At 45.0% G+C, this 236,527-nt stretch overlaps 3 protein-coding genes and 1 long non-coding RNA gene across 19 annotated transcripts; 3 read left to right on the top strand and 1 right to left on the bottom strand.

Annotated features, from left to right (window-relative positions):
• The first annotated feature begins 24,098 nt into the window (after positions 1-24,098).
• ARMC2 (armadillo repeat containing 2) lies at positions 24,099-112,514 on the top strand. Of its 5 annotated transcripts, none has more exons than XM_073220811.1 (19): positions 24,099-24,270; positions 27,631-27,891; positions 28,322-28,394; positions 35,762-35,933; positions 41,233-41,437; positions 50,143-50,219; positions 54,442-54,540; positions 58,250-58,425; positions 62,571-62,673; positions 64,023-64,246; positions 76,820-76,965; positions 80,043-80,142; positions 92,213-92,531; positions 96,083-96,205; positions 96,498-96,611; positions 98,271-98,403; positions 98,718-98,878; positions 103,809-104,011; positions 111,912-112,514. In XM_073220811.1, exons 2-18 carry the CDS (start codon positions 27,674-27,676, stop codon positions 103,964-103,966), a joined length of 2,601 nt encoding a protein of 866 aa, XP_073076912.1. In that variant the 5' UTR covers positions 24,099-24,270; positions 27,631-27,673; the 3' UTR covers positions 103,967-104,011; positions 111,912-112,514. The 5 variants fall into 5 exon arrangements, with proteins under 5 accessions (XP_073076912.1, XP_073076911.1, XP_073076914.1 ...); XM_073220810.1 differs by having other exon boundaries at positions 24,101-24,270; positions 111,977-112,514; XM_073220813.1 differs by lacking the exon at positions 24,099-24,270 and adding an exon at positions 24,418-24,670 and having other exon boundaries at positions 27,669-27,891; positions 111,977-112,514.
• LOC140845782 (uncharacterized) lies at positions 24,680-26,506 on the top strand. Its single transcript, XR_012124673.1, has 2 exons — positions 24,680-25,120; positions 25,815-26,506. It is a non-coding gene; the product is annotated as an uncharacterized lncRNA (long non-coding RNA).
• A 137-nt stretch (positions 112,515-112,651) lies between the features above and the next one.
• Positions 112,652-185,839, bottom strand: SESN1 (sestrin 1). 4 transcript variants are annotated; one of them, XM_037012237.2, is made up of 11 exons: positions 132,886-133,006; positions 128,855-129,000; positions 125,910-125,975; positions 124,949-125,149; positions 124,153-124,335; positions 122,193-122,435; positions 119,403-119,550; positions 118,109-118,221; positions 115,738-115,928; positions 114,357-114,501; positions 112,652-113,790 (listed from the first exon to the last, which is right to left on the bottom strand). In XM_037012237.2, the coding sequence occupies exons 4-11, from the start codon at positions 125,054-125,056 to the stop codon at positions 113,704-113,706; spliced, it is 1,218 nt and encodes a 405-aa protein (XP_036868132.1). In that variant the 5' UTR covers positions 125,057-125,149; positions 125,910-125,975; positions 128,855-129,000; positions 132,886-133,006; the 3' UTR covers positions 112,652-113,703. The 4 variants fall into 4 exon arrangements, with proteins under 4 accessions (XP_036868132.1, XP_017500197.1, XP_036868131.1 ...); XM_017644708.3 differs by lacking the exons at positions 128,855-129,000; positions 132,886-133,006 and adding an exon at positions 185,234-185,839; XM_037012236.2 differs by lacking the exon at positions 128,855-129,000 and having other exon boundaries at positions 132,886-133,093.
• A 419-nt stretch (positions 185,840-186,258) lies between these two features.
• CEP57L1 (centrosomal protein 57 like 1) lies at positions 186,259-214,931 on the top strand. Of its 9 annotated transcripts, XM_073220816.1 has the most exons (12): positions 187,621-187,769; positions 195,331-195,496; positions 196,960-197,139; positions 197,959-198,080; positions 204,524-204,640; positions 205,665-205,742; positions 206,233-206,316; positions 210,184-210,261; positions 210,375-210,616; positions 211,788-211,932; positions 213,776-214,474; positions 214,506-214,931. In XM_073220816.1, exons 2-11 carry the CDS (start codon positions 195,334-195,336, stop codon positions 213,989-213,991), a joined length of 1,425 nt encoding a protein of 474 aa, XP_073076917.1. In that variant the 5' UTR covers positions 187,621-187,769; positions 195,331-195,333; the 3' UTR covers positions 213,992-214,474; positions 214,506-214,931. The 9 variants fall into 9 exon arrangements, with proteins under 9 accessions (XP_073076920.1, XP_073076917.1, XP_073076916.1 ...); XM_073220819.1 differs by lacking the exon at positions 187,621-187,769 and adding an exon at positions 186,259-186,383 and having other exon boundaries at positions 213,776-214,931; XM_073220815.1 differs by having other exon boundaries at positions 213,776-214,931.
• The last annotated feature ends 21,596 nt before the right edge of the window (positions 214,932-236,527 follow it).

The following is a 236,527-nucleotide window of genomic DNA, read 5'->3' as shown; positions in this document are numbered from 1 at the left end:
AAGATCATTAGCTGAAAGGTAGAATGGGGGAGGGGTGTTGGAGATCTGAGAAGGGAGGAAAATATATAAACTGTGCCCCAGGAGAATGAGAGGACTAGGGAAACATAGCGGGGGTGTCAGGCAGCCCTCAAGGACCCCCAGTTCTGTGGCCGTGAGTATGAGTGAGATGACCAGCAATGCTGTGCGTGAATCTCCCCTGTATGTATGTGGGGACAGCACAGGTGGTGACATGGGTTTAAATAACCAGGACCTGGACCACTAACCTGAAAGAGGAAGGTGTAGGATTCCAGAGTGGGTGTGAGCGGACTGGGGGTGCCTGGAAGGGACTGGGGAGGTGCTATGACTTGGCGGAAGGAGGGAGTGAGGAGTGTATCAGCTGCCCCCTGCTGTGTAACCAAGTGCCGCAGATTGGCAACTTAGAGCAACGCACATTTATTCTCTCAGTTTTCCTGTGGGCCAGGAATCTCTCTGGGCCTGGTGGAGGGGGTCCTCTGTTCCAGGGTCTCTCACGGGACTTCACTCCAGGTATCAGACACGGCTGGGGTCTCCTCTGAGGCTCGGATGAGGAAGGATCTGCGTCCAAGCTCCCGTGGGGGTTGGCAGCATTCAGTTTCTCGTGGGTATTGGGACTGAGGGGCCCGCTTGCTGCTGGCTGCCAGCTGGAGGCTGCCCTCAGGTCCTTCCACGGGGTGGTCACTCCATCTGCGCCAGGGGAAGGAGGCAACGTGGAGAGTCTACTGGCAGGACTGACGGGCCGACCCCACACCCCGTGAGCACGGGCCTACCGTCACCTTTGCCTGGCTTGCAGGTCGGAAGCAGGTCACAGGCTGAGTAGGTGGTTCCCGAACAGCCCGAGGGGCCAGCAGGTTAGACGGGGAGCTGCCCTGACCCTGCTGGCCGTGAAGTGATTGGCTCCGGCAAAGGACGGCGCCGTAAGCTTCAGTCTGAACGCCAGGGGGGCAGGGATTGGCCCAGGCTCGGCTGTGTTAAAAGGTCAGGGCCAAGGGTCCTTTTCGGTGCTGGTTAGGAAAAGACACGAATGACTCGCCGCATCGCTCAGCTTCCTTCCCCACGTTCCTGCCTCAGCAGCTACCCCACGGCAGGCCTGGGTGTCCCGGAGTGTCCCGGCTCTGGGTCAGGGCATCCCGCGGGCCTCGCAGGGACACCACGGAACAGGAGGGCTTCTGCGGCACCCCGGCCCGCGGGGAGGGCTGGGTGTCCCCTGCCTTCCCCCAGGCCCTGCCCGGTGCTGCCGCCTCGGGGAGCGGGCTGCGCTGACAGTGGCCTCCTCTGGGCGCCCTCCTCCACGGCCGGCGGTCCTCAAGCCCCTTGTGGTGGTTCGTCCCTTGCCAGGTACAGTATAAAGTGAGTTACTGGTAGTCACCCACCTAGCCTGATCTCACAAGTGGCCAAGGAGCTTAAAATGTTGGAGTAAGTAAAATATGCTGTGGGTGATTCGTTAAGAAATGTGATCTCGGTTTCCTGGATTAAGTGCTGCCTTTTTCTGTGCCATGCCATCCCACAGTCTTGTTTTTGTGCTATTGAAATGGGGCTTGGCCAACAAAAGAGAACAACCTGATGATCTTGGAGGTCATCCCGTCCAGCGCCCTTCCTTTGAGCAAGGGTGGCGCTGGGAACAGTGGCCCTGTGCGGGAAGACTTCAGGAGAAAGACTGAAGTCCTGGGCTATGTGAACTCTGATGACTGAGAAGGATTTATTTAAAGCTTAGAGTCAGTGTAGAAGTTTTCTTGCATCAGAAAATTCTTAGAGAAAAGATAGTTATTTCCCACATGAAGAGAGCTTATGCTGGGTGTCATTCATCCTGGTACCCCAGCTCACAGCCCATGGTAAGCCCACGATAGTTATTTGATAAGCGTTTGTTGAACTGAAACAAACTGGGTGATCTAAGGGTGAGGTATTGGCAAATATGAGCCATCCCTGAATAATATCAAATACGTGAAAATGAGAAGAAATCCAGGTGCTTCTTACAAGATACTGAACTGATAAGAAACTGGAGACTTGCTGTGATGTACGTTCCCTGACTGTCCTCCTCAATAAGACACTGCTTTTTAAAAACACAGGGTCAGGGGCTATTTTTAAGGGAAGACTTTGGGTTGATATTTTTTTAAAGGCACACAAATATAGAGAAGAAAATAGCAATGACCCATATTCCCACCATGCCGAGTTAAGTATATTAACATGTGGGCATGTCTGCTTCCAGACTTTTAAAACCTGCACTGGTGCAATTATGTGCTGAACAATATGAAGTACGTCAGTGTGTGCGTGCCTGTGTGCACTGTGGGCTCATGTACGCCCACACTCACGCATATGTGGTTGATGCTTGCCATCATGTCTGGAATGTCTGCATCGGAAGGCACTACGTCACACTGCCGAGGTTGTAACAGAACAATGAAGCCAGGGTGCTACCTGACAGGGTGAAGAATGCACAAGCCAGATAATATATCTTAGAAGCATAAAAACTGGAAGCGGTCCACACACAGGAGAATTCTAATGTGGCCCTTCTGGCCTTCAGTTCGTTGGTTCTCTCCAGAGGCAACTGGCATTGCCGATTCCTTGTGAATATTTCCAGAACTACCATGTACATATGTAAACATGTATTTCTATTTTCCTACATATATTACTTTGTACTCACACTTTTCGAAGTGCTCCTTAGCAGAAAGCTTTCTTGGTTTTGCTTTTTTAATTTCAGTTTAATTGATGTACAATCGACATATAAAAGCAGTAAGCTGTGTGAATGTGCAAACGGGCAGCATGCCTCTCTTCTGCATGGGTCCCCGATGATTAACCGGGGGGCTCACAGGGTGCCCTCCACGAGCCAGCCCGGCCCCTTAAAGCCACAAATTCCCAGTCAGTGTTCAGCCTTGTTCTTATTCTCTCTGGTTGAACTTACTCACAAGCCCACGAGAAAACCCTTTATATTTCTGGTAACTAATCAAAATCTTGCAGAAGACGACGAAACCAAAGAGAAATTTGGGGCTCAGCTTAAAATACAGCCGGGCAAGCCCACACTTAGCTGGAATAACAAGCAGCCGGGAGGGCTAAATTTAGCTTGGAACCTTGAATACGGCCAGCTCGCATGTCCACAGCCCCCACACGGAAAACTTGTCCCTGGCTCTGGCGCTCGTAGACCAGAAGGAACAATAATCTTTGTCCAAACACTGACTTTGCAATGACCTAGCGGATCTGGTGCCATTTAGCCAGCTGTGGGAGGTTTGGTGGACAGCAGATTGTGAGCGAGCAGTATGGTTTGCTGTGGGGGGGACACAGAGCGGGGGGCTCAGATGATGCCAAACAGCGGAAAAGGTTAATTAACACTGCAAAGTTCATCTTAAATTTTGATTAAAGAAAAGGAAAAAGGAAAAAGAACTGAACTGCGGAGATGTGCCAAGGAGTCCGGAGCCCTTGGCAGAGGCGGGCTGGCCACGGCGCCTCTCGGGAAAATGGTGAAGAAGCAGGATTGGCCCGTAGTCCAGGGCGCCTCCCCGCAGTCCCTGGGCCTTCCGGGCCCCTCCTCTGCTGCGGGCTCCAGTTCTCGGCCCCCCTGGGCGGCCGGGAAGGCCAAGGCAGCAGGCGGTCCCCATGGTGTCCCCTGCGACGTCCCCCGCCGGACTCACGTGTGGGCTTCTGTCACAAATGGAACGGAAGGCTTCTTCTCTCCTTACTGGGCTTCAGGCCTCAGTCGGCAGGGACCTGCTCCATTTCAGGGCAACGGCCCTGGGTTCGGAGGTTCTCCTGGAGTCATCCCAGGTCTGCGTGGGGATCCCCTGGCCCTTATGGGACGCTGGGAAAGGGAGCCAGAGTCCCAGAGTCCTCTGCTCCCTCCACCCAGGGCAGCCCAGCAGGATGCGGCCTGGCCCTAAGAGAGCCTGCGACTGGGGCCTCTCCTTGCCAGCTTCCCCATTCACTCTCCTACCTGCAGACAGACAGACCCACCTCCCCCCTCTCCCGGCCCCTGCCCTGCTGGCCTGGCCCCTGGCACTCCTGGATGCCTGCACATACCCGCTAAGCACGTTAGCGCATGTCTGGTGACTTCTCTGTGCCGAACTTCCTGGCTTTGTTTCCCATCCCTTCCCTCTGCTCAACCCCTGTGTTATTTTTCCCTCTGCTATTAAGATGTCAGCCAAGGAAATGTCATTGAAATCATCCTTTTTGTTAATGAGGTATTATTTTAAAGGGAAGCCATGCAGGCATTTTCGGGAAATAAATCGCCACATCAATACTATAACTCGAGCTGAAGGCTGGCTTATGAACCAGAGCCCAAAAGAGAAACTAGAAACATATTGTTTCCTTAACTCCAGCGGCTGAAGAACCAAAGCTGGCCATTTAATTGAAGGGCTATTCCTGACAGGGAATTCGGGCGTGTCGGGAGAGCAGCAAGTCCGAGGGAAAACTCGGTAAAATCAAAGGAAGCCAGTTGGGTAGCAGCACTATTAAAACGTCACGTTCTTGGAGGTGGACCCAGGCGATCCCAGAGAAAGCAGGCAGGTTCAGCTGTCACGCTGCTTAGCGAAGGGGACAGCCTCCCAGACACGCTGTTTGACTTCTGGTTACTCCTCCCCATGATTCCAGTCATTTGTGTCCCTGTAGAATCCAAACAGGCCAGGACAGCTCAGGGATAGACAGGGTCCTTCCAGCATGCAGGTGTGTAAGTTAGGACTTTTCATTCCACTTTTTGAAAAGACAGTTTTGTGGTTTTGTCATTTGCCAGCACAACACCTAATCTGGAAGTAGGGGCTGTCGGCATAAAATTACATGAAAATGTCTTTGTCACCCCATTAAACACATAGTTCTTGAGTGCCCACCCACCCCCTACTGCTAACTGAGACCAGACGCCTGTACCCTGAACGCAAGGATCTCTGCGGTGGGCCTCACTGGCTGGTTCTCACTGCCTTCCACACGGAAATGCCAACCTCCTTCATGAAGCCAGTGCCCATCTTGGCCCCTCTTCATGCCCAGACCCTCTCCTCATCTGCATTCACGGACGCTTGTCCCTCTGTGTCACTGCGCACATCTTGTCTTGCAATGTATGTATTCACTTACCTTTCCGCATACCTCCAGCCACCACGCTGCGGGCTCTCCGGGCAAGAGCTGGTGTTATTTGTCATTGTTCCCTTGCGTGCTGAGAGTCATATCTTGAACATCGTTAACACTTGATAAATGTATATGGATTGACAGCGGGTCCAGTTTTGTATAAAGACAGTATCAAGAGCGTCATGCCCAAACCGCGCATGGAAGTCATCCGTGCTGACGCGCAGACCACCGGGGGCAGGAACCCCACGGCCTGCGGAGGAGCCGGCTTTTGATTTCCTCGCTTGTCAGAATGAAGAACAAAGTTTTGGCAAACTCGTGTACAATGTTTCTGCAATTTTTCTTATCTTTCTCTATTTTTAACTTTCATAAAGTTAGAAGCTACATGACCCTTTATAAACTTGGAGGGAGCTATTAAACCAGATTTTTTTTTTTAAAGGCTAGTAAACCAATTGAGTCTGAATAGGAAGGAATAAAAATCAAACCAAAGGAGCCTCAGCTTTGAGATGGGCAGGAGACCACTGGGTAAAAACAAAAAATTGTTTTCCTACTTGAAGCAAGGCTGGTGGCTTCTCCATGACTCACTTGACAAAGGACACCATACAACTGCAGCTCTTTTCGCTGAATCGTGCTGTTTCCTCAGGCTCTTAGAAGACAGTCTAAAGACGCCATATTTATTTTCCCCACTTTACTCCCTAAAGGATTTGAGTTGGCGTTATACAAATGCACACAATATATCAAACTAAAAACAGAGACAGGCAAAATGGAAATAAAAGTGGAATCATAAGATAGACACAGGCATAAAGTTAGTACGTAGAAAAGTGTGTCAGGAATTCTTGAACTTCTGAGTTTCCTAGGGACCCGCTCAAAGAAGGGAACATGGCTGGCTATCCATTCCATAGTGTGTTTAAAATCAGAACCTGGTTCCTGTGTGTCTGCGTGCTGGATGTTGCAGCCCAGCTCTCAGAGGTTTTCTTCCCTTAGGGTTAGTCAGTCTGGTGCCCGCCGTGGGGGGCCACACATGTTCTGGACCATGGGATGGAGAGGCGCGCCCAGGTCAGCCCGAGGCCCAGCGGTCTGTAAGCACAATGCCTGTTCTCATGAGCCGAGCCACTGATGCCAGCTTTGTGAGGAAGGCGGGTCAGGAAGAGAAGAGCTCACTCTCTGTGGTGGCGTCACGTGCAGGGTTTTCAGCGGTGGTCATACTAGTGGGAGCTGCCCCTAAAAGACCCTAGAAAAGTCCAAAGAGGCAAGACAGTCTTTAACATAGTCCTCCAACCGATGCCTTCCTCTTTCTGCGTCCAGAGACCTGGTCCTCTGGGGCCCAAGGCCACAGCGAGCTCCCGCCGAGTCCACTGCCAGGGGTCCTGGGCACCACCATTGCCTCTCTCCTTGTCCGGGGGGGCCGGAGATGACACACTTCTCTGTAGACAGCCGTTAGGAGGAAGGCCGGGTAAGTGAAATAATTAATACAGTGCTGTGCCTGACTGATCTATGAGCCTCCCAGGAATCGATTTTATTTTCAGTGGCTTTTTAACCCACTTAAAACTCTAATTAACAGACTAGAAGATTTATTGATTAATGGATTGTGAGTGTGTGTAGAGCAGAGTTAGAGATTTTAAAACAAGGATACCTTCTTGTAACTCTTGTGTGCCTTTAGTGACCATTGCATCATCCATCAAAGGCAAAGGATTTAGCAACTTGACCCCTAACTTCTAAAAATTTAAGCTGTAGCCCTAGTGGTATACGAAACATACGGGAGCCATTCAGCCAGTCACCTCACTGAACCTCAATATCAAGTCATAAAGGAGAGCAAGGGTCGAAGTTAGTTTAGGAAATTTGGACCTGAAGGTGATGGGAATACTTTCTCTTCTCCCTTTTTGATCATTCCCTCTTCTTCCCTCATTCCCTTGTCAAATGTAAGCCCGGTTAACAACCGGATTCATGCTGGCAATCCAACGTCCCTAAACATACTTTCACCCCACTTCCTACCCTGCCTGAATGTTTCTGGACATTTTACAGTGTCTGCTTGTGAACACTCACTGTCCAACTTCAACTTCCATATCCGTCTGTCCTATGGTGGTGTCTCAGCATGCAGAGTCGAAGCCTGGCGGTAGGCTAGTTGTGCCAAGGGTGTGGGGCACTCACTGCTCACCACTCAAGGGTATACGGGCCATGCCGCCTGCCCCAAACTGCCTTGTCCCTCATCGCTTGCCAGTGGGAGCAGAACTGTCAGCAGCAGCCAAGGGTCAGCTCCCTTTGTGGACATGCGTGCGTGCACCTTTTTGTATTGAGGTCTAAGTTATGCTTTCCTGTTTCCCATGTCCAGCTAAGCTCCAGATATGAGCATCTGGGCAATCTTGAGCTTCTCTAAACAGAAGACCTTTGCATGAATGCAAAACCTCTAAAAAATTTGAAATGTGAGGGAAATTAAGGGACACCTAAATGAATGGAAAGTTATAACTATGCTGATATACTGGGTGATTTAATATTTATAAGTTGTCAGTTCTCCCCAATTTAATGTACAGATGCAATGAATCTCCATTGTAATCACAGCAGGATTATGATTTTGTTACAAGAATTGACAGATGAGTCTAAAGTGTATTTGAAAATGCGAACAACCTCAAACAGCCAAAACATTTTTGGACTTAAGGAGTTCCACACCGTGGCAGGCTGAAGGGTGGCCCCCAAAGGGCTCACGTCTTAGCCTCCAGACCTTGGGAGTATGCTACTTTATTTGGCCAAAGAGACACTGCAAATGAAACAAGGATCTTGGGCTGGGAAACTCACAGGGGCGACTCCGGCAGCGTGGACGTGAGGGTCCTTATCGGAGGAGAGTCAGGGAGGGCGCGAGGCCATCCGAGGCAGGAACGGGAGTGACACGGCCACAAGCCGAGAATGCCGGCGGCCTGCAGAGGCCAGAAGAGGCGGGAAACAGGCTCTCCTCTGGGGTGTCTGGAAGGAAGCAGCCCTGCGAACACCTCGATTTTCAAGCCGCTTAACATTCACCTCAGACTCTGGCCCTCGGCCCTCGGAGAGAGTTAAGTTGATGTTGTTTTAAGCAGTGAAGTGCGTGGTGACTTGTGAGCAGCATTAGGAAGCAAGCATGGCTACTATAGACCCACAGGACAAAGCTCGGGTAGCAAAGAGCACGTGGCGCCAGCACAGAGACAGTCACGGCGACCCAGCCACAGCACCCCGCACCGACCGCCTGTCGCTTTTTCACAAAGATGCCAAAGTGATTTAATGGGAAAAGGAAAGTATTTTCAAAATGGTGCTGCAACAACTGGATATGCACATTTTAAAAATGAACCCTGACCTCACATAATACACAGAAATTATTTTGAGATGGACTATAGATATAAAACATAAAAGCTGAACCCACAAAGCATGTACAAGAAAATATAGAATAATATCTTGACATCCTCGGATTTGGCAAACATTGCCCAGGACACAGAAGGTAATAATCATGAAAGAAAAATAATCAACCAATTAATCTTGATTTCATCAAAATCAAAATATTCTTATCAAAAGATGTCTTTTAATAAAATGAAAAGACAAGGCACAGCCTAAAAAGTACTTACAAAACATATCTGACAGAAGTCATCTATCAGAAGACATAAAAGAACTCCCTACAACTCCATAATAAAAAAAGGAGAACAACCCAATTATTCAAAAAAGGCAAAGTACTTGAACAAACTTTTCACAAATGAAGACACAACGTGCTAATAGCATATTGAAAAGCGCTCAGCCTTTAGTCATCAGGGAAATGCAAATTAAAACTGTGATGCGACACCACCACCCATCCGCCAGCATGGCTGAGATTTGAAGGACGGACACAGCTGATGTTAGCGAGGATGCGGAGTGACTGGCACTCTTGTATGTTGATGTATCATGTTGCATCTATAGGTTGGACTGTAAAATGCTGCAACCCCTTTGGAAATTAACATAAAGCTGCACTTTGACCCAGCAATTCCATTCCCAGGTATTTATCCAAGAGAAATGAAAACATACACCCACAAAGAGAAGTTCATACAATAATGTTCACAGCAGCTTTACTCACCACAGCCAAAAGCTGGAGCAACTCCGTGTCTCCACCAGATAGCCAGACACATCTCCCCACCAGTCCCCTCACAGTGGGGTGCCAGCCACTCGTCAACAGTGAAGAAGGAATAGCTCAGCACCGTGCACGAGCCCCACGGACATTATGCTGGGTGAAAGGGAGTGGACTCAACAGAGTGTGGTTCTGCTAATGTGGAGAATAGGCAAAGATCAGAACTGAGAAAATCAACACACTGGCTCTCTCTGAATGGGGGGTGACTAGGAAGAGATGAGAGAACTTTCTGGAAAGATAGCAATGTCCTATATTGTGACAGGGGCATAGGTTACATGAAGATACCCATATGTTAAAACTGTACAGTTAATATTTGTGTATTTTGATGTGTAGAAATTACCTAAGAGAAGTAACAGTAAAAAATTGTAATGATTGGGTGTACGTGGGGGTGGCAGCGTGTGGAGATACAGATGCAACCAGAAAGGCAGAATATGAATGTTTTGAGGCTGGGGGTTGGGCACTGGGATTTTATTATACTGTTCTGATCACTTTGTATGCATTGGAAGGTTTTCATAATACGTTTTTTATTATGAAATACAATAGTTGTTATATAGTCCCTTTGGACTACAGCAAGATCCACTGAATATTGTCTGGTATTTTTAATTAACTAAAGGTTAAAAATGAGAAATTAAGTGGCTTGCATCACAAATGTGTTTCTCTTTATTGCTTGGATCTTCATTTGTCTCGATGTTCAAAAACAGAAGAGAGGTCGTCACTGTAAATGCGATCTCGGTACTGGATTTATAACCAACACTTCATCAGACAGCAGGCTAAAGAGTCTGATTTTATTAGAAAATTTACAAGTCTTCATGTTAGCAAATGGTATGAGATTATGTTTGATGAATCCAAAACATCAAATTGTCTAATATATATATTTTTAAATTTCCACTAAACTATATGCTTAAAATGGGTAAGATGTTATATTTTATGTTGTGTGTATTTACCACAATTTTTTAAATGTATATAAGTAAAAAAGTTCCAAGTGAAGAAGTGAAATGATTTTCTTCTTCCTCCACAGACTCAGTATTTATTTCTCTTGCCCTCGGATGTCACACGGTACTCATTATTACAGTTCCTGGAAGTAAAACAATTTTAAAATACTTCAAATGATGTCCTCAAGTTCCCAACATGCAAAGACCTAGAATACCAATATCCCCTGAAATTTGCAAACATAAATGTTTCATGAACAGTTGATTCATCTGTAAACTTCTTGATGAGTTTAATTTTAGCAGCTGGTTTTCTATGGGCCTTTTTCTTTCATAATTAAAAAAAAAACAATTTTGGGATGGGGGATAGAAGAAGAAATAGGTCGGCTCCATGTAAAGGAACGTTCAAGTGTCCATTCACTGAAGCAGTCCTTAGAGAAAGAGGTGGGACTGTTGAGCTGACTTGTCCTGAGGTTCTAATCTGGACTTCCTTCAAGCGTGTCAGCTCTCAGACGGGGGTGTCTCTGGCTGGGCTGCTGGGGGAGGTTTTGAAATCTGTTTCCTAGGAAAACAGAACAGATATTCCTCTAGGGCAGCTTTGGGCAATGGGGCATCAGGAATGGCTCAGCAGCCCCAGCCAGGTGGTAGGGCTGGCGGCTGAGTTTTCTGAAATGAAGAACTTCACTTTTTTCCATCCTTGGAGATGTAAAGTCTTGAAAGAGTCTGACCGAGCCGTGGTCTTGAGCCTGCCACTGGCTATTCCAGGAAGTGATGGAAGTTTCTGCCAGCAAGACCCTCCAGAGCCCCCCCAGCCTTCCCGGTGATGAGACAGGCTATCTCCAATTACTGAACTCAGTGGAGGAAAAGAAATTCCCCAAAAGGAAACGGGGCTGTTGTGGGGTGGGGAATGGACCTGGGGTCCACCTCTGAGAGGGAAAGCTATTTGGAAGAGACTTTGCTAGTATGGCCACATGCGGTCCATCCATTTCATTTGCAGTGACACGCCCGCAGGCGCCTCCAGCCCAGGACGATGGCCGTGCCTCACGTCCCTGTTCGTTCCTGTCCTCCTGGACCCACAGCGCGCGGATCAGCGTGCTTTCGGTTGCAAGAACAGCTCAGCTCAACCAACTCAAATAATACAGGAAATATTATTTCACATAATAAGTAATCTTGAGATAGGATGGGATGGTTAAGTCAGTGGCGAAGTAATGCTGTGGGGAATCCAGACTAATTCCATCTTTCTGTTCTGCCAGTTTAAGTGTGTTAGTCACTAGAGGCTGCAGGATCTCCGGCCCCAAGTTCCCGCACACCACCATCCGGAGGCAGAACAGAGGGATGATTGTGTCCCTGTGACTCCTTTTCACAGCAAGGAAACCTCGCTCAGAACTCCTTTGTCAGCAGATGTCTCTTCTGCCTCACTGGTCAGAACTGGGTCATATGCCTTTCTTCCAGTTACCATCACGGAAAATGGAATTTCAGCAACTGGCTTAATGAGCGTGGCTGGGAATGGGGCCAGCCTTCCCAAAGCTCGTGGCCACAGAAAGTAAAATGGGTAGCTGGACCAAGTTCTGTGTACATTTGTCATATTTGTACAATATTTTGGGGCGATTTCCTACATGTTGAGTCCTGCCTACCCAAGATGGCAGGAAGCAGATCTTCCCTTCCCAGCCAGCAGGTGTTCGGGTGCAGGTTGGTTAACTGGACCCCACCGGTCAGACAGGCCCGCACTGGACCTGAGTTCAGAACTGAGAAAAGGGAGGAATTCGGTGCCAGGTGGACTCCTCCCTCCAGGGCATGTTCAGGAGCCTTGCAGAAAGCAGTGGGGCTTTCCGAGGGAGCCGAATGGTAACATCTCGCACGAAGCACCCCTGTTTTAGGCAGCAGTGGCTGCAGGGCTGCCCTGGAGCAGTTTGGTGGTGTCATCTGGGTGTTGTTCCAGGTTCTGTAGCCTTCAAGCCAGATTCCCTGGCCTCCTGGGGACTCTGTGATCTCCACTATGTCCGTAAATACATTCCTTTCTTGCCTAAACTAGCTTGAGTTGATTCTGTTGTTCATTACCAGGAACTCTCCAAGGAGGAAGTGCGGATGGCCATTGAGTAGAGAAAACCATATCTACTACAGTAGGGCAATCAGTAGGTCCTTGGTGTTGTAAAACACTGGCAGGGGCTCTGTTCTGTGGGGTGCATCCCACTTACGGAGAATAAAGTGTGAACGATGCCCCAGAAGTTGTGCCCGGCTGCTGACTGGGACGTCCTTTCTCCACTGTCTCCCTAGGGATGGCTCAGGACTATTACCTTTCTCTGGAAATCTGCTCACTGTCTCTCTCCCTAAGCATTTCCACTGAATGGCTTCATACCCTGAGAATTTCCCCTGCCCCCTGCCTAATGGGTAGGAGTAGAATAATACTGTGTGGGAGAAATCACAGTCTAGCAACATCAAGCCAAGTGTAAACAGAAAGGTTTTAAAAGAGATGCTGTATATGCTTGATTTTGAATCCTTTGACAAATAACTAAAAGGTAACATTTTTATTTTAAGACATCATGGCTACACTGATGAAACTTCCAATAACAAAGCAACACTCAGTCACAGCTTACAATTCTGTTCTGCCCCCCACCCCAGAGTTACCTATGCATTTTAACATTCTTTTATTTGTCTATCTCAAGTATCAACTGTGTCTTTATGTTCAGTGAGTGGGTACAATATATTTTACCTAGCCATCAACTCAATATTTAGGAGGCCCCTAGCTTACAAACGTTCTTATATTAATGTTGTAAAATAGGTGTAAATCCTCCTTTGGGGTAATGTAAATCGCTGGATCACACAAATATTTGAGCGGCAGTTCAGCATTGCCCTCAGCAATGAATGTGTGGGTCAGCTTCACTACACCATCGCCAGCAACAAATATGTTTTGCATATTTTATTTAATAGGAGCAAAATGGAAGCTTATTGCCCTTTTGTATATTTTAATTATTATTGAGCTTTTCCCATAATTCTGATGGTGAAGACTTCCTCCTCAGCGTTGAAGTAGGATGTTCTAAGACAAGACAGAGTCAGCCCCCGGCTCGTGGGTTGTAAATGTAATAAAGATGTGCACATTACAAAGAATGCTTCAGAAAGTGCCATGTGGTTTTCTTCAGGAGCTGGTTTTAGGCAGAATTAATCCTTTTAGAGGGTTATTACATGGATTGTCCTAGTTATGTCAAGGGAGGGCCTGGGGGAAGGGGATTTCTTCATTTGTCTGAAAATTGCTGAACATTTAATTTCAAGTTTACTGCTTAGAGCATAATGAAAAAGGTGCACTGAATTTGTGGCCGAAATATAAACTGTTTTTCAAATATAAACATTTGAAAAATTTGAAATAGATAAATATTACAAAACTACATAGGTTCGCTCTCATTTCCCTTCTCAAAAGTGAAAGTGCTGTTTTTCAGATAAATCACTCCTCCTTTGTCCTCTTATTTTCTCTGCTACAAACATAAACAGTTACTTAAAAAAAAATAGCCATTGATTTTGGAGTGTTCTTTTTTGTTTTTTGTTTTTTGTTTTTTTGTTGTTCATAGCAAAGCTTTACTTTTCAGCAGATTTACCTCTGGCGGCACTTGGCCTATTTTCCATATTGGAATTGGTTTTTTTTTTTTTTTTTTTGAGAGGGCATCTCTCATATTTATTGATCAAATGGTTGTTAACAACAATAAAATTCTGTACAGGGGACTCAATGCACAATCATTAATCAACCCCAAGCCTAGTTCTCAACAGTCTCCAATCTTCTGAAGCATAATGAACAAGTTCCTACATAGTGAATAAGTTCTTACATGGTGAACAGTACAAGGGCAGTCATATCACAGAAACTTTCGGTTTTGATCACGCATCATGAACTATAAACAATCAGGTCAGATATGAATATTCGTTTGATTTTTATACTTGATTTATATGTGAATCCCACATTTCTCCCTTATTATTACTGTTATTATTATTATTATTTTAATAAAATGCTGAAGTGGTAGGTAGATGCAAGATAAAGGTAGAAAACATGGTTTAGTGCTGTAAGAGGGCAAATGTAGATGATCAGGTGTGTGCCTGTAGACTATGTGCTAATCCAAGCTAGACAAGGGCAATAAAACATCCACGGATGCAGAAGATTTCTCTCAAAACAAGGGTGGGGGTGGTTCTAAGCCTCACCTCTGTTGATCCCCAATTTCTCACGTGATGGCCCCCCTGCGACTGTGCCTGTCTTAGGTTGTTCCTCCCTTGAGGAATCTTACCCGTCTGTGGCTTGGAGTGTTCTTTTTTGAACTGCATTTTGGAAGGGAATCATTGTAGCTCCTGCTTTCCAGGCCGTGCCGTCCTCGCAGAGGACAAGCAAAAGGTAGCAAAAATAGTTTTGGGCTTGAAGGGCCCCGAGGAAATGCTGGACGCCGGGGTCCAGAGCGCTGTGCTCCGCCAGCCGAGGCCCCTCCGGGTAAACCCTGCGCGCCGAGGCCGCTGACCGCGCTCCCGCCCGGCCCCGTCCGCCGCTCCGCCCCCTGGCGGCCGCCGGCCAGCACTGCGGCTCCCGCGCCTACCCGGGCGCTGCCCGGAAGCCACCTGTCCGCCCTCCGTCCTGGTCCCGTGCCGGCCTCGGGGGTCTGCGGAAGCTGCCTGGCCGAGGAGGAGCTTTGTGTCAGCCCAACACGCTGCCAGCAGGCAGGCATTCTCTGATACGTTCGCACCCTCAGAATAGGCAAGAAAAGCCCCTTTTCTTGAAAAACTACTCGGGTTTCCCTGGCCCTGGGTCAAAGGACAGGGAAGTGACACCGTGCACTGTTATCCTAGAAAAGTCCCCTGCCTTTGATGCTGAGACAACCGGAGAGCCACGTGCGAAGGAATGAAGTGCATCAGCAGCACCGTTGACAAGCAGCCGCCCCACGTGGATCGGGCTTGTAACCAAGAGCTGACGCTGTAGGACTGTCGGAAGCGACAGGAAGCAAACCCTCGGGACCTGGGCTTTGGCAGCGCGCTCTTCGGTACGACCCCGGCCCCGACAGCGGAGGAGACGGGCCTGGAGGGCGGGCTCCCTGCGTGGCGGGTCGGGAAGGGCGGCAGCTGCTCTCCGGCCCGCGGAAGTGCCCGGAGCCTACGGGCGTCTCTCCCCTCTGCGCTTGCCGCCCAGGGGGCCCTCCTTAGCTGCTGGGCGGGCTGTTTCCTCCTGATGCCCAGAGGCGCCCCCTTACAGGCCGTCCCCCGGCTAGCCGTGGGGTTCCCCCACCCCGTCCTTCCTGTGCCTCCTGTCCCCACCCTCCTCCCTGCCAAGTATCCCCCCGCGCCCCAGACCGTGGCAGCCCGCTGTGTTTCACGATAGCTCCCGCCGGCCTCCGCCCAGGTGCCTGTTGGCAGGGGGTATTGGCAGGAGCACGCGGGCTCTGGCGGACAGGGAGGGAGGGGTGTGCTGGGGCCGAGGGGGAGGAAAGGGGGCCGGTCCGACCCTCCGCCGGGACTGCGACTGCGGGAGGCGCGGGTGAGAAGCCCAGGGCGCCCCGTCTGCGAATGGCTGGCTGCGTGTGACGCAGGGCCCTGGGGCAGGTGCGCGCAGAGTGTGGAGGGCCGGCCCCACGCAGGTGGCACGAGGGCAGGACGGCCGGCCACCCCCTCCTGAACGAAGGGCCCCCGCACGCTGGGGCAGCAGGGGCCTTTGGGACGCGGGGCGCGGGGCAGCGTGAGCAGACTTGTTCCTGGGCACGTCCCAGCCACCGGTACGCCAGAGACGCTTGGCAGGAGCTGGGGCTGGGCCGCCAGCGGGGCTCGGGGTGACTGTCGATGGGAAGACGTCCCGGCTCGTAGGGTTACACGTTGCAGTAACAAACCCTGAATATCACGGCCCGAAGCTCATATTCATTTGTTCATTTATTCAACAAGCATTTGTTGATGTCTATATGTCCCAGCTGCCATTCTAGTATTGAGGATACCCAAAAGTGATGTCCTCAGGACAAGATCTCTGCTCTCAGGTGCTTACCATTCCATTTCTCTTAGCAATCCACTCTCCTCCTCTCAGGGTTCCCCTCTCTGTGACCCAAATGGACAAGAAGTATAATGGACAGTGAAAAACGCAATAACCAAAATAAGGGATGGTCTGGGCATCTCCATGTTCCTACAGCCTGGGCGGGGGACTCCTGGACGGAGCACTGGGGAAGCGTGACATGATGGCGGGGCATTCAGGAGGAGCTTCCCTCACAGCGAGCCGTGACCTCCAGGTGGGTCCTGGGAGGAGAGCTGCCGTGTGCTCTGTCTGGGGCTGTGCTGGGAGACCAGCTCAAGATGCAGTCACATGGCTTCTTAAGAACTTAAGCCACTTAGTGCAAACCTGGGCAGAGCTTTAATGTGGGTGCTGGGCCAAAACAGGAAGTGGTGCATCAGTGTGGTGAGCAATGGTAGGCTGGGGGCTTGGCCTCACAGCGTAATTAGAGGGCAGGGGAGGTAAACCAGGGTGGGGCCTGGAGCAGCTGCAGCCAGCGGGCAGAAGCAGCGGGGACCTCGGAGAGCCAGGGGGTCTCCATCCTGATCAAAATGAGCTGCTTTGAACACTGCTGTCTATGCCAAGAATTCATTTTCTTAATTTGAGTTTAAGCCCTCAAAATTAGAATGGTCACTTGAACCTCAGTAAAGCTGGAATTTAAAAATCAAAAAAAAAAATCCTGTGATTGGCACTGTTCATTTTAACAACTTCTGTTTGTGAACTTAGAAAAAGCCAAGAAGGAATAATTTCAGTGCTGAAATTCAATTTTCTTGGTCAGTTAAGGCTGGTGATGGTTTTCAAGTTTCTGACAGTTTTGTCAGAATAGTTGTTTTGTCCAGACTGTGCCGTGGGATAATCACCCTGTTTATTCCCCAATTTATGTTTCCTCTGTGCTGGCATCACAGCTTCTCATGCACAAGCCTTGCAGAGATGAAATAGGATGTGAGACAGTGAAGTGGTCTATTTTGAGCTTTTTATTTTGAGATCATTGTAGGTTCACATGCAGTTTTAAGTCCCGTGTACCCCTTGCCCAGTTTCCCCACTGGTGACATGCTGCAGAACTACAGTCAGTATCACAGCCAGGACATCCGTACAATCCATCACTATGTCCATATTTCCTGTTTCACATGTGCATGTGTGTGAAACATGAGGTGTTTTAAGCTCTGAGGAAGAAAAGTGCTTTCCAAGTGCACACGTGATTATCGTGAGGTTTTAAGTTTTCTGTGGGTATTTTGCATTCTTGGTAGATAATATTGTATACCATATGCACACATACACATATACAGTATACCGTTTATCTGAATAGCATAAAGGATTGCATGGTTATTTTCATTTCAGTGAACATGTGCACTTAGCATCTTTAGCCCTTAAAGATACTGCTATTAGAAGCCCAGCTACTTTCAGCTAGATTTGGGATTCCTTCTGTCTGAATGTTTAAACCTGGAGTTAGACTCTACATTTCTTTGATCACCTGAATTCCCACAGTTAAATAAGACTTTTCCTTTTTCTATTTAAACTTTCCATCTTGTCATATTGCCAAGATAATATATACCTGGGTTGGTAACTCAACAATACATAAGTGTGTATTTTTTAAATCTGAATTCGAGAGCCCCCAGAAATGGCAATATGTCCTGGGTTACTAGGCCCACAGGGCTGCAGACCAGTGGGCTCCTTCTCGGGGTAACTCACCACTGTCATCAGCCAAGAGACCTGTCTTGGGAGGCCTGTCTCTCCTGGACCCTCAAGCCCTGGCGGGTCGCCACCTTCTCTGGGCCTGCCAGGTTCGGTGGGGTGGCACCTGGACACAGGTGTTTCAAGCACAGCATGAGTCTTGAGGAAGAATGTCCTGACAGGTCTCTGCCTCCATCCCCTCTCTGTCAGCACCTCCTGGGGCCTCCTGGGACCTCTGACCACCAGACTTTCCCCTGGGCGGTGGCCGGCCAAGCCCCTCCTTGGACCTCATTATCCAGCTCTCACGGCTGAGCCACGTCCCCGATCTCTCATCCTCAGCCCCCTCGTGGCCATAACCTCCTCCCACAGAACTTGAGGGCTTGGCTGCGGCTGGAAGGTCACTTAGTTCAGTCCCCACAGGTGCTGCGCCCACAGGCTCGCGGCTGGGGAGGGGCCGAGCAGCTGAGCTCAGGTCTCCTGGCTTCCCGTCCACAGCACACCTCTCACTTCCCTCCCTCAAACCCCCGCATGCGCTCCGAGCCCCTGTGAGACCTCTGTCCTCCGGCCGCCCCCAAACCCGTCCGCCCAGCCTCTTCTCTTCTCCCTCTGCTTCCCAGGCAGCCTAGGCCTGTACTGCCTCTGCGGACCTCATGCTCTGGGCCATCCCAGACCTCATCTGCCCCATCACACTGTCTGCTGTCCTTTCTGGTCCCTGGGGCATTGTGCCCCCAAGGTGTCCAGACTAGATTTCCCCTGGACTTGGCCAGTAGAGAACAGGAGGCAGGAGGGATAAGCGGATGCACTTCACCTTCCTGTCCCTCCCGTGGACAGACTGCCCTTAGGCCAGCTACTCCTTGCGCACACCCCCCTCCCCTCTGTAAGGTGCAGACAGCCGGCTGAGTGCCCAGGCTTTCGAAGGGGAGGACCATCCGAAGCCGAAGCTCAGAGGGGGGACCCACAGGGAGTGTCCGGGGGTGGCAGCAGGGGTGTGAGCATGGGGTGTGCATGGGACAGGGCCTCCGGGTTGGACCAGTGGGGCCTGACTCCCAGATCCACCATTCTACCGCCTCTGTGACCCTGGCAAGTAAAGAAACAGCCTGTTTCCTTACATGTAAAATGAGGATGATTACAGGTACTTGAGGGTTGAAAGATTTACTGATTTACAGCCATCAAAACTTAACACAGGGCCTGTTATAGCCCCACAGTAAAGCCTATATTACACAGTAAAGCCTAAAAATAACTATATTACAATAAGGTGGAAGTGTGGGCTGTAGTACGGATCACGGAGGAACTGGGCTCTGGTGGCCAGCGGACAGACACCGAGAGCTTGGGCACAGAGAGGGATGCACCCGGGACTGCGCTTTGTGGCAGATACTTTGGTTGTTGAGTGCAGGGCGGACTTGGAGCCGGGAAGGATGGAGTGGGATCAGAGGGGCTCTTTGGAGAGTGGATATGAAAAGTGTGCCAGATGGCGCGGGCGCAGGTGGGAGGGACTCCAAGGACAGAGCGAGGGGGCCTCATCTCTGAGTCACGCGGTCCTCTCCGGTCCTCTCCGTTCCTCTCCGCTCCTTCTGCCCTGAAAGCCGGGGACTCTTTTTACGTCTCTGTGTGCTGTTGGTCTGGGGCACGGCCCTTAGAGAGGGGAGCCACGCCCATTACAGCTGCCCCAGCAGCATTTTACTGCCGACCCAGTTCCCTGTGCTCCCTGCCCCACACTGAGTCAGAACATGGTCCTGGGCTGGGAGGGAGGCTTTGGAGTCCTGTGAGAGCACAGCGGCGAGGCCAGGGACCACGGCCTCGCCTCCGGAGTCGGCGCCAGACTTGTACACCTGCCTTGATATTAGCCTTTCTGTTCTGTGACTCCCATCAGAACGAGCAGACTTCAGTCTCCTGATTATCAGGAGACCCCCTTCATCAGTTCCCCTGACCATCATGGCAGATGACTGCAACAGCCGTTGCCCCTCCGTCCTGCCAAACAGAACTCTAGTTTGATTCAGGTTGTGGCAGCAAAATGCTCAGAGGATGCTGCCCCTCACACAGCCCAAGGGATGCATCTTGACTGATATAAATCATCTGTGGTAACAGGAACACCGTTTGTCTCTGACAGGGCCTGGCATGTGGGCCTGGGGCACAGTTCTGGCCTGTGAGAGGGGAGGAGAACGCAGCAGGAGGGCTCCTGGGAATGTTGTCCCTTTCCCACGTAAGGACATGCCTCGGGGGAGGGCTCTGCCCCTTCCCTTTCTTCCCGGTTTGGCACACTGCCACGTGAGGACACACAGTTCTATGCTGCCGCAGCCTCCTTGTGACCATGCGGCATGGCATGACTGACACTCCTTGATGCTGGCCCTGAGCTGCCGGACCAGCCCTGAAACAGCCTGCTTTATTGTTTACAGATGTGATCAACATCCTTACATCCTTGGTATGCAAGCTATTAATGTGATATTCTTGCTATTTGCAGCTAAAAGCTCCCAGAGGATACAGGCCTCCTCACTCAGTGTGTCTCACAGGGAGTCCGACAGGGAAGAGCAGGGTAGGCTTGTCTGAGGTCTCTTTCAACTTTGTCAACTACTCAAGATGAAGCCGTTCCTAGCTAAGACTCCCACTGACTCAGTCCCTGAAAACTAGAACCTTCTCCCCTCCAGTGAAATACCAGGTAGTCAGAGACTTTGAAATCACTAGTAATTAAATGGACCCTCACCATTAGCATCCTTAGCGACAACTGGACTTGATTTGATTGCTCAGGACAACGTGGCCTGGGGTGTTAGAGGTACTGTTGTGTGGATAATATACTTAAAGGCAAAGGAATACTTGGGATGCATAGGGAACAGCTGAACCCCATTAAATAGAGAGTTTTCATGTAATTTTTTCAGCTGAAAACTTTAGGACCATTCTGCAGTCTTGTGTCTATCCAGTTCCATGACATTAGTTAATTTTCATTCCATTGTAAATTTCCACTAAGTTGCATTTTAATGTGTTTGTACCTTTAAATTTGTATGCAAAGATCACATAGACTATTAATTTGATGAACTCCTCACAAGAATTTTCTGATGAATATAACTAAAACACCAAGATTCCATATTGATGAAAGCAGAAAGTATCTTGAAGTGAATATTAGAATTCTAAATTGGTGATTTTTATTCCATGCCAGAAGCAATTTTTTTTCTCTGAGAGTCATGTCTCTGTTACTCATAAAAGTCATTGGGGGAGTTGTGAGCATTAAAAATTTATTTAACTTGTATCTTTTCAAGAATATACCTAATATATAAATCAAGATACGCTATAGGTATTAAGTAAGAAGTATGTGTGATATAAACTAAAATCCACTGAAAGGTCTGGATTAAAGTATCTATGAATTCATCATTTTGTTGAATTTTTGCATCTTGGAGTATGCAAGATTGTAGTATTACCCACTCAACCACCTATATAATTCTCACCTAAATTCAGAATCTGGAAGTCCAGCAGGCATTGTCAAGAGAGTATAAGGGTTCTTAAGTTCCTGTGGACCCCTGGAACCCTACACAGGATATACTCTGCAATAAGTGACTGGAGAAAATGCAGAGCATATGTTAACAGTTTCAGCAGCCTAAGAAGGACCTCTCAGTGCTGTGAACAATGGTCTGAAAAATGGTATTTATGCATGTACAGTGGCACATGGCACCTGGACTTGGGGACCAAAACACCAGGTCTCAGATCACTTTCTAGCTGTGTGATTGTGGGCAGATCACTTATCCTGTCCGAACCTCAGTTTCATCCACTCTCAAATTGGGAAAATAATCCCCAACCTAGCTACCTCTCAGGCTTATTGTAAACTCCAAATAAAATAACAAAAATGAAATGCTCCAAATGAAAACAATTTGGAAACCATAAAGTGCTTTGGAAGTGTCAGACACTATTAATATTTTGCTTTCCTCTTCAATCTCTCTAAGGTCCAGGGAATGTTAACAGTTTTGTTTCTAAACAACCCCAATTACGAATGTGACTATGTCAATTCTGTCAAACTGCCCTCAGGTAGCTGTGTAGGAAGAGCCAGCAGGCCACTGCTCTGACGGCCTCTGCACTGTCGCACAGTGTCCCGCGGCGAGGTAGGCCGGGCGGCTCTGTGGCTTTGAATGATCTCTTCCTGCAAGGCTGCCCTTGTCTCTCTTTTCAGTTGCCCTGACTTGCCTGGCAGGCACTTCCCAGCCGGCTGAGCTGGCCTGCATCAGGTTCCAGCGCGTGCTTCCAAGGTCTGTTTTAGACGGAGATCCTAGGGTGGAGCACCATGCTTAGTAATCGTCTGCGTAACTGGTTTTCAAACTGAACTTCCAGCTGAGATGGTGATTGTGTGGTCATCAGTTCCAAAGTGAAGGTGACGCGAAGTGTCCACAGGGCAACTTGCAAAGAAGCAGACAGACTCTCTGGACCAGAAGGATCCAGGCCGAAGCTAAACATGAGTCAGGGAGTGGAGGGGAGGACGTGTGAAGCAATTCCTTCGGAGAGGAATGTGGAGATGTCACCTCCTTCCTCTGAAACCCAGGGCAGGGCCTTCGAAGGCAGGGGGTCGGCCAGAGAACGCAGTGACGGCCCGGAGCTCTGAGCCCAGCTCCGCACTGGACAGCACGGAGGGGAGGCCTTGTGCCGGGCCTGTGCTCTCACAGCCTGGGAAGGGTGTGGGGTTCCCTAGGGACCCAATGAAAAGGGCCGGGTGAGCCCTGGATTTCCAGGGGCAGGGAAGGAGTTGTAAGCAACCAGTGGAATGGCGCTGCATCCTCCTGGAGTCCCTGGGAGAGAGGCCCCACTCATGGGAGACCCCAGACAGACACGGGCGGCCACGACCACGGCACAGGCCTGGCAAGCTCAAGACCCGTCAGTTCCAGGAAGAAGTGCCCCACCTCCCGCCTTCTCCCCGCTCCTGCCCACCTCCACCCGGCGGGTATAAGTCACTGTGGCGATCAGTGAGCCGGGATCCTCAGCCAGCTGCCCCCGTCCTGGGAAGGTCCACGACAGACTGCCGGCCTGAGATGGACAGGTCAGAGCCTCACTTCCAACTGACATTCGGGGCGTTTATTCATATCTTGTGTCCGACATTGTAATTTTGGCATGAAGCTGTGGTTGAAACTTGCGTTGCCACAGGACTGTCAGTTTTCTAAAAATGAGCAGAAAATACAAGGGCTCTACCCAACTTTCCATCCAGGGGCAGGTTATCTAACCAACACTGAATATATTTTAAAATAGAAGTGAGAGACAAAAATAAAGTTGCATTTTGATCACATCTCACAAGTTGTGAATACAAAATACTGGTTCTGGCTCATTTTAAATGAGCAAAGGCTCCTTTGCACAATGGAATCCAGGGGCCCGAGGGACTCAATAGGATTATTCATGTTGAGTCACAGGAAAAGATTTCAACTCTGAAGAACATAACACTTTGCTTCAGGACCCCAAATTATCCAATCAACTACCAAGTGCTTATTGTCTATTTTGTGTGAAATCCTGTTGGGTACTTTGAAGAATACCTAACATTCCTTTATTCAGGTCAGTAACACTTCCCACCCAGCATGAAGCCTTACCCATAACATACTCTCAAACATATTTTCGATCTAATTCTTCTTTACAAGATACTTAACACCAAGGGATGTGGCATTTTTCCAATGTTGACAACATTTCAGCTGAGAAATCCCCGTATTTCTAGAAAGCAGAGCAAACCTGAATGGAGAGTGGTTATGATCTCACTGTGTGTAACCCTGTAAAGTGCTGCTGAATGGTCTAATAGGAGAGAGTAGAATCCAAACCAGAAACATGTAAATAGCGTTCTTCGTGCCAGTAGCTGTGGGGCCCAGTAAGAAAAAGATTGTGCACAGGAGGCCTGGACTTGGAATCTACCACCGTCATTCAACAGACCTCAGGTCCCTACACTGTCTCCTGCGGACTTGGGGTGCCAGGCTGACCACCTAAGAGTGGCAGGGACCCTCAAAAGGACGATTCACCGCTGACCCCACCCCCTGCAGTGGGCAGCCCCCATATGTTTGACTCCCCCCAAACTTCATTACTAATAGCCTACTGTTGAAGCCTTTACTTTGTTAACGTAAAAACACAGTCGCCTAATACACATTTTGTATATTACGTGTATTATATACTATATTCTTACAATAAAGTTAGCTGGAGAAAATGTTTTTTCAAATTGTTACAAATCTCAATTTTCCCAGTATGTTGAAAATACTTGTGTGGGCTCGCGCAGCTCAAGCCCGTGTTCAGGGTCTGCTGTACAGTCAGACGCCCTTGGTAAGCTCTACGGGGCTGTCCAGCGCGGGGGCTGAAATTGAACGCGGCCGTCTCACATGCTCAGGCTGCCTGAGTTTCACGTGCAGCGCTGTTTCCCAGCCAGGTCCCGGAGGAGGAGACGGGCGCGGTAAGCACCCAGTCCAAGGCTGTGCAGGGCCGCATCCTGACCCACCCCTGACCCCAAGCACTAAGCTGCCCGCCCGCTGGCTCAGCAGAGTTGCGGAGCAGAGCCCGGACTCGCCAACGGCGGAAACCGCGGTCAGGTAGGCCACTCCGCGCCCCGCCCCCGGAGGCCGAGCCCGCGCTTCCCTCTCCGCCCGGGCCTCGCACTCCCCGCCTACCGCCAGCCAGGCTCCGCCCACCACCACCCAAGCCCCGCCCACTGCCGTCCCGCCGGCCTCAGCGTTTCTACGCACGCGCCGGGAGCCGCGCAAGCTCAGTGGCAGGCGCGGCTCCGGCCCCGCCTCGCCCGGCCCGCCCCGCTTTGCCCCACGCCGCCGAAGGCCCGGCTGAACCGCGCAGCTGGTCGGTACTTGGAGCTGGGCTCGGGGCTCGGGGCTGGCCGGAAGCCCCCTGCCTGCTCCCGCTCCCGGCGCGTCTCCTGGCCCGCGCCGCCCGCCCAGCGGTGTCCTGGCTGTGCGGGCCGGCGGCTCCGGGGCCCGGGTAGGTAGTTTGTGTACGTTTGCCATGGAAACGCCGACCGCGCGAGCGGGACGAAGGTGCGGCGTCCTGCCGCGGCCTGGCTGGGGGCCCGGAGTGCAGAGCCGCTGCGCGCGGGCGGAGAGGCTCCCGCCGCCGGTTGGCCGGGGCTTCCCCCCGCCGCCGCCGTTCCGACCCGGTAGCGGAGGAGAGGCGGCGAGAGCCCCGTGCATGCCCGGGCTGGGCCTCGGCTCTTCGTTTCTCCACCGAAGCATTTAAGCCAAGTGCGCGGTCCTAGCCCAGGAATATGTGCTGGATGAGAGGGCGGTTGGCTAAGGGCTTTGGGCGACAGTGTGGCTCGGCTGAAGTCACACGATTGTACTGGGCTCTTCCAGGTGCGGATGAAGCCCAGCGAGTGTGTTGCACAGTACACATTCACATCCAACGGTTGCACGACCCGTGCCTCTGCTCTTTGTATCCTGTTTTGAGCATTTATCAATTCTGATAAGTGGTTGGTTGGCATAGCTGACGTTCAATAAAATACTTAATCAAAATTCTGTTTTCATAAAGGAAACACTCCCATTTAAGTTTTTAAACTTAAAAATTGTTTGCAAACACTGAGCAAGTCATCCCCTACTGCAATTTCTTTGTTTAGTTTTTAATTCATAGGGGAAGTTTTTGGTGTATCCTTTTATTTGCATAGCACTTGGACAGTACTTAACGTTTTTTAAGGGCCAGGCACCATGCAAAAGTACTTCACATGAATGTTGTCATTTAATTCTCAAAATAATCCTATGAAGCAATTACTATTATTATGTGCATTTTACAGAGGAGGCAACTAGCGCTTGGCGATGTTAGAAGCCTTGCCCACGGTTATGTATCTTTGAATTGTAAGGGAGCGTTTGAACCCTTCCTCCAGCGTCTAAGCGCTTACCCATTGGCCCCCTGGAATGCTCATAGTAACACAAAAGTCATTCAAAATCCTGGCGAGGGTCTTGAGTATTTGATCTGTAGGGTTATGTGGAGATGCCCAGTCTTTGCTGTCGGGAACATTCCGATGGGGCAGTGCTGCATTTGGCAAGAAGGCTCTTGGTTCGGCAAAGATAAACACAGGTGTTTATAAATAAGTATAAGCTTACAAATAATGTTTCTGTAACAAACGTTTCAGAGAAGCCAGGCCGCCTTTGTGTGGGGATTTTTTCCCAGCTCTGGTGTGCACTTGAAAGTGTAGTCCGGCAACTGCACAGGTGTTGACCTTCAGCCTCGCCTCACATGAAGAACTGGGGCCAGAGTCTGGTGGGGCGACACCAGGTGTAGAGGCAGTTCTGACGCAGTGGGAGGGCGTGCCGACAGAGGCCAGCCTGCAGGTGTGTGAAGCCCAGGGGGGGACACCTACCCGAGCCGGGAGAGGCACACCCAGGACGCTTTCTTGAGTACTCCTGAGCAAGCCAGGCGACTGTAACAACCGCCTGAGTGTGTCCTTTCCACTCTTCCCTCCTTTCCTTCCTGCCCATCCCTGCCAGACCACATCATGCCTTAACATATTTTAATTTGCTCGGCAGCTTTTATTTAATTTCTTGACCTGCCCTCCAGTTCTCTTCCTGGTCCTACTCCAGTTTTCATTTCCAGGGCTCCTTCGTGTCCAACACACACTCCGTGTAATATACTAGGCCTGCCATGGTTTTTGTTAGTTGTTTAATATACATAATTCTGCAGGCTTTGCCTGAATTCAAACTCCTCTGTCAAGAATTCCTAGAATAGTATTGCTTATCTAGTAATTTTGTAGTGTTCCCCCTCAACACCTGGCCTTTCCATATGAAAGCCATAGCATATTTTTTGTAGTTTTCATCATCCTCTTCTCCTTAAAAACAAACACCCTGGGTGGGGCCTGGGTAGATCTAAACAAATGTTTGTTGCCTGTTGTTATATAACAACCTAGTGTGTAGAATCCTAACATAGTAAATCCCCTTATTTCTCTAAGGAATCAGCTGTTGATTCTTCTTATGGAAATGGACTCTTTTCAGTTTCCTTGGGCATATATCACAAAACGTTTTTTCTTTTTTGCAGAAGTTATTCTAAAACTGGGCAGCCAAAATATATGAATAATTTCCAGACCTCTGTCTCCCTTGAGGTACAACATTTTCAGGAGGTTAGAGGTTTATTGTTTAATAAACACATAATACCATGTACTAATTGGAATTAAGTTTCTAAAATCTCAGCGTTTTGAAGTTTAGAGCGGTCAGGTGTCTTACCACGCTAACCAGGCCTCTGTGGGCCTCGGCAGCATCAGAAGGGCCTGCGTTGTCATGGGCCCTGTGCATGTCGGACCGAGAGGTGGCCCAGGAAAGGAGCATCTGATGTGGGTGTTTGGTGTTTATTCATCGAGGATGTACCTCAAATTGAAGGTGATTTGAGTCAGTTTGTCCACATACACCATGGGCAAGTGTGGGGCTGAACTTTTTGTCTGATTTACAGATTACATTTGTAAAAGCAAATACAGTTTGGAAATAGGCCCGTCTCTCTCAATTTAACCTTATATTAGCATTTTGTGTGGAGGGCAGTAGGAATGAAAAGGAAATGTTAGGGAGACATTTTAACAGAGCTCCCCCTGCCCCCGCCCCCAACCCCAGTATTCCTTGGGAGATCTGAGAACATGATAGGGTTTTCTCGTCGGCGTCTGTCCTTCGTGATTCTTCGTCTTTTCTCCCCAGGGTCTGCTGCTACTTTGGGTCTCTTCCCTCAGTCACATACATTCCCGCTGGCATAACTGTGCCCATCAGCCTGTTACCATTGAAAGCTCTTCTCCCATCCTGATCTTCTAATTGTAACTGCCTGGTAGATTTTTAATTAAAAATCGCCTATGATTTTTTTAAGCTTCAACATTCAGGAATCGCTTACACATGTATGGATGGGTTTAAACACTGTCTAAACTACCGGATGAAAATAGTTGAGTTTTTGAAAAAAATAGTTGGTTATGTTTTCAGGGTGTGGTGTCCACCTGAAGACGGTTTTACTTTAAAAGGCAAGATGCTGTCTCCAAACAATAAAAAGCTAGAAAAGCTGGATCCGTTTTACCGACCGTCAGCGTCCAAGCAGAAGACCAGTGCAGAAATCATAAGTGAAGCACGAAATGCCTTAAGAGCGGTCAGGACCCAGAGACCATTCACACCCCGGGAAGACCAGAGGATGCTATTCGGGCCCGCCTCTTCGAGGACACCAGAAAGCAGGCCTCCTTCCTCCTTCAGGTAATGCCGCTGCCTTGCCCGCACACTCAGATCTGTCAGCCACCACGCGGCATTCGCCCTTAGTTCTAGCTGCCTTTTTAGTCTGACTTCTCATTTAACCTCTCCTATCTGTTCAGGATTCCTAAAGATAACCCCAGACCCTGGGTGCAAGAAGTTGCTTTAGATAGAGATGGCTAATAGTGATTGTCATGGCGACTTTATACCGTGGTACGAAGCTTTAAAGACTATTTACATGTCTTTTCATTATTCAATATTTTTTATCCTTCTAAAAGCAATGAGAGGACTTTAATCATTTTTAAGTACAATAATTTTCTGAACTTGCTTCTTCCGCAAGGCTGATGCATCAAATGATTTTACTTGTTTTGGGGCTGGTGTGAATAGAAGAAAAGATTCTTTACAAACTGACATTTCTGTTCCATCTCCTGTGTAGCCTCCACACATCCAGTTTCGAGCCGTCTGATTCCAGGCCCGCCTCTGGCGCGCGGCTCAGTCCCCTGGAACTCGTGAGTATCTCAGAGCACCGTGGACGCTGCAAACTAGAATTGGCCAGAATACTTGGGATCAGCACTTAGATATCCTAAGAAAATGATCACATAGCCCAAAACATACTAATCACTTAAATTGAAAGGAAATTCTTTTATACTTTTTCAAATATATGGTTAGTGTCTAATGACATACTGCTGTTATTTACCTATAGTTTGATAATAAAAAATTTTAGAAATCTATAATAACCTGGCAAACAGTGTTTCACAATTTTTTTTGTTTTTTGATAGTTATGTGTATATATACTTTTTAATATATATATATAAGCAAATCACGCACGTGCATGCAGAGTCAGAGACATATGTCACAAAAAATTCCAGCTGTTTCCTGTCTTCTTATTCTTCATTCTCCCCTCCCCAGTGGCTCTCAGTTTAAACTGTTTTGGCACATTCTTTTGGTATTTACATCCAAATTTTTAAATAACACAGTGACTTGCTGCTCTCTGACTTATGAGCTTGAGGAATTATCTAATGACTTCCCATAAGGAAGATAAAAATTTAACTCTTGTCTGTCTTCCCACACCTCCTCCCAACACCCTTTCTGTCCCCACGGCCTCTCCCAATGGAGATAAATCATAAGTTTGGTTAGACCACTTTATGATTGTATAACCCCTGTTATAGCTGAGCCTTGAACTAATGATGATTAATGATGATTACTTCTTCCCTGGACCACTTTTTGTTTTTCCTGGCGTTAAAAATCGTCCTGCTTTTTCAGTTTTGTATTACTACTGTTTCACCCCAAAACTCCTCCCCAGTGGTCCAAATCTCCTTTGTACATCCAGGCACCCGCGGTACCCTGCTGCCCCGTCTCCTGGGAGGACTTTCCGCACCCCCTCCCGATCCGCCTGCCCTGGGCGTCTGACGCAGCGCGCCACTCCCTCTGGTGCTGGCCTTCCTGCTAACTGTACCCCAAGACCTCACTGATGGGCTCTTGTTTGGGGAGCACTCCCCCTGGGTAACTTCTTGAGAAAGTGTGTATGGGAAGTAAATTATTTGAGTGCTGTGTTTTCTCTCTCAAAGTTTGTCGGATTTTTTCTCTTTGTTCCTGGTGTTCTGAAATGTCACGATATCGGCCCTCTGTGTAGGCCATTGTCATCCACCACGCTGGGCACCTCACTGTGGAACCTGGGATCCTTCGGCTCTGGGAAATGTCCTCAGTTATTTGGATGAGTCTCCCCATCTTTTGTTCTCTTTGCTTTTTCTGGAATTTATTGTTTAGATATAGGATCTCTTGGACTGATATTTCAGTTTTATTTTCTCTTTTCATTTCCCATCTTTTTCTGGAAGAGACTTTATCTTCTAATCCTTTTATTGAGTTCTTTTCATTTCTATCGTATTTTTAATTTCCAAAAGCTTCTTCCCCCCAGATTATCTTTTTTTAAAATATATAGTATTCTCTTATTCCATGGCTGTAGCATCTTATCTGTGTACATTAATGATAGTTTTGATTTTAATTATTTTCTTCTTACTTTAATGTCTTTGTTGCTCATGTGTGTGTGCACCTTAAACAACATAAATTTATTTTCTCACAGTTCTGCAGTCCAGATTAAGGTGGTGGCTGGGTTAATTTCTCCTGAGGCCTCTCTCCTTGGCTTGTAGACGGCTGTCTTCTCTGTATCTCTGCATGGTCTTCCTGCCGTGTCTCTGCTCTGTTTTTTGTTTGTTTTGGTCTTAGGTTTTCATATCAAAGGCCTTCCTCTGATAGTTCAGGCTATTCTTATTTGAGAGTTGGAAATACATGGAACGGGTTGCTCGGCCTGTTGGTGATACCTGGCCACACCTACATTTAGGGCCATCTGCTGTGCTGTGTCGTCTGTGAGGCCCCCCTGGCAGAATCTCCAGGGCTTTTCTTGCGGGCTAGTCAGTTCTCTACCGGTTACCTTCCAAGCTCTTGTCTGGAGGATTAAGGCTGGTTGCTAATGTCCAGGAACCAGGTGGCAGAAGAAGGTAGGAATGCCAAGCCTTCAGTATGTAAGCATTCAGTTTTATCTGTGTTTGCAAAGGCACCCTGACCCTAGCTGCGCCCGGGTGTCCTGGCTCAGAGACCCTCCGTCTTACTCTGTCTAGAGAGCAGACCTCTATTCTGCTTCGGGTTCAGCAGCCTGGCTGTGTGGAGCAGCCACCCCTTCTTGTGGATGCACATGCCCTGTGTCCCCAGAACCGCAAGGGCCTGGTGATGCCAACTCCTGAGCCTTTATGGGACTGGGGTGTCAGTCAAGCTGCTTCTCAACTTTTATTATATCTGCATGTGTGTGTGCATGTGTGTGTGTGTGGGCGTGCATGTGTGTTTTGCTGATAAGCTATTTGAAAGTAAATCATTGGCCTGGTAAGACTTCTCATACCGAGCCTTCAGTGTGCACCTCACAGGAGCAGGGACGGTGTCCTACATAAATGCAGTGATAATGTCGCAGCTCAGAAAATCAGCATTTTCCGGTGGTGCCATTTAATATACAGTCCATGTCCAAATTCCCCCAATGTCTCAAAATGTACCTTATCTTCTTAAAGTATGCATCAAAATGCTTCTGTGAGGAAGATTATGTTTGTTCTTATACTGCAGATGACAAAAATAAGATTCCAAAATAGTAAGCATGAACTAATACGCAGTAAATACTTTGCCAGCCATTGTTGACACTTGGCTTTTTGCACCTATGCCGTTGGAAACCACCTGGGTTTTGAGCCAGCCACGGCAAGAGGGCCCCCGTTCGGGGGCCCAGTGGGTCTCCCTTGCTGGAGGACGGCTCTCTGTTGCACAGTCTGTCACCTGACTTCTGTGAGCTGTTTTTACATTGCTGTAGTTTTTTGAGACTCCCTCAGTTTGGATCTGCTCTTCCCTCAAAGTCTCTGTTTCTGGAGTGAACCTGGTCCTGTTGAACGGGGCGGTCCTTGGACCGTAGGATGAATGTTAGCAGGTGAGGTTGCAGTTGCCTCTGTTCAGGGTCATTGCACATAAATTTCTTGACTGCAGAATGGTTGAGTTCAATGAGTAAAGTAAAAGCAGGCTCAGAAAACTCCTTTAAGTTCGAAATAATTTTGTTTTAGTGGATTATGTAAGGGTCTTAGGTATATTTCATTTTAAAATAATTGAAGTTTGGAACTCCCAGTCAAAAAGCTCTGAAAGTGGCCTCATACCATCTGCCTTCCACCGCCCCTCCCACTTTCTACTTCTCCCTTTAAAGACCCTCCTACTGTGGCCATCACTAAATGACCAAGGGGGGAGATCAGGGGAGATAGGAGTGGAGGGGGAGGGGATGGGATGAAGGGGACAGCCGGCGGCGGGGGGAGGCACCTCGGACTCAGGCGCACCTGCTGGAGGAATCAGCGAGCCCTAACCTGTCGAATTGCAGCACTTTTAGGCTCTAGGACTTTCTCAGACTAGTTGGCCCTTTAACAGTTCCTCACCCAGCGGTCAGATGGGTCAGAGGGACCCGGAGAGCAGCCCGTTCCAGCTCCTGCATTTAACAAAGCAGCTCGACTCTTGGCCCTTCTGTTTTTCCCCCTCTACTGGTCCTGTGGTCCCCCCAGGCCCTCCAGCAGGCGGTGGGCTACCTACACCCAGGAATGCCTTGGTTGGCTGGCTGACTGGCTCACCAGGGTTCCCAGACCCATAATCTTATGAGACAGGTGGAAAACCCTGCAGTTTGCAGTCTTCCTTTAACATTGGAATCTGCCTGCTGGACAGTGTGCCCAGGTATGTATTCCGTAGCGGTATCTGCCTGCTGGACAGTGTGCCCAGGTATATATACCTTAGCGGTATCTGCCTGCTGGACAGTGTGCCCAGGTATATATACCTTAGCGGTATCTGCCTGCTGGACAGTGTGCCCAGGTATATATACCTTAGCTGTATCTGCCTGCTGGACAGTGTGCCCAGGTATATATACCTTAGCGGTATCTGCCTGCTGGACAGTGTGCCCAGGTATATATACCTTAGCGGTATCTGCCTGCTGGACAGTGTGCCCAGGTATATATACCTTAGCGGTATCTGCCTGCTGGACAGTGTGCCCAGGTATATATACCTTAGCTGTATCTGCCTGCTGTACAGTGTGCCCAGGTATATATACCTTAGCGGTATCTGCCTGCTGTACAGTGTGCCCAGGTATATATACCTTAGCGGTATCTGCCTGCTGTACAGTGTGCCCAGGTATATATACCTTAGCGGTATCTGCCTGCTGTACAGTGTGCCCAGGTATATATACCTTAGCGGTATCTGCCTGCTGGACAGTGTGCCCAGGTATATATATACCTTAGCGGTATCTGCCTGCTGGACAGTGTGCCCAGGTATATATACCTTAGCGGTATCTGCCTGCTGGACAGTGTGCCCAGGTATCTTTTCTGTTTCTCACCAGCTCGAGGACGTGCTCTTTCGGGTGGTGGTGTTTATCCCTGGTGCCCCTCTGCCACCCTGGTGAGCGGCGCTCAGACTCACGCACACAGGACAGCTGCTGTCATACTTTGGATCATGTGAAGTCGGAAGGGAAGGGAGATGGGACCATGTGAATAAACAGGATGCTCCGTCTTTCCTCGTTACCATTGTCAAAACAGAGTTCTCCCAAACCAGTCTTTCCTAAACTTACAGAGCCTTGCGATTTAAGTGCAGATGTTTCTGTTAGACTTTTCATTGACCTGCAGGAGAGGCACAGAGTGTAAGAGTGCAGCTTGATTAGTGCCACAGCCTCCAGACACTCAGTGACCAGCCTTCAAATAGAAGGAAAAGGTCATCACCAGTCTTGCAGAAGCCACCGCCCCAGGATGGTCACTCCCGGCTTCTCACAGCAACAGTAGCTTGGGCCGCCTCTTTGTATTTTAGGGGATCCCAGCTTCAAGTATTTGGCCAAGTAAAATTTAATGTATTTTAAAAAGAAAGGGGGTTGGAAGCCTCGTTATAGCTTGAGGACGGTGGAGAGCTAGATAAGGAAAAGCAGAACGGGGACGCCAGGGGAGTGGTTTTCTCTCACTGTTTCTGAAAAGAACGGTGACATTACAGCGGAGAGTGACTGCGGAGCCCAGAGCAACTGGAGACGGTCACGGTGGTAGGAATGCACGAGCAGCCACCACGTCCGAGGGTCATGTTCTTCTGGGGCTTCTTAGTACTTGCTTTCTAATTTCTGAGAGGCCTTTTAGTGCGTGCGCGCATACGAGTGTGTGTGTGGTCTCTGGTGCTTCACACATTGAATCATAGAAACTCTACGTGGTGGGGTGACGCAGACCCCCTTTCCAGTCTTCCTGTGGAATGGGACGACCCCCCTCCCCTCTGTGATCAGGAGGGGCCCCGCCAGCAGCTGGTCAGGCCCCACTGGGCTGGGGTGCGTGTCCAGCCAGGCAGCGCCTTCAGTGTTTCAGGAGTTCTGACTTCTTTGATTGCGTTGTTCTATGAAAATAGTCTTTCAGTCTTCAGTGAACTCGAGCAGTTTTCTCAACGAGAACAGATCTTAAAATCTGACTTTCCCAAGGTCCTTGATGCCCTTTCTCAAGGAGCCGGTAAGAGGCCTTATCTTGTATCCAGAGAAAATTCAGTTTCTTTTGGGTAAAAATCAGTTGTTGTAAAACCATGTTTTCCCCTCTTGTAAGATCTTTTATTTAGTTCCCGAAACACGAGTAACACTTACGCATCTGGAAGAGAAGCCATTTACTTCATCTGCACTGTGCCACCTGCAGGGTGCAGACGTTTCGAGGTGAGGACGCCTCATACTCACGTTCAGTATTGGGGTTGTCCTCTGTATTTCATCTTTGATGATGTCCAAGCACCGATTTTCCTGTGCTACCCTCTCAGCTTTTTGTCCCTGTTACCTTCGTGGCCTTAGGCCCGCTCCCATGGACCCCCAGCAACACATTAGGGAGGCCAGGAGGTGAAGGGGCTGCCCGTCAGACGGACGCGGCAGGGCTCACACCGGCAGGGGCGGCTGCTGCCTCCGGGAGGGGCCCGCCTGGAGTCGGGGTCCTTCTCCCTGCAAGGTTGTGTCAAAGGTTGGAGCCTTTGCTTTTAAGGCTTAAAAGTTGCTTGGAACCAAATCTCATAAATAAAGGGTGAGCAGCTTACACAGGAAAGAGAGCTGGTATTTCTGGAGCCTCCATAACAGGCATTGTGTATGTCAGTGTCTGTGCAAGGTGGCGGCTACTGGCTCCATTTGACGGCTGGGCAAGTTCAGAAAAGCAAATGGCCTGCCCAAGTTCACATAACTAGTAAGTGGATTCCACTCCAGACTGCTCTGATCCCAAAGTCATGGACTTTTCCTCTATATTAATCTGATTATTTCATACCCTTTTTCTAACTGTGTTTAGAAGAATGTATCTCTAAAGTCATAGAGCTAATTTTTTTGGTCTGGTTATGAACCAGCTATGGGTGCAAATGAACAAGAGGATATAAAAAATATTTGGAAAACGTTATCATTATTGAAGGAGCTAAGTTTTTGGAAGAACTCCAGTGTAGATGCCCGAGCCCGGCATTTGAAACTGTCCCCAACATGATCGATGACCCCACCCTTTGTTCCCAATTATCTGACTTTAATTTCACACTGGATTTTTTTAAAATTTGTTGATTGACCCACTAGATTGAGAGTCACTCATTTCACATATTGTATAAGTGGATTTAGGAGCTTTAACTCAGTTATTTTTGGTTAGAGAATTAAAAGAACTTGCTGCCCTGAGATCTTCCTTAAACAGAATTGAGCTCAAGTCAAAGGCGGAAGGCAGCACAGAACACAGGCGGGAGTGTGGGCGCCTGTGGACTCCGGCCCCGGGCGGGAGGCCACCGCCACCCAGAGGTCAGACCAAGGGTACCAGCATAGAATTCTTGAGATGTAGAAAATACAACACTTTGATATCATTTAATTCCAAGGCAACTCCCTGCTCTTAGGTTTTGTGACTTTTTCATCTAAGTTATTCAAAAGTTTGTGTATGCCATTTAAAAATATATATTTTTGTGGAGTCCAGAATACGTAAAGGTAGTTTTTGTATCCCACAGAGTTTTTGGCACATGTAGGTGCCCAAGCAAATGTTTTCTGAACTGAACTGAACACAGAAATTTGCAAAGCATGTTAAATATACTCTACCAAATTCTGTAGTTGTTTACACAGGTATCTATTTGCTAGCGTGAGTAAACTATTTTTTCAAATACCCTAAGCAGGGCGACAGAGTAATGCATACACTATAACTCACCAACGCAGTGAAAAGCGCCCTGTGCAGGACACACCAGGAGGAAGGGCCAGCCGGGGGGCTGGGCTGATGCCCTGCAGAAACCTGCGCTCGGCCATGAGCCGCAGGGCCACTCAGGGGTGGGGAGGCTGGTTTGAGGCGCAGAGACTTGTGTCAATCATTTAAAACTTTCTCCCCAGAAACCGAAAGCCCCAGCAACCCCCAGCATGGACAGGGGCCCCTGCGCTTCCTTCCCTGCGCCCACCACGGACCCCGCGAAGATGAGGAGCCGGAGGGGCAGCGGGGCGCGCTGGTTGAGAGCAGCCCCCCCTGGGGCTCCCCTGCCGGCCAGAACCCCTCCTCCCACTGGGGGTAAGGCCATGGCCCCTCTGAACGGGGGGCATGCTCCTTTCCCGACTCTGCCCACAGTGCTGTTGCCATCGTTGTTGCAGCTCCACCCTGACGTCTGCATCAGCCAAGAGCTAATACTGGGGTGAAGCTGGCCCAGGAACATGGCTCACGTCTTTGTGGGTTTTCATAAAGAATACCTAACTATCAGTTTTTTTTAGAAAAAGGTACTTGGAAGGAAAAGAGTATTTGGGAAGTGTTTTCCAATGACCAGGCTCACCTCTATTGGAAATAAATGGTTTTGAAGTTAGATATCAAAAAGTGGTTAATTTCATGAGGTGTATTTATGATTCATTCCACGTACCTAAGCTTAGGTCCCATGTGGAAGTGTGGGCGGAGGTGGCTGCTGGCAGGTGTGTATTGTACACCTGGAGCTGGAGGGGCGAAAACCTCAAATTCTCAGGAGTGCCCCTGACAGCGGGGTCGTTCCCGGCCAGAGCACACTGCTTGTCGGCCTGCAGGAAACACCCCGTTAGTGGCATGAGGCCCAATTGAGTGGAAGTATCAGGGCACCTTGCAGACAATACAGGTAAGTCTTGCTTCAAGAGACTTTACTTCAGTCATGTAGGTGTGTGGTCAGAGTCATATCATAAAGCTGTTATATATATTACATCAAATTCTATTATACATTTGTTCTTGGTGTGTGGGGTAAAAAAGTCAGGAGACCATGTCCCTGCCGGCTGACAGAGCTGGCCGTCTGTCCTCCAGCCAACGAGGACGAACAGAGAGGGTGAGGTTCGCAGTCACAGAGGACGGGGCCTGCGGGTGGGCCTCTCGTGAGCCACCACCTGAACATCTGGGAACGTTTTCTTTTGATGAGTCGCCAATATTTAAAAGATCTCACTGACGAATCCGGATCGATGCCTCCTTGTAACAAAGCCGGATGACCAGCAGCCCTGGCCTGCGCGCCGTGTAGCCCCTGCGACTGGCTGGAGCCGAGTGGCACCCCACGCCCCCAGCTGGGGTCGCAGCAGCAGCTGCCCACGTGTGCCTGCCCACCGCGCTCAGTGCCCTTCTGGCCGTGGTCCCTGGTGATGCAGCAGGAGTGGTAGGTCACAGAGAAGCGAGAGGCAGGGGGCAGTCAGATGTGTGTCGTGCCAGCTGTCTTGGGAGCTTGTCCGTGACCCCAACCCGCTTCATCCCACGTCTTAGTTTGTTGAACAGTCGGTCAGCGAGGTGTTTCTTGAGCCCCTTTGAAGTTCCCAGCACTGTTCAGGGTGGCAGTCTGCTGAGGGGGACAGACAGCGGACAGGAGAGCGAAGAAATGGGTGACTTGGGCTCCGACGAGCTCTGTGAGGATAGAGTAGAGGGTGGAGACTGATTGTGGAGAGAGTGGTGAGCATAGCAGGGCCCTGGTAGGACCCCTCAGGTCAGGAGGGCCTGGTGCTTGCTGGACTGAAGCCCTCGCCGGGTGAGAACAGATGGGGTCTGGAGCCCGACTGGGGGTGACTCAGGTCACGTGACAGGAGCAGGGTCACTTCTTGCAAACAGGTGGCAGAGCTGGTGTGGGGCCACTCAAGTGTCCTCTACGCGATGTTCTTGCTTCTGAGCCTGGATGCAGCGCAATGCATTTAACTCTTAGTTGCTCACATTGGAAACCTGCTGCTTGGTGAGCCACTCACGGCCACCCAGAGACACGAAGGGACGTTCCACCTCCGCCCTTGTCTTCTGTGCTTCCTGCATGGCTGAGCTTGTCCCTCCCGGGCCACCTGGCCCCAGTGCGCTTGGCCTCAGCTGTGCCAGGAGGCGCCATGTGCGGTGGTCATACCCCAGCACGGAGGCCGTCCTCACGGCTCCAGGTAGCCCCAAAGCATGTCTCCCTGAGGTTGTTATCTGCCTACTTGCGTCCTTCCCACTCCCCACTCCTCTCCCCGAGGCCTGTGCGAGCGCAGAAAGGTCGCCGTCGTTTCCGAAGCGCACATCGCCTTGTTAGAGCAGGTATCTCAGGGCTGCGGCCTCGGCACCGTTGGTGCAGAGCTCCCCGGGCCTGGCTTCAGAGCCTCTCGCCTTTGAAGTGTGTCCATTGGGCAGCTGAGGCCATCAGGCCCCCGGGCATGGAGACAGGGTGTGTCCCCGCTTTGGTGCCAAGGGCAGGGGCTGTGGTGGCAGGTCTGGAATCCCTGATTTAAGGAAACGAAGGGGATGAGGTGCATCGCCACCTTTATGGGGCCAGCAGCTTCCCTGCTCCGTTCAAATAGGGTTTTGGCTGGAGGTGGCGGTGTGGCCCACCCCTCCCCGCTGCTCAGGCTGGGCACAGACCCCAGCGCCATCCCCACCTGCCCATTCCCCCTCCCCTTGGCCTCAGGAGCCCTCAGGGTTTCCTGACACCTCCCGTCTGCATTCCCCCTTCCCACCGCTGGCCGCCCGCCTTCGCCTCTTTCTGTCTTTGGCCTTCCGCCCTCCTGTCTTGCCCTGCCCTCGGCTCAGTGGGGGCTGCAGGGGCGTCAGCCGGCAGCGCCCAGGGAACCGAGCCCCCTCCCCGCGACTGTGAGCCTCAGCCGCTTCCCCCTTATCCCAGCGACTATGAAAACGGGTGGCTTCCTCCGTGTGCCCTGGGCCAGAGGGCCGCAAGCAAGCACAAATCAGGTTGCGTCGTCCCTCGCTGAAAACCCTGCAGGGGCTCCCTGTGCCTTTAAAAGGAATATTTGCCAAACTGAGTTCTAGAGAACACTTCTGGCAAAGTATTAAGAGCTTTTCCGTGGAAAAGGGGTCAGCGCTCAAATAAGACTGCGTGCTGCTCCGTCTCGGGGAGGCATGGGGCACACGAGCCTATTGAAGGGTCGGTAGAGCCGTCCGCTGAGACACCTGTTTAGTTTTAATTCAACCCAGCATTTCACAACCTACTTGACTGTCAACTCTGTCTTCTGGGGAACACAGTAGGGACAAACCAGCGTAGCACAGAAGTTGGCAAACTTATTCTGTAAATGCCAGAGAGCAAAGATTTTAGACCTTGTGGGCCACCCAGCTTCTGTTCGACCTACTCAGCTCTGCCGTTGTAGTGGGGAAGCAGCACCGACAGATTTACGGCAGTAAGATTTGAATTTCATGTGATTTTCACATGTTACCAAATACTGTTCTTTTGAATTTTTTCCAAATCATTTAAAAATAAAAGGCCATTGTTAGCTTGCAGGCTATGCAAAAACAAGAGGGTCTGGCCCAGCCTAACATGCAGGCCCTTCTCCTGCTGCCTGTGCAGCTCCCCTGGCCTGCGGGCCTGCTGCCCCCGTGGCCTGTTCCCCTGCTCCCCACCACCCCCTGTGCAGCTGCACCCCTGGCCTGCTCACCCCCTGTGTGCCCACTCTCCCCGTGGCCTACGCACCTGCCCCCACAGTCTGTGGAACTGCTCCCGTCCCCCGGACCCCCAGCCTGCCCACCCCCTACGTGCCCACTCCCCCCATGGCCTGTGCACCTGCTTCCCCCACCCCCCGGCCCCTGTGCCTGGGCACCAGCATCCTGGAGCTCTTTGCGGTTCCCCAAAACTGCCCTGCTGTCTCATGCCTTGGGCAGGACCCACTGTGTGATTTGCTAGACCTAATGCAAAATGAGAAAGTGAGGCTCTTTATTAAAAAATTGTTCAGAATTTCAAGATTGCAAAATCAAAGCGTTAAGCCAAGCGCCTTCTCCGCCTAGGGCCTGGCCGACTTGAGTGCGCACGCCTGAAGCTGGCTCCTACCCAGAATTCTGCTGGCCCTTCAGAGTGCCTCTCAGCCTCCACCTCCTCTGGGGGCCTTTCCCTGACCAGCTCCCAGCCCCCCAGAACCCCCTTTCTGTGTGCCCCCTCGCCTGGCCCGGGCCACGCTGTACAGCTTTTCTCTTACTCTTCTGTCTCTCTGTTGCCTCGACCAGACCAACCTCAGTAGGAAAAGAGGTTTTCGCTGTTTGTAGGCCTGGAGCCCAAAGCAGAGTCTAGGAAATAGAGAAATGCCTGTGAAATGGAGCGGATCCCTCACGGTCATGCTCCCCCATTGTGGAATCCTGTAGTCCACCCACCATCCATTACAAAATTAGTACGACCAGCTGCACCTTTGCCAGGGAGACGCAGAGTATCGCCGCTCATGCTCAGTGCGACGGTGGACGTCCAGCAGCAGAGGGTCCCGGGGCAGCTCGTGGCTTTGGTAATGACTGATGAGCCCACTCTGCCAGACCGTGAGAGTAGAGAGGGGCAGCTCCCCCACCGATGCCGTAGGTGTGCGCCCCCCAGAACAGAAGCTCCCTGACAGTTGGGCCCTCTCGTTCACACCGGGCCGCCAGGACACGCAGTGGCACCTGGCACACAGCAGTGCCGCCTAGTCCGTACTTAGGGAGAGAATTAAACAAGTGCCGAAATACAGGGATAGGCGAGAATGCTTTGTGAGCTGAAACTGTGCTTTGTGAATCGGTGGAGATGTTTAAGGTACCGCGGTGCTGTGGAGAGCACCCTGGATCGTAAGGCAGGATCCCTGGGCTCTCTTAACATGACTGACAGGAACGTCTAGCTTTTGAGTGTGTTCATACCAGCTGAGCCACTTGACGCCTGAGGAGTAAGATGGGGACATGGAGGAAGGTGAGAGGAAGACTGAGGGACGTGCCCGTGACCTGAGGCTGGCGTAGGGCAGAGCCTGTGCCCTCACTGTGCAGGCCTGGCTCTCCCCAAACTCGCTCTGTGACTGCAGCCTCGTCACTTAACCTTTGGGGTTCTTGGTTTTCTCATCTGAGAAATGAAAGTTGTACTAGACGACCTTAGAAGATGCTTCCAGCTTTAGAACTCAGGGTTTTGAACCAGGGCTCTCCCGTTTTAACCACTGGTTTGCAAAATAAGTATCTTAATCAAAGTTTCTACTGGAGAATAAAATAAATTAAGGGTCCACTCTTTTGTGCGATAACAACTGTGAACTGACCCAAAGGGAGGTAATGCATTCCAGGCCAGCAAGGGTTTTGAAGCAGGGAGTGGTCAGAGCAAACTGTGTGGTTTTGTTACTGGGGGGCTTCTCGGGGTGTTGGGGTCACTGTCATGGGGACACAGCAGTATTCATGTGGACTGGCTGTTCACAGACCCAAATTCAAGTGTTTGCCTTCTGGTAGATTCCAAGCTATCCATTTTTACCTGAATTGATGTGATGAGGTCTTGGAGATGTTCAGAGAGGTTTGGGCCATATAATTCCAGACTTGGTTGTAAGTAATATATAAGTTTTAAATTGTATAAATTCTTAGATTGTAAAATTATTGAAGTCATGATTCCTAAAATAGGAAATGCTTTGACAAAACATTTCCTTGATTATTACAGCAAAGAAGACAGTAATATCCAAACAAACAGTTATGATGGGGGACTCTACGGTAAAAATAAATGGGCTTTATTTAACCCGATCAAATGCCATCGGCCACTTCAAGAGTCACCCACTTCAGCTAACTTACGGAGGCGTCGGTGAAATCAAGGAGCAAGAAATCTTCAAAGGAGCGACGTGTTTGCCGTCCCATCCCAGAGGTGGAAGGTCAGTATTCTTTTTATTTAATTTTCTGGTCAGGATAACTGTCACTTACTGTTTTGTTCTCTGTCTTAAGTAGAGGCTTGATTTGCATTTCCCCCTTTTATGTAAACAGATTTTAAATTAATGATGCATGAATAGGGAAGATTTCTTCTCAGGCTGAGTGGAGTGGATTTCCTTCCTTCCCTGTTTAATCCCCGGGGAAACGTTCCTACCCGCTGAAGCGCTGCTTGGGTGGGACTGCCAGAATAAGGTCTGCTTTCGTCGGGCTGCGCCAGCTCCCGAGTCATGACTGATTGTTTCGTTGGTGTGTTATTTGGGATTCTTGCTGGCCTGGAATGCATTACCTCCCTTTGGGTCAGTTCACAGTTGTTATCGCACAAAAGAGTGGACCCTTAATTTATTTTATTCTCCAGTAGAAACTTTGATTAAGATACTTATTTTGCAAACCAGTGGTTAAAACGGGAGAGCCCTGGAGATGTCTGTGATCTGAGAGCCCCCTCTCTAAACCCTCACAAGGTGAATGACTGGTCATTGCTGTCTTTGATGCCATGTTCCTAGAAAGGCCTTTCTTTCGAACCCAGTCTTTGTTGACACCTTCCCCACCCACCTACCTAGGCACCCCCAAGTTCATACCCTGTTCCTAGATAGGGCTTTCTAGGGCTTCCCTGAGAAAATAGAGGAGCAGTTTTCCTACCATATGAAGGATTCATGGAGAAACGTCACTGTATGGGCCATGGAAATTCTCACGCTGGGGTTCCTCTAATGAAGCCTTGGGTAACTGGGGGCCTGGGTGGGGGGCAGACCGAGGGGAGCAGGCTCTGTTTTCCAGGCCCAGCCAGCAGCGATGCTAAGATAGGCATAAGGTCTTGGACTGTACAGGTCACTCAGTTAAAGATATTTTTCTATGACTTTCCATTGGGTCATCGTGGACAAGTGCCCAGTGTGAATTTGCTTAACAAGATTAAATTCCATGGGCCATTTTAGGGCCAAGAACTTGTTGCCCTCACTTGAGATTTTGGGCCGGACTTTGGCCCGTGTACATGTAGTGTGGAAGCCGCTCTGCGAGCCGGCCGCCTGGTGGCTGGTGGTCGAGCTGAACGGACCTTGTCTGCCGCACAGCCTGAAGAGTGGTGCTTGTAAAGTTGCTTTGCATTCAGAGCATTTTTTAAATTAAAGGAAAAATGAAATGTCTCCTTAAGTGGAAAAGGATGACTTCAAATCGGGACTTTGGGAGTTGAGCACAAAACCTCAAACTAGCCGTTGCGACACATCTTTTCTGTGTGTCAGCAAGTGGGAATAGGCCGTGGCCCTCGGAGCTGTAGAAGGCACAGGAGACCGTGCGTCGCTTTCTGCACGAAAGTGAAATGGAAACACATGGCTGCACCGTCTTTACAGTGACTCGCGTTGACCAGGGAAACCCAGACAAGCGCTCTTCACATTTATTTATTTTTGCAAATCTTCAGATGTAGCAGAATCATCTGGCCAGTCAGAGCTCGTGATGCCGTCCTCAGCCAGGGACAGCAGAGGCATCTCCGGCCCCTGTTTTATCCCACAGACACAAGGGCGGAACCGGGGTCCTGGAATCCCCTCCTCCGGCCGTCCACACGCAGGGGGCTGGCAGCAGCCCAGGTTGTCTCCTTTCTGCCTCGCTAGGGTGGTTTTTGCACCGCACAGTGACTGTGACTGAGTGGGGTTTGCAAGTCTAACTTCCAGTAGCATTTCTGCTTCAGGAATCTTTGCCTCCTTTAATCTTTGGATGGGGCTTTTTAGAAGTGGTGCCAAAAAACCGGTTTATACAGTAGGCTTAAAACAAACCAGAAAATGGAAACTATTAGCCAGTCTTTCATTAATTACATTTGTGAGTCAATCCAGGACACTTGATAATTGTTTCTTGTAAACATCTAAGTGGATAATTCCAAGAAATCATCTTTGCTATGCAGCGGGGTATTTCCAGTTGTGATGCTGAAGCCTTACCCGCAATGAACAGCTTTTCATCTTTAAACCATCACACGGGAAAGGCAGACTCTGGTCAGTGAGCTGGGCGGGCGGAGAGGGGAGGGGAGGGAGGGCAAAACGGGGAAAAGGGGAGGCTTGGGAGGAGAGGGAGTGAGGACGTGCCCCCCCCCCCCAGCCCAGGGCGCTGACACGCTCGTCCGCGTGACAAGGGCCACGTCCGTGCTGAGGGCTTCTCAGGCTGGGGACAGAAAGGAGCAGTTCACTTCCTTGAACCAGCATTGACTTGTACAGCCTTAATGTAGAATATGGCCCATCAGACATGGGCGGGACTGGAGGTTCACTTCATGCTCAGTGTGACGGAAAAGGATTCGCGAAGCAAGGTAGCATCGCAAACAAGATCTTGGGGGACTGTTGACTTCCGAGGAGAGAACAGGCCCTCCAGGACCTACTGAGCTGTCGCCTTCGGACCGGGTGTCCACTACCGGTGTGCACGCACCCGTGTCAGGGTCCCGTTACGGTTCGGCTGCCTGCCCCTGAACAGCCCTACGCTTTCTCTTGCTTTGTGTTGCCATATGGATTGGAAATAATAAAGCTTCCGTTAAAATATGTGTGTGTGTTTATTTCCATCCATCCATCCAGTGGTTCAAGCTGATGAGACCCTGTGTGTATCTGCTTAAAAACATTTTAAGGCTTTCTGCGGCAATGTCATTCAGACCATGGTCTGGAAATGTGATCTGGAAGAGGAAGGCCAAGGGCAGTCACTTGCACGGAGGCTCGACTCTTTGCTGGGGGCCTGAATCCCTGGATTTTGGTTCATTTTTCTCTCAGCCACTTAATTTCACTGTGTGCCCTTTGGCAAGTCTCTTTAACACTTTCAGGGGCTCAGTTTTCTGACCTGTAAAATGGAAATAGCTCTGGTCCTTCACTCCCGCCTCTTCCCAGACCTCCCTGTAGATCGGGGGATGGTGAGTGAGGCCTGAAAGCCTCATCTGTGAACCTTCAAGTCCCATTAGCATTGTTGGGATCAAAGTAAGAAATGAATCTGAATGAAATGCAACAAAGCGAAAAACAGAGGGACGAATGTCACCCCTGAAGCCGAAGAGTGGCCCCAGCCCCAGCGACAGGACACGAAGCTCCTGCACGCTGCCGGGTGGGCCTGCGGCTCTGCCTGCCCAGCGGGCCTCCCTGCGCAGAGCAAACTGCCTCAGCCTGTAAGGCGGCCAGTCGGCCCGTGCTTGGACGAGGGCTGACCCTGCCTTTCCGAACTGCCTTCCCAGGGATGGGTACGTGGCCCAGGGCTGCCTAGACAGAGTTGTGGAACCCGCCAGCACTGGTGGTTGAGTCAGAGGTGGGCACGTGGTCCAAGACGGGCCGGCTGAGCTCCCCCGGGACCCCTGCCAAGGCCTCGGGGGAGGTGCTCCCTCCAGGTTCATGGACTGTAAAGATGCTGCGGTCTTGAGGCCAAGGTGGCCCTGTCCTTGCCTGTGGAGGGTGACAGAGGAGAGTGACGCGGAGACACAGAGCTGAGGATTGGCGAGAGTGGCTGAGTTCACGGTACTTGGGAAGCCCGATGGGCTGTGCCCAGGCCGCCCACCCTGAGCCAGAGCGCCTTCTCTCTCTCTCCTGCCTGCTGCCTTCCTTCCTTCCTCTCTCTTCCTCCCTTCTTCCTGTTTGGTAGGGCTGCTTATAGTCCTTCAGGGTTTTGTGACTTGAAATATTGCGACCAAGAGTCTGGTTAACCTGCCAGACTAAGGAAAATAGATGAAATCGAGGGGTCATTTGGGAGCGGACACTGACCTCCTCAGACCTGCAGCCAGAGCAGATGTCACTAAACGTGAATCTCTTAGTCCAGAAAGATGTACCCAGTAGCCTTAGTTAAAGAAACGAGACCCAGGATGTGGGCCAGCTGCCGGACAAGAGGAGAGGCTTCCACTCGAGCCCCAGAAGGCAAGGCAGCAGAGAATGGGGCCAAGGGACGCGCTGCCCTCATCTGCTGTGAGCCAGCTGGTTTGTGCGTGCGGGTGTCGGGGGGCGGGGGAGTCGCCAGGTGAGAACTCAAGGAGCCCGTCACGCGACGGGGCTCTTCGTGAGTCACATGACCTTCTGCACACAGACAAAGGGGACCCACGCTTTGGGTAAAAAAAATAATAGACTTGGTGAATGGATGTTCAAGAAAACTACACTGAAGCTGCAGAATACCCCATTTCTCTCCCTGTGGATCCTGCTTACTCTTCAATAAATAAATGTTGGTAACTTGAAAATTACAGATAATGTGATTATCTCTTCTTTTAAAAAAGAGGCTGCTCTTTGCATTATAAGAATTCAAATTAGATACTATAACTCCACCCAAAGAGATGAAGTATGTGCATAGGTTCTCAAGAGACAAAAGAAAAGTGTACAAAAGGGAGAGAAAAGTCATACAAAAAGAAATAAGAAGCTATGAAAATGATGGTAGCAGTTGAGATGTGGGATGGTATGACACTTCCTGAAGGGGACTGTCTTCCTCTGCCCGTCAGGTGATTTACAGATATTAACTCATTAGATATTCACAAGCACCCACTGGAATGGAAGTGACCAGAACAGAAAGAATGAGAAAAGTATTAAGACATAATAGAAGACAACTTTCTGAAATAAATACTTGACTCCAAAGCTCAGATGGACACATTGTGTGCCAACAAAATTGGATATGGAATATTGTACACTGAGACATTTTCAACAATGTTCAGCTCTAGAACACTGCCCACTACACGCACATACTCGGTCAGCAACTGTTGGTCGAGTGGGTAAAGGGAAGACGGTATCCCACGGCCATCCAGGCTGCAGGACAAAAGGACAGACTGCTCTGGCTTTATTAGGACGTCCCTCTGTGCCACAAGTCAGTGGACTTATGTCTGTGAAGTCCTAAGTGTGGGAAGGGCAACCTAGAGTTATATTGCCAGCCCAGCTGTCCTTCAGTAAAAAGGCAACAGAGATATTTTCAAATGTAAATGAACCTGGGGATATAATACTCATGCTTTCTAGAAAACTCTTTGAGAGTCAAAATTCAAAACTCAGAAATGAAGACGTTTCTATGGTGAGTACTGACTGTGTTTTCATTCTGAATTAAAATGATAACTCTGAAAATGATGATTGTGGAATAGAAACCTTAATGATGTAGTAGTGACGAAACTAACCAAGCTGGTACTCGGAAGACTGAGCACTGGTTCTCTTCATCATGGAATAGCTTTGCTAGTAGCTACAGTCTGAAACTGAAACGTCAAGTTAGAGAAGAATGATTTCGGCATCCTAACATCTTTCCTTGTTTTTTTCCCTTAACTTCAGAGAAATCTTTTAGAAACTAGTGTCCCTTGGGAAGACCCGTTCATCTGAAGTTCCACAGTTCCTTCAGTTTCACCTCGATTTCTGTTTCTCTGTATAATTCAAGTAAAACTTACACTTGATAGCTTTAAATTACAATGGCATGTATGGCATGATCCCATTTATATGTATCCTTTACCTACCCACCCTCCAAGTCACCCTTCTGTTCTTCCATTCTTTTATCTTTTCCTCTGTTTATATGAAAAAATGTGTCTGGAATGATGTTTATCACATATCAACAATATTTATTTCTGTGTGATGGGATCCTGGGTGATTCTTTAATATCTTCTTTGTACTTTCTTATATTGCCTGGCCTTAAAAATTAATAAATACAGCAGTCTTTCCAAAAATAGTGAAGTCATTATTCTTTTAAGAAAGTAAGGGGAATGTGGCTGAGACAGTGTTTCCATGTGGAAAAGGCAACATTTGCCGGAACAGCTCTGCGGCGTCCCACCTTACTCGACTGTTTTCATTAGACGAGCGTGCCTAGGTGAGCTGGAGGCTAGGAGCTGGAGAGGTGGACCCTGTGCAGGAGCGGCTTGCTGCCCAGCTGTGGCCTCTGGCACAGCAGATCGGCATCACCTGGGCGGGAGCTTGTCGGTAATGCAGAATCGCAGGCCTCCTCCCAGACCTGCTGAATTCTTACAAGATCTCCAGGCGACCTGAATGCACGAGGAATTTTGGGAGGCACTGTTCAGTGGTCAACGCTGGAGAAACGAAAGGGAATTGAAGGAAAGCATTGTGGGCGTCACCTCATTCTGACTGAAGGTCAGAGACGGTTTCCTGGGGTGCTTGGGGCTTGGGGTGCCTCTCAAGGCTGATTTTCAGTAGAGGCGGAATGTTTCTTGCTACAGGAGCAGCGTGAGCGGAGGGGGTTTGACTCGGCGGCAGGTGCGAAGTGACAGATGGCCTGGTGAGGCGGGAGCGCTGGCGCTGAAGCTGTAGACGCAGGGAGCCACGGAGATGTTTTCCACGGAAGAGTGACTCTCCGGCAGAACCGTGACGCGTGACCGGAGAGGGCAAAGCCTGGGCCGAAGGGGGCCGTGGGCGGCAGGTGCAGCGGTTCGGGTGGGAGGCGGTGGTGTGTGCGCCGGAGCACCCCGCCGGATGTGAAGGATGCAGAGCAGAGAAGGGGGCCCTGGGCAGGCCCGGTCCCCGCAGTGACCCTTACGGAGAGGGCAGGCGCCCCAGCTCTGCCCTGCGCCCACGTCCCCGAGCCCCAGCAGTGAGAGGTTACCGGAAGAGTTTCCAGACATGTCAGCACTGTTTTAATGACCGACATTACAAAGAGAATTCTGCCTGAACAGTCACATGCCAACACAATGAAATTAAAGAGCATGATTTTAAAGGAATGCTCATACGATCAAAATTTAAGAAAAAGAAAGCCTTCTGAGGTATCTGTAGCATTGGGCTGTGGCTCAAGGTTTTAAAAATATGAAGACGATACATGAAATCTTTGTACCTTTTCCAGTAATCACTGACCGGCTCCTACTAAAGCTGTGTGCATATGAACTCGATCAGACAGTGCTTTAGTCGACCCCTGACTCCCTTAGCTCCCAGTAGGAGCCCAGCACCCCGTGCCCTTCACAGCCCCACGGTTCCGAGACGCCTCGTGTGACAATTTACCCAAGTTTTCAGATGTGCCAGTCCCTGTGCTGGGCAGAGGCCCTGCTCCATTTTAAGATCAACCAGAAGCAGGGGGCTCAGGACCTTGCCCCGGCCACGTGGCTGGTGAGCGCCAGGCCTGGGGTTTGGGCACAGGGAGCCCGGGGCCCGCGCCTACGCGCTCAGCTGCCAGGTAGTGGTCGTGCGGAGACGCAGTCAGCCCCATTCTGTGCTCGAGGCCCCAGCACTGCCGGCCTCGGCGTGCACACCAGGGTGCCAAGGGAGGCAACCTTGTCACTGGCCGTGACCGCAGGGAGGGGAAGGCCTTTAGTTGAAAACTGACTTGATTCCAGTAGTTGTTTAGGACAATACTGAAAAGAAGGCCTTCCTTCTATTGTCCTCAGACCTTCTTGCTAGTTCTGGGAGTGATAAGCATAGGAACTTCCTGGGCCTCGCAGCCCGCCAGGCTTTTGGTATTTTACTTTTCCATAGGGTAGATTTCCTTAATTTCTATCTTCTTTGAAATCTCCGTTTGAATTTCAGTGATAAGAATGTTGACGAAGAGGATCCCATCCCCATATTCTTTCTTTGACTGGCTGGGGACATGTTGCTACCAGATCTGTGTTTTTACTGTGTATAAAATAAAGCAACTGTTTCAGAGTATTAAGTAATTAGACATATTTTGAAGATTAACTTTATCTTTTCTCCATGACAAAAGGAAGTGTTAAGAAAAGGACATGTTTATGGAAAAACTGATCCTTGGAGAAGCTAATCCTTTTTTTTTTTTTTTACATTTGCATGCTAAATAAATCCCTGGGGCAGTAGTGGAGGGCAGGACATGGCAGTGGACATTCACTGGAGAATGGACACATAGATGTTCACAGGGGACCCTGGCCACACATATATGCCTTCTGTGTGAAGTTTTGGAGCAAATTATATTCGGTGGCAAAAAAAATTTTGTTGTAAAACTTGCACTGTTATTCTTTCAGTGTTTTTTACTTTGGAATTTTGTGCAGATATTTAAAAGTAAGTCCTCTGGGGTCTCATCAGTTCCAGCTAATGAGAAATTGTGTCCTTCTTAGAAGGTCTCTACCTGAAATATAACCTTAAACACAAACAGGCATAAAGTCCTGCTATTGGCCGGCCACCACACTTTTATTTGGAACACTGAATGTTTGTCATCTGGGGACCGCCTGAATTTACCTTCAATTTTTTAACATTTAAAATACTTCTGAAAATAAAACATGTTTAGAGAGCGGTCATTTAATTGATGTTTTAAAATGGAAGTAGGACACGCTGTGAGGTAGTGAAAGAATAAATGGGAAATGATAAGACCCAGGCTCCAGAGCTGACCCTGCTGTGTGACCTTGGGCACACCCGAGCCATTTGGAAACAGTTTTCTTTTGTGGAGAAAGAGAAAGACAGTCTCTCAGCCCCTGAATGCCAGGCTTTTGTGATTCTGGCGCACCGGAGTCCTTTCCTGCTGTCACAGTGGCCCCTTGTGGTGTGTATCCTTATTCAGTTTTTCGGTCTGCAAAGTCAACTTTGGATTTTTCTGTGGGAGGTTCCGAGTAACACTGTTTCATATTGTTGAGCAAACCTGACTTGTTTTTAATACTAAATTGTAGCTGGAAATCAGACGTTGATTCGAGGGGTTCAGAGCGAGCACCAAGCCCTGTTTTATACATAACGGCCCATGGATTCTTCAGGAGCTGTGCACAGCGCTCACAGCCGTTCAGAAGAGCTGCCCGGGCTTCTGTGCTGAGCGTGTCTATTCCTCTTCCTCCCAGGGACCCGGGGGAGAGGCGGCCGAGGGCCTTGTCGTGCCCCGCCAGCTCGGACCCAGGCAGGCTGGAAACCGCAGCAGGTGAGGTGCTTGTGTTCTTAGAGGTCCCCAGCCAGCACTCCGTCTTCAGCATCTCCATTTGTAGGAAAAACGATCGCACTGAAGGTGTCCTACGTTGACTCACTGGAAACCCCAGGAACTTTGTGTTCCTCAATATCTGCGTCACGTATCAACATTATTTTTATGAATTTTTATTATTCATCTCAGCAGTCATAATCCTTACCATGTACCCAACTCTAGTGCCTCAAACATCTGTGGATCACAGTCTTGATGACTGTACTGAAATTGTTTTGTACAAGTATTTGGCAAGTTGCAGAACTTGACATCAACATAGTTTTTGAGTTCGGAACTTGAGTTCAAAATCATCGCTCACTTCCAAGAAACTCTTAGCTATACAAAGACAGTTCTTTGGAGCTTTAAACTGAGAAAAATGTAGGACAATACAAATCACAGGTAGACGTGATGTCAGATGTATTCATGCAGTGGAGTATAACAGATAGATCAGCTGGCATACATTCATAACACTGAATGAAATGAGTACAAAATATAATAGTACATGAAAAATCAAGTTGCAAAGACAATGGCATATGCTGTTTACGGGCACGGGCCTGTGTGGTAACATGTAGAGTTAGGCACAATAAAAACAACCCAGTTTAGGATGGGGAGAACCCTTGGAGGGAGAGGTAGGGATGGATGGGGGTACCCAGGGGGTGTCAGCTATACCTGTACCGTTTATTTGATATAAGGGGGAGAATGAAAACAGGGTTAGTATTTGTAGGTGCACAGGTGTATGTCGTATTCTCCACTCTTATTTTGTGCACATGAAATTTTATGGAAACAAATTTCTATTAGGTTCAAAAATATTTCTTTACCTTCAAAACTAATTTCTTATCCCTAAAATGACTTCTGTGGCTAGTGGAATTTTCTGTAGCACTCTGGGAAATCTTAGCTAGACTGATTTCTGCGTCCACGCTGTTGCTAAGGCTTTTACATTTATGTGCTAAAAACATCAGCCAATAAACATTGTGTCACGTTTCTGTGTGCAGAGCGCAAAGCTGTGGTTAAGAACTATAACCACTGAGACAGCAGAATCTTCAAAAACACACTGAAATTTCTGCTTGACTTACCCAATTTCCTGTTGAATCATAATTTTTATATTTAGCAAACTGAACCTAGATGAAAGTACTTTCTAAAATATTAGGTTGTTGCCTGAGACTGAGAAAAACTTTGTTTTTCATGGATCTTAAAAAGTAATCACATGATTCCATGCTTTGGTTTCTAGAGTAGAACCTGGTTTTGTATATGAAATAGGATTTTTATGGGGAGCAGAGCTGGAGGAGGTGAACCTTAGGGATGCAGAGCTGGGAGGTAACATGCAGGGGGTGAAGCAGGGAAGTGGAGACAACTGCCCATTCCCGGGAGCGGGTGGAAAGCAAAGCCTTACACCGCGGTACCTGGCCACCTTCTGTTCTGGGAACAAGTCAGAAACAGTCAGGACAGCGTGCAAGGACCCTGACTTTCCCAGGGTGATTTCTCACCCCTGCTGTTCAACTCTTCCTGGGGTGAACATGTTATTGATCAGTTTGTCCTGAGAAACAGGTCGATAATCGTGGTTTCCCATGGAGCCGTTCTATTAAAGAGCATATTGCATAGAGGATAAAAATGTTGATTTGAATTTGTTGGACTTGAAGTCCATATTTCTAGTAAATTTAAGTGTGTCATAAATAATTGTTAAATTACTTATCTGGTTTAGTATCTTCCCGCTTCTCACTTGCCTTGATATGTGTTGGTTTTATTCACATACTTTGGACTCTGAGTGGGCCAGATACCTAGGAATATGAGCAACTGTGTTTTTTATACTGCATGAATATTAATGTTTATTTTTAGAATCCATATCTGTAATTTATCAAAGTCAGGGCAGACTCCTGAAGTAGTGCTCCAGACGGTGGTGACGGTGGTTTACAGCCTCTGTGTGCAGTTCTGAGACCCTGAAAGCCGTGAAAGCCAAAGTATTTTTCAGTCTCCTTTAGTGGACACGTCTCACTGGACCTGATGGGAGGCCAGGAACAGTCTGTGGTCAGTGTGAATGTCACACATTTTGCTGCTCCCGAAGGCCCTGCTGGGGTGGAATGTGATAGGCAGTGTATACACCATTGCCTTACTAAAATTCATATTTCCCTGAACCCCAAACCACATCTGGTCCCAGAAGCTTTGGATAAGGGCTTGTGAAACTGTCCTGATATGGACTGGTTTTGTCCTAAAGACAATTCAGGTCAGTGTGGTGATGAACTCTTGCCTCCAGGTTAGATGGTTTGTGTGAGACCTTGCTGTGAGTTAACGCTGTTGGCGGCACCTACACTGTTTGCTTACAGCTCTGTTGACAACCTGTCTCCCTGCCTTTGTGCTCAAGGGCTCTTCAGGCCCAGTGTACATTGGCCTCTCTTGGTGTTCAGAAGGTTTGATAAAAAAATCACCCAAGGATCCCTGCAGCTTGGGGTGTTCCTTTCTGGCAGGGAGTGCGTCTGGGGAAGGCTCACGTCTGGGTGGGACAGGGGAGGCATGTAGCTCTCCGGCTTCCCCTGGGTGATGTCACTGCACGCATGGAAAATTCAACATGTGTGGGGTGTCTTTTCTCTCAGGAGTTATACAAGTACCTGGGAGGTTTTAGAAAAAACAGGAGCACATGAAAACACTAATGCCCCTCAATGCAGTACTTGGAAGTGGCCATTGCCACCCCATTTTCCAGAGGAAAAGTAAAGCTGCTTGCCCAATGCCAACCGGCTAGGAGGGGGCAGTGCTGCGGTCCAAACCCAGACAGCCACTGCAGAACCCGTGTCCTTACGGGGGCCGCCCGGGCAGCCCGTCCGCACCTCCCTGTTGCTGCTGGCCAGCGCACACAGGCCACGCGCCCTTGCCCCGCTCTCCCGTGGAGCCCTCGGCTCTGCATGGACTGCGTTTGGGTCCAGGTGCCCACTATGTGGGCGCTCAGTTGGTACTGGGCCCTGTGAATGGGCAGGGGCTCCGGGAACCAACTCAGACTGGGTGCCAGGTGAGGGCCCTACGGGGTGGAGTTCAAAGGAGAGAGCCTGTGGGCAGCGTCTCCAGCACTGCGGCTACGGGCGGGTAGCTGGCTCCTCCAGCTGGGACTGTCGGTGTTCTAGGTCTTGGTGGCATTGCCTGGGCGAAATGTCATCATGATCCACAATTGCTAATATGATTTACATTCCCCTCAAGCTACCTGTTCGTTCGCTGGCTTGCCGCAGGGCAGAGTAGCATAGAGGCCAGATACACGGGCTGCAGAGCTGTATGACCTGCGGCAGGTAACTTAATGCCCCTGAGCCCCACTTTCTTCATCTGGAAAGTGGGGCACTTTGGGGTCTTCCTCATCCTGACACAGAAACCACCTGTGGGCCCACTGCCTCTGGACCAGACAGGGTGGCCGCTACTCCTAAACAGCCTGTGTCTGCAGGCGGCACCTGCTCTGGACTCAGTAGCTTAGTGCCTCCCCAACACACCTCCGACCCTGATGACCCGAGCATAAATCAGGAAGGTGAATTCATTACTTACTGTCACTAGACGTGTGCCTGCGTCATGTCTTTTAGTTCTCAAAACCTGAATGCAAATATTTTAGTCCCTGTTTTGCTGGTGCAGCTCAAAAAAGATCAGAACCCAGACCTCAGTCGCTCAGGGCATAAGAATGAATTTGGGATTTGGATTAAGACCTGTCAGTGCCCCAGATGCAGGCTTTTCCCACTGCCCCCTGTAAGGTCCCATGTCACTGACGGCACTGGCCCCATGTGATATGAACATTTTCTAGAGGAAAATATCCCCGCGGGCCTCCATTTTAGAAAATTTTTCATCAAACATTTTCAAAATCCTTATTCTTTACATACAGTCCTCTATTTATTCCATATTACAGAAGGATAAGTTTAAGTAAAAAAAAAAAAACTCAAAACTATTTGCTTGCTGACAATAATTTCAACATCTACAAAGCTTAAGACTTTATACAGTGTTCCAATCAGAGTTACATGTTCTGATCTCTTTACATTATCTTGCCTGAGTTTAATTTGGGGTGATATGATTAGAAGACTGGTAGTTCTAATTAGAAGGAATTGGACTTGGGGGGCAGAGTGTTGTTCAATTCTAGAGTTTATTCATTTCAATGATGAGTGGCAGGGGCTTGTGGTGCTCCAGTTCCAACCCCTTTTTCACGGCTCTCTCCTGGTCTGGGTTTCTTCCGCAGTCTCAAAAGCCGACTTGCAAGAAAAGGCTACGGAAATAGAAGCAGACGAAGCCTTTTGGAATACCAGGATTGTACCGATACTGCATGAATTAGAAAAGGGTAAAAAAAAAATACAGTCTTTGTTTTAAGTTGAAAATATCTGTAGTTATTTATGTGTTCCCCAGTGCCCTGGTATTTTTAGTACACTTAGGCATTTCTGTGAACGTCAAAAACAAATGAAGTGTCATCTATTTATTTACCCAGAAGTGTATGTATGAGCTATTTACATGTAAACCTAAATTTTAGTGAGTGAACTTATACTTTAGATGAGCAAGAGAGCTTACTTCTAAAATACCCCTGGAATATAAATTAGTGATCACCTTCTCTGTCCACAGAAATGCTGGTTTGAACTCTCTAGGGTAGAAGTTAAACACAGGAAAGTGAAACATTAAAACAGATTTCAGGCCTCTGAAATTTTGACTAAGCCTCACAGGCTGCCATCCTTGGCAGGTGTGCCCATGATTCTCTAGATCCACATGTATATGCCCCACCCTCCAGAGGCGGGCCCACCGCAGGGGGCGGCGCTCAGAGCAGGGAGAGGCCCACCGTGGATGGGTCTCTGCAGAGGTGACCTCTGAAAGCTTGTCAGGGGAATGCCAGTCCTCAGAGACCCCATTTCCTAATTGGAGATGGGTGTGGTGGGGCAGCGGGCACTACCCCAGAGGCAAGCCCAGTGCTGGCACGGGGCGCATGGTGAGCGCACGGCGGACCCTCACCAGGAACTGTGGGATGGGTGGCTCCTTAGATGCGGGAACCAGTACGGCCGCCCAGGAAGTGGCCCCGTGAGAGGCAGGGTGAGTGAGTCCTCTGCGGCAGCCAAGCAGGGCAGCGTGCAAGGGACCCGCTCCCTAGAAGGTTCCAATGACCCCACCCCTCCTCGGCCCCCTGCTGATGCTCGGCTGTGTTCGTGGCTAATGTGGGGGCCCCCGGACAGGGCTTCTGGTCCTGCAGCTGCTCTTACTAAGCACATGGCTGTGGGCGGTCACGTCAACTCCGTGCAAAGCTCAGTTCCCACCAAAGTTCACTGCCGCTCAGAACCCCGAGATGATGGCCATAATGGGTTTGATCCCTCGAGTTGCATGTTTTCACCCTCATGTTAGGGAGCTGGGTTAACTTCAGGCCCTTTGTTCTAAGAGCCATGTGCAAAAGCTCGTGAGAAGAGCAGCCAGTCTGGGCAAGGGCTGGAGAGGGACCCACGCTAGGAAGGACACCGTGGGGACCGTGGCCGGCAGCAAAGCCGGCCTCGGAGGAGAGCTTTCAGCCCGGGGGCTCAGCCCCCACGGGCACCAAAAGAGAAAATTCAGCTGGGATTTGGGATCTGAAATGTGGTCGGATCCCTATTCGTTCTCGGAGGATCGTTAAGCGCAGCGCGGCTTCCTCTCGCAGACAACCCAAAGAGCAGCAGGTGGCGGAGGGCCGGGGTGCTTGACCGTCTGAGATTCTTTCTCTTTCTTTCCTTTCTCTCTTTCTTTTCTTTTTACTTTTAATTTTGGCATGGTTTGAAACTTACAGACACTTCGAAAATAGAAATTTTGTGTGCTCTTCTCCTAGGGTCCCCAAATATTACTTTTTTTTACCACGTTTGCCCCATCATTTTCTCTCGCTCCATCGTCCTCTCTTTTTCTCCATATGCCGCACCCCCCGACACAGACACACATTTTTTTCCCTTTTTTGAACCATTTGGGAACAGCTGATGACATGATGTCCCATATCCCTAAGTCCCATATGTCTGGTGTGTATTTTTTAGAAACGAGGGCATTCTGCTACATACCTGGAAATTGTCATACAGTACTCTGCAAACCTGATTCAGATTTTACCAGTTACCCAGTCATTTCCTTTATAGAAAAAGAAAATCCTGGGTCACTAAGTTCCAATTATTTGTCACATCTCTTCCATGACCTTGGTATATTTGAGGAGCGCAGGCCAATTATTTTACAGACTGCCCCACAAACTGGTTTGTCTGGAATTTTCTCCTGTGCCGAGACCCAGGGTAGGCACTTGGGGCCGGTACTGTGTGGCACGGGCAGGGGCGGTGCTGTGTCACCGTATCAGGAGGCACGCGGCGCTGATTTGGTCCATTCCTGGTGATGGGATTTGGATCACTTGGGAAACGTGGTGTCTGCCAGGTTTTTCCACTGCGAAGTTGCTATTTGTCCCTTTGTGATTAATCAGTATCTTGGGGGGAGAGGTCGCTTGGGAGACTACTGTTCACCAGGCTTACTCACGAGCTTTAGCCCCCTGGGAACCTCGACAGCTCTTAGATTCAAGATGAATTTTGAAGCTGGCATTCACAATGAACCTAATAAAGAGTTAATTTGATCTACAGTTTGAAATTTGACCCTTGAGCCTTCTTTTTAAATATCTTCGAAGGCTAAAACAGCTGCTGCTGAGTTGCACCCGCCAGGCTGCAAGTCTGCAGAGGAAAGAGTTAGAGAAACAGCCCAAAGTCTGCCCGCTGCCGGAGAGGGGCCACTGCCGGGACCCGGGGTCTGTGCAGAAACCGCCAGTAACAGAGAGTAAAGCAGCAAAACAAAAGTGTTTCTTACAATAGAACTCAGGTTTTTCCCTTTATTTAAAGTTAGTCTAAGTCACTTCCCATCAGTTCAATTATTGAAGTCCTTAACTGAAAGGCACTGAAGGTTACTTAGCTATTGAGGTTTAAAATTTTTTCTTAGATGTTATTGTTGAAAAGAGCTAAAAATGGCCTGAGTCATTTCCTTCTGCAGGCACACACTTCCTCTGTGCGGGCTTTTAAGAACACATTATTATATTTATCTAAGATTGGTTCCCTAATTTTAAATTCTGTGATGGACTCTATCAGAGAGTATTTTCCCACTGAACACCTTACGCCTTGGGTTCTCCTGCCCCCGCCCATGGGCCGTTCTGCATGTTTCTTTTCTTCCTTAGGTGCCTATCAGTGTGGCTTCCACTTCCAAAAATCACTCTCCTCAGAATTCCAATTATAAAATAAAATGTTCTAGGTCTCCCCTGTTTTCTACCCAAAGTATTCTTTTTATTCTCCCTTTTTCTAATCACCACCTGCACATAATAGTGGAGGTGGTGGCATTTTGAGATTTTGTTCCATTTGAACCCTCTCTTCTCAGATACTGAGCATTATTCTCATAGAAAAATACTGACCATTGTTTTCAGCAATAGATGTTTTAAGGAATGAATCTGCATTAAACTGTGTCACAGGTTGTCAGGACAGTGTTCTCAATATCAGGCGCAATTGACACGACTTGTGTGTAGACATGGCCCTACTCACTCAGTGTGACTTCTGTTCAAGGGCGTAGATATAACACACATGTGTGTGAAAAATAATAGTGCAAAGTAATGTTTGTTGAATGTGGAGTAAGCGCACTTTTTCTGGAGGAGCCAGAACATAAACAGAGCCTTGAAGGACCAAAACGGGTAGAAAGGAGGTAAGGAGAACATGCTAGGCCAGGGGAAGGAGGCCACAGAGGGCTGGCGGTGGAGACGCAGGGCCTGTCTGCTTCTGTGCCACGGAAGGAGGGCATTTGGAATAAACTGGAGGAACCGCAGCTCCATTCTTTACACACTCTTTAAAAGACTGTGCATTCTGGATAAGCTAACCGACCGATTAGTGAAAATAAGTCAGCATGGTGGGAGATGGAGCAATGACAAAAAATTAGGTGGACAGAAATTGTGAGAGAAGAACATGGAGATGTCCGGGAAATAACGACAGGGTTTTACTGACACTGAAAGCCTGACCTGAACGAGTGCTGCTTCTCTCTCTTTGCTCTGACAGAAGAGAACATCGAAACAGTCTGTGCTGCATGCACAAGGCTTCATTGCGCTTTGCAGGAAGGAGACATGCTCAGAAGTACCTTCAAGAGACGAAGCGTCCTCCTGAAGACCCTGTATAAACTGGTGGATGTTGGTTCAGACTTGCTCAGCCTTAAACTTGCAAAAATTATTCTAGCAGTAAGTTTTTCCTCTGGTAAACTATAGCACATAGACGTTTTAGTGCTTTATTCATAAATAATGCAAGGAAGATTAGAAATGCAGTGTGTTCTTTTAGAGTCTTGAAAAGAAATGAAGGTAAGAAACTGATACCCAGAGTCTGACTGCCTCAGACTATCTAAGGAACTGAGGCTGAGTATCTAGAAAATGTTCAAATAAACCCTTACATCTGGACTGTGGCTAGGTCAAAAAAAAAAAAAGTGACAACAGGCAGATACATTCGAAACAGCTGCTCAAGTGACTTGACTGCAGGTCAGAGTCCAGGCTGAGGTTCCTGCCCTGAGGTTCCTGCTGGGTGCTGGATTCTGTCACATGATTCTATAAGTAACTTAAGATAAACTGGGCCATGGACACAACGGCCAGACGCTTTATGAACTAGCACGAAACAGAGAAACAGCTGCGTGTGGTCATAGAGGTTCCTAAGGTGTTAGCAGAAAAGGCCGGATGCCAGATAACAGTCTGTAGAAACTCTGTCTCGAAGAAAATGATACCATTGTTTGAGGGGGGTGCTTGTTGCCACAGACATAAACAGTTGGAACCAAAAGATAAGACACAATTATTATAGAATGTTCTAAGAGGGCCGCTAAACGAATGAAGCTTTGTTTGCCTGGATTCATAAAAGTGAAGCTACTGTGTTGACACCCATAATTCATATAAAGTCTGAAAGTACACAGTGAAGGTGAGTGTTGGCATACTTGCTGACGGTTTGATAAGAGTGCCCACCATTTATTTTGATGTCTTTCCTAAAGCAGAATGGTTCAGGCTATAGATTCTGTGTAATTTTTTGGAGAAGCTATATTCCTATTCGGCTGTCATCCTAAACTCTTCACCTCTTTTTAAAAATTGTGATATGATGTGTCACTCAAAAAGCAACATTTCTTTGAAGTAGTGATTTCAGTAGCATTTTAATCCCTTCTCTATGATAATTGATTAATGAACTTTAATGAGAAAAAAAAGGGCATAAACCACAGAGGCAAGTCAAGCGGAAAGCTGTGGGTAGAGAAGAGATACCCGCATGCGTGCCCACTTCCCTCCTGGCGCCAGTGCAGGGCGCCGTCCCAGGAAGCCCCTCTGGGAGGCCGGAGGGCCCCGCTGGTGTAGCCGCGCTGGGCAGGACCCGGGCAGCCCTCTGCCCAGGGGCTGATTGCCTTTGGCTCGCTGGCTGCTGGACCTTTTGCTCCAAACCAAGCCGAGAAACAACTGAGAGAAAGAGAAGGAAAACCTCACGGGTCCATAATGCTTCCAGGGAGAGTATTACTTGGTTAGTAAAGGTGCCATCCTACTCAGCTATTTTAGGGCAAAAGGCTAAGTGACCCGCCGGGCAGTGGACACATTCTGAACTGACCGTATGAGGCGATAAAGCCCAGTCCGTGACACTGACTCTGCCGCGCACTCCGGGGCAGGTGCGGCGGAGGGCAGAGGTGGGCAGGCTGCCCCCTGGTCAGCGGCGGAGCCACCGGTCGGGCCGCCTCAGGTCATCGAGTCCAGCCGCCTGCCTGCCTCCCAAGTCTCCTGGACGCTCCAGCCAAGACGTCAACTGAGGCTTTGGTGACGGGGTCTGCGTGATTTTTAAATCACATCATAAAGAGCCTTCGAGAAAAAAAACCTCAACCACAAAACTGAAGGTAGACGGGCCCTAGATGTTTTTCATGACTTCTTTCTGGCAATATTTATTTTACCAACCAGTTTACTATTACAATTCAGAAATTTTAGATTGTCTGCACTTTAATTTGGTGAACACGTCGGTTCTGCTTTCTTGCATTCTTGGGCCGAGTGGGGGTTGCCAGACAGCCCTTTTCATTTTAACCTTGGATTGGAAAAATCTTAATGTATCTGTCTATAGTAAGATTTTTTAACATACCAGCATATATAAAGTATGAATACCACTATATTCAGGAGGGGAACAAAATCTAGCAGCCTATTCAGGGGAAAAAAACAGAAAAGAAATACCAGTATTCAGCACTGATTAGAGGTAGCGTTATAAGTGTTCTTAAACTTCTCTTATTTTCCAAATTTGCTTTAAATAGGAAAGACTGCTATTTTTAGCATAAGAAGGAAACTACCCCCTACAGGAACCTACGCTGTGCCAGGGCCTCTGAACGCTGGGGCTGCGAGTGAATCGGGTGGGGCGGTGCCGTGGGCTGGGGGGAGAGCCGGTGTAAGTAAGGCAGCCTCCAGCCCTTGCATATCACTTAATATTTTGTATCTTTTCATGTCTCATTGCATATGACTTAATATTTTATATCTTTTCATGTCTCAAAGTTATATTTCTCAGTCCTCAAAAGGAAAAGTATAGGAATTTGCTGTGAATGTAAACTGACCTTATAGCAAGCTGAGAAATTGTACATTTGTGTTTGATTGACTTGTAATGAAAACCCTGACACTAATCGTGTTCTTTTCCTTTGCCATATTTCACTAAAAATACAAGACTTGTTGGGGGTGGTGGGGTGAGGCTAGTGTATTCATTCATTTATTCAACCAGTTTTATTAAGTAAAACACATGCTACATGTCACACATAGCGTGAATACACTGTGGTGTTGACCTCAGAGGCTCACAGTTGTCAGCTGACTAAAGCGTATTCCCAAATACTAAGGACAATGTATGTTTCCATTGATAAATAATTTTTTTCTATTTTCTGGGTTTTTAACATTTTTTAAACACCTAATCATTAAAAATTGTTCTGAAGTTTCCTTTCCCTTGGTTCCTCCCGACGACAGAAGTCTCCGTTCTGCCCTGCGTGAGTCTCTGAGCCTCCCACGAAAGCTTCTCGGGTCCGCCTGTGCAGGTGGGCCCCCAGGGGCCAGTCACAGTGCGGAGTCTGGCTCCGTGCGGCCGGAGATCCTGCCTTTCTAACATGCGCCCAAGCTCTTCAGGGGGACAATGGGAATGGCTGCCCGTCCACAGGGTGGCACTGGAGAGGGCGCACAGTGTTCCTGCCCGTGCCCGCTGCTGACTGGCCCTCTGGCCCCTGCCTCTGGCGTCTCCTACCTGAGCAGACAGTGCCTGGTACACAGCAGGGGCTCAGTCATCTTTGTGGATGAGATACACAAATGAGGTTTTTAAAAACTTGTCTGACAAAGTCCATTATCTTTTGAAAATAACGAACTCAGTAATAAAGTATTGAAGATAATTTTAAAGATACCTTTCAATGATAAAACTAACCCATATGCCATCCTTTTCACACAGATGTAGGTATTTGTTCAGATGACCTCATTCCTACAAACATGTTTCACCCTTGCAGTGAGGCACATAATCTTTCCATCTTATAGCAGGTGTCAAATGTCTGCTTACGCAGCGTTCACAGTTACGCTCTCTGTGACTACTTAAATGAGTGGTATTGATGTTCCACAACTTATTAAACTATTCCCTAATGTTGGACATTTAGGATTCTTTTTTAAAAACGCTAGTTTTCACTAGGTAAATGTCCAGCTAATTCTGCCATTTGATGCAGTCAGTCCTCCTATACTGTTGCTTTAAAGTATATTTCCATGTTGCCCTTATGTTTAATTTACTTGAGTATTTTTGTATGATTCAGAAGGTAATTTTAAACTTTGAACAATATTTGCAATTATCTCAAAGCCTTCCAGAAATAGCCTTACAAAGTAAATACATATGTATTACCTATGGAAGGAATATTACCTTTTAATTTTCTTTATACAAACAGTGCCTTCCCCTTTCTTTCCTTTGTTTCCCCATGTATTCTTTTCAAAATTAATTTGACCTGAAGTTTTGGTGCCCATCTTCCTTTGTATGTTTCAACAGTTACTCCATTTAATTAAATTTATCACCATCGTTCCGCCCTTTATCCTCATGTGCTTTTTAAAAAGTAACCGATAATCTCACATACGTGTATGAGGCTTTATGAAGTAAGAAATAAATGCTTATCAAAAGTACTTATTCAGAAGATCATTGTATTTACTATAAATGAGTTAATTAAATGCCATAAGTTGGCAAATATGTGGCCTAAACTTTTCAAAAATGATTTCTTTGAACTTTTGTGTTTTAAAAATACTGTTGCTGTACTTTTAAAATAGATGTTTATGTTAAAAAGTATGGCATGTCTTTATTTCCCTCTGCAACAGAAATGTGTTTTCTTTCTCTGCAGCTTAAAGTGAGTAGAAAGAATCTTCTGAATGTCTGCAAACTTATATTTAAAATTAGCAGGAATGAGAAGAATGACTCTCTGATTCAAAATGACAGCATTCTGGGTGAGTGTCGTTCACTGCGACCACTGGGCACATCATGCTCTTGAGTGTGAGTGAGGAGTTTAGAGAGCAAAGTTCTGACTGATGACAGCTAGAATGATATTTTCTACTAATATGCAAAAGTTGTGCCACGTCTGGTTTTGCTCTGTGCCTCATGTTTTCCACATTCCGTTCAATGTATCCTTTGGAGCCCAAGAAGGGAGTCAGCTTTTTTCTTGTTTTAATGCCCTTAGTAACATTATGTGACATTACAAAGTGTATTTAACACTTTGTTTCCCGGTCTTGAATTTACTATTAGAAAAAACAGACTAAATAGCATTTGACATAATTAAAAATTTTGATCTTTTGATGTAGTAGGAATGACTGAGACTTGGGGGACCCTTATGACTATTGCAGAAATTTGACAACAAAGTGTCTCTAGTGTTTCAAATATGTAGGTACAGAATTTTATTACATTCTAACCACCTAGCTGATAATGTCTGATTCTTTATATACCCTTAAATAATTAAGATGCTTGAATAGTTACCTAGCTAGAAATCTCTTATGAATTAGTATTGCTGATCTAACAAAGGTAGCAATATGGAAAATACTTTGAGCCTTCATTTTGCAACATAGGATATATGATTTCTTACCTTCTTTCTTTTTTAACCTCAGCAAGACAGGGATAAAGCCAGTAGTTAAATAAAGGTGTAACACTGAATCAGCTAAATGATAACTGTAGACTGAAACAAAGATTCTGAAAAATGATCATGTTGAAATTAACAAAATTAAATGTGAGATAGGCATGATTAAGTTTACCAGAGTTGTCTGAATTACTCCTAACATCAAGTCATTGTGTGTTATTTGGATGGATATTCTTAAGTTGTCCTGGGAAAGAGTGAATGTTATATTCTAAGTATTCCTTTCTATGGCAATTGAGATTTTTTTAAGAGATCCAGTCTTGATTAATTTTACATTCATATAGCAACCAGTATATTCTTAAAAGTTTGATGAAATTTAACTCTTAAATTGCTTTACTTATTAGTCACTCTATAATTCAAAACTTTCATAACTAAAAATAAAGGTTGGTAAATATTAGTAAGAGGCAAAGAATATTTAATTAAAGGAAAATTTTCTTATTTACATATTAGTAATCCCATCCATCTGCTGTCATTACCATTATAGAGATAAGTTTTCACTAAAAGTAAGCATTCCTCTTTATATCATAGGAGTGACGCTTAACCAGCATTTGAATGTAGGTTCTTACTAACGTTTTACAAATTGTGTCTGATGCTCCCATATGAGCACTTTAATATGTCTCATTCCGTCTGTGGCTATCCTCGTATATGTGTGATAATCCCTCTTTTTGGCAGAGTCGTTATTGGAGGTCCTGAGAAATGAAGACCTGCAAGCTAACTCGGAGGCTTTTTTGTACTGTATGGGGGCCATCAAATTCATCTCTGGAAATCCAGGATTTCTTAATGAAATGATCAGCAAAGGTGCTGTGGAAATACTGATGAATTTGATAAAGCAAATAAATGAGCACACCAGGAAATGTGGTACATGTTTGCCTAATTCAGGCCACTTGTTAGTCCAAGTAAGTATTTTACTTGAGGTTAGAGGTGTAAAATTAGTTTGCATGGTATTAACAGAAGTTACCTGCCGGGCGGTTGTAGCAGGTCACAGGCGGGCTGTTACAGCCAGCCAGGTGGGGGTGCCTGGCTTTGGGGACCAAGGGTGGTAGCCACCACCCCACCTCTGCACTTTGTGTGCCCACTTCCTCTGGAAAGCCTGCTCCACAACTTTTCACAGAGCAGCTCCACCCACAGCTCGTGGACATCCGTTTCAGCTAGTCTGTGAGAGAAAGCAGGCCCACAGGAGTGAAAAACAGCACCTCTGTGCAAAGCAATTGCATCTATAATATGCAGTGGTGTGTGTGCACTGATAAAAGTATGGATGTTCATGGAATACACAGCGGCGCATGGGGTGACAGAGTATGAATGCTCATGGAGTACGCAGCAGCCTGCACGCGGTGACAGTATGCGGTGCTCATGGAATACATACAGAGTATGCAGCGCGCAGACGTTCAGCAGTCAGTTTTAGCTTTTTAAGATAAGTTTAGCCTGGATGTTGTCCATGGCGATGGTAGCTAATGCCACACATCTTGTATCTTCACTGAAAAACAGAAGTCAGTAACGAGCGGACAGTTGTCGAAGGGGCATGTAGATGACATGCAGGCCTGAGCCAGGAATGGAGGTGGCAAAGCTGGACATGTGACATGACCAGAGCAGGGAGGAAAAATGTGTTGTTAGTTTTATTACTTCTTTGTGCAAATTAAAGTTCATAGTGAAATTATCGTCACCGGAGCTCCTTCAGCTCTCATTCATTCTTAGACGGGATTTTACTCTAATGGCATTTGGCTATCAGGCCATAGCATCTTTGACGTAATAACTCATGAGATTTGAAATGCGCTTGTCAATTTGCGAGGCTTAATGGAGCATCAGAGTGCCTGAAGCCTTCAGGAAAGTGTGTTGAAAATTAGATTTAGGCCCTGTGTTAAAGATATTCAAAGTGTTTATGGTGATTATGGATTTTGGACTTTGTGGTCTGTCTCCGTTTTGGAAAAAGATTGTAAAAACCTCTTCTAGTCATAAACGGTTCAGAATTCTACTGGAGGTGTATCTTTTGGCTGGGAAGATTTAGACACGTTATCTTCATGCTGCTGGTGTTACTGAGTCATTCAAATTTTTCCCTCAACGAAAATGCGCTTTGTGCACATGTGTGATGTTTGTGATTCTGGGTTTTCGCCGCAGACCATTCCGCCTTGAGTCGGGGTGTTTGTTTCCCTCGCCCCCTCGTCCTGCTTCTCCCCTCGGCCCACCCAGTGAGCCAGCGCTGTTTGCACTGAGGCGCCAGCACCCTTCCATGCACTCCTGAGTTCTCAAAAATGGGGTATTCTGTGCACTTCTCTTTCTGACTTAACAGTGCAGGGGACAACCCCCTGTAGACTGATTTTATCCTTCTCGGTGGCTGTGTTTATTATTACTGTGACCAGAAGTAGGTCCGGACCCGACCGCCTGGTGTGGCTGCAGGGGTGCAGTGCACGGCCCGAGCGCCCCTCTTCTTTCCCTTTCCCCACCACCCACCATCCCCTTTTCCTGTCTTGACAGCTGCGCACCCCTGCAGGGGGTCGTGGGCGGGGTCCTGTCACAGCGTCCTCCTGGCCACGCACCGCCACTCACCACGTGCTGGCCTGGGTCCCCAGCCTTCCTCTGAACCTGCCCAGGGTCCAGTGCGGGTGGGGCTGACCGGGCCTGAGGCCTTGCTCTGGACACAGTCGGCGCCCCAGTCCTGTCCCAGCCTCAGCAGGACAAAGTGGAGCCCATTTCTGCTGCCCCTGAGATGCGCCCGTGCTGTAGTCCCCGGGCTCCGTGTGCAGGAACCGCAGTGCCACCGCGCTCACAGGTGTGGGGGGTGTTGTTTCTGGCCACCTCATTTGCAGAATCCCCTGAGCTGCACATTCCTTCACACTTAATTAAAACAAAAATGATTCTGTATCCTCTGATTGATAACATGTGAGCAGCCTGACTCCACCTTCACTACGGGAGCAGAGGAAATCGCTCCTCCGTGTGCAGCCCTGCCTGGCCTTCCATGTGCCAACTCAGCCCAGCAGGCCTGGCCTGCGCAGACAGGTTGCTTACACTCACCCCCAGAACTTGGCACCTCGAGCTCGTGAGGCATGTTTTACAAGCAACTTTGTTCAATTGGAGAAGTAAATCAATACTATGGCCATGCCAATAAAATAATATCTGTAAGCCAGCGAGAGGTGAGGCAGGAAAGATGAAGGCCGGCGGCTGTGGACAGCGGAGACGTCCTCCGCTTTGTGACTTCGGCCCGGAGAGCTTCCGCAGCCGCTGGCACACGCTCTGTGACTCAGGTCACCCTGGTTCTCTAAAGCCGCCCTGCGGAGGCCGCTGAGAACAGGAAACCTCTGAAGCTAGACCCTGACGGTCATGTGGGATTTGGGGAACTGGCACTGGGGGTGTTTTGGGGGTGCTGGGGAGGCAGGTCTGTCAGAACAGAGGGGATCTGCCAGGGGGGTGTTGGGGCACAGGAGGTGGGATTCAGAGGCCTCAGCCGTGGGTCGCAAATCCCAGGACTCGGAGCAGCAGAGAGCTGCCGGAGGGCGTGCATGGGGAGGAGACGGGCTCAGACCGGCAGGGGAGGGGGGCTCGCAGGGCTTGGGACGAGGAGGGCCCGAGGCTGAAGGGGAGGGCACGGAGGGTGGAGCGCGTCGGCGTTGCCAGAGGAGGGCCAAGATCCCACACGCGGGAGCCCCAGCACAGACGCAGGGCTACATTTTGGGCCAAGGGCATGAGGTCAAGGAATGGGGGTGAAGGAGGACCGCCGCCCTGTCATGCTGCCTGCAGGAAAAACTTAGCTTTGAGATGGCGAAGGTTCCTCTGCGTTGGTTCTCAGCCTGCGTACGTGCACACGGACGTGCTCTACACTGTGTGGCTGAACTGGAGACGGTGCTTTCGCCAGGGTTGCCGAGAGGCGGCCCTGCCAGGAGAGTCCCGGGGGTGAGTGACATCGTGGGGATGAGGCAGCCACCAGGAGGTGGTCTTCGTGCTGATCGCGGCCTTCTGATGCCCATTCTTTTGCAGAAACTGTGGTACTTCCACGTGTTCGGTCCTCCGTTCAGTTCTGCCGACCAGACATATGGCGGCATTCTGAGAAGGCTGGGGGAGAGGGTGGTTGTCTGCTCTAAGGGGCTGAGGGCGGAGGCCCAGTGCCCCCAGGCGGGCAGAACCAGGGACAGGATGTGTCTGTAACACCAAAAGAGTGAAGGAAGTTAAACTGTGCACGTTCACTGAATTCCAGAGCACGAGAATTTCAGGAGAGCTCCCAGAGACGGGAAGGAGAGTACGGGCCAGGGAGAAGGCAAACCCCCTGGGTGCCTGCAGCAAGCTGCGTCACCCAGAGAGGTGGCCGACAGACACGGGAACTTGCCAGCGTCAGTGTGGCCTCTCGGGAGGTGTTGGGGTTCGTCTCTCACTGCTACAGGCCGAGTGGGGCCAAGGAAAGTTGCTGGGTCACCTCCGTCGGAAAGTCCGCTGTGGAGTCTGTCAAGCCCCCGTCTGCGGCAAGGAGTGTTTTCTGTACACGTCACGATCACAGCCAAGCCCCCGTACCCTGGTGTCTCACTTGTCCTATGTTTTGAGACCCTTGTATACAAAGCTGCTTTACTGTAATCGAAGAAAATCTCAAGGTGCTCACTTTACAATTAGGTGATGTGCGAGTGTCATATGGAACTACGGACTGGAACCATGAAAACTCAGAATGACTTGAACTAACATTCCTATTTGTTTTTATTCCTTTGTATTGCCAACCTTTTTTCTCAACAGCTTGACCCGTTTGATTTTGAGCTGAGTCCTTAGAGAAACACCTCCGCTCTGGGCTTCAGAGAGAGCAGCGTGGAGCCCGCGCGGCCCTGCGGCAGCCAGCGGTGTGGTTTGCTGCCCGCCCCACGGCCCCTCGGCTCCCACCCCTTCTGCGTCTCTGGCCTCCAGGCCTCCGCGCTTGGCCCAGAGCGTCCTCGAATCCCGGCCTTCCGCCTCCTTGCTGGGCACGTCGTCTTGCTCTAAGTGGGAATCTCTCCGAAGACCAGTCCTGCCGGCCCTTGTCAGCGCCCACTCCCTTTCTTCACTTCGACTTGGGTTTGGGGAAACGGAGAGTCAACTAAGCAAAGAAAGAAGATTTGGGCATTTTGAGCCTGATTGGCTCAGAAAATAATAATATCATGAGCACTTAGAGAGTTACACAAGGGACTGATCTGGTGAAAAGGGGGGAGGGGGTTACGTGATTCAGTCTTCATGTAAAACTGTAACGTGCCGGCAGAATAGCCAGCTAGGACTGTCCAGTAGGCGACTGGAGATATTAAATAATGCTTAGCAGAGAAGGCAAAGCTGAAAAATCCAGGCCATCTACACGGAGGTGACAGTTGAAGTCAAGAAAGGATGAAATCACTCAAGGGTTAGGCATAGAAAGAGAAAGAGCAGATTCCCCAAGATGCCTCCCTCGCCTGCGGAATGGGAAGTGGGAAGAGGAAGGGAGTGGCCTGACAGCAGGGTGGGCAGCGTGCAGGGCAGCGGATGGACACGCCGGGTGGCCCGCTGTAGCAGGCGCTGGGGAGAGGCCCCAGGGCGAGGGATTCCGGGACGCGGTGTGGGCAGTTTGAGTAGGCAGGAGGTCCATGCTCTTTAAACATTACATGACTTCTTTATCTCTGTATTTTGAAATTAAAAAATGTTTTGATACAAATATTTTTTAATTCCTAAGCCCAGAGTAAAGGTCCCACTTTGGCTGAGCTGAGTTCTGCTCCACTCCTCCCCCGCGCGAAATACTGTGTGTGCAGGAGCCCCGGGGCCTGTGTGCCTTTGTGCCCGGGGCTGGGCGGCCTCAGCACGGCGGTGTGGACTGGTGGTGAGGGCACAGTCCTCAGGGCCTGGGGGCCTGAGCTGGCACCGGGTCCCCCGCCCTGACCACGCTCTCCTCTGCTGTGATGCCAAGCTCCGGCTGGCTTTAAGAGTAGCTGGGAACATTAAATGAGGTGACCTATTAAGGCACCTGGACCAGGTGGGACATGGTGCATGGCTGACACTCAGCAAACGTGACCAAAAACTTGGAGCTTCAAAGAGCAGTTACTTCTGATGAGAAAAAAAATTAGTCATAAGAGATTACGATGACAGAATTAGAGATGGATTTCAAATCCTAGATCTTTTTTGTTTCTCTGGCTTTGACAAGCTAAACGAACAGCAGTGCTGAAGAGGCCTAAAGCCGGGAGGGGCGTGTCAGGTCAGCAGGGCGGGATTCTGTGCATGTGGATGTCAAAACTCTCAGCCAATTATTCTCTGCTTCACAAATTTGCAGAATTTAAGGGAGGTTTTTGACTGGGGTCTAGTTTAGCAATGATTTTAATTATATTAGTAATTAAGGATTATACCAAGGTGGTGGGGTCCTTTAAATCCTGCTTTAGTCCTATTTAATAGTTTTAAAATGGAGAAATTAATAAATTTATATTTAGGCTATTAATTATTATGAGCATCGAGACTTAAACAGGAAAATATGTTACCTCTCTCTCTGCCTTAACGCTGCCCTATGGGAAGCCCACCTCTTCAGACTGTGACATCAGAACTAAAGCAGTAACTTCCACCTGCTGGGACCCTGCTCTGGTTTTGGAGGAAATAAGCTATATGACTATAAAAATGGAAGCAAATATTACCATGATTATATTTCTTAAACTCTTATAGTTAATTTTATGGGAGATGTGATGGTTAAACAGAAAAAATACTTCCCAAGTGTCTCTTGTAAGGGTTTCGCCGGAACAGGAAGCAGCAGACGAGGTCATTTGTTCTCTTACTGCTTTTTTGAGGCACATAATCCACCGCACCGTGAGATGTTCAGATTTTGTATGTCTGATGAGATTTGACAAAAGCAAATCGCCTTGTAAGCCACATGCTTTTCAAGGTGCAGAAGATCTCTGCCACCTCAGAAATGTCCTCACCCTCTTCCCAGTTAATTCCCTCTCTCCTACCCCCCTAAAGGGAACCCTTTTTTGATCCCTTTCACCATAGATAAGCTCCACCCATTCTGGAATGGAATTTAAATAAAATAGACAGTGTGTGTCTTTTTGTGTTTGGCTTTTCTTTGAACTTTTATTTTGAATTAAGTATAGATTCACAAGCTGTTGCAAAGATAGTACAGAGGGGTCCTGTGTGCCCATCACCCAGCTTCTCCCTGTTGTGACATGTTCATAGCTGTAGGACACTATTAAGGCCAGGAAATTGATACAGATACACTCCAGTCAGAGTGCTGTGTTAGACTTATTTTGCTTATTTGCATATCATTTTTGAGGCTAGATGAAAGCTTTTTGTCACAATCTCTGGTATTGGTTGTTAGGCCTGGTAATTTTTTAATTATACACTCATCAGTGGGAAGGGGACAGGTCTTTTTGACTTAGAAGGTTTCCTTCCCCTAAGGAATACCCAGGCGTGCAGCTGCCCAGCCGGCCCGTCGCGGGAGAGAGCAGGCAGTCGGAGTGGGGGGCTCTGCCACGTCCTCCTCTTCCCGTTCCTGGGAAGGAGCTGGGTGCAGGCAGCTCATGCTCACCCTGGACCCTCCAAGGACGGCATGGCTAGAGACCGGGGGCACTCAGAGACCTCAGCATGGAATGCCTTGGGTTTTGAACTTGGAAAGAAAAGAATGAGTAAGAAAAATGGGGAAGGGAGAAGGTCACACCGTCACGGGGAGACGTAGCATATAGCTGAGGCAGGTGTGCTTTCCAGCCCTGAACCCCCAGCTAGATTTGTCGCCCACTCACGGCTGTGTCCACTCCGGGAGGGATGGGCAGAGCACCCTGGGCCCTGGTGTCTCCTCGCAAGGAAGGGGCATCAGGGTGGGTGCAAGTAGCCCACGCCTGGTGTTTCTGGGGACAGGCGTTGGCTTTTCAAGCACCGTCTGATCTCCCCGACCTGGTCTCATTGCAGAGACTTAGCTGTGGCAGTGAAGACATGTCACCGACTTCAACATGTGATTGTGGTTTTCGGTGTTGTTACGGGGTAGTTCTTGAGTCGTCGTCTTTTCCAGACTCATTTTCCTGCCTCACCGCTCTGGCATTCTATATAGTTGACATTCCAAATTTCAAGCCCACGGACACCTATAAACAGCCATAGCTGGAACGATCAGCTCTCTCCTCATTTTACCGAGGAAACTGACATAGAGGCAGTAAATGGCAAGACTGTAGTAAGCAAAGGTTAATGTCAAATAGTCCTAGTGGGCACTGGGAGTCAGAGGAGGGCAGAGCCACTTCCTGCTGAAGTCGGCTGCCTGCGGTGAGAACGTGCTGGAGGCTCCGTAGCCAGGCACTTGCAGGATGCCGGTTATGAATTAACAGGCTTTCCTATGCGTATATCAGAGCTCTGATAAAATGCTTAGGAATTTCGGGTACTAGAGGTGCTTTGTGTGCAGAGGCATCTTGTCATTGATCTCTGTCTCAGCCAGACCTGCGTCAATCACACGTGAGACGATATGAGACTTCTTGGGTGACCACGGAGGCTCTGGTTTTGGCATATATGTGGTCTCAGTTGGGCACAGATCCAAAAAATGGCTGTGCTTGTGTAGCGGAGGGAGATGGCGTTGCTGCGGCGGGAAGGCGGCGCAGCCCCGGTCCTAAGTCATCTGGCTCGCTTTGCGGCCTGGCGGCGGGATTGTTCTCACACTTCACCAGCAGGGAGTGAACCATTCTGCAGTTGGCAGTTAAGTTGAGGTAACGCTCGAGGGATTTGGCTATGGATGTTCCAGATGATTAAGAAATAAAGTGGGTGCTTTAGGGACAGCCAAATGGGGTGGGGGAGACAACAGACAGGGCGTTGGAGCCCAGGATGCCCACATACCTGGCAGCTGGCAGACTTTCTGAGCTTCAGTTTTCTCCTCTGAAAAGGGGGCTTGTAACCCCTTTCCTGTCTGCCTCCCGGGGTTTGTTCAGCCAGCAAAGGCGATCAGCTCATGAGGCAGCTTTATAAACCATGAAGTCGTTGCTCAGACCCTTTACATCATAGCATTCAATGTGTGAAAACAAATACACGTGACTCTGGATGCTAACTTGGGAGAGGAAGCGTAGGAAGTTCTGGACTATGTATGGTGCACTTTTCAAATGCGTTATGTTCCAAAGGTTTCTTTGAAAGCTGGTTTTCGCAGTCGGGAAAATGTTTCTCCAGAAACCATGTCGTGATTGACGGTGAAGGTCCTGAGCCAAAGAGCCGAATTCCCCATGCACCTGAACGGGAGTGCTGTGCTGGGCTGTGAGCCCTAAGCCCCTCTGTTCTGGGGCAGCTCAGACGGCCGACTGCCTGCTAGGGCAGAATCTGGTCACTTCCCCAGGGCCGAGGGCTCTGCTGGCAGAGGACGGCAAAGGGAAGGGAGAGGGGCCTTCCCTGCCGGAGATGGAGGCTGGTGGGGGCCCACCCAGCCCTCCCTGCCCTGTGCCCGCCCTGCTGTAGCAGAGGTTGCCGGGAATGGGGCCGCAGCTGCTCGGCCTGTGTTGTCTTTCTTAAGTCCAGTGATGTAAATCAGGAGGGCCTCATAATTTAAGACAAAACTGTCTGTGTTTGCTAAGGTTTTTCAATTAATTAATAACTGAAAACATAATTTAAAATTGATGATTAGGTACCTATAACTGATTTGAAAAAAACAGATGCCAAATGCATTGAATTCTAACTTTGCTGTACTAAAATGCTGTTTGAGCCTTTATAAATTATCTAATCACTTCTTAATAACTTTTCCCTTTAAAATGGGTTTCCCCGGGTTAACTGCACAGTGAGACCTCTGAGGCCCCGCCCATTTGATGAAGGTCGGACAGCTTTGCCAAACCCACCCAGCGTTTTACCTGGAGATCTGACTGGGTTTGGGGCTCAGGGCCTCTCATGATCAAAGAATTTAGGGGAACAGATGGAAGGAGCTGCCTCAGAAAGAGTGAGGACACCAAAGTGGCAGAGGGCGGCCCCGTCGTTTCTCAGCAGCAGATTAGTCACCAGAGTCACACCGGCTTGTTTCTTCCCTGACGTTTACCGAATCTAGGTCCCCTCTGGCCCCAGATGCCTAAGAAGCAAGGAGCTTTAAGTTTTCATCCTCTTTGTACATAATCGATTCCACGTTCTCCTTTGTCTCTTGCTGCTGGTTGCCTCCGTGTCCCTGGGGCTGCCCAGGAGGAGACGGGAGACCAAGAATGGAAGCCCACGTTTTCCAGTTTGCTGTTTCTTGGTGAGACGACACTTAGGAGGCTGGGAATTGCTCCAGAAAGCCCTTTAGCGGCCAAACAGCATTTCTGTTTGCACCTACCCATACACTTCTCTCTCTGCCCTAAAGGATTTGTGATGGCCTAACAGATCATAGGCAGCAAAATAGGAGAGCACATAACTAAGTGGAATCAGGAGCAATAGAAATTAGAGCAGAGTTAGGCAGGAACGAATCCATTTCTCCAAGCAGAAAGCATAGGCTTTGGCGAACTCCTGCCTTGGGGGCAGCCCCCGGGTGGGCTTCCTGGGGGTGGCAAACAAGGGGCAGCACAGAGCACAGTTGACAGCGGAGGGGGCCGACTTGGAATCTGCCTTTACTCTTGCACAGTATCCGCTACACGCTCCTCCCCATGGCCTTTTTGCCTGTTTCCCTGACAAAGCCGCCTGTCTCTGTGCCCAGCCTGCAGGGCTGCCCTGGCCTGTGCGGGGTCTGGTGGCAGGCAGCCAGCCCCTGGGGAGAGCTGGCCGCCCCTGCCTGACCTCCGCCCGGTCCTCCGCCCAGGGCCAGGAGCTCTGGCTCCTGCAGCCGCTGATCCAGCCCCTCCTTGGCAGAGGCTGCTTAAAGGGGAAGGCCTCCTCTGCCCCCTTGGCCTGGCACCACCTCTGCCCTCCCGCCCTCCTTCTGCCCCCGTCTCCCTCTGGGCTTCAGCTAGCGGCCGTCCGTGGCCCTTTTGTCCCCTGAGCAGGAGGAGGGGGGCCCCGGGGCAGCTCACAGTGGGCGCAGGTGCATGCAACAGGTGCCCTGGTGCTGGGGGTTGGGGGTGGCACCGCGGGGACAGGACGGCCTGTTCACCCGGAGCTGCCGAACAGCTTCGCAGAGGTGAGGTGAGCCCACCCTGGGCGCAGAGAGATGTGACGGGGCACCGGTCGGGTGTGGAAGGGCAGGGGCCGCCACTGGGAACAGGGTGGCACAGGGAGGGGGCAGAAGGTCCCCATCAGGAGGTCGGATTTCACTCCTCTGTCACTTTTCATTTCTCTACTCCTTCACAATCACCCTGAAATCCATGTACCTCGGGGATGCCATCTACTAATCCGTGGCTTTCTGATTCCCTAACCTTTCTATTTACCGCAGTGCACGGGTGTTTCCTTGTAGGAATTCATCATGCTAATCGAGGACCCGCCGTGTGCACGGCCCCGGGAGCCCTGCGAAGAGCAAGGCCCTCACCCTGCGGAGGCTTCGGGGAGACGAACAAGCCAGCGCCGCCTGGCGAGCGGGGCCGTGCGGGGTGCGACCGACTCTGCGGGGCCGGTGGGTCAGCGCAGGGTGCCCTGTGACCGTGGACACTGCACAGGGACAGCCGGCGGGGCACCCCTTACGGCGAGGGGGGCAGGAGTCCACTCGCGGCCTGGGGCGCCTCTGGGCCCCTGAGGGGTGGCCGTGTTGGATACTGGGGCGTCACCACATGCTTCTCTAGCCCACGGTGTGTCTCACGAATGTCCTTCCAGCTCCATGGCTGCCTGACGTGACGACGATATTCGATGACTCGTGTCTCACACGACTGCATGCGTGTCACACGATGTGACGTGTGCGGTGCCCAGATGGGCATCCAAGACCAGATGGTGCCTCACAGTTCAAAGGGTGCTTCCACTCCTGCTTTGGGCCGTTTATGAAAGTTGCATTTGGGGAGTGACAGGAGCCTGCACGGTCTTAACCTCCTCTAGTGAGGCGAGAAAAAGGAAGGAAAACTAGTTGAACAAGAAAACAAAAGCCACTAAGAAAACTGCGGTCCCTCTGCGGACAGCATCCCGAGCCGGCAGCTCCACGTGGGGAGCAAGACGGTCTCGGGTGGAGGCGCTCAGACGAGCTCAGGGCCGGGCCGGGGCAGCGGCCCCTGAAGGGGTCAGAGCGGGCGGCCTGGCGGCCACGGGGTCCAGACAAAAGAGCCGCCTGGGGTCAGCAGGGCAGGTGGCCAGACCCTGCCGTCCTGCGCAGGGCGGGCCTGGGAAGCCCGGCGGGACTGGTGTCCCCGGAGGACGCCCCGAGCTGCAGCCTGCGCTGTGGGCCCCCCGCCGGGGTTTTGCAGACAAGCGTCCAGGGAAGCGTTTACCAAATGGCTGTGTAACTGAATTGACTCCGGGAGACTCGTACACGTTTATTTGAAGCATTGTTTTTATTTTCTCTGCTTTCAAGGCAGTTATTTTTCAACAAAATCTTTTTGTTGCTATTGTTGCAAAGGAAAATTGATCAAAGATATGTGTCACTTTAATGACTGTCTTGAAAGCTTATTAACCGTGGCTGTGATGCTTTACAGTCACGTAACGCTTCATGGTGCCCAGAGACCTTGTTACGCGTTTTCCACTTGGCACAGCCGCCTGGGGTGTAGCCGCCTTGTCCTGTGAAAGGACGCGGGGACGTCAGGGTGGGGACATGAGCGAGGGCCTCCCTCCGCCATGCCACCAGGGAGAGACGTGGGGCTTGCATCCCCATCATTTGGCTGTACGACCAGTAGTCTCTCTTCCATGTTTTGGGAGTGAAGTCCTACCACAAAGTTGGGGGTGAGACCCGTGATTTCTGATCCCCTGGGAGGTAGTCGGCACTAGTGTGCCATCCACACACCTTGTCTCATTGAATCTCCCCGACTGCGGGCACTTACCACCCCTCCTCTGCTGACGAAGAAGATGTGCCCCGGGCACGGACCGAAGCCCGGGAGTGGGGGCGCCGGGCCCGGCTCAGGCATCGAGCTCCTGAGCTGATCTTACCCAGCAGCCCGCCTCTGCTGCCCCACAAGGCAGGTCACACTGCCTGTTAAATTATTAGATGACAGCAATATTAGTTTTATGGGTTTACTAGCTTGTTCTCTTCTCTGCTTTTGGACAGGGACTAAAGTATAGCTTTCTTGAGCAATTTTTACAAATTAAGAGGAATTTACAAGAAATCAGTAATTGCCTCCTGAGAGAACCTACCGGCCTTACATGTCCTCTGACCACGGCACTGTATGATGCCACTGTGACGCTCTAATCCGTGGAGCCAGTGACGCATGTTGCAAGGGTCCCCCGAAAGTCGTGTAGTACTGCAAACAAATCCAGATGATAATATGCTTAACCTGGGGTCTTGGTGTACAAGTTGCTTATTAACACGAATATTCCATTCTTTATTTGAACCAAAGTCGGCTTTCTTTGCATTCATTTCTTTGTTTCCATCCCACGCTGCCTGTGCCTACACCTGTGTTCTCTGGTGGAGATGCGTCCCAGGGGCTTGGCTTCCCCACTGACGTATCGAGATTTACGGGATGCGTTGCTCTGTGCTGATCTGATGAGCGTCGCTCTGTTTTCCAGTTTAAAAAAAAAACGGCACCAACATGTTTGCATCCTAGATGACGTCTGCACTGAGAAACCTGGTTGATTCACCCCATGCAAGAAGCACATTGCTGAGCATCAGCGCCCTTCCCGACCTCTGCACGGCGATGGGACAGTGCATGGGTGACATGGACGTCTGCACCAATATTGCCAGAATACTCAGGTAGGTAGAATAAGGAGACTGGGCAGCCTTACAGAAATGCCAGTGCTTAGGTTTCAGGTTATTTTCATCCTGTTTTTTGCTCCTTAATTCACCTACCAGGAAAGGAATGTCTAGCAGCCCAAGTTTAAAATGAATGATTTAAACCAATGACTCTATTTCCTGTTTATTTCTAACGTGATTCTAAATTCATCATTTGTAAGTCACTTTAGTTCTTTGGTGAGCTGTTGAGTTATCCTAGTGTTTTCACCGAACAGTTGAGAATTCCTCTTGGCTTAGTGGAGATAAAGAACTCTACCCCCAAACGCGTGCACCTCTGGTGCACCTGGGCACACGCTCGAGCTTTGTAACGAAAAAAAGGGGATCTTCCCTTAGGAGTCTCACCTGACTTGTTAGCAATAGAAGGGGGTTTTATTTTAGTGTCTGGACTGAACTTCGGCTCACACATTCGCCGGATGTGCTGACACTTCACCCCGGAAGTGATGATCATCCGCACCCAGTTGCCTCAAAGCAAGCTGGTGACAACTTGGGGAATCAGCTGAAGCCCATGACAGGCACGTGAGGGTTCTCCGTGCAACTGCCCTGAGCATGTAGAGTAACTGGGACGGAGGTGGGGAGAACTGACATCCTTATGATATTGAGACTTCCTCCCATAAACTTTTATGATGTTCTCTTCTTTCAAAAACTTTTATAATCTTCTCCAAAAAGATTTTGCGCATCTCTTGTTAGATTTATTTCTTCATAGCTTTTACTGCAATTATGAATGCCATCTTCAGAAAAGTGTGTTTTCTAACAGGTTGTCGCCGGTGTATATAAAGAGTATTGATGTCCGCTTATTGATCTTGTGTCCAGGAGTCCTGATGAGCATTAGGTTTAAGTGTTAGTCTATAGAGTCTCTTGGACTTTCTGTGCAAATTGTCTGCAAATAAGAATAATTTTGTTTTTATGCAGTTATTACTACTCTCCCTGCTGTCCCCACCCCTTTCTATCACACTGCTCAGGGCATCCTATTCAAAGGTATAAGAGGATTGGGCCTGTGGCATTTCTCCTGGCTTTAAAGGAAATATTTCTGGTTTTACCAGGTGAAAATAGTATTTGTTGTAGGGTTTTTTTAGCTGTACTTTAGAAGGTTAAGGAAGAATTTTCTCTAACTAATGGATATTAAATTTTCTCAATGCTTGCCCTGAATGTATTCTGATTATGTGGATTTTCCTTTTTTAATAGATATTTTCATGTTAAACCATTATATCTAGGCTTACTTAACTAATATTTTGTTAGGATGTTTCATATGGTCCCATGAGTTAGACTGACCTGTACTTTTCTTTCCCATATTGTCCTTGTCTGGTTTTAGTGTCAAGTTTATACCAGCATCATAAAATGAATTGAGAAGAATTTTGACTTTTCTCTTTTCTAGAAGAATTTGTGAAAAACATCTGTTTCTTAAAAAGTGTGTAGAACTTGCTTGAATAGCTATTTTATCCTGGTGTGTGCATGTGTGTGCTCCCATATGTGTGTGAATTTGTTGACTACAGATTCATTTTCTTTAATGGTTATATATCTTCTCATATTTCCTATTTCTATTCTAGTCAGATTCAAAAAGTTATATTTTTATAGGAATGTGTCTATTTTATCTAAGTTTTAAAATAATTTAAAATTGTTCCAAATATTCTTTTATTATCCTTTTAATCTCCGTTGCATCTCTAGTAGTTATGTCTCCTTTTATTTCATTTATTTAACCAATATAATGTCTACTACATGCCAGGTGATGTTCTAAGCACTTTCCAAATTCTAATTCATTTGTTCCTTATAACAACTTTAAAAGGTAGGTACTATTATTATTATCTTCATTTTGCATATGAGGAAACTGAGGCATAGAGAGGTTGATTGGCTTTCCTGGTGTCATATAGCCGCGGTTCACACCGGGTAGGCTGGCGGGCTCTAGAATGTTCTTACATCAAGCCACTATGTTGCACCGCCTCTTCATCGTTGATACTGACTTTCATTCCTTATTTTGATCGTTTGTGATGTTTCTTTTTTTCTCAATCACACTTGCCAAAAGTTTGCCAATTTTATTAGTTTTTGGAAATAACCACTAGATATATTGATCCACTCTATAGAATGTTTGTTTTATATTTTATTCCTTCAGTTCTAATCCTTATTAATCCCTTTCTTCTACTCTCTTTAGATGTATTGTATTTGTCTTATGTTTTAGCTAGAAATTCAATTTCCTTCTTTCCAGCATTCTTAAGGATATTAATTTTCCTCTAAATACTGCTTTAGCTGCATCACAGAAATTTTGACTTGTAATACTGTTGTTATTCAGATCTAAGTTTTTTTTGTTTCTTTGACCCATAATTTATGTGTTTTTAAATTTCTAAAAGTATATTTCCAAAAAATGAATTTTTTAAATTGATTTCTAATTGAATTGTACTTTGACTAGAGAATGTGATCTGTGAGACACCAGTTCTCTAAAAATTTGCGGAGACTTGTTAATGGGCTGGTTGTGATCATGCTTTTAAAATGGTAATGATGTTTTACCTATTGATGTATCACTTAATGAGAGACTTATGAACATCTTCAAATTTGATGTAGGTTTGTCAATACTGCCTTGTGGGTTTTGTTTGCTTGCTTGCATGCTTAGGACATTTTGAGGCTATTTTCAAGGCTTTTTGCCTTAAGGTCTATTTTGCCTAATATTACTATACCACTACCAGCCTAATATGCACAGCAATTTAACATTTGCTTCTGACAAGGTCCTGATTCACTGGTTGGCATCCACCAGATTTCATGTAAATTCCTAGCTTGTGTTTTCTGAACCACAAGAGCAGTGTAAATGCACACCATGTACGTGTGTTAGAGGCTTCAGGTTTCTCCCTTTCAAAGTTTCCCCTCTACTCCAGGCCCCCGAGTCTAGAGCAGACAGCAAGGCTCCCTGTGGCCTCTCTGGACTGGTGGATGGACTATTTCTAGGTTCCTCTGGGCAAAGCTTTGAAGGTCCATATTTAAAGTAAACCAACATGTATTTGAACTTCATAAAAAAACAAATTTTATTTTCATTTTCCCATTTGCCATTTCTGCAGCAAACTTACTTCTTACCATGACTGCTGTGTAGCCTTGGCCAACTATTCCGGATGTTACGCCTTATTTTTGAAACTGATAAACAAATACCAGAAGAAGCAGGTCAGTTCTTCGTGCATCTAATTCCTCGGTGTGTCTTCGCGGTGATGTGTGTGTGTGAGCCCGTGTTGAGCGGCTTCATGTTTGGAATGCACAGGTTTCTATCAGAAGCTTCCTTGGATGTGTAAGGAGTCGGCCCAGGAGGCGGAAATACCTGTAGGAGGTGGCGAGGGAGTAGTTTGAGGCAGAAATGGCCTCAATAGTATGTCAGGGTGGCAGGAGGATTTCTGGCTTCGGAAGGAGGGGGTGTGGGCTGCCACGGTGTCACTCCTTCCAGGGATCCCTAGACTCCCACGTGAGAGCCACGTGGGGGTGGGGCAGAGGTGCTCTGGTTATTCAGGCCCCGCCCCAGGCCTCCTGAATCAGATGAGTGGGGAGGGGCCTGGCCATCTGCACTTTGGGAAGAAAAATAGAGTCTTCTGATACAAACTAAAGTTTGAGATCCTCTACACTGGGTATACTCTAAAGATTCTTCTAACCTTGAATTCTCTGATTCTTTAACACTGTTGTACTTAGAAGATGAAATTTCTAGATAAGTACTTAAAGGAGATGATTTAGTTTTAATGGATTGGACAAAAAACTTATATAGCTGTTAAAAATATATATAGCTGTTAAAAAAAAAAGGAAGAACTCACAATGACTTCCCCTTAAGAAAATAATAATACTTAGCACAAATATTAATTTTCCTTATAAATTTTTGAATGATCATTAAATGCAGTATCTACCTTTATTCACCTTTGCAAATGATTAAAGTGATGTCAACTCTTTAGTGAGGCATTTTATACATGAAGACAATACATATTCATTTCAAATATGGTACATTTTCAGAAATCATGTAGTAAGTTTCTCCAACTTAAAACCAATAATTTATGTCTATACAAAGAACATTTTGATAGAAAGCTTTGTATTTGTTTATATTAGCCATATCAAAACTACCTGAAAATATATCCACTCTTTGCCACATATAGCATCGAGCTCATGTTTACCCAGCCAAGTACTTCTTCTGGGAATGACTAAATTTGTCAAATTTTACCCTGTTAGTAGCTATTTATTAAAAGGTTACTAGTCTCTTTTTTGGGTTTATAGATGACAGAGAAATTTCTATGCTCATATTATACTATCACCACATTTAAAGATTATAAAACCTTGCTTGAAGTCTTAATAAGTTTTAATTTAACTTCTAAAAACTGATTTACAAATATGCACAGGAGTTTCTGATTCTGAGTATTTTGATTACAAATGCTTTCCCCGGTGTATTTTGCATTTTCTCTAAATTACATACCAAAGCATAAGAATTTGCTGGCAGGTGAAGAACAAATTTGATTAACCTACCCTAAGGTATTCACAACCTGCTGTTAATTTAAGTGTCCAAATAAGCATTTATTAATTTAGATTTTGATACAATGTATTATCAGAACTGTAATCTTTGGAGAATTAACCCGATGAAAAGCGTAGGCACTCCCATTCCTGGTTTTCTTTTTTAAGGAAAGAATTAAAATGGCACAATAGATAGTTTATTATATGGCATTAAAATAATTCTTTTGGGTGTTTTACTAAAAAAGCAGTTTAGTTATGGATTTTATTTTACAGATTTACTTTATGGATTTTCAATGTATGTTTATTTTGCTGTTGTCATTTTTTTTGCTTTGGAGTTTTGATCATGGGCGACTTGGTTAGGTGCCTGGAGAAGACATCTTTGTTTGCACTAGAATTTTCAAATGTGGTTGAAAGAAGACACTTCTGTGTAACAGTCTGGTTTCTAGTTATGTCATAACCTATAATTTTTTTAAAGGAAGAAAACCCATCAGTTCAGTACTGCCATGTAGCCCTATTATTGCATGACATTACTAGTAGAACTGTTTGTTCCTCTAATTGTAGCTTAGATAATGGCCGTGTTGATAAAAGAGACAAAAGTCCTGGTATCCCGCCAATCGGAGGCTCCTGAGCTGTCCGCGCGGGGACGGGGCTGCTGCTTCGGGTTCAGGGACTAAACGTCTTCGAGTTTAATGGGCGTCCGATTCTGTCATACTTCGCACCGATCTGCTTTCCACTTCGGACCAATAGTTATCTGTTCAGCAGAACTGGTGATGTGCAGTATAGTTTTGTGTTCCTATTCAAATTATTCTGGTCCAATGAAGAATAAAAAGCACGTTTGCAAACGGTACATGCAAAGTTCCTTGCAAAGTAACATGCTGTTTTCACAACCATCAGGGAAATGCATAATGTATCCCTTTAATCACCAAAATTATTTTAATCATTAGGGTGAAAATCATTTTCAAACATATTACATATACCCTTACCTTCTTAGAAGGTATAAAAAAAAATTAACCTCTTGATGCCAAAGGTCAATATTAAAAGCATTAATTACTTCTCTAGAGGCTGTTGCTCCATTCTGAGAACATGAGCTGTTGATGAGGTTCCTTAAATGTCTGTGTCTTCTTTGTAGACTTCTCTCTCTCTCTCTCCTTTCTCTTTGGTAATCTTTACCTGCAGGTTGCCATTATTTGCTTGCAATTAGCAGGAAAACCTCAAAACCAAACTTGATAAAAGTAACACCTAAAAAGGCTAAAGGGAAATTGAATATGAATTTCTCTTAATGAGTAGGGCCTGAGGGACTCTTAACGAAATTTCTCTAGTTACTTCTCATCTTCAAACGCCAATTTATGTGTGGAGATGTGGCTCTCATGTCCCCTTCTCTGAAGCCTCCCAAGACTAGTCAGTTCCTCCCCCGTCAGCGCGTCATTCAAGGACTCTGACGTAGCCAGTATACCCGAACTAAGGACCCAAGCTGTGTATCCCTGATCTTAACCACTTCACTCTTATTAAGAGACATTATCCAAAACTTAGAAATAGGGTGGAGGGTGGGAGGTACATGTCCTGACAAAGTCATGCTAAGCTTTCTATAATGGGCAGGGCTAAATTCATGAGGAGAATGTGTCTGTGTTTAAACTTGCTGTCTACTGTTTGATTAAAATATAGACATTATAAAGTTACACATTAATTTGTAGGTCTCTCTCTGGTAGACAAGAAAACTTCAGAAGTTATGGTTTTATTGCCCTGTAGGCTACTAGCCAGGTGTCTATCTAACTTAGCAATCTTATTCTAACATTCCTTTTAACGCTAGTTCTTTGTTCTTGGAGCCAGCTTTACCATGTTTGGGCTCCCTCGCTGAGATAAATAATTTTTTTAATGTGCTAATTTTATATTTTTACTTTTGAATAGTATACTTTGACTCTATACTGTCTTTTAAATGTGTTGGTTTTACATTTGTATTTTTAAGTAACATGCTTCGACTCTGTAAAGTCTTTTACTTACCCTAGAGAATGAAATGTTGCAGTTTTGAACCATCTTTGATTTTTTTTCTAGTGAGAGAAGTAGATACATAATTTATATTTTCCTCAAAACCAAAATATTTTAGAAGAGCAGGGAAACTGTTTAGGCTACAAGGAAGTTGTACTATGTCCCAACCACTTCCTAAAATCATTAACCAAAAGCTCCCACAGGTCTTTGTAAGTATTTCTCTAGCGATTCTCCAAACGGCTGTCATCTGGGCAGCTGCCTGGCCGCTGCCGGGACTTCCTCGGGCACCGTCTTGGCGTCGCAGATTGGTGGTAAGTGCTGGAAGGATGCGTTTTAGGACTGTGAAGTGCTCTGTGATCTGCAAAGTATTATAAGATATTTTTTCTAGTACTTCTTCCTTAAATATTTACTTTCTTCTTCCTAGTTGGGAGGAGAAAATAATTCTTCCCCCCACGTTTTTCACTCACAAAACAGAAAGGCGGAAATGACAGATTTTAAATTAGGTCATTTAAATCATATGAGGTCCCAGTGCCTCAGATTCATGCTCCCCTTGGCTCCGTAGCCAGTTGCATGTGATTGTTTTTCCTCTTCCAAGAAGTAAGAGTCAGTCCCGGAATCCCGCACCGGGTCTGGTGTGAGACTGGGGTGTGAGCGGTCCAGTCTGCAGCGGCCGACAGCTGTGCTACGCCCGGGGTTTACTCGGAGGTTGAGGCACTGAACTGATCTTTGAAACATTCATCAGTCTGCCCTCCGACAGCGTTTAAAACACAGTGATTACTTCCTGAAATGATTTTTGCTTGAGCCCCTGAAAATGTTTCTCTGCTGCTGTCCCGGGTCACAGACAGAAAGACACTTTGGGGCTCCGCAGTCTCTCGGCGCCCAGAGCTGTCACCCCGGCAGTCGGGGCGTCTGCAGACCTCGGCCTCTGAGAGGCTGGGGTTGCCTGGGTCGTAAACGGCTGAGGACTACACTGGAAACAGGGATTTCATTTTTCTGAGACTCATTTCTAAATTAAATCATGTTTGTGGCTAACTATCTTCAAAGAACATAGAAACAAAAAAGGAAAAGAAACACCCCTGTTTAGTGACACACATGCCCCTTTCAATGATCCCATCAACCACAGGGACCCGAGGCCAGTAAAAAAAAAAAAAGTCCTTAATGTAATGTAAAAAAACAGGAAAGATTTTTGCTTATCCTCAGACTCACCTGGCAGCTCTCACCCTTCAGGTTCTCAGGCCCCGCCCTGGGAGGGCCTGACCCAGGTCTGGAATGGGGCCCGAGAGCCCATTAAAGAGGGGCTCCTCAAGTGATTCAAGTGGACAGCGGGTCTGGGAACCTACGGCGTAAATTACTAAGGTGGTTCCTTTAAACAATTTTCCCCTAATATTGACCGCAAAGGGTTTTCTACAAAACCTCAGGCGATTTTAAAGTGTTAATCAAATCAGCCATATGGGATCAGACTTTCTCTACGGACTTGTGGCTGAAAGTGGGTCCCCCTCATGAAGCCGGAGCCCCATCAGCCAGGCACTGGCGCGGGTCTGCCCAGCACACAGCCATGACCACATGCCTTCTGCCTTTCGTACTGCAGAAAATGAGACGGTTTGTTAGCCTCCCCCATGAATATCCTCCGCTGGACACGTGCTGTCCTGAGACCGGACCCGTGGTGAAGAGGCTGCAGGCATTTGGTGGCCAGGGTGAGCCGCTCAAGAGAGTGAACTCAGCACCGTCCTGGGCCGGACTCTTGCATGCCGGACTCAGCTAGATGAGCCATGAGGTGCGGATTTGCTTGTTAGCGAGGCCACCACCAGCTTTTATTGTGCAGCCAATCACTAAGCACCCCTGCAGCCGCCAGGCGCTTGGAAGGTCAGCAAGCACTGCATCCGTAGTGTGCAGGTTTGCAGCGCATAAACCCGGGGACACCGGTGCACCTAAAATGATGGTCCAGTTTGCAGTCCTCCTGCACACAGCCCGTTAGTGGCGTGGGCCTGTCTATACAGGACGGCTGTGGGTACGCCAGGGCTCCCGGCTCATCAGGAGTCCCAGAGAAGGGGAATCCACTCCTCCCAGCTCTCACAGAGGCCTTCCTGAGAGCCAAGAAGGGAAACTTCTTTGACGCCCATCTATGAGGCTAATTTGTCCAAGATCCATGGTACAACTAATAACCTTGTTTCCCATACACACAAAAACTGAGACCAAAATGCAGCATCTCAGGCAGCCTGCTGCAGTTTGAAAGCCAAATGTTAGGCTTTGGTTAAGCATCTATTAAAAACAAATAACCAGATTCAATGAAATGACAAATCTCATTAGAGAAATGAGCACATATTGTGTGCTTTGTGGTGTAAACTGCGTTGGGTACAGACAAATGTGCAACCAGACGGCCCGTCAGGCAGGAGCGAGCTGGCGGCTGCCAACCTCGGGCCAGGCCCGCCTGCAGGTGCCACTGACGTCAGCAAGGCTGCATTTAGCATCTCGGCAGAACATCTTTGCGTTTGTTTTTGGAAGAACAGAAAGGGATTTTCCCCATTTCTTCTGTAAATATCTCCTAGCAGGAGATCTGGTGAAATGCCTCAGTAAGACTCACAAGACTGGCAATATTTCACAGGGTCATGGCCCAGGAAGAATGGCTTTGTGCTCACTCCCATCCCCTGTGCCCAGTGACGCCTGTGCATCTAACCCTCCCCTCCTCTTGGTGATGGTTGGTTGCTTGGTTTTGAGAACCAGGACTTCAGCCCCGCCTGAGCGGCTGTTCATCTGCGACGCGGCCGAAGCTGTGCAGCAGGCCAGGGATGACATGAGCTCTGGCCAGTGAGGATTGGTGGGCCCCTCCACCCCTGTCCCTGGCGTGCTTGTATGGCGAGTGGCTCCTCTTGTGGGCCTGGGCCTTGGTCTGCACCCCTGCCCGGGGGCGGCACTGTGAGCCCTTAGCTTATTTGTTCTTTCCGGCTCCTGCGGCCTTGCTCTAGCGGATCGGGCTCTTCCCCGCTCGGCACGGAGCCCAGATGCCTGATTTGGGTCTGTTGACTTCAAAAAGAACAGAGCGCAGTGGGGTTCTAGCATCACCCGGTGCTTCTGACACAGAGGCTCATGGTGGGAGCTCAGCGGATGGCTGCTGACGGCCGGCTGGCTGGATGGGGGCATCGCGTGTAATCTCTTCCGGTGCTTTTCAAAGATTTTCTACTTAGATCTGGGTTTTAAGTCCCCAGCACCTCAGATTCTTCTGTTTTCTGCGGTTCTGCCCTTACGCCAACTGTCGAGCCGCTTGCAGAGCCCTCGCATGAATCGGCATTTTGCAGGAGTGGGGTCTTCCGGACGGGTAAGACGGGTTTGTTTGCCCTTCAAGCTCAGTTTTGTTGGAGGGCGGGAAGGTGGGTAAACATTGCCGATTGTAAATCCTGGTTCAGCTCAGGGCACCTTGATTAATTTAATTTTCTGGGTTAGAGACGGTTCCAATTTTAAGCACATTCACAACCCCTTCCGTTTCAACCCATTGTTGAAAACCTTTCTAAGATGTTTTCCTCCACTTAGTAGAAGCAGCCCTCTTCTAAGTGAGTGGGGCTTGCTGAACATGGTTCACTCTCTCTGTGACAGCTTGACACGGTCCCTTCTCGTGGTCCCTGCTGGGCACATCTGTTACTTTAAGGAACAGTAGGGAGGGTGTGGCGCCGGAGAGGAATGTGAGGTGATGCGCAGGTGCCCGCCTGGGGCCGAGTGGCACGTCAGAAGCTGGCTTTGATGTTTAATAGGCAGTGGCTGATGGTGAGCAGGGGGTGAAGTAAGAGGTGTGCTTCCCGAAGAGGGGCTGACGGTTGACCGCGGAGGGAGGAGCACATCAAAGCTGTCAGGCATCTACAGTCGGGTTACCCAGGGTGGGCATGGGGTGGGTGGAGTCGGGGCAGGCTGCAGTGACAGAGGGTAAGGAGCTCCATGACTGGTTGGCGAGGGAGTGAGAGAGGAATCAGAGATGCCTCAAGGGCCCAGTCTGGACACTGGGCAGATGAAGGGTGTGGGGAATGAGGAGGTTGCTGAAGGGGGTTCAGAATCCCTCTGTAGCAGCAGACTGTCCACGCCCAGCCTCTTCGCACCAGTGCGGGACTTTGGGGTCAGGGAGCTTCCTGGGGCCTCGCTTTCCGCACCCCCCCCCCCCACCGACTGCAGGCCCAGCACCTTCAGGGGGAAGTGACTTTCAGCGGCTGTTGCCACCGCTGGGGCTTGACGCAGACCTTTCTGTCCAGCAGCGTCCGGCTTCTTGTCCTGTTTCACTTAAAGTGATTTTATTTGCAGGTGTGCGGGGCCCATTCAGACTGAGCAAGGCCGGTCCCTCAGGGCCCAGCATACGTGAATCAGACTGTCCCGCAGGCCGTGGCAGGAACGGCGCTGAGGCCGGGCGCCCTCGGCGGGCACACCTGTCTGAGCTCCCCCCTGCTCTAGGTGCTGCCGGGGCGACTCCATTTCATGCAGCTAGAAAGGCCATGTGAACTGGTCATGCTAGACTGCCTTCTTTGAAAAAGATTATCTTTGCTGATTCGTCTCCGTTTTGCTCTTTCAAGACCGCATAGCTGTGGGATGAATATGCAGTAATAGAATTGCTCTAAAAGCAGGAGTGACGCACAGCTGGTTGTCAGGTGCTGTCTCAGGATAAAGGAGTCAGTCCCTCGGAGGAGGATTGCATATTGATGGAGTCGTTTTCTGGAATTGGTAGTCTCTACAAATCCATGATTTTGCCCTTCGTCTAATTTTTCAGCTCTTTATAGAATATTTAATGAAGTGGTATCTGTAGACTTGCAATGGCCTGTCTAGTCCTGCCCAGCCCCTGCACGGTGCCGCTGAGCTAAGGGGCCTGCAAAGCCCTCTTCTCAGCCTCTCTGGGCCCCAGTGGGTGGAGACTGACTGGGGTTCAGGCGGCGTCATGTCTGCCAGCCTCCAGGGGGCCGCCTCGGCTCTGGCCTCTCCCTCTCCCTGGCTCTGTAAAGAATGCATCTGAGAAAGGTGGGGAAAAAGAGATGGTGCCACAGGCAACCCGAGAAGAGGAACAGGGCATGAAGCCATCGCTGAGCCCAGTGCGTCCCTGTTTGTCACTCCAGCGTGCCGGCCTTCAGTCACCACCCACCTCCTTCCATCCGACGGCTGGGGGAGAGGGGTCAAGCACTACCTCTGCCCACCCTAAAGCCTGGTGCCCTTCCTCCCACGGCAGGCGTCATGATCTGCCACGTAGACCCCACAGAGATAAAGAAGCAAAGAACTGGACAAGTGGAAGGGGCCCGAGGGAGGCTTTCAAGGAGGAGAAGCTGCATCCAGGTTAGACTGCATGCGGCAGTGGGCAGAGGGCCTTTGAATTCTGAAGGCTGATGCCCCTCGTAAGGAAGCTGCCTTCACCTCCAGTCAGGGATCTGGCCCAAGTGCTCCTGGACAATAACAGTGGGCTGTGGAGGTGGTGCAGGGCCGGAGCTGCCTGCTGTGTTAGGCTGGGGAGTACACCATCACAGGGGTGGAGGTGAGGCAGCAGGGCTGGGGGGCAGGGTGGGGAGGGGGTGCAGCAAGCCTCGGAAGGCGGCAGCGACCGTTCAGGGGTGGCCTGATTGGTCCCGGGAACGGTTCAGTGGACAGCATGCAGCTACCTTTAAATTCCTTAGGAAGTGGTTCACATTCCACGCAGTGCCTCTCCCAGCTTGTTTAATGTGCTTTCGTGGAAGTGGGAAAAGGGCACAACCCAAGGACCAGCAATACCCAGGGACATGGCTCAGAGCCAGTGGGAGCGCACGGCACCCGGCTGCAGAGATGGGTGCCAGCTCCGCTCGGCCTGAAGGACAAGGGTCTCCCCACCGGGGACTGCGTGGTCTGTCTAAGTGCTCAGGATGGCGCCTGGCACGCCATGAACACATGTGCCAACTGCGGCTGCTTCTACAACTACTGTTATTATTTATTACAAGTGTTCAGAAGTACAACTCATGCAGTGTCTTTAATCAGAGGTCGTTTATCAAAGTTTATATGAAAGCTCATATTCCTCAGCTTAGAAAATATAAACTGGAATTCTCCTTCCAGGAGCCCAGCCCGGTTCTCAGAAACACCCGCCGTCTTGGCCAGAAGCCATCTGCTTGCCTTGGGTGCGGCCAGGCCGGAGGCCTCGCGGCCGGGAAATCTGTGATGTGTCCTTGGTTTTCTGTCAAGTGAGGTTCAAGTATTACAATGAAACTGTGTGCTGGTTTTAGATGTAAGACCCAGTGGCTTCTGAACCCCCATCCACCCCTCCACGCAGCCACATTTCACACATTTTTTCAAGGTTCAACTCAGATTCATTAGCAATAACTTTGCTAACCCCACACTGCTCACTGAGCATCCCTTTATCTAGATGCCTCAAGGAGTTTTATGATTTCAGCTCTTATATTTAGGTGTTTAATCCATTTCAAGTTTACTTTTGTGTATGGAGTTAGACAGGAATCCAGTTTTATTTTCTTGCATGCATCTGTCCAGTTTTCCCAGCACCAGTTGTTGAAGAGGCTGTCTTTTCTCCTTTGTATACTCACGGCTCCTTTATGGTGTATTAATTGGCCATATGTGTGTGGGTTTATATCTGGGCTCTCTAGTCTGTTCCATTGGTCTATGGGTCTGTTCTTGTGCCAGTACCAAATTGCTTTGCTTACTGTGGCTTTGTAGTAGAGCTTGAAGTCGGGGAATGTAATCCCTCCAGCTTTCTTCTTTTTTCTCAGGATTGCTTTGGCTATTTCGGGTCTTTTGTGGTTCCACATGAATTTTAGGATTCTTTGCTCTAGTTCATTGAGAAATGCCCTTGCTGTTTTGATGGGAATTGCATTGAGTCTAAGACCACTGGGTCTGTCCTACACATTTTAATGCTACAATCTTTTATTGGCAGTACATGAAAAGAGTTCAGAACATGCCTGAATCATTACTCACTACAATGTGTGCTTTCTCTATTCTTAGTCTCACAATACAGTATTTCCCTTTTTTACAAACGAGGTAGTAGAGGCTAATGAATTCCCATGTGACCCCAGACCACCTGGCTATACAGCTAAGAATCACAGTCACCTTCGATGTCTAGTCTTTGCTGTCACCCCACATGGTTAGCCTGTCTTCTCAAATAGATTGGAAACTCCCCAGAGCACCTTGTCTCCCACTGGTTTATGTGTATTTGCTCCCCAGCCCCCATCATTCAGAAGCACCTCAGGACTAGCACAGGAGCTCGGGCACCTGTGGCGGTTCTTCCACTGGGTGACGGTGGCTCTTGGTTGCAAGCTGAGCCACGTTCTCCCAGTCCCTGGTGCACGCTTTCTCCTGGGTCAGCTCCAGTTCTTGCCAGAAGGTAGACCCGGTCCTTTCTTCATGCTGGTGAAGGGTCCCAGCCACTGAGCGGCAGCCTTGCGGCTTGGCAGCCGGCATCAAGAAGAGCTGCTTCCTGGGAACCAGCAGGAATGGGCGGTACAGGTGGAGTAGCCCGAGGCAAGTCCAGCCCCCTTCTCCTTGATGGACCCTCTCCACTCCCAGGCTCCACCTTGCCCGGGCTCCCTGATGAAGACAGGTCTGGCCCCTGAAGGCTCCTAACCACAGACCTGAGGAAGTCAGGTTTACTAGGAAGGGAATCCCTCCTGGTGACATATTTGCATTTTAAAAGGAGGTAATTCCTTAACATCACTGTAAGTCTAGGCAAAGGAAGACATTAAATGATACCATGTGGGAAGCAGGTCAGGGATATAGAAAGGACCCCAGATCTTCTAATCCTGGGCTCAAATCCTGACTCACCCCTCACTAGTTGTGTGGCCCAGCAGCTCCCCTAAACCCCCTTTCCATGTCTGTGAAACAGCACAGTGCCGGGCACAACCAGAGTTAACACCAGGCCAGCTGTGGCCTCTCTCTGTAAGTGTCACTCTAAAGTCTCCACCTCCCAGGGTACCTCCTTCACCACCCCTGGGGAAGACCTACCACACCCGTACATCTGTTGTCATCACATTAAGAACATATTTCATTTTGTATCTTATTTAGTTGTAAAATGTTCTCACCTTGGGACTTTTAGAAACATTTATTGTGAAATACAGCTTATATATAAAAATGTGCATAAAACCCGTATGTACAATTTTGCAAATGGTTATAGAGTCACCCATGTATGTATCTGCTACCCTGGTCAGGAAGGACAAGTGCTGCCATAAAGTGTCACATGTGTATGACACCACGGTTCTCAGCTGGGGCAATTCTGCCCCCAGGGGACGTGTAGCCCTTTGGGGTGCAGTGTCTGGGAGGTGCTGCGGGTGTCTAGTAGCAGAGGCCAAGGCTGCTGCAGATTAGATGGCCCCAGATGTCTCTAGTGCCCAGGCGCGAAAGCCTGCTCAGCAGCAGTCCGAGCAGCCCCCGTGGGCCAGGAACACAGCACTTCCACCGGACGTGAGCTTCCAGGAAAAGACTGGGATGCTCAAGAAACCTGTTACTGTTAAAACCTAGATTTACTAACACATGGTTAGTAATGCTACCTCACTCAACTGTTCTCCAAAAAAAAAAAGGGGCAGACAAACAATTTCAGATGAAGGATCTGAGGCTAATGGGCTTTGCTAATAGCATCAGTTGGTTTGTGTCATTTCATTGTTGCCAGATGCTTTTAATGTCCTCCGCCGGTTTACACCGATCTTGGGAATCGACTGCTGTACAAGTTAGTAGAAGCCAGGTGTGCTCTGTTTCACTATTAATTAAATTGTGAATGAATTAGTGTTCCCTTCCCAACAACTCGTCACGGCCCCTTCGCACGTGTACCTCTGTCTTTCTTTTACTGCAGGATTTAGTCGTTCGTATTGTTTTTATTCTTGGCAACCTGACGGCAAAAGACAACCAGGCTCGTGAGCAGCTGTCCAGAGAGGAAGGGAGCACCCCGACGCTGCTGGCCCTGTTCCACACCTTCTCCCAGCTGGACATGCACGCGGAGCACCGGGTGGCAGAGGGAGCCGGGCAGGCTGAGGCGCGGAGGCTGCGGGCCCAGGCGGAGGACGTGCTCCTCAAGCTGACCCGCCTGCTGGCCAACCTAGCCATCCACCCGGGCGCTGGCCGCGCCCTGGCCTCCAACCCGCATGTGGTGGGCCTGCTCCTCGCCACGCTAGGTAAGACCCCGCTGCCTGGCCCGGCCCACGGGGTGGGGGCCACTCTGAGGCGGTGCTGGGGCTGGGGCTGCCCAGGGCTCCGTGGTGAACCGGCTCACCCGGCCCGGCCCTGAGGACTCGTAGCTTTGTGAAGGAGCGGTCCGGTTCTGGCCAGAGCTGCTTCAAAAGATTTTTTATAAATAAGGTTTTTTTTTTTAGAAATAAGAAAAGAAAGGAAAACTAGTAAAACAGATCATTACTAAAACCCACTGAGCTGTACACTTTAAAGGGTGAGTTTTATGGTATGTGAATCAGTTTTTTTAAAAAGTAGCCAAGCTACCCACAAAGAGTTTAAAAATCCTTAATTTTTCCTGGGTTAGTCCACCTGGTTAAAGTTTATCTTTTTTGAATCAGTTTTGCGTTACCTGTGATTACAGGCCCGGTTTCTCAGGTCCCCTCTGCAAAGAGCAGGAGAGCAGAGCCAGACCTCGATTCAGAAGTCTGCTCTGTGACGTCAGGCAGAGCAGTTCACTTCTCTAAGTGCCCCGTTCTCATCTGTAGGACGGCGTGTTAGGAGGCTGGTGTGCACGGAGTCACACCCCTGCAAACTCGTATGTTGAAGCCCTAACCTTCAGTGTGATGGTGTTTGGAGATGGGGCCTTTGGGAGAAAACCAGATTTAGATGAATTCATGAGGGTGGGGCCTTCGTAATGGGATTCGTGCCCTTAGGAGAACAGACACCAGAGAGCTTGGGCTTTCTGCCCAGGCGGGGTCACAGCAGGAAGGCAGCCCCTGTAAGCCAAGAGGCGCTCTCACCAGAACCCAATCCTGCTGGCCGCTGACCCAGACCTGTGGCCTCCAGACGGGACAGACTAAGTCCCTGGTGTGTAAGCTCCGCCTCCTCCACCCCTACCCTTGTCTGGCATTTTGCTGTGCCAGCCTGGGCTGACTGAGACATGTACAAGTTTTCTGTGGGTTTAAGTGCTTGTACAGGCATTTAAGCATTATTACAAATTCACTTTTATGGGGTCAAGTGCATGCAAAGTGCCTGGTGCCACCGTGATGGACGCCTAGTACCTGCAGGTACCCGCTGTCCTGCCCCGAATGCCCGGTGCCGCCCCTGCTGCCCAAACATGGCCCTATGGGAGGTGGTGACACATGCGAATGAGCTAAGGAATTCTCCTACCAAGGCGAGGGAAACAGAGTCCCAACACCGCACAACTGCACGAGATCTGGTGTTGTCCATCTGGGGGTGGGAGAGCCAGGGCTGCAGACTTTGCACCTCTGCCAGGGTTAGACCACCCCCCCAGCCATTCCTGTGAGTGTCCTTCTGCATGGCCCGTCTCTTCATTTAACAAACTCCTGTTTAGCTCCCACAGTGTGCCACGTACTCTTTTAAGCCCTTCAGAAATATTAATGCGTGTAAACTTCGTAATGATTCTGTAACTGGCACAGTTACTGCCCCACTTCACAGCTGAGGAGCCTGCGGTCCCTGCACCGACCTGACTTGGACGAGGCCGCACAGCCTGCAGGCGGGAGACCAGGATTCTGGCTCCAGGGTCACAGCCAAGTCGGCGGTGGGAACACTTCTGGGGCTCCTGGGTCCCTCTCTTACCTTGTCCCCCTCACAGACAGCTGGGATCCTGGCACCGCTCCCCCAGAAACCTGAGGCCAGAAGGACATTTCCTTGTAGAAGCCAAACCAAAGCCCAAGATGATGCGCTTCCTCATTACCGTCCCATATATTTAACCCAAAATACAGGCAATCAGGGCTTCATCTGTTACTCCCTGTCCCCAGGTATGACTTTGAGGGTCCGCCGTGCTGGTGCCTGTGGGTGGGGGGCCCCTGACTGAAGGGCCACAAGACGGGTCCGCAGCAAAGGCCTGAACTTTCCTTTGAGTAGCAAAAGCTAAAAAAGGTCATTCTCTTTAATGAAAAGGAGAAAGAATTAAGTCAGAGAACATTGAAGAGCCAGGACAGCCCTGCTCAGCCTCCTCTGCTCCCAAGGAGCTGGGCTTCCCTGCAGAGGCAGAGGCGGCCTTGGGCAGTGCGGGCTGGGCGGCCCCCGGGGCTGGGGCAGGGCTTCTGGGGCAGCTGTGTAGGGTGAGGGCGAGGGCCCTGCAGGCCCGGGGGCCTGCTGGGTGGAGGTGACGGGCCGCGTGGGCATGGCTGGCCCAGTAAAACCAGACTCACCACTTCACCTCCTCCATCTTTCCAACCCAGATATCCGACCGCCTCGGCCCCGCCAGCTCTGGGCTCCCCAAAGGTGCCTCAAGACACCTGAGGCCGAACTCGGCCCTCCCCCCAGCTGCGCCCCCTTCCCGTGCCCTGAATGCAGAGGGTGGTCCAGGGGCCGGGGCCCCGCCGGGCTATTCCTCCGCCCACCCTGATCTGGTCTTCACCACAACTGCCCGCTTTCCCGCCTAGTCTCCCGGTCTGTCCACTTGGCTCCGCCTCCGCCTGGCCCCCACCCCCACCCCGTTGTCCCGGGGAGACCGCAGGAGCCCCCCGCGGCCCCGCAGCACCCTCTGCACGGTGCCCGTGACCAGGAGCAGAGCTGCAGGCCGCAACGGGGGCGGGGGCAGCGCCCCCAGGTCTCAGTGCCCCCCTGCGGGGTCGCCCGCCCACCCCCTCCCGAGTGCGGCAGCAGGTCCCGAGTCCCGCCTGGGCGCCGACCGTCCGGGGGGCTGGGGATGCAGCACGAATGAGACCCACAGACCCCAGTCCCCGTGGGGCCTCCGGTCCAGGGCTGGAGGGCAAACACCGGCAACGCAGCAGGCCGGGCGGCACGTGCTGCGGAGGAGATGGCGGTGGGGGGCAGGGGAGGGGGGTGGTGCCACCACCGTATGTGGGGTTGAGGCGAGTGTCGGTGAGGTGGCGTCTGGGCACCGGCCGCAGGATGCGGGGCGCGAGCCGAGCGGGTAACCGGCAGGAGGGGGTGTCCGGACAGGGAGCAGCCGCACGCAGGAGGCTCTTCAAACAGCAGGAAGGCAGGCGTGGCGGCGTTTGGGGCCTGGGGGCTGGGGCAGCGACAGAGGCCAGACAGGCCAGCACCGGGGCAGCCCAGGCAGGCGGGCTGACGGCCGAGGGAGACAGGGGTCACCGTGTGGAGGACAGGCTCGCGGGCGGGGTCAGAGGGCAGCGGGCGAGGAGGGGCTCGGCGATGGGCTGTGGTCGGAAGGCAGGGTGACCATGGACAGACCAGGCCCTCGGGGTCCTTCTGCAGGGAGGTGGGGGTGAGGGGACAGGCCCTGAATGGAGCCCCTGGGGGGCCGGCGGGTGGGGCAGGAGGAGCCCCCTGGCCCCCACTTGGCTTCCCCCAGACCGGGGCCCACTGGGCCCAGTCTCTCCGCGTGCCCGGCTGGAGGGACCGAGGCGGTTCTGGAACTCGGCCGGCTGGCGTCCCCCGCCTTGGTGCGGCCCCCTGCGGGCGTCCCGGGACATGGAGCGCAAACTGGCCTCGCGCAGGCCTTCCCCGTGGGCGGCCTGCCCCTGGCCCCCAGCTGCTGTCCTGGCGCCCTGGTTGCGGCCCTGAAGGGGGCCTCCGACACCCCCACCTCAATTCGTTGCAGAGCACAAGTCCGTCGCTGAGTGTGAGGAGCTGGTGGTCAACGCCACAGCGGCCATCAACAACCTGTCCTACTACCGGGTGGAGAGCTCCGGGATTCGGCGCGGGAGGCTGCACCTGGCCGCGCGTGAGGCTCGGGGCGCGTCTGGGCAGCGCGGGGCGCCGCAGGGCGTGGCTGTTAGCAGCTCTGATGGCATGCGTATTTTCTGGTTTCTAGTGCAAATATCTAACAGCCTGACTGGAGTCTAGGAAATCAGAATATGGGGGAAAGTCAGTGTCTTCGTTCTTTTGCTCCAGTCTCTTACAGTTTATGTTGCATCGCCCTTTTTAAGTTATCGTGTTAGTATGACAGTGGTTCCCCGCGGCCTTTACACTGGAACTGAAGCTCCCTGGTCTGTGCCCCCTGCCCGTGAACCCAGTGCTCATGAAGCTGCTCGCCAGTAACAGCCAGGATGGGGTCCTGGAGGCCGTGCGCGTCTTCGGAAACCTCTCCCAGGACCGGGATGTCTGCGGCTTCATCGTGCAGAGACGTGGTGAGTCAACAGCGCTCGTGACCAGAAACACGCGCTTGCCGACCAGCAGCTGAGCCGCGTCAGCGCCCAGCCGTCGCCCGCTGGGACAGCAGCGCTTTCCATGCTGTCCCGCCCCCACGGGGGCCGGCGGCTCGGGGTGCAGCAGGCACGGAGGCAGTGCTGTGCTCCCCTGCCCCTTGTGAGGGGTCTTCCGGCTTCTGACGTAGGACGAGTGTGTGTGCGCGCGCGCGCGCGCGCGTGTGTGTGTGTGTGTGTGTGTGTGTGTGTGTGTGCAGGCGCGCACACACGTGCAGTGGAGACGGTCTGTATTCATCACTTCTGCTCATGGGAATGGACTCGAGACACTCTCCTTCCTGTACTGGAGTGTTCTTTACAGTGTTGCTTGTAATAGCACAAAAAATGGAAATAATCTAAATGTCTATCAACAGGTAAGAGGATAAATACGTCTATTCATGTGACCAAATATTCTACAGTAATTAAAATAAATGAAGTAGAGGCTCACGTGCCACACGGGCCCACCTCAAACACATACCGTAGGAGCAAAAAGCTACTGACAGGAGGATATACACAGAATAATGCCACCATGTAAGCTTTAAAACATGCAAAAACAGTCTTGGGTTTGTTATATGATCTATGCAGGTAATGGCGTGAGGTATAAAAGGCATTTGGAAATAATTAAGTCCTCATCTGAGGTGGAAACTATCTTTGGAGGGGAAAGGATGCCCAGATATATACAGATGGGTCTGTAACGTTTCATTTCATGAACTGGTGACAGGTGCACCATGTTCTGTGTGCCCCAGTACCTCGTGTAAGAATAGCAACCAGACATGCCAAGTCACCCTTGGTCGTGGCAGAAACTGAGGTCGTGCGGTGTGTGTGGGTTTAAGGCAGCGCCGCCCATCACTCCCCTCCCCAGCGGTGACGGCTCACGTTTTGGTGCCTATTCTTTAGATTCTTAAACACACAGGGACGTGACGCAGCCTTTGCTTGGCTCACTGCCCACCCGCCCCTGGGGCCCAGCTCTCAGGCATGCAGGAGGGGAGCAGGCAGAGCCCAAGCCATCTCCGTCCTGCCTGGCCTTTGCCCAGCCTGCTGGGGGGACGAAACAGGACAAACAGTCCCAGTTCAGGAAAACAGGGAAGTGGCTCCCAGTGGTGGGCGCCTGTGCCGACCTGAGGCGTCCCTTGCTCTCCAGTCCTGCCTTGCCACAAGCCACACTCAGGGGTCTGAGCTGGTCTCCTACAAGGTCTGGTCCTGGAAGCTTCAGGGAAGACAGCAGAGCCTCCTCCCCACCCCCAGGGCTGTGCAGTTAAAGAAAATTGCCCCTGCAGGTTCAAAAGTGCCCTTGCGAACAACCAGGTGTTAGAGATGAGTGCCGCCTGAATGGCTGGAAGTCTGTGGTTCCCTCGTCTCTGTGGGCAGAGCCTCTACTGCCGCCCTGAGGGAGCTGCTGCCCAGGTCCATATGGCAGTATCTGGGCACAGGGAACCTGGGGGATGGTGGCAAAGCCACTGGGCATTGGGTACAGCCTTAGGAAGGATGGGTTTAAGCCCCTGGCAGGGTTTCCGGCTTTGCATGCCCACTTGCCCTTTGCCATTCGTGAACTAGGACAGCCAGCGCCCTGAGCGTTACCGTCCCGTTCGCCCTCTGCCTTCCCAGTGCACAAGTTCATGATGGCTCTGCTGGACTCTGAGCACCAGGATATTTGCTTTTCTGCGTGTGGTGTGCTCCTAAATCTCACTGTGGATGAAGACAGGCGTGTCATCCTAAAAGAAGAAGGTGGCGTTAAAAAGTAAGTCCTGGGGTCCTCAGTTCTGACTCTCTCAGGATTCAGAGGACAGTTTTCTCAGGCTCTTGTCATTGCTCTGGGAGCACCTAGTGGGGCTAAGGAGATTTAGGTGCTGCTGGACGTTAAGGTAATTCAGAACTGGGTCACTGCTACTTGACAGCTACTTATATTTGTAGATATGAAGTCTTTTTAAATATTCACTGAATTATATGTAATGCATATTAAATATTACAGAAATATTCATCATCATGCTAGAAATATAAAAATTAAAGCGATTCTGACCCAGTACGTCCTCAGCCTGACTCTCATTAACCCAGGCTGGTGGAGTGTCTGAGAGACCGTGGGCCTGCTGACTGGCAGCTGGCCTCCTTGGCCTGCAAGGCCTTATGGAACCTGAGTGAGAGCCTCACTGCTGCGTCGCCGGGTTTTGGAGATGGAGACACCCACAGCCTCTCAATCCTGCTGTCATCATTTTTAGGTAAGCCTCCTGGCTTCAAGCCGAGTTTTATCAGAATGAGAGGTTTTTTTCTGTCGCCCGTGAGGATAAGGATGGGTGTGTGTGTCTGTGGCTGTGGCTGTGTCAGCCACAGGCGCACGGTGAGGAGTATCGTGGCGTGGGACCGTCTGGGAGAGGCTGACCGTGATCTGCAGGGGGCACGCGAGGCGTGGAAGTCACTGGGCACTGTCATGATTTCTTTGGCATTTATTCCTTGCATTTTCTGTAGACTGCATAAATAAAGGATCTCAGCATAAATTATTGCTGTTTTAAAGTGTATAGACATTGTTGTAATTGAGGAAATATGGCTAAAGCCTTCTATGAATTCAGTCATGGTCTTAATGTTTTAATTAGCAGTTTTGTTAATTACCATGTGGGGGAGGGCCTGTGAAATTACTGGACGTCGTGGTGGGGCTCACGTTGTGGTGGGGCTCATGTCCTTGGTCAGCAGGAAATCACTGCTGCAAACCGAAGGAGAGAGGGTAGTTTCTTATGTTAAGAAATTTCTATTCTTAGGATAATTTTTTCCTCCGGCATTAGGTCTAAAAACAATGACTTGGATCGTAAAGGAGGCGAATGTTTTCAATAATCCTTCTCCCAAACTGGAATGTCCCTTCCATTGCCCACTGGGTGGGCTAAGCAGGGCTGTGCGGACAGGCTCCGTGTGACCCAGAAGCAGTGGGTTCAGGTCCTGGGGCTCTTGGCTGTGTCCTCTGACAAGGGGACTGAACACGCTGGTCAAACAAGCGTCCGAGAGCAATGGGAAGGCGAGAGGCTGCCGCGAGCAGTTCGGACTTAAGCGTTTCGCTACTGACACGTTTTCAACCTTGGCCTTCACCTCTCTGAATCTGATTTCTCACCTCTGCTCCGGGGGTACTGGTGTCCGCTCTGCAGGGCTGTTAGGACGATCAGTGAGCAGGCGTGTGCCCGGAGCCTGCGGGGGGCCTGACCCCTCGGTGCTGTGTCGTCAAACAGAAACCCTGGTCAGAAGCGATTTCAAAGAATCAGGTTGCTAGGCGGATGTGAAAGTGAACATAACCTTGTGTGTGTAAGAGTCAGACAAAACGAGCGACACTGTTGAATCACTGGGCTCACTGTCCGCTCTTCGAGCGCTAGGCCTTTGCCGGCTGCTGGCGGCAGGAGTGAATGCTCAGCTCGCCTCAACTGGTTGGTTCTCAGCTGGGGCACAACGGTGGGATCAGGTGCAGAATTAAAACAACAGACCGCAGTTGTCCTGGCCTGTCCTCAGGAACTGGGCCGGGAACTTTGGGGTGAGGCCAGCCATGCACTTTGCAGAAGCCCCACAGGCGAGCATGCGGCGCACCAGGACTGAGGACTTCCGCGCTGGTTACCGGGGGAGGTTGAGGCGGTCATGGGAAGGATGCAGCAAGGAGGGGAGGCCGGGAAGTGAGCCTGTGGCCCTAAGCCTGCTGGAGGGGCTCTCAGGGCCTGAGGGTCATGCCACAGGCAGCGCATCCCTGAGCGACCCCCTCGGAGGCGGGCATCACCTGCCCCCCCACTGCGGAAGGCCTGGCCCTGTGCCGTCTCGTTGTGGAAACAGCCCTCTCCCTGTCCCTCCTTCCCACCAGGCTTCTCCCTGAAAATGGCCTCAGCCACCTCCAGGCTCCCTGCTGCACTCAGTGTGCGGCTGTGTCTGTCACGGGCGCACCTCCCTGTGTCTCCCATTCAGGGCATGAGATGGGGGTGCAGGGCTGTAGGGCTGTGGTGCCACCAAGGCAGGCTCTGTGGCTTTCTGTGGCACCCAAGTCTGGAGCAATCAATTATATGTAACAAAACTGGGGGTGTGGGCACAGCAGCCCCCCATCGGGGCCTGCCGCGCCCCCATCAACCTTCCCGTGGGGCCAGGTAGGGCTTCTCCTGGGGCCTCCCAGCCTGTGCGCCCCTGCAGGTGCCGTATCCCCTCCCCACCTATCCAGGGGCTGCCCAGCCTTGCAGGCCCTTCTCAAACAGCCTGACACGCCCATAGCCTAGTCATAGGAAACCTGCCCATCTCAGGTGGCATCAATCAGGAATGCGGTGACTTCCCCTGTGTCACTGGTTTGTGACTCACCTTATTTTCCCACTCAGAGTGAGACACTTTAGGGAAAGGACACTGTCTCCTACAAAGCAGGTCCTCGACAGGTGCCTGGGGACTGGCATCGCAAACATTTCAGAGCACCTTCACTACGTCCTCGTAAGATCTGCCTGAGCTCACTAGCCGGGTAGCAGGGAGGAAGGTAGGTCCAGGAGGCTTAAGTGACTCGCCTGAGTCATAACGTGGCCGACACAGGACTTCTCATCGGAAAATACCGTCTGGCCATGCATTTCTGTGGCCCCATCGCTGAGGACACCCTTCCTACCCGCCCCGTGGAAGGGCCTGTGGCATTTTTAACAGGAATCAGCGCAGCCGACCAGGGAGTCAGTCGGGTCACCAGTGCAGCGAGCTGCGGCCTGCGGTGGGAGGACGGGCTGCTCCCAGGCGTCTCCCTCCGGGCTGCGGGCCTCCCACCTCGCGTCCGACGGGCTGCAGCCGTGTCGGCCAGCCGAACAAAAGCAGGGGAAATGGCCGCGCGGCTGAGACTGCTCCAATTTCGGATCTTGCACAAAGACAGCTAAGGGACAGGCCGTTTAGAAGACAGGAAGCGCGTTCAGTCACAAAGCCCTGTTGACGTATGAGCGCTGGCTTTATAAATGATGGCGAGGCAATTGCTAGGGTCATGTAAGTTTTCTTGGTGGGTGACTGGAGGAAAAAGGACGTAATGGTCCCGGGATGGCTGGAATGTCGACGCCTTCCTGGAAATCTGCCTCCTGATCACCTGCAGGTGCTTGTTACAAACACACGGGCAGTTCATGAGCCGCGTGCCTGGTGCTTCTCTCCCGGGAGCCGGCAGCTGGGGATCAGCGCACACGTGGTATTATCGTAAACACAGAAAGCACCAGGTCATTTTATGTCCATCATGAGGCACGTGGGGCTGATCCCCTAGGTTATGGGGTAAGGGTAGAGGGGCCGGTGTCCAAGCTAGCGGCTCAAATCATCAAGCCAGTGCCAGAGAGCCGTCAGGGGCTTCTGGGCCTTGTGAGGGCTGTGCCTCACGACGGGGCAGTGCTCAATGCCCGACAGCGAGCCGGTGCTGAACTGCGAGCTGGGAAACAGCACAGGGGACCTAGCAGGTAGGGGACGCTCCTCTGGATGCTGCAGGGTACGTACACTACAAAAGAGATTGTGTTATAATGGTCACTGGCAATTGTATTGTTTTCAGTCTTTTGATCCTTTCTAATACCGTATCTAAAATTCTAGTACTTACAAGTGTGCTGTGCACAAACAAAGCTTACAAATGATGTGTTATCTAAGTCAGGACTTCTCACACTGTGACCAACATCTTGAAAAAATGAAGTAGCAAAGAAAGAAAATATCAGACCATATTATGTGCTGTCAAGATAAGTACACTGTGAAACATAAGTATTTGTTGTATATAAGTATATAAGGGTATGTATACAGTCATAACACAATATGTATTTCTCAGGCCTGGTCACAGTCAAAAAAGTTTGAAAAAGATCTAAATTTTGCTTGAATTAGCCTCTGCCATTCTTTGCAGTGAGTTTCAAAATGTAATACCTAGTATAAGACGGCACTTCTTATCATTTGCTGTTTACTTTGAGCCTTCGGGCGGCCTTTCTCTTACCGGCAGCTGCCCGGCCTCTGCTGTTGTCTCGTCTAACCAGCCGACAGTTAACAGGGGCCGGCTGCGGATGGACTGGATGGACAGGCCAAGCCTCAAGAGAAGTAACATGGTCTTGACATTAGATTAAAAAACGAAAACACAGAAACAAGAAATTTGCTGAAACCATGAAATCCAGCCAGAGGCCTGGCAGGGGAAGGGGCCGTGAAGGGCCCAGGTGGCCCGTGGTGAGCGGCCTGGGCTGGAGGGTACCCGACAAGAGCACCCATCTGGGGGCAGAAGCTTAGTGCTCAGAACATAGGGAAAAGTGTGAACAGGAAGGTCTGAAACCAGAAAGCGCTCGGAGTCTCGGTCTCCTCGTGTCCAGAAGTAGCCCAACGGGAGGGGCTGTGGACACATCCTGGGGGAGGCCCAGGGCCACGGGGTCTCCGTGCAGTGCCCTGCGGGAGAGCTGGGCTGCCCGGCACAGACCTCGGAGCTGCGCAGCTGCCGCTAGGTTGGCGGGAGGGCGAACTAGGGTTCCTGCCCCCTTTGCTTAGCCGGGTGGTGGCACCCACACGGGTAGTCCAGAGTATACAGGGCGCACACCAGTACTCAGGGTAGGAAATACGATGTGAATAGTAACAAAGTATTTTATAATAGGATTTTAATTGGCCCATTGAAAAAACTTGCAAATTATGCGAGGTAGCGATATCGTGGGGCTTCGTGGCTCCCACCTAGGCAGTCCGCCCCGGCCGCAGGCCTAGGAAGCAGCAGGGCCCCTCTGGCAGGCCGGCGCATCCCCGGAGCCAGCTGTGCCCCTCTCCCGAAAGGTTCCTGGCTCCTTTGGTGTCTGTCGCCTCCTGACGTGATTAACTTTTCCAAAGTGCACGTAAGTATGTGACCTAGTAATGCTTTGTTCGTCCTGAGAAGTTACGGCCCAATTACTGGATGTGGATTCACATAAAAGCACTAGGAGTTAGTTGAAATAAGAGTTTGATTCAATAAAGGAGTGTCTGGAGATTACTGTCCTCTTTTAAGAGATAAAAGTATCTATTTGAAAATATTTGTAAAGACAGAAGTGAGTAAAGAACTCCCATAAAAAGCCTTTTAACCCCCAAATCCTATCCATGTCATGTTGAAATTCGAGATGACCCAGGAAGAAGTCAACTCATGCCACCAAAAAATCAGCCTTTATTCAATAGGATTACATCTCTAAGTGAGTGCTGTAATTCTGACTTTTCTGAGAACAGACGAAGAACTAGCACTGGATGGCAGTTTTGGCCAAGACCTGAAGAGCTATCACAAGCTCCACTGGGAAACAGAATTCAAACCCGTGGCACAGCAGCTTCTGAGCAGACTCCGGAGCCGCCGCACCTTCCTGGAGCGCCTGCCCAGCCCTGCTCTCTGACGCGGCGCAGACCCACTGCACACACAGGATGTCAGCTCTCCCTTTGTAAGAAGCGGTAACAAATGTGAACATTTTTTCAGTATTAACAAATATTCAGTTTTTCAGGTACTATTTCTAGTGAGTAGGCTAACAATTTTAAGAGAAATAAGCATTTCTTCTTGTTAGATATTATGGAAAAATGAGTAAGCGTGTTGTATTTTCTGCTATGAGAAATACAGGATGAAAATATATCCATTGTTTTTCTAAAGAAATGACTTTTCTATTGAACAATTTAGTTCTAGTCTTAAAACCCTAACTTAACAATTCCCGCATTTAAATGCTTCAGCTCAGTAGTTAAGTGAATGGTGCAATGAAGACTGTTAATTTTATAAAGAGTAAGAATAGTGGCCAAAGTTATTAGAAATACATGACTAATAAACACCTGCACTAATTCTTTTATCATCAAATAGCAATTTTCTGGTTAGGTACTAGTACTTTTCTGGTCCTCATATTAAAAGGAGTAAGCAGAAAAAATTGGAGAAGACTGCTGTGGGCCCTCTACTCTTTATTAAATAACTAAAATAGATGTTTTTCTTTTTTTTCATTTGAAATAACTAGACCAGACACTCCTAAGTGTAACTCTCTGTGACTAGGGAGGTAATATAATGGACCAGAAAAAGTGCAGGCTTAGGTGGATGGCAAATCTCAGTTTGAATCCTAGCTCTCCCCTGCTTGGGTCTTGAGCAAGCAACCTAGTGTCTTTAGCTTCAGCTGTAAAATGGGAATAATACCTGTTTTATTGTAGTTTAGGAAAAAAAAACATTTAATGGGAAGATTCCCTGGTACAGTGTCTGATACGTAGTAGGTGTGCAATAAATTATAACATTATGATGGTAATTAGTTTATTAGCTTTATTATTCTTTGTAGGATAAATTTGGCCTTAAAATATATGATACAAGCAAAGAAATTGAGATCACTGCTGTTATCCTATACTAGCTAAATGAAGATTTGGAAATAAAAGCAGATTTACTACTCTGCTTGGAGAAAAGCTATTGTTAATGGTTCATCTCTCATCCTGCAAAATACCAAGACTAATGGGAGAAGGCTCCTGAAGACCATAAGAAAAAATCGAAATTTCCAGGAACCAAAAGAATGTCTTAAGGGGCTCTTCTAGTCTGGGGCTCATCCCTGGTCAGGGCTCAGCAACATCCTCTAGGGAGACACTCACCTTCTTACAGTCTCTCATCAAAGTATCTGCTAGTAGATAGGCTGCAACAGACTAAATCACTTTAAGTCTGAGGCTCTAATCTCTCAGAAATGTCTAAGGATCTAAGTCTTTCTTTTTACCTGCAGCAGGCTTATCTTGTACTTTCAGTGAAAAAGATTTAAAAAATTTCCTGCTTAAAACAGCTGCTCAGTATTTACAACAAATGCAGGAACTCACAGGCACCACTGCACCTGTTCTCCCGCACACTGAAGGTCTCCCCCTCAGTCTCTGTGCAAGCTGCAACATTGGGACCACTATCTGCCTTTTTTCTTTAATTGTCGTAAAAAACACATAACACATAAAATTCACCTTTCTTAACTATTTTTGAATACATGTTTTAGCGGTGTTAAGTATATTCATTGTTCTGCAACAGATCTCCAGAGCTTTTTCATCTTGCAAAAACTGGAACTCTACATCCATCCAACAGCCCCCCATTCCCTCTCGCCTCCTGCCCCTGGCAGCCGCCATTCTACTTTCTGCTTCTGTGAAGTCGGCTAGTTTAGATATTGCATATAAATGGAACCATATAGTATTTGTCTTTTGTGTGACTGGTTTTTTTCACTTAGCATACTGTTCTCAAAGTTCATCCATGTTAAAGCGTGTAACATGATTTCCTTCCTTTTTTAAAGCTGAATGATACTTCCTTACATGTATATACCACATTCGGTTTATCCATTCGTCTATCAATAGACACTGGGGCTGCTTCTCCCTCATGGCCGCTGTGAATAGTGCTGTGAACATGGGTGTGTAAATAGATTTTCAAGATCCTGCTTTCAATTCTTTTGGCTACCCAGAAGTGGAATTACTGGATCATACAGTGGTTCTATTTTTAATTTTTTGAGGAACCTCTGTACTGTTTTCCATAGAGGCTTCAGCATTTCACATTACCACCAACAGTGTACAAGAGTTCTGATTTCTTCACATCTTCACCAACAGCTATTTTGGTTTTTTTTTTTATACAGTAATTGTCCTAATGCATATGAAGTGATATTTCATTGTGGTTTTGATTTGTATTTCTCTAATAATTAAAGATGTTGAATATCTTTTTTCTTTTTTGGTCATTTGTATATCATCTTTGGAGAAGTGTCTATTCAAGTCTTTTGCCGACTTTTTTAGTCAGGCTGTTTGTTTTTGTTGTTGTTTTGTTGCAGGGGTTCTTTATATATGCTGGATATTAACCTCTGATCATATATATGATTCCAAATATTTTTTCCCATTCCTTAGATTGCCTTTTCACTGTTGATTGTGCCTTTTGATACACAAAAGTTGAAGTCTGATGTAGTTCTATTTGTCTATTTTTTCTTTTGTCTTTGCTATGTTTTTTATAACACCAAATGGTTTTCTCATATGAGTTTTATAGTTTTAGTTGTTATATTTAGGTATTTAATCTGTTTTGGTTAATCTTTATATAATATTTGGGGTAAGGGTCTAACTTCTATTTTTTGGCTTGTGGATATCCAGTTTTCCCAGAAATGTTTGTTGAAGCAACTGTCCTTTCCTCATTGAATGGTCTTGGCACCCTTGTTGGAAGAATATTTGACCATATACATGAGGGAGTATTTGTGGGCTCTCTGTTCTACTCCATTGGTTTATATATGTCTTTATAGTGCAATACTGTTTTGATTACTGCAGCTTTATAATATGTTATCATCAGGTGACACCTGATAACATGTGGTCTTCATGTGAGACCACCAACTTTGTTCTTTTTCAAGATTGTTTTGGCTGTTTGGGGTCCTTTAAGACTCCATATAAATTTTAGGATGGATTTTTCTTTTTCTGCAAACAGTGGCATTTTTTTTTCAGAGATTGCATTGAATCTGTAGATTACTTTAGGTAGTATTGACATCTTAACAATATGAAGTCTTCCAATCCATGAACACAGTATGTCTATTTATTTGTGTATTCTTTAATTTCTTACAGCAGTGTTTTGTAGTTTTTAGGGTACAAGTCTTTCATCTCCAAGGTTAAGTTTATTCTTAGTATTTATTTTCTTTGATGCTTCTGTAAATGGACTTGTTTTCTTAATTTCCTTTTCAGATTGTTCATTTTTAGTGTATAGAATCACAACTGAATTTTTGTTTCTTGCACCTTTGCTGAATTTATTCTAACATGCTGTTTTGTGGAATCTGGAAGGCTTTCTACATGTAAGTCCATGTCATCTTTGAACAGAGATATTCACTGTTTGAATTTGGATGCATTTTTTTATTATTCTTGCCTAGCTGCTCTGGCTAGGACTTTCAGTGCTGTGTTGAACAGGAGTGGGGAGAGGAGGCATCCTTGACCTTAGAGGAAAAGCTTTCAGTCTTTCACTGAGTATATTAGCTATGGGCTTTTCCTATATGGCCTTTGTTACACTGAGGTAGTTTCCTTCTACTCCTAGTTTGTTGAGTGTTTCTTATCATGAAACAGTATTGAATTTAGTCAAGTGCTTTTTATGCACCAGCTGAGATGATGGTGGGTTTTTTTCCTCCTTCATTCTATTAATGCAGTGTATTACATTGATCAGTTTCTGTGTGTTAAACCATCCTTGCATTCCTGGAATAAATCCCATGTCATCCTTTTAATGTGCTGTTGAATTCTCTTTGCTAGTATTTTGTTAAGGATTTTTGCATCAATATTCATAAGCATATTGGTCTGTGGTTTTCTTGTAGTGTGTCTGGCATTGGCATCAGGGTAATACTGGCCTCACAGAATGACTTTGGAAGTGTCCCCTTCTGTTCAATGTTTTGAAAGAGTTAGAGGATTGTTGGTATTAGCTCTTTATTAAATGTTTGGTAGAATTTTGTAATGAAACTGGTCCTGGGATTTTTTGCAGGGTGTTTGATTACTGACTCAATCTCCTTACTAATTATATCTGTTTATATTTTCTATTTCTTTATGATTTAGTCTTGGTAGGTTTTATCCAATTGGCATACAGTTATTCACAAAAGTCTCTTATAATCCTTTTTATTTGTTACATTGTAATGTCCTTTTCATTTCTGATTTTACTTGAGTCTTAAAGTTTATCACTGTTGATTTTTTTCAAAGAACTCTTAGTTTTGTTGACTTTTTTCCAATTGGTTTTCTATTTCCTTCCTTCTGCTAGCTTTGGATTTAGATTGCTCTTTCTCTAATTCCTTAAAGTATAAAGTTAGGTTAAGATCTTTCTTCTTTTTTAATGTAAGGGTTTATATCTATAAACTTCCTTCTTAGCACTGCATCCCATAAATTTTAGTATATTGTATTTTCATCCTAATTAGTCTTGAAATATTTTCTAATTCCTTTTGTGATTTCTTCTTTGATAAACTGGTTGTTTAAGATGCATTGTTTAATCTCCACATACTCGTGGATTTTCCTGTTTTTCTTTCTACTAATTCTAGTTTCACTTCCATTCCATTGTGATCAGAAAAGATACTTTGTATGACTTCAATCTTTTAAGATTTAAGTCTTGTTTTGTGGCCTAACATGTGGTCAAACATGGAGAATATTCCATGTGCAGTTGAAAAGAATGTGTATTTTCCTGCTGTTAGATGGAGAGTGTTCTGTAAATGTCTGATAGGACCAAACGGTGCAACTTTGCAAAGTTGTTCAAATCCTGTTTCTTTATTCCTCTTCTGGTTGTTCTGTCCATTACTGAAAGTGGGGTACTGAACCACCTATTGTGTTGCAATTTATTTCTCTCTTCAGTTCTGTTAATGTTTGCTTCGTATATTTAGGAGCTTTGGTATTTGGTGATAATGTATTTATAATCATTATATCTTCTTGGTGAATTGACCCTTTTGTCTGATATTAGTATAGCTGCCTCTTTTCTCTTTTGGTTACCATTTGCATGGAATATCTTTCTCCATTCTGTCACTTTCAGCCTGTATGTGTCCTTAGATCTAAAGTTAGTCTCTTATAGACAGCATACATTTGGGTCCTCTTTTTAAATTTTATCCATTCAGCCAATCTGTGTCTTTTGGGGAGTTCAATCCATTTACACTTAATGTAATTACTGACAGGGAAGTATTTACGATTTTACTACTGCTATTTTATTAAGTGTTTTCTGTATGTTTTGTAGCTTTTGTCCTTTGTTTCTCCTCTTACCCCTTTTCCTTTGTTTCCTTTTTTTTTTTTTTTTTTTTGTAGAGACATGCTTTTATGTCCTCATTTCTTTGTAAATTCTAGAGATATTTTCTTTGTGGCTATCATGGGAATTATATTTAAAAGACCTTACAGTTATAATAATCTGTTTTAAACTGATAACAACTTAAATTTTATACAAAAACTCCACTCCTTTACACCCTGTCCACCCTCCACTTTGTGGTTATTGATGTCACAAATTATATCTATAAATTTTGTACCACTAACATAGATTATAGTGGTTTTTCTTGCTTTTATCTTTCAAATTCTATACAAGAACTAAAAGTGGATTTAAGTATCAAAATTATAGCAATACTATATTTCTGTAGCAAGTAAGGTTTCTGTTGTCCACATATTTATCAACACTAGAGAACTGTATTCTCATACGGCCTTGCATTAGTCTGTGGCATCCTTTTATTTCAACTTAGAACTTCTTTTAAACATTTCTTGTAGGGCAGGTCTGGTGGTAATAAACTCCCTCAGATACATCCTGGGAAAGTCCTAATTTCTCCATTTTTTTAAAGAATAGTTTTGCTGAATAGTATATTCTTGGTTGTTTTTTCCTTGCAGCACTTTGAATGTATCATTCTCCTGCCATCTGGCAAGGCTTCTGCTGAAAAACTGGCTGTTAATCGCATAGAAGCTCCCTTGTACATGACAAATTACTTTCAGGATTCTTTTTCTTTGATTTTCATCAGTTTGATTACAGTCTGTCTCAATGCGGTTTCTTTGGATTTATCCTTCTTGCAGTTTGTTGAGCTTGAATTAGTATGCTTATATCTTTCCTCAAATTTGCCAAGTTTTTATTCATTACCTTTAAATAAATTTTCTGCCCGTTTTTGTCTCTTCTGTAACATGTGTATCAGCCTGCTTGATGGTGTGCTGAAGTCCCTTAGGCTGTCTTCACTTTTCTTCATTTTTTTTTTTGTCCCCGACTTGGTAATATCAAATAACCTGTCTTCAAGATTTCTGTTTTGTCCTCCTGTCTCATCAGATCTCCTGCCAAACTCTGGATTTTTCAATTCAGTTATCATATTCCTCAGCTCCAGAATTTGGTTCTTAAAGTTTCTTTTACAGTCTTCTCATTCTGTTCATCTTATTCCTGATTTTTTATTCTCTTTTCATTGAGCATCTTCAAGACAATTGCTTTAAATTCTTGTCAGGTAATTCAGAGATCTGCTTTTCTTTTAAGGTAGGTCTCTAGAGATTTGTTTCTTAGATTGAGCTATGTTTTCCTGTTTTTTTTTATATGCCTTCTAAATTTTCTTGAGGTTTGGGCATTTGAAAAATAACCACCTCTTCCAATTTTTACAGACTGACTTTGCCAGTCTCTCGAACCTTCCGTGTGTGTGTGTGTGTGTGTGTGTGTATTATTCCAGGGTATACACATTCTTTTAACCGTCTTAGATTCCCAGGAGGCTCGCCCCTGCTTTTTCTCAGGAGCTTCGTTTCCGTTTCTGCTGTGCTGCTGTCTGTACTCTCCGGCATCCTCTGTACCTGCCTGCAGAATTATAGACCCTTTGATGCTCGAATGTACCTCTGTGCTCACTTCTGCTTCGAGTGGCTTCCAACCAGCACCCAAACTATGCCGCCACTCCCACTGGTATTTCAAGTCTGTTGAGACAGAGTCTAGTCCAGGTGGCCACCAGACAAGCGGGAATGTCGAACACAGGCTCCCCTTTTTCCTTTCTGTCCTGAGGGAGGAACGGTAACTGGGAGCTTCCTCTCGGTTGTGTCAGGCTGTGCTGGGCTGGGGAAGGGCCAGGGCCCGCAGACCTTCCTACGGGCTTCGGCGTCCCCTGCTGGCTTGGTGTTTGCCTGGGTGCTGAGCTTCCCAGTTAGTTTCTGGAGATCTCACAAAGGTATTTTGGCTCTTATATTATTGTTAACTCAGGGTCTCCCTGAGGAACGAAGAACTGGAGCTTCACTGGGGATGTCACTACTCATTCTCCTGCCTTGTGCTGTCCCTTGACATTCACTAGACACAAATGTGCTGATAAACTATCTTAATGATGGAAAACATGCTTATCCAACAAGTTTTATCTTACCTACCAATGCTCTGTTATCAAAACCAATCTGAAATAGCTAGACCATTAGATGAATGAAAATCTCAGCTTTTAAATGAATTTTAAGTTAAAAACACCACCACTGTTTATATGAAGTTAAATAACTGGTAAAAACTCCTAAGTGTTTGGAATTTAATCTCATTCTTATAGTAATACTAAATTAAATTTGCCTTAAAAACGTTCCCCAACTCTTACCAAAAGACAGATTTTAAACTTTGAATCCTGGAAATATCAACCAGAAATCTTTTTATGATTATTTAAGAAAAAACTTTCCTCTTGTGGAGGAGGGTTTTTGTTATTCCATGGAGTATTCTACCTTCTCCCATTGTTTTGTAAACTGTTAGGATTTGTGATGTTACTATAATCTTTGAAGCTGTTTTAGTTTTGAGAAAACATTCTGAGTAACAGGAAACACCTGCTGAATCGGAGGTGTTGAAACATCAACTCTGTATCACAGGCTTGCCTTCACTGCTTTAGGTATAAGCACCATTTTTACTCATTAAAATTTTCATTTCGGCTTGTGATTTCTAAGAAGCAACTGAGAAGTCAGCAGACTAAGCTAATGCATCAGCTCGTCTTGTTCTGTGATCACCCTAGTGCCGGTCAGAACCTCCGTAAGCAGCTCTGCATTTCCAGAAGGGAGCACCGAGGACAGAGGAGCGAAACAAGCGGGAACCTGACTGTACCCAGCGAGCCGGACTCTGGGCTCGCCTGCTGCTGGGTCAGGGCAGCAGGCAGCAAAGGGCAGACACGGGCTGCGACCCAGTGGGCAGGACGCGAGCCAGCTCCGGGCTCCCACCATGACAAGGATTTCCAGCCCAAGTGTTTGGTCGTCTCGCTGTGTCCTTGAAGTTAGGTGCCACCTCCCCTCGTCTCCCTACCCCGTTATAAATTTGTAGGAACTGGATTGAACTCAATAAATGTGACAGTTATTGCAACAGCTTTGATTAAATTTAGAGCTATTTCTAGTTTTTTTGTTCTGTAGTTGCCCCCTAATTAGCCCTTGTTTCTAGTAAGTCTGGTTGAAATGTAAAACAGCTCATTTCAAAAGCAGTAAGGCACGGGCTGCACCAGGCCTTCCCGGGGGTCTGAGAGAGGATCACAAAGGCCCACCCTTCCCTGAGTCCTTCAGAATGACTTCCAGACTCTGCCATTTAAACAGCAGCAGTCTCTCATCTGATTATGTTACTTCTGAACCTACTTGCCTTATAAAAAACGGTAAACAAACTCAGAATTATTACTGATTGTGAAGGATTGGGACAGCACTAAAACTGGAGAAAAACTATCCTTTATTGAAAAATACCAATAATACTGACAGACTTCAAAAGCAATTCATACTTCCAGAATACAAAGTACTTAATATTTTTCAAACCTGTTTACATTTCAAAGTCAGCATTTTATAAATCAAATTTGATAACCTGACTTAAAAATATCTTCCAGCTTTATTATTTAAGGAGCTGCATAACCTGTGAAGTGGGCACCACAAGGTGGGCAGAATGCACCAGGCTGTGCAGTGGGCAGCAGTCCACAGCAACACTTCCTGCAGCTTTGGTGCTAGAAAGAAAAATACTGCACAAGACAGCTACCCTCAGTGTCGGAGAACTTTGGGAAATGGCATATCCAGAGATAGCCAGCTTTTCTAATAATTTACACACTTTCATTTAAGATCGCTTTTTGAAGAAAATCTTTTAAGATACTACTGTAATGTCATCAATAGTTCTGAATTTTAAAAAACTATAATGAAAGAAATGAGCTTTACCATCAAAATGGTCTTCGCTGAGCTGTAAGAATTCTGTTTTTAGATGCAAAACAAATGAACACATATGCAAGTTTCATTCGAAACCACACAAATTACATATGTAGGCTCAGACAATAGCAGTGTTCGCTTTATCGCTGACAGCTTAACTGGGACAGCCACTCTGCACCCCACCAGCAAGAATAGCAGCACCAAGACCTAAAATTCCTTATATATAAAAGCTTATGTCATTTTCCAAGTCCCGTTCTCTGCATGCTCCAATTCGTGTTCTTATTTGACATAAAAGCAACGAGATTTGGAGAGTTACTAGCTGCTGTCTTAAAACAGTCATGCAGCAGCTTGTACTGTCAAAAAGCGAAACACTGTGAATGGCAGCCGGTCTTCACAGGCCTAAACAGGAAGCTGCCAAGCACATGCTGCTCGTGCCAGCAGGAGCCTTTCCACAGTGAAAGAGCAGAAACTAAAGGAGTCATGGCACCTGGGTGATCTACCATTGGTCCTGGGGCTTAGTACCTTCCCCTTGTGGAGCACGTCTGCTGATGGTTCCGTCACCGCCCGTGGCGAGGCATCAGGTCATATAGCGGGTAATGGCTCTCAGAGCGTAAAGGAGTTCTGCTTGCATCCTAGCTTCTATAAGAAGCAGATTAACGTGGACCTGAATATAAAACAACATCGCTTAAGGTAATGTTATAAGCCTGCAGTTTTTCAGAGCATCATCTAATAAGCAACAAAAGGACGTACATTTTCTCTGTGCCACTGAGTAATTCAGAAATCTTGGGTTTGTTGAACAGAACATCAATTTCTCAGAACAAAAGCTAGCTGATGTTCTTTTTGGACAGATGATTTGACCTTATATCTGATCACATATCTTTTTGGAGGTTTATTATATTTCAGAAAATCTAAACACTGCATTAGAACGCCAACTTCCCCTGCCAAATCATCATTTAATGATTTCTACAAAGATGGCTCAAAGACCAGGCGTTTCTATCTGTAGGCAATCCGTAAGTGCCCCTAACTGGTGCCAGGCCTGCCGCCCGTCCTCCCTGTCTTTGTTCTTCAGCACCATGGATGAGGAGCCCTTCCAAGGGGTATCTGAGACAGCTGTCCTGGAATGTTCTCTGGGTGGGCAGAAGTGACGGAAAGGGTTCGAGAGCCACTGGGCAAAGGCAGCTAAAAGTCGCTGCTAAGTCACAGAGTAAACAAGCCACAACAGGGACATACCTTCTCAGAGTGCTTGAACTGCCTCCAGAAGCTGTCATACATTCTTTTGGTGACCTTCTCAGGAGTGCAAACAACAGTTTTGATATAAACTTTAAAGCTACGATCCAAAAGCTGGTTGATTTCACCATAGTCATAGTCATCATATCTGTTAAAAGACAGAGTGAGAATTATTGTATCTTCAGTGTGTATGTGTTGTTCTTATGAAATATGGACATCAACAATAATGCTGTGTTCTTCTCTTTGTGCAGGCAGCTGTCCCCCAAAATAAACAGCTTTACAATGTTTAACTGGGGGCTGGTAGGGGGGAGTGTGAGCATAGAGAGGTGAGGAGCAGAGCAGCTAAGGAGACGAACAGGAAGTTCTCCGTGCCCAAGCGACCATGCGCATTGACAGCCTCCGCACTGAGGAACAAATTCTAGAAAGAGTTTGAGTGCTGCTGGAATAAAGAAATTAACAAGTTAATCAGACAATATTTACTATTGATACTATTACATGATATAGAAATAAACTGTAACCCACTTGTGCAAATAAAAATAATTAGAATCATTTTTCTCATGTTTCCAGGAGTTTCTGGGGTCAGATGAGAAAAAAATTGGGCAGGAGGGCTGTTCCAGAGGGAAGGATGGTCTACAGATGGCCTCACAGTGTCAGCACTGAGGCTGCTGTGCATTCAGCCAGGATGGCCGCAGGTACCAGTGTTCGCCCCGCTGGGCGATGGTTTCCAGAACACTCCGCAAAGAGCCTGACACTTGTCTGCAGCGGAAGAGAGCAAAGCTGGTCCTAAAGCCACTCAGGTGGCTGAAGTCAGCAGGCTGGCCACTGCTAAAATGGGCAGCAAGAGCAGGCCTGACTTTACAGCTAAAATAATCAGAAAACACTGTGGCATTAAGTCTGTGTGGGTACATCAGGAGGTGGCGTATGGTGGCGGCATTTCCTATGTAACGCTGTATGTGACTGAGCACCTCCCAGGACGTGACAGCTGTGCTCCGGTGCAGCATCGCGGGGGCAGGTGCTCTTCAGAAGCAGCCGAGGACGGCCAGGAAGGCGCTGTAATGGTGCTAAGGTCCAAGAAGGCAGAAATCCGAGCGCGTCAGGAGATGGCTGACACCAGAGCTGTGTGGTGCAAACCCTGCCTCGTTCCCTCTCTGCCCTGGTCCGGCTGGCTTGCCCTCCCCTCCCTGGAGGCATCTGGCAAGTCCCTAACTCTCGCTCCTGCCCAGCTAGGAGAGGAAACAGTCCTGCAGTGAAATGGTTCTGAAGCATAACCAGCATAGCAATGAGCTCCTGGAGCAGGCATGGTTTTCGATGTACTTATACGTGTGTCTGTGTGTGTTCCAAGCAGCTAAGGGAAAAATGACTGAGTATAAGAAACCGAACTAACCTTATTCCGAACATGCAGTGAATATAGTTCCAAATAGCCCGTCTGAGCATCGAGGTATCGACATCTCTGTGCATCGCCATTGTATTGTAAGTGAGGTTGTAAGCAATGTGGAACTTCTCGTCGATCAGCTGTCCCACATCTGGATAAAGGCGATTGACCAGAGAGTAACCGTGGTCTTCCCAGCAATAGTCCTGAGTACAGAACAGGACAGACGTGAAGCATCAACAAGTGGCCAGACAGAGTTCTGTTTCACGGCTGGGCAGCATGGGGAGATGCCTGGCAGTGGGAGTCTGCTGCCTTCCGGCACCCTGGCACCCCAGTCTGTTTTCAGTTTCTATACTGCAGCACCCAAAAGGCTGTTCTGTGACTGAGTCTAAAAGCCAGTGGAATCTTTTCCCCTCACACACAGTCCCCCCGTTCCCAGCTTGCTTTCTCTGTCTCCCCGCCTTGAGTCCTTTCTCCTCTTCCATTGCTGCGGCTATTTAAATGGTCCTCAAATTTTGTGAATTTTTAACTCAACACTCATTCCATTTCGTCCTGTCCCCCTCTGACTCTTGGTCCTATCAACTGTGTCTCCTTGTTAGTTTTCCTACATTAAATCTCCCTGCTTCCTTTCTCTTCATCTAGACAAAACTTAAGCACCCCCTCCTACTTCTATGTTCCATATTTATTTTCCTAAAATACCTCACTGATGCTAAGCCATCATTCTAGGTAAAACCTACAAACCTCACCAATTTAAAACTAACTTCCCACTGATCAGAGGTAGGAATCCTTTGCCTGAAGCTCTTACCAAGGCCAGTCAGTCTCTTCACGATCCCTCCCCTCTGTCCCTCAGCCTAAGTTCTTTACTGTCTACAGGCTCCTCTGGTTTCGGTACCCTGCTTTTGGACCACTGAAATCTCCCAGATCCTAATCTCCCTCCATAAAATTTCCAGCTCATATGATCTCTTCAAGTTCTAGTCTTATTTCATGGCACAATTTCCATCATGTAGAAATATTTTGTCCCCTAATATCTTAGTTCTTTGAGCAAAGAAACAAAATCTTACAGTCCTTAAATATTTTCATAATTCTGGTAAGATAGTTATTAATTAACATTGGCTTCTCACAATAATTGGGAAAGTTGGGAATATCAATACATCTGAATTAAATATATATCTAAATTATTTCTACAATAGATATTTAAGAAATACATTTAAACTACAGTACATTTCTGATGATGGATCAAAAAGCAGTCTACAGGACCAGAGCACAGAGTATGTATTTGCTAACTGATGATCCTCAACTTTTATTCTGTAACTAGAAGACACAGTTACTGTTCCCATGAGATATGCTTGCGAAGCACCGGGCACGGGGCCTTCTGCCAGGGGAACAGAAGCCTGGTATTCTAAAGGACCTCCAGGTCTCTAAATTTCCGTGGACTCAATATATGCAGAATTACACTGGGGTAGTTCTGTGTATTTTAAAGTTAATGATTTTGGAGCTGAAGAAACTGGGTCTACAAACAATTCTACTCCATACATCACTGATTTTATTCACTCAGAGATCGATGTTAAACAATCTTGTAGTAGTATTCATATGAATCCTCTCAAGGTTTAAATTTGAAACCCGCAACAATTCCCGCTGCTTCAAATAACATTCGGTTCATATTTTAAAGGGAATGGGAATGTGATGTCATCATTTTCTATTTTCCAAACACACACCCAAATTAAAAAGAAAACCAGAAGTGTCCTCTCCCTAGGAGTAATTTAAACACATCTTTCCACCTCTATCTCAGCCCCTTCCCCCTTCCACCCCGTCCCCCTCTATCTCACCCCCTCCCTGTCTCAATCCCCCATCTTACCCCCTCCCCATCCCCCCTCCCCTTCTATCTCAACCCCTCCCCTCTATCTCACCCCCCTCTGTCTCACCCCCCTTCCCCCCTCCCCCCTCCCCCTCTATCTCACCCCCCTTCCCCCTTCCCTTCTATCTCACCCCCTCCCTGTCTCACCCCCTCGCCCTCTGCTCACACACACACGTGCTTGAGATGCTGAGGGCATTTCTCGGCACTCAGGCCTAGTGTGCATGAGGGCGGAAACTGCCTCACTTCATATTTAACGTTTAGTTATATTATGAATTTTAGGTTCCCAGATGGTACACAAAACCTCACTTAACCACTACTGCAATTTTATTTTATGGGTGAATGTGTTTTGAATTTGAGCAGCTGATTTTTGAGCTCTACAAATACGATAAATGCACCTAAGGGAACTGCCTGTACACAAAGTTAATTTTTTCTGCAACATCTTACATTTCTCAAATCCAAGTGGCTGGCTCTTATTTTAAGTCAGACTGAGGTATTCCTAACTGACCATGTGCATACAAGTTACAATTTTACCTGGACTCGAAATGTTGGAACATGCATCCCATGTCTAGAGAAATCCTTATAACCGTAACTGGTGTCCTCAAAGTGACGAGATACATCTCTTGCTGGTGTGACTTCTTCATCATCTGAAATAATGGGAAAAATAAAAAGCCACTAAAAGCTTTTCAAAAACAGGATACTAGTTAAAATTAATTTTACTGATAACAAGTAAAAGCAGGATAACCTGTCTCTGACACTGAATAACCAGTATCAACTAAAGTGAAATCTTAAACTATAAATAGCGTACTTATCAGTAAAGGGAATGTAATAAAAGTTGACTTTGTTATATTGAATTTTCTATGCTTTTCATTCCGCTCTTTCCTAGACTCCCTCCCCATCTGGGCCCCACTCCAGTGTGCAGACAGGAGTTCTACCTGAGAGAACACGCCCAGGGCGCGACTGCCTTGGGATGGTCTCCACGGCAACGAGTCAGCTGCACTCTAAGCTTCAGCATGGGGCCATTTCTGGCTGAGTACTAATGTCATACAGTACAGAACATGACTTCCCTAATAGCCCGAAGGTCCTAGAAACAGTCCTAGAACGGTGAGTGAGGAGGTTCGGTGCCTCGTCAATGTCACAATGTTTCCGGCACCGCTCTGAGCCTTTTTGGATTATCTTCATGTTCAGGAGTTGGGATGTTAGTTTCAAGTAAACAAAAACAAAAACTCTTCCTAGGAGAAAACAGGCTAACATCCAACCTTCATTTATAAAATTTGATTTTTTTTCTTTGCTACTAAGAAACTGTGCTTTTAACACACATACTTTCTCCCACTCTATTACTGTCAAAATACATTTTGAGACACATTTGTTCCTTTAAATTACCGGGTTTATGTGTTAAATCCTGCAGCCTGCATACAGATAAAGGCCAGGCATAAAGGATTAATGGTTGTTAACTGTGTCCTTTTCACATCAGAGTTTTAAAGTTGGCAGCAGCCCCAGGGCTTTGTGCACCCCATTCCCTCATTTTGAGGGGGAGAACAAAAGGGTGCTCACAGGCCAAGGGGACTCGCGCCCACAGAGCTCATCAGCGGTGATTTTGGTGCCAGAACCCAAATCAGATGTCCTCTTGGTTTAGTGCTGTTTTCACTGTCACCTCCTTCTCTAGGCTGCCTGCTTTGTAAGTAGGAATACCTACACAATACTCTCTCTTAAGAAGAAAACCGTATTTGGACTGATATTTTAAAGGCTTTCATTCTCTCAGTAAAAAAGCTGGGCTTTTTTTTGTAAGTAGCATAAACTTTATTGACTAGGTAGTGACTGTTTTTACCCGAGGAGAAGACCAACATGCTCTCTCTCTTCTCTATTTCAAAGCGTGAAGCCATCTCTTCCTGGCTCGCTGCCCCCTCATCTCGACATTCCTGTAAGTGCCGCATCTTCTCCATGAGGGCTTCGACCTCGAGAAAGGGATCGCTCACCTGGGGAGAAAACACAACAACGTTACATGTCAGGTGCAGAGTGGATTTCCCACGTTTTATTTTGTTAAGTCTGTTTCATAAGAATTTTGTTATCTTAACAGAACATAGAAGAAATAGATCTTAGAATTTTAATGTGCATGAATTAATCAAAAACTGAATTATTTGGCCTATTACATATACGGATAAGCAGATTTTATAATATGAGAAAAACGGTTTCAAGAACACATTCTAATATTTTTACTGTATAGATTAGTGATAATGCCATTATTGTCATTGCTCAGTTTGAATTTAAAGCAGAACTGGGTATCTTAAGTTAACTTCTACTTAATTAGTTAAGTCAGATATGCAAAGTATAAGTAGCTTTGCACCAGCTGACCGCATTGGGCATATTGTCAACATATACCTATCACCTTTCAGTTACAGGAATCAGCTCTACCCAATCTGCCAGTTAAAAATGTCCTTACAGGACCACAGTTGTCCACCCGACCTCTGCAAATGGGGCTGGCAGCTGTGACTTGCTGGTCTGACTACAGCAGACACACATGTGGAGCAACAGGTCTGGCACATGAGGACTGAGGACTGGCCGAGCACTTCACACTTCCCTAGCCTGCGGCACCCTTACTGTGAAAGCAGGGTCAAATACATGGAATTTATAGCTTATAAAACGGACGAAGTAAGAAGTCTTAAAACGTTAAATAGCAATGTTCAAATACAAAATTAGTATTGTTCATGATACGAATTTCCTTTGCCAGGAGTGTTATTCTTCCCCTACTCTTCCATTTTTCCCTGGCTGACTCCTTTTGGTCCTCCAGGTACCAGCTTACATGCTGCCTCCAATCTCACCACCCTGATTATTCTCACACAGCACCCTGCTCTTTCCTTCAGAGCACAGGGGAGTTTGTGACTGTTACTGAGTGACGCTGGTTTAATGCCTGCCTTCCTCAGACCAAACCTTCGTAAGGTCAAGAGCCTGTTTAGTTTACAAGTGTATATTCAGAGCTGAGCGCAGTGCCTGGCACATAGTAGACATTGAAGGAATCCTTGCGGCACAATGACTGTCAGGATAACTCTACAAAAGAGACAAGTAGCCTACACTTCCTGTGCTTTATATTTTCATATGATCCTAAGTGTACTTCATTTTCTCCTTGAATAACCTGTTAAAGTTGTTAGGAGTGTAAAAAAATATAAAAGCATTTTATTTTAGTATTAAAATAAGGAATGTATGAGGAATTCTTTCTGGTTTGTTTTTTACTACCTGCATCTGAGAAACTGAGTCAGACACTTGCTATGCACTTGAAGGATCAGCTTTCGGCTCACGGCCAAGTGCCACCAGGCAAGGCTGGAACGTTCCAAGCAGCCAGCGCAGCCCCTGGGAGCAGGGAGCCTGCTACTAGAGAGCGAAAAACTCCTATTATTTCCCTGTTATCTCACTGGAGAGCTAGGCACAGTGAAGCACTTCCCTTCAGCTTTGCACTAAACTGAAGGTGGGGAAAGACAGCACCCTAGCCTCAAGCATCCAGCAGCTCATAAGCCCCCCTTCTGCCGCCTCCTCCCTCTCAGCTGCGTAGATGCTCTGGCCCACACCCGGAGTCAGGGGGCTCGGCAGAGGGTGCAACTGCTGGTGCTGGTCCTTGGAGGCACAGCTCGGTGAGCACCCTTCGAACGGCTTTCCTTCAGGCACTAATCTCACCGTACGTAAACGCTGCCTCTCACTTAGTGCCTGAGAGATGCCAAGAGCTGTACCAGGTCTGTAACCTTTCATTTAGACCTCAAATACCTACGTGTGTGACCTTTATTTAGACATGAAAGAACGTATTCTCAGGTTAGACAACTTGCCCACAAATATTTATGTTAAAGGCAATTCAGCCTGTCCAAATCTGTTTCAAAGGAATAATACAATTGAGAGAACCTGTACAAAGTATTCAAATGGCTGCATTTTCTCTTCAGAAACAAAAAAGAAACCCCTTAAACTTTCACTACAGCAAAAGAAAGAATTTTGATTTACGTACAAGAAACACAATTTCATATAGAAAATTCTACTTGTTCTGATCCATTTCAAAAGAATAACAAAACTGAGAAAATAAGCCAAACTGAAGGAATAGAGGTGAAAAACATTTCAATAAATTTGTATTCACTTTTATATATATGTGTGTGTGAAGTTAAACATAAAGAAGAATTTTAACAGGTGAAATTTTCAGATAAGGCTGATTAAATCTATACATTTAAAAGATGAGGAAGCCAGCTTATTTCTTTTGTGCAAAAGAGAAGAAAAGGCTGTGGCTGGCATCCGAAGTCCCCTCGACCACGTAGCGCTGTTCTCAGGCCCCTCCTCTCGCTGTCGCAGCTGCTCAGTATGAGCTGGCTCTGATGGGGCACACGCGAATGGCTCCTCATCCCAACGCTACCAAAGTGTAACCTCCTAGAGGACCTTAACAATTTCTGTACATCTCTTAGCACTAAGTGGTGATGGGCACTTGGAGGCAGTCAATGAGTACTTGCTGAATGAACAGGTACAGGGGGTGCCTAATATCTCCATGGATTTAACAGGGTGGCTTTTCTAAGAAGCCAAATGAAAAAATAATATGAAAGCAGTTCATGTGGTTAGTCTTACGGCGATCTTGTAACAAATAACAGATAATTACCGAAACATTTCCTGCAGAGTTGACATGCATCTCATCCATGCTGTGATTGCCATTTGCAATGTCACAGATGCAGTAGTTGCCAACAGAAGGAGGTCTGAACGTGTGGCCACCATCACAGTGAATCTCTGGACTGACCCCACAGCCGAACGTGAACGATGCAAGAGAGTGATAGTGCGTGAGCAGGACTACTGCGTGGACCAGCTCCGCGAGGGACCAGCTGTGCTCTTCGGCTTTTAGAAGTCCCTGAGGGAAAAAAGGAACATATTCTTATACTGGAGTATGCTGTGGGTGATTTAGTTCATCCTGGTATTTAATCTATTAAATACAAGTTTAGTCACCATAAAAAAGCTAGACTGAAATTACAATTCAAGACACACAGAATATGTAGAATTTGCTAATTTTTATGAATATGTATTCACAAATACAACTTAACACAATCAGATGACGATACATTCATGATGATTTTGGTTTCCTGAAATCCTGATTTAAAGATGTAATAGAATGCATTTTGCTTAAAAAGCAGCTGTCATATTTTAGATGCTGGATTATGAACAGCACCAACTATGTTGTTAGTCCAAACTCTCAAACCAAATATAGTAAACGTGTGTTTAAGGTGGAAGCTACTGTATAAAATATGCCTGTGTTTTCATTATCAGGATTCATCAAGGAATTTTTAAGATAGTGATTTAAATAATTTGACTTTGAATATTCCTAAATCATCAAGTTATTTTAAAAATTATGCCCAAGGTAGAGTCTGTAATTCTTCAAAGTCTTACAAACCTATGTCCTTTCTTGCTTTATCATCAATTTTATAATCGTGTATACTTTTGCATTACTAGAAAATACAACAGACATTGTAATAATCATATTCAAATCTTATATCTCCCTAATAATAAGATGCTTCAATTATGTTGCAATAGCTAATATGTTCTATGAAATAGACAAGACCAAAAATATGTTGTATTTTTAAGCACTTCTACTGCATAGTTGGTATGTTTAGAGAATGTCAACCTACTTTTACTCTATTATCTAGTAATTAGAAGAACCAAAAATAACTAGTTTAAGATGGTATTTCTTAAAAATGTCCAACAAGATGCCATTTCACACCTATCAGAATGACTAAAAGGCAGAACACTGATAACACCAAATGCTGGTGCGGTTGTGGAGTCTCATCCACTGCTGGTGGGAATGCAGACTGGTTCAGTTCAGTCTCTTTGTAAGAGACACTTCCGTCTCTTACAAAGCTAAACATAGGCGTACCACATGATCCAGTAATCACACTCCTATTTACCCAGCTGAATGTAAAATCATATCCACCAAAAGCCCTACATATGAATGTTTGTAGCAGCTTTATTCATAACTGCCCCAAACTGGGAAGTAACCAAGATACCTTTCAATAGGTGAATGGATAAATAAACTGCAGTACATCCATATCCTGGAGTATTATTCAGCAATAAAAAGAACTGAGCTGCCAAGCCATGAAAACACACAGAGAAATCTTAAATGCATGCCACAAGCAAAGAAGCCAGTCTGAAAAGGCTACATACTGTATGATTCCAACGATATGGCATTCTGGAAAAGGCAAAACTACTGCGAAAAGATCAGTAGTTGCAGGGAAAGCAGAGAAAGGTGACTGGGGGAGCACGGGATTTTTAGAGCAGCGACTCATATTCTGTGTGTACTGCGGTGGTGGGTGTATGCCAGCGCAAACCCCGAAGAACCACACAACACGCAGAGTGAACCCTGACTAAACAGTACTGTATCGGTATTGGTTCATCAGCTACAGCAACTCTACCAGGCTAACGCTCGATGTCATCACAGGAGAAACTGTGTGTGTCGGGGGCAGAGTGTTGTGGGAGCACAATATGGGAGGCTGTGCTTTCTGTGCCATTTTCTGAACTAAAAAATAAAGTTCACATTTTTTAAAATGACCCCTTAGATGTATTACTTCACTACTTACCTCAATGTGCTCTTTGGTAATAAGCCAAGGTCTATGGGCTAAGACTTTGTTAAGTTCTCCTAGATTCTGCAGTTTCTGAGGGGCATTCTCCAGACCGTTCAGCCACTTCGGGTCCCCACCAACATGGAGGAAATCGTTGACGTGCAGGTTCACCAAGTAGGAGCACTGATGTCTCGCTGCAGCCTTAAGAGGAAACCACAGGATCATTCCAACTACAGTATTAAAATCTTGAAATATGAATCTTTTTTCTTTATAATGGGAAAAATACCCAATTAGGTCTTTGATTAGTATGTTTTCAAATTTTCCATTGACCACAGCAATGAAGTTTTCATGTAGACATTTAAAAAATTCACATACACCATAGGAAGAACCTCAGAAACATCCCAAAAACAAACAAAATATCTGATAGAGTATTTTAACTTTAGAAATTTTATTTATATACCAAGTTTCAGAACCTCAGACTAAGAAATTTCAATGAAGTTGCCAACTATAAAATAATGGAATAATATTTACAAACCATACAATTGTAGCATCATTCATGTCATTACTGTGAGCTATTTATAATAGTGAAATAGATCTTATGTTCTTTATGCTCTTATTTAAGGGAAAATGGTTCTCAACAGTGTGTAAATATGCTTTTTTCTGTTGTGCTAGACAGCACACTCACCGAGGAGGAGGAAGAACAGATACTACCTAATGGGAGCACAGTTAGAACATCAGTATTCACCCCTGCACTTAAAGCATCGACCATCTTCAAAAAAAATTAACAAAGGAGGCAGAAAGAACGTTTACAAACCATTATCCCAATGTAGTGCCGATAATGCAGGGGTAGCGGCCCGTCCATCTGCAGCAGATAGTGCTGAGTTTTAAAGAAACTTTCTAGATACTGTGGGTGAAAAACCATCACTAACGTAATGTTATCCAAACGACCCAAAGCAGCAAAAGAATCTGCAAATAAAGTGTGTGTCTGTGCGTCCTCACTTCCCACCTGGAGAATCTGTAAAAGAGGACAACCATGGTTGCATAAATCATAAATCAGTGTTAAAGGAAGAAAACATGCATGTATCTCATTTAAGTGTCATCTGGAAGCAGATTAAACTTGCCTAGAGAGAGAGGTTATAACTCTGCAAATTTAACCTAACTGGTAGCAAGTTAGGACAGTCACATACTATGCAGCAGGGATAAACAACAAAGGCCGAACATTAAAGGCTACTGCTAGGCTGCTTGCAGACTTGGCCAAAATCCAGATAAAGCAGCAGACTAGATTATCAAATTTGCAGAGCTTGCAAACAGACACTAAAGCCTTTCCTTTTAACAATGCCTTTCCTTTAACAATGTCATACAATCTAAGGGGAACAGCAAACAATCCTTTGAGAACAGCCTAAGAGCCTATAATACTTAGATTTAAAGATCCAGTGTCGCCCCGACACTAGCCTGTGGAGATGGTCAAGACCAAGTAACGCAGCTATGGGCACACCTAAACAATATCTAAATATAAGCAGCTGGAGTCTCACTGGCCAAAAACAAGTCTTACATTTCCTTGATTAAATATGGGTGCTAGAAAAGCGTCATGAAATACTAGAAATCTCTGTAACAGCTTTCTAATCCCATAGATTCACTGCCAAAGCACGGTGATTAACTGTGATCAACTCTGCAAAAACATGTTGACCAACAGCTGTTCAGATGCCAAGATGTGGGTCATGAAAGCTTTTCCTTAAAAGCATACAGTGCACTATGTACTTTCACAAACAACATGCCTCTTTTTCTGGGATGAATCGGCTTGGTCCGTGTCCTAGTGGTCGAGGAATTCTAATTCCAAGTTCCTAGAAAAGAAAATGACACCATCTCAGCCCTGCAGCAGTAAACAACACGAAACGAGGCTACAGGAATGGGAGGGAAAAACAAATAGCTGAACAGACACAGGTTTGTTTTGGTGGGTGGTTTTCACGGCCATGTATACATACCGACTGCTCGGCACTGCAGAGCTGACAACAGCTTATAACACAACTCTGACTAAAAACAATAAAACCTGTTTCACTAAAACCAGAGTTTTGCATAAAGTTCTTGGCAGAAAGTCTAGAACAGAAAGTTCAGCATGTAACAGCCAACCCGTGGACTGTTCGTGATGCAAAATATGACAAATGTGTTTGTACATCCAACACCCAACCCAAGTATCAATTCCTGTGCATCTTAGGAAATGAAATAGCACGAAAACCTCCACCTAGACATCTTACTGAAGAAGTGTAATTATTATTACAATTAGAAAATTAGAAAAGAATTATTATGAAAAATAAAATGTAACTATTTAAATCCACAAAAGCAAAAGTACTGCAGGGCATGTTTTCTCTGTGGTTGAGTAAAACTATTTTGGATAATTTTGTAAGTTTGTTTTTTACTTACACGGTGTCATCAACTTCACTTATACTTTAGAGAAGCTAAACCATTAAGAAATGGTTTCCTGCCTTTTAACATAGTGAGTCTAGAATCCTAGACCTGGAATCTAGAATCCTATACTTTATGTGGGTGTGGTTAACAAAAACTGATGACCTCCTATTAAGGATTCCATCTTTCCCCCCCATACAGAGTACTTAAAGAAACAAACTTAATATAATTCAACCTCATTTTTTTTGAGCCTCACGTCCTATTAGTCTCTACAAAACCAAAAACAATTCATCCTAGAGTTTACACAACTAAATATTAACCTTTTCTTTCACAAATATTATTTTCACCCTCTCCCTACTGTCCCCAAAAATCCTTTATGATATAAACCAGATGATTTCCTTTTAAAGAAAAAAAAAAGGCCAGGGAAGTAGACAGAGGAGGACATGTGGCAGCAATTCAAGAAATCTAGTCTAAGTGAGTGAAGACCTTTTGAGCAGAAAGGATTTTCAAACATTAAGCAGGCAGGACAAATTGAAGAAACTTTATTAGGAAAACTCAAGATTCAGAGTCAAAGTAGGCTATATATTTGCAACTAAATCTACAAAATAATTATGTATATTCTATAATGAAAATAATCTTGTATTGGAGATAGGTGATTTCTTACTCTGGTTCACACTTACACTGAATAAAGACAGTAATGTTCTAATAACCATACCTCAGGCACTCAATTCACTGGTCTGGTCATGTATGTGTCTCAACTTTAATATCATATAATAAATGCAAGAAAAAAAAACACATTCCTGCAATTTAATACATTATCTTGGCACAAATGTAGCCATATACATAAAATGATGACTATTCACGTAACTGCTGAATTCAGATCCAGTTACATATATTTCAAACATAATATATATTAGGCAAAATTTTAAGGCTACAATCAATATGTACCCCTTCTGAGTTTTTTTTTTACTATCTTATTTAAACAAAATGCATTTTAGGAAAACCTATTTCAAGGGATTTTTCATTTTATACCTAAGAGACACTATTCTTGGGAATTCAGTATATTAAAAAGTGGCATTTCAAATGGGATAAAATGGTTATTCAACAAATGATCATGATACAACTGGATAACCACTCAGAAAAAAGTGAACTTAGAGCCCTAAATCATACTGTATTCCACAATAAATCAGGGCTAAGTATTTAAGAAAAACAAAAAACATTACAATACTAGGAGAAAACACTCATGAAGTGGAGGAGTTAGGCCTAAGAATGCCACAAAACCCAGAAGTCATAAAACATAAGATTGATACATTTAATGACATAAAAGTAAAGACTTTCTTTCACATGGGAAAAATAAACAAAGTCTAAAGTAATCTTACTGGGAAATGTACTTGCAACTCAAACAGAGAGCTAAATTTCTTTAATACACAAAGACTCCCACATCAATAAGAGAAACCCCAACTTGACAGAAAAATGAACAAAGGACGTGGACAATTCAAAGAAAAGGAAATAGAAATGGCTGAAAAATGATCAATACTCATAATAAAACTGCACTGAGATACCAATTTTCATATAAAAGACTGCTTAAAACCAAAAGGTTTGATAATAGGCTGTGTAGGAGAGGGGGTTGATGAATAGTCATTTACTGCTTATATGTTTCTGATGGGAGTGTTCTGAAGTAAGAGGAAAGAGAAATATATAAGGAGTAAGGAGCATAAATGACTACAACCTTTAGGGAGGGCAATTTGCAATACTGATAAAATTAAAGACACATACCCTTTGAATCAACATCCTAAATGTTAACCCCTATACTCATATATGTGAAATATATGTAAAATGATAATAAATGCAACTAATAATATAAGAAACCTAAGTGCTCATCAACTATTTCAATAGGTTTAGTATGACCATAGCCTAGAACAGCATGCAGTCCTTACAAATAATGAAGTAATTCTATATGGCTTGGCTTTAAAAGATTCCTAAGATACACTATGTGGGGGGAAAAGAGCAAAGTGCATAGTATGTATCTATTATGTTACTATGTCTAAGGAGAGGGGGAAAAAAACCCTAATGCCATTTTCAGGACTTTATCCGACAAATACAATAGAAGCATGTGGGTGATATATATATTTTTTCTTTCTTTTTCTTTTTTAATGAGACCAGATTGATACTACATGGCCATCAAAGAGGGTAAATTATATTATTTTGGTTTTGTTTCTATACCGAATACACAGTATATATATCAAACTACCATCAAACAATAGCCTTACAATTCCAATAAAGTGGCTATTAATGTTTCAGAAATGGAATATTTTCCTACATGTATGGTAAGGGTCTTATGTAATTCTCAAGTCTTTCAAAGTCCATCCATGCAGCCGAAGTCAGTAGCAATGTCGCTGTCACTCTTTCCTCCTTTCCTTGCCTTCTGGGTTCCTTTAGCAATACATTCTTCCAGAGTGGAAAGCTCTGTGTTTTAAAACAGGATATTAAGAAGAAACAAACATTTTTGGCAACCAATCGCAGGCCTATTATGCTAATAATTCACACTCATTCCTTGATGAGACAACAGTCTGGCAAGGAAGCTGGGAAGAGAGGAATAGAAAAACCGAAGGATGGAAAGATGGAAAGGAGTTTCTGACATTCAAGACTCCAATTTCATTACAGGCAGACCTCAGAGATACTACGAGTTCAGTTCTAGACCACTGCAAAAATGTGAATATCGCAATAAAACAAGTCAAATGTTTTGGCTTCCCACTGCATATCAAGATATGTTTACACCACACTGTAGTCTATTAAGGGTGCAATGGCATGTGTAAAACAATGTACATACCTTTATGAAAAAATACTTTATTGCTAAAAATTGCTAGCCATTGTCTGAGCTTGCAGCAGGTTGTTATCATGGGTCACAGGTCACTGTAGCAAATATGATAAAAAAGTTTGAAATATTGTTGAGAATTACAAAAATGTGACACAGAGTGACAAAGTGAGCAGATGGAGCCATTGGACTCTTGGGAAAATGGCACCAACAGGCTTGCTCCGCCCAGGGCTGCCGCAAACCTTCAATTTGTGAAAAGCGCAGTATCTGCGAGCGCAATAAAGTGAAGCGCAGCAAAACAAAGCACGCCTGTATTTTACCCAAGGACAGTTCTCGTTAAATGATTTTATCCGGCTCACACCGGGAGTACTAGCAAACTGAAGAAATCGTGTGATGTTTGTGCCATTCCGTATAAGCAGAAAAAGAAATGGTAGGTGGGGAAAGAGAGGAAGTGAAAGAAAAGATTTGGGGGAGGGGTGGGAGATGGACAGATGTTTAAAAATCAAGTCTTTCCCAAACAGAAAGGTAGGCTAAGACCACTATCATGGGAAATAAAGCTGCTCCAGACTCGCATCAACTTATCCTGTAATTGAAGGCTAGACTCAAAGGCGGTCTTCTGTTCTCTTTCTTAAAGGACTCGGTACAGGAGAGGGATACAGACCATAATGTGATCTTTTCTACTTTCTCTTATGCACAAGAGAAGACAAAGAGTTGATCTGGGTGCTCTTGAGGGACTGTGAGATTGCATTCCAATCTATCCTATCCTATATATATATATATATATATATATATATATAAGGTGAATATTTAATAAATTATATATGATACATGGTATCTGTGATATATATATATTTTATATAAATACATACAATTTGAACTCAACAACTGTAGCTCAGTCGGGATTACTGATAGAGGAGATGGGGAGGTGAATCCTGCGAGTCCAATTCTGGAGTTGTTCTTAAGTATTACTCTTTTGAGCCTCCTTAAGCGTTACTGATACCTGAAGGTATACCTTTCAGATACCTCTGTTATTATGCAACAGTATTCTTGGTTTCTAAAAGGTTAAAAGTTACAATTTTCTGGAAAACTCATTTTTGAAAGGCTTCTGTCCCAGTCACATGACAAATTAGATACTACTCTAGCAGGTGTTGATCAAAAAAGGCACTGCAGGTCTTCAGTGGGGTGAAGCCAAACTAAATGCATTTCATAACTTCCAAAAGGTTACTTCAGGTGTGCATTCATCTGTAGCTGTAAGAAACTGAATTGCAGGCTTTGAACAAATTGTGACCAGTCCAGATTCTAGGAGTCAGAACTGCCGACAGCAAACGGCCTTGTTTAAAAACCAGATGTAGATGCTAATCACAGCACTTACCTCACAGGCTCTTGACGAAGGTGTGGCTGGAAAAACTAACATGGGAACTTACAGCGCTCTCCTTTCAACAATCCTCCTAGTCAGCATCTTTGAAAGGGAGAGCAACAGTCTCTGCTACCACGGCTGCAAATCTCTGACACAATGTTTCTCCTTTAGTAATACTAAGAATTAATTTTCACAAGAGGAAAATTCTTAGCAAATGTTGACAGTATCACAGAAAGACTATGTATTGTATCACTGTATGAATCAGTGTTTGTGTACTCAAAGTACGGTTCTAATCATACTTTTCAAATGTTAAAGGAACATTTATGGGAAAGAATGAACAACTTGCTACAAATGCAAAATGAAAGCCTGTGTTAGCTTATGGTGATTACCTACTTGCAAAATTAGTTGACAAGTAAAAAAATCAGATTGTTTGAATAATTTAGTTTTTCTTACTGAACTTGGTGCTTTAAAAAAACTGTCCAGGTATTTTAATACTGATAACCACAACACCGATATTTTGACTTAAAAAAAACTACAAAACCAGTATGTGCTTTTGGAAACACATTTCAACATGGCAAAGATAAACTGTGTAAAACCAAGTTCCTGTCCCGCTCTCCATTCCTAAGGAGAATCACAGCCTATAGCTGAGTGCTGACATTTTGACATTCAAAACTTTTAGAGATGAAGAGATCTACAACTGTTATAAAGACATACTCCTACTAAAACAAAACTACTAGTGCTTCTTTTAAAATTGTTATTAACCCCATTAGGGAATTTAGAAATAGTGAAAGTTCAGGTACCTCTTTTCCCAGTATCTGGTCTTCTATGAAATATATTCTAGAAAAATAAAAACTCATTGACTTCAAAGCATTGGGTATGTAAGGCTCACTTGGGCTGGATTTGTGCCCTGCGCTTCAGTCAGGAGTTCCATTCCTGGAAAGTGTTCAATGTAAAAGCACCAGGGAAGAAGATTGAAATTTGAAAGAGTCACGTGACGAATTATTTTGTAAAGCGAATGGCTTCCCTATAAAGCATCACTTACTGATTTATTTCCCCATGTGTTGGATGTGTTAAAAATAAAATACCACTACAAAGCTTCCTGGTTTCCTAAACACAACCCCACAGGCACTGAAATCAACATGCGGGCTAATATGTATGTACATGGCTATCCTTAAAAGATTTCAGATCTGCGCAAGAACCAGGATTCTGCACACACATACCACCAGAAATAACAGATCTTTCCAGGCACAATGACTGGGGCTCACTTGTACTCAAAATGAGAAAAGACCTGTTACGGCCTGCAAACAGAAACTGTAAATGACAGTTCAACACTTTCACACTGTTTTCTCTCTTCGGTAAACTTTCCAAAGCAACAGTTACAACAGATTTTTTTTCTTTTTTAGGTTGCTGTATTATAAATGTGGAACATATTATTTACCCATGAATGTTAAAATCTAGAAACGTGTTTGGTGCTCGGCAACACTTTCATGCGAAAGCGTCCTCATTTAAGTTTATATTAATATACGTGGTACACTGGCAAGGAGGCCCCCTTTCCAGAACATGTGTACGTAATACCAACACCGGGTCGCTGTGCTGCCAAGTGCTGCGGAGAAATTAGATTTCCTTGAACTGAGGCCATTCTTAAAACATCCCGATTTCAATCCAAATTTTAATTACTTTCCCTCCACTTGCTCCCCGGCCACCTTTGTAATAAAAGCCTTTTAAAGATTCCTATTTTAGTTAAGGTCGCATTAGTCACTTTCAAACGGTGGCCACCGCAACCTCATAGGAAAATACAAGATATTACGACTTGGTGGCTCTCTCCTGGGGCCAGTCCCGGCTGCAAGGGGACGCTTAGTGCCACGAGTCGTGCTGGCGGGCGCCCCGGGGCGGCGGGACCACCGGCCAGAGGCTTTCCGCTGCCTTTCCACGCAGGACGCAGGGGACCTGCCGGGCCCGACGCGGAGGGACGGGGCCGCCGGCCGAGCGGCGGGACGCGCGCAGGCGCCGCCGGAAGGACCGCGGCAGCATCGCCGGCCGCGGCCGGGGCCCAGGGACGCTAGGGAGGGCGCCCGCCCGCCCTGGGCCCGTCCACTTGAGCGCAGCCCCGCCGGGACGCAGCGGGAGGCGACGCGCTCCCCGCGCCCCCCAGGCCGCCCGCCTGCCCCTCGCGCGGTACCTCGTCCGGCGCGCGGCCCCCGCCGCACTGCCGGCAGCCCAGCAGCTCCGAGACGGCCAGCGAGGCCGTGTACGCCTCGTTCGCGGCGGCGGCCAGGCGCATGTCGGCGCGAGGACAGCGGACCGGCGGAGAAGCAGCGGCGGCGCTGAGGTAGCGAGCGCGGGGCGGCCGCCGGGCTCCGGGCTGCAGCGCCTCAGTCAGCGGGGACGCGGGGGCGGCGCTGCGCGAACAAACAAGCCGAGGCCCCACCCCCTCCGCCATGCCGTCATCCGGACGGGCGCCAATGAGAGCCCGCGGCGCCGCGGCGCCCCGCCCCCTCGGCGCGCAGGGGCGGGCGTTGCGGGCCGACGGACGCGGCGGAGCCTCCCGGAGAGCCGATTCCCGGTTCGTCCGGGCGGGCAGCGTGCCGTCGGCCTCAGGGAGCGGTCCCTTTCCCTACGCCCCGAGCGCAGCCAGCCTCCAGGCCGACCCGACCCCCGGAGGGGCGTTCGCCTCCTGCACTAACGGTCGCAAGTGCCCCCCTCCCGCCCCAGCACTGCCGCCGCAGGCCGAGCGGGCCGCGAGCGCAGGCGTGCCCGGCCCGTAGGCAATGGAAGCTGGTGTTGGGAAGCGGGGTACAAAGTGTAGCGCAAGCCCTGGCGGCAGGCTCTGAATTCTCTCTAACCAAGTGGAGAATTTAAAATTTCTGATGTTCCCTCATAAGCGCCCTGGGTCCTAAAGAAAGAGTTTTTTTCAGCACTCTGGACTCTGACGGGGAACTTGGGAAAATACAGGTCGTAAAGGAGCACAAACAGATGACACTGTTGGGTCCGGAACGCGCATCTCTCAAGTCCTGTGTCCTCTTGTTTCCTAACATGGCTCTAGTACTTAAAAATAATTAACTCCCGAATTAGATCTCTTTTTGCATGTTCCCCTTGTGTTTTCAAAAGCTTACACGCTCAGGTTAAAAAAACAATTGGAACGTTTTGGCAGAAAGAAACAAGTGGGGTTTAAATCAATAAGTACCGACAGACACAGAACCAGCTCTCATAGTGAAAGTAAGTCTCAGTCTCGGGGGTGAAGTTACAATGCCTCAGAGAAAACCGAGTTACTCTTGTAGCTCAAACTCATTTTAAAAGAAGCAGGTTAAAATGGTAGCTTTTCATTTTTCTTCTTCAGAGCAGATAAATATTACATGTTTTCACACACTGCTCTTTTAAATTGCTAAGGCCACTTATTACTGGTCAAGACAAGCAATTTGGGGTTAATATTAACACAGAAGAAAAGGCATCCAAGCACCCTTCCCCTGAGGACAGCCACAAAAACAAACGGTGTAATCAAATGCCCACTCAGCCACAAACAAACAGGCAAAAATAAACCCAGGAAATCATCCAATGTGCAGCAATAGCACATACCCTCCAGAGTAAACTGACTGTAGATGAGTAACCTGGAAACGAAATGGGCTTAACGTATGAGGTTTGTGGGCTATACAGCTCGTTACATAATGAGAGAAGCATGTGCAAATAATGATTCCGGTTCTAGAAGAGTTGAGCTGCAGATTTTATTTTCTGGAAGGAATAAAACAGTGGGGTTAGTTGTCTAGTAGGGGATAACCTTGTTTGCGACATTAAAATTATGTCATTTGGAAAATGGAGAATGCTTACCTACTTGTTCAGTAGAGGTACGGGGAAAGCATACATTTAGTTAACCCAAAAATGGTTTTCAAAAATTAAATGCAAATTAAAGCTGCAAACTAAATATATATGGTAATGTTTGATATGTAGTGCTTGATAGATACTTGTTGAAGAAACAGATAATGAAATTATCTAGGAAGTTATAGGAAGTTCCACATAATGATTCCTTTTTTACCCCCAGAAAATTTCAGTTCCTTTTGATGCTGCCTTATATAAAAAGAAAAAGATTTTGACATGTTCTAATTCAGTGCTTTACCCAGGCTCTTCAAGTCATTAAATGTCAAGACTGCTTTATGGTCTCCTTAAAGAATGACTTAAGTTCTTCAAAGAGTACTAATTTCTACTCTTTTTGATGGAGCAGTACTGTGAATTTGTCACTATTCCGCAACATAAAAAAGCTGCCTCTAAATACAGTAACAAAGAATCCCAACAACTGTATCGACCTACAAATATCACTGTGTAGATTTCACTTCTGGAAATGTTTTTTTCTAAATCAATCAATAAAAAGTTTGTATTTTCCAAAAATTTCACTTCATGAATGTCCTAAGGGTGCTTCTCCTAATGAACCCCTCGTGCTAGGCATGTTAAAGGTACACAGTAAACATCTGCTAAAGAGGGAACATGCTGAGCACGGAACAGCAATTGGAAAGGACTCATGCTTTTGATATTTACACCACAGCTCACCATTATAGGCCAGCAGCTATTTTACAAAGTCTGCTGTTTAAACATTTTATTTCAACATTTTATTTCTTCTGGTTAGATTTCTGGCAGCTAATCCAAGAAGTAGTAGTAATTCTGAAATATTTTCATTCCTCTAAAAAATGTTTTGGTAAATACAGTTTGTATCAAAGTGAGGTTTTTGCACCTGTCATGAGTTGAGTGATAGTCTCAACTTTAAATTTTCTCAAGAACAAGCTAATACACACATGAAAAACCAGAGTGGAGTCAAATGGCTTGATCTGAGTGGAGAACTACGAAACAGTGGAGAGTCAGCGTGGAGCGGTGGTTCAGAACCGGCCTCCTGTAGGGGCTGGGGTGTAGCGGATCAGTAGGGAGGCCTTCCAAGAAAATCACAGGGAGGCTGTGAGGCAGTACAGACAAGAGTTCTAAGCAAGGAAACCAGCGTGTGCAAAGGCCCAGAGGCAGGGGAGAGAGTGAGAGTGGCCCATTAGGAAAGCTGATAAAGCAAGTTCACTGGGTCTAGAGTGGTGCATACAGAGAGTAATGGATAGAGTTTGGGTAGCAAAAGATGAACAGTAAGAAGGGACCTTGTTCAAGATTCATTAAGGAACATAAACTTCATTCTTGAGAGTACTGTGGAGTTACTGAAAATTTTAAAGAGTAGAAAAACACCCAATTTGCATTTCAGCTAAGATTTAGAAAACTATATTGGAAAGGGCAAAACTAGGGGCAAGGAGATGAGTGTGGCAGGCTGTTGGGCAGTTCTGACAGGACAAGAAGGTGGTCTGAAGAACAATGGGAATGAAGCAAAGAATAGGGATGAAGGTGGACTTTCTCCAGCATAAGTTTCTTGAGAAAGGAAATCATGCTTCATACTCTTATTTTTGAAATTGAGGCAATAAATCTCAAATTATCTGCTCTCCTACCCAAGCAGCTCCCCTAAATTCATTAGGCATGAAAAAATATAGTCAATTCTTGAAAAAGAATATATTTTTGATGGAAAGAATACTAATTACGCCAAAGGCATAATCACACTTTCAAGGACCACATATTAAACCTTGAATCTTCTCATTAACCAAAGGAATCACATGAAAGTATTATACATCTGTGGATCTCTGCATTAGAATCAGTTATTTAATAATTGGTTAGAAAACATACATAGCAATGTTTCAGCCATTAAATCAAGGCAGAGTGGGAGGGGGATTTGTTACATTTATGTGGCTTAAGCATTCTTGAAAAATGCCCCACTGTCATTTAAAACATTTTATTTAGAATGAATGCTGGTTTATAAGACTACTGCTTACTAATTTTGTCAAGGTTTTTCTCTTCCAGCTGTTATCTTCCTGTTTTTATATAAAGCTTGTCTGCTAAGCACTTTTTTCCTTTCAGACGTCATGTTTTGGGTACACTGAGATCCTTTAAGCACTGAACTTTAATTTTATATTGTTCTCTTATTTGTCCTCTACTTTTTTCACTTCTTCAATGTAATTTGTAGAACTTTATTACTTGTAAAGGAGCAAGAATGTTGACAAATCTCTCTTTTAGGGTTTCTTCTTTTATAAATGCAGTTTTAAATCCCTTCATAGGGTTGTAGAAACATAGGCTATCCCTCATATTTGTAAATAAGCAGTATTCCAAACAGTGTCAGTGGTTTTAAATTAGAAAATCACTTTCCCCCAAAGAATAAAACTGTTTAATCATGGTCAGGTTTTCAGGCCAAAAATAAGACCAGTAGCTATCAACTCCTGTAAATCAGACACTAGGCACTTTACAGGTCTAAGGCAGATATGATTATTTCTATTTTACAAATTTGAAAAAAAAAAATTAATGTATGAGTAACTCATCCAAGGGTATAGAAGTAGGAAAACACAGCCTGGGATTAGAACTCAGGTCTGTCTGAGTCCCAAGCAGCAACAGCTGCTGTTAATGAATATTTAAAAATTTTTGGTAACTATGTATTGGCCTGAGTTCTTGATTCTGAGGACAAGAAACAAGAGCAGGAAGGAAGAAAAATGTATCTCCCTTGTGTACACTCAGGGTAAAATTTGCTTAAAACAAGTCATGGAGTGGGTGATCTCGCTTCCCAATGGCTTCGCTCCTGTTTACCCCCGTCGCTCTCAGTGCCCCTCCCCAGGTCTTCCCTGACTATGACGGTGTGACTCAATGCTCCTTCACCATGTAACAGACCTGCGTCCACCTGACCTCCTAAATGCTCCTCGTATTACCCCTATTCCTAATGCTCTTACAGTAACTGGTAGATGTTAGGAAGAAAGCCGGCTTCTTAAATTAAGTCACACTATGATTTGAGGGGCTGACCTCTCATACCATTTCTCTGGTCTGTCTCTGCAGAGAGTGCCATAAAACCGGACTGTCTGTCTTTTTTGTTCACTGCTGTACTTCTAATGCCCCAGTGCCCAGCACACAGTGGACACATAGTGGACCCTCACTAAGTATGTACTGGATGAAGGAACTCCACTGAGGATGTTTCCATTTAAAGAAAAAAAGAAGCTTAACTTAATTGAAAGCTTAATAACGAATTTCAAATTCAATATTCAGTTTATAAAGATCTGGGCCAACTAGACAAACATCTCTGGAGGCTTCAGGGCCACTATATAGGCAGGCGGCCTCTGCCTGGGAACCGTTCAGTCCTTGGGTTCGGCTCTGCTAAGCAACTTGCGTGTTTCACAGTCTCTCTCCAGGTTCTCCGTGGGAACCCACAGATATTCTCAAGCCTCGGCAGATTCTTCTGTTTGCCTCCTGCACTACCAACACAGCTGTGTCGGTTCAGGCCATGGTACGGGGGGCCAGAGGGGCGCTTACAAGTCAAATACAGCCCCCACCCCACCGTTTGACAAGACTGATGAACATTTTCAAGCAAGTTTAGCCTTAAACTTCCTCAGGCCTAGCTATAGTGAGATGACAGGAAAGAAAGTATCTGTTGAGAAATCAAAGCTAAATGGGAGATTCATTCAGAAACATTCCAACGTTTAGAGGCTGATTACTTTCCAGCATCACTGTTGAGTTATTTAAATAAAAAGGAAGGGGTTTAATGGAATAGGATGAGGTTCAGGAAAAAGATGAGCGTAATAGGAAATTGGGAGTCAGGACTTTATCTCATATGTTCTTAGGAGCTACTGACATTTGAAAGGAGAAAAAGAAATTGTACAAAAATGAAGAAAGGTTACCAAAGATACTAAATACACAACTTAACTTCAGTTAGAAAATGTTTTCTCTGACTATGCAAATATAATTTTTAAAGTAGATTTTGAGGGGTTGAATTTCACCTGTACCTAAAACATCTGAGAAAATACTTCTTAAATTCTCAAAGTATGGGCGCAAGACCACAACTGGTCTTAATATGTAACCTCTAATTTTAAATCCAAGAAATATATTAGTCTAGCATAATATACAAAATTACCTCTTCAAAATAGATTAAAACTAAGTCTACTACCTTGAACTTATCCTGAGCTCACACTGTTGATGGAACTGAACTCTCAAGTATCTATTTCCTTTATAAAACAGGATTTGGGGGAAGGGGCAGGGGGAGCTGAATTTACCCATGGTTAAAGTGTTTAGGCTAAATACATATTTATGAGTCATTAATCATTTCTGAATTTTGAATGTTTTATTCATACTAAAGATCATTTTGATTCAAAGAAACAAACCTCTTATGATGGTATACTGAAATCTTTAAATCAGGTTACTTGTTTATAGCAGCCAGCCTGACCCTTCCTTCTGTCGGCGCCTTCTCCCCACCCCATGATAACTACAACCAAGTAATGAACAGAATTCTGCAATATGTGCTTTTCTTACATAGCTCAAAGAACCCCCACTCAGGTCCTTTGTGATAATCTTGAGCTCTAGTCCTTTAATCCTTTAAATCACCCTTTTTTTTCTTTTGCCTCTTTCTGACATCTCTTGTTTTCCAAGAGGGTATTACGTGGTAGATCCTTAGCCTGGTCACAAAGTACAAGGCCACATCTAGAGACTCCTTGCATGTTATTAAGCATCTTAGAAATAAAATGCAGTTCACTGAACTTTCCCATCTGTTCTTCTGCCCTCCCAGATCCTTTCTGTGCTCTGTGGGCCATTATCCCCTTGCCCAGAGAGTGTGGGGGCATTCAGGGCATTGTAGTTCAGCAAATAAAGATGTTTAGTTGTTCTTCTCACTATTATCTTTCTGTTTGGCTAAAAAATACTCAACAAAAAAAAAGGGATAATGCCACTTTGGAAGTTATGTTTTTCACATGAGCTTAAGTTTGACCAAAATTCAAGATCATTTCCTTTGTAGTGAAAGAAAATCTGGTTTTCCTAATTATTGGCAAGTTGAGAAATACTAAAATAGGGTTTTATGCAGACAGTACAAATTGGAGAAGGTATTCTCTTAATTTATTGAAACTCTAATTTAAAAAATATATTTTGTGCATGGGAGATGTACACTAAGATTTGTGCATCTTATTGCATGTACAATAGAAACATTTTTTAAATCAGTAGATTTATTGAACAAAAAAATATATTTTGGCCTAGGTTTATGTGTGGATGTCAGTGCTATTATTTTAGCAATTAACAGAAATCTTACTATTATGTAACTACTTAGCATTCAATTTCCTAAATCCTATAAACAAGCAGAAATATCTTAATTTGAGATTGGGTGCCTATTTTATTTAGACTTAAGTTTGAGACTCTGTTAGGAAGCGTTAAGTGGGGAGTCGTCTGATTTGCTGCCCAATTCTACAAAAACACAACACAACAAAAGCCCAGTCCATATCTCTTAACAACCCTCTCGTTTCAGTCCCCTCAAATTTAAAATGAAGGGCAACTGAATTTCATGATCTCTCAAACTTTCATTTCAGCTCTAAAGTTCTACACTGTTAATATAATTCCTAGATTGATAGTATTTATACGAGTTACATGCTTTAAGCTAACTAGACCCTGACCTCCTACCCAGGCTTCTTTGCACATTACTGGTGGTTTTCAGGTTGTATTTCTTATGATTCATTCCTTCTGATTTTTTAGAGTTATATGAAATATCAGAGTTGAGCTTCTTTTCAAGGTAACCTGCAAAATGTACATAAAGATTAAATGAATTGAAACACCACCTAAGTAATAACATGTTGCCTCTAATAATTCAGTTACTGGATTAAATAAAGCCTCTTCCACCATCTCTGTGAGCGCATGTTTGGACACTCTCGTGAATGTGTCTGTGATTAGGAAGAGTACTGACAGTGTGTTTTAGCCTTTTAAAAACTTCATGCCTATCTGCATCTGTCTGAGGAAAATTATAGGACCGAGTGGACTGCTGTAGCACCGGGTCCTCTGCTGTGTGAATCCAGATTTCCTTGATATTATGCACATGAGAAAATACAGAAATAATACTGTAACTATAATCCATAATCCTTAATTTCAAATTTGCTCAAAGCATAAAATAGCTTCATTGTTCTCCCAGAATTGTCTTGATAACTAGTTGAACTTTATTTGAACTTAAAGACATCATTTATTAACAAAATGCCAGTTTTAGATATTGGATGTACCAGAATTCTGATAGTATCTAAAAAACTGAGTAACACATTTGAATATAACTGTTTTACAGATATGCCACATCTGCGGATCTGCGTACTAGAACTCACAGGAGGTTTGGGGGACCCGTGCTGGTCCGCAGCCCCCCGGATCTTTCACCCGCGGCTTGGATCAAGCTGTGGGGTTCAGAGAATGCTCCAGGGGTTTCTGCTGCTTCCAGCAGAGTGCTGGGGGACTCTGGTTCAGAGTCTTATTCCCACAACATCAGATAGAACCATAAGGAGAAAAGGCCCTTAGAATCACAATGGTTCATAACGGTTACTGAATTAAAACCAAACTTTCCATCCAGCAGAACTCTGATTTAGCTCATCGTGTAACTGAAAGGATTACCAATCTCCAGAAAACATGAATAAAGTCAATCTTATCCTTCAGTGACATATATGCCAGTATGATCAGTAAGAGCTTTTCTCCTAAAGCATAAAAAGTAGACCTAGTATATTTTTCAACGAAATATTTTGGAATTTTTTTCTTTTTTAGTAAAAACAAGGCTATTATGGATATCCAAATAATCGTTCATGTTTGTAATTGTCAGGCTTTTAAAATGATGTATTGCTGCAATTACACCTTGTTTATGTCAGAATATTCAACGTTTAAGTATTCAACTAGATTCGAAAGGTTTGACCACTCATGCATTACAGGTACACAGTAAGACCTGAAAATACTGCACACCAAATATACAAATTGGTGGGTTTTAAAAATATCTGAACTTCAAAAGATAGAAGGAAAAAGTAGGTGGATAGGAGAAAGGGCAAAGCAGAGTCAAAGCAGCAGCAGGCAGCTCAACAGGTCACGCTCAACTTTTAACTTTCCTTACACAAAAAAAACAAGCTTAGCAACAGCTTTCAGCCAATCACAAAGCAGACAAACAGGTAAGGCCTAAACCGCTCGAGATACCAGCGAGGCCCAACGTTCAGGGCTTTTTTTTTTTTTTAATTATATAGTGTCAGAGAACAGCACATGTTATAAAACAGGATATACTGTCCTGGGTTAAAAGTAACATAAAGATAAAATCTCTTCTCCAACCCTTAACAAAATGTATCAGATTTTAATAATGTAGTGATAATTTTGTTTTTATCCTTATTATGTCAGATACTATATACAAAAAGTTACCTTTAAAATGTGACTGTTTGTAATAAAATATAGAATTTTGTGGTTAGTTTTCTTTCTTGTTTGCAGATACAGGATAGGGTGAGAACATCTATTAAGAAAAGAGCCTTCTCTGCAAATTCCCTAATACTGAGTTTCCAAAATTCATGGTGTGGGAGGACACCTGACAGTGAAATGCTATAGTCCAAATGCAAAAACATAAAACATAAGTAGAAGCAACCACATACAAATACAACCTTCAAAACAAGCAAGCAACCTGAACAAATGGCACAGTGCCCTTCTATGCAATTTTCCACTTCATTCCTATCACTCATTACATATTCTTCTTTGAGAGAAGCAAATTTTCTGAGGATTTAGAAGGGGTTTTCAAAGAGTTCTAGGTTTTATCATTGTTTAGGGAAACCTCAGTATTTGCTCAGACTGACAGTGCTACTTGCAATAGAGACATAAAAACACTATGAAGCAATATTTAATAGTTTTCATTTTTCTTTTGGTGTGCCAATTTATCAAATATTCTAAAGGAATTTCCAAAATTTTCTGTAAAAGTCTTCAAGACCCACCCTTTGTTTGTTCATTGGGTACTGCTTAAACCATTTGTTGGTTTTAGTTCCCTAAAAAGTAATTATTTTAAGTAGATCAGCTTCACTTGTCATATCACCACTTACCTCCTGGACTCACCGTGCACTATAAAACATAGGAGATTAGCTACTAATGCCGTAAGATGCTGCCAAAAATGTATAGAGGCATGTATATTTGTCCTCAGTATTTCCTTATAATCTACACATTCCTAGGAAGGTGGGGGAGGGGCAATTAAATAATGTTGGAGACTAGCTCTAGGTTTTATTATTGGTAATATCCTTCCTCCATCCTCATTTGTCACAGATAACTAAACTAAACTATGCTGAATCAAGAAAAAAGGTAGTTTCAATACATCATTTGGGAAAGAGACACCCTACATCAAGGTAATGTTTTCCTTGGGCTCTTAAACCTTAATAACCTAAAACAGTATCCATCCAAATCTTACTGAAAGTTTCATCAATTCCTTAACACTTACATATTTACACCCAATGAATTGGTTGTATACATTTCTGTTAAATTCATGAACCTCACTATGTACGGATTATATTGGACCTACTTATTTGAACATTCATTTAACCAGTATTTACTAAGCTTGTAATTATGAGCCAGGCATTTTTTCCTTCCTGGTCTATCTTCTTTGAGAACATTGCCCCACCCATATCTTCTCCTTTCTTCTTATAATTTCCTATAGTAATCCACCCTCTCTCTCTAGTCTCTTTGCTCCTAAACGGGTACCTGGAGAAATGCCTTAAACTACAAAGGCAAAGAGATACAAAGGACTTGGAAACCAGGATTCCGTGTCGGCTGAATATCTGATTGTTATTGCATCAGTTAGGTAACTGGGTGCCAGTTGATGAAGAGCTTTAACTTAGATTTTTAGACTGAGATTTGATTCTGGAAGTAGACAGATACTACACTTCATGGTTTCAGATTTGATAATATAAATAGGATAGCTAATACATATTGTGGTACATGTGTATCACGTACTCTTCTAAAGCATTTTACATATAGTTTAGCTCATTTAACCCTTACAATAACTCCTTAGGTAGAGTTCTTCATTTTAGAAATGGGAAATGTGAGAGAGAGGTCAAGTACCCAACCCCAAGGTCACGTAGCACGCAAGAGGTATCAGTACAGTCCCAACTCAAGTCTGACTCCCGGGCATGTTGTTTCCATGATGCCATGATGTTGCCTGATAACATTTTGATTTCCCTTCCACCGTTCATACTCCAGAGACTGTTGTCCATCAGGAAAGAGGCCAGGGGACCGTGAACTCTTCTCCTCATCCCTTCCTATCTTCATCTGCACTATTTTCCCTGCAATCTCTTCTGCATGACTGCTCACCCTACCCTCTGTGACCCCCCCAAGTCATTAGAACATCACCTGCCTCCAGGAAATCTGGCCTGCTCTTCATGAGCCTACTGCCAAAATAAAAGCGCCCTAACTGGAACAACAACCCCAAAAACTTTCCCAAAAAATTTGCAGTTGGAAGAGATGAAGAAACAGTCCTGGAATAGCACAATGGTGCATATTGGTGACCTCTTTTAGCTGGGTTTGACGATTGCCTTGGGCAGTGCATGTTAACTGTCTCACACAGATTCAGTCTGCATTGCTCACTTAATAAGAGTCTAGTTCTTACAGTTTTATGCCTGCTCTGAAGCAGAGATCTATCATAGTAAGCTGATTTCAGGATTCTTCTCTACCTTCTCTGCTTAAGAAAATAGTTTACTATAGAACATTTGCAATAATGTAGCAGTAAACAGGGAGCTAGCTCAAGGCCCTAAAACCTAAAGAAACCCAGAAAGCTATTGTTTCTAAGTAGTACAGAGCTCACATCCTAGAAAGTTTTCTCCTAGCCACTGATGACTAAAGACACCATTACCAACAAATGGAAACATGGTTTAAAACAGTAATTGTACCACAATGGCGGTCTCCAGGCTAAATGCACTTGATTCATGGCAGAGTTCCTACTCAGAACAATTCATATGAGAAGCAGGGACGATTCGGCATTATGAAGTCTTTTTCTTGAGAGTGAATTATTGCCTAAGATGCTATGAACACTGAATTTAAGCCATTGCCACCTTCCTACCACCTCCCCCCACCCGCAACCCACTCCTTTTCCCCAATAACAAGGAGATGTTGTCTAAGCTCTGTGTTCATCTTAGTGAGGAAGAAAATGTTTGTTATTTTCTTATGTCAATCTGTACTCAAAGTCTATTTTGCTAAGGCACTTCAACCCCTCAGTAAGCTTCTTAGATAGTCAAAGGCTGACAGATAACGTAACTCTTACGCATTAAGGTAATCGGCCCTCAGAACATTGGAACCCCACTTTCCCCCAAGTACAGGTGGCAGGTAAAAATTAATAAAGTGGCCTCTTAACCTGGCCACAGCTTTTCCTGGCACTTGGGACTTAAAGGCCTGTGTCCTTTCTCTGAACCTGTTTTTAGTTCCATAGCAACATGAGTAAGATCCCCAGCCCTGGAGCCCTCAGAATCTGGGGGTTCCTTAGTGTCTGACAAGAAGTCACAGCAAGGACCCGCGATCTGAGAATCTGGTCTAAGGAGATGCATCAAAATCAAAGTGGGAAGAATGAACCTGGAGAAGCAAGGACATCAGTGGGTACTGAGGACTACGAGCATCCACGCAGGGGTGTCCTGGGCGCTGGCATCCGGGTGCTGGCATCCGGGTGCAGCCTGCAGGCCATGCGCTTGCGTGCGGCGTATGCTGGGGAGGAGCCCAGGAGGTCTCCCCGGTGGTCAGGAGACCAGGCACCCGGGCCTTCCCACGTGTCAAAGTATTCTTTTCTTGGCTGCTGACCCTGGGCTCACCTGTAAGTCTGACGACATGTAGGAGCCGGTGAAACAGAGGAAGAATGCAGAGCAAAGACCAGCACGAGAGACGCCCGTCACCACGGACACGTAAGGTCTGCAGTTCTCAGGACCCTCAGGTCTTCGAAGGAAGCATAAAGCCCCCCATGATGTGATGAACACGGCCCCATACAAGAACCACGGCTCATGATGCACAATACAGAGTTTGACGGCCCATAAATTTCACACAGAGTGACTTGTGCAATAAAGGAGCTCATCATTCCTGTGTTGCCCAAGAGGAGGCTGTCACACCGCTGACCAGCGGCAGCGCTGGGCGCCGAGGCAGGCTGGGGTGCTGGGGTGGCACCCTTCCCTTCCCGCCGCCCAGGGCGCCCGCAGCCCAGCAGAGAGAACACACGCCGCTGTTCCCGGGAGATGGCAGGCGGTCACGCGTCAGGCTACACGCCGCACGCTTCGAACACTCGGGACCGAGTCAGGAGGGGCTGGAAGGCTGGACCTGGCGGCAGGCAGAGGCGCCCCACGCACATCTGGGGCCCGGGCAGTGGGGTGGGCCGCCCCCTGCCCTCTTCAGCCTCGTGCTCACGGAACCTCGCAGTCTGCCCACAGGCCTTCCTGGCCATGTGCACACGCTCTTCCCTATGACTGCACGTCTGTCCCCTTTGGTCCTGGCCCACGTCTCACCTTCGGTCTGACGCTGCCCCCACTTGGGCTGGGTGTCCTCCGTGGGCCCCCCGTGACAGCACTCACCTCTCTGTGCTGCCACTCCTGGGGGGCTGACCCGTCCCCTGGACGGAACCGAAAGCTCCAAGGGAAGGAACGGCCCATCTCTTCGTGCACTGAGTCCCCTGGCACGCCACGGGGGAATGAGAGGCGGCAGGGATGGGTATAAGATAAGGGAAGGACGTAGGGGCTCCTGTCCCTATAATCACATGAACAGGCTAAGAAGACAGACACTTATGCAGGCACGCGAAAATATGGGAGAATGGGATCTGGGAGGGGGCCTCAATCTCAGGGGAAGAGATACTCCAAAAGCCTTCTTTTCTTCTTATCTACCCAAGCCCCTCAGTGAAGGAGGGAGTGGAATAGGGTCATGGCAAAGGAGGATGGAGATGGACTTTTTATAACCACTGCTGGAGGTTAACTATTTAAAAACCGTATTTTGGACTTAAAGGGAGCAAAGAAGTTAACAACTTTCATTTAGCAAATTACCTGCAGAGAGCACAGTACTTCGACTTGAGAGGGCCAAGTCAGGCAGTATTTTTAGATGCAGATTGACTTGCAGCACACTGTTTGTACACACACCTTTGTGGCCCCAAACTTTCTTTTGGGTTCAAAGTGAAAGGTAAGTGAATGTAAAAGACTGGGAGAAAGGTGATACACGGAGCAGGAGCTGAAGAAAAGGGTTTGGGGGAGGACCCTCGGGGAGGAAGGCAAGGCTGTGACTGTGGCAAACGAAGGAGAGGAGGGGACGGGACGCGTGCAGGGCCCCTGAGTTCACTGGGCTTCACATACATTCACGACCCCCTTCACATGTTAATGATTAGTAGGGACAAGCTTATTGTTGAACTTCTGGGAGGCCTAGAGCATAGCTATCACAATGTCGTCCTTATTATTAGAGCTGCCCTTGGCACTGCTAAAAGCAAAGACTTTCAGAGACCTTCAAAAGGTTCCCCACTATTCTTTCTCAATTGTAGTCCCCATTCAGAACTTGTACCCCTTCCCACCTTTCACTGTAACCTCTTCTACCAGTGCCTCCTGGGGGAAGAGGCGTTTCAGCAGAATGGGAAGGGAATGTTGTGGAAATCTTGGTTAAAATTTAGGTTTCATTTTCTCATAGAAACCCTCCTAAAATGGAACGTAGACATCATTTATGCTCCTAGCTCTATAGTTGAGCAACTGCATGTAGGTAAGTGGGTTGTCTAGGATTTGCCAGAGTGAGGAATTAAGTTCAAAGTTTCAAATGACTAACATGAATTTTTAAGTATGCACTGTACTTCCTTTGTGAGACACAGAAAATCTAAAGATCACTCTTTGCCTAGAATACAAAGGCGCTGCTACTCTGGAGCACATGGCTCCAGAGGAACAGAATGAAATGGCCCAGCTGCTGATGCTGGGAGGTGGTGCTTTCTGTTGTTTTTTATCCTAGATGAAGGAGAGTGCATTTATTAAATACTGCTCAACCAATATGTGTCACATTTACTTCTTAATACTCTATGACATTATGAAAAAATGTTTTTCTTACACTGTGGTTTTAACACTTCACAAGTAGTTTCTTTTCCTGTTAACTTTCAGACAATTCTGCTTTAGCTTGAGCTAAATACCTGGAGGAAGTGCTACCACAGTTTTAGCTTTCTTGTTTCCAGTTGAGCAATATTATTGTCAGCTTTTCTCCATTAGGAAAGTATCGTGTGTTCACTTACAGTTCTCTAACCTAATAAAATGTTCTTAAAATCATTGTAGTAAAACAATAAAATGATTTAAATTTGACACTGAGAAAAAGAAGGACAATGTCCCCTTAGTCCTGACAAAAAGGCTTACAGGATGCTTATCAACTTTCTTTGGCTTTTTGTTCAGTAGCAGAGTCCAGAAACTCTTACTGATCAAATTCCCTTGTCTTTTTCTATAGGGCCCCTGCCCAGAACATGCAGATAAAATGTAACTCTTGTTATATTCCTGACATAAAAAGCACAAAAACATTCTAAGAAGTAAAGACAATCCTTCCCTCCCTCACGGGCCATAAGTCCAGAAAAACAAGTTACCTCATTCATGAACCATGCCATTTAAGACTCCATGATGCAACAATACTGCACTGCCATTTTCTATAAAAATATATTCTTTCAATCAAAATCTTTGCCCAAATGTTCTCCAGCAAGGTCCTAAAAATCTAGTTGTTGTCATTTTTCTCTTTTTTAGGGCATGAAAAAAAAAAGATGTTTTATTTCACATAGTAAACATCCTTAGGCCCTAGAAACTATAAATCTCTACTAATCTTTGCAGGACAATAGTTTTGGCGACCTTATTTCATGGGAATGACTTTGCAGTGCTGTAGCATGTTAAAATACCTTTGGATTAAACAATGTGATTTTTTTCAGCAGGTAGTCCACATTTATTTAATAATCATAGAATTTCAGAGTTAAAATAATGATAAATGGAGTGAAGCTAGAATAGGAATTTGGAGGGTGTCTGGTTACCAATACTCTCATTCTACAGAGGAAGTAACTGAGAACCAGAGGTGAAATATATAGTTTTAATGTTGATGTGTTAACCATATTACAGTTCTAAAAAACTTGGGCATCTCTGTATAAAATCAGTGCTGGCCTTAGGATCTGACAGAGTAAATGCCTGCTTATTTGGTATAATTTTAGAAGTACTTTACAAAAAAAACACACACATAAAAACCTGTTACTCATATTCTTCTTCAGAGATGAAAATGGTAAAATGACACCCAGTTGTCTTTCTTTTACATATTTTAGTTGAGGTTCAATAATGCCTGTAGTCCTATAAGCAGACTATTTTATGTTAAAATGCAAAGACCCTACATAAGAGAAAACTGATTCAAACCTTAGCTAGGCATGCAAGGTAAAAATCATGTAGATATTATTATCCCTGAAAATCTCTGTGGAAGGTACCAGGCTGGAGACTGACAGGCCACTTCTTGGTGAGTCTAAAGCTGGTATGTGGCCTCTAGTATCGGAGCGGACGACTGCTGACTTGGTCCAGCTCTAGCCGGGGTCCCTGGCATCCGCTCAGGGCCTTGCACCAAAAGGAGCACGTCTTTAGCACCTGAACTACCCTCAGAACAGTGAGGTGCAAAGCAAGACCCGACAGGCGGGGGACACAGCCACTCTCCGCTTTTCATTTCCCACTCCCTGGGGCATATGTTTACTGAGTGGGATGTTAGGCAGAATTGCCTAGGATGTTTACATTAAAAATATTTTCTGTCTCACATGTAAAAATTTTTGATGAGCAAGAATAGTCACATTTGCGTAAGTTAAATTTATTTATCCAAGTCCATTGGAGGGGTCAGTTCCATAAGGGCAGGTTTCAATGGCCTATTAGGGTAGAAGGACAAAGAAAACCCTTCCTAACAGCAAGGAAGGATTCCACGGGGGTTAGGAAAGGCCAGGACCAAAGATAAATTTTGCCTATTTCACAAATTTTTGACAATATAGATATGCATATGCTGCATAAAACCTTTGCTGTAATAGCTTATTAACCATAACATCCCTCATTCTCAAACATGAGGGATAACTGAAAATTTACTGTGATTTCCCCTCACTTTTGCAAATAGTAACTATTTGTGTCAGAGTGTCATCTTTATATTTTATAATTTTTAGTTCAGGAGGAGGCCCGATTTAAAGTAACTTGGAGGCAAGAACATCAAATGTGTAAATCGCAGAGCCGTGCTGTGACTCCTACTGGGCACTGCCAGCAGGCGCTAGCCGGCTTTCTCCTTAAGCGCTGCGGGCGCATCTCAGCTGGAGGGGTTGGAGGCTTACTAGTATTAAAAATCCTAAATCACCGAATTGTATTAGGACAATTTACATTTACAGATTCTAAACTCAAATTGTTTACCGACAGCTTACATTTACAGATTCTAAACTGTTGACTTAAATAGTTAAAGTGAAGTTGTCAAAGTGGAAACAAGTATTTTCATGAACTAACAAAGTATGATTCCATTAAGAGCTCTTTTGGCTACAAATTCAGCTTTTAAGAACCTTGTTGGTATTTTTGTATCTCTGGTTCATGCAGAAAATAAGTTAGTCCACTGAATTATTGTGACCTTAAATCTGGAAAGGAAGCAGGGATGCGAGAAGCAGCAAGCCCGGCTGACGGGGGTTATTTCGTGGCCACGCACGGCCCCGCGGCTGTGGCTGGGAGCTCCACGTGCGCCTGGACCCTCGGCCCAGCGGAGGGCTGCGGGCGGGTGCGGACGGCCGGGCTCGCCTAGGAACCGCCACCGGGAAAACGGCTACCTGGAAGCACATGGCCGATTGATAGCGTGGTATCTTTAGCATGAAAAGCTCAGTCCTGGGATTAGATTAGCATTTGAATCCCCCGAGTCCGACTACAGCACGAACACCAGTAACTGAGCAACGCCGGCAACCCAGCCAGCCCTCCTTCACAGATGGGCTGACTTAGTTCGGCGGGTCTCCTCTCGCTCACACGCTGCCCCTTTTCTTACACTTCAACATACTTTTTAACTACGCACAGAGGTATCAGAGTGAAGGCTGTTTGGGGTGCTGATGGGGGCAGAGAAACGATGAAAATACCTCATTTAATGTTGAGGCTTTTCATTGTCAGCTGAGTCGTTAAACGCGGAGCCAGGCCCCTACCGTCCAGTGGGCCACTCTATTCGCTGTGTAGACGTTTGTCCAAGGGCTCCTGGGGCAACGCCAGCAAATTACATGAGGTGTTTTGCTACAATGATTAAATTAAAACAGGAGTCCTTGGTATCACTTCCTTGACTTCAACTTCTTAAAAACAAATGAAAGGTTAACCACCGATTTAACAGACTGGCATAAATTTTTAAATAACATCCTTTCACAGAGGATGCAGCATTTTAAATTGAAACATAAGAATAGCAGACATTTTACCATTTCTTCTCTCCAAGACCCACTCAGCATTCACCTGTATAAATACTTGTGGCACTAATAAAAAAAAGAAGCCAAAGGAGGAATTTTAAGGGCAATGAAGAATGACAGAAGTTTCCAGAACATAAGGAATCAAAGTTCAGTCAAAAATATTCCTCATGTCATGGGAATATAATCAATATGTGAATAATATATTTTAATAATGTAGCAACAATCAGTTCAGAACTGACTATCCTGGGATCTCTCCTCTCTTAAACCATCTCATAATTCCTGAAATATTTTAAAATTTCATACCAAAATAGTCCAATATAGCATTGAGAAATTACCTTTTAAATAAAATCAGTAAGAAAAAGGCAAAAGACCTGGGAAATAAATTAATCAAATCAACACAATCCAGCAGATAATTTTTCAAGCATCTTTAACATCACTGTGCTCAAGAGCTTGAGCTGGCCATTTAGAATACTGAAGATGAGTATATGAATGCTCAGATAGGTAGATTCAGCTTAAATACCACTGAAAAATGGGACGGTTTCTCATGTATAAGACATATTTTATTAAACATACATACATAGTTGATAGGAAATCTGCCAGAGAGTATGTATTTTGCAAGTATTTGAACTCAATATGCCTGTGTCTTCCTAACACAAAAAGTTGAATATAGACAGTACAAATTAAGACCCATTTGGAAAGGATTTTTTTATAACAATATTTTAGTTCAATTATTATAGATGAGAAATATAAAAGCCTGCTCTCTCTAGCCAAAGGACCAGGAAAGGGACTGCCTAGCAAAACAGAACATTTCTGAACAATAGCCACTCTACTGCAAACACCACCAGCACCACTACCACCACCACAAAACACCACAGCCCTACTCCCACTCACACCAGAAAAGGCTAATTGGGGAGACTAGACCTCAAGCCTTGCCAGGCTGTAACAAGGCACCCTAATGCCCCTGCCAGGGTAGTGTCGGAGAAAGCCAAGCAGGGAGCTGGGACTTTGATGCCCACTCGCCCACCCCCACCGGTGAGTGTCAGTGGAGGAGACGCGTGGGGAGCCTGGGCATCTCCTTACACCAGGAGTGATGAGCTCTCCTTCCCAGCTAGGATGTTGTCAGAGGAGGCCTAGGGGCAAGTCAGGGCTCTCAGCAGAACCCGGTGGTAATGAGGCCGCCTCCACCTTGTGGTGTTTCGGGAGCAGTAACAAGGCAATCCTGCTCCTTCTAATCAGGAAGGTGTCACTGGGGCCTGATGGAGGGTGGAACTTGCACCCCTTCCCAGAAGTAACAAAGAGTTCTCTCATCCCTCTGCTTGGAGGTTGATGGAGGTCAAGTGGGGAGCCTGGGTTTCTACCCCCACCTGGCAGGGAAGGCAGTGCCTGCTCTTCCTCTGCTGGAGAAGTGTTAGAGAAAACCAACTAGAACAGAATATTTAAAAAAAAAGATCCAGTTTCATAACATAATACCCAAAGTGTACAGGTTTCAATAGGAAATTACTCACATAGTAAGAACCATGAAGATCTTAAACTGAATAAAAAAGGGCAGTCAACAGATGCCAAAACTCATATGACAGAGACATTAAAATTATTTAAAACAGCCAACATAAAAATTCTTCAGCAATTACAAACACTCTTAAAAAATGAAAAAATATAAAGTCTCAACAAAGAAGTAGAAATTATAAAGAAAAAACATATTGGAATTTTAGGACTGAAAACAACTGAAATGCAAATCTCAATGGATGGACTCAACAGCAAAAATGGAGTGGACAGAGGAAAGAATCAGTGGCCTACAATATAGCACAATAGAAACCATCCAATCTGAACAACAGAAAGAAAACCGACCAAGAAAACACAGAGCCTCAGATACGTGTGGATCTATAACAAAAATGTAGTATTTGCATCATTGGAGTTTCAGAAGGAAAGAGCAAAGATGGCAGGACTGAGAAATAATGGATGAAAACTCCCCAAATTCGGCAAATGATATAAACCTATACATTTAAAAAACTGAATGAATCTCATACAGGATAAACCCAATACTAAGACACATCATTGTCATTTCTGAAAAATAATGACAATGAAAAAATATTTGGAAAGCAGCAAGAGAAAAATGATATTTTATCCACAGGTCAAAACAACTTGAAGGACAGATTTCTCATCAGAAACCACAGAGGCCAGAGGAAGTTGTGCAACATTTTTCAAATGCTGAAAACAAAGATCAACCCCAAATTCCTAATCCAGTGAAAGCATCCATCAAGAAGAAGGGACAAATCAAGACATCTTCAAGTAAAGGAAAACAAAGAGAATTTGTCAACAGACCAACTCTAGAAGCACATGGTTAAAGAAAGTTGTTAAACAGAAAGGAAACAATAAGCAGCGCTGGAGCACCAGGAAGGAAGCAAAGATATGGGTGAATCAGTGGGCTTGCTTTCTCCTCTTGAGTTTTCTAAATTATGTTTGATGGTAGAAGAAACATTATAATACTGCCGGATGTGGCAGTAAGTGGATATTGAGCGAATATTTAAAGCAATTATAAATGAGGAAGAGCAAAAGGACATAAAGGGAGGTAAAGTTCTTACATTCCACTCAAATGCCTATCCCTGCATTTATACTAAGTTCAACTTACAGCCTCCCAAACCTGGCAGCTCCCGTGACTGTGCGTTTCCACGTGCTAATCCCCTGGCTAGAGACCCTTAACTCCCACCTCTTCCGGCTACTTTGCAGTCAGGCTTCAGGAGCCAGTTGAGGCTTTACTCGTCTACACAGCCTTCCTTAGCCATTCCCCTTGTGTCCCTCATTTCCAACCCCCCAAAGCCCTCTGCAGAACCTTCCTCCAGAGCACTTATCACTGTGCCTTACAACTGCCCGTTTTCCTGTCTTATCTCCCCAGCTGTCTGTGAGCGCCGGGGGATGAGGCCTTTGCCCTTCCTGTTTCCCCAGTGCACAGGGCAGACACTCTTAAATTAAAAAATTAATGTGAAGCTTGATGTGGAAAAATTCTGAGTGAAAATAAAAATCTGACTTTGAAAAGTGTATTCCATCCTTTGCTCTAGAAGAAAAACCATACCTCAACATTCAACATTTCATACACTCTGGAACTTATGTAGAAAATGTTACCTTTACAACTGTTAGAAAATCTTGATGCCATAGTTTTGCTTACGACATTCACTGAAACAATGGTAAGAAGACTGTCCTTCTTAAATAGGTCCTTCTTAATCTTTTGTATCCAAGATCACAAAGGCCTAAATAAATATTCAGCAGCCCACAGCTGGCCCTGCCTATAGGTAGTGCCTGCAGTTTACTACAGGTGAATGCTTTGAGGACTGATCCATCTCCCTGAAATATTCCTCCACTCACCATGCGTGTTCGTCGTGAGATACGTACCATCAGTATTGCCACTGGGTTCAGTCAACAAAGCAATGGAACTATTCCTAAAGGACCGCCATTAGAATGCAGCCGCTCTCTAGGAAATGAGGCTGTGCTCTGAAGATGTGACCTCCTCTAGCTTCTCCCTTTAACACAAATGTATTTATAAAATCAGACAGGGCCTCTCAGAATCTTCCAGAGGCATTCCTAATCTCTGAGGGGAGAGAAGTCCTGCGGGATAAAGCGGGACCAGCAAGACTGGCTGGCCACAAGAGGACAATTATTTATGTCGAATGTTGTATTTTAGTCCTTAATATAGTCATGCATTTTTAACCTAAAATTGTGTTTTAAATTACTTACCAGTTAAATTATCTATCTCTTCCTCAGAGCTGCCCTCCCTTTTGTCTCCCCCACCTCATCTCATTTTAAATTTCAGAAAGATATGCTGCATTTAATCTAGGTGGGAAAGATGACAAGCAGATTCTACTGCAAGGTACAACAAAGAATCAGACTGGAAAGGACGGTGCAGCTGGCGCCAGACTGGCCGTGGCACGATTCCGAACACATGTTAAACTAGAGCACTTCATCCAGGAGAAACTTAAAATAATAAAGCTTCATGAGACAAGATATGTTCCAACTTGAAACACTAAGAAACTGTACCATCAACATAAAGGAAACCAACATCTCAGTGTACCAAGGGGATGGAGGTCAAACCAGCAAGAGGAAATGGAGTGTCCTGAGGCACAAACCGGAGAGTTCCAGGAGGGGCATTCATTACCATAAACGGAAAACCCTGCAAACACAAAATAAAACCCAAATCACTGATCCCAAATACAAAATTTGCATGAAATAATGGCAATGCAATAGACTCAAGTTACTGCCTGTCAAGCATTTCCACCACGGACGCACAGCTACAGATTCCAGGCTGTAATCACACCCCAGTTTGTGAAGCTGAGAGCTGTAAAAAATGAGGGAGTGAGTACTTAAAACTTAAAACACTTTCACTCTGAGGACAAGGACTGGGACACAGTATTGCCATCCCTGTGCTTAGCACGTCCTGGCACAGAGCTAGCTTTCACCAAACATCTGTAGACTGTGTGAATGAGTGAATGAATGAATGACAGCCATCCCTGGAAGACCCATAAAATATCTTGGCACATCATAGCAGGGAAAGTTGGCAATGATAAAGGAGGAGATTGGATATTTATTATTTATATTAATATGTTAAATATTAACACATATTGCTATATACCATTGAAGTCAATTATATATTATATTATTATACATATTTTAACAACATAGAACTGAAAGGAAGTTTACATAAAGCTTCAACATTTTTTCAGTAAGGAAAATCGTATCATAGGAATGAAATGTCAAGGCCAACATGAACACCCAGAGAAGAGGAGGTGAATAAATCCACATCTGACTTTGGTTTGAAACATAGAAAACAGCATAAAAATTCTTTTAAATGAAGATTCATAAGTAAAACAGTGTTGTAAAATACAACAAATGAAAACAGAATAAAGGGAAGGAGGTAAGTACAGGAACAACAGATTTTTAACTCTGTATATGAAGTAAAAATATGGGCCAATTAGTGAAAAAGCCAAACTGGTTACCAGGCATCTGATTTAACTACTTTTTCAATTTTCAACAGGTTCTGAGGCGCGCCGCGGCCTCGCTCTCCACGCACACCAGCCAGTGGAAGGGGAGAACTTCAACCTGGAAGTGTCCGAACAGTGCAAGAACCGGCCCAGGTCTGCCCAACTCTGCTATCAACAGAGGTGGTGTCTGTCTGCACCACCTCCTGTCAAGCACCCGTGAACACTACCGCAGCCTAGAAAAGACATGAGGAATGTTTTTTTAATCATTAAAAAAAGTAATTTCAATATATAGTGTGTCAGAGATTTATTTACCATCCTAAGGAGAGAGACAGTATGGCAAGTCTTTAAATATTAAAAATACTTGTTAAATATATAAAAATTATTGCAAGAGGAATAAAGTCAGTTGGGGTGGTCTAAAACATTGATAAAATTAGCTTCCTGAGAGAGGCAGACAAACACCAAAGCAGTCTCCAGCTTTCAAATAACCTTTCAAATAACACTGGCCAGGCAGCTGTAGTCCTTCCCATCTCTCAGGTGACAACACTCGACCTCCACAGCGTCTGTAAGCCTTGGTTCGAATGCTCTGCTTTCCAGTTTGACCATAGGAAGAACAAGTTTCCAAGAGGGCCATTCTCTGTGAGAAAGCATGTGGAATCAATAAAATTCTGACCCCAGCAAGGGCTTGCTCCCCACTAGCCTCCCCTCATTTCCAAGTTCTTTCCCGTCGCTGGATCCCAGTCCAGAGCAGGAAAGCAAGAAGGAAAAAAACACAGACTCTCTTGCTTAGACAGGGGAGATGTGGTCCTCAAAATACACATCCTCATTAGAATGACAGCGTACGTGGTAGTTTGTCATGGTAAAAATCAGCATAACTTTTTCAAGTAAGAATGGGCTGAATACTTCTGTGAACTGATCCTTGAAGCTGACCACCAAGGATTAATGCTGTTTATACAAAGAAATATAAGCTGAATCTTAAACAACTGATCTACAAACTAAGTTTTGGAACAAATAGGAAAGTTGGTAAGAAAAAGGAACTCATCCCAGAGATCAGTTTCTCAATGGTTTAAAAACTCTTTTGTATCAGTAGCTTCAAAGTTGGTTTTATGAAATAAGGTTCCATGAAGTTCCAAAGAAAATCAAAATCTTTTATTAGAAAGACTTAAAAGCTTTTTGCTTATTTACTGAACATTGGAACTGAGTCAGACTATAATGGTGCTACTTTACTGATAATGTAACAAGTCAGACGGTTATTTTTAACATTAAGGGAGTTGGATAAGCTGCAACATTATAGATTAATGAGTAACACTATGTGAATTGACTCTTTCAAAGAGAAAATGTAACTTTAAGGACTATTAAATTGGGTCCCTCTTGTCACCTTTATACTGGACAATAATGTCAGTGATAGGATTCTAAGATTTGAAAAACATGGAAGATTGTAGAATTGCTAAGAATTTGGAAATTACCGTTACTGGTTTTTTTTCCTGTGACTGATACAAGATGAAAATGATGTGATATTAATAGTTTTTAAGAAAGACGTGGAAGGAAGAGAAGCTTCAAACCGAAGTCACACAGGTAGCTGCAATATATCATGATGGAAATTCCACAAAAACAGGATATTTTAGTAAAACCTCATCCCCTTGGCCTCAGCAGCTGCTCAAGAAATACTTGTTGAGTAAATGAATGATATACCTTTTAAAATAAACTCAAATATTTCAGAAATATTTAAGTTTTAAAGATGGTTTTTCATTAATATAAAACTAACAGTTTTGCTAAGTAATTATGCCTATAAATATGATTAAAATTGATCATAGTTCTACCACTCAGAGAAAGCCTAATATACTGATCCATTTCCTTTCAGTTTTTCTTGCATATTTTTGCATAGTTGAGATCCAATGGCACTTAAGCCTAGCTTTCACTGCACACTTAAATTTTTAGTGTAAGCCTTTCTCAATGTTATTGAAACAAAGGTCTTCTTCAATACTTTTTAAATGTTACATTCAAACATTCAAAAACACCTGAAAACATATTTGGTGACCCGGAAGTATTACATGAGGTACAGGCACTAGGCTGTTCTCCAGTCATTGGTCTTGAATCACCCTACAGGCAACATCATCGCCATCAAGTGCGCGGCTCTGAGAGGAGGCGGGACATCCCTCCAGCTCATCCATTTGTCCTCTCAACAAGTATTTATTATTGGCCTGCGATGTCACAGGCTGAGTACTGACAGCACAGTGAGCGATACCACAGGGCCGCTTCCTTACAGAGGTCATAGTCCAGTCGGAGGACGGGCATTAACTGACCAGCCAGCAAATTAAATTGAAATCACACGTGTGGCCAAGCTGAGAATGTCAGGAATAGGGGGGTGTGGCCGCCTCTGCACAGCAGGAGGAACTGGCCTGGACCATTTGGTAGCACATGTGTTTTTCGGGGAATTGGGGGTAGGAGGTGGGTCGGGGATAATTCTATCTAACGTTGACTGAGTCAGTGCCAGTCAGGCCCTGTGCTGGGTGCTTCACGCGGCTTATCTCATTATCTCATTGAATAATCACATACCTGATCAATCAGAATTATTTCCTCCCCCATTTTACAGATAAAAATATTGAGGTTGAGAGATGGCAAGTAACTTACCTGATTTCGTATAGCCAGTGAATACTGAGATGGGAGGGGAGCCCCGACAATAAGGCAGCCGAGCCTGAGGTCAGACGCGCCGTCTCCCACTCCCCAGGGTGACTAACACTTACACAGAGGCAGAAAGGACGGGCAGGTGTTCATTCCACGCATGCGGAGGGGCAAGAAGAGCCCACACAAACTGAGGGGCGTGAGAAAGGCTCTGAGACCGGACGGAGGGCGGTGAACCAAACTGGGGACGGCCAGTCACAAAGCCAGGGAACTAAACAGGAGCACAGAGAGTACTGGGAACAGGGGACTGACCCGGGAGGAGCAGCCGGGACCCCCACTGTGAGAGCCCCCAGGGCTACGTTAAGGACCCGGGCTTCAATCCTAAATGCAAGGAAAAGGCACAAGATGCTTTCACTGCTTTTATCTGCACTTGAGGGGAAGAATATTTATAGCCAGTAAATAGTGCCTCATTGTCTGGGTTCCCCTCCCATCTCCTTATTTACTGACTTTATTAAAAAAACTGAAGGGGAAGCGAATTCACAACAGTTGGATTTAATGAAGCAAGGAATAGAAGGATGAATATTAGCTCAGTTTTGAAAATACTTTCTGGGACCTATCATATCTGTACCAACAAGTGTGAATAATTCAGAAACAAAAGTGATGGCCCTTCAATACCTTTTAAAATAAACTCAAATGTAGAAAAATTCAAAGGAGGTTTTTTTTTTCTTCTTATGATGTGCAACTATGGAACAGGATTCTATAAAGAGGGGTGCCAGAAAAAGGCATTCGGCTAGGTTGTAACAGGTGTGGGTCAATCAGTTGATCTTTAATCCAGAGGCACGTTGGAGGCCCCAGGGCTAGAGGCAGAGAAACCTGACACAGATTCCAGATACAGTGGTCGCCTGAGAGTTATGAAAATGAAAACAGTGAACATACCATTGAGAATAAGCTAGAAAAATGCGGGCTATTCATCAGGCTGTGGGAGGTGAGGGTAGAGGGAAAGTTCATAGTAAGAGGTATTTTGAAGATACAGTTTTAAAATATCTTTCCTAGATGCCCACTATGTTAATATAACAGATTGTATGTCATGTAGAAACTGTTACTTTCAATGGATTTGACCCCTGGATAATCAATCTTTTGCGATCTCAGTTAACATGCAGATCACTCGCTCTATCCATCTATGCGATCCTTCAGGTCTCTTAACTTCAGAATGTTTTGACTCCATTATTTCTTAGTTTTTACTAATTATACCAATAATAATCAGTTTCAACTAGAATATATTTTCTGAAGCACTTGAATTCTGTGAATTATATAGTATAGTTACATTATACCCAATTAAAAGAATTTTCAGCGTTCTGAAATTATTTTCATTAAAGTAAATTCTTTTCCCATAAACTTTACAATGAAGATTTGATTCATCCATCAGGTTTTGTCCACATCAAATGTTATCATCACGGTCAAATTTGATCAATTATAGGTTCTGCCACTGTGAGTTGTCTTTTGTGGCCATTATTTTTACCAAGTCTAATTTTCTCAAATGTGACAAGCAAATTTGATTTGCTTTTCTTTTATTGGTAAACTTACTTTGAGCAGTTTCAGTCATTTTCATCTTTATTTTGGGATCATTTTTTGCCCAAATTTTTACCTGTCAGTCTCTTATCTTTATGCTTTAAAAGATCTTCCCTAACTTGAGGTCAAGCTAAATAGCAATTATGTTTCTTAGTGTGAGGTTCAAACTTCACATTTTCCCCAAGAAGTTGAAAGCTGTTCCAGCACACTCATGCAACAAGCCTCTTTTCCTAGGGGGATATGTTTTTGATGCATTAGTTACCAATCCTCACCTCTCTCGGCCAATGGCTATGTGGTGCCCCCCCTTCCTCTTCTGACCTTATTTTCTGCAGGAAATAAAACCCTTTCTACCTGAACTCTGGGTAGGACAATTCTGATCTTAACCTCCCTTTAACTTATTTTCCCAACACTTGCCTTCCTTTCTGATCCTTTTGGGTCCCCAGTTTAAGCTCAGATTCTCCTCTCAGGTTTTCAAGCTTATGGCATTTTTCAGAAATATAGTTTGGCATTAACTACTGAAGGAATGGATGAGAAACAAATACGGTTATTCCAATCAACAATATGGTTCTCAAAAATGTAGTGATCATTAGAAAGGCAGAGATCACCAAGTGAAATATGCCTCCTAGAGATTATTTTATTTTTTCCCCGAATTTTGTAAGTTACTAACTAATTATATATGGTAATATGATAGGCCTCGATAAATGTTTGTTGGAGGGAAAAATTTACCTTTTTAGGCCTGAGACTACAGACATTGGGAATAGTCTCAAATTTCAAAATTTTACTATCAAACATTTTGTGCAAATATAAAAGAATATACAGAAAATAATGTAAAATATCCTAATAAACTACATTATGATTCATAATTATGTAAACTTTATATATTTTCTAGCAGCTGACCACCAATGAGAGTTTTATTTCTGTAACAACCATAAGAATCACTACATAAAAAAAAATTTTTTTTGAGTTTTCAGGGCTCCCTTTATCTACTTTTAGTGATTAAATATCTTCTTAGAAAGCCAATTGTTAACTCCAAGAATAGGCAATACAGACAAATCAAAACAAGTACAGTCACCGAATGCCCCTGGAAGTGGTGGACAACAGGCGTGAGGCCAGCCCGAACTCCATCTCCCACCCCTTCTCCCTTCTGCCTCTCGGACAGAAGCTATAAAAGCTGAACACCCGACTCCACGGCCTCCCGCAGTTCTGGTCAGTGAGGCACAGACAGCGTCTGTTAGCGTCTGCCTCCGCCTTTCCTTCCTGCTGATGGGAACATACCTGTGACACTCATAGGCCCCAAGAAGGCCCCAGTGATCCCTGTCCCTGGTCATTCACGCCTTTGCACATTCCCCTCCACCCCATACTATACGGAGGCATATGACCAATGGCATATAGCAGAAATGATGATACCTCACTTTCAAGATTAGAGTCTCAAAGGATACTCCCCCTCTGCTCTTTAGGCCATTTGGGGGAGACCCAGTGCCAGGCCATGAGCACCTGTGGAGAGGCTCCGTGGTGATGAACTGAAGCCTCCGGCCAACGGTTCTGTAAGGTTTCTTGAAAGCAGATCTCCAGCTCAGCCAGGCCCTCATTACACAGCAGCCCCAGCTGATACACTGATGGCAACCTCATGAGAGACCCTGGGCCAGAACCTCCCAGCTAACCCACTGTCAATTCTCAGCCCTCAGAAGCTGTGTGAGATAGTATGTGTGATGTTTTAGGCTGATCTGTTTTGGGATAATTTGTTACGCAGCAACAGATAACAAATACAATAATGCCTGAAGGTACAACAGCCATTTGGTGACCTTGAACGCGAGAGCTGCATTGTGAGGCTGTGGGCTGTCATCAATACAGATGAGCATCAGTGCCAACACCGGACCACCGCAGGAACATCTCCTGTCAAGGAAGACCACTATCTTTTTAAGCCACATAGTAAAGTTTTCTGTTATTTGCAGCCAAACACATTCCTAATTGACACACTGAATTCCCAAAACTCAATTACAGTTTCCAAAGAAAGGTTCCTTTTATTCAAAGATCCGCCTCTGCTCAGAAGTTCACACTTCTCTTATCTTCTGGAACCCAGCTGTTTATTCCCTGATCCAGAAAAAAACACCCAAGCTGTCCTGCAGGCATTCTAGTATGGAAAAGGCAAAGGCTAGAACTACCGCCTTCATTCGGCTCGCAAGTACGATTCTTTTAGTAGAATGTCTATTTCTTAAAATGTCTCCCTTTAACGCATCCTTTTTAAAAAACCTATTCAGCTACATCTCAAAAAGAGAGAATTCAGGAATGGGTTCTAAACTGCTGGATTATATGATCCATAGGAAAATGGGTTTCTCTTGGCGACCCTTGCTTTACCATATGAACCCTTGGACGGTGCTTCAGCCAAAGAGCGGGGACTGTCTCCGACCTGAAAGAAGCACAAACAAAGTGGGGCTGCAGCTCAAAAAGGCCTCCGCATCACCCATCTTACCTGGAAACCTCTCTCTCGAGGCGAAAAGACGCCAAAACTCTAACGCGTAACAGGAGGGAAGTTCAGTTCGGCGCAGAAGTAAAAGTGATTCGGACCCAGCGCTCTTGCTCTGTTTTTTCATTCCAAGTGCGCGACTGCTCAGAGACAGAGGCGGCACAGCCCCGGAAGAGGAAGAGAACGACAGGAGACCCTGACCCACGCCTGTCCAAAATCATCGGACAATCTGGGCGACTGGTATTCACTCATATGATAGCTTTTCAGTTGTCAGCAATTCTTGGCAAATAAAAGAATAGAAAGTAACTTCAGCAGCTCTGAGCTCCCGAAGGCTTAGTTTTCTCACGGGTCTCTTGCCCTTCAGAAAAGGTGAGGGGGGCACCCAAGAAAGGAAATTTGGCCAGAAAATAAACCTTCTGCTCTAAGAGATACCATGATCCAAGATACCAGGCATACTATATTTGAGGAAATACCAAATTTTATATAATGTTTTCCAAAATGTATGTAACTTCAAATATATTAAAGTCTGTAGATAACATTTAACAACCGGAGGAAGCCATTTCTTAAAACTTAATTTCAAGAAAATTTCATTTTAACTTTGAGATGTAAAAAAACAATGTAGGATCTTTGAAGCCAGCTGGAATATACTGCCAAGATTCTAATAGCTTACTTGAAGTCAAGCAAGCATAAAATAGTGTTTCACAGAAATTGATAGTTGCTGTTCCAATGATCAGTAGATTTGCTTTTAAAGTTTATTCAGTTGCATAGGTTAGAACTAATATGACGTGGACTGATAAACCTGGGATAGCGTCTTGATTCTAAAACATGGTCAATTCCACAACAGCGACACATATAAAAAAGAACAGGCAAATTCTGAAATACTAGTTCCACCCCACAGAGATCCACCCAGCATGCCTTATATTATACTTAGAGAAGCTGTCCTATTTATGCATATCTTTGCTTTTAATCTCTGGGAGTTAGGATTAAATTCACATCTAATTTTTATTCTCCCTTTTGCCACCCCTACCAGACCTCCCAATAACTGACAATAATATATCGTTCTAAAAAGTTACTTATGATAATATTCCTGAGACTTTTCTGCAATTTGAATGCTTCCCCCATTCACAGGAAGACAGGCCTAGACCGTAACAATGAATGTGAACTCCACCAGAGGCAGGACATGCGAGAAAGCGCAGGGACTTCCCCTTTGCCGCCACATGGGACTCTTTGGCCTACTTTAGATTCCTACAAACCACCCCTTTGGTCCGCAGCCTGACAGCACCCAAGCTAGGCCTCTGTAAGCACTGCGGGTTAGTGCACAATGACAACACGCATATCCATTTACATTAAAGAGTAAACGTCACCTAATTTATGTAAAAGGCCGCACCACTAAATAAAGCATCAATGAAGGATCATTTGTTGAGGGTCTTTTTTTTTCCTGGAATAGATTCTAAAACACTTAAAAGGAGACTGTTAAGAGAAGTATTATAAGAAATGTTGTAACAGCGTTTTTAAACTAATGCTTCACGTTGTATTTCTGATCTAGATAGAGCCTGTCTTTTGTTTAAAGATTCTGTATGTAAAACTCCACAATTTCTAATCAGAGTGGGAGAGATCTGACCTTCCTGATTTGATATTCCAAGTGTTCTTTCCTATGGAAAAAGATGCATTCTGCCTTCTCTCTGGATTGGTTCAGTACTATGGAGTTTTATAAAGATTCTAAAAAAGTGTCATGTGGAAATAAATAGCAATGACAGTGAACTAATCTCTTTTAGAAGGAAAATCCCTCAAAGGCAAAGACAATTCCTGACCTCATTTACCTTTTTAGGTCAGAAAAAGTAGGCCATTGATGACTATAATTAGTATGGCATCTGTAGGATGCCCCATTCTACTTTAACTACACAGAGTGATTTAAACTCATTTGAATCATGATTAAATGAGATTAGACTGATTGTGTCATGGAGCCATCTACTAGTAAGCCTCAGAAAAATTGTTACTGGAAAAAAGGGAGCAATTTTTCCCTTAAAACAAGTAACCTAGAGAATCAGGAATCACGTTCTCCTTTCCTCTTCATTAAATTTCTGCCAGGCACCGTTCAATGTCTCAAGAGGGAAAGTAGACACTACTACTCTTTCTAACTTCTGCTCCCAATCTTTTTTCATCAGGATAGATGACTTAAAATCAAATAAATCTAAATGGTTAATTCAATAAATGTGTATAAGCCTTGATTTAATTTGTGACTAAAATTACTACTCAGAAAGTTAGCATTTTCTTTAAGAATGCACTCAATTCTTTGAAATCTCCTGTACATATATATCATTCACAACTCAAATGTATATCTGACTTTATTATGTGCATAATCCAAAGTTAAAGTGTAAGTTTTTTCTAACTTAAAGTTGCCTTAGAAATAAAGAACAATGGGCTAATACAGATACTTGTGAACTACATCTGATTCCACAGATTGAACCTAAAATAAGTGAAAGGCATGTTATGTAAGGAAAAAACAGGCTTGACCACAAGTTTTTTTCAGTCAATTTAATGACTGTTGGAACTTATTTATAACATGTAAAAATGAAAAACTTGAAAATTTTGAACACCTTCAGAGAATTATAAATATAAATGTATTATTTTAAACAAAATGAAAGGGGTCATATCAGCACTTATTTCATCTAAATATTTTGGTTTAAGCAGTAAACTTGATCTCCACCTTCCCCTCTTAAATGAATTAAATATGTATTTAGCTGTCACACTATATGCCTACTGAGTGACGAAGAAATGAGCGATGAAAAACCCTGGCAAGCTGGTCTCTGCTGACAGGAAGCCTCGCTCCAGAGGAAGACAGACGCTGATCCAAGAACCACCTGAATGCTGTTAGGTGTGGTGTGCTGGCCAGGTGAGTTTACCTGGGGAAGTTACAACTGGGTGAGATCTGGAAGATGAGCAGCAGGGGCACGTTAGGTGAAAAAGAGAGAAGGAAGCACCCCTCCTTCTTGTAAGAGTGAGCGCCTGGAGGCACAGTGCACCTGGACATGAAGTGTAGACGGCCAGCGAGTGTGGGCCGCAGAGCCAGGCAGTACCATGGGGCTGCAGCGGCCAGTAGCAGCCAGACCAAGGAGTAGCCTTATCTGAGGACCTGGTTTCCTCCTGCTGCCCTGGCATAAGCTTGTGATGCCCCAGAGTGGATAAAATTATGTGGGGCCATGTACAGAACGTTCCCCCTGCCCAAATCACCACAGGAAATCATACATAAGAATTTTAAAGTTGTGTGTGTGAGACAGAGAGCAAGACAGAGAAACAGAAAAAATAGCAGTATTATGTCATGAATTCAACCATGAAGGTAAATACACAAGTGCTGCAGACAAATGCACTTCACAGTTGGCCTCAGAGAGAACAAGGCATCGACAACTGTGCCAAATGAAAAAGCAATAAAACCTCCCCACACAGGCGGCCACGGGGCGCTTGGCCACCACCCAGTTTGAGTCCCAGGTCCCAGTTGCCCACAGAGGCTGAAGAGGGGGGCAGGACTGCCTGTCAGCAGGGCAAGGGGTGCTGTATACACCTATATGAGAAAGGGGAAGGAAGCTGCTAGGGAGGCCCAGAAGTAACTGTTTAAAGAGAAACGAGCTTGGGATGGAAGGGGAGAGAATGCAGAAAAGAGAGGGAGCCTGGGGAGAGGAAGGGCCAGCAGGCTGTGGGGGGACCATCACTGATCTGCCCTAAGTGCCTGTGGGCCTCAGCCAGCGGGCAACCCAAGGATGAGCGGATGGCAGGGAGTGGAGGTGACGTGGAGATGTTCAGAGGAGTAAAAGCAATCAAGAGAAAGTTGGGGGAACTCCTGCTGAGGATTTGTGTACCATTCCTGGGGACCCACGGTCAGGACATTGGCCTAATCCTTGAATCCTGAGGCCTTTTCTGGGCATAATACTGTGACTACAGCCTTTTCTCTCTGTGCATTTTTCTGGTGAACCTTTGTTGATGTAACTTTTTGATGATCATTTTGTGTCAGGGGAGTCTTGTGTTAAATCTTCTGACTTCCCACCCATTCTATAAATTCCTCCACAGTGGAGCCCTACTCATTTGCATAGAAAGATGTTCAGTGTATACTGTGAACTTAATATAGTTTCTGAAGGGGGAAAAAAACTTCCACAAGTCATCTAGTATCTAAGAATACCTGAAAATAGTTATACTTTTAAAGAGAAAAAAACCTTCAAAACCTGAAAAGTTTAGGTGTTCTTCTATAATTTCACCCCAACTTTTGGCCATTTACTTTACTCATCAATACAAAATTAAAAATAAAATTGAGGCATGTGTACAATTTTGGACCCAAAGAATCAATCGAAATTCATTAACTGGAAATTAACGAGGAACGGTAAAATATCATGCAATATGAATTTTTTCCAGTGACAGACTTTTTTGTATTTAAACAAAATCATCCTCACTCCCTGAAATACACCCAGCAAATGTCTGTTTGTGCATTAAATACTGTTACTGCGGCAGGGACCTCAAACAAGATGCAGTGCTCTGGGAGGGGGAGGCTTTACTGGGTTTGAGGAGACAGGAGGGGGGAAGTGAGAGGAGGAGGAAATCAATTTCGTTTTTTATAATTCTGTCCATATAAATACACCCATGAAGACCAAAAATGAAAAGGGAGTTTGGGGCGGTAGGAGATGGAATAGGAGTGAGAGACCCTCCCAATTCTGCCTGACTAACAAATATGAAAGAAATTAATTTCATGGTAGGAGAACAGATAAAAAATGATGGACGGGGATGGGAAGAAGTTAGTCAGGGAAAAAGAGGGACTCACGACAGGGTCCCTCTCACTGAACTAATATTTAGCCTCCTCACTAAACTGGCTTAGTATCTGCCAACCTCTAGGCAACAGTGCCCAGCTGGGCTTCCTGTGAGCTAACGTGCTTGATGCAAGACTTTAACTTTAAACCTCTAAACTGCCAGGTGTGGGCCTGCCAGTGTATGAAAAACACCGAAAGTCAGTCAAGTACCAGAATCACCAGTCATACCACAAGGGCACCAGCCACAGAGAGGGATAAGCTAATGCTGAGCCAACAAAATTCCCCCTTTGTTGGCTTAAAACTCAGTTTCACTCAAACTTTTCCTTCAAGTTTAAGGACGTAAGTTTAATATGCAATAGGTCACTCTCGTTTTAGCAGTGGTTCTTAACTGTTTAGGGTTATAATCTCTTTCAGAATCTGATAAAACTTTGAAATCTTTTTGAATATCTGATAAAACTCTCTCCCAAGAAAAATGCTCCTAGGTCAACACAACTTGGCATTCGAGGGGCACACAGGCCCCTAGAGAAGCCATAACCCTCAAGCCAAGGACCCTTAAACTGTAGCACCTTCCAAAATAAATCCCTGCTCTGAAAACTTCCTTCTACTCCCTGGTGAACAAGAGGGATTCTCTTTTACCAATTATTTCACTTAATTAAAAGAGTGCTAATTACCAGCGTATCAAAACCATCGTAAAGAACAATTCTTTAGCAAAATAGAATAAGGGCCTGCTAGCTGGGAAGAACTACTTATTTCAGCTTCCCCAAAGGCAACTTTTACTTATTGATTACCTGTGTGTGAATTATTCGTCAACATTTTTATTTTATAGTTGATTTTTCTTCTCTACTCAGTAGCTTGCAACAAGTATGTTGTTGACTACAACTCTGGTCCTTGAGAAATACAAGGAAAATTGCAAATTATCCTAAAGTGACACATAACTTTTTTTTATAGGAAGGTAAATTTGTCGCCTCCTCCCCCAAGTCATGAAACCCATCCCTGGACTGCTAAAAAATTATTTAAGGTCCTGTACCACTTTTCAGTTCCATAGTTTGCTGTTACTTTTTTTCTTTTTAAACAGAGTCCTACAAAAATGTAAAAGGACACAGAGGAGCAAGCAGGCCAGCGACACGTCATCTTTTGATACTTGATGCCTCGTGTCTCACTACACAACTTGATCACAATCTGGCGGAGCTCTCATTCACACACCTTACCCACGTTATTACACGGCTACAACAAGGCCTTTAAAGTAAACAGGGTATATACTTAAACGAGGCCAGCTGTGTCTGTGACTTGGGCTACAGTATCTTAAGAGCTAAAACTATGATTGCCGACTACAGTTATTTAAAAATAGGCATTTCAGTCATGTATTTTCAATAAAAAATGGTAATGATATTTGACTTGAACAGATCTAGGAACAATTTTAAATAAATAAGCAAATTTTATATTATTTTTCAACAAAATCAATGAAATATTCTTTTGTTTTCAGAGGCAGTATAGTGTTCAGATTAATAAAACAAACTCTGGGCCCAAAAACCTGAGTTTGAATCCCAGCTCTGCCACGTGGACTAGCTGGGTGGGCGGGGCAGATTAGATGACCTCTCCATGCCTCAGCTTGCCCTTACAAAATGGGTGAGTCAATGGGTGAATACAAGTATGGAGCTTAGAATGGCCCCTGGAGAGAAGCCCAAGCGTGAGAATGTAAGCTCACGGGGCAGCGACCTTTATCTCTTTGCCCACTGATGTATGCAGTGCCTAGAACAGTACCTGATGACAGTAGGTGCTCAGTGAGTATTTGTGGAATGAATAACTGCCACTATTTATATGCTTATTTTGGGATAGATGCAAAAACCAACCCAGTTAAGCTCAGCTACTTACACTTGGAAACTTCCCCTCTCTCCTCAAACTCCCTCTAAAACAAAATGGAAACAGCATTCTTAAGTTGCACACCAAACTTTTTTCCTCGGGTCTATAGCACCAAAATGGCTAATACATCACTTAGTTGAGCATGGGCGCCATCTAGTGATCACGAAAGCTACAACAAGCTGAGAATTTGGAGTAAATTTTCATGCAGTGCAGGGAAGACAAACACACATACGTAAAATCCATTAGGAAAAAAAATCTGCTTTATCAACAGCTTAAGTCTTTGAAAGAACAGTATTTCTAAAAGAAATTAAAGGCTTGCTGCTTTTAAAACTGGTATATGCCATATTAGAAGAAACTGACTCAGAACGCTGAAATTCTACCATAAAGTCATTCTGCTGTGAATAGAAAGCGATACATTGACCTTATTTTCTTTTTAATGACATGTGTTTTTGTTCTTATTAGAAGTACCCACTATAAAAATTTTGGAAAAATGTAGCACATTATAAACTCAGCCTACAGATAACCAACCAATGTTAGCATTTGGAGATTTTATATATACATGAATATGTATACATATTCCTAGATTTAAAATATACATGGGAAAAATCTTTTCATTTTAATGAAATATTTGGCTAATATATTTAAAAATGAAATATGAGGAAACGATCTTTTTCAAAAATGAAAAAATCAAAAGCTCTCTCTCACTGAAAAGTCCCACCTCAACTTAAATTTGTATTCAGCGGGCTGAAATGTTTTTAAAGTTGCTATCAGTTATATAATCATTTTGGTCTGGTTCTGCAATAGCCAAAATCCTATGGATTGGTGCTTATAAAATGAAGTAAGGTAAAGGATTTCATCTGTTTCCCTTCAGATACCACTAAATCGGCAGTAAAGTGCACAAACTTGAGTTTGGGAGATTTGAACATACGTTTGGGCCTGTAATGTTTAATGTCATTCATTATTCATTTGAGAATGCTCACGAAAGTTCTGGGCTTTAATTCCCTCTCCTCTCCAATGGTAGACACAGCTAGGATGAGTCACCGCTCATTAGATAATCACTGGATGATGACAAGAAGCTGTCGGCCACTTCCTAGCTTTTGGACAAATGCTGTTTTGCCTTTAGTATCAAGAATGGGAAGTAGGGAACTGCGTAGGACTGCACAGGAATAATGGGGACAGAGGAGGCCTGGGGAGAAGGGCAGAGGGAAGAGGAAAATGAAGAAGCTGCTGGAGGCAGATGGGCTAGCCTCTCCCACTGGGCCTTGGAGGGCTCCAGCCAGGGAGGGAGCAGCGCCTGGGGAAGGGCCCCCCCTGGCCAGGCTGGTGGGAGGCTCCTGGCTGCAAGGATGGGAGGGCACAGAGCCTGGGCTCACACTACAGCGTGTGCTGACCACATGCTCTTCTAGACATTCAGTAGGTTCCTGGGCATATAACCTACAGAAAACTCCCTTCCCATATGCAGGAGGCCCACCTGCCCCCACCCAGGCCTCAGGAGATGTGCTGCTGTGGAAAGCCGTTTAGAATGGCTCGCATGAGCCCTGCCTCCTGGTATGCACTCCATTGTGCAACCTGCTCCCTCTGGTGTGGGCTGGACCCAGGGGTCTGCTTCTCATGAAGAGATTCAGGCAAAAGTTGGTGGTATGTTTCTTCCAAGATTAGGTCGTAAAAGACTGACCTCTGTCTTACCAGCACCCTTGCCGGTTCTGTCTGGCTCTTAAGCAGGTGGAGGGGCCCACATGGCAAAGAACTGAGAGGGGCCTCTAGTCAGCTACCAGCGAGGAGCGGAGGCTCTCGACCCAACAGCCTTCAAGGCCCGCAGCTTGCCACCGAAGGGTGTCCTGAGAGCTTGGGAGCACATCCTTCCCCGGTGGAGCCTCAGATGAGACCACAGCTCCAGCTGACCTCTGAACTGCAGCCTCCTGAGACCTGGCCGAGGACCTAGCCAAGTGGTAGCCAGACTCCTGGCCCACAGAAACTGCAAGGTAATAAATGTGCACTGTTTTCAACCATCAACTTTGTTATGAAGCAATAAATAATTTAGCTGCTAAGCAAAGAAAAGCTGCTCAAGCCCACCTGAGAGATCTGCCCTGAGAGTCTCGGCCCTGGCCTGTGGCAGCCCCCCACCCCACCACCATGGCCTGGGTGCTGCTCCCCCCTTGGCACAACTGGGCACTCCTCAGACTAAGCCCTCAGCTCACCTGCCTGGTGTCCTTGCCCACCCAAGGGCTTTGGCACCTTCAACACCAGAATAATAGGACTTCTGAGAAAACTTCCTAGCTCCATGCTTCAGTGACAGCCCAGCTCAGATCTGAGTGCCTGTGTGGTTTCTGAGATAAACTACCCATCTTGACCATGTATTGTAAACTTTACTGCTTTTTGCAGTGTCCATTTACCATTTACCAACTGGTTTGAAAATATTTAAGTATTTTAACAAACACTGTTCTGCCAATGCATACTGGCTGAATACCAGCCCTTGTTTTTCCTGTGAGGCTTAATTTACCAGACAAGATTCAAGGACCTAAATCTGCTTGCCTTCACTGAGCTTAGAAATTTAATTAATTAATGCAATTTGTACAACTTCTTTAAACCATCTCAGTCTTTAAATTGCGATAATATTGTCACATGGAGACTACCGAGCTAGAACTATCCCCTCCATAATGCCCAACGGTGGAGTGGGAGGGAGCTTTGACAAGAGTCATAGTTACACGTCCCTACGTGTACTGACAGATGGTGAGAGGAAAATAAAAGGGGGCTACAAAAAGGAAACAAAAATGAAGCCAAAACTTGGTCTGCAGGAAAGTACAACAGAGCATTAATGACTTCCAGTCGGCCTCAGAGGTCTGGTTTGGGCATGCTGGAGAGGGAAGCAGCGTGTACTTGTGCAAACAAACAGATGAGCTGAGGAGGAAAGTTAATTATTACATTAAAATTTATTTGCTCCATTAAGCGGTCTTTATTATCCCAACCCAAACCCATCTTTTCTTGCTCTGATATCGTAACACTCAATGTATCATATAATTTTTCCACACTGATTTTAAGTCATTTTCCAACATAAAAGTAATACATGCTCATTGCCAAAAAAAGAAAGAAAAAAGGAAAAAGGAAAAAAGAGGCTCTGAGGAAGCCGATCAGTGCAGATGAATGGGCCTTTCAAGGGAGTGCATAGTTTGTACACAGTTTTCCAGAATGTGGGTGTAAACCCCAAATACAAAAAGGCAACAGTAGAGCAAGAATTGCGTTTTGCAGATCTGGTGTGACCCAGACAGTGTCAGCAGCAGTTGCAGCCCCTGAAGCAGACCTGGGGGCCACAGCCAGCCTGTTCTCAATGAGAAAGTCTAGCTTTTGAAAAATCACTGTTTCCTGGACTGGATAAACCAGAAACTTAATCTAACCTTAATATTAAATAGGTGCATTCATTCATATGTGTCTATTCGTTTTCCTCTGGGAAGGTATCTCCCTGGGAATCTGTAACTCACCTGACATTTTGCAAATGGCGAATGTAAAATGCTTAAAACAATGCCTGGCATATACTAGGCACTCAATAAAATTAGGTATTTATTAATGATTATTTTTTATAAAAAGAGAAATTGCAATCTCCAGTAATCTCACCTCTAAAAATGAACTACGGTTGTTAATATGTTAGTACATGCAGGTCTCCTGATTTTTCCATCTATTATATATATAAATATATATTTTTGGCATACTACTTTAAAAGTTGCTTATCCACTTAAATAATTATTTTCTTATTCCTATTTAAAAAATAATTTTCAATAACTGTAATACCCCTTATAAGATGTTCCATAATTTAATAAATCCACAATTTTATTGTATATTTAATGATTACCTACATATATATACACACACACAGATAATACACTTGCATCATCAGTAGCACTTTTGTGATTATTATGATACTTAAGTCTTTCTCAGATGTTCTCCTGGATGTGGGCCTACTATGTACACACTCTTCCCCAGCAGTTCCTCGGTAGTCAACGTACTACTACCATAAAATTTAACATTTTTAATCACAGTCTTGATTGGTTCTTAATTTTTTTCTCTAAATATTGCAAATTCTTAAGGGAAGTGAACTTCTACTTCTTTTTATAAAAATCCCCCACAGGGCCAGAAGAGTGTCAGGCATAAAGAAAGATGTTAAATGAATTCTTACTTTTAAGAAGTATACTCATTTCAGCCTTTGGTGGAGAAGGGGCTCAGCTAGAGGTGCTGTGGGCTCAGGAAAAACACAGTGACCTGTGATTGAGTATTTTAATAAAAGAAAAAGAACAGACCATATTTTGTTTCATTCTGAACAATCAGCAAAAAGCACCTAATATAAATGTGTAGTCCTAAAACAACAGAATATTTATTGTAAGGTTTGACTCTTCCCATTTTACTACATACCTACTTCCAAATCAGAGGAGACATCAAGGACTAGTGCAGTCTGGAATTACAAACCTCTCAGACTTGAGTGATTGTTACTGAGAGATAATAAAATGCACTAAAGGCAATTTAATAAAAACATTTAAACATGAAATTAAATCAAGACTAAAAATACACACTGCTTGGTGGAAACGCCAAATATAACTTTAGCTTGGGGTCAAATTTTTGTTTAGAAAATTACTTTCGTATGTTAAACTGAAAAAAGAAAGAAAAGGGCTTGCTTGACACCCATACTCCTATATTCAGCACAGGCCTGATGGTGCAACATTTGTTTAAACCTTCAGCATTGAAGGAAGATGAACTAAGCTTTTAATGGAGCATTTAGAGAAACGGCAAATGCAGTCACCTTAGGAGATGTCACCAGTGAAGGAAGTACAGTATTTAGATTTTCCATCCTCTCTGACAAGGTCTGTTGCAGAATCATCACTTCACCATGCTACACTAGATCCTCAGCGTACACGCCACAGATACCGGAACCCTGACCTAACAAATGGTATTATGTACAAGTACACCATGGCACTTACTGTTAGCAGTTTGAAAGTATTTTGTGCTCAACAACATAGTTACAACGGAATTTACAATTAGAAAACATCAATGAAGTATTTTAAAACCTGGCTTTATAACATATGGGTACGAAGTTAAAACACCTCAACAATTATTTCAAGTACCTGGTTCAAATTGGGTAATATCTTAAAATCACTACATAACTTCAGTCACTTCACAATTAAAGAAATCAAGATGAAAATATTTCAATTTGATCAGATAAATGTTGAGTTATAGGAAGGACATGAAAAAAGCACTTTTCTACACTAAACACAATCCTTTATGGTTCTAATGACAATTTTCCATAACTAAGTAAAAGAACCAAAGACTTTATGCACAGGAGACATGCAGATGAAAAAAGGATTTCTATATGAGCTCCACGTGATGATACAATCTGGCTTTTCTGCAAGACAATAGAGGCCCCTTTGCTTTTTAGCTGTAAACAACTTGCTGTACAGCATGTAATACAATACTGTATTTTGGGAAATTTCAAACATTCATAATCCACAGGAAAAATACTTAACACTCCTACACAATTTTTTTTTTTAGGCCACAATAGTGCAGGCTTTCAGCTACAAAGCCAGAAGCCGGTTATAAACCAGTACTTTTCCACTAGAGTTACTTGTGGGGTGGGGGGGTGGGGGAATGTTCAGCCCTGCAAACGTTAGGGTCTAAAATAAGATCTGTGCAAGGAGCCACTACAACACTCGCGTTGCCAGCACTGTCATGGCAACGATGAACTTGCTAGGAGAATGCTCTTTCAACATTCAGAGCGAATCTTGAGTCTATTACTCATGGAAATGTACCAAATTTTCTTTGAGGCAGCTCACTATAGAAGTCTTCTTGTTTGGTAATCTTTTATGCAAAGATAAGCTTTTTATACACTGCACTTTAAAGATCACAGTCCAGAGCCTTCTTGCAATCAGCTGAAATTCATGACAATGTAATGAAAATTATGCACCACAGTGAAATGTGAAGATTCAGCAAAGTGCAAATGCAATTTCAAGATGGGTCAGCGTTTAAGTAAGAGTTTGATATGCAATTTAATTATCTGATTATGTGGTTTCACCAAAAAACACCCAAGTTTTATACTTCATCTTAAAGGAAAAATAATTTGGAACAGAAGTAATCTGTATTTTCACTGTTAGGAACCTTACATTAAATTTCATTCAGACAGTGCAATATAATGATGAAAAATTACCTCAAGAGTCAGCCTGGGCATGAACCTGGCTCCTCCCCTTCTAGCTGAGATCCCCTGGGCAAGTTGGTTAACCTGTCTGGGCCCTGATTTTTCCTGATGCATAAATGGAGATAATAATACCTACTTTTAAGTGTTGTGAAACTGAATGAATTCACATATAGAAAGGGCTTAGAATTAGGCTTCACATACAGAATGCCCATCCTTACTACATTCAGAGGTATACATTCTACAAAACTAGGAAAATTAAGAACCTGCTCAAAACAAGATGATGCAGTCCCAATGCTAAGGCAGGTGTGGGCACCCAGGCAGGGCCCCAAAGACACATGCTACCTGCAATTAAGCAAATTCAAGAAATCAAACTGCTACACAATCTTGAGCCCTGTTACCTCTTCTGGGGTATCCTTTTGGCAATGCCATCTTTGCTTAGTTACTTTGTTCTTAATCCTTTTGAGCTGTCTAGGCTGGGCCCGTTATCTGGCAGGAAGGAAAGGACTGTTTGGGGACTGTGGGCTACCTCTGTCGGGCTCCCACAGAGTGGGACCAGGACAGTGCGGTTCCGGTATCCTCAGCAGACCAGACCTCCCACAAGCAGTCTCTGTAGGAGACAATGTCCTGAAGTGTAAGACACGGATGACCAAGTGCGGAGGAATCAGATACTCACAACAACAACGGCATACAAGCCACCGTTTGCTTTCCTCTATTATGTGTCCCTGAAGATGTATTTGAAAATCAAATGTTCATAAGTGGAATAATAGACTAACATGGTATCAGGGAGGAATTCAGTTCCCAGAGAGCTAAAATATTTGTAAAAAACTTTATTTGGTTCCAAGAGGTGCTATGTCCACTAAGGTGCTATTTCCTAGGGCCAGGAACCTGGAAAATGGGTGAAAACTTGCCCAGTTGCCCAGAGACTTGGGGTTCCCTAGAGAGCATATGGCGCCGGGGGGCTCCATGTCCCACCGCACCCCCCACGGTCTGTGGCGGCGGCGGCGGAGAATGCTCGCCGCCAGCATTCACGGAGTGCTCCCGGGCTCCTGTAAGCTCGGTATGTCGCCTCCCTCATCTCAACCTCGCACCCTGCGCGGGAACTGAGGCCCCAGAAGGCTGACTGGCCCGGGACCACAGAGCTCCGCAGAGCAGGACAAAGCAAGGTCTGACTGACTCCGAAGCCCATGGCCTTGACTGCTGTCCTTTCGTGCTGTCCAGGGGCTGAAACACAGGCCCCGACCCCTGGATGACACACAGCTTCCGTGCCTGCAGCCCCTCCACCCCCAACCCCGCTGGCTCTGTGCTGACACACCAGACGGCATCAGACTCCAGCGAGGGGGAGAAAGGCCACGTATCTGCGGCCAGCACCCCTGGGCGGGCCTCTGGGCAGGCCCAACACCTTCCCGGGGCAGCGGTTGGTCAGGCTCCATCACAAAGCCGGGCATCAGCACTGATCAGCCAGTACATGAAAGACTAGCAACAGGCAAGGGGCACTAATACATGTGGATACGAAGTAGGGGAGGTACAAAAGCCCCTCCATACACACAACTCCTGAACTCTGAGCAATAAGAATCCTCAGTAACGCCGGTTTGGAGTCTGACTCATCAGCTAAAAGACCCGGATAAAGCCGATCACCATCGGCACAACAGCTACCGAGCGCTCACTGTGTACCAGGCCCAGTCCTAAGCGCATTACATGGTCATTCAATTCTCAAACTACCCTGAAGACCGGCATTATTATCCTCATTTCACAGATAAGTGGACAGTCTCAGAGAGTCTATTCATGATAAATTTGTATCGTATATCAAAGTTTACAAAATGCTTTACCAACATGATCTCCTTCAATTTCTATAATCACAACACCAGGTAGATAATAAAATTATGTCAATTCACAGATGAGAAAAGTGAGACCACAGAGGTTAACTTATTTGTGAACATATGGCTGGTAAAGAAAATCCCACAAGATATTTAAACCATTCTACCTAACACCTCTAGTCAATGTGAGACTGCATATTTAGAATAGACAGTTAGAAAATATATAAAGAAAAAAAAATACAAGCTTCTTTCATTTTTTAAGTAGAATCATCATTAAAATTAAGTGGAACAGCTTTTCCTTTGATATATCAAAGATAGCCAAGCATAAAATAATTCTGGCATATGGTAGATGTACAACAAATACCTAAAAAAGAAATAATTCCCTAGGTCAAGGGGGAAATCTATACTGTCTCATAAAACTTCAATAATTTCTTATACTCAGAAGCTCTGTGTTCAACACAACTGAATAAATAGAGGTTATATTTTACGATTTAAGTCTGCCAAGGTATATATTCCTTGTGAGATGAAAAAGGAGACCCACCTTAATTCGGTGACGTGTGATCAGCACTGACAACGTCGAGAGATCTTATTTTGTGAGAAAACATGTCTCTCTCTCATGTAAATCATTTTTTACTTTTGAAAGGCTTCTATTAAATATGTCCTTCAGTACCACTGAACTTATCACTCTATGACTATTTTGCAAGGCTTGGTCCTTATCACATGATCGGAAGACTATCTTGCTGTGTTCAGGCTGTGAATAGCATTTGCAAAATTACTCGGCTATAATTATAGACATCTAACACCTGCCAACTTGCTAGAAAATGAAATCATGTTAAATTTAAAGACGAGTGTGCAATGCTTGTCAAACACTGAAGTATCAAAACAGTAAATGCTCACTTTTAGTGTGGTAAACAAAGATTCTACTTAGACTTTATTGAATATTACACATAGTTGACAAATTATCCTAGCTAATTTTTTAAAAAGGTATATTAGCTTGTTGTTTTAAACAATTTTTAATTTAAAACACTAAACGAATACTATTCAGTTAATGAATATGTATATATGAAAATTGATTTGGGTGATATAACTTAAAACACACATCATAAATCCCATTTCCCTTTAGTACAGCTTACAAGTTTAGGAAGTTGTTTTAAGGTAATTTTATAATATAAATAGTAATTTATAAACCTACAAAGACCTTTCCCTTTTTAAACTAAAACTAGGACAAGAGTTAAATAAAATATAAAACTAAAAGCATCTCATTCTTCTCTGGTAATTTCCTATTTCACTGCAATCTAATCCAGGTTTTCTGTAAGTAGTTAAGAAAAGAGGTTAAAGGGTGAAAACACAGATAATTCTGGTGCCAAATTTCACATGAGCTTTTTTCTTATAAATTGAAACAAATCACAAACTGTTAAAGTCTGCTAGTAATACAAAGACTTTTAACAATAAATGGTCCTAATTGTCATCCTACAAAAACTCCCTAAGAATTCCAGTGAAAAAGCATTTCTTCACAAGCATCTTCTAGAAGACTTTAAATACACAAACATTACGGTAAATGTGTCTTTGTCACACTGGTTTAACCTGGTATAGTTGCCAACAGGACAAAAAGCCAAGCATGAACTGATGTTCCCACAGGTTTTCATACATAAATTTCCAGCTCGCCCAGTGCCCATCACAACACCGTCACTGAATATTCTAAAGAACCTGCAGGTGCCCCTGAGTATACTGTGCCTGCATAGCTACAGTACTAGGTAATTTCACAAGGTCAGTTAAGGTCTTTCTTTAATGTAATAAATGTGATCTAGAAAAGCTAGGTCAAAGTAAATCCTATTTTCCAATGACTTCCATTTAAAAGGTAAATATTTTACCATGGTGTGAATAAAGAGACTGATTTTAGAAACTGTCACAAAGGAGAGATGAAAACTGGCAGCAGGGCTTGCTTGGTGCCGACGACCCCACCCGCCGAGTGCTGTGAGCGCTGCCTCCCCTCCCCCAGCACCCCTCTGCCCTCCAGGTCCTGAAAGCCCCCCATCTGTGGCTCCTCCAGGCCGTGTTCATTTGCTACCTCATAAACACTGTCTGTTTTTAAATATGAAAATTCTTTAAGACATAACACCCAAACAGAGCCCTGTTGTATCAGTTTTAAGTGATTAATAATCCTTTATTATACCCAAGTTTCCAAGGCTACTTTGTCAGATACAAGTTTCAACAAATCCTTAAGTTGGCTGTTTGAGCTATTAATTTGTTTTCTATTCAAATGGTTAAAAAGATAGCCTGCAAATTTCCAAGGGCTTACCAAAAGGAAAACAAATATAACTCTAAGGCAAAGAGAACAGCACACCTATTACCTGACCTATTTTAACACCTATTTTCTTTTCCTCCACAAATGATCTGTATAGCACTTTACGGGCACAAAGTGTTAAAGATGAGAAAATGATTTTAATTAAGCTAAACCATTCTTTCAGAGGGTCCTCCTTGATACTACGAACAACCCATGACTTTACAGTGAAATCTAATAAGCAAGTGCTTAACATCCCCTTTTCCTACAAAACACATTCCATTTTTAAAACAATGTTAGAAAAATATCTTTAAAATCAATCTTTCTTTTTTCATGCTAGAGACTATTTGGGGCACTGCAACTGGAATGAAATGAAAGGAATAAAATGAAATCTGAAAATGTAAAAAAAAGGTATCCTTGTTAGTTTCAATCTTTCTGAAAAGTCAGAACAAAGAGGACAGGATGTTTTCATATGTTATAAAGAGGACAGTAGATACAGGGTAGACAGTGCAGATATGATTCATCCTGTGCAAATTCATCCAGTGGCTAAAAAACACGATAGGCTCTTTACTTTGTCTTCAAACCATTTAGGGAAAAAAAAAGATTTGCCTTCAATTTCTTGACACTTGCCATCCACTGAAGCCCAGACGACTTGAGGGTAAACGTAAGTCCCCTCTGACCTCAAAAGCAAGGAAAGACAGTGGTCAGAGAGAGGAAGGAGGAACACTGCGTAGGAAAGCAGGCCGAGGCTTTCTGAGGGAAAGGGACTGAGCTCTCAGAGTATCAGTCAGATAAGAGGCAGAGAAGAGTGAGATATGGAAGAGAGAAGCTTAGAGACCAGGGGAGGATTTGCTGGGAATGTAGAGTTAGCAGAGGGCTTGAGACGCACAACCTTAAACTTCTGCCTTTGAGTAGACGTGGCAGTAAAAAAGAGAAATCAAAACAAAATCACTAAAATGCCAAATGTACTTTGAGAATGTCCCTAATCTGTTTATTTTATAGCACCATTATAAACTATTTGTAATCTAATAAAATCTAAATTGCAACTTGACCAAAGCAACATATTATCTAGTTAGAGATAAGAGCAATTTTAATGGCAGCCTCTAACTGGACTGCCTTCTGTCCCCCTTCCTCACACAGAAATTCTTTGTTCAAATGATGGGGCTCTCCTGGCCTTTAGGGGCTGCATGTGGATTAGTCCAACCCCAAACAGAAATGCCCGATTTCCAAGCCAAGGACTAGCTTAACAAAGGGCATGTGACCCATCCCAGTCAACAGATACTGAGAAGTCTGCGAGAGGATTTCTGGGAAAAGCTTTTCTGCCGAGAGATACGTGTGCAGGACCTCTATCCTTCTCAGCTCCAGAGGGCCACCAGTGTGCATGGTGCCCAGACTGCTGCAGCAACTGTGCAAGCGTGAATGGAGGCAGCATTCGTTCTGCTAAGGAAAGGGGAGCAAGAACACAGGGGGCCACACTGTAATGTCGTTCAGCTAATGAATCAATCCATCAAGCTTGCAATCACATGACCACCAGACTTACTATATGAAACGATAAACCTCTTACTGTTAAATCTACAAACTATACATCATCCAACTGGATACGCCATCTGAAACCAGAAGTGTAAATTCGCCTCATACCCACAGCTAAAGAGTCATTTCTCCCTGGGAGATAACAATCACTTTAATAAACTGAAGTCTCCTCAACCCCACTTAACAAAGGTGAGTGAGTACTTTGTTACTTGATCTAAATTTCTATCTCAAGCCAAATGACTTGCAGACAGTATTCATTGTTGGCCAGGTTATGAGAAAAGTTACGTTTTCCTTTTTCATGGTGCGGAAATGAGAATGATCAAGTGACCATTCTTGGAAAAGTCCCGGGCTATGCCGGACTCCTCGTCACCTTCACGCACATACACACATTCATGCATTGGAAAGAATGCAGCTCATGAGAGGACCGCAGGAGTGCCTTGGGCCAGTGTCAATACTTCTGTTCCTTGGTTTAGGGAATCAAGCACATCAAAAAGGTATTATGGGGCAAAAAACCCCACAAAAATCAGCAAACAGCATAAATAAAGCCTCCTGTTCTCATGAATAGAAGGCCTTCCTCAAAAACAGGGAACAAATTTTATTGATCTTCCAGTCCTGAGTAGTACAGTTCAGTTTCAGGTCTGGCACAGAATAGATGTGTTGAACAAAAATGTGTTGAACAGATTTAAGTATGTCAATGTGCAATCACTACACCGGGAACAGCAGTGCAAACAGGAATGCTGCCTCCCAGCGTGCCTGCTTTTTCACAGGTTTATAAAGCCATTGTGAGTTGAACCCATCCCACCACCGCCCCATCTCCCCTTCCTGCCTCCAGCTCTGAGCTGACCTGTGCAGTGAAGGGCCGTCAGAAGGGCTGCAGGAATGCAAACTGAGGCTCAGCTGTTGCTGCTTTATTAATGAATAGAAGAAAACATTATGGAGCGCTACATTTGAGCCATTTGGTCCCATATGAGGAGGATGCTAGAGGGTGAGCAGTGAGGCTGGCATGGTAGTGGGAGTGAGATGATGCTGGACATTGGGTGACATTCTCAAGACAGTTAAATTCTACATTACAAGATCTTACGCAAGAGAGTAATGTGGTCAGATTCTCACTTTACAGAAATGGCTCTGTAGGTACGTGGGGGGTGGGTATAACCGGGCGGCAGGCTACATCTACCGAAGAGTGAGAACAGCACAGGACCAGAACAGCGTTAGCAGGGGCGGAGATCCCTTTAGGACTGATTCCTAATCAAATGTATCATAAGCAACTTCATCTCGACATGTCTGCAGCAGAACTCATGATTCCCCCTAAACTGACCCTCTACCCCTCTTCTGTCACAGGAAATGACTGAACTATTTACCAAGTATTCAAGCCAGAAACTTGCTTTTGTTATTTCCTTCATCTCTTATGTCCAATTAAATACTATATCCTGTGCGTTCTAACTCCTAGCTGTCCCCCACCCCATTCACTTCCCCCCCCTATATCCCATCCCATCGTCATTTTCGCTTTGGACTAGCGGAACATCTACTTGCTGACAGGGCACACCCACTCCCAATTCCTGAAATCCACTCTCCGTATCACTTCCGAAGCAGTCCTTGCAGTTCAACACTAATCGTGTCACCATCCTATTCAAAATACCCTCCATGGCTTCCCATCGCTCCTAGGGCACAGTCCACAACTCCTAACGTGGCATGTAAGATCCTCTGTTATTTGGCTCCTGCCTAAGAAACAGTAAGAACCCCTAACGTTACTGCATGTTTCTTATGTGCTAGGACTGTGCTAGGCTTGGCGAGCACTGTCTCGTGCTTTTCTCATTGTGAGGCATCATCCTCGTTTTGCAGATGAAGAAACTGAGTCAAGAAGAAATCAGGTAACTTATCTAACAGAGTAGAGCTCATAAAGTAGGAGAGCCAGGTCTGACTCCATAGTGTGTTTAAGCTCCCGCGTCCCCGCAGGTGTGTACCCCACCCACGCCGCATTAGTTCTTAGAACTCATGTGCTCTCTCTTGCCACTAGACCTTCACACACACACACGTTCCCTACATCTGGAATGTCCGCCTCCCAAATTTCATTTTTGCCTGGGTAATATTTACTCATTCATCAAATCTCTGCCCGAATGTCACCTCCTCAGAGTTTTCCTTGACTACCTAAAATCACATTGCTTATTTGTTTACTTCCTCACGGTCTGTCTCCTTCAATAGAATGTCAAAATTGTTCACTTGTTCTTAGAATGGCATTCACCAGGGGGTTGAATAAACACCTGCTGAATGAGGTGTGAATGAATAATGTGGGGTGGAAACTCCCTAATCCATACTTTATTCAGACTGCTAAGAAACAAAAATAAGTCAAATATAAATTTGTTCACCCACTGCATGTTTATTTAGTGGCCTCTCGGTCCCAGTCAATACCCTTGAGAGCTTACAGCCCTCCTAGGGGAGACATGCATATATTGTGATGACAGCACAATGTAAGGAAACGCCTGTTGTAACTGTAGCAGGAATAAAGTGCAATAGACGCAGGGATGACAAAGAGCAGAAATCTACGGGAAACCTTCACAGCATAGGAGATGCTTTAATACTTTTGCAGGATGAATGGGTCTTGGCATATATATCACACACAGTCCATGTATTTCACTTATGAAAAGGGAGAGCACCAGTACATCTCATTTAATTCTCACAACAGCTCTGTCACTTTGTGTCATCGGTAAGATGTGGAAACCCAAGCTCATAAGTCAAATAACTTAACTTGTCCAAGGTTACGCACAACATTAATAAAGGAGGAGAATTTCATCCCAGGGTTTTCTGACTCCAGTGACCATTTATGTACCGTTACATCACAGTCTTTTGACCCTGTACTGCTCAGAGACTAATTACTTTTGTTTTCAGAACTGCTACCAAAATTGGTTATCTGGTTTCCCATTCCAATATAAACAAAGAGCAAAATGAAAGATTCAGGAAGAGACCAAGGTGAAGTATACTGACTGCAAGAGAAGGAACAGAACTACAAAAACTGAACCCCAAAATTAAAAATAAAAACACTCCCCCTCAGCTATACAACAGTGCCTGACGTGCAAAATGATGCACCTATTAAGGAAAAAATGGTTGCTGTAGTCATTCCAGTTTACAAGATAGGTAAGTTTCTTAAAGGGTAAACTTTAGGTATCCAGAAAATTAATTCCTCCCTGGTAACCCTGGATAAATGAATTGCAACGATTGTTTCCAAAGTGTTTGTGAGAAGAAATATCCCAAGATCTTCATTTTATGGATATGATTATTTTTCTGTTGCTTTAAACTAAATTCAACCAGAATAGAAAAAAGTTAATCTTAGCTTACCTATATACCCAAGTAAATTATAAATTTTAAAAACTTCTCAACATGACTTTGAACAAACATGTGGATCGGGTAATTTAGAATGACAAACATAAAGGGTTTACTGTCACACTTGATATCTAAAAGCCATCTTTCTCTTTAAAAAAAACCCTTCTAATAAATCTTCCAATAAAATAGGATACATTTATTACATATGAAACAGGAGGAAAACATTTTAGTCTGTTCCACTCACAACTTAGATATGTGAAAATGAAAAGACTAACAATTTAAGCAAACAGAGAAAGCTGGCTGAGTAATTTACCATAAGAGTGTTTCTACCATTCTCTCAGCCTGGGTCCAATTTTTCAATCTGAAGATGTCAGCTTTTTTTAAAAAAAACACAGGTTTTTATTATTTTATGTAATTCTTTTTTTTTTTTTTGAAAAAATAAAGGTCGCATGTAGAGAACAGACCCTGGCTTTTTGTTGTTTCACCAGTTGTCTTGAACAAGCTGACTAGAAAATATTTAATATCCTTTATCATTTTAGAGGCTTTTAAGTGTGAAACACTGGCACTGTAACAATGTGAACAGCTAGTGGCTACAGTTCCCAACAACATGTAACAATGAGTATGGGTAAAAGCAAGTCCTCACTTGTAAGTCACTGTAACTTCCACATATTTTTCCATGAGGAATGCAGTTTCTGCTAAAACTCTCTAGACAATAGGTATTCACTTATATTTGAAAACTGCTTTTCCTTTAGTTCATCTCATACAATTTGGACTCTAAATTCAACGTCTTACAGAGCACTCTAAACTTAAAACTATAGAGTGAATTCGTAGTAAGAGTTCGCGTAACAGCCTGCGAGAGGCAGACACGAAGGGAATACTTGCGAGTAAAACTGCACAGTACTCGGCAGGCAGGTGTGATCCTGCGGCTCCTCCTTACCTGGACGCTCTTCAAAATATGCTCGCTTTTCTCTCTTACGTCTTTAAAGGGACACCTCTTGGAGAGCATGAGCAGGTGAGCGAGCAGCTTATTCAGCCCATCCGCAGGGACAGCGTCCGAAAGCCCGTCTGGCGGCCGGCGGGACGTCTCTCCCCCCGAGCGGAGATCCTCGGTTTTCCTCCGAACGACCTGCCGGACGTGCTCCAGGGCCGCCTCCCTCGCGGCGGGGTCTCTGCTGCACAGGCCGTCCCACCGGACTTCGGGCTCCCCTTCAGCCATGACAACGCGCGGCTTTTCTTTGCAGTCTTGTTACGCTTCAGCGTGGACCCCCAAAAGCCCTTTGCATTTTAAAAACCAGAAACGTAAAAAGAAAATCACAAGAAAGCGAGTCGTCAAGAAAACACGTCTGGGTGACCTCTGGAACCGGCACTGTCTTCTCTGTCGATGGCTTCCAACGAGCGGCCGGCCCGAGCCACGGGCTCCCGGCGCGCGGAGGCGAGTCCCGTGGGGGCGCCGCGGGGTCAGCGGGGCCCGGCTCGCGGCGGCGCTGTCAGCTCCCGGCGCTGCGCTGCGGCTGGCGGAGGCCGAGCCCTCGGGCCATGCGGGCGTTCGCGGCCCCGCCCCGCCCTCCCCGGCGCCGGCGCCCGCCCCCCGCAGCTCCTCCCGCGCCGGGCACCGACTCCCGCCCGGCCAGCCCCGGACCCCGGGCGGGCGACACTCGTCCTTCCCCGGCGTCCTCGCGCACCGCCCCCCGAGCCGGCCGGGCACAGGGCGGCCCCCCAATCCCCGCGCGCGCGCGCCGGGCCGCCGAGGCGCAGAGCCCGCCCCTCCCCCCCGCCGCGCCGGTGGGGCCCGGCCCAGAGGGCGGGAGCGGCAGGGAGAGGGGTCCGCACCCCGGCCCCGCCCCTTTCCCCGCCCGGCGCTAACGGGGCCGCCCCCGCCCGCGCAGCCGCGACCCGCGGAGCCCGAGCCGCTGGGAAAAGCCCCGCCTTCCCACCCGCTACCTCAGGACCCCAGGTCGGCGCGCGGCCGCCGTCGCGGCAGGCTGTGCGCATGCGTCACGGTGAACGGGGAGCATGCGCCCTGAGAGGCGGCCGCCGGCGCCGGGCGCCTTCGGGCCGGGACGTTGGGGCTCGCTGGTCTGCGGGAGGTAACGAGGCGGCGCCTGGGGTGGGGGGCTGCAGGGACGCGGCACCCGGGGCAGCGGAGGGGGCGCGCGCACAGCCCCTGGAGAGCTTGAGTCCAAACTTAAGACTTAAAAATAGTGATGTGCCACCATCAATAGAACAAAAAGGTACCCTACAGTATGGGAGAATATATTCATAAATGACAGATCCGATAAAGGGTTGACATCCAAAATACATAGAGCTCCCACACCTCAACAAACAAAAATCAAATAATCCAATTAAAAAATGGGCAGAGGAGCTGAACAGACAGTTCTCTAAAGAAGAAATTCAGATGGCCAACAGACACATGAAAAGATGCTCCACATCCCTTGTCATCAGAGAAATGCAAATTAAAACCACAAATGAGATATCACCTCACACCAGTAAGGATCGTCACCATCCAAAAGACAAACAACAAATGTTGGCGAGGTTGTGGAGAAAGCGGAACCCTCCTACACTGCTGGTGGAAATGTAAATTAGTTCAACTATTGTGGAAAGCAGTATGGAGGTTCCTCAAAATGCTTAAAATAGACTTACCATTTGACCCAGGAATTCCACTCCTAGGAATCTACCCTAAGAATACAACAGCCCAGTTTGAGAAAGACAGATGCACCCCTATGTTTATCGCAGCACTATTTACAATAGCCAAGAAATGGAAGCAACCTAAGTGTCCATTAGTAGATGAATGGATAAAGAAGATGTGGTACATATACACAATGGAATATTATTCAGCCATAAGAAGAAAACAAATCCTACCATTTGCAACAACATGGACGGAGCTAGAGGGTATTATGCTCAGTGAAATAAGCCAGGCGGAGAAAGACAAATATCGAATGATTTCACTCATCTGTGGAGTATAAGAGCAAAGAAAAACTGAAGGAACAAAACAGCAGCAGAATCACAGAACCTAAGAAAGGACTAACAGTTACCAAAGGGAAAGGGACTGAGGAGGATGGGTGGGAAGGTAGGGAGAAGTGGGGGGGGAGAAAGGGGGCCTTACGATTAGCATATATAATGTGGGGGGGGCACGGGGCGGGCTCTACAGCACAGAGAAGACAAGTAGTGATTCCACAGCATCTTACTATGCTGACGGACAGTGACTGTGAAGGGGTATGTGGGGGGGATTTGGTGAAGGGGGGAGCCTAGGAAACAATGTTCTTCAGGTAATTGTAGATTAATGATACCAAAAGAAAAAAACAGTGACGTGCCTTTGTTACGCAGCACGCCGCGTCGGAGGAGGCAGGGCGCCCTCGCGTTGGCTTCTGGGATGCGGCTCCGCGCCGCCGGCGCGCTCTGTTCGCAGGGGAGCTGCGGGCCCGGGGCGCCGGCGAGCCCGCGGGTGGCGCGGGCCGAGTGGGATCGTCGGCGTGGTGAGCACCGTCGGCCTGGCTGCCGCTCTGCCTTCGACAGGCCTCCCTTCCCCCGTCCCCCCGGGGCTTCGGAGAGGCACAGCCGGGGGCGCCCCTCGGTCCCGGGAAGGAGAGGCCGCGTGCCCGCCGCCGGGGGCCCCTGGGGAGCGGCCGACCCCCCCCACCGAGGTCGGATGGAGCGCCTGCGGCCGGTGGGAGGGAGGCTCCCGCCCTTTGAGGGGGACCCGCGTGGGGTGCTCGGGAGCCCCGGGCGCTTGCACTGCACCGGGCTGTTCCGCGCTTTCTTTGCCCTCGTGACGTCCCACGCATTGTCTGAAAGCGAGTTCTCAAGTCGTTTTGTATGGGAGCAAAGGGAAGAATCCCCAGTATTTCCGGATGTGAATTTTTGCAGGCTTTAAGGATAACTATATGAAAAACCCATAAACACCTCCAAAATTTAGTATATTTAAGAGTCAATCAGTTCTTGACAGATTACTGTTTTTTGAAAAGTCATTCTACTAGAGAAAAGTCAAGGTGTGAAAGGCCGTCAACGAACTGATAACCGAGTAGGTTTTAATTCCTCACACTGCAGAATAGATGTGTTTATAAAAATTTAGCCTTGTTAGTGAAAAAGACACAGCCCCTATCTAATTAAGCGTCAGTTAGAGAAACTAAAGTTTAAATACACGGTTACGGTACAATATGATACCATTGAGATTGCTGGAAAGACCTCTTAGCCCAGTCTGGGAAAGTCAGGGAAATCTCCCAGGGTAGAAAACCAGAAGACCCGCATATGGGGAGTCGCCAAGGTGGTACTTTCAGGAAAAAAAAGTTCAAGAAACTGCAGTGAGCCAAATAATACATATTTTGGGAGGGAAAACTTTTTGTGTATTGAGAGACATATATTGTGAATTTTCCAGATAGTATCCGAAAGTGACCTATCCTTGAACGGATTTACAATTTTGACAAATAGGTCTAATTTGGAAAGCCTGGCAACATTAGAATGCTACTAGTTTAAATCAGAATTTTTTAAAATGAGAACGTTTTAGGGGTAAAAATACAAACCAACAGAACGTTCCTTTTTTGTCTCCTGGGCTCATCCTCCTTTGTCCAGACTGCAAAGGGCTGGGTAGTGTAGTATCTTAAGTCCAGGGCCCCTTTTTACTGCGTAGTTGCATGTGATCTCACCCATGCCCATGGCCTCACCACGCCTGTGGCTCTTACATGTACAGCTCCGTCCACCTCTGCCCTTCAGCTGTCACATACCCATTTCGTTGATATTTCTTCTTGGATATCTCAAACTGAACATTCCTGAAACCAAATGCATGGTTATCTCTCATGAATCTGATTCTTTTCCGGTGTTCTCTATTTCAGTTAAAGACACTACCACCCACTAATGAAAATTTGAAACCTAAGCATTTTTCTTGATTTCTTCCTGTCCTTTATACCTCTGTAGCCAAGTTGTTACTAAGTCTATCAATCATATCTCCCAAGTATACCTCAAATCCATACTTTCTCCAACATCTACATAAGCATAGTCTTTTCCAAACTGCCATTTCTTGCCAAGGTTATTGTAATCATGCTTATCCACTCTGGCTCTTCATTAGCTCTTCACACAACAGCCAGAATCACCTTTTTAAAACACACATCTCTAATCAGATTTTCTCTTAAAACTGTTCAGTGGTGTCCCCACAACTCTTAAAGGCAAAACTTCTTTGTAAAGCTGAATGTCACCTGGTCCCTTTCTTCACCTGAAGCCTCACGTAGTCTACCGCCCTCCCCTCTACTTTAGCCATACCGATCGTCGTCCCTGGTTCTCAGATTCCCTGTCATCCATTCATTCACTCATCTGTATCTGTAGAGTACCTTCCACAACAGTACATTAAGGCAATGCCACTGAGCACAATGTACAGAAATCCCTACTTTCGTAGAACTTGCATTCTAAGGAGAAATGGACAATAAATAACATACAGTAAATGAAGACAGAGGCAATGGGGAAGAATAAGAACCAACTGGGAATGGAGGGGAATGTTGTGGGGAGCAAGGTTCACCTTTAATTAAGGTTTCCAGAGAAGACCTAATCAAGAAGGGGACATTTGAGAGGATCTGAAGTCGGAGGAGGAGTCAGCCGTTCAGATTCCCGCAGGAAGAACGAATACTCGTGAAGAGAACAGCAGGAGCAAGGCCCGTGGGCCCTCACGTTTGAGACAGAGCAGCGTGGCTGGACAAATTTCAGTGTTACCCCAAGTGTAGAGCTCAAAAATGATGGTAAAAGCCTCAGTGAAAGATCATCATGTTTGTAAGTTTACATCTCTTCTAATAGAATTTGAGAAGTGAAAAACTAAAAGGTTACTTAAAGTCAACCCTTTTTATATAGAGAGAGTAATGGAGAGCTGAAGTTACTCATTGAGGTAAGATAGCAGGACTAGTTGGAACCCGCTGTCCCCATCACACCAGGGAATCCAAATGCCGAGGCCCGCAGTGCTTGAGGGGACACCAGGGTTTGCAAAGGCTAACGTACTTAGCGTCCCTCACTTTACTGATTGTGTATGAACCTAATAGGATTTTCTTTTATTCCTCTGTTCAAAGCAGGACAGATGGTGGCTATGAGATCTTTTTTGTGATTGTTCTTTTTTTAGATTTTATTCACTAAGAACGTAGAAGAGAGAAATTCTTTTTCTTGCTCCAAAGTAATTTTATGCCAATTGTTTGAACTCTGTTGCTCAGTTTTACTGTCTCTTTTATGAATCCTTATTTCATGATTTGCATTAGTGAGAAAATATTACATACAGTACCTACCAGATAATTCGGTTATCTCATGATTCTGTTGGGTACTTTGAAGGGACACTACAATTCTTTGGTGCCGTTTACTCAGACATACCAGAGTGGCTAGTCACTAAATCAAGTGAGCTTTAATAACACGAGCACTGCAGTCTTTAACCCTTTTTGTAGGAAGTCTCTTTCTTTCTCTTCCTTTATTCTCCTACACTGGAAACATGAATTTCTATTTGTACACCAAGGATGCTTCAGACAATTTGCTCTTTGTTATTTCTGTTTTCAGTTGTTATTTCGTGTTATCAATTATATATCATAATATTTTGATAGCTGTCTCCTGTGTAAAGCTGCTTTGAAGTCTCTGTATGTAGCTATTACCTGAAGTCTGTTCTGTGGATTGCTAATCTTAATCTCTCAAGAGGATCTCCACAAAAAGGTTTCTGTTGCAAAAAAATTTGGGGAATGCATACTCTATCCCTGTTACGGAAATTCACAATGATAGTAGAATATTAAATATACTGACAAAACTTGCAGGTGAAAAAGTTGGTTAATTTACTTTACCCATTTCCCCAAATTTAGTTGCCTGGAAATCTATTTAATTTAGAGAGTAGCTCCAATTAATATCCAGTGAAGCTAGTGCTTCATAGGAAACATTTTGGTAAATAGTGTTAATAGTAGGACTCTTTAGTGAGTTGTAGATTTGTAATCTTTAAATATCAGAATGATAGGTATAGTTCATTTTATTTCTTTAAGTCAAGTCTTTATAATTTATTTTCTCCCTTTATAACATGGATCATCCCTTCTCCCCAGTTGTTCCCTTCCCCCAAACAAATGTCTTTTTCATTTAGCTCATCTGTATTGAACCCCTAGGGAGCACTTATTAGAAATACGAAGATAAATAAAATGAAGTTCTGGCCCTCGAGGCCTAGCGCACCGATCTCATAGAGCAGGGGAGCCGTCTGCTGGGGACACCTCCTCTGCATCTTTTTGTAGAGATCCGTGATCAGGACGTTGCATTTATTTATTTAATAACATGAGAAAAGTGTTCTTCATGTATATTTTTATAAAGATTTTATTAACTGAATCTAAAAAGCCAAAGATTGTAAGGCACAGTGAAAGAAAAAGTATTGCCAAGTATAATTTAAGGGTAAGTCCTTATTTCAAAGAAGTAAAAGGTGCCCATTACCTATGCAAATAAGTATTAACTATTAGATGTATTTTATGTATTTCTACTACACTAATTGAATTAAGTGCAACAGATGCTTAGCGAATAATTACCATGTAATAAATACAGTGGATAAAAGAAAAGCGAATATATGGTCCCTTGCTCTTAAGGAGCTATAGAGGAGGGCAGATGTGTGCAGACAGGGCTAAAATGAAACTGTTTGTTAAAGCAACTGAATTAAATCACACAAATATCATTAATAAATACATTAAAGATAATGCAAATTAATGACAATTGATGGCTTTGTAGAAGTTCTGATGCCAGAGATTTCTGGCTTCTACTTCACACGCTTCTCTTTCTCTCGTTCTCCTTCCTTATCTGAAATCTTTTCTGTTCATGCTGTCCCTTTAGCTGGCTTCTGGTATTCTCTGACTCTATATGCCATCCATATGCTGACCGTGTCAGGATTTCTATTCTAGGCTGGACCTCTCCTCTGAACTCCACACTCCTGTATCCGATTACCTATTTCACATCTCAGCTTGGATGTCTCACACTTAGAATAGTGTTTGACACATATCAGTATGGTGTGAGTACCGGCCGTTATCTTTGTCATTTTAGTGAGCATCACCATCATGCACCCGACTGTTCGAGCTGGAAACCTAGGAGTCTCTTGATGTCTCCCTTCTCCTCCTGATCCAGTTCAGGAGCTACACCTTCAGAATCCGTCTTGCTTCGATACACTGTCTTCATCTCCATTGTCACCACACTGATCCATACACAGGATCATCTCACACCCGGCTGACTGCAAACGTCCTCAAACTACAGGCCTTTTAACACAGCGATGCAACCAGGCTTTGGTATCGAACTGCCTGGGTTCAAGCCTTGGTTCTACCACTTCAAGCTATATGACCTTGCTTGACCTCTCTGCCTTTATTGATTTATTTAAAAAATGGGAATAATAAAAATGTAATAGTGATAATAGTATCTACCTCATAGGCTTGGTAGAAGGATTAGATGAGATATGGCATGTACAGTATCACAGGTAAAATTCAGTAAGCGTTGGCCATTCTCAGATTTGCATAATATCAAGAGTGATCTATGCAATAATTCTTAACAAAATATTAACAAATTGACTTCAGTACTGCATTAAAAGGATCATTCACCATGTTCAAGTGAGATTCCAGGCCTGCAAGGATGGTTCAATATATGCAAATAAGTCTACACGATAAACCACATTAACAAAATGAAAGACAAAAATTATATAGTAATCTAAATAGATGCAGAAAAAGCATTCGACAAAATTCAACATCTGTTCATGATAAAAACTCAACAAAGTGGGTACAGAGGGAGTATACCTCAACATAATAAAGGCCATGTATGACAAACCCACAGCTAACATAATACTCGGGTGAAAAGCTGAAAAAGCTTTTCTTCTAAGATAAGGAACAACACAAGGATGCCCACTCTCGCCACTTTTATTCAGCATAGTACTGGTGGTCATAGGTATGGCAATCAGACAACACAAAGAAGTAAAAGGCATCCATATTGGTAAGGAAGAAGTTAAACTGTCACTATTTGCAGATGGCATGATGCTATATATGTAAAAAACCCTGAAGACTACATCAAAAAACTGTTAGAACTAATGAATGAATTCAGTACAGTAAAGTTGCAGAATACAAAGTTAATATACAGAAACATACTGCATTTTTATACATTAATAACAAACCAGCAGAAAGAGAAATGAACAATCCCATTTACAATTGCACCAAAAAGAATAAAATACCTAGGAATAAATTTAACCAAGGAGGTGACAAACCTGTACTATGAAAACTATAAAATACTGATAAAAGAAATTAATGACACAAATTAATGAAAAGACATACCATGCCCATGGATTGAGAGAATTAATATTGTTAAATCATCCGTACCACCCAAAGCAGTCTACAGATTCAGTAGAATCCCTATAAAATACCAATAGTATTTTTCACAGAACTAGAAAAGTATTCCTAAAATTTGTATGGAACCACAAAAGATTCCTTATGTCCAATTTAAAATGTGTTTACACATTTAACTCAAATTTTAATCTAATTTTTAACTTACCATTGGCATCTTGTGAGTAGTCATTTACTTTAGAAACCTCAGTTTTGAACGTATTTTTTTAATTGGTTACAAAATCCGATTTGTAAAATAATATATTTGGGACAGAGGAAGTAGACAGTTTCCTCCTGAAGACTTCAGTGTTAGTGACCAATGGTGAGATTTCTTTTTCTTTTCGTAATGGGGAAACTCATCAGGAGCTGAAAACTGAGTCAGATATACTGAGTAACCACAAGGTTCTTGGGGTAGCTTCAGCCACATACCTCTCTGTGAAGATACACAACCATTTTCAGAGTTTCTGTGACGACTTTGCTCTGTTGTGTTTTGAGGGAACAGCGACTTAGATGCAGACCAAGCTTGAGCAGCAGCAACCTGGGGGAATGGAGGCATGGTCAGTAAACGGCAGCTGGTGATGACAACAACAGCAAAGCCTGGTCACCTTTCAGGGGCACAGAGCATCAAGTATCCTAGCAAAACTTCTAGGCTCTATAACCTTTGCTTTAGACCAATCTGAGTGTCCTGAGACAACCAATCATGGCAGTGGCTAAGGTGGAAATCCTGTTGAGTGAAACGTGTCCTCTGCCCTCCTAGAAAATGTAGTCATGGGAAATGTCTCTTTTGCCGTGTGAATTGGGAAGGTAGTGAAATCTCTTAAAACATGCAGTGCTTAAAAATTGAAACAACCTTCTTATATAATGGAATTCTAAATTTACATTTTAAAACAGCTTTCTTAAAATTGTGCTTGTGAATTGTTTTTATGTGAATAATTATCCTGTTCCAGTGTAGTTATGAATTTAATTAGCATTAACTATAACCTATTAAGTGGAATACATTTCTAAAATATTCATATTACAGAAAGAAAAATAAAATGATTTGGGAAAGTTAAACCAAAAACTACCTACCAAGATGGTTAAAAGGGCTTCTTTCCCACAAACAGATGAACAACAAAAAGTGAAATCCCGGAATGCCAAAGCTAGTTTAGATTCTTCAGATTTGTGACCCTTCTGCACGAGATGATGAGAGCAGTAGTGGTAGTCAAGGGGTAGACTCAGAAACCGAAATATCCACTTACCCTTAAAAATCCCTTGGGAAGCCAGCACTTTGGAGGTCAACACACAGTCTTAGAAAATCAGATTATGTGGGTGGCTTGTGTTTCAAAACTGTTGTGTTTTAGATTATGTACTTTCTCTTGGAACCCTAGAGTTACACTGTTTGTAGAGAGCTGCTCAGATGAAAAGAGGTATATGAATCTATAATCAACTGAGAAACCAGCAAATCACTCACTCTGGATATATGCTCATTGAAAGTGAAGAAGAATTGTGTATACTGTTTGTACAGTAAATGTTTTCTTTTATTGCTGAGCTTGTTATAGTTTAATTTGTGATGATTCACAAAGATACAGCTCCATGGTATGTGATTATATATTAAAGTTTCACCTAAATTTTTGTCTAATACTTTTGCCACTCAAACAGGAAAGAATGAAGCTATTCTATGTCATTCCTTTATTCATTCCTTCCTTCTATATCATTCCTTTATTCTCTACAGGTAATGGATTCTGAATTAATGCACAGTATAGTAGGAAGCTACCTTAAACCTCCAGAAAGAGTAGTTGTTCCGTCATTCACTGAGAGTGATGAATCAGCTCAGACTCACCGTCCTGTGAACTTAGAAGTTACCTCTCCTAAAACGCTTCATAGTCCAAATAGCCAAGGTAATGCTAATATAAAATCTTACTTTAAATGAGGGGAATGGTACCAAGTATTTATGTAGAAAATAATGTGATTGTGTATTAAATCTTAATAAGGCTATGAATTTTGACTCTGTTAGTTTCCATAAACTTAGATAAGTTATTTAACATTTTATATTTTGGCTTCTTAAGCTATAAAATGCAGATTAATATAACCATCTGGACACATATTACAGGTTTATTATAAAAACATAGAAAATAAGAAAATATTCTTTGAAGAATAAAAGGTAGCATATAGAATGCTATACTAGATGATTGTACTACTGGTGAATTAAGTAGCCATGTCTTATTCAAGGATTAAATGCAGAAATTGCATCTATCCAAAATTACCCTTGAAAATTCCTTAGGAACTGGTACATTGGAGTAACTATAAACTACTAGTATTGTAACTTTTAAAATATGAAGTTAAGAGGCTCTTAAAATAGAATTAGGAAAACACATGACTCCATGCTATAATATGCCGTATGAATCATTCTCTAAAATGCTGATTATCATCTTGCTTTTTAATATTCTATAACAGTGGTCGCCATTAATAAGTAGCCTGGCTTTGTGAAGTAGAGCAACCACGAGAAATAATACTCAAAGTCTGTGAGCTATAGGTGCCACATAAAGAAAGATCAATCCGATTCCTCATTTGTAAGACAGTGATCCCCAAGAAACCACTTCCTAATTGGATATAAATTCCATTAAAGTTAACCTACAATGTGTAGTTATAGTCCAACTGTAGCTTTATGGTTTCAGTTTATAACCGAATAGAAAGTGCAAGATAATATTTGAGAATTTTATAGCTCTGAGCTTATTGGAATCATGAAGGTATTAATACAGCTGAATAAAAATTACAGTGGTACATGTGTACTGCTTATAATCTTTCAAGCCTTACAACTGATGTGGAAGACATCAGTTGAACCACTAGGTTATAACTTTTGTATAGTTATAAAAAGAAACTGTGTTCTACCTCTTATGTCCTGATTATTAACACTGTATCTTGGACAAAGAAACAATAAGTGTTTGTGGTTTGACTGAAACTGAACACACAAAGAACTGAGAAAAACCTTTAACTTTAAACCCACATTTCCATGTTAATTAGTGGACACTATATTTTAATTTCTTAATCCATACTCAGAATCTTATGTCTCCCAGAGTGTACATTATCTTTTTTAATTCTTTTAACTTGAAAATATTTATTTTATTGTCATTAGCTTTCTCAAACCTAGAAAAATTACTAAATAAAATCATAAATACATTATTTTTTGCAAGCTATATTAGAGAAAGTTTGTCCTTTAGCGTTTTAGTCATTTGTGAAGAATATACATTACTTGTATATTTTTCTGGCTCACAAAAATATAAAGCTCACTTTTATAAGCTACTATGTATGATTGGTGTTCAAAAATTCTTACTTAAAATATCAGGCGATTTTTTTCCAACAGCTCTTATTTTAGCCTTAAAAGCTCTTCAGGAAAAGATCCACCGTTTAGAGTTGGAGAGAACACAAGCTGAAGATAACCTGACCATTCTTTCCAGAGAAGCGGCGCAGTATAAAAAGGCCTTGGACAGTGAGACAAACGAGAGAAATCTGGCACAGCAGGAGCTCATGAAGCAGAAAAAAGGTAAGAAAATTCAGCAGTTCTCAGAAACAAGGGGTTAACCAAAGTTTACAAGTGTGAAAATCATAAGCACAGTCTAAGAGAATTCACTCAAATCTTTGTTCGTATATACATTCAAAACTTGAGTCTTTGTTCTCAGACATTTTGATAATTGCAATAGATGGATATAACTTTGAACTTACCTCTATTATATCTGTTACACCCATTCATAAATCCTTGAGATTGAAAGAAAAATTAAGTTTTAGACAGTTGTGTTTAGAAATTAGAATAAAACAATCTAGTAACAAAAATGAGGATTTTATTTAACTCTGAAGGTTAATTAGAGGAAATGGGCAGGCAGGTGGAGGTATCTGTGGACGTCATGGAAAGGACATCTGGACACAGGCTTTAGGGATTTAGAAGGTAAGTTCTTTATAAAATTTCATACATAAGGTTCAAGCTTGTGTTTCAACTTACAAATAGAATGAAAAAATTGGGAGAAAAATGTTCTGAGGTAATTGGACAAAATTGAAGGAAAGAGCTGAGGAAAGTACGAAAATTAAAGAATGTGAAAGAGATGGCTTACTTGTTAAGGAATTAACTTCTCTGCCAGTGGCCAAGAGCGGAGTGGACGCCGGGGAGAACACAGGCCTGGGTTTCCTGGGAGGGAAGAAACGCGCCGACGGGGAGAGACCGGCCCTGAGAGGGTCGGCATTTAGGACGAAAGAAGCTTTGGCCTTTTAGCTCCTGATTGAATTCATGTAATTCATTCCTTGTGATAAGCGAATCAGATGTACGTGCTAATCAACTAACCGACCCACTGTTACTGTTTCTTTTTCGGAGACGTAAGCGCACAGCTCAGCGCGGCGCAGGCTCACTGCGCTCTTCTAGAGAAGCAGCTCGCGTGCGCAAAGAGAATGGTTCTCAACGCAGAGCGGGAGAAGAGTATGATCCTCGAGCAGCAGGTGAATGTACTTTCTATTGGAAAATAAAATGATTCAGTGTTTCTGAAGAATATTCACTGTCATGGGAAAGCTGTCATATAACCGTAAGTAGAATCTAGAGCATCTAGAGCAGTATTAGATTTCTGCTGACAGTGATGCACACCAGTTCATTTGGACCAGCCTTTCTGCAGAGGGAAACAGGAAAGAGTGGACAGGATATTAAAGAAAGGAAAGAAGGATGGAAAGACAAAAGAAAAGAAAGGGAGGGAGGGAGAAAAAAGGAAAAAAATAAAAAATACACAAAGGCATTGAGAATTAACAAGGGGATGAAAAATCACCACTTTGGAATCTGTGTGCAGACTTAAATCCAAAAAGGTGAGCCTCCAGAGAAGCTGGTTTCAGCCCCCTCTCTTCTTAGGGCATTTCCGATTCCAGAATAATCAGTTGAGAGGCTAAATAATGTTTTTGGCATCCATCCTATAGGACTAAGGAAATTAAAGTTAGAGTCCAGGGCCTACCAAGCGTAGGAACCCTGGTAAATATCCTGTGCCCTGAATGCTTTGTAAGGATGAACAAGAAGGAACAACCCAGATTATAACTCTGCTCTGGATTTTCCAGAAAATCTTCATTTCTGAAATTGGATTAAGGTACCCCTGGATTGCTGATGTTCTCAGGGACATCGTATTATTTCTATAAATGTTTCTTCGACACAGCGAAAAAATTCCAAAGACAACCTAACAGTATATGAATACCCTCAGAAGTTAACTCCAGCCGAGTACTAGCTCTAAAAAAACAGACTTTAAAATGATTATGCTTGCGCTATAATCAAGGAGATAAAAGACAGGATAGAAATTTTTAATGGAACATTGGAAACTATAAAATGGCAAAGCAATATTTGAGAAAGAACTAAATAAAAATCATAGAACTGAAAAATGCAATACCTGATATTTAGAACTCAGTACATGAATCTAACGGCAGTTTAGAGAGATTGTGACTCCAACTAGACCAGTGAAGAGACAAAACGATAGTGAATTCAGGAGAGAGCGAGAGGCGTCAGTTAGAGTGAATAGACAACCTTACTTGTGATCGGAGTTCCAAAAAGAAAGGAAAGAGAATTGGACAGAAGCAAAATTTTAAAGACATGTGGCTAAGAATTTTCCAAAACTAATTTTTAAAAAGAATCACACAACAGATTCAAGAAGCTGTATAAAACCAAATCAGGTAAATAAAAAGAAATATATGCCTTAGACTCCTCATAATAAAGTAATAAGATAATGATAAAATCTTAAAAGCTGCTGGGGAAAAAATTACATTTTGAGGGACAATTAGAGTGACAGTTGACTTCTCAACTGAAATTACTGAATCCAGAAGACAATTGATTTATACAATTAAGGTATTAAAAGAAAATAACTGACAATCTAGACACCTATGCCTGGGAAAAATATCCTTCAGAAATAAAGACGTTTTAAGACTAACAAAGACTGAGATAATGTGTTACCAGAAGATCCATTCTAAAAGAAACACTAAAGGACATTATTCAGGTAAGGAAAATTATCTGGGCTGAAGGTCAGAAATGCAGGAAGGAATGAAGAGCAGCGAAAATGGTAAATCTAAATATTATATAAAACAACAATCATAATGTTTTATGTAATGTTTATATAAAAGGTTAAAATTAATGAGAACAATGGCTTATAAATTAGGAAGGGGTAAATGTAGTATAAAGTGTTCTAATGTCTTTGCATTGTCTTAGAAATGGGTAAAAGTGCCAATCAATACTGGATTTTAATGGTCAGGTATTTAATAGGTTTTTCAAGGAACTAGAAAGGTTGATTCTAAAATTCATACAAAAAAGCAAAGGTCCAGAAATAGCCAAACTATTCCGAAGAAGAATAAGGTGAGATCTTGCTCTATTACATACCGAAAAAATTATAATGCTATCAAAATTAGCATGATATTTGTATGGATAGACAAGTAGAATAAAGGAGTAGAATATAGTGAGAAACAGACCCACTTATATGGAAACTCAGTATACGAGGGTGCCATTGCGAATCATTGGGGAAAAGATAGATTTCAATAAATTATTTTAGAAAAATTGATTATCCGTGTGAGAAAAAAAATGAATTTGGATCCCTTCCTCACATCATACAGAAAATGAATCCAAATGGATTAAAGACTTAAATGTAAAAGGCAAAATTTTGTGATTTTTAGCAGCAAATGCAGAATAATGTCTTTTCGACCTTGGCGTATAGAGGGATTTCTTAAACAAGACACAGAAAGTAGCAAAGCAGTAGAAGAATGGACAAGGTTATGAAGAGGCACTTTGCAGGAAAAAAGAAAAGTGGTCATACCTGTATAGAAAAGTTGATTTATCTCATTAGTAACGAGGGAAATGCAAATTAAAAGCACAAGATACTACTTGCATCTACCAGATCGGAAACAATTTAAAAGTCTGACAATTCTGAGTGTAAATGAGGATAAACAATCTCGGAACAACCACTTTATCTATAGAATTGTTATTTTACTTTATAAAATAACATAGAAATTCCTATCCTAGGTAAATATTGTAGATCAGTGACTATAATAGTTTTTAAAGTGTTTTTATTGAGGTATAATTTATATGCAGTGAAGTGCACAGATCTTAAATGTACAGTTCAGTGATTATTGAGAAATACATATACTTGTGTAATCCACAGCCCTTTGAAATAATAGATCATTTTCATCACCCCAGAAATTCTCTGATATTCCCTGCTCTTCTCCCCACCTCCCAAGAAGGCAACTACTATCCTTATTTATTTTACCTTAGATTTATTTTGCCTGTCCTAGAACTTCATTTAAATTGGATCATGGAAAATGCACTCTTTCGTTTAACAAAGTCTTTGAGATAAGTCCATGTTGTATGTGTCAGTAATTCATTCCTTTTTATTATCAGATAGAGATTCATTTATAGGTATGCCACAATTTGGTTATCCATTCTTCTGTAGATGGGTATTTGGCTTGTCTGGAGAAATTATGAATAAGCTGCTATAAACATTCTTGTACAAATCTTTCTGTGGGCATATGTTTTAATTTCTCTTGGGTAAATATCTAGTAGCAGAATTGCTGAGTCACAGCGTAGGCGTATGTTTATAAGGAATTACCAAAGTGTTTTCCAAAATATTTTCTTCTAGAAGCTTTTAGTTTTCATTTTCTCTGTGATTCATCTGGAATTAATTTTTGCATGGTGAGAGAAAATGTTCAAGGTTACATTTTTTCCAGGTGGATGTCCAGTTTTTCTAGCACCGTTTGTTAAAAGACTTTCCTTTCTGCCATTGAATTGTTTTGGCACCTTTGCCAACAATCAATTGACTGTATGGATAAAGTCTGTTTCGGGGACTCTGTTATCTCTGGGTCTATCTTTATATTAATACCATGTAACTTTGTAAGAAGTCTTGAAATCAAGTAATGTGAGTCCTCCAGCTGTGTTTTTTTCAAGGTTATTGTGGTTATTATAGAGTCTTTGCACTTATATATAAATTTTACAATCAGTATGGCATTTTCTAAAAAGTAAGTCCCCAGGCATTTTGACTGGGATCTTGTTAAGTCTATAGATCATTTGTGGGAAAATTTACATCTCAGAAATGTCAGATCTTCCAATCCACGAGCATGGTGTATTTCTCTTATTTTTTTAATCTTCTTTCTCTTCATAGTAGTTTGTAGTTTTTAATGAGAGGCAAATCTTTTGTTAAGTGTATCTCTAAGAATTTTGTTTTCTTAATACTATTAAGAGCAGGAGTGAATTTTTTTCATTTTTTTACTAGTATATAAAAATATAATTAATTTTTGTGTGACTTTGTATCCTGTGGCCTTGCTACATCTATTTATTATAGTAATTTTCATATTTTCTAAGGATTTTCTATATACACAATTATGTCATCTGTGAATAAAGAGTTATTTCTTCTTTTCCCACATTTATGGCTTTTTTATTTTAGTTTTTTCTCACCTTACTGCACTGGCTATTACAACTAATAATACACTATTAATTACAAGTGAAAAGGACTGACATCCTTGCTTTATTTATGATCTTTGGGGAAAAGATGCCAGTCTTTCACTAGTGTGACATCATCTGTAAGTTTTACATAGCTGTCTCTTACCAAGTTGTACAAATTGCCTTCTAAGTTTGCCGAACGTTTTTATCATGAATAAGTATCAAATGTTTTGAATTGCTTTTTCTGCATCTAATGAGAGAGTCATAACGATTTTTCTCCTTTACTGTTATCATGGTAAATTACATAGTTTGATCTTCAAATGTCAACCAATGTCACATTCCTGGTGTATATCCCAATTGATCTTGATACATTCTTTTCTACATTGCTTGATTCAGTTTGCTAATATTTCACTTCAGTATTTTTACTTAATGACTATGTCCGTGAGCGATCTTGGTTTGTGATTTTCTTACAATGTCTGGTTTTGGCGTCATGGCTTTGTTGGCCTCATAAAATTAGTTGGGAAAATTACTTTTTCTCCTATTTTCTGAAAGACGTTATGTTGGACTATTATTACTTCTTCCTTACATGTTTCATAGAATTAAAATTTGATAGAAGCTACCTGGGACTAGAGTTTTCTATGTAGAGTGTTTTTAAAGTATGAATTCAACGTACTTAACATACATAGGGCCACTCAGATTTTGTATTTCTTCTTGTGTCTATAGAGATGTTCTAGGTTTCATTCATGATATTGCAATTTGTATTTTCACTCTTCTTAAAATTTATCAATCTACCTTCTTTCTTTAAAAAGCTTAAATTTTTGTTTCTGTTTCATTGCCACTTTATTATTTCCTTTCTCTACTCATGTAGGACTTAATTTGCTGTTTTTTCCCCTACCTTTGTATGTTCCTTTTTTTTACTGATTTTAAAACTTTTATTGTTTCTTTTGAAGTGTTGTATTTTGTGACTAAAGCGATCCCTCTAAACAGTGCTTCACCTGCATCCCACAGATTTGGACATTTTGTTTTTTCATTATCTTTCAGCAAAAAAATGTTTTCTAAATTGTCTTTTTGAATTCTGTTGCCCCTCCTCTTCCTCTTGGGGCCTCTTCCGACCCTCCCATTCAGTAGCTGCTCTGCAGGTCAAAGTGCATATCCCCGCCTTACCCCCGCCGCGCAGGCCGCTTCCCGGGATGTCCGGCCCTTTCTCCAGCGCGCTTCGGTTACTCCTCTGCGCTACATTTTTTCTATGCATGTTGTAAAAGCCACAAGACATTGTTCTTTCTGCTTTAAATGGCCAACTGTCCTTTAAGGGAGATTAAAAAACAAGAAGAAATATATGTTTATTCACATTTTTACCATTTCTAGTGCTTTTTATTTCCTTGTGTAGATTCGACTTTCCATCTGGTGTCATTTCCTTCAGTCGGACGTACTTCTATAAACATGCTGGGAATTCTCTTAGCATGTTTTTGTCCAGGATAGCCTTTATTTCATCATCACGGGTGATGGACACTTTCAACTGGTTCTAGAATTCTGGGTTCAGCCTTTTTTCCATCGGTGCATTGGAAATGTTGCCACGGTCGTCGTCTCTCTCTCATGGTCCCGAACGGGACCTGCTGCTTTCCTTGCTCTGTGCATAATGCATCGTCATTTCTCAGGCTGGTTTTCAGAGTTTCTCTTCATCTCTGGTTTTCAGCAATTTAATAATGATGTACCCAAATGTGGTTTATCTTTGTATTTATCCTGCTTGGGGTTTTGTTTTGGGAGTTTTTTGTGGGTTTTTTTTGAGATTCTGAATCTATTACTTAATATTTTCACCAAATCTGGAACATTTTTAACCATTATCCTTAAAATAATTACTCTTATCTGACCTCTCTGTCCTCTCTTTCTGTGACTCCAATTGAACGTTAGACCATATGTCAAGACTCTGTTTATTTGGTTGTTTTAAAACGTGTTTTGTTTTTTAATAGACTTGATTTTTTTAGAGCAGTTTCAACATTAAAGAAAATAGAGCAATAGTACAGAGTACCCTCTGCCCCCCTGCTATTGCCATCACACTAGTGTGGTAACAAAGGCTATTACAAAACAACATGCGATGTGTATGCATGACTTTCCTCTTCTCTATGTTCTCTGTGTGCTCTGTTCCTCTGACAGCTGCTTCCTCGTGTCACAGAGAGCAGGTCGTCAGCAAGCAGGTGCGGCTGCCTTGTGAGGAGCAGTTCGGGTACCTTCCACCGATGAGGGTCTCCTTAGAAATGGTGTATAAAGACGCATAGAGGAGTTTATTCCATTGGTGCTAATATAGCATCTTTTTTTTGGCAAATTATATTTGTTCTTTAAAAGTATTTGATCTTTTTTTCTCTTAAGTACCTAAGGTATGTACATGTGTGTACTTGTTTCTTATGACAGATTTATACTGTACTTTGAATTCTCAGAAAATGTATTTATTCTTGAGCCATTGGCTTCGCTTGCCAAGTTCAGGTTTTGTTTTTATCCCTTCCAGGCCCAGCTTCAAAGGGAAAAAGAAAAAGATCGTCTGAAGCTGCAAGCAAAACTTGAAAAGCTCAGTGTCTTAGAAAAAGAATGTTTTAAACTCACAACAACTCAGAAAACTGCCGAGGTGAGCTTCCACTTGTTCCTTTTAAGTGGGGATGCCGGGAATAGATCTTTGATGTTAAGCGTGATTGGCACCATATATGAATATACAGTCAATCTTAGGTTTATAAAACTTCATTAACAACTTGTAGTAACCCAGATCTGAATTCCTGCCTACAAACACAGAATGTTAATGGATTCTGTCACGGCACGAAGAGCTGGCCTTGCGATGTGAAACTGCAATTTTGGCTTCTTCTGAGATGGCAGAATATTTTCATTTGTCAGGTGATTTACCTGAAGGATATTGAAAAGATCTGTGTGCCCTTCTCCACTTGCAGCTAAGCCTGTCCTAGATGCCAGCCTGAAATGACTTCTCCTTTTTCACCCAAATCCTCTCCATTGCACAGGACTGTGCCAAGACCCTGCTTCCTCTGTGGAGCTTCCCGTGAGTTCTTCGGCACTCAGGAAGCTCTCCCTTGAATACACCACCCTCTTGTTCTGGACCACACCATGGGTACAAGAAGTACTCAAGGAATACTTTACTGTCTAATTGTGTCATGTATGTTGCTACTGTTTCCCTAAGTGCAGTATCAGCTTGAGTGGCAGGGAACATAATCCTGTATTTCTTAGATGTCTTCCTGTCCTCTCTCCCCTCCAACAACTGCTCCCTTATCATGTGCATGTGATAGACGCTTATTGTGATTTATCTATGTTTTGAATGAAACACTGAGACCCAGGACTGTAATTGTTTGATCCCTCAGACCTTCAGTTACCCGGAAGCTTCGTCACTGTGGCTGTGTTGCTGCAAGTTAACAATGCCCTTGAGGGTCGTCCTTTGCTTTCCGTTTGTTCTTAGGTGGACTAGCAGGTAAAGAAGCGTCAGAAGGAAGCCAAGAAAAAGCAGCATCTTTTGCCTTCCTTCTTCTCACTCTGCTTGACTTTGCCAAACAGTTAAAAATCGAGACCCTAAGGACTCTCTCTGGAATGGGAACAGAGGGTGTGTGGTCTAGTTTTTACTTAATTGTTCCAGTTTTTTCCTTCTTCTGCAGGACAGGATTAAACATTTAGAGGGAAAACTCCAGGAGGAAGAACATCATCGGGAGCTGTTTCGGGACAGAGCTGCCGAGGTGATGCCCTGCACCCTGTCCCTTGGGCCATGTGCGTCACCATCCCTGCTTCACTGACTCAGCCTGTCTTCTAGACTCCACTTGCGTCTTTCTAGTTTCATTGGTTTCGTCTCTTTCTGCTATTGCAATGAAATTCTTAATAACGTCAGCCAGTATTCATATTCTTGGGGACATTTCCAAGAGGTCTTTTGGTCTTTTGCAATCATGACATATATTATATACATTCGCACTTGAAATAATTTTTGGTATAGATTGTTTCAGTTTGATGGATGTATATGTATTAAATAATCCATTCTCCTATAAATACAAAATGGTTGTAATTACCAAGAGACTTACAAACTTGAACACACAAAAAAATAGTATTTCGGGTTTTCTTTTCTTCCTCAAAAAGCATTTTTATCTTTATCAACTGAAATTTCATCTCTCATTATGTTTTTGAAGAAGCTTCTTAAAAATCAGTTTTATCAAGTTGTTTTCTTTAATATTATAGCTTCAAACTGGACTTGAAATCAATAGAATTTTAATGTCCTCAGTATCAAATCCAAAACGCTCCAAGGATAAGAAAGCTTCAAAGGTATGCAAACACTTCATTCTTTTTGCTAATGCCTGTATCTTTACCCATTTCACATTTGTGCCTATTCATATCCAGAAAGAGTTTGAAGAGGTTTATAAGTAAGGACACCCAAAAATGCCATGAAATAGATTAAAAACATGAGTCAGGTGATGATGGTTTCGGGTGTGAGATAGAAAATTCCATGAAGCAAAGGTTAGGAAGGTGCCAGCACAAAGCCTAGCTCTGCGTTGGCATGACAACCACAGCAGAAAGGAGCCTATTATTTACCTTTGCAGAATAGGAATTATTTGCAGAATTGGAAGTACAGCGTATTTGTCTTTCAGAATAACAATAAGCATTCCAATTTTTCTAGAAAGACATTTTCCTAGCACTAAATTTCTAGAGAAATGTATTTTGTTACACTTTAGAAAAGAGGCACTAAACAACACAGTAGATGCTGCCAGCATAGATCTTGGAGGCGGTTTTGTATAATACACGCACAGTAAAAATATAATGTTACAGTAGAACAGATGTGTGAAGTCATTTCTCTAGAGAATTTCTCATCGTTTGTTCTCTCTATGCTCATATCCTTTGAATATGCCCAAAGGTTAGTATTAGGGAGTTAGTATTTTATAGATCGACCAATAATACTTTGTTTAGATGAATTGGTGTTTTGGATATATTGTATTAAACCTTAGTTTTCTAGAGTGGTAATAAAGAAAATTTTAATTTCTTTTAATCTAGTGATTCTGAAATTATAATTTTGATGCCATTATTACTATGTATTTAATATATAGTGAGTGTCCCTGTGTGCCATTTGCTGTGGGAGCAAAAATAATGAAGGTACAGGGAGAAAAAAGGTAAAAGAAGAAATGAAAAAGTAGCTCCTAGGAGAGAGGAAAAAGTATAATTAGCAGCCAAATCATTTTATAAATTAGTTCAGCTCATAAGTTCATCGGGTCTGCAAGCAATAATCCCTCCCCTTTAAGGATGGCAGGAGCATTAATGTTGCTGAAGGCGGGATCAGACTGTGAGACCCCTGTGCACGTCCTGCGTAGCCCGTTGGCTCCGCTTCGTATCCCGGACTTAGTTCATTCAACTCAGACATCTTAATTTACAGACTGGTGCCTCAAGGTGGTAGAGAGATAAGTAGATAGGAATTCACAGCGAAGCAAACATACAAATACAAGACGGAGTGTAATAAAAACAGAGGTGTAAATAAAGAACTACGGTGCTATGCAGACAGGAAGTAGCATGGACACAGCCTTGGAGAATTAATAAGTTTTGACAGATAGAGACGCAGAGAAGTGTATTGCAGTCTGAGGCTCTAGTTGGTTTTTCCGTGAACCCGTAGAGAGTTGTCCAGTACCGGAGGTGCGCTGTCATTGTGAGAGTTAAAGTGGAGGTACAGCCTGAGGAGAGATTGTAGCTGACCGTCAGTCCCATGCTAAGAATTCGGTCTTTTATTCTGTGAACAGTAAGGAGCCACTGAAAGCTTTGGAGAAGAGTAGGATGTGATGAGAGCTGTACTTCCAGGTGGTAACTGACGGCAGCTTGAGGTGAGCTGGAGGGAGGGCAGCAGGCCTTGGGTGCGTGGCTGCTTCTCCTGTGAGCCTCACCCTAATCAGAGATGCCGTCCAGTATAGTGAGAAGGAGAAGTAACTTAAATTTCCTTTGCTCTTTATTATTACTGCTTCAAACAGTCTTGGACTAGACCATATTTCCCATTACTTGAAATTCCTCTTACTAAGGTCCAGAGCATGAGTGATTTTCCAAGCAAGTCTGAGGGATTATGCATTGACTCACAAACTTTTGTGATTTATCTACCTCTAAGTCATTTTATTTCTTTCATTACCGAAAAAAACCTGAACTGAATGTTTATAACAGTTAGGATACCTAAATCTCCATTTAGACTGGGGACTATTTTGTCTTCTTTCCCTTTGGAATATGGTCACTTTGTTGGCCACCCTGCTGCTGGAACGTTAACTGGAGTGAGTGACTTGCCGGTTGGCCTGAGACTCCTGTGCACTGAGAAGCCTGGGGCCTGGGAAACCCCTGCTCAGGAAAAAGTTGAGATGATGCGTCACCCTAGCTCAGTCTCTCCAGCAAAACAGTGAAATAACTTAAATTATTCTCAACAGTTTAAGAATGTAGTTTGGCAGTGTTTTTTAAAAAATATTTCATGAAAGAGCATATATAACAAAATATGTCTGCTTCAGGGATAATAAAGAGTTAACGCTGGTGTACTCACCATCCAGCTTAAGAAACAAAGCCCTCTGACACTGTTGAGACCCGGGACCCCCCTTTTAAGTGATATTCCCTCCCCATCCCAGGGGTAACCACAATTCTGATATTGTGTTTATCATTCTCTGGATTTTTAAAAAAGTCATTCTGCCAAGTAGGTATTCCTGAATAACACACTGTTTACATACACACCACTTTGGACTGTGTGTAAGTGGACTCGCGGGGCTTGTGCTCTTCAGCAGCTTACTCCTTCCAGGGAGCACTGGGTCCATGAGGCCACCCTCTAGACGGCATGCCTACGGTCCCCTGCTCGTTACTGCTGTGACACTTGACGTATTCCTTCTCCTTTCAGAGAGCATTCGAGTTGTTTCCCACTGCCTGTTATTACAAACAACAGTGTCACGAACACTTCGGTCCACGCCTCCTGGTGTACGCGTGCAGGAGTTTCTCCAGGGTGCCAGGCCGTAAGAGTCGTGCGTCCTTACCTTTCTGAGATAATGTCCAAGGGTGTTGGACCAGTTTATGTTCTAATCAGCAGTTTACCATTCGATACCCTTACCTTAAGTATCTTTTTTGATGGTTTTTGTTTTTAATTTTTATTTTGAAGTAATTATAGATTCATGGGAGATTACCAAAAATAGATGGGGAGGCCCCATGTATATCTTAAACCAGTTTTCCCCAAAATTAACGTCTTGCATAAATATAGTATAAAACACAGGGAATTGACACTGGTAAAATACACAGAGCTTATTCAGATCTCACCAGTTTCACACTCACTTATACATGTGTGTGTGAGTGAGTGTGTGTGTGTGTGTATAGTTCTATCGCGTGTAGATTCGTGTAAGCATTACAACCATCAGGATATAGAGCTATTCTACCACTACAAGCCTCCTTCACGCAGCCCCTTTATAGCTGTAATGCCCCTCCCAGTCCTTGGCAATTTACAATCTGTTCATTGTCTCTATAATTTTATTTCAAGAATGTTATATAAATGGAATTATATAATATGTAGCCTTTTGAGATTGGCTGTCTTCCCTCAACCAATTCCATTAAGGTCTATCCAAGTATCGACATTTTCTTCATTTCTGTGCAGTATCCCACGTCAGGGATGTACCGCAGTTTAATCATTCATCTGTTGAAGGAAATGTGTGTTTCAGGCTGTCACCAAAAAAAGCTGTTATAAACATTTGTGTACAGGTTTTTGTATGAATGTAAGTTTTCATCTTTGGGGGATAAACGTCCAAGAGCTCAATTGCTGGATCATATAAGTACATGTTTATTTTTACAAGAACCTTCCTAAGTGACTGTATCATTTTGTATTCCCACCAACGGTGTATGAGCAGCTCAGTTCCTCCACATCCTTGCCAGCATTTGGTGGGGTCACTATTTCTTATTTTGGCCATTCTGATAGGTGGATTGTGCTGTCTCATTGTCACTTGCATTTTCCTAGTGGCTGGTGATATTGCATGTCTTTTCATTAGTTTATTTTTGCCATCTGCATATCCTCTTCAGTGAAATGTCCATCATGTTTTTTGCCTGTTTTCTAATCGGATTGTTTGTTCACTGCTGTGTTTTGAGACTTCTTCCTATCATAATGTCTTTTAAAACAGTTTTTTTGTTTACCTTTTCCTTGTCAATATTTAGAAAAGTAAGTGTTTAAATAAAGGACCCCCTCAGCGGATTCAGTCAAGGTTTGGATTGCTGCCCCTTGAGACTGGAAAGGTGAGAGAGGAAAAATAAAGACCAGTGTTAAAAAACTCCTACATTGTTTTAAGTGCTGTTTAAAGGCCATCAGTCATTTGAAATTGTTCTCAGCTATCTCTTTTCTCCTGAAGTCTGCCGGGGCAAGCCATTCCGTGAACGTGAGTGTGCAGAGCCTCCTGCAGACGATGCAGCACTGCGGGCCCCGGGGCCTTCAGGGTCCCGCTGAAGCTGCTGGGCCGAGATGCCCCCGCAGGCCCACCAGAACCGCTTCCCAGGGCGCCGCTGTGCCTGACGCAGAAAAGTCCATTTCCATGTGTGACTGTTTGTCTGAACTTTTGATAGCAATGCATGATGAGCTGGACCAAATGGGTTTGTAAGTATTTTTATTCTTTATCAGAAGAAGTACCAAGATATTTTTTCTTCAGTCTTAAGAACAGTGCCACTTATAAATTCTTGAAACTTTACCATTTGGGCATATTTTGATCTGCAGGTTTGTTGTCACTGGGTTTTTTCATTGTATTTGTTGATACTATTAAATTTTCAACTGTGTATAATCTCTGCTTTCCCAATCTTGGGAGTTTCTGTATCCCCAGGATCTGAACTGAGAGACTCACATCGCTGTCATTCTCACAGATGAAGTTGGTGGCCTTAAATTGTAACTTAACACTGCTTTTATAAGAAAGATTCTCCTTTTGTCTTTTATAAATTTTTAGTTAAATGAATGATTTCATTAGATAAGTATGACAGCATTTTCTCATTTTAGACAGTTGTTCTGCATCACGAGTTTGGAAGCACCCATAGGAAGTAATATTCTCTATGGGATACATGCTGTGAGCCCCACGTTTAAGTATATATGCAACAAAAATTCCAGAAAATGTGATTTGGGTGGCTAGCTATTTGAACTAAGACCTCTGTGGAAGATATAAATAGTTCTGTTGACAGTGTTTCTTTGAGTAGCTATCACCGAATCTAGGGATTTCTCAAACAAATACTTCTATAGCTGGAATTCTTCCAAAGATCCTACATTAAGAATTCCAGAGTTGGAACTAAAGAGTCCTTTAATGCCTCTAGCTAATAAGGACATCAGAATATTTTACAACATTTAACTATGAAAATCAAGAGTTCAGATTTTTTTCTAAGATTCTTTAAGACTCTAAGCCTAAAGATATTTCCATCTATGCTGTCTAATGCTATCTGTGTTTTGAGACTTCTTCCTATCATAATGTCTTTTAAAACAGTTTTTTTGTTTACCTTTTCCTTGTCAATATTTAGAAAAGTAAGTGTTTAAATAAAGGACCCCCTCAGCAGATTCAGTCAAGGTTTGGATTGCTGCCCCTTGAGACTGGAAAGGTGAGAGAGGAAAAATAAAGACCAGTGTCTCAAGTCACAAGAGCCTGTTTATATTTAAGATCGATTTTAATTAAATACAGAAAGACTGTCTTTGAAGATAAATAGCTCTGACTACAATTTACAAATGAACAGAATATTGTTTAACTGTGGCAAAGACGTGTTTTGTGAGCTGTAACAGTGCTTTTCCTCCATAGGAAGCATCAAGGACTCCTGGATCAAATGGAGGAAACTGAAAGCGGTTCAGTGTGTGAAGACATAGAATGTGAACTAGAGCGCTTAGTCAAGAAGATGGAAGTTAAAGGAGAACAAATTTCCAAACTGATGAGGCATCAAGACAATGTAAGAAGGCTTTGGTCTGAAGATACTGCATCTGGACTCAGTGTAGTAGCTCTGTGTGACCTTCCCACTGAGGTCTGGATGCACGGCCCACTGGGGAGACGATAGACAGGGTCACTTAGGCCCATTATAAACAGAGCCGTCTGCCCCGTGGGGAGAGCGTGGCTTCCTACATAGCTTTCCTGGACAACATAAAGGAAAGGGAATAGGAAAGGTTCATTATGCATCCAGAAACGGATTTGGGAAAACTGTGAGGTAGGCTGGTGGGCTTTGCAGCCCCCCCAGTTACGGTCGGCATCCTTCGCCCACCTCTGCTTCCGCTTTGCCCTGATGAAGCCTCTGTAGGCACAGGCCTCTGATTCAGTACCACATATAACCTGGCTACTCGAGCAGCACGCCAATCCTAAAACCACTATTTCCACTTCCTCAGGATGGTTGTGCTGTGTTTCGTTCCTGGGGACCCACACTCAGCTGGCAGTGGTGGGGTGGTAAGGGGGACTCTATCCTTGCACGTAAATTCCCAATAACTAAGGATGGTTTGAGTCTTAATATTTTAACAGAAGAATCATGGAATACTGTAACATTTTATACAAGACAGTGAAGCCATAGGTTAGACTACGGGCACTAGGGCGCTGCTGGAGCAGAGGGCACAGAGAGCCCTTCCAGGAACCCTGAGTCGGATGATGCAGATGCCTGCCTGTGGCATAGTCGGCATTCACACAAGTGGATGGTATTACCTCGCAATTAAGCCTCCCCCACTTTTATGGGAAACTTATAAAGGATGCAGAATTTCACTGCCTTTGTTCTTCTTTGGCCAAGAAAGAAAGAAGGGAATGAAATTTTTGAAGCAAATATTTTCACTTTACTGGTTTTTAAGGCTATAGTAAGTAAAATATTTTTTATGCTTGTGTTAGGGTAAAGGTTGTTTAACTTGTGTACTTTCTCAGAGTTGCATAGGAGAAACCTGAACAGAATAGAGTAATAGTTGTATTTCTAAAATTCAAGCAGTCTGTATATGTTTTATTTTGAAAAACATTATTTATATTACATAAAAGCTAAAGCAATATAAATTTCAAGTATTTTATGATAAATTTAGTATCTGAATTAAAATGGCCTTAGACAGATAAAACCTTAGGTATTTAGCCAGCGTCTTGATCAGCTGTACAGATGACGTCTATGTGTAGTGAAACGGACTAAGCAAAGGACTGGGCTGGAAGGAATGGGTTTGGGCTAGATGGTAGGTTTTGTTTAATTTTCTCTACCTAACCATTTTATCAGTTAGTACTCAATGAGCTACGGTTATTCCCTTGAATTTTTTTTTTTTACTAGCATTCAATAGTACTTTAAATTCAGGATACTTTTAAGTAAAATACATTATATATTTGACTCTGTAAACTCTGCTCACTCCTAGCTCCGAATCTTTGCTGTGCTGTTAATATCACCTGAAGTTTCCTTCTCTTTCTCCTCTGTTCTCCAGTTTTGCCCATTTCACGTCCTCCGTGAACCTCTCTCTCGCTTCTCCAGCTCACATTGATTTTATCCTCCATTGACCTTCTCAAATACACATATTTTGTCCTACTCGAGATTATCCCAGCTTGAATTGTTGTCTAGTGGTCACGTATGTACTTTTCTTTCACTAGTAAGAGCAATAAACTCCTTGAGAGCAAGTATTGTTGTATTCACCATATTCCACCTAACTAGCAGTGTTAGGCATATAATGGGTATTCAGTAAGTAAAGACTTAAAGTTTTAAATTTCATGTAATCTTAAACCATCAATCCAATCCATCTATCAGAGGGTATATTTTCAATATATTTTTGACTAAAATGTTAGATTTTTTTCTCCAGGTCCGTAAACTGCAGCAAAAAATTCAAGACTCAAAGATGAGTGAGGCTTCAGGCATTCAGCAAGAAGATAGCAACTCTAAAGGATCAAAGAACATGAAGAATAGCCCCAGAAAATGTTTGCTAACTGACTCTCTTCAGAAGAACAACTTCCATCCATTCAGAGTCCGTAATCTTCAAATGAAATTGAGAAGAGATGACATCCTGTGGGAACAATAACATGATATCAATAACAACAACACAGTAGCAAAACCGTAAATGAACTGTCAGTGAGATCTTGAATTGCCTAAAGTGGTTTTAATATGCCTTTATGATATTTTGAATTATTTTTCTAGCCCCTATAAACTGTCAAGTTAGAGTATTTTAGAATTGATGCCTAATGACCTAAGAGTCCCAAATAATAAATACTTGATTGTTTGTTTCTCTTATTAACTGAAATGCCTAATCACACCATGTTTTAGAAACATTGTTCACCTTACATATATCTTAAGCTAAACCTCAGAAATTATACTGGATTGATGATGTTTAAAATTGAGTTAATGTGAGACCCAAGTACCATTCTGCTTTTTCATTTAGTAACTAGCGTGTAAACTTAAGAACAAAGGTAAAATGAACATAGCACGGAAGGGTCTTTTAACTTCCCTGGTGCTTCCTCCCTGTCTTGTTTTAGGGCTATGAAATATTTTTCTTTTTTTAGAGAAGGCTATGAAATATTTTTCTTTTTTTAGAGAAGGAGAAGCTTTCTGAAGAGGTCTTAGCCCAAGCTTCTGTGTGACAAAAGAACCTGTAGTTATTTAATTTTTAGGTGACACCAACTCGGCTGTAGAAGTCGTCCTCTGCTATCCCCATTCTTTTACAAATCTCCTGGGGGTTTTTTAAACACCAGTGACCCCATCCTATCCTTTTATAACTCTAACTTGATGACGTCTGGTCTTTACATTATATATAATATTCATGTGTATAGATGAATTAATTTCAAGGACCCACACTATATTCTTTTATAGGAATAGAAAGATGATGTTGAAAATTTCATTACTTCATCTAGTAAAAATTCAGGAAAAGATACACTTTTATTTTTTATATTTTTAAGTGAGCAAGGTCATGGGATTGCTTCGTGTGTGTGTGTGCTTTATAATAAATTTCCACTTGTTGACCTATCTTTTCCGAAGCCTTTGGAAACTAGTATGACTAGTCTGAACTTTTTTGGTTTGTCACTGAAATCCACTGGGGTCATCAACTGAAGCAGAAATGGGAGACTGACAGAAAGGGCGCCCCAGAAGGGAGGTGCTCGGAAGACAGGGTGGCAGTTTAAGAGATGCTGGTTCCAAAGGGCAGAGTCGTAGGTACCTCTTTCATCTACAGCTGGGAGAACGTTCAGGCTCCAGGTGTCAAAAGAGATCAAAAGCTTGGGGGGCTAGAAAAAGCAGGTTTTAAAAAGGCTCCCTGCCCTCCCAGGAAGTCCCCCAAGGTGTGTAGGAGAAAGGGGTTAATGGCAAGACTTGGGCTGGGGAGGGGGAGCGCTGACTCATTTCTCACCGAGAGACGCGGGGCCGGGTCAGCACACGTCCGCACCTGCGGCGGGAGGTGGCTCAGAACGGGCAGGTGGGTCCCTGGAAGTAACTAAGGGCAGGGGGCAGCTCTGGCTTACAGTCGGCGCGCGCCCCTCGCCACCCCTTCAGCCCCGGGTGCCCCGCAGAGCGCGTCACCCACACTCACAGTCGGCGCCTGACCCTTCTTTTCAACTTCACCTTTCCTCCTCAAAAATGTGCGTGCTTATTTTAAACTTAGCAGGAAACACCAGGACCACAGCGCCGCCTTATCTGTAGTAAAGTCATTACTTGGGAAAATACATGGCTAAAAAAAAATTGCCATAAAAGCTTGGTCAAAAAGCTTGAATATTTCAATTAAGAATTGAGAATTTTTTTTGCAAAACCAGCGTAGTCTAGTAGAAAAAGATTCAAAGGAGGCGACTGGTTCAAATTGTGACGCTGCTGTTCTAATAGCTTGGACAACAAGTAATTTTTGGAGATTCCGTGTCTCATTCGTAAAGTGCGGCTTCTGTGGCCACGTAGCTCACAGGGCGCTTGAAGGAAGACGTGAGATGAAAGAACTCGAGGGCACCCAGCAGAGGGGTTGGCACCGGGTAAAAGCCCGATAAACGTTACATCTGGGGTGCAGTAGAGCCTGTTGGTGCGGGGTAAGGCCCGAGGGCAGGAGCCGAAGTGTGTTCTTCCTACAGAGGGAATATTCTAGTACTGGGGTTTTCCTCCCTTTTTTCCGGGTGCCCGGGCGGAGATCGCTTCGGCCCGTTCGCCAGCTCAGGCGTCTAGTGCGAGGAGGTCGAGAACACAGGCCCGCATGGCGCCGCGGTCCGTGGTCGCAGCAGCTCTGCCTGGAGCCCGTCTGGGTTGCTGGGGTGGCATTCGCCGTGGAGAGACGATGAAGAGCGGCCCTCGGTGCTGCACTGCAGCCGCTGGGTTGTGAATGTGCGTCTGCCCGCCGACGGCCGCCCGCCGGGGCCTGAGTCCTCAAGGCCCGCTTCCTTGTTGTCGGCTTGACCTCCCCATAGTCTGAAGTTCCCCGTGCACAAGGTCCCGTTTGCTCACCCCTGGAGCCCAACGCCCGGCCCACAAATAGCCTCATAAACATTGAATAACGACATTTCATGGAACTGTGCTAAACCTTACTTGGTGGTCTCATCTGAGAATTCACTGGGTCAGGGTCTGCTTTTCCAAGCACAGGTTCACCTGTCTGTTTCATCTTTCAAGGACATGTGGCCGTATTTTGCATAACCCCTGGTGAAGGATATTCCATCATTTTATTGTGTGTTTGTGGGCACAGACAGCAAGCATTCAGAATGATTCTTTCTTTGATTTCATGATGCTGAGAAGTTAGAGGGCCAGAGTAGTTCTTTGTTTATATTGGTGTGTTTGACTTGTTCATTCAGCAAGTAAGTATTTATTTATTCTAACAATTGTTTTTAATCTCAAGATACTGTGCTGGATGCTGTGGGAGAGTCAAAGACTGTTTATGCCTGGTCTGTCCTCAAGTCTGATGGGAAGATAAAACATGAACATAAACATAATAGAAGGAATCAAACGCTAAGTGAGGTAGAGGTGATGGCCGTCAAGAACCACGCGCTCAGTGCGTGGCCCAGGGATGCGGTGGTGATGGCCATTAAATAGTACGTGCTCAGTGAGCATACTAAATCTTTGTTTTCATCTGTCGACAGATATAGGTGACCCTGATGGTATTTCTTTATTTCCTCTCTTGGTATGTATAGCTTTCACCTGCTTTTTCACATGATGGCCGTGTTGGCCTGAGATTCTTAATTTTCTGTAGGCTCGTTGATCAAAAATACCAGTTCACTTAGTAATTTCAAACAAATAGCCAGTATCAAATTCAAAGACATGAGTAGAAAAGAATTTTTCAAGTATGAGATACTGAAGTAAATGGTCAGGGAGTGGGGAGAGAGAGGGCAGAAAAATCTAGCAATAATGACTTAGGCTGGAACAGAAGTAACACACATACAGAAGAGCTGTATTCTAGAGGCTAATCATTGACTGGCACAAGGTTATGCAAATGATTGCCACCCTTTTCTTTGGAATTTAAGCCACTCAGTTTCCTCAAACTTAGACTTCCTCACAGGTTGGGCCAAGTCAGTGTATTTCAAACTGCAGGTCGTATCCTATTAAAGGGCTGTGAAATCAGTCGAACGGGTCACTACCAACCTTTTTAAATGATATGGAGTAGCACGGAAAATACCAGTGTGCGTCTAACATGGCGAGGTAGCCAGTGCCTTGTGAGAACTTTGTGAGTGCTGGATTATAATTCAGCATGTAGTCCTAAATATTTGGGGAATAAAAAGTTGGCTCATAATAAATGTTCAAAGGGAGTGAATGAGTATGAAAGCTTTTGTAGAGGAAAGTGAGAAAGCCAATTTAAAATAGAAATACTCCAGTCCCCTACATAGCTGTTTATCCCAGAAATACTATTGTGAATATGCTCTGTATGTTTTACAGATAGAAGCCCTGGTTTAATCAATACCATTATCTGAATTCTAAGATTGATGTTTACAAGGCAATTGTCCAGAATCTTCTCACTTTTCATCACTGTAGTTCCTTTTAGCTTTACAAATGTGTTATTTAAGACATAAATCATTTTGGTACACAGGAAACCCATTTAAAATTAAATTTTAAAACACTCTTGAGAATTCCATGAACATTTATAGCCTTAACAGTTTATAATGTCCAGCAAAAGAAAAAGTTTCTTTAATACCTTAAAAATATTATTTCAGAGATAACTAAATCCAAAACATGTGAGAGAATAACACTCTTAATATGTTAACCATTGAATGCTTGAACACAACATGAAAAGCATTAATTACTTTCATGTCCCCAAAATAAGCTACAAATTTGAAGCTGGGGAATTCAGTACCAGAGTTAAAAGAAATTATTTCTAGGTAAAGAATTGCTACTTTTACTTCAGTCTCAAATGAATTGGTTTTTTAAAAAACTTATTCTATAACTTTTTATATATAATGTCTCATAAACTCAGAAGAATTTGTATCAGTATTATATCCTTGATTCTGTCTGTGGTATGATTTAAATGTTGGGCATCTAAGCGAAATTTTCAGAAAGGGCCTGTTTCTCCTACACTGTAGGTCTCACGTAGCGGGAGGGCTGTGCCTTTTGTATTTGGACAAGATATTTGCCTGTGATTTCTAATTCTCAGAGCCACTTTAGGACATTCCTGTGGATATTCCACAAAAGGTAAAGTTTGGTCCTATTAACCAGTTGCACCTGCAGGCTGGAGTGGGTTCTTAGCTCCAGGCAAGTTCACTCTGGATTCAGTGAGACTGAAAAACGACAACGGGACATTGTGGGGTGAAAGGGTTTATACCAAGCTTTATTCTCAGGGTGACAGGTTGAACACTAGAATCCCATCCACTTCTGGCAATCTGCACCCAGCAACCCCATCTCCATCTCTGCCCCTGCTCCAGGCTCCTCCCCAGACACTGGGGGGAGCTCTTTATATAGAAACACAGGCAATAATGGCTTATTGGAAACGTGTGCAAGCATTCGCTATGCCACAGGCCAAGTACTACATCATCGCCCATGCACGGAGGGCAAGTAGATTAGCATCAGGCAAGGATCCTGGTCATGGAACTTCCATTTTCCCTACACCAGTCTACTAAAAACTGTTGATTCAAACTACCATCTGCTGAGATAAAGTAAACAATCCAGAGACTAAAGGATTCAGAAAAGAAGAGGAGTTTAAATGCAAAGAACGTTTTGCAAGAGAGTCCAAACTTTATCAGGACAGCCTTATCATTGAAAATATGACAAGCATTTGAATACAACTTGCGAATTACCAAGGTCACCAAGTTTACACTTATTCTCTTCTAGGTGGAAAAAAGTTTTCTCACATATTTATCATATCCAAAAAGGTTGTCTTCAGACATTGGCATTGCCAAAATCATCAATATAGTTGTTTTCACAAAGGGAGTACAAAACACCTCTACAGCTTTGTCCAAACAGCTATGTTTGAACGACAGCAGATAACTTGAGCATATGAAATATCTCTAAAAGGAAGAATGAAAATCTAGAAATGTCAAAGGGAAAAAGGAAATTTTAAGTATTTCAAACCTCTCTGATGTGGCTTAAGAGTTTACCCCCACCTGTTCAGCACAGACAGGAGAAACACTGTCTCTACTGCATCCCCTGGAACTGTGGGTCCTGTTCCGGGTTGTGCACTTAATCTACATTGTTAACTGGAGTTGAAGTATTTACTTAATTAGAATATTAAGTATTTAGCAAAAAATTGTGTCACATTTGAGAGGCTGTGAACTGGACAGAGTGAGGGTGAGGGGTGATCAGCTGTCATATTTAATGGTAAAAGCAGTATGCCAAACATAAGCATCCAAATTAAGAGGATTTTGAAATGTGTAAGTATGTATGATTTTCTCCCCAAACCAAAAGTGCGTGGGTCTTGATCATGTTCGATAGCTCGTCTCCCTCGATCCCGATCAGAAACTCATGCCTTCCAAAAGGCTGATGGAGAAATACTCTAGGCAAGGAGAGGGATTCTGTACACACCTACTGTTTGTTCCAGGAGATGTGATACCAGAAGTCAGCAGTACCCACACTGATAGCATGGAGTGTGTAGTCCGCACAAGCCTTCATGAAGACGGTGGGGTGGAGGGGGGTGCGTTCCCATTTAATACACTGCTCAGTCAGAGACGGAGCAGAGAAGGAGCTGAGGGTGAGCTGGACAGAACGAACACATGATCACTGGACATTCTAACCTTTGTTTTCACTGTTTACTAAATGATAATTAAATCATAAATGGTAATTTAGTCTGGCTATTTCTCAGTGTACATTTTCAAAAGTTGGCAGGATTTCTTTCAATTTCTTCAAAATTAGACAAAAGTCCCACCCCTGGGTAATGGTTACCAAGGGAGTCAGCCACAAGATTTGTGTTCTTTCTCAGGGATATAGAAAAACAATAAATGCAAATCATGGATGAAATTTATAAGATCGCTTCCACAGAAAGGGTCCTGCTGTTGGAGAAAGAACTGGCTGCACAACTGACTGAACAGAAGTCTGAGATCGAGGGTCCGGCAGAGACTCTTCGGGGACCAACTCGTGGAGCTTGCAGGTGAGTAGGGGCATCCCGTGGGCATGGTCCTCAGGGCCGGGCTCCCTCCACCCCACGTCACCCCCTTTTTACATGGCTAACTGGCATTATCTCAAGCTCACACTTGACTGCTGCCCCTGAGGCTTTCCTACATTCCAGAGTTGCCAAGTCATTGAGGCAATGTCCTACCCAAAGAAAACAGAAAAATGTCCTTACATTTCCCAAATACCATCGTCTTAAAGTACCAGAAGCTATTATACAAATGCCACTCTGTGAAAAGAGATCTTATTTTATCCAACAACATTTTAACTAAATTTCACCTTGATTTTGATGTGAAGTTTAAAAACTGAAATAATGCTAGGTATCTGGTAATGCATTCTGCATAATGATCTATGAGGAGCTCTTCAAAGGTAAATGCCGACGACGACAGTGGCCGCGTTCACAGAAGCAGGGTGGGCAGACCGGCCTGGACGCGACGAGTCTCCTGGACTCGGGCCTTCACCGCTGATCAAAGGAACAATACGAGGGCCTGTTAGGTTGAGAAGCCGAGTGAACACAGTGTGGACGCTGAGGGCTGGGGGGTAAGGTCAGGAGAAGCAGCAGTAAGTAGGTACATGAGGGCCTCATCCCAAAGATGATCCTGAAGAACCAGTATGAGGTATGTTTTATAATATGGTGTTCACAGCCCTTGGATGTATGAGGCAGATCAAGGATTAATGATAAAATGGATAAAATGGGACTGTAAGTCTGGGGAGAGGAAATCCCGGGGCAAAATACCTCTAGAAACCGAAATCAGTCAAAGGGAGAAATAAAGTTTAAAATCTGTTTATTGCTCACAAACTGCAGTCCCAGGCCAGCTCTCTTTCCTGCTCCAGCAGAAGCAAATCCGGCCCTCCCCTCCCCTTCCCTCCCCTCCCCTCCCCTCCCCTCTCAGGTACAGATAAGCCTTCTTGCCCAGGTAATTACCCACTGATATGGAGATGAACTTCTCTCCACCCTGAGGAACCATGCACATGCACTAAAGCCATGCTTCTCTCCGCCTCTGAATGCCTATTGATATGCAGATGTGCTAAAGCCAGGAGATATTCTGGAAATACTACAATTTTACCCACAGGGACCATGCAAGTCCTAACTTCTCCCAACTCGGTTTACCTGAAAAACGAGGTTAAAAACATGCACCTGGCCTGTCTTAGAAGGATCAAGTGGTAATGCATGTTTAAGCACTTTGAAAACTGAAAAACATGATGCAAAGACCAAGTATTGATATTGTGACAACTTAAAGGTCAGAGCGTCAGGCAAGTGGCTCTTCACTGCACATTGTGATAAGAAAGATTTCCTGGGGTCTCTGTTAGAACCAAGTGATGGGAAATCTGTGGATTCCTGCATTTCTCTTCTCCCCAAACCACCTAACACTGAACCCGGGAGAATCTATTAATCTGACTCACATATCACCTTCCGTTTGCCACGTGTGCTGCTAGGCTCTGCAGGCCGAGGGAAATGACCACGTTTGCACCCCACTCTCCTCTAGACCCACACTCTGTCGGGACCTGGAGGACAACGGGGCCTTGCTCATCTTCCTGTCTCTCTTTTTCCTTCCTTCCCTCCCTCTGTCTCCCTCACTTTACCCCCATAAGCCAAGTCTTTATAGCAGTTAAGTGTTTCATAAATGCTTGCTGAATGAATAAGTGAATGAATGTGTGTTGAACGAATGAGTGTCTTTCTGTAGGCTGATGCACACACCACTCACGTTACTGTCTCTTTCAGGTCATTCCCGGACCCTGAGGTTAACTGAGGGGTTGGAGCAGCCCCCCAGGGTGCTGCCCGGTCTCCCAGTGTGCCCAAGAATTACTGGAAGGGCAGGTTTCTTCTCTTCCCCTAACTGCCTGTTCAGCAGCTCGTTCCCTCCCGGCAGGTTCGAGCTCCTTCCCACACCCGCTCTCGGCCTTTATGAGGCTGCAGCTGGATTCAGGCCCCGAGCAAGGACAGGAATTTCAGCTTTGATTTATTAATGTTTTTACTCTCGAGGCCCTTTGAGAGCTTGCCTCCTTTTTTTTAAATCGAAGCCGAGACGTGAGGAGGTAAATGAGGCATCACCTCCACCCTGAGGAGGGAGCCCTGTGGCGGCTTCTGTGGCTAAGAGCCCTCCCGACGGCCTGGTGCTCCCTGCGCGGCCACCGCCTCCACGGGGACGGGGACGCGAGCTGATGGTCTGTTTCGCCTTCCCTGAAGCTTACCCACGGGTACTGGTAGGGCCACATGAACAGCAGCAGGCCCACAGCCCACTGCCCGTGAGCCTCATCTCCCGGTGGGCTCGGGACTGCCTGCGGGACCGTCCTTGCCCACACTCGCCGAGTCCCGTCTTGACAAAGTGGCGCCGGCCTGGGTTGCTGTCTCCGGGGGCTCCCAAAGCTGCCAAGCCTCGTGCTTTCCCTACTCTGCACGGCACGACCTCCGCTCCTCCTGCCACAGGGTCGCACCCCGGCATCAGGCCCCACAGGAGCGCGCCTGGGCCTCCCCACGTCAGAGCTCCTGGTGCGGACACCCCAAACCTGGCCTGGACGGCGGTCTGCTCAGCAGGCGCCTCTGCTGTGGCTTTCCCAGCATTCAGTGATCGTTCCGAAGCAGAAAGTTTGGTTAAAATAGTGTCCAGAGTGTTTAATGTTTCATATCTACCCCCAGATAACCGATCAAAAACCCAAAAGTAAACACATTTTGTTAAATTATAAGATACTGGTTTTATATGTCAGCTCTGATGATGTAGAGGTTCTCTAAGCACAGTACTTGGCAGAGACAAGCTTCCTGGGGGAAATGCCAATGGGAGAGGAAAGTCCTCACCGTGTGCCTCTCCCTGTACTCTGGAGTCAGCATCAGAGAGGGAGGGAGGGGTAGCGGGGGAGAACCTGTTTAGGGATGTGGATAAAATGAGAGTCCCTGTGGCCAGGATTCTCACCTGGCCTTGGTGCACTGCACACCTGTGGGCACTACATGGCTGTGGACTCTATAAAAAGAGCTCCACCCAGTGCTCTGGGCACGACACGGTGGCAGGGCTGCAAGGCTGCAGGAGAGCAGAGCAGAGGCTGGAGTGGTGGCAGCACTGAGGACAGAGGCCCCGAGGACGGCTGTGCAGGACAACTGTGCAGACAGAGGGGCCCAGAGGCAGAGACTGGCTTGCTGCATGCAGACTCTCTCTGAGTGAACGGGATTTTAGTGACTGGCCTGCCACTGTGAGAATAAAGTTGGGTATAACCCTTTCACCCCAAGAACGTTTTGCCGTCATTTTCTTCGGTCACACTGAATCCACAGCGAACTTGCCAGGGGCTGAAACCCATTGGCAAGACAGGGAGAAGGAGAGGAAAATTGGCCCAGGACAATGTTGAGCAAACATGAGTTATACACAAGAGAGAGAGAGAGATCTGAACCAAGGCAGAAGCGTGTGGCTTTTACACGCCCCAACAACCTAGCATAATGTGACATATTTAAAAATGAGCAGTTGTGAGGAGTCACAGATCAATCAGCGCATCTGTAACTTGGTCTATTACAGCTTCTACAATTACAGCTTTCATTGCATAAATCTTTCTGCAGCTCTGTTCGAATACCAAAGGACGTTTCTTACTTGAGAAGCCAAAAGGAACTGGCTCTGAAGAAAATGTTGCAGGTGAGCAGGAGAGTGGCTCTTTCAACACAATAGATTAGATTTTGTTGACTTTTTGAAACGCTTGACAGGAAATTTCTCTTGTGAACCCACAGCTGCTGTTACTGACAGTGTTAAAAGACTGAAACAGCTGTGGTCAGAGCCCACTACTACTTAATAGGAAATACCTGATTTTTGTGATGTTTTAAATTTTGCAGTTCCTTGACCTGTGATGTTCACATTCCAAATAATTTGAAAACTTATGTGTGAGAGCAGAATGTGTTGTGTAAAAACGACCACAAACTGTATGCCATTTGCTGTCCTAAACTGGTCGTTTTATGTCCTTATTTCTCTGCGCCTGCTCTGTCGTCGGGGGTCCAGGTGGCCGGGGCAAAGCCCTTTGCTGTTCAAGCTGATGTCCTGCAGAGGGAGCAAGAGAGCTACCTAAGAAGGGAGCCCACGCCTGAAAATTCACCTTTGCTTTTGTTGCAGGTAAGGGTCATTTTGTAATTTGAAAAACGTGCCTGCGAGCTACTAGAACTGTATGAACAAAGCTGGCTTTCTGGGGCGCGCTCTGGGTGGGGTAGGATTTTCTCTACATGTGTAGTTTGCAGAACTTGGTTGGCGTGAATGCAGTTCTTTGTGAGAGACAGTTAGTTCAGTTAGAGTCACTCAGCAATTGACTAGGTTTCTGCAAACCACTCCGTGCGCCGGTATTATGAGCCGGCACAATACTGACCAAGGAAGTCTCATCCCTCAAAAAGCTGTTGGCTAATCGAGGCAAGATAGTTCTGGAAATATTTCTTATGGCTAATCGAGGCAAGATAGTTCTGGAAATATTTCTTATGGCTAATCGAGGCAAGATAGTTCTGGAAATATTTCTTAAGAAAATAACTCAAAATATGGGGGGGGGGGATATATATTCCATGAAGGTTATTATTGCAGCATTATAGTAAAAGTGAAAAAAAATAAGAATTGACCAAATACCCAACAACAGGAGAAAAACTTAAGAAAAACAGTGAGGTACTTGATAGAATATTGTTCTGCCATTAGACATTTTTTAGCATAAGGAATTATAATGTTATTATGAACTGTTAGTTAACAAAAACAGTTGTGTGTGTGTCCTAACAATGGTCATGTAATGTATAGAAAAATCACTTGAAGGACAGAGACCAAAATGTTAGCAGTCACTGTCATTCATTGCAGCACAGCTGCATCTGAAGTCTCTCCCTTGTGCACTGGGTGAAACCTCCACCCGGGTGGGGAGGGTTCTTGACTGATCAAAAAATAATTCTCAGCCAGGTCAGACAAGTGTAGATAAGGAAGGAATTCATTAAAGTGAGAGGAGTAGTGAATGGCAGCAGCCGTGCAGGCAGCAGAGAGCAGGAAGAGCAGAGGGAGGGAAGGGAACCCCCGCTCAGCACAGGGCAGGTCCCCTGCCAACCCCTGAAGCCAGGGTCACTTAGTATCCGGCGTCTGCTTGGATCTGCACGGTGTGGGAACTAAGCCCCTGCCACCCCAGGATCTGGGGGAGCCGGGGAGCACTGGATGGAGTGAGATGATGTTCTGAGAACTTCCCAAAGCAGAGAAGGGAGATTCCTGAGCAGGCTGCTGAGGGCACATACCGCTGCAGTCTCATCTGGACCACTGAGGCAGGGGGAACTTGCAGGCCCAAACCAGAGATCTCGGGAGCCCCTCCCTACTTGTCAGAAGTAGGGAGAGAGAAGGCTAGTGCTTAGATCTAGAAAATTCCATGAAATAGCGAAGTAACAAAGATGCTTACCACCGGGAAAGGGGTCTCTAACCTCCAGACAAGCGTGGAGGAGCATGGAGACAAAACACAGTAAGTTAAACAGACAGAAGGCTTTATTTAAGGCAAAGTATACACTCGAGGAAAGGGGAGCGCAGGCAGCCTCAGGGAGGAGGGCGTTCAAAGGCTTAGGATTCGTGTCTTTTAAGGATTTCAAGGATGGGGCAAAGGGCCAGGGGTGTAGGCTTGACATGCAGTCTCACCATGTCTGTCTCCAGTGAGAGACCTTATGCCACCATCCATAGTCAATCCTCTAGATAGACTGGAGGATAAACTTAATGCACGGGATTTATTGATCCTGTTCTCCAAGATAGCGTCCACCCCCAAGCAGTGGGAACATGCCGCTAAGGACTGCTCCCCCTGCCTTAAGCTGAGGCGAGTTGTTGGCAAATCACCGTAAAATATGTTAGGAATCTTGTCTCCCAACTCTTTGGTTTTTAAAATGGAATCTTAGCCTGAAGATGGAGTTCTCCTGCTCTTACTATACTATTTATTTCTTGGCATTTTTCATCACAGTCAGGAAAAATTAATCATGATGCTTGTCCCATGTCCCTGCTCAACCTCATTTGGATGGCAGGACAATGAATTTCCTCTTTTTACTTAAATTTCCTATGAAAAGCATGTATTATTTTGATTTTTTTTTAATTCTAGTTCTTTACTTTTAGTTATGAGTTATATACTCACTATGCATATAAATTAGTTTATTAACAACTAGTTAGCAATTAATTAATTAATTACAAAGAAACAAAGGATGTTGAGATTCTATTTGCAAGTCAAACTGTTGTCATCTTCATCCAGGACTGTCTTTTTCTGTCATTTCTGGCACTTCTCATCCCCTTGTGTGTATCAGTGGTTCCCCTGGAGGGAAGGGGAGAGTGGACACGTCTGGTGGTATCTTGGGTTGTCAGTTTAGGGAGGGGAGTAGTTCGCTACTCACACTGGTGCACAGAGGCCAGGGATGCTGAGGCCAACATCCTGCGAAACAGAGGACACCCCCACCTCAGGGGATCATCTGGTTCCAAATGCCAATAGCGTGAGGTTGAGAAACCTTCATATAGTCTAAGTTTCCATATGATATCACTTATTTTCTGCCTAAAGCACTTACTTTGACATTTCCTGTAGTGCAGATCTGCCAGGGAAAATTCTGTTGTTTTAAAAAGCATCTTGCCTTCATTTTAGAAAGGCGCTTTGTTCAATATAGAAGTCTAGGTTGATAGTTTTTCTCTTTTATCACTTCGAAGATGTGCTGCTGTCTTCCTGCTCACATAGTTCTCATTTCCTAACACAATGTGTCCTTTTTCTCTCTGGTTGTTTAAAGATTTTTCTCTAAATGGTTTCAAGCTATTTGATTATGATTTTTCTTGATGAGGTTTTCTTTGCATTTCTGTGGCTTGGAATTGGCCGAACTTCTTGGATTTTGATTTTATCATTTTCATCAACTTGTGAAAAACTCTAACCATTATTTCTTCAAATATATTTTCTAGCCCCATCCGTCCTTCTGGGACTCCAGTTACATATTTGTTGAATCACTTCATGTTGTCCTGTAAGTCCCTGGAGCTCTGTTGGTTTTTTGCAGTCTTTTTTTTTTCTCTCTCTGTGCTTCATTTCGTAGTTTCTGCTGCCGTGTCTTCAAGTTCACTGACCCGTCGTCCTCAGTGCTAAACTGCTACTCATCCCATCCAGTGAGTTTTTCTTTTCATATTTTGTAATTTTCATTTCTAGAATTTCCACTTGCTTATTTTCAGTATTTTTTCCATTTCTCTACTTATTCTGTCCACGTTTTCCCTTCAATCCTTGAACACACCAGGCATGTTAATAGTAGTTCTTTAAAAGTCTTTGATGCTAATTTCATCCCTGGTGCCATTTCCGGGTCCAATACTTTCATCAGTTTTTCTCCAGCATACAGGACACATTTTCCTGCTTATTGAAAAGCCTAGTAATTTTTTTTTGAATACTAGACATCAATTTTACATTATTGAATGCTGGGTATTTTTGTATTCCTCTAAAGAGTATTGGATTTAATTCTGGTAGGCATTTATGTTGTAGATCAGCTTCGTATTTTCAAGGCTCAGTTTTAAGCTTTGTTAGAGCAGGTTCAGAGTTACCTTTACTCCAGAGATAGTTTCTCCTTTTTTACTAGAGTGTGACCTTCCTGGTCTCCGGTGAAAGCCCCAGGTGTTCAGTGAGGGCTCTTCACCCCATCTTACTGGAACTTGGATACCTCCTGGCTCTGTCTGAACCCTGAGAACTGTTCAGGGTACAGTTTCCTAGGCTGTTATTCTTTGCACAGCCTCCTGGGGATTCACCTTTTGGGTGCACGGCTCAACGGCAGAAACTCAGACGGAACGTGTGCAGCTTTCTGGAGCTTTTCTCTGCCTAATTTCCTGCTCTGCTGCTCGTGGCCCTGCAAACTCCAGCCGACGCAGCAGCTTCCCAAGCTTCACTTTCTCTCCTCTTCGCTTAGAGAGACCATCAGTCTCTGCCTGGGATTCCCGTCCTTACACCATGGCCCAAAAACTGTCTTCTCCTGGCAGAACACCAAGGCGATCCATTCATGCCCTTTCTCTCCAGGACCACAGTCCTGTATGGCCTGTTGTCCGATGTCAGAACACAGTTGCCTTGTGTATTTTGTCCTATTTTCTAGTTGTTTATGATGGAAAGAAAATCTGTTTACTTCATCAAAGCCAGTATTATATTTCTTACTGGAAATAAAGCACGTCAAAAGAGTTGGCTTATTTAACTGTTTTTAAGTATAAATAAAAGTTCTGGTCTAAGATTACAAACTATAATCTTACCTGTCATGTGCTTCCCATTTTATACTTAAACAACCTCAAATACTAAGAAAATTTAAGCTCAGCTTTAGGCATAGGCTTTTTATATCACTGCTCAAATTGTTCACTAACTGTTAAAATGAAACTACCATGTGTTGGGTTGGCAGCAGCTCACGTAGATTTAGAAATGCCTACTTACTTATTTAAATGTGAACGGTATCTTGAGTCAGGTTCCTTAATCGTAGGGTGTTCATTTAGAAAATTCCATGTTCCCAAAACTACCAGAGACGGATCTTCCTTTATTAGTGTTCTTAAGACTTAATTCTTCAGTATCACCATTAGATCTGTAGCCCAAGGGTTCATGTTCCCGGTGATTCTTTTGTTCAAGCATCGCCCAGGGAGAATCGCCCAGCTGGCCCAGAGCAGACGGCTGCGCATGCTCGGGTGGGAGAGGTTTTGCCAGCACAGTGAGATCATGGAGCAACTGTGCCCTCTCCACAAGGCAAGAAGCCCAGGGGCAGGACCTGGGGGCTGTTTTTTATAATGATAAGCGTGTTGACACACTGTTACTGAGAAGAGTTATCACATGTGCGTCAGGCCCCTAGACCCACTCATCCTGCCGAACTACAGATTCGTACCCTTTGACCATCGTCTTCCTCCCACTTCCCCACCGCCTCTCGTGAACACTGCCCTCCTCGCTGCCTCTAGGGGCTGGACTCTTTTGTAAAGACTCCACATGTCGGTGAGATCACACAGTATTTGTCTTTCTCTGTCTGACTTGTGTCACTTTCATAAGTCCCCCAGGTTCATCCACATTGTCCCAAATGTTAGGATTTCCTCCTTTCTCATGACTGAATAATAGTCCACCATGTCTATTACATATAAAACATCTTTACCCAGTCCTGTTGACAGACTCTTGGTTGTTTCCATATCTTGGCTGTTGTGAATAATCTGCAGTGACTCTGGAAATACAGATGTTCCTTCAAGATACTCATTTTGCCTCCTTCGGACATGTCCCTGGAAGTGGGATTGCCGGGGGATGTGGTAGTTCTGCTTTTCATTTTTTGAGGAATTTCCATGCCATTTTGCATAAGGGCTGTACCGATGCACATTCTCATCAGCAGAGCAGCTTGCCAGTTGTTCAAGTCCTGTCTGCAGAGGGAAAAGGAACTAATGGGTGCACTTATTTGCCCTTTGGCAGCACTCACACATATCCAGCTTTAGAAATACGTGAGGAAAGGATATTCCTTTTGTGAATAATGCAAGAGCATTATCACTGCATTTGAAAAGAGCTTAGCATTTCTAGAGCATTGTAACCCTGAAGGGAAGGTCTGGCTATTCTGTGATATGTGTAGATTGTTATGAATAATTCATGTTTATATTGTTGCAAAACACTGTTGGAAGAATGTTTGATGACTACCTTTCAGATCCCAGATAGAACTAACTTACTATTGGGCTGAACCCTTTGTCCTGTCTTACGTGGACCTTTGGTGTCTGCATCACGGATGGCACCCAGCGTCCCTGGGCATCCAACTGCAGCTTTCCGCTTTCATCTCCACCGGTCATCCTACATACCAATACTCCATTTTTATTGATATTAACTTATAATACCATGCAGCTGTTTCCAGCTACTAAAAATTTAATGTGATTGAAATAGTCAGTAGTCACTTAGCCATATGAGTGTCTTTCAACAGAGCTAGTAAACATGTAGCCATCCACTGTGAGATGACTTCCCAACTGCTGCGAGAGAAAGTCCCGATCAAAGTCTCTTGTTCTGTGCCCATCATATACTTGATAATCACTGACCTCAAACTTCAGCACCTGAAAATATTTAACTTTGTGATATTTCATTCAGAAATAGACCACTCAAAACTTTAGAACAATAATAATACTGATAGTGAAAACTCACACTAATAGAATGGGACAATATTTCAGCTGCATAATGACAATGATTACCTTTATTAAGTTAGTAATTCACATAATTAAGGGATATCTTAGAAACTTCCCTTGAAATAGCAGGTGAAAAACTGGGTTTGTTGTTTAATCACCAGGGACCTGTTTTTAGAAAACAAGAAATGTATGTTTTGCCTTTAAATTATAGGTTTGAGGACATTTTAGTAAAGATTTCATGTTAATGAACTTTTGACTGTATTTCTAAAAACAGACTTTAAAATCAAGAGAAAAAAGTAAAAACAAAAACCCCTGCCAAGTAGTCAGCAAGTGTGGACCGAGGGCCCCGTCTTTGCCTGCGGCTCTCCAGACACCAGGGGACGGTCCTGTTCCCACCCCTGAGCGGAGCTGACACTCGGGGTGCGTCATGGACAGCCCTGCCTCTGGTCTTTCTCATCCCCTCTCCCCTAGGCTGCATTATTGTAAACAAGAATCCGGAATCCCCCAACTCAACCAGACGTGACTTTGGCACAGCCCCACTTTCCCGTATGTCTCCTCCCCGCCTTCGCTCCAGTGTCCAGGCCCGCCGTGCAGGCCCCAAGCAGGGCTCACTGGCAAAGAAGAGAAGGGCAGAGAGGGCCGACAAAACCCTAGGCTTCATTGTGTGCTCCGCTACCAGGGCTGTCCACCAGTTTCTTCTATGGTGAATGAAATTATTTTAACTTTAAAAACTTGCTGAAAAGATCTTCCTCCTTTCCACCCTGAGAGTAAGTCCCCCGGAGACTCGGCTGTCTGCCAAAACTAAAATGTGGCCTTCTCACAGAAACTTTGTCCAAAGCCTGTGTTCAGTGGATAACCCAGACCTTTATCTGGGGTGCAGTCGGATCTCGCCGCCCCAGGTCTGCCGCCAGGCTTCCTCAGCTGTTCTGGGTTGTTAAATACATCGGAATCGCTAGAGGTAAGAACTGCCCGAACACGCTGGGCTGCCTGAAATCCTTCAAGTCACCATATTATCTGTAAGTGCTCATAATACTGGAGCTGCTCTGAATCAGCTGGGTTGAGGGACTAAAAGTGCTGTTTTAAAATTTTAAAGTTTTTTAAGCCCCAGAAATAAAAAGAGTTTGAGGTAAAAATAACATAAATACCATAAGATTAGGGGGTTCATTTTGGCTAGTTTTCTATTTTCTCCAGTAGCTGATGCCCATCACCAGGGTGTACCCCATATCACTGGGCCTGAGTGTGTCCTTGACACACACGGGTGACATTTGACAGGCTTCTAGGACAAATACCAGCCCAGAGTTTAAATGGAAATGAGCCAGTTAGCAAACAGATGCTAAATGGAACCTGTAAGAGGGAAAGATGATGGCCCTACCCCTTTGGGAAAGAATTCATAATAAAATTGTGCAAGGCTCCATCTGAGAGCTTCTTGAGGTTGAGGCCGAAGCTTGAAAATGCCTCATAGATTTAAAAAGAGAACCACACCTTCCTTCTCAACAGCCAGGGTTGCCAGGTAAATATGGCAATATTTGGACATACTTACAGTAAAACAGCATTTGTTGCTTATCAGAAATTCAAAATGAGCTAAATGACCTGTGTTTTATCTGCTTGATCTGGCAGTCCCACCACAACAGCGAGCATGGCAGTTTAGCTCTGGCCTCGCAATCTGGCACCACCGGCGAGAGCCCTCCCTGCAAACGTCCTCTGCCGATGACCAGACAGTAGGGCCCTTTGTACAAAAACAGGTCAAGGCAGCACAAATACAACAAACGTGCTCCTGGGATTGCCCTGGCTTGGGCAGAGAGGTTCAGGTCAGTCCAGAATGGCTAGGGAAGTAACTGTTTCTTTCCTGATCTCCCCCCAGCTATTGGGTGGTGCCTTCTTACCCCAGCTCGTCTCCCCCCTTTCTGCTCTGCCTTCTGCTGTTCTAGAGCAGAGCTCTGTGGCCGGACCACCCCCCTTACTTCACTTTCCCAGAGCGCATGTGAAAAAGCAAGTGGACCTCCACCCTCCTGCACTTCACACTCTAGATGGAGTTTCTAACCCGTGGAACACATTCTGTGTCGAGAGCATTTGGCCTCCTTTCCTTTCCATACAAGATTGACCCAAAGTCCCTTAGATCAAATTTCCAAAGGGCGTCCTACAAAACTGGAGGCTGAATAAAGCGCTCCCGGGTCTCCCCTTGGAGCCTCAGCTTGAGGCCCTCAGTCACTGGACACCTGCTACTACAGCGGGTATTCGACACCTAGTCCCTGCTGACTCTCGAGTGCCTGCCCTCCTTGGAGCCCCAGAAGCCATGCTTGGCGAGCCTGAGACACTGGCCTTCCCTGCCGCGTGCTGCCTTTACGTCCTCCGCCCTCTGCACTGTCACCCACCTGTATGCAGGTAGTGCCCTCTCCGTTCTCCCTGGGTCTGCATTCTCAGCTATGGGCTCTACATGAAGCTCTGTCTCCTTTTGGGAAGTTCCTTAGCTAAGAAGAGGGCTCACCTTCTGACCTCAAGTCACCAGGAAGACCAACCCCAAAGAAACAGACCACGTTCTTTCTCTAATGTGAGTCAGGTGTTCCAGGCAGCCAGCTTGGCAGAACCCGCAACCTCGGCCATCCACTCCTCGCTGCCCATCACGCGCGCATGCCAGGCAAGCCTGCATGTCTTTGTGACACAGCCATGCTGGGCACTGAGGCCTATCGGGAGAGTGAGACCTCCGTAAGAGGAGCTGTCAGGAAGACTGCCTGGGGAGGGGCGTCTTGGGCTGAAACTCTGAGACAGGGGATCTGTTAGATTAACAGCGGAAGAGAGAAATGGGTTCCATTGTGAGAAGGGCCACTCAGTGGAGTAGAGGTTCTAGAGCTTCCAGTCAGAGCTGATTTATCCGCTAGATGGCACAGGCTTAGTGTTTAGGGTCTGAGAGCTTTTCAGGGCCATTGAAAATGTTTGAGATCTGAGGAAGAAAAACATGCATTACTCTATAATATGAAAAGAAACTGCAAAGTAGATATCAATAACTGCTCAATTACATGTCTGTAAAATGTAAAAATGTAAAGTGTTAACTGATCACTCATAAACATCTCATTACGTTACAGGTAACAACAAGGCAAAACTGAAGGAGCATAACAGCAGCAGACTCAGACTGTAAGAGGGAACTGGCAGTTGCCAAAGGGAAGCGGCGGGAGAGGGCGGGTGGGGAGGGAGGGAGAGGGGGATTAAGGGGAATGATGATCAGCACACATGATGTGGGTGGGTCACAGGAAAGCAGTATGGCACAAAGAAGACAAGTGGTGACTCTATAGCATCTCACTATGATGATGGACAGTGACTGCAAAGGGCTGTGGGAGGGACTTGGTGATATGGGTGAATGTGGTGACCACCGTGTTGCTCATGTGAAACCTTCATAAGATTGTGTATCAATGATACCTTAATTTTAAAAATCTCATTACATCTGAAAACAATCTATAGACAGACCTACTTCCTTCATATACTACATGTCCATACCGAGCAACTTGCGTTGCTCATAGCCAAATAATTTGAAAAGCAAAATTATAAATATCATCTAACACTTTTTTTTTTGAAGCCAAGTAAAAGTTTTATTTAAAGTTACTTAAAGAGAGAACTACAGGCGACTTCAGGGAGAAGAGGTGCCCTGAAAGGTTGGAGAGAAGACGTACACACTTAAAAAGTGTGGGCGACCTCAGAGAGAGATGTGCCCATCTAACACTGTTACAGAAAAAAATTTGATTTGGGGGCATGAATACCTTTTAGTATTTTTGATACAATGTAGGACAGGGTCTGCAAATGTAAGCGTGTCTAAGGCCTGTGAAGGTTTTAAAACATACCTAAAAGTCTTTTCATTGTTCAGAACTGTGTATCTTGCCCTTAGGTCCCTGTGTGGGATTCCAGCCCAGTGATCTCTGGGGGCTGTTTCTGATTTGCACTCGCACTGATTACCCACAGGTAGAACTTACACACAGAACAGAAACTCCTTCAGCCAACAGAAGGTACATAAGCATCTCTCTGGTTCCCACTCTAAGAACCCCCTTCAACAGTTAGTCTAGAAGCTCTCTTTGGGTTTTAGAAAAGACTTGGGGACCCTGCTAGGAGACGCCCCCTCCATGCTCTGAGGTTCTGCACACCAGGCCCTTCCCAGTGGGTACGTTTCCCTCTGGGGTAAATGCTTGTATTTAGGGGGGATCTGCAGCCACCCTGGGATAAACGCCTTTGTATTTCAGGGAATTTGTGCCCTCGACCTTCCATTCTATGCTCTCCTCACCATCATTTCTGCATAGGTGAAATCTGGGCAAACTATTAAAGAGACAGGGTCAGAAATGGTGCTGAGGATGTAAAAGAGGGGAGGAGGCTGCTCCCTACCTTGGGTGAGGGGAGTAAAATGGGGGCGGGTGAATGGGCCTGGGAGAAAGGGGTCAGAGGTGAGTACACCTGGTGATGTAACATCGAATGCACTGTCGCGCTGGAGCTTGTAACTGTCCCATGTCACCCTGTTCATCAGATATGCCTTCTGCTTGCGGAGAGCGGGGAAGAGGCCCGAGGCACACGCGTCCCTGCCTGGCGTCCCTCTGAGCTGCAGCTGGCGGCACCAGGCAGACCCGGAGGCCCGGAGCTGTCTCCCTCCTGCTGGGGGTCTGGGGGCCTGCAGAGCGCGGAGCAGGGGGGCCGCAGCTCTCTCTGCAGGGCCGGGCCCGCCTCTGCTCTGCCCTGACTCACCAGCGTTACTTGCAGCTCCTCAGCAGTTGCTCTGAAGCCCACCAGCACGTCCTGGACCCCGAGGAGAGGGTCGCCTTAGCTCAAGTGATCACTGACGTCATTCAGGTGATCAATGACGTCATGCACAGGCACCCGCGGTTTGACGTCAGCCGCCCTTGCGTCATTATGGCCTACCAAGACGAGTGCGCCTGCCTGCGGCTCCCCCTGCGGCCGCTGCACGGTGTCCTCGGCCAGCACGGGAGTCCACGGGGGCTCGAAACCATTGCGTGTGAGAGCTGGCGGGCACGGGCGGGAACCCAGAGCAGCGTTTTCCTTCCATTCTGGGCCAGAATCTGGGTTTTCTAGAGCAGCGTGGACAGCATGGCTGTGAGTAGGCTCATTTGAGGTGTCGAATTCCAAGTCCTAAAGGGAGGCTTCCCTAATTCCATTTAATGGTCCCCAAAGAAGGGGCAACCTGTTCTCATCGGATCACGGAATTTATCTAGTGAGAAAGCAGACTGAACATGCCCCTTCTCAAGACATGAATGCATGAAATTAGTTCTGTGACTTTGTGATCATACTTAGGATGCCAGGAGGACCCCTCGCAGGGTGCGTCCTGGGGGGAAGCTGCCCGCAGGAAGCAAGCATGAGGCCAAGACTGCGAAAGAGGTCAAGGGCGTGTACCTTAGGCCTGGCTGGACGTTTTCCCTGCAGCCAATTATTTGAGGAAAAGAAGTTTTCTTGTGCCTCTGCTTTTCTTTGCTGACCCTTGGTGGGGCCGAGAGAACAGCCTGTCTCCGTGTGAGCGAATCCTCAAAAGCACGTCTGGGTGAGAATCAGTCAAATAATGAGGACATGCAAAGGTCAATGTTCTTCTCATTCCAAGGCTCGTAACTCACATCCATGGGAAACTAGCTTTTCTAATTTTAACTTTTATGCTACATTTCTAGATGGAGCGTCAGCGGGCGTGTGTCCAGGGGCTTTGGCGAGAAGGGGGCTTAGATGATAGCAGTAACTTCGGGCTTCCCCTTAACGTACTACGCAAGTGACTTATTTCTATCAACAATAGCCGGTACATTGGTGTTGCCTTTAGACATTTTACAGTTAATCTTTCAGATATGTTAAGGGTATGATGTTAAGTCTAAATACCATTCTACAAAGCACCTCTCAAGTATTTGCGGAGATAAAAGATAAAAAAACCACAGAAGACAGAGTCCCTCACTTACCTGTTTCCTTTTTAAGTAATGAAGACTAGGAGACCAGAATTCACACTTAGGCTACTGGGTGCAGAGTCTTCATTCCCTTGAGAAGTCCTAAAA

The sequence above is a fragment of the Manis javanica genome, chromosome 13 (assembly GCF_040802235.1).
Source record: "Manis javanica isolate MJ-LG chromosome 13, MJ_LKY, whole genome shotgun sequence".
NCBI classification, from domain to species: Eukaryota; Metazoa; Chordata; class Mammalia; order Pholidota; family Manidae; genus Manis; species Manis javanica.
Note: the sequence above shows the minus strand (reverse complement) of the source record. Positions and strands in the feature narration are given on the sequence as shown.

What these genes read in the sequence shown, in the direction of transcription:
- ARMC2 (XM_073220811.1), top strand. Translation starts at nt 27,674, where the DNA reads ATGCTGTCTCCAAACAATAAAAAGCTAGAAAAGCTGGATCCGTTTTAC. An exon ending in GGCTCAGTCCCCTGGAACTC is followed by an intron (nt 28,395 to 35,761) that starts GTGAGTATCTCA and finishes CTTTCTCCCCAG; the next exon opens with AAACCGAAAGCCCCAGCAAC. An exon ending in TTGCAAAAATTATTCTAGCA is followed by an intron (nt 58,426 to 62,570) that starts GTAAGTTTTTCC and finishes CTTTCTCTGCAG; the next exon opens with CTTAAAGTGAGTAGAAAGAA.
- SESN1 (XM_017644708.3), bottom strand. Translation starts at nt 185,512, where the DNA reads ATGGCTGAAGGGGAGCCCGAAGTCCGGTGGGACGGCCTGTGCAGCAGA. An exon ending in GATTCATCCCAGAAAAAGAG is followed by an intron (nt 125,150 to 125,909) that starts GCATGTTGTTTG and finishes CCTCTTTTACAG; the next exon opens with ATTCTCCAGGTGGGAAGTGA. An exon ending in TTCCAACATTTCGAGTCCAG is followed by an intron (nt 115,929 to 118,108) that starts GTAAAATTGTAA and finishes TTCTGTACTCAG; the next exon opens with GACTATTGCTGGGAAGACCA.
- CEP57L1 (XM_073220818.1), top strand. An exon ending in CAACTCAGAAAACTGCCGAG is followed by an intron (nt 204,641 to 205,664) that starts GTGAGCTTCCAC and finishes CTTCTTCTGCAG; the next exon opens with GACAGGATTAAACATTTAGA. An exon ending in GAGCTGGACCAAATGGGTTT is followed by an intron (nt 210,617 to 211,787) that starts GTAAGTATTTTT and finishes TTTCCTCCATAG; the next exon opens with GAAGCATCAAGGACTCCTGG.